This window comes from Crocodylus siamensis, chromosome 3, assembly GCF_052110815.1.
Source record: "Crocodylus siamensis isolate JL-2025a chromosome 3, ASM5211081v1, whole genome shotgun sequence".
NCBI lineage: Eukaryota > Metazoa > Chordata > Crocodylia > Crocodylidae > Crocodylus > Crocodylus siamensis.
The window spans coordinates 141968507-142256864 of NC_143397.1; the positions used below are offsets into that span (position 1 = coordinate 141968507).

The window sequence follows — 288358 nt, forward strand, 5'->3', positions numbered from 1 at the left end:
TGAGACTACAAAACGTAGGGCTGGAAAGAACCTTCAGAGGTCATCTTGTCCAACCCCCAACCAGAGGCAGGATCATACCTATCAGAACCATCCTCTACAAATCCATTGTCTAACCTAGTAGCAAAACTACACTTTTCACCCTGACACAATCACAAGACATAAAACCCTAATATGCCACCGGTTAAGCAGGGGGACCCTTGACAACCAATGTCCTGCTGCTGCAGGGTTGTTAAAATCTGCTTGAGAGCTCCAAGGCAGAGGGCCACACTCCCACTACAGAGGAAGGCAAAAACCCCAACAGTCTGTACCAAACATGGTAACTGGTCAAAAAGCTATGGGTTGAGTTCCTGTCAGTCTCCAATCTTGATGCAGGATCTGCACATATTGACCAATGACTAATCCGCCATTTCACTGGCAAGGCACTGGCAGTGCCCTCATCTCCTCTGCTTTTCCCTATGGCACAATATAGGGTGTTCTTGGCAATTTGGGGAAATCCTTGGATACATAGTTACCTGGGACTAGACTTGATGAACCAGGAGTCCCCTCCCATGCTTATGTTCCCATTGTTACACAAATTGCCAATTGCTCAAATCACAAGTGAGAACTTATGAGATGGGGATAAGGCAAAGTGCCACCTTTATTGGTTAAGCGCTTAATACACCCCTCCCCCCCCCAGCCACATTCATACCCCAATTTCTGTTCTGTGCTGGTATACATTACCAGTCTTATCATTGCTTGGATCAACTTAGTGGCCAGCCAAGTTGATCGCAAGTGGGAGCCAGGCTCCTGCTGGTTCATCTTGTCAGACAAACTGATGCTCCAGGGTGATGTGCAAAATAAGTACCAAAATTGGTATGTCTCACACCATCTTTTATAGCCTTGTCAATTCACCCTATCCTCTGGGCTTTTGCTGTGTTATCACTGTGTTTTTCCTTGAAGGTCAGTGGATGTTGTTCTCTTGCTGTTCTGGGGCAGATTCTTCTTGTTTTGGTTTTTTTATCTGTCTGCGTTCTTCAGCCAGTTGCCAGCTTATGTTTTCCTTTTCCACAGACACACTCTCACCCATTCTCTCACACATACAACATGCAAAGGTCAAGCACTTATGTCAAGCTACAGAGCTGTACAAAATGGAAGTTCTTAAAGCAATGCAAAACTCAAGAAAATACATAAGATTAAGGCAATAGACAAAAGCCTATCTCCAAGTTATTTACCAACTATAAAGCTGGTATTTATACCATTGGCATAAAACTATTCCTATATTCTTCTCATATGACTTATGAAGCGAGGCTGAGGGAACTGGGCTGCTTTAGTCTGGAGAAGAAAAGACTGAGAGAGGATTTAATAGCAGCCTACAACTACCTGAAGGGGGTTCCAAAGAGGATGGAGCTGGACTGTTCTCAGTGGTGGCAGATGACAGAACAAGGATCAACAGTCTCAAGTTGCGGCAAGGGAAGTTTAGGTTAGCTATTAAGAAAAACTTTCTCACTAGAAGGGTGGTAAAGCACTGGAACAGGTTATCTAGAGAGGCTGTGAAATGTCCATCCTTTGGGGTTTTTAAGACCCAACTAAACAAAGCCTTGGCTGGGATGATCCAGTTTGGGATGGTCCTGCTTTGAGCAGAGGGTTGGACTAGATGACCTCCTGAGGTCCCTTCCAACCCTAATTTTCTATGCTTCTGTGACTATTCTTCACAGAATAGCCAATGCCAATGCTGCTCCCAAATGACCCCAAATAGATTCTGGATTGTGTGGAAGAATAATGGTCCTTTCCATTCTCCATCTGCAGGGATATTATGTGGCACCTTGGAATAACTAAAACTGCTGGGCCAAGCTCCTTAGCTATAATGTGATATCACTGAGGCTATGGTGTGGTAGGGGCTGCTATCTTACAAAGAAATTTCTGCTCTTCTGTGTCTATTAGGGCTTCTCTTTGGGCCATCACAGCAACAGATGTTAGCTGTAGCCCTGTTGACTTGCAGGCAGAGTGATTTTTGTCCTTGCTGAAAGCAAGTGAGAGTGCAGGGAAGGGAGAACAGCACCCAGGATGTGCAGTTGTGTTTTGAATCAGTGCTTTCCTGCATCCACTCTCCTTCCCTTTCTACACCAAGTGACTCAAGCCTGAACCATGAGCAGTTGCTTTCCTGGCCTCCCTTCCTTCTAGCTGCCTTGCAAGTTGGCCCATGGCTTGTACCTGTTGACAGTGCCAAGGTCAGAGGGGAAGGCTCCAACAGAGTAGTGCTAGAATGTGCTGCATAGCACGTTGGTTTGTGAACGGCTGAGTATGACAGTGCCTAAAGACAATGACTGAGCCTGGGATCTGTACAAGCACCTACTAAAGTTTGCGAATCTCACTAGGCAGGACAGTGGGTATAAGGACTGGTGACTTTCCCCATTTAGTACAAATGGCAAATAAAAGGCAGGAGGGCAGGTTACACAGGGTCAAAGAAAGTCTATGGCACAGCCATGAGTTAAATGCAGATTTCCTGATTAAATGACTTGTCATCCAGTGGCTGAACCATATGACTACCCTTCCTTTAGTAGCATTGCTTTGAGAAGCTTGGGTAGAAGGAGGTTTGCTTAATCATGATTTTAAATATATTTGAAAGAAGTGGTATGTGTTTGGAGGCAAGGGGGGTTGTTTTAAATTTGTCCCAATGAAATATTTACATACATTTTCAAGCTACTCTCAGTGGTTTAGCAATGATTAATAGAATTTTTCCCTCTTTACAAATGTTGTAAGAGCTATTCATCATATATGAGGACAATATAAATAAATGATTGCCTGCAGTACATCATACTATAAAATGAGGCCCTGCTGTACAATCAAGGTATTCTGTATTTACCTATGCTATTGTGAGAGCTCTCAGTTTAGATCCTGCCTTGAGGCATGAGTTTTAAGTGTTCTCAGGACAGGAGCTATGTCCATAGTGGATGTCTGATGGTCTGCAGGAGTACAGTGTCTCCAACCTCCAGTTTCACCAACCTCCAGCCACCCTCCTCCCCCCTTGCCCCTCCCGCCACCACCGTCTTCAACCCCTCCAAAGCCTTAAAGCACACTAAGCCAGAATTCCGAAAAACATGAGATTTACTTCAAAATCAGAATGTAAAAATTTTTATTTTTAGTTGGGGGCCTTCTGGTGTTTGGGTCATACTTCTAAGCTGTTCTCTTGTAGCATGCAGAGCTGAGAATTTCTTTTAAGGTGGAAGCTGAGATTTTCATGTCATTACAATGTTTCAGGAGATGGAAAAAAGCATGGTGGGTGAACCCTCAGCCCCACTGAGCTCAATGGCAAAACTCTCAGTGACTTCAGTGGGGCCAGGGTTTCACCCCAAAGTGTGTGAAACTCTTAGTCAAGTCCCCAGATCCAGCAGGCTCAGGAATGCATGTGCAGTATTACTCCTTCCATAGGCCAGGTCATCACCTGTATAGACTTTGAAAGAAAAGCCACTTGTGTTGTGATGCCCAGTGTCTAACACAAGGGAACCATGCAGTGGAAATAATTATTTCATTGTCTGATTTAATCACCATAGCAGGTGATTTGCAATCACTAGTATATAACCACTTTATACAGGATAACAAGAAAAAACGAGCTGGGTAACTGAACTGAACTGAACTAAGTGAATAGCGACAGTCTAGGCACTTGACAGCATGTGGGAGGAAGTGGTGTGTTTCCATTGTGACTGGCAGTGAAGAAAAACTAGCTAAAAACAAGGTGGTTTGAGGAACAGCTTGCGTATTAATGGCATTTCCCTGCTCTGTTTGTCAAGTAAAGGTGGGAATGTAAGAGTCAGAGCTTACTTGAATCTCTTCTTTTACAAGAAAAGACAAGTAGCTTCCACTGGAACGAGTCTGGGTGACTGGCTGTTGTTGAGGGCAGACAGCATGCTGTCCTCTGTGTGTGTTGTGTGCGCTAGAGCCTTTTGTGGGTGAAACAGAAAACAAACAACAGACAAAACAGTAGGATGCTCTGGGTCCTGGTGTTGATAATCTGTCTGCAGGCTGTATTGAACCTCCACGTGTATGCTGCCAGCGCACTGGTACAAACTGCCATGTTAGAGCGAAAATAAGCAGGGCAATGATTCACAACTGACATTAACGGCAATGTTATGCTGGTGATCTCCATAGAGCTACCTTGATATAAAACTGGAGTCATCCAGTGGTACCGCAGCCCCATTGCATATTATGTTAATATTCATTAGGCATATTATCTGATATATAGCTTTGTCTGGTCTCTAGCAAAGTGTTACATTCCTCAAGGTGATTTGCAATCTGTTTGCAGATAGCTTGTAGGGTGTTACTGCCTTAACAGTCCTCTGGCCACATCACCAAGTAACCAGATGACTTTGCTGAGGAGAAAATAAAACAACTTATTTTAAAAGAAAGTTGAATTCAGATACCTAATATCAGTATTTTTTCAGCGGGTTAACCTTTCAGTCAGCATCTAGAGAAAGAAGCAGAATGAACATACCTGCTATAAATAGTGCCTTTCAGAGAATTGCTTGGTGTCCTTATCAAGGCATAGCACTACATTAGGTCATTGAGGGGTTTGTATGTCCCTCCTTGGCCCCTGAAAGATGAAGGCATATGAGGTATACAGAGTTGTGCCAGACTTGGCTGGGAGATTCATCAAATAACTGGGGGACCTGTGATGAGGAATTAATTGTTGACCATGTGTGTGTTGGGAGCTGAAGACTGGGAAAGGAGAACACATGGATTTACTGGAAGATAGAACATTTCCTCGTGGTGTGCTTATGCAGGCCTCGATCATAGAACAGCTATTGCATTGGACCTTCTCAGTTGGCATGTCTACATGTGCATTAATGCACCGTAATTACAGTGTATTAAGTTTAGTACCTGTAATAACGTGTACTAACTTAATGCACCATAATCGGCACTACTGTGCATTAGCACTGGCACATGCCTTTTACATGACACTAATGTTCAGAAGACTAATTCTACTACTAATTTTAATGCATTAGCGTGGCTTTCACCGTGATGTGCTAATGTGGAGTAGAATTAGTCTACTGTGCTTTTAGTGTCTTGCGTAGACATTCCCAGTCATTCCCTGCTTGGTCCATTCACTACCCAAACATACTCAAGTGATAAAGCTATGCTCAGCTATGTTTGTTAGTGGGATCTTCTTGGTCACATCTTTTCTTGGCCTGGTAGGACATGGATTTTGGGAATGCCTTTTGGGAATACTTAAGTATTTGCATCTCACCATGGTCTTTATGGGTTTTGATGGGGCTATAAAGTAGATGGTAATGTTGTTATTTTTTGAGAATCAAGTCTCCCTTTAGGCTGTGAGTTTTAAGCAATGCAGCTGTAGAAAATAGGGCTAAGGGTTCTAGGACATCTGAATCCCAAAAGTATGTGTTACACATGACTGAAGAAAATCAAGGATACCTGTTTGGAGGGGGTTGTTTAAACAGAGATGTCACAGCAGACAAGTAGTCAGATGACAAGCAACTGGGGGATTGAGTGTTAGTGCAGTGGTTACACCATAACTGTGAGTTCCTGGGTAATTCTTAGGGCAGTCCCAAGACCATCGCTGTTTTTGCTTGTGTACATGGCATCAATGAAGGTCAGTCCTTAGCTTCCACATAGTTTTGTATTCATAAAAGCAGGAATTAATGGCAGGAAGGAGCCTTTAGAAATATCATGCTGAAAATCTCAATGTGGAGGCCGAACACTGGAATTTACCTAAGTTAACTGTTGGCTAAATTATTCTCTAGATTATAGCACTGTGAATGTGAGAGTTTCACTGGTTTCAAAAAGAGCAAGAACTTTTAGCAAGTGCATTTGCTCTCAGAAGTACTGTGCTCTCCTTCTCCATATCCTTCAAAAAAAAAATCTCTTGTCATTAGTCCAGCAAGGAATTAGTTCATTAGTAATGTTCAGGTTGAGCCGCATTTGGGAAGGAAGAATGTTAGTTTATTTATTAATTTATATGTATTTATTTATTCATGCCCCCTCTTCCCTGGACCTTTCTGATTGGTTGGAACCAACAGGGTATGGACTACTTTGCTTGTACTGTATAAGCACATTGTTATTTGTCCTTTCTTCACTCTTTTCTCTCTCTCCACGTTGTCCTGAAAATGGCTTGCTACATTCATGTCAAAGCAGTTTCAAATTAGACTGTAAACTCGGAGAGGCAGCATGTATGTAATGTATGTGGTTGACCAGTACCTAGGATCAATCAGGGTCTTTGGTGTGGGTACAAAAAGTAGTTACTCAAAGACAAACTATATGGCAGCACTTGACCAGATATCATTTGCTGTGGAGCAATTTACTCTGACAGATGTAACCTAAACCACCGACTCTTAGCTTGCATCTTTGGTCTCAAAATAATTTTACATTAATGACAGTAGTGGTATAGTAGTAATAAATGTATCAGTGGCAGTATAGCCATGGTGGTAATTGAAGTAACAGCAGTTTTCAGAACAACTTTCATCTACAGTGAGGTAAAAGCATGTATACAGCCTGTACAACAGAGGAGTCCCACCCTCTTTTTATTTTGTGGTAACTAATTTGTGTGTATGTGCCCTGGGTGTTCTACCACAGTTCAACCGGTGTGCATTGATTGCAGAGGGAGAAGACAGGACTGATCACCAAACATTTCCAACAAGCAAACACACATACAGAATGATTTTCTGGAAATCACCCAATGCAAAATCACAAGTGGTTCATATTACCTAATCTTCACCATATATTTGTGATGGATTTCTGTTAGAAGATACATTTTGCGAGCACTTCCCAAAATTCCTTGCTCCTTCTTCAAGACAGCAGGACTTCCCCAGAAAACAGATGCCTAAATGTTTTCAAAGTAATCTCAGAGATTTGGGTCCCCTCATATAATTGGGTGTCCAAATCTCTTTGACAGTTTCAAAAGCTCCTCAAACTAGTATATGTGCATCACAAAACTGAACCAAACCTTTTCAAACAGGGTTGGTGTCAGGCTTAAGAGCTAAGGTAAGATCAGGTCTGTCCTCATAATCCAAACCATTACACTTATCCTTGTCCTGAAACTACATCTGATAGGCTACTGCGACTGGTATCAGTATGCAATATGTTAATATCCCCCCACCCCTATAAATATAGCCTCTATGAAACCACACTTCTGGGACGTAAAGTTTGTGATATGTGGCATGAGAGGGGTGCTTCATAAGGTGTGATTAATACTGGTTAATAGTGCAAAGTACAATTTTTGTGTGTTGCTCAAAAACACAGTAGCATACCACATTTACTTACGTAAACAGCAGTTCCTTTTTCTTTTGTGGTTGGTGTCAGGAACTTCACGCCAGTGATTTTCTGTTTTATCCTGTTTAAAAAAAGCTCCCTCCCCTCCTCGCTCTCTTCCCCCCACACCTCCATTTTTTAAATTTACTGTTTTGTTTTCGGCTATGCAAAAATGTTTTCTGAGGGCATTAAACTGTTCACAGTAGCTTGTAACATTTTTGGTGCCATGTACTTAGCCAGTTCATGTTTGGTTCACTTTTTATCATGAAATGGCAATGGTTCGGAGGAGAGTGTTTTTCTTGTGTCACATAATTTTAAATGTGCTCTAGTGGCCTCTGGCAGAAAAGAGAGAGAGGTTCCCCAGGATGGTTTAGCAAACAGAGAAAAGGAAGAGAAAAAAAAAAATAAAGCGTCCAGTAGAGCAAAAGCCAGTGACAGTGGTAAATTAAGTCAGTTATAGTGACATCTGCTTTGCTTTAGAGGTACAAAAGAAATAATGGCCTTAGCAAGAAGGTTGGGGCCGCGTCCAGGCGTGAATTAAAGACTTCGGCCAGGGGCAGACTCCAAACACACGTAGCTCTGAGGAGCAGGCCATCCTTAGATGAGCAGTGTGCTTTGCTGCCTGGGGCTGCTAGTGGAGCTGGGGCGAAGGGTGGGGCATAGTGACTGAGATGACATTTAAATTTGACATTTCAAACTCATCGACACTGAACTATGACCGCACTTTCCAAACTTGCCTAAGACAATTGTATTATGCTGCCGATTTCCTAGTAACGAAGGGAAAGGATAAAAATCATACTAGTACATAGTGTTTGCTGCCTATTGCTATTATTTTAAATTCCCCCTCCCTGCTTTTTGCTGTTAATTTTATTTCCACTGGCTACCCAATACCTTGTTGGAAGCTAATGTCACCACAAGAGCAGTACATGCTTTAAGAGGCAGGACTTGCTAAGTGTAAGCCACAATTAAAGTGCACTATCATAAACCAGGTGTGACTTTGGGGTGGGGGAAGTAAAGTGGGTACCACCTACAGCTGCCTGTCAATAAATCATTTGTTGTTTGTTATACTGGTTAATTAAATTACAAATAGGTGGGGTAAGAATGATTCTTTAGTTCCTCAGAACATGTGGTCTTAAGCTGCTTTTATCTTTAATAGCAGCATTATGGGAATTGGGTTGCATCCAGTGTGGGAGGGATATTTTTTCCCATTGCTGTCACAATTTTGTCGGTTCCTGCTCTGCCCGTCTTTGCTCTTCAGCAGAAAGATACAAGGCTTCTGGAGAGTTTCCATTTAAAGATAGGGAAACATAGCTCCACTAGCCACCTCAGCTACAGCAAGTGGGTGTTCACCCATGTAGTGCAAGATCAAGCTTTAAGGCCCCGCTCTATTTGAAGTGCCTGCAACATAGATGAGTATCCTAACCACGAGGCAATTAATCTGAGACTTGGGAAGGCTGCAGGTGTGGGGGTTATTGGGATCTCTCAGTGTCTCTTGTTTGAGCTGCCCCATGATCTATAAATAAATATCCATTGGACTGTTTAGAGAGAGAAAGACTAAGGGCAAATCTGAAAAAGGACTAGTTCTAAGCAATATGTATGTGTTCAAGTCCAAAACTGGATGTTAGAGGGCCAGCTCCAAATGGACCTTCTAGGTGTCCCCATGTAGGCATTGCAAATATGCCCAAATCAGCAGGGCTAGGCACCCAAGCTACAAGTAACTGGTGGGACAGGCTAGGAACTCTTGGGTGTCTGTAGCCCGCCTTTTCTGCAGTAGACTACTAGTAAGACCCCTTGTCCAGCCCTGGTCTATGCTGAATAGGCGCAGTTTGGATCCTTCTTTGTGATGTGCATGCCTAAATCCACCTAAGTCTTGCTTAGGTGCCTGACTTTTTTTGTGAGTATTAGTTTAACTCACCCTTCTTTGTCATGAAAAGGCTTAAATTGCATCTCAGTCGGTCCTGTTCAAGCACCAAAGTGCTTACGGGACATTTAGTTGAACACAGCTTCCTTTGTGACAGGGGTACTTTAAGGCCAGAGACAAGGTCCCTATAGAGCTCATAGGGACCTAAGTGAGGATGACAGAAGGGAAGGAGAAGCTTCTCCACCCTCCATTTGTTCATGCCCACCTCAGAGGCAGTTTTACCACGTCCTTCCCAGAAGAATGCTTTACCCACCAAGTACAGCCTAGGCCAAGAGTGTCAAACTAGGCCCGTGGTCTAGATAGGGCCTACAGAACCCCATAATGTGGTCCCTGGTGCTGCCTTTTTGACCCACACGCTGTGCTGAACTGGCCCCATGCCACATGGCATAGGCTCAGAGTACAGGAGGGCCCAAAGATCCTGGCTCCCCTTGGGAGGAGGGCTGTCAGAGCCCTTACCTTTAAAGGGGAAAACTGTGGGAAACTGTGGGTTTCCCCTTGCAGGTTGGTATAGTTCCAGCCTGCAAGGGGCTGCTTGGGGCTAGGGGGAGGGGTGAGGACAATGGGAGGCTGGGGGCACCACATGCATGGGCACGCATGCATTCACATGGCAGCCAAGCAGCGGTAGAGAGCAGCTCCCACAGCTCCCTCTAGGTAAGTCTTTGGGAGTGGAAGGGGGGAAGAGCGGGGACAGGTAATGCACTGGGACAGCAGGAAGGCAGAGGCGATGCATCAAGGGGCGGGAGGGGGGCACAGGTGACATGTCGGGGGGATGGGGGAGCACAGGCAATGTGTCAGAGAAGGGCAGGAGGGCCAAGGCAATGTGGTAGGGGGTCTCGTTCTCCCTGAGATTTATACACCCACAGTGGGGTGCATGGCTGCAGTCAGGCTGGACTAGCTCTGGACAGGAGCCACCTCCATGGCCCAGTGGGCAGCACCTGACATATGAGGAAGCGCTGCATCGCCATGCTGCCAAGGTGAGGTGCAGCAGTGGCAGCAGCATGGAGTTGTGTCCCTGCTGCTGCTGGGCGGGCAGTGGGCACTTCACCTTGGCAGTCAGGGTGGCTCAGCACTCCCTTCCACTGAGGTCCTGCCTGCTGGGCTGTGAAGGTGGCTCCTGCCCATAGCTGGTGTGGCCCGGCTGCAGCCCCACACCCCACTGTGAGAGCAGGTCTCAGGGGGGTATGTGCCCACCATCCCCCACCCCGCCACGTCACCTGTGCTTCCACACCCCCCACTTCCCAACAGACCCACCCTATTCCCAGATACTGGGGAACTGGGGGTAATGAGTACATGTCCATCATAGGGCCCACACTCCAGCAGAAATAAAAGTTGCTGGTACCAGTCCTGGGTGTGCCGCACATGGCAGTCACTGGTGCCAGTTCCAGGCTGCACTGCCCTTGGCACTTACTCACTCCAGGTCCCAGGCTGAGTTGGATGCACTGCTTGCTTGGTGTCCTGAACCATCCTGAGCTGCTGCCTCACGTGCTGGATGGGGCAAAGTGGGCTAGGAGGTCTAAGGATCTTGTCTGGCCTACGGACCACATGATTTTGACCCCCCTGGCCTAGGCTGTAGAAAGTTGTGCAGTAGATATCCAGGAGTGCAAGTGTCCAGGGGCCAGAAGGTGAGTAAGCAAGAGAAGCGTGACACTCCAGCATGCCTTTGAGAGGAGGAGCCATGTCTACCCTAAAAACTGAATTTATAAATAGGCCTGGCAGCGGAACCAGAACCAAGCCCCCCCTCCCCCCTATAGGAGAGCACTGACCTCATTATGCTGAGCCAAACCCCATTAGCTGCCTCTTTGGACTGTTTATGCCTTTTTCGTTAGACAGGCCTGGGTATCATGAGCCAATATAGAAGACTTGCCCCTCCCAGGGGCCTAAGTCACAATGAGTTATTTAGTCATGCTCTGACTTACTTCCATACATCCAGTCTCACAAATCCTGCACTTCTGGCTGCCTAGTGGGCCAGCTTCTACAGGAAAAGTGTGCGTGTGTGTGGGGGGGAGCAATTATAGCCAGTGCAGCTGCTAGACTATCCTTTGAGCAATCTGGATGCCAACACAATGGGAATGCCATTGGTTTGAGGAGGAGCAGGAATTCCTCTTACTGCAGCAACTCAGTGCAAATGACTCTCTGCTGAGCAAATAGGCAAGCTGGATCACCCTTGAGAGGACTGTGGGTCTCCATATTCACTTTACAAGAAGCTTTGGCACTTAATTCTTTAATTACAGATTCATCTCCTCCTCTTCCCACCCCCCAGGAAGTCCTGGGTAGAAGCAGCCAGACAAGATTGACTGGATCCAGACCACTGTCTGAAAGAAATGAGAAAATGTTAGGCCATGAATGGAGGCAGTACCCTAAGGCAGCTCCCTGATCAGCATTTTGAAACACTTGTGGGTATTTGTGATTCCAGTTTGAGGTATCCATTTCATCCCACACGTTGTATGGAGCCCATCCACCCTACACAGAAGCCTGGATTCTTCTCCCGGGCCCCAGCATCTCAGAGTTTAGCATGTCAGTGCCTGCTAGCTTTCCATACTGTGTATTGTTATTATGACCTTAACAGGTATAAGACTAGCCTCCAATATCAGTATTACCCACAGCAAGGTGCTGTGCAATATGTTGGATTTGAACTGGGCAAAGCTGAGCACTTCAACTGGGAACTGAACTTTACATTGCATTATTCTGCGGCTCTGGGCTTTTCTATTGGCCGAACAAGCCAAAGGGTATGGCTCTAGGAGGTGAAGCACAGAAAACTATAGAATTATAGAAAAGTTAGGGTTGGAAGGGACCTCAGGAGGTCATCTAGTCCAACCCCCTGCTCAAAGAAGGACCACACCCAACTAGATCATCCCAGCCAAGGCTTTGTCTACCCGGGCCTTAAAAACCTCCAAGGATAAAGAGTCCATAACCTCTCCAGGCAAGCTGGTGAGAAAGTTTTTCCTAATATCTAACCTAAACTTCCCCTGCTGAGATTTGGGACCATTTCTCCTTGTTCTGTCATCTGCCACCACTGAGAATAGTCTAGCTCCATCATAGGTGGAGGGAGGGGGGAAGGGATGAATTATTTACCCCTGCCCCTACTACACTCCCTCCTGCACTGTGATGGTCTTGATCTGCCATACTTGCCCCCTGCCCTCCACACTTCCCCAAGCCCAGGCAGTCATAAAAAAAACAGATTGAAAGAAATTTACCTGAGCTAGCTGTGATCTTGGCTGTGCAGGGTATCAGACTGTGCATGTCTCTCCCCCTCTGCAGCAGCAGCCTGTGGCCAGGCTGTCCTCCGGCTATACCTGCTGCCCTGCATCAGGTGGGGGGGCTGAGCCCTGCTAGCACCCCCCCACTTCTGCTGCCAGTGAGCCCCATAGCTTCATCCTCTTTGGAACCCCTCTTCAGGCAGCTGAAAGCTGCTATTATATCCCCCCTCAGTCTTCTCTTCTCTAAAATAAAGGAGCCCAATTCTCTCAGCCTTTTCTCGTAAGTCATGTTTCCCAGCCCTCTAACTATTTTTGTTATTATCTCCTGGACTCTCTCCTTTATGTCCACTGCTTTCTGTAGCAGAAGGGCCCAAAACTAGACATGATACTCCAGATGTGGCCTCACCAGTACTGTAGAACAAGGTGTACTCTACGTGCAAAGGTATGTTTCCAGGGGCATGACAAGCAGCAGCACAAATGTGGTACAGGGCACACCTCTGCATGTTTACTCTGGCATGTGCCAAATTCTCCTGGATGGGACAGGGGAAGATGGGGCCAGCACCTGTGCTGGCCCAATAGCCTTACCTGGGGCCCTGAGGGGGCCTCCTGGGGCAGCAGCAATGCTGATCCAGCTGCATGGACCCTGGACAGCAGGGCTCCATTTCTGACAGCACGCACTGCTGCTGTATGGACCATGCCACTTTTTCTGACTTTTTTTATTTTTTATACACCAGGACATCCTAGTATCAAATTTTGGTATCACACTGCAAATCTGCAAGTGCAGTATACAGTTGCACATTTGTTGTGTGCGGTTTGTGGTCCCACAGATTTGAGGCAAAATGCATATGCATGCTCATGTTGGTGTGCACACAGAGGGTAATAATCACTTCTCTTGACCTGCTGGCAACACCCCTGCTAATGCAGCCCAGTATGCCATTATCTACCTTCACAATAAAGCACACTGTTGGTTCATAGCATGCACTGACCTTTCCACTAGCCAAAGACAGCACTAAGACTTTATATGCATAAACCCACTTTTTCCTAAAATTAGAAGCCTGACTCAGATATAGAATAGGGGTCACACCTTAGTTGACTCCAGTGTATTGAGATATAGCCCCATATTTCTCCTGATTTTACTGAAGAAGTTATTGTATGAATTGACATGGAGGGAGGCAGGGGGGAAGGGGCATTGTGTGAGCATACTCTTGTTTAGTTGAAGTTACTGGTTTAATTAGTAGATATATGGAGGTCATGAGCTGGGGAGTTCCTCTGCAAAGTTACAGTTCAAAGACAAACCTTCACCCATTCAAACACTGAAATTAGTTTTTATTTTCTCAACTGTAACCCACATTGCTTTTCTCTCAGGGAATACAGTACTATCATTTTCATTATTGCTTTCATTCCTGGTTTTTAGCAATGCATTCTAGCTGCAAACCTGAGGTCTAAGGCCCAAGCTATGGGCAGAAGGTGGGAGATCAGGGAGGGGGGCCACAAAAGTGGGTTTATGTCCTTGACTTTGGAACCAGCAATAGGATAACATCAGCTTTTGATATAATTTAGAGTATCTATGGCTTCTCTGAGCTGTGCTCATCGACCAACAGCTCCAACATGTGGCAGCACATCTCTAGAATAGCCACATCACTCTCCCTGACTGGTTTTATGGTGGTATGGGTTAAAGCACCACAGACACTACCACCAGCTTCCCAAAGTACTCTCCAGTCCTAATCAATCAGTTAGGAAAGCAGTACAAAGCAATGACAAGACGGCAGGGAATTGTGTTTATAAAATTACGTCCATATACGTAAGGCTTCAGTATAACCAACACCGTGGATCTCAAGGTTGCAAGAGTTTTTGGCCTATGAGTTCACATGGACTATCATCCCCACTCCAAGATGGCTATCAGCACTTATGAGCACAAACTATCTTTTCAGGTGGAAAAACAAAAGCAGGCAGAAATTAAGGCTAGTCTTCTTACCTAGGAGGACTACAGTTAGGAACCTAAATCTCTAATTTAATTTAACGGCCTATTTTTTCAAGGTGTGGAGCAACTCTATTTCGAAAACAGCATATTTGTTTCCCAGAAGCCCAACCTGCTCCTTTCAGTAAGAATTGTGCTCTATCAGCACACACAAAAATTGGGTCACTATATTTACTATGGGCCAAACTTTACGCATTTAGTCCTTTCTGCTGATGAAGACTTTTCTACACACATTCTTGCAGACCGTTCAAATATTTGGTTCTGTTATTTTTAATCAGGGTGATGTTCAGACACTCAACCAAAATTAGGACCAAGATGTGCTAGAACACCGTACATACACGTAATAAGGGACATTCCCTGTCCTAGATAGCTTCCTGTCTAAACACACAAGACAAAGGGCTTAAAAAAGAAGTATTGTTGTTATACCTACCCTGGTTTTTGTTTTTTTTTAAATTTTGTATTACATGCACAGAGAAATCAAATATACCAGGGAAAACTGACTCTGAAGGGCCTAAGACTATGAACAGAAAGGCATCTTGTGGCATTTTTCCAGTGCTCGGGCTCAGTCTGAGATCAATGGGAGGTGAGTGCTTAGAAATAGTCCAAAACACAGTCTAGGGGCAGCTAGATCTATATAAAAAGTGGGGGGGAGGGGAAGGGGGCAAGGGAGAGAGGCAGAAAAGGTGGGGGGACTGTAGGTGGGGACAGGGGAGGGGAGCAGACAAATGAAAATCGATGTGCAGAAAACTTCCCCAGTTGTGTAATAAGAAGCATAGCAGTGATGGGTGTTATTTAGGAGCATGTCTCAGGATTTGTGGCTTAACATTAGGAACCTGCACAGCTGAGCGATTCTGCCTGAAGTTGTGGGTGTTCAGTACATCTGAAAGAAAATACAAATCTTTGCTTACAAACCCACTCAGCATTCACCTACCCACTTAGTTAAAAATAAATAAATAAAAAGGCTCTTTTGCCAAAGGTGTGGTACCTTGAACTCTCATACAAAATCACGTTAAGCATACAAATTTCAGACGTCTCATTTGTTTTTGCTCTCTGCCTCCCACAATTTATGTACAGTAGTGCATGTGCTGTCACTCTCTTATTATGTCTGGTCAAACTATACACACAAGCTAGGCAACACCAGCCTTAAGGATGCCTCCACATCGTTTACATGTAATTTCCCAGTGTGATTTTTTAAGCTAAGAACAACACATTATCATGTGACATCCTATTGCTACCAGTGACTCGCTAGCAGGACAGGTACCTTTAATTACACCACTTGAGCTGACCTCTATGACTTGGGCTCACGGAATAACTGTTTAGTGATAACTGCCATCCTCTTCGCAGCTCAGTAAGCATGGGGGAATAAGAGGCACACACTGCATTTGGTGACAGCAGTGAGAAGCCAGCCTTAGGGCTCTTGAGGGGGTCTGTTTAAGGTGTGTGGTCTAGTGGGAAGAGTCACTTCTGTCCATACCCTGCAGACTGGACCCTGTCCAAGTCAGGTGTTTGTCGGGCACTTGGCTTCCTACCGTAATACTTTTCTTATTAGTTTATCCATGGGCTGGGATGGTGTGGAGCACAATTGACAGCAGAGAGGTTGCAAGTTTGAGGCCACATCAGAAGTGCTCGTGGTGCGGCCCTGTTAGATTCCGACAGATCTGTGCGTCCTGCTAAATACCTCATCGCAAGGATGCACAAAAAGGAAGGAAGTGCCTAATATACCCCCACTCCAACTCAGACTTCTCCACTCAGGCTCATCCTGGTTTCCCCCTGCCAATTTTCTCTATATAAGTTTCAGTCTCCCTTTCTGCACACCCAGTCCCAGTCTCTTTGCCACACCAGTTTCAATCTCCACCCCTGCTCCTCAACCCTTCTGGCTACTTGTTCACCTCATCTGTGCTCTCAGGCCATTTTTGCTTTCCTAGAGCACCGCATGCAAGCTGAGTTTCGCATGCCCAGGTCCTGTCATGCACTTGTATGCCATGATGGGAAATTCTAGTACACAATCAGTGCATGTGACGTGGAGACATATGATTACCCTCCTCATCTTAGGGTATAACAATAACTTTTGTAGCGTGGAAGGTGTCTGGCTACCCCATGCCTCAGGGCTTCTGCTGGTTGCCCATTGAGGTCAGGAAGGATGGTTTTCCTTTCATGAAAACCACTGGCTTCTTTTTTGTTTTGCCTTGGTTTTCCTCAGAGGCATGTTATACGAGACATAAATATAAGACTCCAGGATTTTACTCGTTGCATGCTGATACTTCTGCCACTATTTCGAAAAGCCGGAAGAGCTTGCTCTTTCACTCGTAGTCCTACTGATCACCAAATGTGGAGACAAAAATATTTTTCTCCAAGTCAGATGGCATGGTCCATGTGGGTTTTTGCCTTACTTTATCTTGGGCAAATGTTCCTTTTCCTAGGACTTTGAGTACCTATATATAATAATAATGATTGGTTTCCTTTCATCACAGCAGCAATGCCTTTATCTCCACTGCTTTTTTCTTGTGGCATATCCTAGGGAGTTCTTGGTGTTTTTCAGATGTGGATCTGGGGATCTGCAGCTGCACCCCACTTTGATTCCTGGTACACCCAAAGTTTAAACCTGGGCACGGCAGCAGCATTTCTATTTAGGCAGCAGTGAGGGAGTCTATTGACTTCATGGCACATTATAATCTACCTGATTCCTTGTAAACTTTTCATATCACAGCTGTTAACAACACCTCTCTCTCCTTGTTAATCATCTTTAATGGTTCTAATCAAACTAGCCTTTCTTCTGCAGTTCTGCTATCTGTTAGGTATTCCTGGTAATATATCTCCTACTGCACCACCCTGCAGACTGTTTTAGCTAGAAGCATGAATGCAGGTGTCAAAATGTTAACTCAGGTGAACATCATCTCAAGTATGGAAATAACTTTCCACAAAGCACTGGGGCACTGTCAAGATGCTCAGGAAGGCTTGATTTTGTTTTAGGAATCTGCCAAAGATGCATACTTAATTCTAATAACGACAGGACTAAAGAAACAACAGCTTTTGACTATTTTTGCCTACTTTGTTGTGTTTTTATATACATGTGTGTGTGTTTATGTATATAAATAAAATATAGGATATTAATGTCCAGATCAATATTTTTTTGATTCAGTTAGTAAAGCTTCTAGTTTCTTTTTAACTGGAGAAAAATGTATAGTGTGTTATATGCAATGATGCAGTACATCATCTGCACTCCCTTTCCAAAATTTTGGATCTGCCCATGATGTTTTGGGTCTTGGTCCTTGCTGATTTTGGAGATTCCTTCAGTTAGTAACTGCCACAGCAGGGGACTAAAAATGATAATCCACAAGGCCCCTTCCAGTCCTATATTCTTTCCCTAGGATCCCTGACATCTTAGCCTCCTGACCTTGCCCCCTCTTTCCTGGGTTGACAGGTCTGGACACTCCCATTATTTCTTCCCCTCCATGGTTTCCTGTCCAAGCTCAGTGTGCCCTCCTATTCTCCCCACAAATTACCTTCTATATCATGCTTCAAGTCAGAGTTTCTTTGCATAGCCCAGCCCTCTTTCCCCATTATTCTCAGCAGTTTCTCCCTCCTCTGCTCCCAATCTTACCAATAACTTGTCCTTATCTATGCCTTTCTTCTCTGCCCCCACCTGCCACTGATGCCTATATTCCAGATCTTGCCCATTCTACATTCAAATCAGCTGGCTTCTTCCTGCGCATTGCCATGGACAGCACAATACCAGGGACAGCACAGGAAAAAGAGAAGTTTCTTGCTCTGAGTTCTATTACTTAGCCCCATTGTAACTTAGAGCAACTGGGAACACTTGCTACAGGACAAATTTACTGAAGTCCCCATATGCCTGAGCTACAGCATGCCCATTTGCTTGGTGGGCTGGTACATGAATAGAGTGGTTAACCCTCTGAACTCTGAGAAGCTGAAGCATGCTTAGTGCAGATATGGGTTTTTTTGGTGGATATTTAGCAAACAAGTATGAAATTAGGTTGTTAAAAGGTTTATACCTTGGTAAGATCTGGGCAGATTTGCAGTGATGGAAAAGCCACGTCTGACACAAAGACCATCTTCTGTCAGATTTTAAGTCTCTGCTTAAAAATTTTGCCACAGTACAGCCTTCCAGTGAGGTGATCACCAGAACTCTTTAAACATGAGCAAATGGATGAGTCCCTAGCTTTATTTGTCAAAAGTGGTTGAATCTTTTTGGCTGAAATTTTGTAGGTGGGAAAAGTTACCACATGAGAGTCTAACTAGCTAATTTGGCAAAGCTGTAAGCTGGTAGCCCTGAGCGCCTGATAGGGAATTTCAAACCACAACATTTAAAAGCTGCAGTTTGTTCCAGCCCCTGGCAGTTGGGGCGGATGGCAGCAAGGAGAGGGGCTGACTGGGCACATGTGGGGCTCCACTTGTATGTATGCCCCTTTACCTGAGTGGAGGTAGCAGTGGGGGCAGCAGAGGCAGCGGCAGGGGCAGCAGCAGCTGATCCCCTGAAGGTAAGTGGGAGAGGGGTCAGCGCAGCTGGGGCAGATCCAGAGGGGAAGCTCCCTGGATCCCTTTTAGTTGAGCTGGCAGGGAGCTGCTCTCCCAAGCCGGACACAAACAGAGCATGCCGGTGTTTCCGCTGGCATTCGTGAAGGCAGGCAAGGAGGAGGGGGATAGGAGAAAGACTTCGGCAAGGGTATAGTGAAGGCACCACTCCCCCCTCAAAAAAGGTGTGGACTTGAAATGCTGCTAGGGCCCCTGCCAGGGGGGGCGCCGCCCACCCAGGACTTCTCTGAGGTCTCCACCTAGACGGAGCCCATGCGGGGGCTGATGTCACCCTGCCTCCTGGCCTGTGGGGGATGCCCAGTGGGGCCAAGGGGGGGGGGGGGGCAGGGGATGGGGACCTCCACACCTGTTCTGCAGGTGCCCATCTTAGGGCCTTGAAGGGACAGGTGAGGTAGCTCCAAGAAGAGGTTAGCAGGCTGAGGGGGATCAGAGAAACAGAGGATGAAATTGATGGGTATTTCCTTTCCCTGCAGGGGCAAGCACCAAAGGGAGAAGCACCCCAGGAGGTGCCCTCCACAGCAGAATGGCAGAGCCAGGGCTGCTTGCGGCGGTGTGGTACCAGTTCCCCCAGTCCAGCTGGGGAACAGGTATGAGGCCCTGGTGGCATTGGAGGAAGGAGAGGAGGACACCTCTGGAGAGGGGGCCAATCTACGCGCAGAACAAGCTGAAGGACGCAAGCTGACCCAGAAGAATGGACACCGGGTGCTCATCATAGGTGACTCCATCCTGAGAGGTACAGAGGGTCCCATCTGTTGCCAGGATCCCATGTCATGTGAGGTCTACTGTCTGCCTGGAGCAAGGATTCAGAATGTGACGGAGATGATCCTGACCATTATCCGGCCCACCGATTACTATCCCATGGTCCTAATCCATGCAGGCACTAATGATGTGACCAGGAGCAGCCCAGATCACCTGATGAAGGACTATCAAACCCTGGGGAGCAAGCCAAAGGAGATGGGGCACAGGTGGTCTTTTCATCTGTCCTTCCAGTGAGCAGATGCAGACAATGCCATGAGACCTGCATCAGGGAGGTCAACCTGTGGCTTCGAAAATGGTGTCTCGAGGAGGACTTCAGTTTTTTGGACCACTACCCATACTTCAGGACAAGAGATATGCTTGGGTGGGATGGGCTCCACCTCTCCCCCCAAAGGTAAGTGTGTGTTTTCTTTCAGGTTGGCCGATCTCTGGCAGGCTTTAAACTAGGCTTGTTGGGGGAAGGAAAAGTTGAGGACGGAGAGAGCCATGGAACACTGAACAAAGAGCCACCCACAAGAACAACCCAGCCAAGACAGGCAATGAGCACAAGAAATACCCAGGTAAGAGACAGGGGTCCAGATAGTCCTGGGATTAGGGGGACAGTGCATGCACCTTCAGGCTGCCTTAAATGCCTCCACACTAATGCTCATAGTATGGGGAACAAGCAGGAGGAACTTGCCCTCCTGCTAGCTAAAACTAACCCAGACATAGTGGGGCTCACTGAAACTTGGTGGGATCCAACACATGACCAGGTAGCAAACATCAGGGGCTATAGGCTGTACAGGATAGAACAGGGAGGAAAGGTGCGGATGTGGAGCTCTACATCAAAGAGCAATACACATTTCTGAATGAACAGCACTGGGTCAGAGGAGGGGCAGACTGGAGTATACTGACCCAGAGCACAAGGGGGTCAGGGGGAAAGGGACTTAATGGTAGGGGTTTACTACAGGCCACCCAACCAGGGGGAAAAGCTGGACCAGGAATTCTCAGGTCAGCTTGCAGAGGCAGTTAAGTCAAGGAATGTGGTCATTGTGGGTGACCTAAACTATCTGGACTATCAGGTCTGACTGCTCATGTAGGTTCCTAGCTGAATTACAGGACCTCCATCTAACCCAGGAGGTACACAGTCCTACCAGGGGAAATACCTTGTTTGAGCTGGTCCTGGCCACAGGCGACAACCTGGTGAGTGGATTGTGGGTTCTCGGCCACCTGGGCGATAGCAACCATTGCCTACTGGAATTCACCATCCAGTGCAGGGTGTCAAAGGCCTGCAGCAAGGCAACAGCCCTAGACTTCAGGAGGGCAGATTTTAATGAGGTAAGGAGACTAGTCGGGGAGGCACTGAGGTCCTGGAGGGGAGGGAAGTTGGGAGTCCAGGAAGAGAGGTCGTTCCTTAAGAAGACGATCCTCCAAGCCCAAAGAGTGACAATCCCCACACGGATCAAAGTGGGCAGGAGTGCTCAAAAGCCCCCATGGCTCAGCAAAAGCATCCACGAATGTCTGTAAGCTAAAAAGGTGTACACCCAATGGAAGGGAGGGGCCATCACCAAGGAGGATAATACCTCCATTGCCTAAGATTGTAGGGGGGCTGTTAGGAAGGTTAAGGCGGAGCTGGAACTGGGACTAGTGGCCTGGATCAAAGATAACAAGAAGTCCTTTTTTAAATAACATAGGGGGTAAAAAGAAGGTACTGGGTAACGTAGGGCCTCTGCAGGATATGCTAGGAAATCTGGCGGTCACACCAGATGACAAAGATAACCTCTTTAACAACTTCTTTGCCTCCAACTTTTTGAGCAGGGACTGGGAATTCCTCCTCACTGGGATCCCGGATGGACCCAGGGGAGGCACTGCCAGGCCCAGGGTTAGTGAGGACCAAGTCAGGGAACTTCTGGTGGGTCTAGACGTGTTCAAGTCATTAAGTCCTTACAATCTCCACCCCATAGTGCTGAGGGAATTAGCAGAGGTCATTGCAAGACCCCTGGCACAGCTTTATGAGCACTTGTGGTGCTCTGGCAAGGTGCCGGAGGACTGGAAAAGGGCCAATGTGGTCCCCATTTTCAAGAAAGGGAGGAAGGAAGACCCAGGAAACTACAGGCCCATTATTCTTACCTCGGTCCTGGGGAAGCTCTTTGAGAAAATTATCCAGGAGCACATCTGTGAGGGACCAGCAGGGGAGATCATGCTTAGGGACAAACAACATGGGTTCATTCACGGCAGGTCCTGTCAGACCAACCTGGTGGCCTTCTACGAGCAGGTCAAAAATCCTTGGATGCAGGTGTTGCGGTGGACATAATCTTTTTGGACTTTAGGAAGGCCTTCGACACTGTCTCACCCCATTCTCATTAAGAAGTTAGGTGACTGTGGCATTGATGCCTACACAGTCAGATGGGTCACACATTGGCTGGAGGGCTGCACCCAGAGAGTGGTAGTGGACGGGTCATTTTTGACTTGAAGGGATTTGGGCAGTTGGGTCCCCCAGAGCTTGGTCCTTGGGCCCACACTGTTCAACATCTTTATCAGCAACTTGGATGAGGGGGTGAAAATCACCTTGTTAAACTTTGTGGATGACACTAAAATGCGGGGAGAAGTGGGCATGCTGGAGGAGAGGGATAGGCTGCAATTAGATCTGGACAGGTTACAGGGGTGGGCAGATGAGAACAGGATGGGATTCAATACTGACAAGTGCAAGGTACTGTACCTGGGGAGGAAGAACCAGCAGCATACTTACAGGCTGGGGAACTCCCTTCTCGTCAGCACAGAGGCAGAAAAGGATCTTGATGTTATGATTGATTCCAAAATGAACATGGGCCGCCAATGCAGGGACGCGGTCAGGAAGGCCAAATGCACCTTGTCATGCATCCACAGATGCATCACGAGCAGGTCCAAGGATGTGATCCTCCCCCTCGATGTGACACTGGTCAGGCCGCAGTTGGAGTACTGCATCCAGTTCTGGGCGCTGCACTTCAGGAGGGATGTGGACAGCATCAAAAGGGTCCAGAGGAGGGCTACTTGCATGATCAGGAGGCAGCAAGGCAGGCCCTACAAGCGGAGGCTATGGGACCTGAACCTGTTCAGCCTCCACAAGAGAAGGCTGAGGGGATCTGGTGGCTGTCTACAAACCGGCCAAGAGGGACCAGCAGGGGGTCGGACTTGATGATCTGCTCAGGTCCCTTCTGACCCAACCAACTATGAATTGAAAACAATTTAATAGGAAATTTGGGACAACCTTCAGGAAAAGGGACTGCTACCAGTTCTGGCTATATATTTGCAAAGCAATAAAGCTAATGTATGCTGCTTCATTTGCTCTGGCAGTAGGGAATTAGCCCTTGCTCAGGCAAAGACAACTTTTTTTCAGAAAGAAAGTGTTTACTGCTGCCTTTTACAAATGAAGAATGAGGTTTCCCAAAATGAACAGCTGCCTCCTATTCTGAGTTGGCTTCCATGAAACGTGCTCAAACTGCATGAGAACTTTTAAGTCTTATCTCCAAGACTGGTGTTGGGTAGCAAGAGACAGTCCAAATTCACTTAGAAACAAGTGACTCACTGGTTTAGCAGAATGATTTGAGTTTCACAGTTTTTTAGAACAGCTCAGTAGATTTTAGCTAGCTACTTTGAGAAGCCGACTCAGGACATTTTGATTTCCTCCCACACAGGCCCCAGGAACCTAGAACAAGACTTGCAAATTTTTATATCCCTTTCCAGATCAAAAGCACACACTAGACAGTACATCAACAGGCTTAAAAGTGCAAGGCCTTCAAACTACAATATGCAGTGTTTGGTGGCAGGGAACGGAATGGGATGAAACCTGCTGTTCACACATAGTTTTGAAGTCAGCTAGGCACTGCAAGGGCACAGCAGTCCCTGTCACAGCTGTTGCTAGATCAGGGACTAAATGATTATCCCATTACAAACTCCCAGCTGGAAATATTCCCCAGGATTGCTCACTTATGATACTCTTTACAAGACTGCAGGCTCTCTCCTATGCAGAGCTCTCTCTCCAGTGTTTTTCTTTTTCTCTCCTTCCATTACATCTCTCTTTGTGGCCATGTTCTAGCGACAGGTTCTTTTCTGCTCCTCTCTGTGGCATTGTTGATAAGCCTAGAAAACAGAAAGGAAGAGCTTCTGGCTTTGAAAGAGTACATATCAGTAAAAATACATTATATTGTATAAACTACGAGTCATGTTGGTTCACAGAAGTTACAGTCACTATTCTAAGCATTTGCTGGAGAACTTGAGCCAGGTCTTAAGTGCCTTTAAGTCAGAGCCGATTTATGCCAACCAAGAACATAGTCTAGGGATGACAGAAATTAGAAGATAGCTCAGGCCATCTAGTGTTCCTACTTGTGAACGGAAGAGACAACCCACTTATTAATGATAAACCATTACTACTGAATTGATAGTCTTCACTGAATTTTGTGATTGACAGTACTCAAAACAGGACATTGTCACTGTAAAAGGAATAATCAGCAAACTCCAAAAGTTATTATGAAGCTTAATAAAGGAATACCTGTTTAAAACCAAGCCAAGAAACATTTAATTCTCTCTCCTTTCATCTTATAATGGAGGTGTATATGCATGTGTGGTGGGGGTGGGAGGAAGAGGCTTGTGGGCAGCCAAATCTGGGTGCCTTATATGCTCCTGTATGTAGTGAAGGGTAGCACAGAGGAAAAGCTACCTCACTCATGTCCTCAGGCTGCACAGCACCTCAATTGTTGTGGGGAAGGCTGTGATTTTGCCCGCAGCAAAGAACTCTACTTTTTTGAGCTTCCCACACCATCTCAACACAGGCCAGTGCTCCAACCCTAGTGTTAGGTCCCCAGGCGCTAAAATGGGCATTTCCATTATTAGCACAATCTACTACATTATGTTATAACAGATGCCTTTTCCATTTTAAAATCAAAGCACTTTTTCAAGGTGAAAGGTGGGGGAGAGGCAATGGAAATGATTATGTTTAAGATGGAGTTAGGGTTGAACTCATGCACCAATTAGGGCTGCATTAAATAGCTTTGCAAAAAAAGGCATCATCCAAAAAAAGTCTCCCCCTCCCCCCAACCCTTCCCCAGCAAATCCACATGAGGTGGAAGGACCAAATTCAGGGTCCAGAAGAACAGCACACTTCTTTCAAAAAGGAAACCCCCTCCCCCCATAAATGTTAAGGAGATATTAAAGTTAGTATTTCAAACATCCAACCAGAAAAGAAATAATCCCTACCCCCCACCACTATGAGTTTCTCCCGTCCCCACACTAAACTACTTCACTGATAGAGAGCAGGAAGGATGTTTAAGTGGCCAGGAACCACAAAAAACACACTTTTCTAAGGGGAGGAACCTATTAGAGTCATTTAGTGAGATTCACTCATACTTGTAGAAGTTTGGATTAATAAGGAACAACCTTCTTAACTCAGCTAACTTAACCCTTCATTGCTAACGTGCTGCAGCTTGGATCTTGCTGATGGGACATCTTGTGTCTACAGTGTAATATATATGAATTCTTGCAACACAAAGCTCCCATGGACTGGATCTCCACACAGGTGTTTACTCTTATGTGATCAGTGAAGGTGGCCACATTGTCTGCACATTTGAGCACCAAGCCATAGTGTTCCTTATTAATCAAAATAGTCAATAGAAAACTAAACCTAATAATGTTTTTGACTAAATCTTAAATCGCATAACTATAACTGTTCTGAAGAGCTAGTGGTGTCACAGTGTTACCCATTTAGCATGAATTAGGCACTATGACCATGAAGGCTGATGGACTAGACTAGTTTTAGGAGGGAACAGGTTTGTCAGATAAATCTATTTCTTGAAAGATGGCCAGAATCAAGATCATAAGAAAAAAAAATCTGTTTTTATTTTAGTGATACTCTAACCCTGAAAGCCAAAGAAAGAAACATTATTTTAAAGTTTAACTGTTTTTTTTCCCCACATGTAGCAGTAACTGAAAACAATCTGTTTTACACCTAACATTTGACATTATATTTCCTTTTGGTAGGAAACTTGGGAGTGTGTGCTTCACGGTTAGAATATAGAACTGGGAATTTGCATGTCATATTTCTGTCCCTGCCTCTGTCCCTGACTCACTGGGTGACTTTGGTTGAGTCACTTAGCTTCTCTGTGCCTTATACTACTGGGAATAAGCATAGTATTTCAATTAAGAAACACTTCTCCAGTGATAACACACAAGGTAAAATCCTAATACTATTGAAGTTTTTCTATTTAATTGTTAGGAGCGCAGCAACATAAATCATTTTGAGATCCTGAGATGAAAGATCCCATCTCATTATACTAAAGTTCTCTACAGCATAAGCCATTTCCACCCCAATGTCACATAGATTTCCTATTAAGGTGTTGTTTTAATTAGCTTGATGCCAATTTCCCTGCAATGTGCCTGGGCTGCAGACATACAGTTTGGTAACATCACTCCGCTCAACTTGAACTTGAGAAATCTGGGCTTGTATCCCTGCCATGCCACAACCTTCAAGTATGACCACAGCTAAGTCACTAAGGGCTAGATTCACCAAAGACTGCAACATTGCAAGGCTCAGCATTGTACTGTCTAACTCTTAAATGCCTAACTCCCCAAATCCATGGCCCTGCAGTAGGGAACTAAGCTCCTTCTACAACTGTCCTTGGAGAAGAGCTGGAACCCAAGTATCTCATCTCCCAGGCAAGTGCTCTAATCACTTGGCTACAGAACCATCCTCCCTTTGGCTCCCAAAGAATCCTGCCTTCTTTTGGCCACAATAGGATGGCTTCAGTAGGAGGGATGTGAACTGCCTTTTTGAGACAAGTCAGTTTGAACCGCTCAAGCTGAGAAGGACCTGGAACCAAGGTCTCCCAGGTCCTGACAGTGGTTAACTACTAAGTAGGGCTGTGCAAAGCTTCAGTCCCTGATTCGATTCAGCCTGATTTGGTGGCCAAATCTGAACTGAATCAGAGGACCCTGATCTCTCTGAATTGAATAGGAACCTTCTGAATTGATTTGGAGAGATTCTGAAAGATTCAGACATAGACACAGCTTTAAATGCTTTTTCTACATACCTCAAGGTAGCAGGTGGTTTGTGAATGCTGTGATGCTGGGGCCTCCCGACTCAGCAGCTAGTGCTTTCTGGGTTGGGGGGGGGCACCTGGGGTCCCCCCATGGCCAACTGCTGAGCCAGGAGTGGGAGGGGTCTGCACGCTCAGCGGTGGACCCAGAGGTGAACCAAAAGTACTTCCAGTACACTTCCAGGTTTGCCGCTGAGCACGCCAGGGCCCCGCTGTGCTCCTGTGGGACGCTTCATCCACCCCAACATTGCAGCAGTCACAAGCCGCACTTGGTACCTCAAGGTATGTAGAAAAACATTTAAAGCTGTGCCTATGGCCGAATCACCAACTCTCTGAATCAGCATCGAATCTTTAGATTCGGATTTAGCTGAATTGAATCAGGGACAGTGATCCAAATCAATTAATCGAATCACTGTCCCAAATTTGGGCAGAATCCAAATCCAAATCAGAATCGGATAGGGCCCACTTTACACACCCCTACTACTGAGCTACTGTATAGAAGGCAGGCATTGGTATTCTACTTGTTTTTGAACAAAAGTCGTCATACACTGGCAGGCAGAGACCGCATCCAGGCAGACCTGGATAGTTTAGAGAAGTGGATGGATCTGAACAGGATGCAGTTCAACAAGGACAAGTGCGGAGTGCTGCACCTGGGGAGAGGGAACCAGCATTATGGTCACCGGTTAGGGGCTGACCCTCTCGGCAGCATAGAGGCAGAGAGGGATCTTGGAGTCATGATTGACTCCAGGATGAATATGAGTTGCCAATGTGATGAAGCAATAGGCAGAGCTAACCGCACCCTGTCATGCACCAACAGGGGCATCACTAACAGGTCCAGAGAGGTCTTGCTCCCCCTCTATGTGGCGCTGGTCAGGCCGCAGCCGGAGTACTGTGTCTAGTTCTGGGCGCCGCACTTCAAGACAGACGTGGAGAACCTGGAGAGGGTCCAGAGGAGGGCCACTCATATGGTCAGGGGCCTCCATGGCCAGCCCTATGAGAAGAGGCTGAGGGGCCTGAATCTCTTCAGTCTCCGCAAGAGGAGACTGAGGGGGGATTTTGTGGCTGCCTACAACCTTATCAGGGGCCAGCAGCAGGGACTCAGGGAAAGTGTGTTCACCAGGGCCCCCCTTGGAGTCACTGGGAACAATGGCCACAAGCTGAGGGAGGATAGGTTTAGGTTGGATATTAGGAAGAACTACTTCACTGTAAGGGTGGCCAGAGCCTGGAATAGGCTTCCCAGAGAGGTGGTGCTCTCACCTTCCCTGGAAATCTTCAAGAGGAGACTGGATATGCACCTGGCTGGGGTCTTATGACCCCTGCCACCCCCAGTGCTCCTTCCTGCCCATGGCAGGGGGTCAGACTCAATCTGTTCAGGTCCCTTCCAACTCATTGATTCTATGATTGCGATGCTTTGCATGCAGCTCATTCTTTAGGTATACATTAGGTGTGTTAGAAGGTGCCTACCAGAATAGGCCCCTCAGGGCACTTATGTGGGGAGGTGCTTGGTGCTGGCACTTTGCTGTAGTTCTGGGCAGATGGAGAAACAGATCTTTAGATACAGAATTTTACTAGCGAAAACTTGGGTGCCTATGAAGTTTAGGTGCTAATGGAGTTAATTCGGAGTTCTGAGGAATTTGGACTTGAGCATCTCAATCAGAAGGTGTCCATACCCATTTGTATATCTGGGCCTGACTGCCTACATGACAATGTGACAAGGGTAAATGCTTCAAAGTTTTCAAGGTGGCATGTTATGAAAACGGGGACTCTACAAGGGCCCAAGACAAAGCTAGGCATTTGCTGTTGAAAAGCATTAATAGGTGTTTTTAATACTAACACAGACACAAGGTGCAGTTCTATAGTGCTTTTACCTGGTATTTTTAAAAAGAGATGCAGAACATAATTAACAAGTCATTTCACTGTCCCAAGATATTACTGAGGATCAGAACATATTAGGATTCAAAAAAGGATTCCGGGCTTATATAGAGTAAAGAGAGCATCAGCAGTTACCATTGATAAGATGACATTTCTCTTTTTAAACACTATATTTTCCTTCAAAATTCAGCCCATAAAAAGGGCATCGTCCATAGTTTCTGTTTTTAAACCTGCTACAGTATTTCCTCTATCCTACAATATTCCACTTTCTTTAGACCTAGTAAGTTAAAGATGTTCTACTCAGGGAAGATTTGTGAATCTTAAACAAGTAGGATAGTTTTTAATCTTACAAGAATGAAAGATTTCATTATGGTTTATTTCATTTTGTGTGGAGATATTTTGATAAACTTAGATGATCATAGATAAGCTGCCAACAACATGTGATTTAGATAAATGTCACCTTTCAAAGTCTGACAAGGTCAATGCCTGAACAGAAAATTTAGGATATTTTTCTCTTGAACATGACACACTTCTTAGGTTAGAACCACTGCATGCAAAGCATTCATTTTACAACATTTCAGAATTACCCTTACTCTGTCAATTAATGTCTACGTTCACCTACCTGAATATCTACCTATTATTTCAATAGCTAAAAATGCTAAGTAGCACTGTGACATTTCAAATTCATCATTATCTATTGATTTAAAAAAAGTTAAGCTGAAAGGGGAACTACCTCTTTGCAAATGTGAAAAATAAACAGTTCAGTTAAACGAGTGAAATTTATCAGAAAAATGAGTAACAAATGGTAATAAAGACCGTCTTATCTTGCTAATTTTTTATTTAAATGATCTGATATGATGGCATGTGCTGAAAATTTACTTATGAACCTAGAAAAATTGAGAGCTGTACTCTTTTTGGCTAAGAATATTAACATTAGTGCAATCTAGATTTGTTGAAACATGAAACTTGCCTGCCAGTGAAATCAAGATGGATTGTATTCTTTGAGCTATTCCTAGATCAACCAAACATCTAGAAACAACAAGATGAGACAGGTTTTTAATTCTGGCTTAAACTGGAATCTCCTTGCTTCCTTCATTTATGTCAAATTTGTTACTTCCATGTAAATGTCATTATAAACCTAAGGTCATTGCAGAGAAAAGGCATAGTTCAGGCAGTACTTACAAGTTCTCCTACATTGTTTAGGAGAAAGAGTTAACTGTGTTAATTTGAAGTCAGGTAGAAGGCAGGGCAGGGTGGCACCTCAAGCCCCCTCCACCTATTACAGGTGTTGCACAATTAGCTGGTGAATTGTGCAATTAACTGAAACCAGCAAAGTACCCATCATGCCATAAAAAGGTCCAACCAGCTATAAAAAGCTAGACCTTGAAAAGGTGTACTAACTTTATAGCTGGTTGGTATCCAGCTTTAATTTCCATATGTAGCAAGGTCTCCCCTGTATCTGGGAGACCTGTCAGCTGACCAGGCTCCTAGCTGCAAGGGTGAACCATGCCAGCTGGGGCTCCATGCACTAGGAGTCCTGTAACTGAGGGGATACAGTTCTGGCAGCTGCCAACTCTGGGTCCCAGAAGCCATGGGGCATGGCTGCTGTGGTCTCCCAACCTTGGGGTGTGTGAAGGCCTCAGGGCTGGGAGATCATGGCTCCTGCATCTCCCAGCCATGGGAGTGTGTGGGGCTCACCTGTGGCTGGGAGCTTGCTTTTTGCCAGTGCAGGGGGAGTGTGGGATCAAGATCTGAAAAAGTCAGAGTGAGAATTATCAAGCAGATAAAAACTGTAACAGTCCAAAGGCAGCATTAGTCTTCATTTTGCCTACATTTTTCTCAGTGTAGCACTTTGCTGTTAGAATGAAAGGTCATGCAACATTGCAGAAGCAGTTTTACTTTTAGGAATCTCTTGATATATTTGTGCATTAAGGGAACCTAAAAAGCACGTGGTAGGATTACATATTTACTGAGAAAAACAACTCACCTACTAGTGGGTAAAAAGCAGCCACCTCTGGAATGAAATGCTGCAGATGTATTACAATGTTCAGCATCACTGCACAGCAGTTTAGGGAAGGAAATGAATAGAAGTATAGCAAATAAGCTCTCTGGGAAAGGAATTCAGTTTCTGCATGTTTCCGTACGAAGCTGATATTATGTGTACTTTAAAACAACAAGCACAAAATAATTTACCACTGAAAGTCTAGCATGAACCTGTTAAACTCTGTTTGTAGCCTGCCTAATCTGATAGGAACTTCAGTGCACCCTAATACTATACTGGCCCATGGGCCAGGGGAGAGATTGTCAGTTATTTAAAACCACTGCCACAATTTCCTGGATTACCTGGTATTTCTTTTACTGTACATCTCCCACTCACATGACCACCCCATCTAGTAAGTGATAGCTTACCATCATTACTTGTGATATTTTGCTACTTTTTTCTTGGGCTAGAGATGAAGCAGTAACAGAGAGGTAAAAGGGGATAAATTATATTATTAAGTTTATCTCATGCCCCTGCCTCAATTTAAACATTTCAGTTTGATGTGCAAAGTGTGAGGCCCCTTTAAAAATGTCTGAGGTAGAGGAGTCCATATCTAGTTTTTTTTTTTTTTTTTTTTTTTTTTTTTTTTTTTTTTTTTTACAGTTTTAGATTTCATTCTGAAGTGGCTTAATCTTTAACCTCAGATGTAAAATAATTTGATTTGATACAAAGACCTCTTTTGCTACTTACAAAACCAAAGCAAATTCTTATTGCTTAAAGTCAGGATGCAATCTACTCATCAGCTTTGTTTACGGCAGAAATGCTAACAAAAACTTCCCAAAACTATATTCCAATTTCAGGTCAGCTTTATCAAATGATGGCAATCCCCACTGTGTCCTGACACCTGAACACTTGGAAAAAGATTTTAGTTCTGCTCCATACATAGAAGCACTGACCATGGTTCTAACAATGATCATGTGCCTACTAGCAATGCCAGTCCCATATTAAAACTGTAAGCACCTACACATGCTACACTCATAACATGAAGTAGCCTTGCACAGTATAGGCAAAGAACCTCTGTTACTGTCACAGATCCAGATGTGTCACAACTAAGCCTATAGCTATGCATAGCAAAAATACTTTAGTGTTCAATATCTGCATTTTGGGGTCTGAACCCATCTCCTTTTTCAGATACTTTGCTTCTTTTTACTTGAATGTGTTCTGATAGATTTTACATTTAAACATAACAGTTTATCTGGACTACACATGATGTGAGGCCTGCTCAAGGCTACTATGAAGCAGGGAACCCACTTTGCAACGGAAGTTAAGTCCCTGAGGAAGTACATTTTCAACACACACACAAGTTTAATGCATAACTACATGGAGATGATTTACAGATCACTGCTGTTGATGAGAGTCTATCTGTTGACTTAGTATCAGGTCAGAGAATGTGAGCAGTGAATGCAACCCTTTTGCCTTTTTCTGGAAGGAAACTTGCATGAATAAGGATTATCTGCAGTGTTAATAGCCAAATCTTTGTTCTGGTGTTACTCTTTTCATAAGGCCATACATACATAATAAGCTCTAGAAAAATTTTTTTTGCACCATACTCCAAGTCAGACTCAAGAGGTGGAAAACATCTATTTGATCACATAATTCATGTCCCAGAAAAGATCACTTCAGGAAAAGTTCTCTCAATGCAGATTTTTGCATGTTTTGCCCAGTCAGGTGTTAAAAATGTGTAGGCAGGGGACTTCCAGCACATCCTTTGGAAAGTTTCTCATGCACCAAAGTAAGAGAGGTCATAATAGTTTTTCTTCAATATCATTTCTATTGCACCTGATTTTGTATCACCTTGATCCATTCCCTTTCCCTCTTCAGTGTTTAGATCATCCAACTATTTGCAAGCTTGTATTTCTATTCTACCTTAGCTGCTGCTTATTTTTTAGCTCATTTAATTGATCAACACGAATCAATATATACAATATTTTAATAATGTTTCTCTCTTCTTTGATTTCCCTCCATTTTATTTATATCCCACTGGCAATAGACAAATCCCAAAATGAATGACACTACCCCAGTATAGTTTCACAGTTGAATGAGTACAGGGTGTATGTGAAGGAAAAAAACTCTTACCCCAATGACACTGTATGTTGCTCCTCAAGAATGCAGTAGCCTCAGTCATACCCTGACTCCGCTCATTGTACAGCAGACAGCTTGTATGAAAAGTTCTGCGATGGACAAGGATCCATCCTATGGCATGGATTTGCCACCTTCTCCTGGTGGTCCAACAATGAAATCAAACAGGTTCTGTTCTGTTTTAGGGTTTTTATGCATACAGAGCTGGTGGCCCCCCAAAAAGCCTGTTGTCCCTCTAGCTACAGACTCATACACACACTTAAATGTGAGTGTATAATCCCATATCTCATGTTTGAAGGTAAGCACATGCATAAAACTGCAGGGCTATGGTGCGCATTTTTGATCTTCTAGGCTCCTTTGAATTACTCCCCCATCTGAGTCAGATTTTATCAGCAAATATCACATATACCTTCCAGAGAGTACTAAATGAAGAGCGTTTTAAGATTCAAGTTGCTTAGCATGTTTTGTTCTCTGCTCTTGGATGCTACTTACTACTTCTGGTTATATAACCTCTCCACACATGTAATGGAATTGTCTCTTGGTATCTCTTCCAGCATTTTACTAAGGAAATGAAAATAGACAGCCACTTCTCTCTTTTCTGTATTAACCATATTATATATACATCTGCCCCAGGCTTTGGGTCTCTCTTTAATTATCCAGGAGTTAATAAACAATTGTCAGTTCAGTGAATGAATTATCTAATCTCTTAGCACTTCAAGATGCCCAACATTCATATCCATTAATGTGTCTGAATTTTCACCTGTGTTTTAGCAAGACCAATAAGATTCTTTCTAAGTTGCTTAGTACTTCCCTATGTACTCCTTTTATTTCACATTTGTAAAGGGTCTTTAAAACTTTGCTATCATAAACTGTATTTTTCACTGCCTCTGCTCTCTTGCAAGCCTTAACTGACTGTATCTGCTATGGCCCCCCAATCCTTTGCCACCTCTAGCACAATTACTGTATTTTCTCACATACAGCACAGCTCAGAATATAACATGCATCTTGTTTCTGAAAGGAAGAATGAAGAAAAATATTCTTCCAGAGTTATGGCTGAACAGAGCAGGGACACAGTCTAAACTTCAGTTCACTCACCCCCACTTTCCTGCTTAACTAAAGCAGAAACCCGAACTGCTGCTGAAAACTGGTCTTCATGGGTGGATCTGTGATTTTGAAAAAAAGGAGTCTCCCAAACTGTGGAATAGGAGGAGAGTGACCAGGAGCAGCTAGCAGACTGCAAAACTGTCTTAACAAAGGTTAGCTTGATTAGTGGAGCATTAAGATGATTAAAAAGGGGAGATGATTATTAACACCTCTGGAGTGCAGAATTAAGTCAACTGACTCCTTTAGCTGCCTAAAGTAATACCACAGCAGCTACACTGTGGGGCAGGAATCAAAGCAGGGTTCGTCTATCCTGGTCAGAAAATCCGTTTCCTTGCTTCATACACATGCCCCAATTTTGGAGGGCTTATCTGCGAGGAAAGATGCATGTTGTATGTGAGAAAATATGACATTTTTTAACTTCATTGTATTTTTGAACAGTTACTTGTGAACCCACTTTAACCACATCTTGTTTCTTGAAATCTTGTCAGAGGAACTATAGTGTGCTGGCAGCTTACTTATAATCAGGAAGCTGTAGGGTGAAAAGGGCAGGGGACTGACCAATCTGCATAGACCCTGCATAAATAATCTTTCCCTTGGCATCCACTCTGCCACTGTGGGAGACAGGATACTGGGTTATATGGACCCTTGGATCTGGCCTAATAGGGCACTTCTTACATTCTTAGCACCTTGAAGCCTTCTTTCACACAAACTGATTGCAGCAGGTTCAGTTTTTGCATCTTGTTCCCAGTATTCTTGGTTCATAAAAGGTTGTTTTCCTGCGAGCTAATACTCTTGTGCTATGCTGCTTCACAAAACACTTATGCATCAACCTTAATTAAAAAAAAATCAATCACAATTATTTCCCCATTATTATCTTGTTTGCTGTTCGTACCTCCACATTAAATATTCAACAGCACATTTGAAATCAAATTGTTTCCGGGTCTGAAGAGCAATAGCAATACCATATAACAAAAGGCAATAAATAAAGTGACACTCAGGCAGGAACTTCTTTATGTTGATAGGAATACGTAATACAAGAGCTTCATACATATTGCAGTATTTTTGAGGCAAATGCAGTGATCAAAACAGGTGAGGATAATTTCTTGGGAAAAATGAGTTTAGAAAAAAAATTAATGGTCATTTCATTTAAATACCTCTTTACTACTCTGAAGTAGCTCCTCTCCAAGTTGAACAAGCAGTACAATCATTTAGATCAGTACAGAAGTTTTGACTATAAATGTATACATTGTTTAGATGAGATAACATTAGCAGTAGACTCAGGATTGTTTAGTACTTTCCGCACATTAAGTCAATAGGTATATACATTTGAATGTTTCAAACTTTGACTTAAAATGCTCTTAATTCTTATTTTCCAAGCATTCAAAGTGAATAAATACACTAGCATAAACCTGTTTCTTACATTACTTCATTTTTTTATGCTTGCAACTTAATATGGTGTTTTTAAAGCAACCAATTGTAGGGCAAGCAGTTAATGGCAATTAATTGAAAAAGTTTCTATGAAATCAAAATTTTAACTTCTGAAAACCAGGTCAAAAACAACCAAGTACATAAAGACCAGATACATGCTTGGTCCTTATTTACTTAATGTGTGAAACAAAACAAGTGTCAGTAAAAAGTTTTACAGCTGGCACTAATTGGATGTTGCTACAGTTAATACAAATTCTTTTCCTATGCTTTATATTAAATCCTCATCTATAAAACAGTGTTTTCTGTGATTTCACACCAAATGCTAGGAACAAAATAATTTTTCTTTTATTTGTTGAATCTTCATCCCCATGACAATAACTCAGTTTTGGTGATGTGAATAATAGTGTTTTGAAAGAACAGACATAGATTTAGTCAGTCTGTTTTGAGAAGGACAGGTAAGTTGGAGGGAAGAAACAAAAAACATATATTAGATATGTAACTTATTTTGACTATGAGAAGCTGCTTACTCTTCTGATACTTAAATGCCAGTAAAAGAAAGTGTAATTTAAATATTTAGAAGGATTTTAAAATATCTTTATTCTTATACCGTGGTGTAGCCTTTACATTACAATTACATGCCTTATGAAAAAAAGTTATCTGTACTGCTATATTACAGCTATGCCCAAGTTACAGTACTGCCCAGGTGACTGGCTGAATTAAAAACTTCCTGATTTTTTGAGTACTAAGATCAAAGTCAATAGCAAAGATGTTACCTGAAGTGCTAATGTTTTAATGCAAAATACAAGCACAGCGCCCTCCACAATGCTACATCTGAACATGGATTATTAGAGCCATTTGCAGATAGCAGTTTCTAGTACGCATGCACAACATTTATGCCAACTGGATGCTACAAAATGACAGCATAGGCAGCCATTTACATGAATACTGATCTGCACTGAGTAATGCTGAAAACTGACACAGTACTGTGGAAGAGTGAATCAGAAAATGGTACATTTTCAAAACATATTTTTAACACAACACTTCTTGTGTAACTCACAAATGAAGAGTCTTCTACAAACATATAGCTATGAAGAGTATATTTGGGTAAAGTTGGCTTCACACCCTTGATGGGATGAAATACATTAGACAAAAACATTTTTAGTGGTACTTAAGAGTCCCTCTTACTCAAAAGGACGCATCAACATTCATGGACCAGAGTGTTTAATAATAAACTGAAGCACCAATGACTATAATATTCTACAAGTGTTTAGAGGAAAAGAAAACAAAGGACTAATGGAGTATGTCTGCTTATATTCTTTTCTGGGATGCTCAATTTTTGCAGTTGTCTATGTTTTCATCATTGCTGAAGAAGCAGCCTGAAAACAGGTAAGCTGCAAATGCATGCTGCTTTTGAATTTGTTCAGTAACTCCTCTAATAACCTGTAAGAAAAAAAAAATTATAACTGCCAAATTGGAGGGTACAGTTTTTGAGGTGAACCAGTTAACAGGATCTAGTAACACAGTAGGTTATTAACATGACACGTGCCAACCTCTCAGTGAAAATCTTAAGGTAGGGATATTTCTGTAAACAAGAAAAAGTAACATTTTCTTCATCAGGAATCAGGAAAAAGTGTGCTTTGTTAGTGGGGGGTAGAGAATAAATTAATCAGATGCTGCAGATGCATGCCCACTTTTCTTAAAGTATACATATATTGTTTTGTAAAGGTGCACTGACACATCAGTCCATATCACATAGGCATCAATAAAAGGAAAAATTGACATAATTGGCCATCGGCTTTTTTGGCTGATAATGTTGCCAATAAATGCCATGTGCATGTGCACAGCTGCATAATGCACGTGACCAGCCTGGCAGCTTGGAGAACAGCACCTGGTTGGTAAGTCTGTTGCAGGCGAAGGAGCAAGGGGAGGGGGCACAGGCAGGCACTGCCCAGGTGCGGTGGGGCCTGTGGCTCATGAATAATCAGCCATCAGAATCTGCCAAAAAAAATCTTGTGTGTAAGGGCTTCAATTTTGCTTAACCCCACAAGGTACTGGCTAGATCACCAATAACAGATGCTTTATATTACATGGTCATCCTTCTATGATGGACCCAACAAAGAATTTGCAAATTCTTATAATTTCTCCCAATATTACAATGAAATGAGCAATCTCCTTGCTGTGATACCTGGGGTAAGTACAGACAGTCAAAAAATCCAAGGCTGAACTGATTCAATATTTGCAAGTTAGTATAAACTGCACAGATTAAACAATTCACTTTTGATTCTGAAAATGCAGCCACGTTTGGCAGACAGCCTGGGTCAAGGCTAGCCCACCACCCTGTACGAGGGAATTGGCAAGGGTGGTGCAAAGCATCTTGAGATGCTGGTGGGCTGTGAGTTAACTTGAATATGGAGGAGGCCTGGGACAGACGTTCAATAAACCAGTTTAAACTAAATCAGTTAAGTCTGATACTATATCCATCCAGGTTTATCTTAAACTGGTTTCAGCCATTTTGAAAATGGTTTACATGCACTGAACTGCTGTTGTGTTACAGATCTGAACTGGTTTCTGATCACTTAAAGAGGTTTGTGTGTAATTTCTGTCCCTAGCCCAACTGACGAATGCTGGAAACAGCAACTTCCAGGAAATCAGAAGAATCAGGAATTGAATAACTTGATAGTATTAATCTGCTGCCTTTCCCTATATTTTCACAAACTCCTTTTTAAGGTACCAAAGATGTTAAACAGGGAGAGCACAAGAGAAGCAATTCAAACCAAAGCTCCCAGCAGTTCTTCCTTTGTTCACAAATACTTTGTTTGGTTGTCAGATCAAGTGCTAATCCCTGTTTAAGGATTCTATCTTGCACCCACTGAGTACAGCAAGGACTTGTCATACGTAACACATAGCATAAAGCTATGGTAAAAAAATGGTAGACATGCTATTGAGCTGCATGCTTTCAACTTTCATAGAAACGCTCTCTCTTAACAATAAACTTACTGAACAGGTGACCTAAAAGAGGGAGAAAATTGGGTTGTTCACAACAGTATGCTCCTTTTGAGCATATGTTGTTTCTTTCTGTGCGTACACATGCTGCCTATTACAAGGAACAGGAGTCCTGAACTCCACTACATCTCTAGGTGATTCTGTACCCCTACCTGCACACATACCGTGTGCAAACCTTTGTGTGAAAAGTAAAGTTTTGTATTTTTTTTTTTAAATGTCTTGGTTTCTTTCCCATCTACTCTTGAAGATAGTACTGCCTGAAAATCAGAGACTGAAAGTTAAACTGTTAAATGCCTATTAAACAGGAATTGAATAGTTATTGGGGTATAAGAAATGGGCCATATTTGATTCAGATTCAGCCCAAATCAGGGTCAGCGATTCAATTCATTGATCCGGATCACTGTCCCCAGTTTGAATTGGCTGAATCCGAATCTGAAGATGTGAAGCTGATTTTGAGAATCAGCAATGCAGCCATAGACACAGCTTTAAATGGTTTCTCTACATACATCAAGGTACTAGCCGCGGCTTGTGAATGCTGAGATGCTGGGGCAGATGGACTGTCCCACAAGAGCTTGCCCCCCTCCCCCCATGCTCAGCGGTGAACTTGGAAGTGGACCAGACGTACTTTCAGACCACTTCTGGGTCCACCAGGGAGTGTGCTGACCCCCTCCCCCATGCCTCTCTAGCTCGGCAATCAGCCACAGGGGGACCTGGGTGCTTGCCCAGACTCAGGAGGCACCAGTCGCTGAGCTGGCGGACCCCCTTGCATGCTCCCTGGCAGACCTGGAAGTGCACCAGAAGTGCTTCTGGTTCACTTCCAGGTTTGCTACTGAGTGCACTGGGGATCCCCCCATGCTCCTGTGGGACCCTCCATACGCTTCACCATCTCAGCATTCAGGAGCCCTCAGTACCTTGAGGTATGTAGAAAAAAAAACATTTAAAGTTGTCCCTATGTCTGAATTGTCAAATCTTTCTGAATCTGAATCGATTCGGAGGGTTCCGATTTGAGTCAGAGAGATTAAAGGGTCTTCTGATTTGATTCAGATTCAGAGATTCAGCCACCGAATCAGGCCTAATCTCTGCCAAATCAAATCAGCGACTGAAGGTTCACACTGCTGTAATAATTATCACTGCAGTACAGCGCTCCAACTGAGACCTGGGTCCCATTTTGCTGGGCACTATACAGGCACACAGCAAGAGAAACTTCCTGCTCTACAGAATTTACAGCCTATAACTAAGGACTAGAGAAAGGAAGTACTATTTTACAGATATGTAGCCCAGACATTGAGAGATCAACTTGCTCAACATCATACAGGTTTGTGGTGGTACTGGGAATTGAAACAGGTATGAACCCCACTGCAGAATTTGGCCACAGAATATCCTTCCTCTTTAACTTCAGTGCATAAGAAACATGCAACAAATTATTTTTGTTAAACACTCAGCACTCACCCCACTAACTAGGTCACATTAGAATTCTCTGATCAGCAAGATATTTTTCCAGACAGCAGGAACCACTAAGACTTCACCTCTTAAAATATTTTTTAGGAGGATGCAGAACTTCCCAAATTTTGGGGTTCATGTCCAAGGGAAACATGAAAGGGCAAGACATATAATTTTATAAAATCTTTTGTAGGCCACCTTTTAGCAAGAGCCAATATTTAAAAAATTAAAATTAGCATTATATTGTGTAATATGAAGACAGCACATAGCCATATCTTATTTACATCTTAGGGTTGGTATGTCGCACTAAATGTGGATGGAGTCTGGTTTACTTTAACACTGTCCAATTTAGAGTTGCTTTCTGTGGCTCATAAAAGTCAGAATATGATAATGGTTATCCTTCTTGTAAGAGTATATGGGTATTGCGATAAAAGGGCTTGGGGCTGGTATTAAAAATAACACAGCATGCTTACTGTGCAGTACACTTACTTTTTGTCTGCTCCACTTGATAGTTGAGGTAAAGCTTCCAAAGCCTGCTTAAAGCTTGAGCTGCAATGAAAACATCACATGCATTTTTCTCCAGATATGACACCTTATGAATTCACATAGATATTCTACAAAATCTGCACAACGCTTTCACTTCACTAAATAAACATTTAAACCCGAGATGTTGAAATGTTAGTTAAAAAAAGTGACTAGAACTAGCCATGGGCTCAGATAGATTTCCAATCTGAATATGTTGCAGAGCACCCTGAGATGGACTTGAGACCAGAGGAACCTTAGAGATGGACAACAAATGCATTTGTCTGAATATAGTTGCTGTGAGGGTCTATAGAAGGAAAGACTGTCCTTGAGGATCACTGTTTTTTAAGACTTACAGGACATTAGAGATAATAATACATTTTTAATCCACCTAGAATTAATGGGGAAGAAGAATATGAAGTACAGATGGAATGTGTCATCATTGTTTCACTGTACTCAAGAGTCTAGTATCATTTCATATTCAACAAACACCTATATAGTGGTGTCACAATTATTTGGCACTGAGATAGATTTAGCAAAGTGGCAAGATTTACACTGAAGAAGGAAAGGTATAGTCTCTTGGTTAGCAGAAGATGAACAAAAGTGTTTCTGGGATTCCAGAAAAAAAAAAGAATGATTTGGATTTTATCTCTGCTGTCAAAGCACAGCACTTGGCTTACCCAATTTGTGCTTATGCCAAATATGCTTCAGCTCCTGCTCTACTCAGAATGCATGGAGAACAGTGAATAGAGTAGCACTCCAAAAGGCAGATGAAAAGACAACATTATGGACACTCAAGTCTCACAGTCACATCCACTTAACGTTAAGCAAGTAAAGTAACAAGACTGAATTTGCGGGGACTACACAAGTGCTAGCCGTCAGACAAAGAATAGTGGTTATCCAGGAGGAATGAGTTAATCTGCTTTAAGGAATAACATTCACCTTTTCCATTTCAAAGCTGGGCCAACAAATACCTCAACATCAACACTAAAAAGCTATGAAAGCATGTGTTTTTACACTTAACTTTTTTCCTCTGTTTCAAGTAGATGAATAGCCATTTAGAGGCTGCCGATATCTCTGTGTTATATCAGGCCTGGTCAGAGCCAATCCTAGGGGAGTGCAGGGCTTAGGGCAAATCAGCGTGTGCAGGGCCCCCTTAATATTGCACAGGGCTGTGGTACCCCTGCAAAGGGGGTGGGTCCTCTGTGCTGCTTCTGTGGCACAACGCTGAGCTGCCAGCTGCAGGCAGGCCCCACGGGAGGGGCTACGGCCGCTCCACCTGGCCTCCCCAAAGCATGCGGCCCAGGGCGGTCACCCTGATTTGCCATACTTTAGGGATGGCTCTGAGCCTGGTATCCAACTGGTTTGTGTCAAAAAGAACATGTCTTTAACTGGAAGATGTAAAGGTTGAGGTTTACTTGTCCTTAAGCCCTTTCCAAGAACAGGTAAGATGAAAACTGGAGATAGTTGGCTACACCATTAATGGTCAGTACAGTTTTGAATAAAAGTAATAAGGCAGCACAGTTGAAGACACCTCTTTTAACATACTTTTCTCCCAGGCCGTTACAATGAGGTTATATTGCATCTTGTAAACCTTTTTCATTTAAACCTTTTTTACTACTCAAACTTTTTATTTGATCTGTGTGTTTTAGAAACAAAAAATGTGAATATTTCCTGTTATTTCTAGATGGACCTAATTAGGGGGGACACCAAATACCCAGGAGCAAGTGGTGGGAAGAGAGACTGGAGCAGTCATCAATGGATCAATGCCCAATTGGGAGGAGGTTTCAAGTGGGGTTCCTCAGGGATCTGTCCTGGATCCAGTATTGTTCAACTGAGTGAAGGGATATGATAGCTGTCTTCAAATACCTAAAGGGTGATTATAAAGAACACACAGGTAGTCTTTTCTTGATGTCCGTAGGGTAACAGGACTAGGAACAATGGCCTCAAATTACACCTGAGGAAGTTTAGGTTGTAGATTAGGAAGAATTTTCTGACTGTGAAAGTGTTTAAGCATTAGAACAGGCTACCTAGAGAAGATGTATAATCTCCATCTCTGGAAATTTTCAAGAGCAGGTGAGACAGGACACTTGGATGGGGTGGTTTACTCAAGGGTGATCCTGCCTTGAGCAGGGGGATGGACTAGATAACCTCATGAGGTCCCCTCCAGCCCTACTTTCCTACAATCCTATTAGAGAAGATGAAGGACACTGAACTCTCTCTCTCCTCTAAGATTCCCTTATCTTTGGGTCTTACTGATGGGGGTGACAGGGTTTCACATTGCTTGGGAGTGCTTAAACCTTAAGATGGGCCTTTCTAGCTACTATTATGATTTTATGAGAAAGAAGAAGTGAGGGGGAATTTTGCTTCTCGCTTTAAAAGGGTACATGCAGCAAGGCAAGGCAAGACAAGTAAGCAAAACCAACTCTCCATGTCTTTAGGGGGGACCCTTCTGGGGCACCCAACCTAGTGCAGGTTCTACAGACTTTCAGATTTGCCTCACAGATGTCTGGGAGACTCTTCACAGCATACTCAAAGGTCTATGTGCAAGACTGGATAAAACTCTACAATGTTTGCCCCTGCCAGGTTTCAACTCTATTTTCTCAGCAACAGAAACACTACTTGGAATCTCATCAAGAAGTTTTCGTTTGTCTTTGCAGATAAGAGTAAAGAACCCCTAGCTAGTACAAACATGTTTAAGACCTGTTTTACAAATCTTCATAAAATCAACAATATTCCTTTAAATGAACATTAACTTAATTATTAGAATTTCCAGCATATGGCACTATCTTATTGTGAAAATTAACTTACAATAAAAGCTTATGAAAAATATTTTAGCTACATTTAGGTTTTGGCATGTTTGTCAGACATTTCATTTGAATGAAGTAGCATAAGTTTCTTCAGCTCTTACTTGCTTTCAGGTGTGAGGTACACAGCTACAGTATCTCTCAGTGCGAAAATTTCAAGTCTTGCCTAAAAGACAAAAATATAAACGTGGTAAGAACTTTACTATATTCTTTGCTCAATTAAACCTATGATATCACAAGTAGTAAAAGATTCTGGTATGCTGCAACAAGTTTAGTAGACATGACTTTGATGGTTTATTTTCTTAAGCTTTCATTGCCACACTGTCAGAGTCAGGGAAGTGCTACAGGCACACTTACATTTATGAATTAAGTCAACTTGTTTAAGCAACTGCTATAAAAAGTTGTCTGAAAATCTCTCTCTTTCTGTCCCTGTGACCGTGCTAAAGCATGAATTGTGGTATACTTTTTATGCTCTATGATGGAAAAGCAATGAAATGCTACAAACATTAATTATATATTTTTGAACAATGAGCTTAGCTTCTTACAGTACAGCTTGACCAGGAAGGAAGGAAATACAAAAGAACAAAAATCTGTCAATACACTTTTTATTCTGGGTTCAGCAGCTGAAATTATTTTTTCCTTCTTCAGATGAGGAAGTAAGACGTCTCTGCTCCACTTCTCTTGTCTGTCACCTGCTGGGCATACAGGCTAGGGGATTTTACCTCTGCACTATACCTATGTGTTAATTTCCACCTAAACAGACAATGGTGGGAAATTAAGTCTGGGTATGTTTCTAAGGTAAAAATGACTAAAGCAGAGTCTAGAGAAATTATATGACATTATGGCCATAATGGCCATTTTATATGAAGGTGGTGAACACTGATCAACACCTAAAGTATTCCATTCACAAATGTTTTCTCTAGAAGTGGATTAGAGCCACGAAGTCTACAGTCAAATCTGAACAGTTTCTGTCTAGACCACTACAGAGGGATTTGCTGAATTAATTCAGGAAATGCAGAGAATGACGTTTATGTTACTACATCCGTTTTCTAATGAAGCCTTTTTTTCAACATAATGTTAATAATCTAATGCCAATACTGATGAAGGTTTCTATTTGGGAAAGCTCTTAGAACACACACATGGAGATTGCCCTTTTTTCCTTGTCACTCACTTGCTCTCAAGTTAGGCAGCCAGTACAGATCTGTGCTTTAGTAGTGCAAGGCTTCCTGGAAAGTTTTGGAATCCAACTAATCATCAATTTTATAGTTAAGAAAAATGTTTCACTCATTGCAAATTGACAACAGGGATCTCTGAAATCCTGTAGGTTCTCTGAAGTTGAATGTTTTGGGATTTTTGAGTTGTGTACCTTTTCAAACTTTGGAAAATCCTGTCCATAAGATTTTGGGATTATTAGAGCTATACAGTGATGCTTAGCTGTTCACTTTAGTCTCAGCTTTAAAAGGTAACAGTTCAATTTGGTGTTTGCAATGACCAGGGGCCATTGTTTATGATCTACCTCAAGGACAAGGCTGAGGAGAAAGTGAAGTTAGAATAAATGTGGTGTGTGGATCAGGGAAAGGGCTAGGAAATACGAACTAAAACATCTCTCATCAAAGTAATGAACTTTATCAAAGAGATGGAAAAAGGACCACAAGTAACACTTTTTACTGCTTTGAGAAACAATTTAGTTATGGGTTCACTTAATGAGTTCAATAAAATATGCACAAATTCATCCAAATCAAATATAACTTGCACAAAGCATATTTACCCATTTATTTACCATTCTTGCTCGACTAGGACAACAATTACTTTCTACCTTAACTTCTTCAGACACAACTGCCCTTTGAGCATTTGAAAAATAACACATACATTAAGGCTTTACAAAAGATATATAAACAAGGTAGGGTTTTGATGTTTGGTTTCCTATCACCAGATGATGAGACCTTCAGACACAATACGAAATGGCAGATGGTACTGCCTGTCTCAGACAGAGCAGGTGTTGAGTCAAAGGGAGACTTTTCCCCACTTTTTTTAACTCTAGACTTCGCTAAGCTTCAGTTCAGACTGACAGCACAAATAACTAGACCAATCAGAAACAAAAATTGCAGTGTAAAAATACCTGCAAGCTCCTGCCACATGGTGTTTACAAAGTTCCCACAAGGTTCTCCCCACTCAAGATCATAAGATTGGTTTAAAACTATTTGCCTATAGCCTGAGACTTTGCATTGAACAACATTACACAACTATTTTGTGTAAACTCCTCTTGCCCCAAAAATCCCCTTCTGGAACATATGTACAGTTAATGGTAGATAAGCTACCAAAATGCTCATGTATGGAATACCATGGTCCCCTTCATCAGCCCACATGTGATATGGATCATATGTTCTGTTTGAAGTTTTTCCATGTTTTTATTTGCTAAAGAGCATCTACATGTAATGTTATTTAAAATCATTTGCATTTTAAATATATTGTAGTTAAGGCTACTCATAATTTTACTAGGTTATGGAATATTCTACTTATAGTTTACTTATTAAACAGCATTAAGTATCCCTAAATCTCCACTGCTGACTACCACACATTTTATCTTCATTAAAAAGCAACCTGCTTTTTCACTTTTAATATTTGGTTGCTTGAGGATTCTAAACTAAATATGATGAGAGAAAGATGGAGATGGGATGTAGATTTTTAAATCAGCATTGTTGAGAATGTTTCTTAAAAAGTGTGCAGGTATTACAAAACAAAAAAGACAGAATAACTAAAATAATTAAAGATATTTTGACATTTAAAATAGTTTGGCTGGACAACAAACTGATTAAAAATTGATTTAGGCTAGACATAAGGAAAAACTTCTTTACCAGTTGAGTGCCAAGGGCTTGGAACAGGCTCCCCCCAGAGGTGGTCCTGTCCATCCACCCTGGTGATGTTCAGAAAGTGTCTTGACACTCATCTTGCTGGGGTCACCTGATCCCAGTAGTCTTTCCTGCCCAAGTACACGGGGCTAGACCCGATGATCAGCAAGGTCCCCTCCAGCCCCCAGCAACTATGAAGCTATTTAATACTTGGGTGGAAAATAACATACAGTCCTTATATATCCTATATTTTTATCTCAGTCTAGACTCCTACGGGCTTCAAGAATGCTGATTAACTGACAGTGCTGCCTGAATAAAAGACTACTGGCTCTATGCCTATGAAGCACGTGATAAAGACCTATGTTGTATGAGTATGTTAGTAAGTTACAGGGCTACAATTATTTGCAAAACCCTTTGAGCTTAGAAAATCTTCTGTGCACCCCTTTGGAAATTAATTTCACAGGATAAGCACTTACAAATGTTGTTATAACCAATGGACAGGCACAGATTTCTTCCCCTGTGCATTATTAATACATTAATTAATACTAATACATTAATCCTCTCATCATCTTTTGTACCAGTTCATCTGCTCTACAATGAGGACACTGAGACAATTTCTTTAAAGAGTTCTACTTAAAATGATCACTTTGAAAGCATCTCTAGAGAGATGTCATTTTGTACCATGCTCTTCACTGAGGCAGTTGCACTTCCCACAGTGACAGTACAATACACGAGCTATTCTATCATTGTCCTTACAGTGGAATAATATATTGCTAAGTAAAAAAACCCCAAAACACTACATTAGCTTTTATACAGTAGCTCTAACAGGTTTTTTTTTAAAAAGACCTAAAATAAAATAAAAACACAATTATGAAAATCGAAACCTCTGTAAAACTTAAAATGTGAGAACAAACTATTTAACAGGCTACTACAGAATAATGGGTAAGAATATAATTCCTACTATAGCTTTATCCCTTGCGATGTGTAGGCAGAGATTTGTTGCATTTGGACAAAAAGAGGTAATTACAACACATCATAACATTATATGGAACACACATCTCCCTCTCTAGGTACGCCATACTGTTTTTTGATTTGTGTATTTGAGAACAAAAGTATTCAGGTACCTGTAAAGCTCCATTTTTACTGAAGGATGAAACACACTGCATCAATCGACTTAGTTCTTCAGAAACTGCTTCCACAATCCTAAACAATACTCGAGGCACTAACTCCTTGGAGATGGTGAATACCTGGAGGTTTTAAATCCGAGTCATTAGCTGGGTATACTTATTATTGCATAACACATGAAGCAGAGACATGCAAGGCATCAACCTTAATGACAGGCTAAGCTGCTTTCCCAATAAACCTTATCTGTGCTTTGCCTCATGCTATACTCTCCTTCAAATCATTTAAGGTTTACCTGTACCATGAGGTCTAAAGACAACAGCCATTCAATAATGGCTGGACAGGTAGATGGCTGAGACTGTGCTTATCAGGCAAACAACTTGCTGTTTTACTGTTACTCTATTGTCCTGCTATTCATCCAGTTTGCTATATCTGTTAAGATGTGGCATAAACATACAAGAAAACCAGTCTCTCTCCAATCTCTCAGTTCTAATCCTCAAAAGGGAATTTACAAAACACCTTTCATAGAGGAGCCTGTGAACTTCACTTCACCAATCTACTGGATACAAAAAACCATGTACTAAATACAGGCATTGGATTTATGACGCATTATAACCTGCCCAATATCTGATTCCCTAGGCAAAACCTCCACTTTTTACCAGCTAATATTCATTCCCTCTCCTCCCCCGCTCCTTCTATCCTTTGATTACAGCTATATTCATTCCCCACACCCCAACCCAATTTACTTTTTAACTGACTGGCTTTCTTGCATAGGTACTGGCCTCTGGCTGCTTTATTACTCCATCCAGGAAGAGCACAGACCATCTGCAGGTGCTGCCTCTGCCTGATGAAGGGCAATTGTACCCGAAAGCTTGCAAAGAAGAATTTCTGCAGCTAGCTGAGTTAGCCTAATAAAAGATATTGGATTTACCCAAAGAACCTTGTCTGCCTATGTCCTTAGACCAACACACATACAACCTACACCCCTCATAAAAACATATACAGACTTCTTGTACTACTTGCTTATGTAACTTCAGTTGATTCCCGATTATGGTTTGGAATTGCTACATTTATACCAAATAAATATTACTATAGTAACTTTACAAGATTGATGTCTAAAGGTGCTTATAAAACAACCATCTACAACTACCAGGAAATAATCTGGCAAAAAAATAAGATGAAAAAGGCAAAAGAAAATACAAGTACTAGAGCTGTGGTTTAAGGGAGAGATCTAAAGAAAGTGAGAAAAGCTGGTATGTTATAACAGGGATTATATTATAGACAGATGAGAGACAGAAGAAAGTACAAGAGGTGGGGGCTATGGGGGGGGGAAAACATATCCACCACAAACTAAAGAATTAGGTCACATTTTTGTAAAAGGGCCTTTGGCCTTTTGTGAAACTTAGGTGTGCAAATGGTGTTTCTTCTGGTTTGACAGGGAACTGACATAAAATATATGCATGAACTAGAAGAAACTATTTAGGTGAGTATCAGTGTGTGGGTGAGTGAAATTCAGAATCAGAGCACTGGAAACCTACATTCATGGTGCCTAGGAAAGAGATGATGCTCAGACCCATTTGTATTAGGCAGATTTGCCCCACAGCCTAGGCATACTGACCACAGGCATGTTGGCTATCAGTCATTCACCCCATTCATTCAAATGTTTGTCCTGCTTCTGGCTGCTTTGGCTCATAAAACCTACCACAGTTCCAACTGTCTCAGCTACATACAGAGAAAAACGGTAAAAACAAAATGTGAAAGGGTCACCTCAGGCAACAAAAGGTACCGCTGAGCTACACAACACAAGCATACCAAGAACATGGGCAAAATCTTCTACTGAGAAGAAAATATTTTTCACCCACAATCAACGCTCAATGTTACTCTTTAGAACTGAGGGAAAAAAATTCTTAGCACTGGTGAATCATCACAATTTTGTAAAAACCGTACTTAGTTTGATTTCAGTTAAGATTTGTCTTCTGAAATAAAGAAAATCACTTTTCCGCTATGGCTTTGGGCTCTTGTACAGCTGATGGCGAATTCTTGTTTATAAAACCCACAAGAAACTTACAGTGATGCTAGCAAAATTTTTAGCCTGAGCCAGGATAGCAAAATTGCAGCAAAAAGTTTCACTATTGATCAAATTCTCATATTTCTTTACATACCTACCAAAAATTTCACATGTAAAAATGTAGGGAGGCAATGGTGAACTCAATAGAAGCTCAAGACAATTAGGGCTCAAGACAATTTAAGCATATACCCAACTTCGAGTACACAAACAGTCCTACTGAATTCAAAGACACAGGGCCCCTTGCTGAACCAGTAGTTTAAGCAGGTATGCCTGTTAAAGGGATATTGTCACATTAAAAATTGATTTAAAGTTTTAAACTAAAGTGGGTTTAATTTTGGTAGAATTTAAAAGAAACCATCTCATATGCTCTTTGCTCATTTCAAGCCAGCTTCTGACTTGTGAGGAAGATAATTTTCTGTTCCAGAAAGTACAGGATACAACAAGGGGATTAACTATTTTGGATCCTGTCTTGACCAACAGGGAAGAACTGATGGAGGATGTGAAGGCGGTGTGTATCTTCGGAGGACGAACTCATGATATGATAGAATTCCATATTCTGAGACAGGGAAAGCATGAGGTCAGTCAAATTAGGATGCGAGATGTCAAAAAGGTGAATTTCATTCAACTTAAGTGGTTAAAAAGCACGCTGTCATGGGACAATAGATGGAAACAAAAGGCACCCAGGAGGGCTAGGAGCTTCTAAAGGACACAGTATTGGAAACTCAATGAGAAACTGTCCCAACATGATGGAATCACAAGAAGAATGGAAAGACATTGATGTGGCTGCAAGAAGAGCTTCTAAAATGCCTCAAATGCAAAAGGAAAGCATATATGCAATGGAAGAATGGGCAGGTCATCCAAGAAAGCATACCAAGAAATAACAAGAACGTGCAGGGACAAGGTCAGGAAGGCAAATATAAAGAATGAGCTGCACCTGACAAAGGAGTTTAAGGACAACAAGAAGTTCTATGAGTATGTTAACCAGAAAAGAAGGACCAAGGAAGCAGTGGGTTCCTTTGTTAATAAGTTAGGGACAGCTCCTAACCAAAGATGCAAAGCAAGCAGATCTACTCGGAAGCTATTTTGTCTCACTCGTCACACACAAATTAAGCTGCAGCCAGACACCAAATAAGGATTATTTGGATAAGGGAGGGGGACAACCTGAGGGTGGAGTTAACAAGAAAGATGGCTAGAGAACTTTTGTTGGGTCGGAATTAATTCAAGTCAGCAGAGCCAGATAAACTTCATCCCAGGGTACTGCAGAAACTGGCAGAGGAGATCCCGGAGCCTTTGACAATGATCTTCATGACGTGGTGGGAGATGGGTCAGGTACCGGGAGACTGGAAAACGGACAGTGTAGTGTCCCTCTTTTTACAAAAGGCAAAAAGGAGGACCTGTTATCCTGGGGAACTACAGATTTGCTAGCCTCACCTCAGTACTTGGGAAGTTACTGATCAAATAGCTGCAAGCAAACAGTTTTTAATGGGTCCAGGTCAGAATGGCAGGAGGTTTTGACTGGAGTTCCACAGGGATCTGTCCTGGGCCTGGTGCTGTTCAAGATGTTTATTAACAATTTGGATGTTGGCATGGAAAGCTTCTTGAGCAAAATTTGCAGATGACACAAAACTGGGAAGGATTGTGAACACATTGGAGGATGCAAGCACAATTCGAAAGGATCTTGATAGATCGGAAAGCCAGGCTAGAGCTAACAGGATGAAGTTCAATGTGGACAAAAGTAAGGTGCAACACTGCAGGAGGAATAATCAAAGACACAAATATAAAATGGGTGACACATGGCTGGATGACAGCTCTATGGAAAAGGGCTTGGGAATCTTGGTAGATCACAGGCTCAATGTGAGTTTGCTGTGTGATGCAGCCACACAAAAGGCGAATGCAGTTTTGGGATGCATCAATAGATGTTTTTGGTGCAAGATACAGTAGGTGATAGTGCATTTCTATTCACCACTGGTTAGGCCTCATCTGGAGTACTCTGTGCAGTTCAGAACATTTTAAAAAGGATGTGGAGAAATTAAAGAGGGTTCACAGGCAGGCATCAAAGATGATAAAGGGCTTGGAAAGCAAGTCATATGAGGATACAACTTGAGGAATAGGCGCTTAAGAGGGGACATGATACCTGAAAAGGGAAAGTCCCTATCATAAAGAAGAGGGAAGGCACTTTGTCTCTCCTGCTGCAGAGAGGAGGATGTAGACCAACAACTTGAACTTGCAGCACGTAAATTTAGACTGGATACCCAGAAAAACTTTTGCACTGTTAGAATAGTGAGGCAGTGGAATAGACTGCCTTGGGAAGTTGTGGACTCTCCATTTTTTCAGGTGTTTAAGAAGACATTGGACAGCTACTAGTCTGGGATGATATAGGCATAGCTACACTTATGGACCACTATGGATATTTCACATGCTTCTGGGCTTTGCTGGTTGCCCCTGCTATGCCCCACCTCCATATTCTGCTACATGTGTTTGGGGGGGAGAGGGGGGGGTTAAGCCCTCCTCAGTGGGTTCCTGGTTAAAGGGTTTTGCCCTTCCACTTAAGCTCAGACTGATCACCATATCTGGGGTCAGGAAGGAATTTTACCCCATGGTCAGATTGGTATGGACTGTGGGGAGTTTGGCTTCCTCTGTGGTGGTGGTAGGGGGCCGGGCATGGCCCTGTATTCAGGATCTCTTGACCATATATAGACAACATTTCATAGAAACAGGACGTTTACCTGTAGCCAGTTAGAGTGTTAGGTCTGTGTTATGTCAGGCTTGATGACAGTCTTATGCAGAGTTTAGATTATGGAGCGTACAGGATGGTTTGAATAGGTATGATCCTGTCTCAGGCAGGGGGTTGGACTAGATCAGCATTTCTCAACCCATGGGTTGCGACCCAAAAAAGTAGGTCTCAAGCATATATGAAAGGGTTGCAACACACCCACCCCCTGCCCTACACACTGTGGGGCTGGGACCTGGGGGCAGTGGGTTGGGAGTGAGAGCTACTGGGTCAGGACTGGCCACTGATGTTTACAAATGGGTCCCGGTACAAAAAAGCTTGAGAATCACAGGATTAGATGACCTCTGGAGGTCCCTTCCAGCCTCACTTCTCTATGACTTTATATACATACACTCATTTTGGAAATAAAATAAATTTACTAGTTCAACTATGATTGATTGCTATTTTGTGCTCTCATTTCTCAAGCATTAGTAGAATGCTGTAATTTTTGCACTACATACACCTAATTAAAGGCAGTGTGGTTTTCAGAGGAGCTAAGGACTTGCAGCTCCCAGAAAAAAAATCAGCCAAGACTGTTGGATGCTACCAATATTAGGAGTAATCTAAAGTTACCTTACCTCTGCATGCACAGCGATGATATTCACTAAAGCTTCTTTCAGATAATTTCTGACACCTAAAACAAAAACAAAAAAGGTAGTCAATCACTTTCATTCAGTCATATTGACATGGCTATGCTAGCTTGCTGTTCAATACTGTACTTCTTCCTTTTCATTTCTTTAACTAGCACATTTGCAATCAGAGAGGCAGAAAGAGAAAGTTCCACAGCCACACTGCCACTATCTATTTCCTTTTTCAAAATCAAATGGAGAAAGGCACATTTCCTTACAGTAAAAGGTTAAAGCAGCCGGTAGGTTCCTGTTTCTGTAGTCTTCTTCTGTATAATAACCCAGTTTCAAAAATCTTGTCAGTTTATCAAAGATCCAGTATTAAAACTTAATCTCAATATCTTAATATGCACAATGGCTTTTTTCATGTTTTAAGTCGCAATGACAACCTTGTGAGCAATGACAACACAAAACATTTATTTTGTTAGAGTGCTAATGACTGTATTTACCTGAATCCAAGACCACTTCAAATTTAAAACAAACTCCCAATAATTAAATTCTATACATGGAAAAAATGCATAAATGTATTATCATTCTCCATGTACAGAACCTAATTATTGGAGAGTCTTCTTAAATTCATCCCCCATCACTGCTCCAGTGCGTAATGCAGGAGCAGGGGGACAGGTGGTGGGGATGCAGGTAGCAGGGTGGCTTGACCCCTGCTCCTTGCCCCACCCTGCACTTTGCCCCCTTCTACCTGCCCATCTCCCTCCAAACTCGTTGCCTATCACCTACCCTAACTGTGCCTATTCTACCTTACTGTGCCTGTCCTCCTCTCATTGTCATTTGTCCCCAGTCCTGTTCTACTCCATGGCATGAAGCATATGGTGGCTCCTGCCCTTAAACAGTGAGGCAGCAGTGGTGGTGGCAGTGGCAGCTGTGGCCTGGGGAGCAGGCCACAGACAGAGTCACCTCCAATGCTGCTGCCTGGCCAGGCAGGGGCCAGACTGGAGCCATGACTGAGCAGTAATGAGGGTGTGACAACTATGTGTGACAGGAGAGATTCTAATCTCAGTAATCCAGGGCAAGTATAACAACAACCCTGCACTAACTTCTATGCACTTCCTCCATAGGTAAGTGAGACCAGAAATTAGGAAAAAAGGTGAAAAGATTGAGGCTCTCGGGATTAGAGTTTTTAATGGTAAACGTTACAATGTTGAACTTTTAAGCGGTTTATTTCATTTGATTCACCTTTCCTCAGAGTTGAGCTATTAGAATACAACTTTACCATGCAAAGCAGAGAAACTGGAGCACATTCTCTCTCAATTACCTATCAAGTTTTGTCATTTTACAAGATGCATTTATTCACACATTGCATCTGCTCACCACGAAAACTCAGCCCAAGACCTAAGAGTTATCCTTTCTGATTAGGGCTGTACCCACATTATTACTACATATATTTATTACAGAAAGGAAACAAAGAACAGGCACTGCATAAGTGGAGTAACAGATAGTTCCTGCCCCACAATATTTACAATCTAAACAGACTGGTCATGGCATAAGAAGAGATACAACATGAAAGTAGTTGGGTGATGACAACAAATGCTACATTATTCTCACAAATTTCACTGTTGGTGGTTTAGCTAGATCAGTTAAGTGGAAAGAAAAGGGTAGGGATGAGAGGCTAGAACAGACATAGAGCAAAGCTAAGGAGAACAAACCTTAGAAGAAAGATAGGGTGCCAATATAAAACAGTCCCCCAACACTGGGCTAAGAAAGTCCCTGAATGTCCCAAGGTTCCTGCTTTATTTGACACTGCTCCAATCAGCTGGAGTTTCTTGCTGACTCTTCTCTACATTTCTACCTCAAAGATACAAGGATGGAGGGGCAGTGAGACACTACCAAAACTCCTTGTGTGAATTGGGGAGTGGGGGACCTGCCGTATTTCACTCTCTTCCCCCAGTCCTTACTTTCACTGCTTCTTCAGTTACTCCTACTGGCAGGGATGTCATGGAACAGCCCTTGTAATCATTTTTACTTACTGCTTATTAGTAAATGTGTATATTGTATATGTGCAAAACACGTAGGTATTCTCCATTAGCCATGGCTGGACCTAGCTGAAAAGGTGGTGGTGAAAGCTCAGAGAAGGCAAATACAAGATAAAAAGGCTGAAGGTTGGGAGGCTAAAGATGTATACCTACATTGTACACCATCTAGCTGTAGTGGCATGGAGCTTCACACAAGATAACATATTCTGACCTGGGCTCCTTCTAGTTCCAAACATAGCCTGAGTTTCTCTACACTGTATTACAGAATGCAGTGCCAACATATCTTAGGAGATGAAAAGGTAAAGGAAATTGTAGATACTATGAAATGACAGCAGTGCTGGAGGAGGAAGGGAAGTATCATGCAACTACTGTAGAAGACGTTGCAACTACATACAACTACAGAAGAAGGACCTAGGAAAAAGCCTTGTTTAAAGGCAGGAATGACTCCTGGAGGGCAGCACTATACATAAAGCCTGTGAGGACAAATGATCAAGTTTCGTTACATACAGAATTACAAAAAATTAGGGTTGAAAGTAGGGTTGAACTGATAGAGATTTTTGGGGCAAATACTGATAGCCAATTTTTAAGGAGGCATATCGGCTAACACTGATCTGGTTTTCATTACGCAGCCCAGCAGCTTGAAGAGCAGTGTCCGGCTGGTGAGTCTGTTGTGGTGGAAGGGGAGGAGGAAGGGAACAGATCGAGTCCTCTGCAGTGAGGGAGAGAGTGGGGCTGGGGCAGGGGCTGAAGCTGGGGCAGGCACTGCCCAGCTGGAGCAGGGCAAGGCACAGGATGGGAGTCACAGCTCACCCAAGCGGTGCAGGGGTGTGACTCCCACTGCTGTGTGCACCCCAGGAGGGTGTGGGGTGTGCCCCAGGATTTGCGCAGGGCAAGCTGCAGCTGTGGGCTGGAGTAGCACCAGGCTCTTCCCAGCGAGGGCTGGGCCGGGCTGTGCTCAGGACAGGCAGTGCTGGGAGGAGAGTATTGGGGGGGAGGCCTGCATCCATACATACACCCCAAAATTTGCTGTAGCTCCCCCACCCCTTCCTCCCAGAGCCACCCCGAGCACAGCCTGGCCCAGCCCCTGCCTGGAAGACCCCAGCACAGCCTTGGCCCAGTCCACAGCTGCTGCCTGCCCTGCGCAGATGTGGGGCAACCGCCACCCCATGTCCTCCCAGGGTGTGCACAGCAGTGGGAGCTGGCCCCCTCCCTGTGGCCCCTGGATGAGCCGCAGTGCTGTCCCGTGCCCCGCCCTGCTCTAGCTGGGTAGCACCTGCCCCAACCCCACTCCCTCATCGCAGGGGCCTCAATCTGCCCCAGGCCATGCCTCTTCCTTTCCCTTCCCTTCCACCACAACAGACTTACCAGCTGGAGTCACGTGAGCCCAATTTTTCTCCTGCTCAGGGGGGAGGGGGAGGAAGGGGGAAAGGAAGTGTCAGACTTGAAGATCTACAAGGTCCCTTCCGACCCTACTTCTATGATATCATCCCAGCCAGGGTTTTGTCTATCCAGGTCTTCAAAACCTCTCTAAAGGATGGAAGTCTCACAACCTCTTTAGGTAACCTGTTCCAGTGCTGTACTACCCTCTTACTGAGAAAGTTTTTCCTAATATCTAATTTAAACTTCCTGTACTGAAACTTGAGACTGTTGCTCCTTCTCTTATCCACCACCACTGAGAACAGTGTTTGGAACCACCCTTCAGGTAGTTGTAGGCTGCTATTAGATCCCCTCTCAGTCTTCTCTTCTCCAGACTAAATAAACGCAGTTCCCTCCGTCTCTACTCAAAAGTCATGTGCCTCTGCTGCCTCATCATCATTTTTGTTGTCCTCCACTGGACTCTCTCCCATTTGTCTGCATCCTTTCTGTAGTGCAGGACCCAAAACTAGACATGGTACTCCAGATGTGGCCTCACCAGTGCTATATAGAAAGGAATAATCACTTCCCTTAATCTGCTGGCAACACTCCTACAAATACAGCCCAGTATGCTGTTAATGTTCTTTGCAGCAAGATGTATTTTGGCTAATATAAAGCTAATTAGAATCCCTAGATCCTTTTCAGCACAGCTGCTGCTTAACTAGTCAGTCCCCAGCCTGTACTGGTGCATGGGATTGTTCTAAGTGAAGGACTTTGAACTTGTACTTATGGAACTTCATAAGACTTCTTTTGGCTTAGTCCTCCAATTTGTCTAGGTCTCTCTGAATCCTAGCCCTACCCACCAGTGTATGTACCATTCCCCAAATCTTGGTGTAATCTTCCAAACTTGCTGATGGTGCATGCCAGCCTACCTTCCAGATCACTAATATATTCTTCCATCTGTCCCACTCAGCATAAGGATGGCATGGACTATGTGGGGCAGCAAAGTTTTACAGAGAGCGACAGACTCTTAGCCAGACTTACGGTTCTACAGGGCACAGTAAGGCTGAGTACAGCTCATCTCACACTCTCTTCTGATATGGCACAGGCAGTAGTAAAGAGCAGATCAAGCACATGTAGAAGTTTCCCCACCTTGCTTCAGGGGTCCTGCACATAACAGCAGGATCTGCCACCCATCAAAAAGGAGTCTTTTCATCTTCTATTACCATTTAAAGGTGCCTTTAGTTACATTTGTGTAACCTGCCATCTTCAAATTATAATTTAAATCAGCAGGGGCCATAAATTAGATGTGCCATAAATTAGCCCTGCCCCATCCCCAAAAGCCATTTTGATCCCTTTCCCTTATAAGATCTGCTGCTTAGCTTTCTGTTCCTTACCCCGTGCTCCCTGATCAAGCTTCTACTCTTTCTGCTCCCTGCCTTTACTGCCACTGTGCTGCCTATCCCCTTCCCAATATGCTATGTGCCATACACAAATGCTGTCCATGTCACTTGTCCTGTGCCACAGGTTGGCTACCCATGATTTAAATCATAAGTTCAACACAATCACTTCTAATATATTTGTACATTTATAGAAGAATTGAGTTAACTTTATCATGAAGGCTCAGTAAGCAAATATATTGATTATACAATGAAGGGGCAGGTCCTGCTCATTCACATTTCTTGCTTCTGAACAGCTAACAGGAATAAGAAAGTGACACACTATTTCTGTTGCTAAAGCCAACAGGTAGGACTCTGAACACTTACAGGGAGCAGATCTGTTCCATTTTTACATAGCAACTGTCTAGAGTAGAAACAAACGTCAATCTAATGATGTGCAGAGAGAGAAATGCACATTTCTCCATAAACTCTGAAAGGCAGAAGTTCTATCAGGCTGGGACTTGTACTTCGAGAAGTTTTCAATCTTCTTTTCCATTTAGACCAAACAATAACAAAACCCAAAACCTGCAGTTGTACTACTTTCCAAGCTTCTCAGATTTTATGTCATCTCTCTTCATCACTGTATTTTATTAGAAAGCAAGCTGGGGGGGGAGAAGAAGGAACAGGGGAGCCCTGCAAGAACTTTGTGTACCTGTCTGACTGATTTGCAGATTCTAGGAAAACATAACACAGAGATACCTGCTATTGCTATCCTGACAAAGATCACAGGTCAGCATGCAAGTATGATTTCTTCCTGCCACTTTTCATTTTTGCTTTCATCTCCCTGGTTTGTCTCCCACTTCTCTTCCTTAGGACTTAAATTCACTGTAGCAGTCCTCACGAACTCCTGGGTCATGGCTAACACATTGGCCACAAATCCCTCCAGCATCATGCACAGTTATGACTTCCCACAGCACATTACTTGCTCAATATTGTTGACTATGAGACACTGAAGACTAGGCACCACTGCTGTGCTGGGTGCATGTAGCAGACTCGTAGCATTGTTGACTTACTTCAGCAGAAGTCATAATCACATATGGCCAAATTGCATATTACATCTTACAGAAAACATACTAGCAATTACATTTTCACACAACACTGTCCTTGAGAAAAATTGTAACACAATTAACATGCTCAAATATGTAAAATGATCATTATCAGCAACATCAAGGTCTTGCTGTCTTGGTCACACTGGAGGGATGGGGGGAGAGTAGCGGATGCAAAATATGTCTCGACTTTAGCAAGACTTTTTTGACAGTCTCTTATTACATTCTCATTAACAGGCTACGGAAATATAGTCTAGATTAAAGTTTGTTAAGGTGGATACATAACTGGCTGGATCACTGCACTCAATGACTCAATTTCTAGTTGAGAGAAGGTGTCAAATGGGGTTCCCCAGGGTCTGTCCCGAGTGGTATCGTTTAGTATTGTCATTAATGATTTCAGTGTCAGGACTGAGTGCATACAGCAAATCTGCAGACAATACCAAGTTGGCTGGAGTTGCAGAAACTCTGGAGAGTAAAGCTAGGATTCAGAATCTGAATAGACTGGAAAAAATGGTCTACAATCAATCAGGAGAGATTCAACAAGGACAAGTGCAAAGTCATGCACCTGGAACAGAATAACTGCATGTACAAATACAGAACGGGAACACCTCGGTAGGCTGCAGTACTGCAGAGAAGGACCTGGGGTTAGAATACACCGTAAATTGGATATGAATTAACAAAATCCTTTTGCTGCAAAAAAAAAAAGAAAGCTAACCGAATACTAGGTTGTATCATCAAGACTATCACTTGTAAATAAAAGGAACTGTTTCTCCCACTATATTCAGCAATAGTGAGGCTTCACCTAGAGTACCACACTTCAAGAAGGATGAGGATAGTTTGGAAAGAGGCCAGTGGACAGCAACAAAGATTATTAGAGGCCCAGGGAAAAGGCCTATGAAGAAAGGCTGAAAGAACTAGGGTTATTTAGGCTGGAGAAGAGAAGACTGATGGAGATCTCTCTTCAAATGCCCGAAGGGCGATTAGACAGAGAATGGAGCTGGGCTTTTCTCAGTGGCTGGATGGGACAGGACTAGAAGGTATGGCCTCAAGCTGCAGCAGAGGAAATTTAGGTTGGAGATTTAGAGGAACTTTTTGACTATGAGGATGCTCAAGCATTGGAACAGACTACCTACAGAAACTGTGAAATCTCCATCTTGGAAGTTTTCAAGAGCAGGTTCAACAGACTTTGGCTGGGATGATTTAGTCATGGATGATCATCCTACCTTGAGCCAGAGGCTAGATGAGATTCCTTTGTGAGGTCCCTTTGTAGTGCCATGCAATGTTAGCAATGTTAGGTATGCAAAGATAATTTATAAGATAAACCCATAGTTTTCATATAGGAATCGATTGCATTTAAAACATTCTATGCTGCTGTGATGTTTCTGAGTTCTTTGCAGCAAAAATGCTTTTTTTTTTTTTTTCCTGTAGTGGTAAAAAGAGTGAAAGCTAAGAGCTGACATTTTCTGATGGATGCACCTTGGATCTATTGAGGGGTGCCTCAAACCTATCACGGAGTGCTTCAAATCTGAAAAGCCACTGGTCTCGACATAGAAACAACATACCACAGGATAAAAAGGGGCAGGGTTTTACTGTGCCTTAGCTGCTCTGTGGAAAACGTGAATGCTCTTACCACCCATGTGAACACTAACTTGCTTTAGCTTGGCCCTCATGTGCCCATATGCAAAATATACGTCTACAATGCAGTCACTGGGGAGAGTTTATAGCTTGTTTAGTTATTTCCAAATTAGCAGTACAGCCATAGCAGCAAAAGCTTCAGTGCAAACCTGAGAATTTACACAGAGCACCTTCGCTACAGTTTCTCTTTAGAAATATTTTTCATCTGGGGGCAGGAGGTGGAAGACAGGGGCCATGTGTACAACAGAAAGCTACTTAAGCGACGAGACTCTACTGGCACAAGAACAACTTTTCATGAATAAATTTAGAATGGAAATCAGAAGTTTTAAACAGCTTCCACTGGGAAAAAGTATGAACAACCCCCCTCTACCACCACTAGCATTAAGATGTGCTGTTTGGTTTATAAAATACAAGTATATTAAGCTATTGCCTATAACAGCAAGGGACTGGACTTTGTGACCCAGGAAGTCTCCTCAAGTCCTATTTTCCTATATAACAGGTTTGCCCCCATTACACTACTATTCATGACTTGTGACAACCACTGTTGTGAGTCAATTTCCAACCATGCATGCATGGAGCAGAAGTATTTTTTTCTTCTTTTTTCTCAGGAAGGATTTTTAGATTTGCATATAGAGATAGAAATCTGGATGTTGAAACCTATAATCATGATTAGCTACTGCACTGCATTTTGAACAGAAAAATCAAATAGCTGCTTTATGATCTCTCTGCATTCCTTAATGGGTATCTTTGTTGAAGCAAAACATTACAGGTTGGGTTTTGTTTTTTTTTTTATAAATAAATTTATTAAAAAATACATCTCAACTTCCAATTGTAAATTTGTTATAAAGTTGCTCTTCAGAAAGCAAAATTTTCCCTTGGGTTTGTTTATGCCTGTATACTGTAGACAATGCAATTAAACTAACATACTACCAAGCTTACTATCTAGCAGTCGAGCACAACTGTGGTAAAACCAGATATTGCAACTACTACTCTAATCAACTGAAACATAAGACGTATCATCAATTTAATGTTATTTAGAGTACTGAGGCACAAATAGAGCACTCTTTCCAAAGCTTCTGACAGAAATGTGTTAAAGAATAACTCAACCAACCAACTTCTGAAAAATTTCTCAGGGATATACTATTGCTTTCCTCTGGTATAACTATGTTCCAGATCCACTCTGTTCTTGAAGAGAAAAAAATGTAATTGCTATTTGAAATTACTAGTAAAATTAATCATCAAGAACGCATATTTTTTCAAAATATTAAAAGGCAGAGTAGGAACATTTACAGGACAGTTTCAGCCATCAACCACCACAGTTTGGCTTACAGAAACATATGAACAATCTTCCTATTTTGAGCCAACCACAGCAGTTTTGCTGGCAAGACAGTCTGTTAAATACATTTTCCAGTTGGTGTCCCAAACGTGTTCAAGGGTTTGTTTGTTTTTTTATTTTTTATGCAACAAAAACCATCACCTCAAAAAGTTCACTTTTAGCAATAAAGTTACCAGAGAACTTAAGGCTTTTGCAAGGGCTGTTGTACAAGTTATGAGAAAAACAGAAGGGAAAGATTTGTGGTTCTGAGAACTAACAGAAGCTAAGTTCCATATCACCCAAAGAAGTAGCGGTTCAGGGATGGGACAGACAAAGCCTAGGTCTCCCAAATCTACTGCACCTGGGCATACAGGTTCATAGACTTCACAGACATTAGGAGAGGGATGGGCAAAATGCAGGCCGTGGGCCGGATGCAGCCTGCCAAGCCATTCTATCCAGCCTGCAGGGCCCCTAAAAAATGTAGAAAATTAATATTAATCTGTCCTGGGCTGCCTGTCATGCAGCCCTTGATGGCTTGCCAAAACTCAGTAAGCAGCCCTCCACCCAAAATAACTGCCTACATTAGGGGCTGGAAGGGACCTCGCAAGATAATTGAGTCCAACCCCCATGCCACAGGTAGGAAGTCTGCCATGATCAAATGATCCCATCAAGATAAACATCCAGTAGGTTGAGCAGTAGTAGAAGTATACCGCTGTCCCTACAAGCAACCCCACACACTATGTTTTTGTTTTCCCATAAAATACATATATTAATACTTATCAAAACAATTGAGATGTAAAAACAGTTTTTGACTACTATGAAAATATTCAGCTAGAATCTATTCAAAGGGAGGATTCATTTAAGTACACAATCGGCTCATCATTTAAAAGTGATTAAACAAACGTGCAAAACATTCCAACTTTGCTCCATTTGCATAATATATTCTAACACTTATTTTAAACAGAAAGCCACAGAAACCTGCGTGTACAGTAGTGCGAACTTGAACTCATCAGGACATGTATTCTACCCGCAAGCAGTAACGTAGTTCTTCAAGTGCTCAAAAAGAGGATATGAACTTCAAACATTTTAACCTCTTCCGCAGTCTAGAAAACTCAATGCTCAAAGAACAGAGTTGAAGTTGAGCTAGGACTACAGGAACAGACAGGAAATTGTGTTGTTTTGTTAAACACAAGTGATATAGATTTTACATATCTTAAGTCTCTGAGATTTCAACTGCATTAGAGATGATGTATAAAACGCTGGTATAAATTGGAACTAACTCTCTTGTAACATAAGCCAGTCAGATTTTTGTGGATCAGGTGATAGAAACAAGGTAAACAGTTAAGAAAAAGGAGGTCATTTCAATTAGTAGCTTTATTCAGGGGCAGAAAATCATACTAGTGGTGAGGATTGCTACAGTGCCAGAAGTTGTGAGGAAAGATGGAGAAGAAACAGAGAAAACAACAGAAGGAAACCCTACTCAGACAGAAATTCACTATCAGAAAGACATACAGGCTGCTATTGTTTTTCCATGCCCAGAGATAGAGAGGCTTAGGGGAAGGCAGCTTTTCAGAGATATTAGATTTGTCAATTGCATATCAGTTCTGACAGGCCCTATATTTTCAAGGATGAGGAACTGAATCACTGATGTAAAATTAAAAGTTCTTAAATGCTGCTACCACAGGGTAGGTAGGCCCTCTTCCAAATAATTTTCAAGATTTGAGCTGTTTGACTAATAAGAAGCTCTGATGAATTAAAATGGGCCCCAGTTTGAAAGTGAACACCAAGTTTGGGGTATTCTGATGTCTTAGTCACCCTGTTGTAAGAGTGGTGATTAATACTATGTGTCAATGGGTCACTATGCTGGCATCGATGGTGACTTGGTAAAGGTGAGGGAAGAGAAGCCAGGAAAGGGGTTTTTGGTTCTCTCTTTTCTTTTTTTGCTTTTAAACTTAAATGCATCTGATTCTAAACTACAATTCTTATTTGTAGAATTTAGTGTTCTGAGCATTGAGATGTCAGAAAGAGCCAGTCCATCTCTCATAACTACTTCGCCTGATTGCTTAGGTTTTTTCCGCCCCATTGCCAAGATGATCATCACATCACTGTATGACAGTCCAGAGAGACACAAGGAATTCATACCTCATTACACGGATACCTCAAGCTCTGATACTTGATGGCCCTTGCACATTTCATTTGTGAAACTAGAACACAGGAATATCATGCCAAGAACACAGACAAGGAAGAGGGAGTATATACCTTTATTAGTTCTGCTTTCATTAGTTCCTTATGCTGATTTCTTTAAAAAAAAAAAAAGAACTTTTGACAAAGTGCTTGATATCAGTATTATGGAACATTCTCATGTCCAAATTTCAAATGTACAGAGGAACTTTTTTTTTGTTGTTGAGAAAAACACTGTCAGTCATGCTGTAAGCAATGTGTAATACAGAACCATCAAGAAACTGTTGAAAAAAACCTGCACGTAACTGCTGTAGTTAATCAGTGCTGCATAATGCACATTAAAAAAGAAACTAATGAATGGTACCCACAAGTAATATAAACTAATGAATGGTACCCACAAGTAATATAACTGTTAAAATCAGACTGCTTAAAAGTTAAAATTTCCTATAGACACCATCTGCACCAAAGTTTAAACGGTGACAGCAATGTTGAAAAATTGCTTTTGCAAGTTTCATTCTGATACTACTTCCACTGCCATCACGACACTTTTCTCCCTTAAAATGCATGTTATAAAATTCTAGCAGAAGCTGGGAAGGTTGTTTGTAGCATAGCACAGTAGTTTATGTTTATTTATTTAGGTAATATCTAGGAGGTCTCAATTGACAGAGTCCCAGTATAGTAGAGAGCATACATAGTAAGAGATAGTCTCCATCCCAAGAGGTCTACTGATTTTAAGGCCAGTTGGAATCTTTGGATCACCTACTGCATAACACATGCCACAGAATTTCACTCTGACTCCTACATCAAGAATACAACTTCTGCCTGAGCTTCAGCATCTCCTTGAGAAATCCTGAAATGGGGGTGAGAAAGGAAAGAGAAGCCAAAAAGTCAAAGGGCTTGTCTAAGAATGCCAGAAATTCAGAATACAGTTAATAATTCTTGAAACATACAGGCTGCTGTTTTACACTTAACTAGATTGCAGACCCTATATCGCTATCCAGGTTTCAGCCACATGCACAGAAATCACTGAACCACCTTGCAAAGCATTCCTCCGTACGCTGATACTGGTAATTTGACATCTTTCAAAGCAGAACTTGCTTTAAAACTCTCTGAATACAAATCTATTTGAAAGAGTAACTGGTTGGAACACCTCCCCCTACCCATATATCAGAATTATAAAACTTAATTCCACTACTACAGATGCAGACATGTTAAAATTAAAGCCACTTCATTATCATTAGAGACAAGAAACTCAAATGGTGCTATAAATGAGTAAGAGCAGAAAGCAGAGGTAAGAAAAGAGGGCAGGGGCGTACAAATCATGGTGATGGAAAAGGAAGCACTGCATACTTTTTAACAGTTGTCCATTTATATTATGTGAAAGAAAAAAAAACATATACACTCTAGGGTTTCAGGTGCCATCAAAATTCCTCGATTTGGTATCATGATCAAAAATCCCTCCATGTTATTAAAGTCTTGTACTTCATAATTGATTTTCATGCTGGAGGTGTGATTCCTGGCATTTGTTACACATCCATGCATTACAAAGTGTAAAAATAGTGCAAATACTGAAGAAAAATGGAGCAACAGAGGCAGGCTAGGAATTTCATGAATGCAAATAACTATTTATCAAATGCAAAAAAAACCAAATTAGCAACCCCTCTTTTCCCCTCAAAACGCAAAATTAACACAGATCTATTGATCAATATTATATATAAACCAAAATGTGACATTTAGTATCATGGCTTATTGAGGGTAGCATTATAGGTTACCTTTTAAAGGCACTTTAATGCGTAGATGCTCCCATTTTAAGGCTGTTAAATAGTGCTAAGTACCCTCTATGTATCTTAAAAGTTATGCCACTTTGGGTGAGGGTTATCTTTGAGCTGTACTACCCAGTTCAAGCTAGGGTATTTTTAGTCTGCTTCACGGAGATAAAGCAACCAATTTTCAGTCATCCAGCATTCTAAAATACATGGTCCCAACTAGAGGTGCACCGATAAAGATTTTTTTGGCCAGTACCGATGGCCAATTATTAGCCAGGCATATTGGTTGCACTTATCTGATCACCAATATGTGGGCCAGCAGCTTGGGACCAGCTGGTAAGTCTATGGGGGGGGGGGCAGATGGAGGCTCTCAGGGGCAGGCGCTGTCCAGCTGGTGTGGGGTGGGGTGGGGCAAGGGGCAAAGCCATGGATGGCTCATCTGGGGAGCAGGGAGAGGGGATGGCTCCCTGCCCTTGCGTGCATCCCCTGGGGAGCCACAAGAGGCATGTGCATGTCCCGATTTGCGAGTGGGGTAAGAGTGGGCTGCCTGCTGTGGGCTCAGGGCTACGGTTGGCTGTAGCACCAAATAGTGGGGTGGCTGTAACACACCTCATAGCCCTCCCCCCCCCCCCCCCCCCAGTAATGCTGCTGCATGCACTGAATGCAGGTCCTGTTCTGGGGGGCCAAGGGCTGAGCCAGCCTCTTCCCAGCCTGCAAGAGGCAGCCTGTCCCTGCCCTGCATGCAAATCTGGGAAGCATATGCTCCCCATGCCTCCTCTGGGGTTGCATGCAGTGGTGGGAAGCTGTCTCCACTCCCCAGCCCCTTGCACCCCCTGTATGAGCTGCCCATGGCTCTGCCCCACGACCCGCCCCGGTCAGTCTGCCTCTGCCCCATTCTGTCCCTCACCATAGGGGCTTCGATCTGTCCCCCCATTCCCCATGCCCCCAACAGACTTACTGGCAGGTGCTGCTCCCCAAGCTGCAAGGATGCATTCTTGGCCACATGCATGCTGTGGCTACATGCGTACATGCGGCACATATCGGTGACATTATTGGCTACGCTGGTCAAAAAGAGCCTAGCGTTGATAACATCAATTTTACTTTTACTGATGTTGATCCAATATGGACTGATATATTGGTGCATCTCTATTCCTAACCCCTCTACCCCGACAACATTTCCACTCCCCAAGTTATACTGCCTGAAGACAAAAGGGAAGGGGCAGGGGGAATTCTTTACTAGCTCCACATTGCCAGCTCCATGGACCCCAAGAGATCTAAACCAGCACTCTGGACTGAAGCCCAGGCACAGGACCTCCCCTTAGAGAACTAAGCTGTTGCCCCACATCCATGTGGCTCACCCCTAGCCAGAAGAATTGGGGAGGGGGTGGCTTCCCTCCCAGGCTGTAGTATTCTGAGAGGGGAGGGGAGGGAGGAGGGCTGCTTAAGGGCGAGCTCAGCAAGACCATGGATCCTAGAGAGGAATGCTTCCCCAGGATCCATGCTCTGTGGTTAATCCATAGATGTTCCGCACTGGAGAGAAACCACCAAGTAGTCAAAGTAAGCTGCCCCCTCGGGCTCCATGCTCTCACTGTGGTCAACTCCGGTCCAAGGAGAGGGATGGAGTCCTGGCTCCTGGTTACACCCCTAGTTGCCAGGCACTCTAGTGGCAAGTCGTGGTTCTGCAGGTCAGAGACAGTATTAAACATTGATCTATGATGGCTCTGAAACTCTTCCAACTTTAACACTGCTTAACGTTCAACAAATTTAGAATGGTTTAAAGGTAAACGGTAAAAGCACACTAAAATTCCATTAAAATTGCTTAACATTTTCTCTCTTTATACTTGCATGCAACTCCCTCTCCCCAAATCGCTATATTCAAAGACAGTTCAGGTGGCCATCAAGGAAGAAAAGACTGCAATTACCCAATTAACTCTGTTTCCTTATGCTTGTGCATTACATTATTCTTTAACTGTATCATTCAATACTGGTAAAATACAATACGTAACCTCTTCTTTATTTTGAGAGCCTGGATGGTATCTTTTTGTATGTTTTCCTTCACATGCAATTCCTGTACTCTAATTTCATTGCCAATGATGCATTAGATCTTTACAGAAAAAAAATGTTTATATTCAGTTCAATTCTCTGAACATATTTATAAATAATAGCTTCTGTACCAGTACCTTATACCATGCATTATCTTTTTAATCAGTGCAGTGAATGTATATAAATAAATGCTCCCTAAGATAGGAGGTATCTACAGTAGTTATCTTTGTAGTTAAGTAACTCATCCTATGAAATGAACCTGAAGCAGGTTGTTCTAGCTATTTAAAAGAAAATTATATAGATACCATCCAGGATCTCAAAATACAGAAAAAGTTATGTATTGTATTTTGTACATGCCAGCATATTTATTTTCTATGTTATTTTTATTATACAGTATGCTGAGAAAATATGCTTTACAGCGTGCTTTTCATATAAATGGCTTTCAGGGGCTCAGAACACAGAACCACAAAATGCCACCTGTGTACCTACAATAGTAATGTAAAGTCCTATGCTGTTATGTATCACAAAGCATTTCTCAAATAATTTCGTAACAGTCACATATAATTTGTTTGTTTCTTCTCTCTTTCATAGCACTATATGAGGGTTTGAAAAATGAAGGGTGAGGGAGATGGAGAGAGAGACAGGAAAGGAAGAGGGTGGGATGCTTTATCAGGGAGGCACAGATATCTTGCCAGTATAAAAGGGTCTGTGGGTAATTCTAGCATTTCTATCAGGACATTATTACTGGAAACTGTTTAAAGTTCCATCATTTGCACTGTACATATTAGGCAGAGGCTGATGCATCATATTTAAGCTGAGGTGTTAACTGAAGAGAACTGAAGTCCTGTTATTAATAGAAGTTAGAAATATATACGGATATTGGGTGCCTATAACATAAGCAGCGAGACCACTCCAACATGTTGGAATTCCAGCACATTGGAGCAGACTCGATTAATCTAGTCTGATGGAGTGTAGCAATTGCTGCACTCCAGCAGCCTCCTGTGTTTCGTGCATCAGCATCACTGCGCTTAAAAACTGCAGAGGGGGCATTTGAACTAAAGCTCATTGACCAATCTAAAGCTTGTTGAATGAACTTTAGTTCAAACGCCACCTCTGCAATTTTTAAGTGCAGGGACTCCGATACAAAAGGCGCAGTGGTGCTTTAATTAGAATGGCTCTGAGAGCTCTTGGAGATGCTCTAATTAAAGTGCTGCCCTTCCCACCCCCGGACCATGTGTAAAAGTGCCCAAAGATTTCAAATAAATGTCAATAAATAGCTTCCTTAAGAAGAAATAAATTTAAAATTTTGTATCTCAAAATAGTATACTTAAAGGTAGGCAGCATTTCCAACGAACATATTCAATGCAATCTTTTTTCTTTCAATACACTCTTTTAGAAAAACAATGGTTGAATTTCCAAGAAACCTGCACCTTTCCAGGTATTCTACCAACTGTAGAGTAGAAAGAGTCCCAACTGTTTGCAGACAAGCCTTTCCTGCACTATATTACCTGTACATGTGATGATATTTGGCTGAAGTGTCCCCACCCACACAGTGATATATCATCTAACCCATGAGCCTAGCAAAAGTTAAAAAAATATGTAGAGTTCTGACTTGGAAATTCCCCATGGACACAACAAAGCAATTCACTTCTACTCTGCATGACAACAGGGACTTCTACTCTGCATGACAACATTTCTTCCTTCAGAGTGGGCTGATGGGAAATCAGATTCAAACTGTCATCCACTAGTGGCCTTTTGTTTTTTTAAATCCAAGGTAAACGGATAGGGCTTTTGTTCCCATTACATAAAATGTATTTGTTATTGTTTTTTTAATCTCTCTCTCATTCGTTTCTTTGAACATATATGCTATGCATTTGAAGCAGGGTTTGTTCAATGCTTAGGAATGGCCAAACTACATCTGACTATGACTCCCAGAGTAACAGAAAGATTCTATCCAGTTTTCTACTTTACAATAACTAAAGCTGGTAAATTATTTCTTATGAATTGATTTGGTTTCCTCTGTGGTTTTTATTTACAAATTACACACAACCTTTTTCTTCTTTAAATAAAAGCTAATTTTAAGTCATCAAATACTGTGGATAAGTAATTTTTCCTTAATTACTGGCTGACACTGCTTGCTATCTGCTTACATTGTATGATTGATCGTCCAAAGTCGGGTGATATTTTTTCTTCTGGAAGAATTAATTTTTTAAAGTATGACAATAACAAACAGTTATAATGTACACACTTCTACTGTGAAATACTGGACAAAATATGTCTTTCATCCAAAGAAAGATAAAATACTTAAATGAGAAAAAAAAATCTGTTGCTGCAACAAATATAGCAATACCCTTATAATATTAAATATATCGGGGTTTAAATTCCTTAATCATTCAGGAGGCTCTACACTGCATATTTGGTGAAAAACAAATTTAATTTCCAAGGACCATTATACCATAAGAGACCCAAGAAGCAGTGATTATGCTGATTTACCAATGAAACTAGCACAATTTAATGAGTGCTAAGGAGGCACAAATAACACCACATTTGGGTCTCCAGATTTTATTTTGTATAATTTTCTCTTTTACAATAGTTTATAGCATATGACAACAATTTCCTGAAAATACAGTTCTGATGGAAGAAGTATTCCTAAGAATGGTTTGACTTGAAGAGCAAGGATAAAGAAAATCCAAGGTTTTTTTATAATCAAGACTGAAAATGGAAAACTACCCTATGAAGTAAGATTTGCTATTCCCAGGCTTGGTTGATATCCTAAGACATCCCTGTGTCAACTAAAATGTTATATAACTGCTTCCATTTTCCTAAAACAGAAAGAAAACATTAACAGACAGCAGCTCTAGAAAAGTGGTTTTCAACCTTTTTTCTTTTGTGGACCCCTAGAAAATTTCAAATGGAGATGTGGACACCTATGAATTTTAAGTGTGGATATTCACATACTTTTGATTAATCATAGTCATCTTTTGGACCCCTTAGACAGTCTGTGGATCCCTAGGAGTCTGAGGACTACAGGTTGAAAACTGCTGCTCTAGAACATCATTTCAACTGAGCAAAAAATGTAAAACTTTTCTATGAGCCATTTCCTGCTATTGCTGGAAATATTCCTGCCTTTAAGCAGAGATGGATTTCAAAGTACTGTACCCATTGTTGTTTTGATAGTATTTTCAGAAGAAAATGTGAATGTGTGGGCAAGCTCTGGAAACTCTTTGGAGAGATTACCCACTTATTTAACCACATTTCCTGTTTTTAACCCATTTGTCCTCAGTCAGTCCCTAGTCTACTGACAAAAATAGATACAAAAAGTGTGCTATAAATAGTTCATTAGTAGGTTTTTTTTGTAAAACTGAAAATGTTTTGATAAATTGTTCATGCTAGCTCTGTATTAATTAAACAGCACAGTGATTACCATTTCCTTTAAATCCTTCTCAGCATAATTCATAGTACTCTGAAGACTGATACCTCCTCAGAGACTAGAGAAACTAACGATGATGATATAGTTGACAATGACACATAAGTAGCTACACACTTGCTAGGTGAGGTTAAAAAGGAGAAACCACTAGCAGGCAAATCTAAAGATGTCCTGTTTGTGCAGGAAAATCAGAAAGCAGGGAGTTCTTAAAGGAAGGGGGAGAGGGGCCACTCTTTATGAGGGCCAAATATGGCAGGAAAAAACAGCAAAGGAATTATGAACTGGAAACAAGATTGCCCTCTGTGAACTAGTCACCTCTCTCCTAACTGGGCAGCTCCATGCTATGGGCAATGGAATGGCAGCAGCAGGGCCAGCTGCCAGCTGTGTGGGGAGATATTTTAGTGCCCTCCCCCCCAAGGACTGGAGTGGCTACAGCAGTTGTCCTACCTCAGTTACACCACTGTCTTTTCTTCCTCTCTTTCCAAACTATGACATCATGTTGATACAACACATCCTTCAATACACCAGCTTGCAAAGATTTACCTCCAAAATGCCTTAGGAGTAGTCTTACCAATATAAAAAATGAGGGCTATTGTTAGTTGCTTGTTGTACTGTGCTATTTTTAGTTCACTAACTGAGCAGATTATATCAGGATATACAAACTAGAGCAGGCTTGTCCAACATACAGCCCACAGGCCGCCATGTGGCCCACCAAGCCGTTTTATCTGGCCCATGGAGTGCGGAGCTGCTGCTGAGCGTGGAGCCGCGGCAGCGGGGCAGCAGCAAGGTGAGGCGAGGCAAGGCAAGGCAGCCCCAGCCAGCAGCAAGAGGAGGGGAGCTGCATATCCCCGCGGGGCCAGGCTCATCATTGAGCTGGGTCCTGCTGCTGCTGCCCCGAGGGCTGTGCGGCGTGGGGCTCCCCAAGCCGTGCCTGATTGGATGAGCTGGGGACAGCATGTCCAGCTTCTTCTCTGGCTCTGCCCCTTCCCCTGGCACGATCAAGTTAGTAAAGGATCTCAAGGATCCTACAGGCCTTTCCCCCTTGCACAGCAGTGGGAGAGGTGGCTGCCCAGGCCAATGCTCTATATATTAACTGCTTGCAGACCCCATGTAGACTGTGGGCAACATCCTGGCCCTTTGTGGGCCACATGTGGCCTGCAGGTAGTCAGCTGGGTAGTCCTAATCTAGTCCAACCCCCTACACAGAAAAATGACGTCCTATTCCTAAGCCATACCAAACATACATACTTTCTGAAAACCACAACTTGCCTAGGCACATTTCCAGACCCATTTCATTGTCACTTCCTGTAACTTCATTGGTGTCAAAGGTCACATGACATCACTGCCTGAACCACTCCCTGTGAGGTCTTTGAATATGGCTTGCTGGTCCACTGGGTGATAAAAAGTTCATGATCTGGCCCCACATTCAAAAAGGTTGGACACCGCTGTACTAGAGTCTGCAAGTTCCTGTATAAGGTTGGGTGTGCTTCAACTGGCAACTTGTAGGAATGGGGCTAGACATGGTGACATTCTGGTTGCTGAAGCCCCCTTTATACATGAAGGTAAAGGCACTATTGGATCTAATGCATGATCTACACAATTGCATTATATGATTGTGGGATCATGCACTGCATCCAACTGTGCCTTACTGCTTGTTGGAGGGGGGAAGACCAAGAAGCACACTTGGGACCCAGAGTCCTGTCAGCTGTGTGGTTTCTGGGTCCCAGATGCATGACAGGTACAGCCAAGACCCAAAGCCCTTGCGGGCCTGGGGGTTTCATGTAGCCCTGAGCCTTGGGGAAACACAGCAGCCTCAAGCCCCAGGGCTCAAAGGTTTCACAGTAGGCATACCTGTAATGGTTACAGACTGTAGACAGAACCAAGCAGCTGTGGTCTGCTGGCTCCATTTCCTTGTACGTATCTCAGCTAAGATGCTGTGAAACAATCTAAGATTGCTGTTAGTCCATAAAAGAAGCTGCCTCTGCCTCAAGCCTTTACCAGGTATGCCTTCAGGGAAAAACTGAAGTCAGCAAACCAGATCCTGACTAGGAGTTATAAAACCTATCACTATCACAGGTAAACAATAATCTGCTTTGTCACCAATAGCAACACCAAGAAAAGGTTACAACATGAAATGAGCAGCATCACTGGAGGACTCTCAAATGGAAGCTGGAGGAGAGGGAAGGAGACAGCTGTATTGTAAACTTGGAACAAGAGAAAGGAGGTGGAAGAAGCCAAGGCACTTTAAATGAGGTTTCTTTAAAAGGCCAATGATTCGTTTCCATCATTTGGGCTGGACAGAAATTATGAAGGACTTGATGATAAAAGATGTGCACAGTGCACTCTGCTAACAATGAACGAGAACTTTCATGGGTAAAGAATGCTGGGTACCTCACACAATTGAATCAGAATTTGATTATGTATTTGAATTAAAAAGAACAAAAAATTTCAAATCTTAACCAATTAACAGGAAATTACATTAGAAAAAATGGGCATTTATAATTAAAAATACTTTCTTATAATAATTTCAAACTTGTAGCTATACCTAGCCAGTCTTCATCCAAACAAAAATATATAGGTATCTAACTGCCTATCTAAAACATATCTAATAATAATCCTTCCCTCCTTTTAAAAGCAATGTGATACTCAGAAATGTTGTAGATTTTCGAAGGTATTAGGAAAAGGCTAATGACTTTAGATTCCCACAACACTGTGGTGAGGGTTCTTTTATATTGAAACAGTTGGTGTATTCTGCATTGGCTCTTACTGAAAATGAAAACTGCAAACAAAGCAACTAATATAACCCAGCTACAGAGCACATGGAAATCTGACAGTTTCGGCAATTACTGTATTTCTGTTGTTCTCTCAGCCTAGGCTAACATTTCCCAAATTCTTTAAAAAGTTAAGCCACTGTTTGTGAGCATGAAACCAATTACACCCCCAGCTCTTCTATGTGCTGCTAAAAAGATACATTTTCATTTAATGTCTTCTTGGATCCTCTTTTATTTAAACTGAGCCTCAACTTTGGATTCTTAGCCTGCATTTATCAGTTACAATTCCACTGATGCCAGTGGCAAATCATCTGGTGAATTAATAATTACTAGCATTCCTGCAACATACCTCTCTGATAAAAAACAAAACAAAACAAAACCTCCCTGCACACAAAAGTACTATTAGTTAGTGCAATGTAAACCTATTGTCACTTTTACCAAAAGTATTTCATAGACTAAAATAGATCAGCTTTAGGTACACATGATTTGAAGATTTATTTTGGAGGCCCAAGATACAAAAAGCAATTACTTTAAAAGCCACCACCTCTATCCTATCAAAACAAAACCAACAAAAATACTTCAATCCAGAAAGCTGTATCAATGTTTCCTTTCACTAACGCACACCAACCATAGTCTACAAGTATATTCATTTCTTTCTTTCAAATTCATCACTTTAAAGAACCCTGAATGCATCTTTTCAAGGTTTTGTAAAACTTCATATTATTAAAGCTCTTCAATATACAAACTAGCTTAAAAGTGATGCATATTCTACTTGCAATTTCTGAAGTCGCTGTTACTGTAATAATAGCTTGTCACAGCTTTTGTAAAATGAAATGACAGCAATTTCATAAATGAAGAATGGGTTTAGAGATGTACCATATTTCTGAATTTACTTTGGTTGTCATTCAAACATTATGAATATTACTATAAAAGAGATTATCAAGAAACTGAAGCAAATTGATCCAAAGAAGGATCTATATCACAAAGCAAATACTTGCAACAATTTGGATCCGAACTTTTGGGGCATCTAATTCTATTCTGCACATGAGGTTGCCTCAGTGTCTGACCTGTAAACTTTCCAAAACCTTTGGACAAATTCTTTGAACAATCCAATACTTTATGGAGATTCTGTTGATGGTGTTATATTATGGTAGCATGCATGGGGCCCTGACAGGTCAACCCAACACACATACACATAATAAAAGATAGTCCAATTTCTGGCTCAAAAACTCTCAGTTTCAGGCCCTGTTCCTGCAAAGGCTTATGTATATACCTAACTTTTAGACTGCGAACCGGTCATTGGGCTAAAGCAAGCAAGCAAGGGAGAGGGAGCTAAGACAAGACTTTTTAAAATTGATTGGCTCCATACATAGTTTTAGAGAATATTTGTATGCTTTAGTTAAGTGTTTCTCAACCAGACTGCTGTGACACCCTGGGGTGCTGCATCTTGTTAGCATTGTTAGGTACACAAACATCCAAACATGATTCACAAAATAAACCTAGAAATTTCAAATAGGAATCAATAGTATCATGAGCATTCTGGCCTGTTGTGGTCTTTCTGAATTTTTTGCACCAGAAGGATTGTTCTGTATTTGTCTCCAGTCAAAAAAATGAGGGAAAGCTAAGAGCTGGCAGTTTCTGAGGGATGCCTTGAATCTAACAAGGGGTACCTTGAGTTTAAAAAAGGTGGGGAAGCACTGCTTGGAGACAAATGAGCAGATCAGTGTCAACTGCTGCAGCTCACCAGTAGTCTATTTATTATCAAATAGTAGTTTTCTTCAGGGATCATGGTAGAGCTCAATCTTCAGAAGACACCCTCGCTCTTGACCAGTGGTGACGCATAGGGGCTCATGTGGGTGCACGTGCACCCCCTGAGTGTGGCAGCACACCCCCTAGAAAAAAGGCACTGCCGACATTGTTGGTAGTGCCTGCAGGTGGTTGCTGCTCGCCACCCCGCCGCTAGTCTGTGGGTGGTCTGCAATCCCTGCTGGCCACTGCCAATGCTGCCATCCCTTGGTTGGCACTCGCTACCTCCCCCCACTCCAACAGCGCCAGCAGCAGCTGCAGGAGCTCCCTGCTTACTGCTCCCATGTTCCCACTATCACTATGTCCCCCAGCTGCCTGGGGCATGAGTCATTCATGCTCTTGACCCCTGGTCCCTTGGAAGACACAACAGAAAGCTATGGACCTGCTTTGTTTTTCAGATTGGAGCATTTATAATGTTAGACTTCTCTGGTAGAATCTAGTATATTTTTCACAAACTTCACTGATCTGAGAGGTAGCATCTTTATTTCAACTTTCACCCACTGTTGATATCTTTCCTTATTCAAGATCTTCCTATCTTACATTTTTAAAGCTATATAATTTGTGTTACAAATCAAAGTGTAGTGGTTGGTAGGAGTAGCAGCAGTAACAGGAGTGGAAGTAAATATTTTCTATCTTATAACAAACTGCTTTAGATGACCTTTGCCCAGAGTTTTAATCTTTATTCATAATAAACTCTTTAGAATAAGCTAAACAAACTGTCAGACCATCTTGCAGAAAGCTACTGGATACATTTAAGAAGATATCCTTTACCAAAAAAAGGTAAAAAATGTTTGCCACGTACAAATTCAAGGAATATGGCACACACTTATATTCCACAATTAGAGAAAGATAAAGAACATTTTTGTTGCTTCTAACACTACTGTTTTATAATAGTCCACTTCCAACTTTTCCAGGACTCTATGCGTCTCTGCATTCTGACTGGCAGCTCTGAATATGACTGGGATTTTTTAGTGTATATTGTGCTTAACCTTAAAAATGGTAAAGATCAAATGTAACATTTGGAAGTGATCTGGGCCCAGAAGTGATCTAAAGTAACTGGAAAGCTTATTACTTTCACAGTTCAAAGTAAAGTATTTTAATAATTTTGCAGTACTCTGAACGAGTCTAGCACTCTAACCCCAACCAAACACTAATAAAATTTTGAAGTGTTTCATTAAATATAAATTGCTCTGTACCATGTAAAAGAAATTTCAAATTAATGAAATTCTCACTATTACAGTGAGTTCACTGTATTGTTTAGGGTCTATCATATTTTCCTATTTAAACCCTTGTTTTTAAAGGGGTTCTCAATTTTACAAAGAAGTTCTCAGTAAAGGTTGGGTTTTATCTAAAATACTCAACCTCATAAAACATGGATTAGAAAATGTTTTGTTAACAGCCACTAAAACTGATTTTCCACATGCTATTTTTTTTTTTTTGCTGTCCAGTAACAAGATCTTTCACAATTTTATTTTTATACTTGGCTTAATGCTTTTTAAGTAATTAAAAGCACAATCTTTAACATATTGAAGTGGCTACTGTACATGAGGCCAGTGCTGTATTTAAGGAAGGATTGTAAAATGTATTTGAACTAGGACTTGAAAATCCCTTTTTGTCTTCTGTTTGATCCTAATATTGCATTTGTCACATCATGATGTGTTGCTGGGAAAAAGTGACCTGCCCTAAAGGGTCAACATTGCTGGTCTTGGCTAAATTCAATTCCTAGTCCTCATTTTCTGCAACAGTAAAATAGGATAAATATCACCTTGTAGGAATATAGTAATGCTTAATGTGTTTAAAGAATTTTGAAATCTTGAATGCAGGACACTGAACTATAACTTGCAGAGGCTGCAAGTAATATTACAGAGCATTCCTATTTTTAGCAGCTATAAATTACAAGATTTAAAAGACAGAATTTCAAGGTGCCTGTACATGAGCAGGGAGGCTGCTCTGACATGCTGCAATTCCTATGATAAGGACTGACTTGTATACAAAACTGAAAAAGGTAACAACTCTGAAATAGCTAATATACCCCACATGTAATTCTATAAAGGAGAGATAGCTGTGACATGTTCACTTTAATTGATCAATTGTTTCATATTTGATAGAAAGTATAGCAAACTTGAGGTAAGTATAAGAAAATAAGTCTTGTTGGCATGAAGTCAGCTGAATTCAGACTGACATAGCCAGGATTATGTGCTAAAATGTAGTCATTAGGCTAGAACATGGAACAGATGGCCGTGGAATGAGGTGGATGGGAACATGAGTAGAAACCGTTAATGTGACTTCCTTTCATAGGGAACTTAAAGCTGTCCAGGAAAAGTAGCTACCTCAGACCTGTTGAGTGTAAGCAGCTAGAACAACTCTGAATGGCTATGTTGATGACACCTACAGTTTCATATGACACTCTTCCCCCATTCTCTAAATACCCTGTTTTACTACACCACATCAGATTTTCAGTTTTTGTTTCTGTGAATTTTCCGAAGGGGCAAATGAGGTCATCGAGAGAAACTCATGAAAGAATGTCTCCCCAACTAGAATTCTCAGCCAAAAAAGAACCAAGAGACTAAGCACACCTCCCCCTGACAGCACGTTGGTATTTCTCATGTTTCATGTCACAGGACTAACAACTGCAGACAATGACAGAGTTTAGAGGGCTCATGCTAAATAAATGCACTGCTTTAATGTTTAGTTGGTGGGGTTTTCTTGCTTTGTTTTGAAAGGCTCCAGTACAGAATCCCTGCAGAATGCAGTTACATAAGACTTAGAAATATTGCGTTTCAGAGCCCTATTTAATCAAAGTTTTTTGGCAAACAAATAAATTATAATCAAATGCGTCTCAAAGACCCCCCATGCCATTATCACTGCATTGGTTCCGGAACTTTAAATGATTAACCAACTCTGTAAATGGAAAATACTGCTCCAAAGAGACTGATTAGCTGATTTAAAGACTCAAAAAAGCAGAATCTACAAGGGACTCTTTAGCATAACTCTGCTGGCTTTTGGGGCAATTTGAAACTATACTCAAGGCAGCTGTATTTAAGATAACTGTAGTGCAGTTATAGGCATAAAACTAGGTACTGAGCAGACAAACCTTTTTCTTTTGGACAGAAGGTGTGCCACGTGGGTGAAAACTCAGTTTCTACACCTCTACAAACATTCACTTGTAAAGAACCCAAACAAATTAATACTACAAATTAGATTTCTGAAAAGAGGCCTTCAGCTGAAACATGGAAAATTGTCTCTGTACTTCCAAATACTTTCAGTAATACAAAAAGGAAAGAAATCCCAACCCCCCAAAAATAAGCAAGAAAAGTCTTCCTAGGATTTGAGTTTGCATGCATTAGTAACTGTGGTTCTGTGTTGTAATAAATTCACCTTATTAGAATCAGCTTTCAGCTATTTGCTCAGATACAGATCTACTGCACTGCCAAATATTATGTAACACTGCAAGTGTGCATGGTGCGTTAGAGGAAAATGGGAAGATAAAAAGAGATTAAAATCTAAATTCCTCATCCAACAAACAATTACACATACTACATGCCATTGCTTTTATTGACTTCAAGACAGCTACTCGTGGTATAAGGTTGCTGCAGGTTAAATGCTTATAATAGATTTAAACCACAAAAATGAGCACACATGGTGAGTGGATTGGGATAAAGAGTAAGGGACATAAGCGTGTGTGTGTGAGAGAGAGAGAGAGAGAGATATCAAGGTCATTTTGGACCAGGTAGTTGCATCATTTGGGGGTGGGAGAGATCCAAAACTTGGGGAAAAGTTAACTCCATTTTCACCTACAGGAACAGACACTGGAAGGGACCCTCCCCTACTGTCAGATACGCTATCATTTAATGCTTTATAAAAGCTTAGTGAGCTTCATCTTAATAGCCGTTAAGTTTCTTCCCCTCAAATTCTAATGGGATGTCTGCTCCAGGGCCTGATTGCTCTGATATGCAATCCTTACCCTCCTCTTATGTCCAACCTAGCTTTCTGAACGGTCACTTCTACTGATCTGTTCTTGCTTTAACACTGCCTTTTTTAACTTAAACAGTCCTTTTATTTCCCTGTGTTCACCCTGCTAATGTATGTGCAATTCTTCATTTTGCTAGGCGAAACAAGTCCAACTCTTCTAACTTTCCCTCACAAGACAGGTTGGCTTTTCATTCCCCTGATACTACTAACAATAGCCTTTTTCTATACCAGTTCCAGCTCGAGATTATCTTCCTTCAAAACGGTGACCAGAACTGTAGCTGGTATTTTGGATGTGATCTCCCACATGCCTTGTGTATTGGGTTTCATTCTGATAGTTCTGTGCTGTGTTTGGGTTGTTATAATATAGTGTGACTCAATTTACCTCAATAGCCTGCGCACAGAGAATGAAGGGGTAAGCCAGGGTTGGCTATGTGCAAGAAGAAACAAGATGGACCTTTAGTAGCAGCAAAGACTGAATGGCTCTGCTGACATACCAACAAAGTGAGATGTCCATCTCCCAGAAGATGTCCAGGAGACAGTGGAAGAGCAGGCTGGAAACAGAGGAGTGGGAAGATTGAAATAAGTGAAGGAGCTCTGGGGGAGGTAGAAAGACTAGGAAGGTGAAAATGACATTTTTGGGAGTGATCAGGGCTGTCTGGACTGGACTTGGGATAGACAGACTGCTTAACACCTTCGGAAGGGAAAGAGAACCTCTGGTTGGGTTGTCTTTGCCCCAATAAATGATTTTACTGAAGAGACTGCTGTACCGCTTGGAACTGTAGGATGCACTGGGTCACCCCCAAGAGCAGAAGTCTCTCTCTTAGGAATGGGACCAGATGAGTCAGGGCCACAGAGAATCAGGAAAAGTGATAGACTGAAAGACTGGAGTCTCAGAGTGGGAAGGAGCCTGGGCTACCCTCTTGCTCCAGGGAGCCAAACCAAGGATTGCTTCAAGGTATATTCTCAGAGACTAGATAAAGTTGTAGTGGTCTCAAACAAGTCCCAAGCAAGCAACCCCTAAAGCAGTGTTTCTCAACCTGTGGGTCGAGACCCAAAAGCGGGTCATAAGAATGTATGAAAGGGTCATGAACAAACTTTAAAAATGGATCAACAGACTTTAAAAATGGATTTTCCTTTAAAGCAGAAAAATGTGGGAAACCATGGCTTTTGCTTTGCAGGCTGGCAGACTTCCAGGTTGCAAGTGGCTTGGGGCTGCTTGAGGTTCCCCCTGCCACACACCCTGAGGGGTTGGAGTCTGGGGACAGTGGGTCAGGATTGAGAGGCACTGGGTTGGGACTGGGCATCAATGTTTACAAATGGGTCCTAGTACAAAAAAGGTTGAAACCACTGCCCTAGAAGGCACTCTTTGACACCCTGTAAACTGCACTAATACCTACTTGTGCCTACCAGAATATTTCTGCAGATATATCCTAGGCTTGCATTTGTTTTTTCATGGCAGTATCACAGAGTCATTCTTTAATTTGCTAGCATACCCAAGTCCTTCACCTCAACCAAACCACTGAAAGAAAGCAATCAGATTAATCTGGTACAAACTACCTCTGGTAACCTATATTGTGTTTTTACCCATTTTCCATTTACATCAATGCTTTAAGTGAGCGTTTCCTAATGGATTTGCTCTAAAACCTTTTACACTCCTGTGGCCAGACTAAAAAGACAAGTATTTACTCGCATCACTTTCCTGCTGTCCACCCCTCCCACAAACACAGAGTGCAGAATTCAGGAGCTACATTTGCTATTATGTATTCACATGTACCTACCCTCATGAGGAAGTGAAATGAAAAGTGTAGGGGGTGGGAGAGCACCCAAAGATAGTCTAGTCTCTAGCTCACTCCAAGAAGAAGGGTAACTGGGAGACAGTAGTCCTTGTTTGGGGTGGGAGGGGAGGGAGTAGAGACAGGAAGGAGACTCCTGTATTATCTCAAGACAGCATTGGTAAGATGGTTATAGGAGAAGTGTTAACAATCTCAGCCTGATATGATAACAACCTTTAATTTCAAGGATTTAGCAAACAGACAGTAGTCTACATAGTAAGTGGAGGTGAACAGTGAGAAGTGGCCTGAAAGATAGGATGATGCAGTACCTTTTGGGCGGTTCCTGTTGGTCATGCTCTAGAGCTGCAGGTAAGTATTAAAGCTTCCAAAGTTTCTGCTAGGAGGCGAGAGTATGGTGGCATGACCATCCCTTCCTCGAGTCTGAAATCCTGATCTTTGTAAGCAGCAGAAGGTATGCTGCACATTCCCTTGCACCTACTGAAAACAATCTGCTTCATGGTGTTTGCAAAAACATGTAGTACAGAAATGATATTCTGAAGACATGTCACATATTAGAAATGAGAAAATCCGAATATTTGAAAGTGAAGTTAAAGAAAGAACTTGAAAGTGAAGTTAACCAAAAAATGCCATTTTGATGCACAGAATGACTGCTTTTAGTTGCAGGGAAGTAGAAATAATATATGCTAAGAGGACAGCGATGGTTCATCAGAATACATTCTCTGAAGATCATCAGGTAACAAAAGCTTGAGCTGCTGCACTGCGACAGGGAAAACTCAAGGGATGAAATTCAGAGTCAAATTGTGGTATAATAATGCATTAATATCATCTTGTAATTAATATTTCCTTCCTCTGAAAAAATTATACATTTTGAAAAAATTAATCTTGAAAGTAAATTAATTCATATAGTAATTTAAGTCTAAATTCTTAAAAATTAGACTAATTCATACTGAACAATTATCACTGCCACGAAGCATTTACAACATGGTAGTAATCTATCAGGTACCACTGACAACATTCCAGGTGCAAGCCTAGCACACAGACATGAGATATGACATATTCACTGGTGAAGTTGAGGCCTTTAATCTGATTACTGGTCTAATTTCAATAATCATTTTTAATTGCAACATACACAATAAAAAAAATACTACTTGCAGATGATGATACAATATTAATTTAAAGCATGATCTAATATTAGTTACAGTATTATAAAATAATACTGCCTAATCAGAACCCCAACTGTAAGAACACTGAAGACTTTCAAGGCTGGCCATAGCAATTTGTGACATTGTAAATAGCAAAGTTTTTAATAAAGTAAAAGAGAGTGACACAAGCTGCACACAACCTGTTGTTTCAGCCTGCACTGACTTCTTTTTTGGAAACTAACATCTTGGTGAGAACAGCAAAAAAAAAAAATAATGGCGTTTCCACAGGAACTATATTATTTAAATTCTGTACTCTGGGGATGTAACATGTTGATGGGGTTGTTTGGGCTGATCTACTGAGCAACTTAATCTCAGGGTATCTGCATCACCAGCAACTGATGTGCAGCTGGACCTCAGATAACGCCATTACTAAGTTAAAAGGAAGACAAAAAATTTCAAGGAACAAAATGGGTACAAAAAACTTACAAATTTGAAACCTGTAAGTATATTGTGAGAAACACTTATATAATTATACACTGACCATGCTTTCATTTATATATACACACACACATTATTTTATTAAAGTTAGTGTAATCTGTAAGTGGTCAGCCCTTTGAAAAATCATGCCAAAAACCCAGGGTTAGGTAGCTGAAAAGAGGTGTTACTTTTATGCATATACATATACATGTGTGTTTATGTGTGTCTACACATACCACACTCACACATGCACACACACCACTGAAAGAAGGGGGTGATAAACTTTTTACCTCTTTTGAACTCTCAGCCAGGGTCAAATGTTCTCTCTCCCACACTGATGAAACCAAGATCTTTAAAAGTTTTTTCAAAAATTGGGAGCCAGAGACTTACACCCAGTTTAGTAGTTAGGGTACTCATTCAGAATGTGGGAGACATATACCTCCTTTGCCATTCTTCCACAGCCTAGATAAATTACCTATCAGTAATTCTGGGGCAGGTCTCTCTCAATGTCTTGTGTAGAAGCTGTTTGACACTGCATAGAGAATTAAATATTCTTTGAAGTAAGGGCTTGACCCATGGAGGGCTTAACATTTCAGCAAGTGTCTTAAACCAAGTGGACTATATAGTTTCTGTCTCAACTTTGTTCAATAAATATTTAAGTTATTTATTCAAAGTGGAACAAATCCAATAGGACATCTCATAAGAGACCTGAATCAAACACACAAGGTTCTTTGTGTGAATCTGATATTTTTTATTAGACCAACCTAAATAGTTGGACAAAAATTTCTTAGCAAGTTTTCGGGTTTAAAAACCCTTTGTTAGGCTAAGGAAGCATCTGCAGTTGGTGTGTGCTCTTCCTGGATGGAGTGAATAGTAAAGAAGCCAGAGGCTGGTATGCATGCAAGATGTCCCTAGGCCTATGTCCTTAGACCAACATGGCTACAACCTACCCCCCTGAGTCAAACAGGCATTAACTGCTAAGCCATTCTCTGAGGAAACACATTTAGTTGAAAGTGCAAAGTACTTTTGAAAAGTAAGACAGAACATTTCCTAAATACCACAAGAGGACATGTGTCTTGCCTGTTCATATGTAAATACACTGGTCCCCTTGAAGTGGCAGTGCTTATTCTACCAAAACGTGCAGGGAAAGGACATGCAAGAGGTCTTTACCGATTTGATCTTTATGTACAGGTTATTATGAATTCCACTAAGCATTCATTAGGCTACCAAAATGGAATTTTAGAATTAATGATTTTGAGCTATACAGTATTCTTTTATACATTTTAGTTACTGCTGCAAAAAGATATTCTAGCTGTTATATTCAAAAGGTACTTAAGATAAAAGTTTGCCTGTCATCTTAAACATAAAACAGGGGACTGATGACCCAACTTAAAACCAACACAAAAGAAAAGCTGAGGTTGACAAGTACGTCACTGGGAAAGTAGTAATTAAGATGAAATGCTAGTTTGTCGACTAGCCTGATAGAAAAGCTGGGATCTCTTATTCAGTGTTAAGTTAGACAAAGTATAGATCAGAGAGATGACAAGATAAGTATACCAGCTCTCTTAAATCAGATGTACATGTCTATAAACCTAACTATTCCATGTGGCAATTTAGTATATTTGAACGTTTAAACAATGATCCTTTAATATGACAAATGAGAGAAGGGTACTGTTAGAGTGATGCTGTAGCTATGGGAGAAATGCATCTGAAGCAAAGTCTAAACGATTCCATATTCAATTTACTTAAAGATGTAAAATCACTATCTGCAACACAAACATCACAGAGTTGAGAAAAATTTAAAGACGCCAAATATATCTGTAATGCAACTGGCATAGAATTTAAATATCATAAAAAAAAAACCACTTCTTTTATTGATGGAGACTTCAATAGTATGTAAGAAACTGATTTTTTTAAACAGATCTGTAAGCCAGGAATTGAGATGTGGGAGTCCTAGATGTAGTTCCAGGGATCTTGGAGGGAGGGAGGGAGCATGCCCTAGTAACAAAGACCTTTCTTCCTGACCTGCCTCAGCCCCCCCAGGCTGTCCCCATTTCAGTTCTCTCTCTCAATTCCACGCCCTCCCCCAGAGTTTCCTTTTTCTGTCAGCCCAGATCTTCCTTTCCCTTTGACTCCTTATATCTTTTCTTCTTTAATTTTAGTGTCCCACATTCTAGACCCCTCATGCAGTCAGTCCCAGTTTTTCTGCAGTGAGAGGTCTTCCTCATTTCAGACACCTCCTCTTAATCGACCCTAATTTTTTTTATTTCTCTATTTCTTGCTCCATCCCAGTCCAGCTCCCTTTGCATTTCTTAGGCCCGTTTCCTTCTCCGTGTTTTTTGAGCACCACCAGGAGGAGCACAGAGTATTGGAGAGACTGTATCTTCTACTCTCACTTCTGTGTCTGATCCCACAGTGAAAGATACTAGAGTTGGAGGGTTGTTGTAGCTGTGATGGTCCAGGAAATTTGCAAGAGCAAGGGATATTTTTTGGTGACATGAGGTAGGGAGGGGCAAAAACTACATGGACACTGTGCAGGTCCTGCAACTCTGGGTTGCTTGGAATTAGAGAAATCACCTGGCCATCTCTACCTCTACTGAGCACTTGCAAACTGAGGTTTTTCACACTTACAAATCAACTGAACTTGGGCAGTGTTTTATGGGCACAGCAGAACTCATGTCCAAGACAAAAGGGAAACCCTTCCCTCTACACAAAAAAAATTAAAATTTCCCACTCTAAAACTTGGAGGGGGGGGGGGCGTGTTCAACCTTTCTGACAGATGTGCCACAAATTAGCCCCACACCCTCCTAGAGTGTCACTCCCTTTCCTCTGACTCATCAGCTGCTCTGCTCTCTACTCCTTGCCCTGTGCTTCCTGCCTGATCCATGGATCTGCTTTCTGGCTCTTGTCCAATTTTCTGCTCCCTGCCCTATCTGCCACTTTGCTGCCTGTCCCCTTCCTGGTTTGCAGTGCCACATGGAAAGTATCTGTTCCACTTGTGGCATGCGTGCCACAAATTGACCACCACTACTCTAAGGCACAGCACTACCAGTTTCTAAATGAAATGGCTTTACTTTCTCACACACACACTCCCTCTCACCCCCCCCCCCCCGCTTAATATTATATTTTCCCTTAATCTTGTTCTTGGAAACAGTTGAACCATTTTTGTCAAAACTTTTGAAAGAAAGTGAGATTCAGAAACAGTGAACAGAAGATTTCAGCCCAAATGGCTAGTTTGGATGCTATAAACAACTTGGAACAGTTATCATCACAAGTCAGGAGTGTGAAATTCATTCAGCCCCACAGGCCAGATGAGGGGTGTGAGGCCAGTCTGTGGGCCAGATTGGACGCAGAGACTAGCCCCACACACCAAAGCCAGTGCTGCTCTGATGTGAATATCTCATGCAGTGCACATCCCAAACCAGCCCTGTTCACAGCACGTGCTGTTTCTGCTCTGGGGTTTACATGCAGAACCAGAACAGGGTACATGCTCCATGATGTGATCACACTGAACTGGCTCTGTATGCAGCAAGCTCACATGGCTAGTCTGGTAGGGCTCCACATGCAGCATGGTCTCTGTATTGGTCCCCAGTGTCACATGAAGCAGGTGTACCCAGTCCAGCCTTATGTACCACATGCAGCATGCCCCAGTCCTGGTCTGGGGCTTATGCTGCACACCAAGTCAGTCCAAGACTCATGAAACCATACTGTAGGGCTCCAAGGCAATATCTTTGATACCTCTGCCATAAGTCTTGAATAAATATCAAAGGTGTTACTAGTTCCACACTAATTTTATGGAGAACTGAGTATATTGAAATAAGATTTTTCTTTTTCCAATCACAAGCTGAGGCAAAAAAGTTGAAATCTATCCAGTTAACTTGAATCAAGTTTAAGAATCTGCAACTGCAAGATTACTCTTGAGCAGACATTAATTTCAACTAAAAATAATATTAAGGTACATTCCACACATCCATTTCTCACATGAATCACTTGTACTTTTAATGAATCGGTATAATTTATTTTAATCAAGCATGCCTTTTTTAAGTTGAATGTCTGGAGATGAACTGGACGTGATAAAAGGAAAAATGGTTAGACTTACCAAATAATACTACTACAAATATCTGCTCTCCTATCTGATATCCAGAAGACTTTTGTTTTCTCATAGTTGAGAATTGTAGTACTCGTTAAAAAAAATCCACTATTTGACTGAAAATATACAGTATATGCTAGCTGGAGGATTTTTCTATGTGAGCGGCATGTACAATCAAGTGTTCATGCACTCTGCTATGGGCAGCTTCTCATTTGTTGTCCATTTATTCTGTGGTATTTTGACCATCTCACCCAAGAGTAGTTTTCCAGGTCAGCTACAGGTTTACCCTCTAGGCCTGAAACACGTAAGAGTGATGGATGTTTTAAGCAGGCACAAATCCAGTGAAGTCAGCTGAACCTTCACTGAGCTAGACTTTACTAGCACAAAGATAAAGACTTTATACCAGCAGAAAGACACAACAGCACAACAGGACTTCATGAAAAATCATGAGTCTTACTCAGAGACGGGAGGGCCAACTGACTGAGTATCCATTAAACCAGTTAATTTATAAGTCAGTGATCCAGCTAAAAGAAAAAAAAAATATTGTTGACTGCAACATGAGCTCAGTCAGCTAGGTCACCAGGTATTAGTCAGAGTAAGCATGAAGTACATGATCACAATCCATCCCATTATTGGGTTATGGCACCACTTATTTTTCTTCATCTCCAGGTTGGAGTAACACAAGGAAAAACATATTCCAAGACTGATCAGTCAGAATCACACATTTTTAAAGTAAATCTGAACTTGTAAGCACCCTATCCGAGTTATTTCTGCCATAAACTATACTAGAGTACAAAAGTACCAAAAAGGGCAAAGAAGATTGCATGTCAGAAATACAATGTTTTAAATACAAAACTATATAAAATACTACCTAAAATACTCAACTAGTAAAGAGTCCAAATTGTGCTGCTCTCAGTTGCTTATTTACTGAAAAAGCCCTAAATGGTCACTATTTAAGCTGGATCAGAGTATACCTTTACTCCTAGTTTCTATTATATATTGGTCAAGATTAGAAAGACTACTAGTTTAGGTGTGCCTCAATTTTGGGAGCAGTCCAGGTGAACTTTGAAAGAACCTGGTTAACACCTGTAGTGCTTAACACCTACATTCTGAAAATCAGGCTCCGTTAGGTATTCTCAAAGTGAAACAACCCTAAAACTGAACCACCTCAAACAACTAGTAACTTATGAAAAACTTGACCATTATAAATAACTGAATGTATGCAATAACAATGTTGAGGTGGCATGGCTGCCATGATGGTCCAGGAAATATGGGAGAGGCAAGAACTTTTGTGGGCGTTATCTTTTATTGGACCAATTGCATGGCTGGGTGGTCATAGGAAAGTGTCTGGGTATCACAGTAACCTTCCTCAGGCTTCTCAAGATAGAAGCAGACACAGCAGAGCTAAGTAGCAAACGGAACAAAAACATGTATAAAAGAGTATTCAGGTAGGCTGTTATCACCTGTGAAGTGAAGAGGTTAATGAGTGTCATGTATTTATGATAGTGATTCTTCTGCGTCTTGATGTACACCTTGCTGAACTACTGTTACAATGCTACACCCACACTTTTCTCCTGTCTTTCTTTCCTACTCTTTTTAAAAAAAACAAACTAATTTTCACCTCTTCAGAACTGTGATTAAATCTATTACAAAAGTGACTAGGTTCTTCACAAAAGATTCCCCCCAAAAATCCCAATGAATTTCATGAGAAAATGAAAAAAGATGTCTTTCATAATCATTCTATTGTAGATGAGCAATGAGGCAAAATAATCATGAAAAACACGCATTAAAGATATTATCACTGATAAAAATGCTATAATCATTTGGGGGAGTAAGATTAAAGTAAAAGCCACTGTGGGGGAGGGGAGAAAGAAACAACTTTAAATGAAATCTTGTCAAAAACTAAGCAAAAGCAAAGAAAAAAAATGTTTGTATGCTACTTTTTAAAATCTTAACTCATATATCTCAGAGACCATTATTCCAGGATTATTACATATGTTTACCTGTGGGAACAAGACAATCTTTCCAATCAAAGTATCCAGCATAGATACCAGGTTCTAATGAACCTACAATAGGATCTGCCTTTGCTTCAATGTAAATTTCAAAAAGTCTTTGATCCAGCTCCTTTAAGGACTCCATACTTATCTAAAAGCAAAACAAAAACAAAAGGACACACACATCAATTAATTATATATAAAACAAAACATGAAACCACCATCACCTTAATATTATTGATAATTTTAAAAATCCTACTGAAAATGATGGGTACATTTTGTTAAAGGCATTCATGTTAGTAAGTAATAGCTTACCAGACTCAAAGGCAAAACTTTTTACATCACTTTTTCTTCACTCGTGGGGTCACAGTTCAAGGGCTTCTAGAATCAGAACGGTTCATACAAGGGGAAAAGGCAGAAATCAAGGCCACAAAGGAGCTCAGAAGCAAAACATGACCACTTTCCTAACTTCTCCTTATAGAGGATCATGAGAAAGAAGCCCCAACTCTGCAGGCCACTAAATGCTCATTCATGATGCTTCCATACTATTTTCTCTTCTGAAATGGCATATGGGAAGGCCTGTGTACAGGTGTTGATTGGTTTCTGGGCAGGCAGGCTCAGCTGCCAACAGCTCATGTAGAAAGGAATAGAATGCCCTCTGATCTTAGCAGGGTCCTGAACACATAACTCAACAGGGTTGTGTGTAGGGCTGTGCGAAACGGGCCCCGTTTGATTCGGATTTGGCTTGAATTGGGGACAGTGATTCGATCTGTAGATTCGGATCGCTGTCCCTGATTCGATTTGGCCAAATCCAGATCTGATGATTCAATGCTGATTCGGTGAATCAGCAATTTGGACACAGGCACAGCTTTAAAAGTTTTTTTCTATATAACTTGAGGTAGCAGGTGCGACTTGTGATCACTGCAGTGCTGGGGCAGATGAAGCATCTCACACAGGAGCATGGGCGGCTCTCCAGTGTGCTTGGCAGTAAACCTGGAAGTGGACCAGAAGTATTTCCAGTCCACTTCTGGGTCTGACAGGGAATGCGCTGGGGGCCTTCCTTGGCTCAACAATTGGCCACAGGGGGACCCCAGGTGCCCCCCCTGGACCTAGAAAGCACCAGCTGCTGAGCTGGGGAGACATGGGCGGGGGGGGGAAGGGCACCCTGTGTGCTGTCCGGTGGACCCAGAAATGCTTCTGGTCCACTTCCAGGTCTGCTGCCAAGTGCACCGGGAGCTGCCCGTACTTCTGTGGGACACTGTATCTGTCCCAGCACCAGAGCGTTCAGAGCCCCTGCTACCTAAAGTTATGTAGATAAAACATTTAAAGCTGTACCTACGTCCGAATCGCTAAATCTGTCCAAATCGTTTTGGAGAGATTAAGGGGTCCTCTGATTCGTTTCAGATTCAGAGATTCAGCCATTGAATCAGGTCAAATCTCCGCTGAATTGAATCAGGGACTGAAGCTTCACACAGCCCTAGTTGTGAGGCTATAGGGTCTTTTGTTCTGCACACTTTTTCTGTAGGCTGAAAAAGAACTGGGTCGCAACATCAACCTGTGTGAGTTCTTGGAAATGGTCTTGAATTTTTACACCCCAGATCCCACCCTCTACCAGTTCTCTTAAGCAGTTTTTCTGAAGCCTGAGGCTCTTGTACAGCCTGTGGTCATTATTGACATCCTTGAGGGCAGACTCAAGTTCCTTGATGTCTTTTTTGACTTGCATGCTGCTGCTTAAGAAGGGAAACCACAGTAACATTAAAAACAGGTGACTGGCATCATCCCTGTCTACCAGTTACACAATCTTGACCAAAACCCTGGCCAGGCAGTTCAACATATTTGAGACTGCTGCCGCAGGCCCCAAACAGAGCTACTGTGTACCAAGCAGGACCATCTAGCACAACCTGTTTCTGCTGAGCGACCTGCTGGTGGCTGCAGAACTCTTTCACCTGAACATTGGCCCTGTCTCTCTGAATCAAAAAAAGGCCTGTGATCAGGTCAACCATGACTTATTTTGGACTCTGGAAGCCTTTGGTTTTGGGTCCGTCTTCACCTCAACCACCTTGCTTCTAGTTCTAGACCGTTCTAGTTTCCTAATGGTGACCAGTGAACTATGTGTCTTGTTCCCAGGATTTAGGGCATCTAGCAGGGCTACTTTCTCTCTGGAATGCTCTTTGCTTTAACTATTGAGTGACACTGCTCCATGCTCTGTGGCACTGCCTGATAGGCCTGGCCTTCCCATCAGCTGCAGCCCCAGCCACTGTACCCCCACCTAAGAAAAAAGAGTATGCAGATGACGTGATTGCTTTTGTTAGCAGCGAAGTTAACATCCAGTCTGTGCTGGAGTGTCAGTGGGCTAATGACCAGACCACACTTCCTCAGTCCGTATCAACTGGACCAAAAGCAACATGTTTCTGTTGGGGATCTGGGCCAAGACTCAACCTCCAGACCTGCATGGAGGTCTGTCCTGTTGCTGCAACACATCTTCAAAGCCCTAGGCCCATCATCCTATCTAGCCAAGAACTAGGAAGGCCACACTGAGGAGGCTGAGGTGTGACTATACCACTGGTACCTATGCAGTCTCTCTTACCATGGCCAGGTCCTGGCCATCAACAACCTCCCAACTACTACTCTGTAGCACACGTGTGCCACCCTGTACCCAAACAATGGCCCTGCTCCAAAGACTTCAGAAGCTCCTCGCAGTTCTTCTGGAATGAATACCACTGGCTCAGGCAGGCTGCCTGCCCCCCAATAAGGGGGTGGTCAGGGTATAACTTGGCAAGGAAGGTGGCTGCCTTCTGCCTACAAGCTTCAGTACCTGCTTTTTGCTGGTGAGACCCACCCCTGGTAATGTCTGGCTTCACTTTCCTGCATCAAGTGGGGTGTCTCAACCTTGACTGGGAACCTTTACTGTTGGATCCTGATGGTCCTAGGATGCCAGCTGACCTTCTACTGCAGCCTTGCCCTGGCCTGGCAGGCCTACCTCTGACTGAGACCCTAGGGCAGGCACCTGCAATTTCCAGAGATGCTGTAGGAACCCCTGGTCCATAACTTGGCCTTGCAGCAGGGGACTCTGAGCTTCACCTTGCCTTGCCTCCAGAAGCCTCATTGTTTCCTCGGTCCAGCTGCACATCATGAAGTTGACCCAACTGTTCAATGCAGCTTGGTCCACGTGGCTCTCAGCCAAAGTCCTGGCCAACCAGGTGGGCGTGCACTCTGTCCACACTGTTTCACACCTGATGGCTGAAGTGAAAGCAGCCTTCCCTGTGGATGCACTTGCTGCACCACCTCTACACATGCCAACACCTCCCCACTGGCACCTCACTAGACAGATCATCCTCTATCGCTGCCTGTTCCTCGGGATGTGGACAGCAATGAAGTGGAGGGATTAGTATTCTGCTGTCCCTTCCCATGCCCAACAAGAAGGGTGGTGGGATCTGCTCTAAGGTTTTTTTATGGGAAGGCACTGTACACCTGGACAGTCAAAGTATGTCAAGCCCATGTTCCTGCCACACACCCTGACACAATTTGCAGGCAGGACCCAGTGGCAGCAACACTGGAGCAAGCCTACCTGGCCTCATGCATCCTACACAAGCTACCCATCACAAGTGAAGTGGCAAAACATCAGCATCAGCTGCTGCATGGGGCCCTAACCACAGGTATTTCTGTCTGCCACTTAGACTGGGCATCATCAGTGGCCTGCCCTTACTGTGAGGATGAGGTGGAGGAGATTCTTTCACACCATGACTGTCCCTGGCTGCAGCCACTTTTTGTACAGCAGCCTTTTCGAATGTGGTGAACTTCAACTTCTCCAAGACTGTGTACATATTCTTTATTTTGTACCAAGAGGCCATGGGAAGTTGTGATCTGCCTGGCCTGATTTAGCAGGAAATTGGCCAAAATGGCAACTTCAGAAAACCTCAGAAATCAGTCCACAGGGGCCAGCTCCTATGATGCTCTCCAATTCTTCCGTTTCTTGGTCTGGGCACATGTCACATTTGAAGTTGGACAATTCATCTTGCAAAATGTAGAGGAGTTTGTGCTGCACTCGGCAATGGCGGGGGGGGGGAACTATGAAAGGTGAAAGAGGGATAGCTGGTTGTACATATGTACCCCATTAGGGGTTCAGGGAAGTGGGTTTCAATTTTTGGTGATATGGTGTTTTTGGCACTGATAACCATTTCATGCGGGGCCCCTGGGAGAGCCACATGCCTCTGCACTGTCATCATTTGTTTTTAATATTTATATAATAAAAGTTTTAAAAAGTCTCTTCCTATATCCCTGGTCACTCCTAAAGCACTCCACCTACAAATGACTGGATCCTCAGAAAAGCTGGTGAGCAATGGGAGGAATACAGTTCTCAAGTTGGGATAGGGAGAGAGAATTCTGAGGGAAGACTGCAGACATGGAGAAAAGGTGCTGTATTATTGGAGACATGGATGCTGCCAGAACATGCTAATGCCTTCTCTCCTTTCCATCTTCACCGAGTCTCCTAAGAACAGCTGGAAGAGAGTTCTGCTGCTGAGAATCAAAACAAAAAACACCTTCAAAACCCACCCAAAGATCTAATGATCTGCAGGAAAAATCAAGTTGGCAGAAAATTAGGTCTCCTTTTTCCTTCCATGGATACAATCCTTCACTTCCTCTGGAACTTCTCAGATCTGAAAGAAGAAGGAACCTCCTTCTCTTGTGAACTACTGAAGTATAACTAAGCCTATTCCCCTTCCTTTCTAATCTGGCTGACAAGTCCTAGAAGCAATGGGCTGGGAGCCTCTCTCCTAAGCCCATCAAATGGCACATCACGCACTCCCCTTTCTTTTCCACGTACAGATAAACCTGCCAATGCCTGGATACATTTTGAACTTGACCCTGACAGGGGGCAGTTAAGATTTGTAATTTCTTGAGTATGAACCATCATCTACTAATCATGTTCCAAATTAAAAAATGAAGACAATTTAGACATTGAACTCTACAGAGTAAGATTAAGATTTCTCTCAATTTGTGGTGATGGCAGTCCCCACCCCCATTGCAAACCTCAAATTCAGTTCATGTTGTATAGAAAAACTATACCATGCCCTCAAAGTTGAAGCTAGTGAGAGGCTAATTTGGAGTTTCTAACTGAAACTCAATTGCAACTGCTCCGATTCACTCTGTTGAACTGCTTTGCCGTGAACTAATTGAATTCGTTGTGCCACTTACTTGTGCCCTCATCTTTCTTCTGCAATCATTAACACACATTATTAACAGATTCTATATAATATCCATTTCTGTTCTTTCCCATATTCAATATTGTTTGTGTTTAAAAGACAGGATTTCTGACAAGTGTTTAATGTAAGTTGTACCGCCATTCAACTAGCAGCAGCAATTTACCTGTTCTTCTAGCTACTTTGAAAAATATAGAACACTCAAATCAACATATTTCTGAGATGGGGAAAAAGTGAGTGCATGTAGTAAATTCCATTGTGCATAGCTATTTTCCTGACATATTGATAAGATACAGATTTGGACAAATCAGCTTTGGAAGATTCAGTGCTGATTCAGAGAAATTAGGTGATTCAGATCAGCTGGGAAAAGCTTCAGAAGCCCCTATGGCTGCCCTGCCCAATGCCATCCCCTGCCTGGCCACGGCCTCCCGGCACTTTAAAAAAAAAAAGCCCTGCACTCACCCGCTGCAGGAGTGGCAACTGGGACCTGTAAGGGCTCATGGCAGAGCCCTGCCGTACAGTGCGAGGCAGTGGGGGGCAGAGGTGATCACCCCCTGCCTGGCACCCGCACAACAGCTGCCCTATGGCATGGGCAAAATGCAGCTCAGCAGGGCGTCGTGTGCTGCCTGGGAGCTGGGGCTGACAGGTTCTGGGCTCCAGCTAACATGTGGAGTTGCCCCAGCTCCCAGGTGAATCGAGCCAAGGGCTAGGGAATCAAGCCGATTTGATTCCTCAGCCCTTGGCTCAATTCGCCTGAGAGCTGGGGCGGCTCCATGTATCAGCTGGAGCCTGGTATCGCTCACTTCCAGCTCCTAGATAGCACGCGGTGCCCTACCAAGCTGTGCTGCAGCCATGCCATGGGGCAGCTGCTGCACAGGTGTCACCCGGGGGGTGGGGGAGGAGCGATCCCCGCTGCCCTCCACTGTGAGGAAAGGCTCTGCCATGAGCCTTGAGGGCCCAGTTGCTGTTCCTGCTGCTGGTGAGTGCAGGGGTTTTTATTGCTGGTTGTTTTGTTTTTTTTGTTTTTTTGTTTTTGTTTTTTTTAAGTGCTGGGAGTCTGGGTTGGGCAGGGCAGGCATGGGGGCTTCTCCCACAGCTCCTCCAGCTGTACCTGCCTCTGCCCCGGTGTGGGGAACCAGGGGGCTTTGCCCTGCTGCCACTTGCCCAGCTGGCATGGGGGGTGGTGTGCAATGTAGGCATGGCTTACTCTGGGAGGCCGCAGGGCATAGCCTCCGTTCCCAGCACTGCTGTGCCCGCATCAGCACTGGGAGCAGGGACTCTGCCTTGACACCACTTGCCCCCTTCTGCCTGGAGCAAGCCACGCCTGCATCCCCTCTGCACCCCCCCCATTCTCAGCTGGGCAAGCGGCAGCAGGGCAGAGTCCCCACTCCTAGCACTGCCATGCCCATATCCCGTGCTGCCCCGCCCCCAAGTAACATGCCCCCCCCCCCCAGCTGGGCAGCTTATTCCAGCCCTAGCCCCAATTTCTCCCTCCCCCATGCCCCTTTGCTCCTCCCTCCCCCAACTCCAACAGACTTAGCAGCTGGTGCCAGCTGTCAGCTGCCTGTTTAGTATATGGCCAAATCCGTCAAATCTTTTTCCGAAGCTTTTCTGAATCAATTCAGATACTTCAAATCGATTTGGAGCTTTTACTTGGTCTCCCGATTCAATTCAGATTTGGAGATTCACTCCTCAAATCATGCTGAATCTCCTCCAAATTAAATCAGGTACTGAAGCTTCACATAGCCCTATGAAATATGTATATGTACCACTATTGAGTACTGTAATTTACTGTGTTAAAAGGGTTAATGTACATTTTAAATTAGTCTGCAACTTCAGTATTTCAAATTTTGTAATGCATAAGACTGTAAGATTTTAAAAATACATTATTTTGATGTGGCTGTAGAATTTAGAAAAGTCACTGTTGAACAAATACTGGATGCCTCATTTGCCTCACCATACTACCAGTTCCTAACTCAGCACATTAATGACTTTAGAATAGTTGAGCTAGAAAGGAGATCATTTTGTAAAATCATTAACACAAATCATTTCAATCCTCCTTTAAAGTGATATTCAAAGTAATTCTAACCATATTGAAACATATTACTAGGACTGCTTTGAGAATATATTCTACTGTACAAATGACAGTTTAGAAAGAAGTATTAGCTCTGTACTGGAAGACATAACCCTTTACTTCCAAACAACAAACATTTCTAGAAACAAACTAATTATATGGCCCTCAGGACTAAGTCACAACATTTCTCATAAAAAAAATGATTAATCTTTACAAAAAGGCAGGAAAATGAGACATCTATTGCCGCCCACTTTGACATTTTCGTTCTTGAAAAAAAATCCCTGAACTAGTTTATGAACAAGACCCATCAGTTGTACAGATTGCATTAAAAAAAAACTTTACTCAGAAATCTGATAAGAACTGCCAATGAAAAAACAAAAACCTAACAAGATATCACATTTTCTATACAAGTTATATAGACCACACCGAAACACATGCAAACAACTATTATTGTTTCTTTAAACTGATACCTGGAGTCCCATTCATATCTATGAGGTTCATTTAAAATTCATTTTGGGTGGCTCTTCAAACAAAAACAAATGAATAAAGATAAACTTCATACCAAGTAATATTTCATTTCAGTATTCCTACTCACTTGAGTTATTTTTTCAACTCCTTGGAAACCATGTTTCTCAAAATGTTCAGCTATATTTATGAAGGTATGACGTTCCAGATAACAGCAGTTACTGAGGACAATTAAAAGTCTTTGCTCCTAAAGCAAGAGGTGTTTTTTAAACAAGGAAAAACAATATTAATTAAAAGGAATGAATCTGAATAATCATGCTCCTCAATTCATAGTTAGAGAACAAAAAATGCATTTGTTCACATGAATGATGGCCGAGATAAAAATGCTGTTAAATTATTTGATTTCATGCTACTAACAAATATTTTGAAAACAAAATTCTAAGAACTTAGTTAGGCTAGCTATAGTGATTTGGTAAGTACACCTTCCCTTCTTACAGGCTCCCGTGTCTGAAACGTTGACTGGAATTATTGACTAATACAGTGCTGTGGTGAAGGACCCCACTACAAAAAATAAAGCCTGGACACTGTTCCAAGAAACTGTTTCTGCCTCTTTTTTTTTTTTTTTTTTCCTAGAAAAGCATTAAAAAAAAGTATGACCACTGCAAAATAGAACCCAAGCTAGCCTTCATTTTCATGTGACACTGACAAAAATTGGATTTTAATGCTTAAAATAGAACAGCAAAACAGGTGTTAAATCAATGCATTCCCATTTCTCAACAATGAAATAAGCCAAAGATTTACAGAGCTGGAAATTATTTCTGAAAAGAATTTGAACTACTTTATCTTGCTTTCCAATTATTTTATTTATTATAAAGCAAATGTGGCTCACAATAAGTACTGAATTAGAGGTAACTCCTCATGAATTTGGTGCAGCAACGTGGTACCCATGTGAGAGTCAAGATCCAATTTCAGAGGCAGCAACTGGGAAACAAAGCTAGGACCATTTTTGGGAGGTGTCTGCCAGAGGCTTTTTGTGCAAGTCATTTAGATTCCTCGGTTTACCCACCTGAGAAATGTGTGAAATATTCTCCAACCTCAAAAGGAAGCTCAGGATCCACATTTGCAGTACTTTTAAAATGAAAACTATTTGAGGATCGATCATCATAGTAGTAATTTATGTCTGATTAAGAATGAGATTATTCATCCTTCTAGAAGAATTCCTAACAGTATCATCTTCCAGGAAGCCACTATAACGACTAACAAAGCAAGTACACCCATTAACCTTTCCACTACGTTAGTAATTTACAATACATTGGTAACAGAATATTAAAAACAAATATGCGCAAGATACTTATTCTATTTGAAGATGGGAGATAACTGAGGCAGAGGAAGTAAAATCTTCCCTACTTGCAAAAAACAAAGGATTTTGACATTTACAGATGAAACCTGCTAAGTTCCAAGTGTGCTGTGCTGTGGAAACTGATATTCTTTCCCTAACTCTGTCTGCAGAAAAAAAATTGATGCTCAGAACTCAATGACTAAATTTGTCTGTAGAACCAATAGGCTTGGTTGTAAGTACTGAGCTGCTGGTCTTGACTTAAAAAAAACAAAAACAAAAACAACCTTTAAAAAAAAAAATTTTTCTTAAAAAAAACTTTTTTTTTTTTTTTTTAAAAGGAGTAGAAAGAGTCAAAATGTTGTAAGGAATTTGATGATATAGCAAAGTAAAGTAAGTCTGATGGATACTTTGAGAAAGTATCTTAAGGAATATCACACTACCTGGCCAATTATATTAACCAATTATATTAATTGTAAGAGTGGGGGGGGGGGGACGATGATCTGTTGTAATTGTTTCATGCATCTTCCCTATCCCCCAGTAAATAGAAGTTAATGTATGGTAATTTAGCAGCTGTTCCACTACAAAGTAAAGCTACACTGATTTAGTGTCACTTATTGAGGGACAGCAGTGGACACAAGGACACAAAACTGTAACCCATGCTTAAGCAGTAAGCCTTCCATCCGCTTTAAAGTGGGTTAATTGGTTTTTTTTTCTGTGTACAACCACACACAATGAAAGAAAAGGGCCATGTTTTGAAAGCCTTATTTGGTGGTTAGTATTTCCTTTGTAGATTAAAAAAACAATACTTACAGAAGATAAACTAGTGTCTTCATGAATACTTCCAAATAAATCCGGAGAAGAAACATCAACTGAAAGACTGTAAATATTTTGGGAAAAAAGGAAATAGTGTAATACTCTTTTGGTTGCATTCTTTCACAACAGTTTTCTGTTATGTGCTGGATTCATCAGAAAAGCTTTAAGTCCCTTGTCAAAGCTTCCCCTGGCATGAAGGAGAAAGCAGAGAAAGACCTAGGATTGTCCTAAATCAAACACAAAGCCATTAAGTACTTTAGAAACAGGTATTGTCATTCTAGTTATAGGTCTTTATTTAAAAATGATATTTGGTATGCACGTTTCACACCTCTTCTGTGCCTTTGGTACACAATAAAATTTGTTATTCACTTCCCCTAGACAGCAAAAGAAGGGCCAGTTCCCCAAATAAACTAGCTTTCAGTCCATTCTTTTTTCTTGCCAAACATCCTGACGAACCCAAGCAATATGTCCAAGGTTTTTTTTAATTTTTGTTTTACAAAGGGATTAAGACTAATTCTCTTAGCAATTTAGATTCTTCTGTCTAATTATGTCTGAAATTAGTGACTTATGCACATTTCTAATGTAAAGTTTTACAAAAAGCAAAGCAAGCTATGTTTCTTCTTACTAGTAATTATTCAGTGATGAAGGCAACTTCATATATATATGTATCACCGAATAATTACTAGTAAGAAGAAACATTACCTGCTTTGCTTTTTGTATACATCACTTAGAAATGGTATCAATGACCATAAGCAAAGATACTTTCCAACCTGAACACCAAGCCAGCCCTTTTCCTGTTTTAACTGTAACAATGAGAAAAAGTATTTTCCTTTGGGAATCGAGAAGAAACTTTTTGAATATGACAGCTTTCATTATGCATTATATCATGCTTTTTAAAACAAAGAGGTATTATAGTCATATTTCATTATCTTATATAATATTTGAAGATACCATTCATTTGGGGGGGGGTACAATTACATCCTATTTTACTGAATAGTTACCCAAAGCCAAAAACCATTTATAAGAAATTATATAAGCATAAATATAATGATGATGCCTTTGGATGGGGAGGTTAGTTTAACTTCTATTTGTAATTTCAAAATATTCCAACTGACTCAATTTCAAGTTCAAATTACTTACTGTGTGATATCTATATCACCATCTGGCTTGGTACTTAGTTGCTCCAAATGATCTATAAAAACCTAAGAAATAATAAAATAATTTTTGGATTTGCTTCAGGGCTTACCTATTAAGCACAATAAGTGTGTTTTTACCATACTAATATATATAATAATCATAATTTTTTAAAACCTCAAATAAATTAGAAAAACACTTTATTATGCCTCGAAAATGCTTTCTTTCATCTTATTAGCCTTTTGTAAGCCTGTGGCAAAGTATCTGCCTTTTCTTTGTACTTTCACCCTGTTAAATGCCCTGCTAAACCCCCCCATCAGGGTGAATGAAATTATACAACTACAAGTTTACTGGGTGCCTAGGAAGATATCATCTTTAAATGCTTTGAAGTGTTCAGCCTCAACAGAGACCCCAAACAAACATCCCTTGAGGACCACTAAGTTAATTTTTGTTTGATTTGTGATACTTCAGTTGATAAAGCAGTAAAATCAGTTCTTAAAACTGCAGTGTTTTACAATATTAAAAAAATATTTAATAACAAAAATAATTTCAAATGTTGTTGAAAAGAGCATTGGTTTCTAGCAACAGACAATGAAAAGCCAGATTCTCAGTTAAGGAAAATTAGCAGCAATCCTTTAACTCTAGTTGCTCTCCATCAACAACTATGCAACTATGAAACTTATACCAGTTCAGATGTTTGAAGGAAACCAGCAGAAGTCTTTATTCAGTTAGTACTTAAACCCATTCCCCTGCACTCCCAATGTTAAGTATTACTGCCCCTTAGCTATGACAATTTTCTCCTTTTTTAGTTAAAACACGACGTAATGGTGAAACAATAATAGTCATCCTGTGATAACAGTAAATACTGTGCAACAACCTTTTTATCACTTTCAGGGGAGGGATAGTTACAGAGAAAGCCTTTAGTTTCTCAGCTGTGCTTTCAATTCAAACATATTTTAAGTAAAATGGAATTACCTGCATGATATTAATACTCAGTTGGCACACATCCTCCTGTGTCTTATGTTGCTGGAAAACCTGTACATAGACACACACACACTCTATTTCAGTGGAATGGCTTTCAAGGTCTTCTTGCCAAGGGAGCAAGGAAAAAGACGACTTATTAACATTTGAGGTAGTCAGCCCTTTCTATCATTTTGTTATATATTGCTCCTTCGAGAAAGTCCAGGGTAAAGGGTGGTTGGCAAAACAAGTCCCAAGAAAAAGCCCTATCAATACAGAATGTAGGAGGACCCGTCCTAAAGGTGTTACAAAATCCTGGGAATGTAAACTGAGATACAATACCATACCACCCAACAATGGTTAATTTAATATCTTCAAAGTGAAAAAGAAACATATGAGACAAAAGGAGAAGTGGAAAAGAACAAGTTTTTACACACAGCCCAATCATTTACCCATGGAATATACCATAATGCTGGCTGGCTGAAAAGATATTATTTAAAAGAAACAAAGAACTCTTCAGGTACACTACTCCAAATCTAACCTGGTCCTTACAGATTAGCATCTAGTTCCCAATGGGAGAGAACATTTATTGCAAATGACAGCAACATTTGACAGTCTTGTTGACTGTCTCGAAAGAGAGGACAAGGAACAAGCAGTCATGGAGAATGAACTCCTTTTCATGTTTTCCAGCTCTGATCGGAGATGCGCTGTTTAGACTGTAGAGTTAAGTTTGCATTTCTTCTGCCCAAACTGCACCCAACCTATACGTAAATAGAGAATATCAGGCTTGGGGCTGTATCTCTAAGCACCTATGAAGTGTTAGCAGTTACAGAGCATTTCTGAAGAATGCCAATTTTCCTCAAGCTTCGTAGGAGTCATAAGAGTTGCTCGGCATCTTGTGGGATCATTAATGTAAGACAATAGGCAATACTTTTATCTCGTGCCATACGAAAGTACAGGCATAAGCAGATATAAAGACTGTATCAATATCAAAGGATAGGGGTACAAACAGCTGTATTGTAACAATTCCATAATAAGTCATGTCTTGCAAAACCACTTCAACTTTAACTTTGCATCACTCAGGGTCAAAGTTAGGCAATTTGGCTCACTTGGGTTGCTACAGAATTAGCAGGCATAAAAGCTACAATTTAACAACCCTTTGTCCATGCTGTTCGGGATATTCCTACTATCTTACCTTCTTTCCCTTAACTGTTTGTCATCCTTTAGATTCTAAAAGATGACAAACAGTTAAGGGAAATCATTGGTTATGTTCTGTACAAAGTCTAGTGTGATTTGTACTTATGATTGGCTCTCTGAGGCTCCTGGCACACACTACAGTTATCATGCGTTTAATGTGTTAATTGCATCATAAATACTAACAGTGTTAGCTATATGTTCAGCTGATTTACGCTGCCATAAAGTGTCAGGCCAGCTACCAAGTTACTCCACAAAACATACACATAACAAACATCTTTGTGTCTTATTTGTATGCCACAGAAGTTGAAAAGCAGCAAAGGGACAGGGGTTGGCACTGAGACTGGGACAACCCTAATTCCAATGCTGAAAATCAGTTGCTGAGAGAGTGGGTTGAAAGGTCCCCTAGTGGAGGGAGCTAAGGGGCTTTGGGCTACTTGGAACCTGGCAAGTCCTGAGCCTGGAAGAGCTTCCTGCCTTGCACTTAAAAATACTGGGTCCAAGTTGTTCTTTTTAGACATCATGGGGCCCAAGGACTGCAATACAGAGGATAATCTCCACAATCCCAGGGTCCTGGTGCCCCAGGACTTCTAAAAGCCATGTTTGCAGCTGCGCTTTCCCAGAGCTGATCATCAGACTGGCCCCAACAGCTCCAAGTCATGAACCTTATCTGGGTCTGTCAGAATCAGTCCAACAATCAGCTGATTGTCAGACCAGACCCTGACTGCTCTGTCTGGAACCTGTCAGGGGGCGGAGGGTAGCTCAGTAGAAGTGCAATTAGGATTTAAGGAATTAGTCCACATCCCAAACACTGCAACTTCTGTCATACCAGACACAAATAGCAAGAGGCACAATGTCTGGGATGTGGCATAATTCCTCCAGTCCCAACTGTACCATCATTTTAACATCTGTCAAGTACTTACCTTTCTCAGATAAGTCTCAGCACCATTTCAAAGCTACAGCTATGGGTCACAGCATGTATTTTCAAGGATTAATATTAAACTGAATGTAGTCAATCAATTAATTAAAGAAAATACATAAAAATTTAAATACAGCTCACTTTTTCCCCCACAAAGAAAAGGCCATATGAACAGATTTTGAAGCTGGCTTCATGCAAAGAGTTTTTTTCTGCAAGTTAAAACAACAAAATCTTCAGAAACTTCAGTAATACTTTGTTTCAGCCTAAAACTTCCTTCTCTGTAACCTCCATTAAAATAGTGAAATATTATGTACCAAAATGCATGCTTATATTAAAATCATTCTTAAATCTAACAGTAATTCATGTTCAATTAAATAAAATAACAGTGTAGATTAAGACTTACACTGGCCTCTCCAGGTTTGCAGTCAATAACACTCTTGAGTGACTGCAAGGAATGGATAATGCACTGTTCAAACTGTGAGGGCTGAAAGTAAAAAGAGTATGAGGTTCCTAAAATAATGTGTACGATATACACTTTACATGACTATCTACAAGTACATACATGTTCTTTTATATTGAGAGAGATGATACTCATCTTTAAAAGACACGGAATAGAATACATTTGTTTTCTTTCCTTTTTCTAGCTCAGGAGAAGAAATAATAATGCATGCCTGTACATTAATTTCTAGGTATTATGGGTTCCCAAGTAAGTAGGTTTTTGACAGTGTTACCATACACATTTTACTTGCTGTATAAATATCAAAGGCGTTATTAACTGCTGCTATTTTATTAATCTTACATATATAATTTCTGTCCTGAGCTTTTCTAACAGGCCACCATGCCATTGTTTAGACTAGGAAGTTATTGCTAAAAGTTGGCCAACAAATGCATCTCCACCAATGGTAGTAGCAACCACTAGATTAATTAAAGTAACAAGTCAACATACCAAGCACTATATCATGCTCAAAGCAGGGTTATGACATAGGAAATGGATGAAGCAGCATTAAAGTTGAAGCGGTTCAGCCACACTGTCTAGATACAAGGCATGTGCACACATAGCAAATTAAAGTGTTAAGAGCTGCTGCAAAAGCCCAAGCAGTGGATTCCCCCCTCTCTCTTTTTGAAGATACTCCAAAGGTATGTTTAAACGCACAGAACTTAAAATGATGGTGGTGGCTACCTAAAGAGACTTTAATTATGGGACAGATTTTCAAAAACACAAAAAAGGTAAACAAGTCCCAAGGAAGTCAATGGGGACCTAATGCTCACTTGTACATTGAAGGGCTCCCCATTAAGCTCAACATAGAAGAAAGAAAGATTGGCATTTATATCCACATATGGAAAACTGGGCTTACCAAAAACAGTGAAACACTTGCCCCCTGGACTTCAAACATAGTGGAAGTGACAGGCCAAATGGGGAGCACATTTTTTGTAACCTCCCCACCCTCAGCTTGTGAGGAAAACAGAAAAAAGTTTATCAGGCCTAAGGCAGCTTTTCAAATTGGAGGAAAAGCTCCTTCAATCAACATGCCCTCAATTTTTAAACAAGACAAATATTGGCCCACAACTAGCTGAGCACTCATTTTACAAACACTGGAATTATGACACAGCAAAGCTTTAAGTATCAAAAGATTTAGTGAGATTGTTTTCCATTTTTACAAACGAATAATGAAAAACAAAGATTGTAGGACTTTCCCATGGCAACTGAAAGCAACATCCAGAAATCCTGAAGCTCAGTATTCTATATTAGTTACCCAACGCTCCTTCCCACAATACGTACTTGGAATGATTTATGCCTTCCTACTCAATTTCATTCAACTTTATATTATTAGTAAGTGAGGAACACAATTTTTTTTTAAAAAAGTGCTGAGAGGGCATGTTATGCATCCTCAAAGCACAGCTTTCCCTCCCACAGGGCCTTTCTGCTTTCTTGGACTATTTTTTTTTTTTAAGTCACACCTCCTATGTGCTTGCTATGGTTTAGCCATTAGTCATTACTATTTATTTCCAGAAAGCAGCTTGCTAACTTATTTGAAACTGGTTTCATGTTGTTGATTGTTTGTGTGCAAACAACCTCCTAAATTAGTTGCTTTTCAGTTTAATTTCTTATTATAACACATAAGTGACCTATTTAAATCAGCTAAAGCCAAATTTCTATGGTAATGTAACCATTCAGTTATGAAACATTTTGATGTCAACTGACCTTACCATGAGCTCAACATCTTTAGTCATGAAAGAAACATCTCTAGTCATGAAAGAAAGATGCTTAAAAACAAAGTTTTTATCTCAATCAAATACAACATAATAAAATTGGAAATAAATCTAAGGGGACAAAAAATCCCCCAATCCATTTAATATACTTCAAATCACTTCTCTTCCTTTCATTACATATTAGTCATTAGTGACATTGTCTAGCAAACCTCTTAATCGTATGAACAGTCCTTAAACAAACAATTGGTCTTCTTCAAGAATGAGACCCAAGAATATTTCTTTATTATTTAAAACAAATGACTCTTCAGGAAGTTTACTTAGAGTTGCTGCATTTTCCAAATTAGTGATTAATAAATCCTTCCCCCAGGGCAAAAAAAGGATGTACCTGTTCATATTTGAAAAGCATAGTGTAGCTTAGTTCTAGTACTTAATCACAGACTAGTACAGCGGTTCCCAAACTCTGACAGATTACACATCACCAATTTAAAGCGATATAACCTTAAGTACCACCAGCAAATTTCTGTCATATAAAGTAATTATAATAAATCTGTTAACACGTACCACTGACAGGTTGTTTGCGTACCACTGGTGGTACCTGTACCACAGATTGGGAACCACTAGTATAACTAGCTAGTAAAAAATAATAATTAAATCTTTGTTGAGAAGGGGGGTGAGAACATTATTTCTTTGCTTCAAAATTATGGAATGCAATTAGCAAAATGAGAACTGTTGTAATTTTTACATTCTATAGAATGAACAGCAATGGACTATAGATGATAATGTTCTTAGAAAGTGTTAAAGCAGTCCCATCCTAAAAGAAACACTACAAGAGGCAAAATTTCTACTGAAATTATTCTAATTGGTTATTATTGACTGTGTTGTATTTCCTAGATGCTGACCAGTCCCATGAAGACTAGGGCTTTTTTTTTTTTTTTAAACCAATCACACAGTTGTTATTGCATTCCCACTGTATTGCTCTGTTCCCCTCACAGGGCACATCCAGACAAGCCCGCACATGCCTCTTGCAGTGCCTCATACCCCTTGGAGATGTTGCAAGAGGCATATGCGGGAACAGGAAAAGGTTCCCTGGGCTGCACGTTTGCAGCACAGGGACAAAATTAGACTCCTGGATGTTCTCCAGAGGTCCAAAAAAAAGGAGTGAAAAAAAGCAGGGCAGGGCATGGTCCTGGACTGTGCCCTGAGGCTAGCGGAGGCTGGGTCCTCCACAGAGATGCTCTGGTACCAGCCATGCTCCAGTGCCGGTAAGTAGGAGGTGGCGGGGGCCTTGGAGGGGGCAGTGGACTACCAGGGGGAGGGACCTGGCACTCCACCTACTCCCCCAGCCCCCACAAACCCCTGGCTTGCCCAGCCCCACCAATTCCTTCCCCACTCAGCCCCATCCCCCCAATCCCTGCCCCCTGAGCCCCCCATTAGTGCTTTGCCTGGCCCCATCTCCCCCCACCTAGTCCCTGCCCTCCTCCACTCCAGTATCCCCACATTTAAAAAAAACCAAGCCCCCCTGGGACTCACCAGCAGTTCCAGGTACTGTTGGGGATCACTGGGGCCCCCCGGCACCATGGAGCCAGATCACAGCCCCAGTGTGGGCCCCGCTGCTCCCCACTGCCCCGGGGGCCTCTGCCAGGAGGCCCCAGAGCCCCTGCTGTGAGTACAGGCCTTTTTTTTAAGTGCTGGGTTCAGGGGGTAGCCATCAGGGGGCTGGAGCCAGGCAGGGCAGCAAATCCAGGGGAGCAAGTGGAGGTGGGGCGTGGACTCTGGGGGGGTAGGGGAAGCCCCTGTTGGGGCCATAGGGCCTCTGTGGAAGGGCTGTAACCCCTGGAGTGGGGGGTGGCTGTGGACTCTGTGGGGGGCAGCAAAACACAGTTATTTAGAATTCATTTTATTATATTAATAGAGACAGTGGTAGGCTTCCAAACTGTTTTAACACTGTAGATATATCAATAAAACATTGCCCAACTGATCTCTCTCTCTCTCGTGTTACTTCTGAAGGAACATCTCTTGCCCGCTTTCTCTAGTGGTTTTTTTGTTTTAATTGTGGAGGAATATGGATTTCAAGGTATTTTTACAGGGTGACTTTGGGATTTTTTTTAATCAGGGATTTTTCAGTTTTCAAATAGGGAACACCAGAATTCCTGCTAGGGAGGCCAAAGGTAGGACCCTGCCTGCTCAGAGTTGGCACTTTGGACCCAGGTGGAGCTGGCTGACACCTCTTGGCCAATTTGTGCCAGGAGGACATGCTTTGACAGTTCAAAGCAGGCCACCATACTGGAAACATCTTCCAGGCAATAGCTGCCAAGATGGCCAGGCAGGGGCACACATGGCAGTAGTGCTACACAGAGGCCAACCATACAGCCACAGCCCATGGGCCGCTGTCCCAGAGGGGCAGATACCTCTATTGGCTGTGCAGTCCCCATCCGGGTCTGGCAGGTGCACAGCAGGTCACCGCCAGCCAGCAGCCCTCACTGCAAGACTGCTGCAGTGGGTAAAGGGTGCAGGGAACTCTCAGGGCTGCTTCAGCAGTCCAGCTGGCACAAGCGGTAGTGTCCTCAGGTACCAAATGGCTGGGCCCAGAAGCTCCTGAGAGGAATTAGCCCTGAGCTACTTGCCAAGGCAGCTTTTTGTACTGATGGGGCCAGGACAAGGCAGCTTTTTATACTGCTGGGGACAGCACAGGTGCTGGCCCCAGGCTCTAGCTCCCCCTGGCTGCAGATCCAGGAGGAGTCAGGCAGAGTTATCTTGCCCCAAGTGGCACAATTTGCCACACAACAAAGTGGATGCCCAGGCACGTGTGCTGAGGCAAAAAGCCCGGGCTCAAATTTGCACCGCTTCTACTTAAGCTGCTGCAAGCACACTTGCCTGCATGTGTGGACGTGCCCATAGAGGGGAAGTGTCACCTCTCTCCTGTACACAGCAGTTCATAAAAAAAACAGATTTATATGCATGGCCTTGGGGCTGTTACCAAGACAGAGAAGGTACAGAGACGATTTGGAAGAACTTAGGTCTCTGCATGAATGGCAACTTGGTAGGTTATGGAAAACAGAGAATTTGAGTACAAATGAAAAAAGCCATTTACCCTCTAAAATGCATGCCTTTCCTCTTTGGACTTCCATTCAGCTATGGAAACTAAGTTGTGCTCTTATCAGAAATTTATTCCTACATCTCCTTAAAAGTAAGAAAGTACTGCTTTTCCAAGACAGGAAACCAGCACTGTTGAGAGAATATCGCTAGAAAAAGCAGTTCCCCTTTTGTTCGTACATATGGTATTATTACTGTCCCTCTACACCTAAGTGATATTCCTCTACGAAAGTCCTGACAGACTTCATATGTTATTACTTTAGCAACTTTCAGCTCCCTTTGACACTTAAAAATACCATTCGCAACTGAAATTTAAAACCATTTTTGTATTGACAAATGTAAGAAAAATAAACCTTGGAGGGTAGAAGAAGATCAAAGTGAAAGGAGAGAAAAGATTCCTTTTTTTATTTTGAGGAAGGATTTCTAACAGTAATGATGTTTAGTATGCTTGAGTAAGTCAAGTTTCTTAAATAAAAAAACTCTGTTAAGGTATATATTCTCACCTGCACCTAGATTTAACAGTCTAGTTTATGTTAGATCATATTATAACATGGGTGCATATGCACATATATACATGCAGGCACAAATATTTTATAAAGCAAGAAAGTTTCGAAGAATAAAGAAGCTTACACATATTTTTTCACAATACTGCATGCATAAAAATGGTGACCATCAAACAGGTACGTATACCCACCAGGGATGTTAAACCTTCATTATCAACAACCCAATCTTCCTTTTCAGCTAACCTCTTTACATCTACGAAAAGAAAAAAAAATGTATCAAGTGTCAATTTAACAAAAAAAAAATCCTTTCTTTAGGAGACAGAAACTACAGACTCTTGAGTGTGATGACCAGGCATACAAGTATCATAGCATAAGATTTCAGTTTTCAGCCACTTTTCAAATGGCTAAGAATGGAACATCCAGTTTCGTGGTGGCTTCACTTACAAACTTACAGTACATGGAGAGAGCTGAATAAAATCCCACTTTTTACTGGAAAGCTTAGATTAAAAGGAATGCCCCTTGGTTTGTTTTAGGATTTAATATTTTTTTAAATGAGTATTTTTAACTGTTTTATGGGCAAAAAACCATGAGGCTCTGGCATCCAAAAATCAGTTTACTATTCTTCACCCCTTGATTAGAAAAAAGCTCTACAGTACCAAATTTAATATGCAAGCGGGTCAAGGAGTAACATTTAAATAATTCATTTTAACTACTTAAATGATAGAAGGGCACAGAGCCCTCACCCTAGAACAGTGCAGACTAGGCTTTCTTCAAATGCATAATGAAAGACATGAACTCTTTCCCTAAGGTGCTTATAATCTAAGAGGAAAGGAAAGGAAGGTAGGGAGGAGCACAACAAAACAAGTATGTATAGCTTATGACCACATAAAAGATGACAAGTTATTACCATGTGCCATTGACCTGATCACAAAATTGGAAGGTTTTATCCTCCTTAAACTGGGTGTTATGGCAAAGGAATGTCTTGAAGCACATCTGAGAAGACCTCTACTCAGAAGCTTCTAAAGGTTTGGTCAAGCAAGGAAACTACTGGGAATTGAGAGGACATGGATTTAAAGTACAAATTATTATTCTGCATAAACCTGGATTTGGTTTGGCTTAATCTACTTCTCAAGTAGAATAAGCTAATAAATATTTTTAGGCTATAACTATGCTGCCATGAGAGATGGCAACTGGGAATCTACGAAGAACACTGGAAGGCATTAATATTGTGACTTTAAAAAAGGATAAGTGGAACAATCCAGGTAATTAAGATTATATCAATTCTAGCCAAAACATTGAAATGGCTGACATCAATAGAGAATTAAAGAAGAAGAATATAATTAATGTTATTGTCCATGAATTTTGTCAATTAGTATTATTCATGGTCCTTGTCAAAAAAGCTTTTAGGATTAAATATCTGAATGATTAAAATAACTGTAGAGATATAGTATAATTCAAACATTTGCAAACTATTAGCCCTAGCAGCTCCATGTCATTTTGATTTAAAAATTGGAACTATGAAATAAAGTATGCGCCATATGAACTAAGGGATGGTCAACTAAAAAGATCAAGAAGTGGTTATTGTTAGGATACTTATGTGTCTTCTTAGGGTCTGGAAGAGGAAGAGACCTGAGGAAGGGCAGTGTGCACCCCAAAGCTTGTCAAACTTCTCTCCCAGACATGGAATTGGTCCAGTCCAATTGGTAAAGATATCACAATAAGCTTAAAAAAAACCCCCAAACAAACCCCTTCTTTTTGTAAATGAAAAAGGCATCCATTGCATCATAAAGAGAATTTTGTCCAAGGCTTGTTTTCCACCAGAATTTCACAGATGGAACACATTAAGACAAATATAACATTCAATCAAACGGAAAATGCTTAGAGTTCCAGAACTGAAATTCTCAATTCAAGCTTTATGACATATGGATCTAAACAGTCCTGACTTTAAGGGTTCAAAATTCAAATTTTACTAATTTTGAGGGATGCAGAGGAAGAAAAAAGAGGATGGTTGAACTGTGCTTTAAAAGAATAAAAACTATTGTTTTTTAAATATTTTAAGTTTAAATTCATTTTTAGTTTAGTGCTAGAAATTTTAAAGATCGCTGGTCTTCTTCAAATAATAAATGCACAGCGTACTGTAAAAAAAACCAAAACCAAAAATACTTCAGAAAAACCCCTAAAGAAAAGAAAAAACACCCTTTAAACTCATTTTTGAAGTCTCCATTTCTGCAGTTTATTCAGCTCTATATGGTTTCTTCCCAGCTCATCTTATGGGTTGTTTCCTGGCCCTGTGGCTTCAGTTGTGACCTGTCCCAGAGCTGGTGACCCAAAGCTTCCTAGCTCCTTGCAACTAAACCAGGGATATGGAAACTTCAACTTGATACAGGGCTCCTAATTTCTGAACTCTTATCCTGACTGTAACCTTATACTGGTAATGGCTGGGCACTGGCAATCTGGTTCACCTGACCACTGTGGCATTTCCTCAGGTGAGCTGAACTTGTCACTTCAATGAGAGAACAGATGATCTATGCAGCATTCTTAAGGGCCAGTCAGCATGAGGTCTTCTGCTCTGCTGCCCTGAAAGGTGCCTATAACAGAATGTACCTCCAGGGACAGCTGCAGTGCTCCATAGAAGCCACATACCACCCATTCTCCTACTCCAGCTTTCGCAATCTGGCATTGACCTCTGGCCTGCCCCATTCTGATGTTAACATTAATATTATTGGGAGACTGCCTACAGAGAACCAAAGCTCAGCTTTTGGTTCCTCGCTCTGCTCATTGTTAAGTTGCCAGTCAGCCCGTTCTCATACCCGAACTTGATCAGGGCTCTCTTGCTGTCTGCATTTCAGGGCACCTGAGAAGGCCTTTGCTTTTGCCCGTCCCATTCAGGTGACTTCCTGGGGCATCTACCCCTTCAGGCCCTTCTTTCGGTACTAGTCCCAGTCTCATGCCCTGGACCACAATCTACGCTGCAAATACCAGGCTCAAAGCCCACAGTTCAAGATGCCAGTGTGCACCTCTGGTCTCTTCCACTTGCTTTCTTTCCATGCTGGGTCCCCGGCCCCACTCACTGTGCTGGACCTTTGGAATGCAATCCTGAAACTGTGGAGTAGCTCCCTGGTACTCTCTGTAATGGCATCCTCCCTTGGGACCCCTCCCCCGCCTTAAAATGCTCCTAACACCACAATTTAACACAAACCCCAAAAAGTAACAAAATCAAAACACATAACTTATCTCCATGTATAGTGCTCCTCCGAGCTCCTTCTGTTGTGAGGATCTGGCCCAGCCCTAGCCTCAGGCTTATATGGCCCCCTGACTCCTCCTACATCCAGTAACATGACCAGATTCCCCTGAGAACACATGGCCTAAGTGTTGCCAATTTTCTCAGTTAGCAACAGGGCTTTCATTAGCTGCATTCCCTAGCCAGCCCTCTGTAATACTGCCCTTTTTTTCTTCCAGCAACAACGGTAGGGCTTCCCTGCAACAGTGCCATGTAGGGTCATCAACTTCGGCATGGTAGCAGCAGAACAGATAGCCCCACTCATCATGCTTAAGGACAGACCAGCAAGTAGGGACATGCAATCTGTGCAGCACTACTGCATTGTTCCAATTATAAGTCAACTTTGCAACTGACTGCAATCTTTATAGGGGTTTTTTGAGGGGCAAAAAAGTCAATGTGTAACTGGAACAGTATGGTAGTGAGTAGGTGGTGATTTGTCTCTGTACAGTCTCTCACAATGTTAAGACAGAGACTGGAATATTGCAAAAAGTTTGTGTCTGCATTGAAAAAGGGAGTTTGAAAGACTGGGAAGGGTGGTGAATGGAGCACAAATTTGATTTGAGAGCCCAAAAAAGTGCCCTACAGTAACAACTGAAGCAGCACAATCTGTTCAGTTTATCTAAAAAGATTGAGATGTGATTAGAGGGCATAAGTATATTCACAGGAAGAATACACTAGGTAATAAAGGAGTTCTAATGTGGTAGAATAAATGTGGCAGAATAAAGCATAACAAGAACCAATAGCTGGAAAAATCAAGTCAGACCGATTCAAATTATACAGTAAAGGCATCAGCTTTTAACAACGAAGATAATAAATACTTCACACAGAAACTACCAAATGAAATAGTGGATTCTCTCTGTCCTGAAATCTTCTTATACAAAGGCTGCATTTTTTCTGGAAGATACGCTCCTATCAAACAAGCTGCTGGGCAAAACGTTATACCTTTTGTCCTACAGGAGGTCAAACTATTTGATCAATCTAATGATTACTTTTGGCCTTAAATTCTGAATCTAACCTACCTCCAAGAACTGTAGAGATGTAGCATGAGTACCAATGACAAGAGCCAAGAATGTTACTTGAATGTTCATATAATTTTTTTAATTCCTTACTTAAGATACAAATAATCTATGGCTCCTGCCACACATTACTCCAGTTATAACCCGGCCACACATTAAATCAACGAATGGAGTCATAAAAGGAGTAAGCCACAAAATTATTCCACAAAAAATGTACAATAACTTTGCAGCTGCTTCCTATCATGCCATTAATTGAATGTGTGGCCAGGTGTGCCCACGTGGCTGGAAGCCTGCAGATGATGGGACTCACTGCCACAGGAGCATATATATGATGTGCCTCCACTGCTAGAAGCCTTGTCAGCTGTGGTCTCCCAGCCTTGGGGAGTACATAATGCTGAGGGGGCTCCCCGTTACAGGAGCTTGCTACTTGCTGGTGCAGAGGTAGCCCAGGATCAAGATCCCAGGCTTCCCTTGAAATGGCAACAAGGAGTGATGGGATCTGATGTTTGATCCCAGTCATACCTCCCGCCACGCGTGTGGCATGGCAGGATGCATAATTGTGTGGATTGTATTTCAAATACCATAGTACCTTTACCTGAATGTTTGGCAGGTGTCTACAGAGCGGCATATCAATAATGAGTACTAGTATGAATGAACAATGTTGTTAGGAAAAGTACAAATGAATTAAGACTTGGTCAGCCTTATGGGAGAAAAATGAAAGGTTAATTAGTGGATAAAATGACTACTGTCTGTTAAAAGGAAAAAACCCTCATAATAAAAGGACCTGTCAGAATAAATCTCACATAACGACATTTGGTGACTCAGAAGGGAGGTCACAGATAGCATAACTGAGGGCTGCTGAGCAGGGCACCCATCCCAGGTGCTAACTTAGTAGAAGCATCAGAATTGTTCCCATCCTGGGGAAGTACAGTAGAAGTCCCAAAGCATTGCTCTTGCAGAACTAACTGGGAACTCAGACACTGCACTGCTGCTGTAGGAGCAACAGCCGGGGTGGGAAGACCATGGTGCAGCAGCAGTCATCCCCAGCATAGGTAAGACTCCCATGCCACTTCCCCCAACACCTCCACAAAAGTTACAATCATCATCAGCAATTCCCCACCCCTGGATATTTTGCCCAGAATGCAAACCCTGCTCATTACACCCCTGGAAGGTCATTGCTATGTTCTTGTTAGGTGCTGAAAATAATTTAATTAAAATGCAGTCAGGTTTAACCAGGCTATGGCTTCCTTGCATTCCCTCATTTATCCAACATTTTATTCTGTCTTTTCTTAGACAAAAAGTAAAAGGTCCTGCAGGCTCCTTTTTGATTACCTTCAGCTGTGTGTTGTAAGGTTACCATTATGCAACGCATACGAAGGTCCAAAATAAGATCTTGGATGATCTGAAGCATATCATTTGGTATTTCGAGAGCAGTAAGGGACTCATAACTAAGCCTAAGAAGAGAATAAAATAAAATGAAGCTTAGATTTGCACCTACAGTTCTTTAAATACATAAACAAAGTTAATCAGAAGTTGCTTTTGCACATGAACACCATGTTTCCTTCAACAGTATGCATTTTAAGTTGCGATTATCCAGCAGCTATCACTGGTAAGTTTTACTGCAAGGTTCATTTAACTGCTTGGAATAGAGTTTCATTGTAGGGTAGGAAAAATATCTCCTTTTCAAGGAGCAATATCTACAATCCTCCTTAAATTATATAAAAAGGGCACAAAGGAAGTACAGAGGAGAGTTCTTCACATTTCAGTAATGCTCATGCATTTGGGTGACAGCAAAACAAACACAGGCAATGCCACTTTCCTCCAATTCTGATCTTAAGGACACAGGTCCTGGGAAATCGTTGCCTGCAGGAACAAGGTTGACACTTGATGAACTTCCGCCCACCATAAAGAGCTTCTGTGGAGTTACAAAGTTGCCACCTTCTCTGGTACTGTTTCTCAGCAAAACAGTCTTTGGGAATGGCCAACAGCAGGATACTTACTGGCACAAATCTAACATTCCCAGTGTGCAGACTTGTATCACTGTCACAGATTCATCCCAACTGTATTCAGTTTTGTCTTTTACACCTGCCCTTTTTATGCCTTTATAGTATTTGATACATATTTGGTACTTTTGCACATGATGTGACCAGAAGATAATCAAGTAAGATATTTAGCACACACCCAAAAGACATCTTGCAACCTCTACAGCTACACTAAAAGCTATAATTCACCCCCAGAACCATCTGTCCTGTACCATGAAAGATCCAGGGTTACTAGGGAAAAAACAGTAAAATGCTACAGGACCACACTAATTAGGACTAACTCCACTGCAGTTATGAAACATGCTATACTTGACTGAATCCATTTCTCACCATCTTTCCTGGGTCAACTCTTGTAAAGTGCTTTGAGATCTGCAGCTGCCAAGTCAGGTCTAGTTTATTACAATGCAAATAAGACCAAAGACCATGCATTTCTATCATCCACAGCTCAAAAGGATCTTGATCCTGCCCAGGAACTTCCAGGTCACTGTACTATAAACAGTAACTAATAGTTGGCTTAACTGCTAGTACTGCTTCAGCTAAGTCTGCCCAACTCTTTCCATTGGGGGAATAAATTGCACCATTGTAAAAAAGGAAAGTGTCGTCATAGGATCCCTGCCTCATCTGTTTTTAAAAGTTGGAATGTGTGTCATAAACACAGTAGGAAATTTCAAGAAGAAATTAAATTTACATTGCTGATGCAGTTGGATGGTATCCTGGGGAACTAAATTTTAGTCTGGGTTTAGAAGAGTTGCTGTATGATACTGGGCAAGTCCCTCACACAAAACTGTTCATGTGTGTTCACCATTTATATGTTCCTCATTGCATGGGCACCCTAGTTGCCACTCTGGAGTCTCAATCGCAGAAGTGCTAAGCATTCACTGTTGTAACAACTGAAATAAATGAAGTTTTACTTTGAACATACGAAGTGCTTCATAATGCTACACACTCTTGAAGTCGAGGCATCTCAGATAAGAAACCCCAAATGTGGCAGCTTCTAACCTTAATTGCTCAGTGTTTCAGATACGTCTGTGAAATGGTGGGGGGGAAGCTCATACCCTCCACTCACAAAAGGGTTGTGAAGATGAATTCACTAATGTTTAATGAAATTCCTCAGATACTACAGTGAAATGTACCAGAGAAAACGTCATGAGGAAATTAATTGTGTATTCAAAGTGTGGTGTGAATAGTGTGCAGTAAATAAGGCAAGAAGCTACACATTCAATGCCAAGGAGAAAGTGAACTATTGAGCAAGTGCACTGAATGAAACAAGAGCTCTGTGGAAAAGCAGGATTGTGATCATGTCATTAAAGACTACATCATAATGCATATGCACAAAGAGGGATGAATTATACCTGCAGAGGTAACTTTAATTCAAGCACTTCCTAACTTTTACATTCTAACATCTTTTTAATGTATATTATAAAATAAAAAAAGCATAATTTGGCTGATACCTTATACACCAAGAATTCATGCCAGCATACAAACCAATAGCTCCACTTGCCTTACAGTCTGGATAACATGAGTTAACCACTGTCCGGAGAGTTCAGACTTCATCTCCCAACCACCATACTGTCTCAACTCTCCTTCTCTGAGGCTGAAAGGTAGCAAAGCTCCCCGAATCAGTTTTACCAAGGACTGCATCACCTCCTGGATCATTTTCTGTAACATGAAAGAACACCGCAAAAAAGTTTAAACATGTACCATGGTTTTTAAACAGTTGGATATATTTGTTGCATATTTCATTTATTCAAAAATAATATACTTTAACTTAGAACTGTACAATTGTGGTGTCCCTATATAATCAAAACAAATATAAAACAAGAAGTATTTTATGTTAAAGTGATGGAGTCTAACACGAACAAAAGCAAGAGGGTCCAAATTATAAAAGGGATGGTAATAAAGTATCTTGCTGGTAGAGGCTACTGTTAAATATCCTTTGAACAAAAAAAATAAAGATGTTTTAAGAGAGATGGATGGTTTAGTGAGCTCCAAGCTTCAGAAACCACAACAAAACAAGAGTAATTTACAGAGCTTTCAAATGCAATACTGGGATTCTTAAATGGCAAAAGATCTACGAGCAGGTACATATGCCAGTACACGATCTCTGTCTTGTTACTTAGGCTGTAAGTCTCCTTCAGAGCAGGTATGAAAGACAAACTTTTTGGCCTTTGGATGATCAGGGTGTAAAACTGGTGCTAAAGAGTGACACGGCCACTGCTGAGAAACTAAATATATTCTTTACATCTGTCTTCACTGCGGAAGATGTTAGCGAAGTTCCATCACTAGATTCACTCCTTGCTAGGGACAAGTCAGAGGAGCTGACCCAAACTGAGGTTTCAGTAGATGAGGTCATATAGGAAATTGATAAACTAAATGGTAGCAAATCACCAGGACCTGATGGCATTCACCCCAGGATCCCGAAGGAGCTCAGACTGGAAATTGCCAAACTCCTAACTACAGTATTCAACCTATCACTAAAAACAGCCTTGGTACCAGAGGACTGCAGGGTTGTCCATATGACTTCCATATTTAAAAAACACTCAAAATGGGACACAGAGAAATGCAGACTAGTGAGTCTAACTTCTGTTCCTGAAAGACTGGTAGAAACAATAATTATAAACAAAGAATTTTTATATTCTGATTCCCCATCAGAGGCCTTAACAAAGTTAGGTAGTAGTGCGATTACAGGGAAATGTCCACTAATGAATCAGAAATTGGCGCCAGCATAGAAAGCAAAGAGGGAGTATAAATGGTCAGTTTTCAGGATGGAAAGAAGTAAACAGCAGGGTTCCCCAGGGATCTGGTTTGGGACCAGTGCCATTTAACATATTCATAAATGCTCTGGAATAGATGAGTAGCAAGGTGGCAAAATTTGTGGATGACACAAAATTAGGCAAAGTGGTAAAAACCAAGGAAGACCATGAGGAACTACAGAAGGATCTGGCACGGTTGAGGAAACAGCGAACTAAATGGCAAATGCAATTCAGTGTAGATAAGTGTAAAGTGATGCACATGGGCAAAAATAATCTAAACTATACCTACACTACAGTTTCATAGTTGTTAGGGGCTGGAAGGAACCTTACAGATCATTGGGTCCGGCCCTCCTGCACTTGGGCAGGAAAGATTGCTGGCATCACTATGATGGATTATACACATTAGTTGTTACCACACAGGAAAGCCATCCAGGATCCACTGTGGACAGTTCATGAAAACCTCAGCTCAGTACTCAAAACCCATCAAAAAGGCAAACAAAATGTTGGGGATTATTAAGAAAGAAATCATAAACAAAACAAAGTATCATTATGCTCTGTGTCCACACCTTGAATATTGTGCTCAGTTCTGGTCCCTACACTTAAAGAAGGATATAGGAGAACTAAGAGAAAGTACAGAGAAAGGCAACAAGGATGATTAGCAGTATGGAAGGGCTTCTATACGAGGAGAGACTAAAGAGGCTAGGCCTATTCAGTTAAGAAAGCAGATACTTGAGGTGGGACATGATAAGGACTTACAAAATACTAAAGGGTGAAAAGAAAGTAAACAGGAATTTATTATTTACTCTCTCACATGATACAAATACTAGTGACATAAAATAAAACTAGTAAGTGGTAAGTTTAACTGACAAAAGGAAGTTTTTTCACACTGTGTCATTAAAATGTGGAACTCACAGTTACCAGCTGATGTGGAAGCTGATAATTTAGCCAGATTCAAAAAGGGATTGGACAAATTCCTGGAGGAAAGGGGCATTAGTAGCTACTGGGCATCGGAGTGAGGGGTATAGCCTCTGAATTAGAACTTCCTAGACCTTAAATGCTAGAAGCTGCAAGTGAGAGAGGAAGAGCAGAAAAAAACCGTGATCATACCCAGTTCACTCTCTCTTTCAGCATCCACTCTGTCATTGTGACACAGGATACTGGACCAGATGGACCTGTGGTCTGACCCAGTAAATGGCAGTTCTTATGCGCTTTGAAAAGTGACTAAAGCAGTGATTCGTAACCAGGATGACGCAAGATCCTTTTAAGGATCTCACATAAGATTAGCATGACAAGATTCACAAGATAAATCCAGAGATTTTGAATAGCAATCCAGCGTCAAAAACATATGCCCTTGTGGTCTGAGTTCTCTGCAACAGAAAAATTGCTCTGTTCTTTTTCCAACAGTCATACAAGTGAAAGCTAAGAGCTGGTATTTTCTGAGAGGTGCCTTGAGACTACCTATGAGTTCCTTGAGTCTATACAAAGTTTGAGAATCAATGGAGTAGAGATTTTGGATACGCAAGCTGAGATAGCTTAGAGGCCTGTTTTGTTTTATTTTTTAGAGGTTGGTATTTGGCCTTTTAGGGTGTCTTATGTTCTTTGAGTGTTTCTTCATCATACATTTGTAAACAGCTTACCTTGAAATCATTTTGCTTTTGTCTAGCGTTCTTTTTTGATCTTTCCATTTGGCCAGACTTCTCAGCAGTCTTGTAAAAAGAGGGGGAGAGAGAGGAACACAATTCAAAAGCTATAAATATCTGGTCACAACAATTTAAATTAATTCAAGAAAAGGTGAATCAAACTGAATGGAAAAAAAATCACTGGCAAAAAATGCAAGTCACTTCTACAAGCAACGTCTACACACATCAAATGTTATTTACAGTACCTCTCAACCTGCTCATATTAAAATGTGGAGCACAATGTTTAATAAAGAGCCAAAATAAAGGGGCAAGTAAAATAGTAATGCAAGAAGAATAAGCTGCATTGATGTTAAACAGTATCCTCCTATTATGATTCAGCATTTATATGCAAGTTTTAAAACAAAGATGCTACACTACGTGGCCCAGTGCTGCAGTATGTTTGCATGAATACGTTTGTCAAGTTCCCAGTTTGAGATGTGCATGAATTGAAATTAATGAGCAGATTCATCAGCATATCTTCCTTGGACAGATTACATTCAAGAAATTTTGGAAACACAAAAAGGATATCTGCCCTAGAGTTGATATTGTAACAACTTATGTAAAGGGGGAAAAAAACCCCACATTTTGACTAATGTTCTTCCTGTTAATTTTGAGATTCAAGCTGTAATTATATTTCTAAATTAAGCTTGCAGGTAAACAAAGGACATGGCATAAAAAAGAACTACTGAAACAACTAGGTTAAAATCAGTTTGCATGCTAAGAGCTTTGTAAGTTTAATGTATGTATAGAGACACCTACCGGACAAAAGATATGATAGCAGAATTGTTGGGTGGGGGAGAAAGGGGGCGGGTAGAAAACACTCAAACAGCCCTCAAAGAATAGTTATTTTTGAGTCACTAAATAATGTTTGTTTTCAAATTCATCATTTGCCATAATTTCTTTAGGTTATTTTTAAGGCATGTAAAACCTGAAGGAAGTTTGCAGTTACCATAATATTACAAAGACAGATTTTAATTAGAACCACTTTATAACCTTTAAGGAAAACAGAGACCTTAATCATGCTGAAGTACATCCAACATTAGAGCAGATCAATGCTTACTTATTAATCAAGAAGTATGATAGTCTGTTCCTTTTTTATGCTTTTATTAAGAAAACAATAACAACAACCAATACATTCCTGTATATTCCAGGTATGTTTCAAAATGCTTCTCAACTGAGCATTTTGGTGGCTGACTTAAAACAAAACAAAAATATTTATAACCTTAGATATCCTCTCTCCCCAGCACCAACAATTTCGTTGAATAAAAATCTTAACCCTTTCCTGCACAGACAGACCAAAACTAAACTGTGGTAAGACCAACGGTTAGTAGTCACATATGTTCTTTACAAAGATCTCAGCAGTTCACAGAACTGTAAGCTTTTAGCTGTTGGAAATATCATGTAAATCTTCAACTGACAATATAGTAGGATGTACTGTTAAACTTTCACAAGAGAGAACTTGTACAATAGAACATAAACCTAGCTTATTATTTAATCACTGGGTTTTTTTTGCCTTTGTATTAGTGCTCCTCTCTTCCAGGCTTCTGAACTTCATTCAAATGGGTATTTTTTACATTGTGCGCTTGCTTTCTCATGCTTTGATTATGAACACCATATCTTCCAAAATATCAGCCCAAAAATGAAGAAATATGGAAAGAAATGTATTCAAAGACCATTACAGCTGTACAGTTTTCTATGGAAAAAATTCTACTGTGTGTACATATAGGATGGGGCTCCTGTGCTAAAAGTTCCCCAGTCCTCCTGGGGTGGTTTCATATGCTATACTGACTCACATCCTATTACTTTTCAGATAACTAGTGGCAATTAGGAGAGAGCAAGATTTAAACTTTACATTTTTACCAACTCTTCTTATGAGCAAAAAAGGCAAGAGAATAAGGACAATATTCCATGTCAAAATCTGAGTATAAGAAACAGCTTACTACCTTAAAGTGCAAATACCTCCTATCTTTTTGATAGGGAAAAAATGTTCTGGTTAGATACTGTATGAAATTAGGCATTTTCTCTTGTATTTAAATCTCAAAAGCAGAACTGCTCAGCTTTGTTTAGATATGTACACATGCTTTTTTGGTTTCTTATAAAATTGCTCTTTGACTACATATCTGCAAACAAAAAAACCCAGTAACTTACACTTTGGATTTGGACTTTACCACCTCAACTCCCAAGAAACAGAAGAGTGATTTGGTAGCCATGATGATACTGATTTTCAAATTATAATTTCTCATCTTTCATGAAGCAAAGCACCATTTTGAAAGGAATCAACACTTGGGTTGACAAGAGTTGAAAAGCTTCAGTCCTGTTCCAAGTGATTCATTGTGAGGCACTGTTAAATGCAATGCCATTTTTGCACTGGTTTAAGTACTTTTCAAACAGGGTTGACAAAATAGATTAGTTTCACAGGGGCCAGAAGGGACTTGTTCAATGTTTTGAACAGTTAAAATCCTACAGCTTTAAATATTCTCTGTCATCAAATCAATATACAAGTTTAATGTTTATAAAACATGGGCAATAAAGCTAACATAGAAAAAACAATAATTTTATTAGCCAGAGAACAGGAAAAGCGTAGAATAAGCTTCCCTAATGATTCAGCACAGTGCTTCAGCCTTAATACCCATGGAATTCCTTCCCTACGTGCATTTGCTTCAATCTTCTGCTGAAGCTGCAGAGAGGCAGCACTCTCTTTGGCTGCGGCTGTCACATGGACAAATGCTCTTTAGGAACTGGATTGAAATAAGCCTTCAGACAGGTGGGTAAGAACTCATCACTAATAACCAAAATAGGATATGAACTGGTGACCTAGAGATAGAAGGCACTAAACCCTCATCTGACATAAAATTATACTTCTTTTTTTGGGGATGCCTCTTATCTAAGATCCTGCTACTAGAACAGCAGATGGAAGGCAAGACCATCTGCTGCCTACCCCTTTCTGTCAAATACATCATATGGGACCTGGTGAGTAACTAATTATACAAAACAAAAGCAATGGCTGAAGTCTCTAGTTGCAATGATTATGATGGTATACAGCAGAGGCACTAAACTCATCCAGTCCCACAGGCAAGATGAGGGGTGCAGGGCCAATGCACAGGACAGACTGGGCCCACAGACTGGCATCACGTGCCAGAGTCAGCATCGACATGGGCCACATGTTCAACATATACCCCACGTGCTGGCTTCAGTGAGCAGAGCCAGTCCATGAGCCCCTGGATCTGGATCTAGAATGCAGGGCTGATCTGGTGCAAATACGACATGCAGTATGCAGTCCAGACTGGCTCTAAGCACTGCAAGCAGTGCATGCCCCAGACCAGTCCCATATGCTGCACGAAGTGTGCATGCTGGGGGGGTGGGGTGTGTGAGAGAGAGATTTATGAAATAACAGGGGTGGGTAAAATACTTTACTGAGAACAGTACTAAGTGGTGCTATTTCTTCAATCCAAAGTAATCAATAGTCATTAATTATATAATTGCTTAGACTGTCCTTCACATTTCTATGATCCCCAAACTGTAAAAAGATAGTCAAATGTTTTCTACCACTGACATACTATATTCTGTCAGTTCCAACTCCATTCCAAAATACACAGTGTCTATGGAGCTTTGCTTTACAGTCATTTCAAAGTCACTTATATGCATTATTCCATACCTCACTGAAAAGACTTCCATTCACATAAGAAATCCAGAGCTTCCAGAAGTTGGGGAGCTGACTTACAACAAGTTTTGTCAACTTTTCAACAAATGCAACTTGTTGAGGAACTTTATATCGCCAAGCTAAGGGAAAAAGAAAGAATAAATAAAGAGGTTTGAAGTGATGATAGAGATTTTTTAAAATTTTGTTGCTGTGATTCAATAAACTTTTTGGGCCTAACTTGCAAAATTTTACAGCTTGGTCCTTATGGTATATACCCTGTACACATGCAAAGGAGGCCTGTAGAATTATCCTCTAAAGATAAAAAACTGAATTTGGAGGCACAAGATTTTTTTGCCACCAGTTTATCCACAGACTTCCACTGTGTGTCCTGGATAAGCTGTTAACCTCTTCTCTATGCTTCACATAATTAGGAAAGCCCCAGTTTTCTTCTGTGACAAATTATAGTGATACTAATGTTACATTTAGGACACAAAACTCATTGATGTTAGTACATCATATAACACCATTAGAAATGCAAAACTCTCTTATAAAGTAAGTACAGTGTTCCTAAAGACAGGAGGAAGAGTTGCACAGAGCTCCACAGAAACAATGGCATTTTGGCTAGCCTACATTATGAGAAGCTAGTCAACACTTTGGCAACAAAAGAGAAGAGGTACAAGGTACAATTGTTCAGGTACAAGAGGAAACACGGGATGAGGGCTGACAGACAGCTGTAGAAAGGGAAAGCAACTTGGGAACCATCTGTCTACAGCCATGTTTCTCCTTTTCCTGATGACCTTTTGATTTGGTTTTCACAACTTCAGTTACAGGAAGGAGGACTTGGATTTTCAGTAAACTGTTTTGCACAAATACTTTTTACTAAAGCATGTTAATTTTCAGGTTAAGAATTTGATTCCAGTTAATGCTGTTATCAGACAAGTCAAAAACACTTAACAAGGGAAGTTTAGGTTAGATGGTAGGAAAAACTCTCTCACTAGAAGAGTGGTCAAGCAGTGGAACAGGCTCCCCAAAGATGCTGAGGAATCACCATCCTTGGAGGGTTTTAAGACCTGGTTAGACAGATACTGGGATGATATAGTTGGGGGTATCAAAGATGCTTAGCTGGGATGATACAGCTGGGGGTGGCCCAGTTCTGAGCAGGGGGGGTTGGACTGGATAATCTTCTGAGGTCCCTTCCAACCATAAATTTATATGATTCTATGCAACAAACTGATTATAATGGGAAGAAAGTATTCTTCCTGATAACCTGAGATCTTTTACAAATTACAATAATGAAGTGTGAACTTATTTCACCATGCTGGGATGAGGTACTGTATTTATTCTTAACTTTTTAAAAAATACTGGTCATCTATCTTAGGAAGTCCCCAAACTGGACAAATGGGTGTAACTCTGGCAATTACTTTGCTGTGCCAAAGCCCCAGGAATTACTTACACATGTCATAAGGCTTTCTGGAACAGCTGAGTTTCTTCTATTTTTGGCGATATGGATCAACTATTGGCCTCAAAATGCATTTGATCTCCCCCTCATTCCCTCTGAATTTCCCCTTCTACTGTAAGGTACAGAGATACTGCCTACAGAGGGTGCTTTCTTCTCTGCAGTAACAATGCAGGGGCTAGGGAGTACTTAAAAAGAGAACCCAGAGAAAATTTAACATTGTTTAGAGAACTACTTTAGCATAAGTAAGTGGTAACAAAGTTTTTGATGTTAAACTTTGCCACAAGAGCCAGGATACACACAACTGTTATACCATAAACTACGTTTAGACAGCCAACATTTAATGCATATTTGATCCTTCTCTCCTTGAAGCAGGAAGTTCTCATCCTACAGTAAAAAAGCACTTGAACTGGGGTGTGCGGATAAGGAGCCCTTGATGCAGTGAGGCAACTTTACATTTTTTCATTTACTTTTTAAACAACCAGCATATTCTGGCCTTACAGTCAAGGTACTTTGAAGATTTCATCAGTAGTAAAGAGATCATTCTGTCATGTTGCAAGTAGAAACTCCCTACTGGACAGCCAGAATAGGGCAGGAAATTGTGTTTCTAAGCCACTCTGATTGTTGGCTATGGTAATTCCTATGTCACCTTGCTTTATGACAGCCACCAAGACGCAAATATTTATGTTCCTGCAAGTGGTGACAGGCAGAGTAAAACAAAGGACCCTTAGCTAGAAACTGAGTGATGGACAGCTAACAACTAGGGTGCATCGACAAAGATTTTTTAGGCTGATACCAATGGCTGATTATTACTGAGCCATGTCAGCCAATACTGATCCAACTGCTGATACAGAGCCCTGCAGCTTGGAGAACAGTGTCCAGCTGGTAAGTCTGCAGCGGGTAAGGGGTGGGGCAGAGGAAAGGGGTATGGGGACAGACCAAGACCCCTGCAGTGGGGGAAAGAATGGGGCTGGGGCAGGCACTGCCCAGCCAGGATGGGGTACAAGATGGAGCTGCAAGTGGCTTGTGTGGGGGCGTGCGGGAGAAAGGCAGCTCCCAGAACTGTGCATACCCCAGGGGAGACATGGAGGGCGAGTGCTCTTTGGATCTGTGTGCATGGCGAGAGTGGGCTGCTGCTGTATGCTTAGGGCCGGGGGTGGTGCCAGGCTCTTCCCAGCAGAGGCTGGGGCTGCACTAAGGGCAGGAGGTAGCAGCGCTGGGGGGGTATAGGGAGGAGCAGCTACAGCAAATTCTGGGGTGACCACAGCCCACCTCGTAGCTTTCCACCCAGTGCAGCCTCAATTCAGGCCTCCTGCTGGGAGAAGCCCCTGGCCCCAGCCCACAGCAACAGCTCACCCTTGTCCCACACACAGATCCAAGGGGACACGCCCCCCCATGCCTCCCTTGGGGTGCGCAGTGTCAGGAACCAACCTCCCCGCACCCTCTGGATAAGCCTCTTGCAGCTTCATACCACACACAGCCCCAGCTGCAGAATGCCAGCCCCAGCCCCATTCCTTCCCTCACTGTAGGGGCCTCAATTTGCAAATCCTCCATGCCCCTTCCCCCCCTGCTCCTGCCAACAGACTTATCAGCTGGACGATGCTCTCCAAGCTGCCAGGCTGCATTCCTGGCCACGTGCAGGCTGCAGCTGCGCCCATGCATGGGGCATTTAATCAGTGACATTATTGGTTACATCAGCCAAAAAAAGCCAATCGCTGTTAATGTCACTTTTCCTTTCATCAGTGCTAATACAATATGACCTGATGTATTGATGCACTTCTACCAACCACCATGCCGTTTCCCTTCCCAGGAAAAATAACTTGTTAACAGAGATGATCCCAATCGGGGTGATGTGTGTGAGAATTTAACTGAAGTATGTGTCTTTTGGAGAGTGAAAAAAATGCAAAAACTCCTTCCAGATGTTAAGAACAAAAAATTCAGGTAGCGGATGAGAGTGGGGAAATGGAAGTTACAAGGAACAACATGAAGCTTACGACAAACTATCTTAACTAAACAAATTAATGTTGTACTTGGTAGATTTCAATGTTACATTTTTCTAAACTACAGTTCTAGTATTATGATGACTGCTATTTTTTCTTAACTTTTCTCTTTAGTGCTTAAATTAGCTTGCAAAGTTCCTGTCATGCATGCTCTGGGTGTTATGGCGTTAAAGAGGAAAGTGCAGCCACCACTCAAGCTTCCTCACAAATGGATATTCAGGCCAAAGTTCTAATGTTATTGCAATGTTGCTGTTTTGTATTCAATTTTCTTTGAATTTGTTCCAGCCATCTTTGAAGCCATAATGATCATGTTATGGAATAATATGGATCAGTTAATCCTCTGTGCAGTGACTTCAAGTTTTGGCCTAAATGTGATCACCACTCAGCTTCTATGTAGCCAAGGCAAACAAAAAAAAATTTGTAATAGTCTTTATACCTCCATTCCAAGATCTCAAAAGGGAAAGAAAAGTCCAGAATATTTTCTCTTAGAAAATCAGGTACTACAAAAAAGTGTAAGGAAGCATCAAGTTCCACAATTTAAAAGAATGGAATTTTTCTAGAATTTGTACATTGTACACAATTTTTAGGGATTTCACATAAGGGGTGAAAAATGGCCCACTATTATAGATTCAAATAGATTTAAAGTTTACTTCAGTGGTTAAATGAGGTTAAAAGGGGGCTCCAAGAGACCAATTTGCCTTCAAGACCATCCATTTTAAAGTATGCAGGCAATTATATCATCTTCATCTTTATCCAACAAAATTCACTAGTTTTTATGGTAACCACTAACTAGGTTACTAAACAAACAAAATGCACTGCTTTATCCCATACTGTTTACAAACTAATTTTAACCATGACATTAATTGAGGAAAGACATGGGTGATAACAGTGAAGTCAAGGGGTTACTTGGTTTTATCCCATGGGTGTTTAGGTGGTTCTGTTTAATTTATATACTTTGACCTGTAAATATTGAGCCCATTAAGAATATGACACAATGAAGTAAATGCCCATTTAAAGATCAATTGCAATGGCAAAATAAGATTCAGACTTTTAATGAGTTTACTGTAAATGTTAAGGTTTTATTCTCCCCCACACTCTGCAAAAGTGTACTTTTTATCTCAGAAACACAAACTTTCTTTTCACTAGACTGGTATGCTAGAGGGATAGTGACATCATAATAAAATAAAGCTTTAGCTCTACCTCCTTTGGCTCGCTAACAGTGGTATAGCTACTACATTATAAACAAACAAAAAAAAGTACAACAAACAGACCATGCCCAGTAACTTTTATACTGGTTCTTTGTCATAATTTGCATTTATGTATATACATAAACATAACCTCAAAGTTTTAAAACAGCCCAACTAAGTGCTCTTCATATCAAAGATGTAAGTTCAGATTTTATAGTCACTAGCCATCCAAGTACAAAGAGCCCCAACTCCAAACTCACATGAACCCTGTGTATGCACTACCGAAAGTTCATTAAATGAATAAAAAAAAAATCACGTAGGTACTTTAAAAAACACACATGCTATCCTTTCAGCTCCTGGAGATGGTTAGATTCAGAGGTAAAAACCATAGTATTAAACCACAAGAGGAGCAAATGCAACTATTCCAGCTGACTAATATTAAACAAAAAAGAAGGGGGATGGGGGAACTTAATTGGTAATGGGCAAGGAAAAAACCATATTTAAGGGAAAAGACCATTCGTCTCTACTGTACCTTAGTAAATGGAGACTCATTTGGGGTTAGTTTTACCTCAAAAACAGGAGCAATTCCTTAGCATAAGTATGTTTCCAAAGAAGGTGGAGCTTTAGTTAGGTTTCAGTGAATAAGGGAAAGAAAACTTCTAGTTTTATGGTCTGACCATGACTAATTAGAAAAACTGCATTCTGCAAACAAGCACAAACCTCCCCTTTCCTTTACAGTTTAGCTTCTATGCCTCTGCAGATAAACAGAGGCAACAGGTATTATCTATGTACACATATTACTCGTAGGAACTAGTAGTTCATTTTCCAACACCACACCAACCAAGAAAATTATTGCAATTGAATGCCAACACTCTTTACTGTTTGGGGAACACACAATAAAACATGCTGGACCTAGGGAACTGTCAAAAGGGCATTTTCATTTTTTTTTAATGACACCAATACCTACCATCATCACGACCTGACTGAAAGCTGCTGCCCCTTTTCAATGAAGCAGTCTGACTGAGATGGCCAATTGGAGAGGGACGCACATCACCATCCAGGTCCAACAATGGACTATGCAGCAATGGAGTGCCTGAAAAAAACCCCAAAAAAACAAATATCATCATTTTAAAATGGATTGATTAAAATAAATTTCATTGTGTTAAGAGGGTGTCAGAAGGAAGATCATTGAAAAAAAACAACCCTAGTTTTCATCCTAAGAAATCGATACTTAAGTTACCTTGTTCATACTTATTGTACCACATGCAAACTGGATCATTGAGTTTGCCTGCTGGTCATTGGGTCTGCATGCAGAGCTGCTGCACCTGTGCCCAAAGAGTATCTTTGGGCCTCAAACAAGGCCATAAAAGCTGGTGGGTGACCCTAACCACTCCTCAGTTCCTTTACCAATATGGAATCTTGGTTGCTTTATACAGTCTATCATAGCAAGGATGAAAGGTAGGTTGTGGATTATACGTGGACAATTCAGCTCAAAGTACCAGAGTTACTACAAAGTATGTGATCATGCCATCAAATACTCATCAACATTTTATATGGATAGAACAGACAGATCCTATTCTGCTTATTAAGCACCTGTGATCCCATTCCATCCTGCTCTAGACAGCAGCTTAGTTGCTTATTATTTGTAGGAACATGGCTTGGGAAAGCAAGACAGGAAATGAATTACTTGACTGTGAAAAATAGCTTCCAATTTCATATTTCAAAAGCTTGAGATGAGGCCTCTAAAATCTCCTTGTCATTAGAAAAAAACACTATAAAGATATCTTACCATAAGAGCTAGAATCCCATCCTTCAAGCCTAAGTTCTCACTATCAAAACAGTTGTTTTTACAGAAATGATGCACACAAATCCATCAATCCCATCTGTACTGTGTTTCAATCCCAATGGCTTACAGACTGTCTTTTCAGGGAATAAACTGATAAGATCCTTCAGAAATCTAGACATTGTGGAATGAAAGGAAAACTTGACAATACTAAATAAATGGGTAAGTAGCTGAAATGGCTGGTAAGTGGACCTGAAAGGCAGGGGTCAGCAACCTTTTTTTTTTTTTTCTGTGGGCCAGACTGACCCAGTTCAAGTCAGGAACATGAAGGTGGGCAGATGCTAGGACCCAGTCACTGCCACCTCTTTTACCAATGGAGGCAAAGGGAAAGTGCCTGCTGCTTTCCCTCATGGCAGCACGAAGAAGCACCTGTCCCCGTTGCTTTTCCTGGTGGTAGCATGGGGAACGTGCTCACTACTATGGCAGAAGGGAAGCCTGCCTGCCACTGCCAGGAAAAGTGGCAATGGCATCTGGGTCAAAGTGCCTGTGCATCGACCCACACACAGCTGGGATTCTCCCCATGGCGTCATGGAAAGAACATCCACAGAAGGTGTTCCCTACTATGAATGTCCTGAGACCGTGGGCTGAATAAAATCGCTTTGTAAACCATAGGTTATCAACCCCTGGTAAAGGAACTCATATTTAACTGTTACTTTCTCTCTCTTTTTTAATGACAATAGGTATTAAAAATATCTGGTATCTGAGGGTATATCTACACTGGGGCAGCTGTATGTCACAAGCACGATGTTCCTGGGCACACCCCACCCACACATTTCAAACCTGGAAATGCCCCGGTGAGGTTGCTTCAGGGTTGTCCCTAGCAGCTGCTCTCAAACATGCTGAAGATGGAGGTCTTAAGAGAGGCCCCTGGGGAGGACTCCAGAAAAAAAACTTCTGTATGATGGCATCCTTTACAGAGTATTTGTGATTACAAACACTGTCTGCTGAGGCAACTGGCCAAGAAGGATTGCAAAATGAATAGTTTTTAGGATTTATTTCTTATCAAATTCACTAGTTTCACAGATACTGTTTCCTGAGACAGTGGGGCATGCATGTGTACAGTCAACCCCCTGCCCCTTTACCTATGAACATAAAACATCATGGCATTAGTCAATATCCAAGTAAATATTCTAATAATTGGAAGAAACTGCTCTCAGTCCAAAAATATTCAGGTGAATAATTCCAACAAACTGCTCTCAGTCCAAGAACAGATGTCTGTAAAGCCATTTTGTTCAGTTCCTCATTCTGTGTCAAAGGCATCAGTTGCAAGTGTTTTGGAAAGTAACAGTAGAGAAGAGTATTTCTTTGAAAAGCTCCTGGGAGCCCTCTTTTAGCATAAGGATAACCGGACTTCTAGGATAACATCTTATGGACTGATATACTGACTACAACTATCCATGTATATAATGAAGTAATGACTGGCATGCTAAGTTACAGGTGCACAGGAGCACATGTGCCTAAAAGTTTAAGACAAATTCTTACCAATGTTTGAGGATATGCCTGTAAGTGATATAGCAAAGTGTCATTCTTGACATATGCAAGCTGTTGGAGTTAAATCTAAAACTGCCCCTATAAATGAGCATTTTTCATGAGTAAAGAAAGGTACATAGACACGTTAGTCTGAAATTAGTAAGAAGGCAGGGCAGGGTGGCACCTTATGGATTAATAATTCAGAGGCAGGGGCTTTCATGGGCAGAGACCTGTAGGATGCTGAGTGTCAGAGGGCCCCCCTGCAGTGCTCCAGATAATTAGACAGATGTTATGGGCAGCACAAAATGTCCCACTATAAAAAAAATCCCTCTTGAAAGAGGAATATTTTGTGCAGTATGAGCCACATTTGTGGTCAATATGTTGGCATACTATTGATCTGTAGTGCTACAAAGATGACTGTCATGCTACAACTTTAACTTCTAAGTCCTAAAGATGCAATGAGCTGGAGAATTCCCTAAAAAAAAGTCACCAGTTTCATGAAGAAGATTTTGTTGGACAAGCTGGGCACAAAGATGCCTATAAATTAAGACATTGTTTTCTCACATAAATTGCTTCCAAAGCTAGATATATGGTAAATCCCATCAGTGGCACTGACAGTCGGAATGGCAAAACCTTGCCATACTATGGAATGCGCTCACTTGAAATCCAAGCTATTTGCTGCATTGTGGAAACATGTATTTTGAAGCTTAAGAGCTACATACGAGGCCTATGTATAGATAAAAGGAATCACAGAGGCTACAGGGAACTTCCTGAACCAGATTTACAGAGGAAGGTATTAAGTAGTCTCAAGTTCAGAATTGGGCACCAGCCCTTTACCATCAAGAAAAGAAAATAGTGGGAGCAAAACCCCTTCACTTCTTAATTCTGGAGAAATGTATTCTATGACAAGAGAAGATAGAACTCAAATTTTTGGTATAAGATACTTCTGTGCAAGAGTTCCCTAACAGCTCTTCCTGGAACTGAATGCAATTCCCCACTTTTTGTACTGTCTGGCCTTAACTGCCTGCAGATATAGAAAACCAAATCAGAAACTGTTCCTAATAGGGCAAAAATACCAAAGATCTACTGGAAGTCGCACATAGCTCTGGACTGCAGAGTCAACTTTGCTGTTTCAAGTGTAAAAATGAAGCAGGTGCTGTTGCTGATTACCTCCAGTGGAACTTCTGACCCTTTCTTGGAAATCCAGGTCTCCTACCGTGCACAAAGACTGACTCCCTCACTTTCTGCTTCATCTTTGAGAATTGACAAACAAGTGCCTGTCAACAAATTAACCAGCTCCAAAGCACCTTTGCTTTCATTTTTTGAGAGGCAGAATTGCCTGTCTCATAGTGAGGGCAATTCTTGAGTCCCAAAGGCTTCTGCACTGCCATGGGCCCAGGATCCAGTACTGGGGAAACTTGATAGGGAAAAATGGGGAAAAGTATTAAAAAAGGAAACTGCATTAAATTGAATCTGTAAACAAAAGAACTAATAACCAGTACCTACAGCTATTAACCAACAGCAGAAGGCCACACAATGAGAGTGAGCGAGTGTTCTGATACTATGAAGTTCTTTCTTGGAACCACATGTGGCCAGCAGGAACTGAAAGGCAGCTAGGGTAACCATGATCTTTATGCCCTTGGTTTGAACATGGAGACACCAAGGGTATAAACAAGCATGACCCCCACAGGGCACAACAATTTGCTAGCCAAAAAAACTGAAACAGATTGCGTAAGAGGCACGTAGTCCAGAAGTGAGTCAGACAGACAGACAGACACTGAAATCAAAAGTTACGTTACCAAGAATACCTTAATATTAACACTGAATAATCTAATCTACTACTTTATTATTATTATTACTGCCATTTGTTTACATTTTCATATTCCTCAGGTTGCATCATGAAAATAAGAATACGTATCATATATGATTTCTAAACAGCTTCAATTTCATGTTTTCAAGAACTACAAAGGCACATAGGAACACTGATATCAGATCACATGTGGGATCCACCTCATCAAGTACCAGTACCCTCTCTCAGAGGTATTCACATTAACTGTAAAACCCAGGTCTTTAAGAGAGAAAATAAATTCCAATATTATAAATTCACAGATGTTTCGTAACATTAATTTCTGTTTTGTTTTTCCACCTACCCTAATTTCTGTCATAATCCTGCAATGAATTTTCAAAAGGGAGAGACTCCTTGCTTCTAATTGACATGGCTATAGCTAAACACAAAGCCACAATAGTGCAAAGCTAAATATAGGTACCATGCTAAAGGTTTAGTTTAATATACTGCTATTTGTATGTATGAAAAGCATACATTACAAAAAGAAGCAAAGAAAAACAACAGTATCACTTCACACTTAACAGGTGCAATATAGAATATTAACTTTTTACAGCTACAGGCTCTGTCATCTTAACCTGCTACCTTAATATTGAATCATCATATTGTTTTACCCTGGATATATACTTCACCTATTAAAATTAATTCAACCATGTAGAACCCTTACAAATTACTAGCTTTAGGATAGCTGTGTTATGTATAAGCATAATTTCTATACTTTTACAATACATTAGAATAACACAATGTGGACGATCTGTTGCTTTAATGAAAGCCTTCCATTATACCAAGAAATAGGCAATGAAGAATTAAAATTGCAAACAGACATACGCAACACAAATGCAAAAGCCTAAATGTGAGAGTCAGAGATTCAGTTGTCCATGCAAAGGATAACTCTTCTAGTTTTTGTATTTTTTCATTAACTTAGTTGCCAATGATTTTTAAAAACAATGCTCTAAATCCAGAATTACCAACATCTGTTACACCAACTGTGGAATTAAATAAATTGATTCAATGCAAGTGAACCTTCCTCTCCCTCAGAATCAAGGAAAAAAAAAACCCACATAAAAATGAATGAATGAATGCATGCATAAAGGAGGAAGCATAACTCATGATTTTATCCCTTAAAATCAAAAGGATCTAGGGAACAGGCTAGAAAGACCCTACAAAACTCTAATCACACAGCATAATTGTTTGGTGTCCATGAGCTTTAGCATGGTTTCTAAGATTTAGCCCGGTAAAATGTGAACTTTCTGAAAAGTTTAGCTGAAGAAATACAATTTATTTTGTTGGTATAAATATTTTCAGTTAAAATTTATGTTTTAAAAAGCTAAAAATGCTGTCATCTGACAAACTTGTTTCCCAAAGAAATACCAAATAAAATGAAAATTCCATCTTTTCAAGTCTTCATATAGAAATCTATCTTTACTGTTTATGGACTTTGGAAATTTAAGAATTTTCTTACTGATATTCTCTTTTCTAAAAATGAGTGCCAATTTAATATATAGAAGGAAAACAGACATTTACTAAATCACTTGATATATGGTCAATTAAAATAAATTATCTGATATTACACCAATATGTTTGAAAACTTAGAAAAGTTTTGCTGCCACTGTTTATCAATAACAGAAAACAGCATAAAGAATACTCTTGTTCCACTAGAAAAACCCACATCATCAGTTTGCAACTATACCAGGAAAAGAAAGTTTAACATGAACTAATTTCTTAATTGGTTGTCTAGCATTACAAGCAAGTATAACACAGCAGCAGGGAACTACAAGAGCACATATACCCTCAGGACTAATAAACATCTGGAGTACATTAAAAAAAGCTGATCTTGCTCTGAACTGACCAGAAGATAGCGCTTGAAGACTACACACGAAAGTATAAATCTTGAAAAGGAGTGAGGGTTTGCTTACAAACAAGTTTTCCCTTATTTTAAACTTCCTCTCTCTCTAGAGAAGAAAGTACAAATTTAGCCATGTAATTCAGCACATGGAATTATTTTATGAGCAAAATATGGAATGGAGGTACTAATGTTTACACACCCCAAACAATTTACTGTGATCAAAAGTGTATTGTTAATTCCATAATTTCTTATGGAATTACTATAACATTTTAATCCTAACATTCTTAGCATCTTATGTTTAATTTTTTAAAAGTTAAGGCCTTCATGTTGACGGAACACATTTTAAGATATTGCATTATACGTTCTTGAAATGCAGGTCTTTATATTTAACATACTGCATCTTTGATGGCACAGAAACACTATGGCAAAATATAGTATCTGATCCTTAATAAAAATACTTTGCATATAATGCTTAAGTGTATCTTTAACTAAAGAATGAAAAAATAATATGAAAATATTATTTCTTCTCATTTACCTATGAAACCTAATATACAACTATCATAATTAATCCTTTTACCATCCACAACTAAAAAAATCAAATAAAGCATAATTATATAATTAAGAATTTTTCAAGTAACATTTTACTAATTTCAAACAGGTTTTTGTTATTTATATCTACAATCATACATTTTAGTGGTCACACACGCTGAAATAAAATCAGGCTATTCAAAAGCAGCACAAAATTAGATTACGTACATTTGCGACACCATGAGGTTATTTACTAGTTATGCATTCATTTATCATAGAATAAGCGTGTGTCTACAACTGGGAGCAAGATTGGCTCTCTATGTACAAATATATACCTTATATAAACAAATATACACACAGGTGTACACATGTCCATGCATGCACACACATTTTAAACTTATTTACATGCTTAGATAAAACATATATGGATATCCGTAACATGAAACAAATACACCCTACATACTCTGCTATGTAATGTTTTGATTTAAACTTAGGCAATTCATTTAAAAATAGTCAACTAATTTGTGGATTATAGAAAAAAATTAAAACCCTTAAACAACAATTTAAAACTTATGAAATGTTTTGAGTTCGCAACTACTCTTGACTATATTTGATTTTCTTTTCATCTATAAAAAAGAGGTTGCTTTTTCAAGTCATTTTAATTGGGACCTCAACAATCTGTACTTGGCATATTATTTAAGCAACTCAAGCAGAATCTTTTAAAATGGATTCCAGAAGTAACATTGATTATCAAATTTTGATTCCCTAAAGAATGTTGTTTATCTTCAAATTGAAAAAGAAAATTCCAATTAGACATGTTACAGCTACAATTTAGTAAATCTTCCAATCTCAAGAATTATTGATGTACCGTGATAAACCAAAATGTCAATCAATACTTACAAGACTGTATCTATAAATGATGAATACGTGCATGACTTAAAAAGGATCTACAGATGTGTAGCCAGGTGAATACAGTTACTGTGTTTTCTCATCCTTTATGCATCTTGCAGTGTGCTCTCACAGGCTACAACAGTGAGAGGGAATACTGATCTATAGCCTCCAGACTCTCTGAAGGGCGGCAGACTTCCTTACCACCCTTAAACACCTTTGAACATTTTTTCCTGTGCACAGCGGGCCCTTGTCCTGTGCTACAGCCCGACCACCCACTGTTGCTTGTTGACCAAACATGCAGTGCCTGGAGCCTACACTGACACAACCAGGATAGGATTCCTTTCATGCACACCGCACAGAAGAATTTCAATTTGTTGAGGCAAGGAATGAAGGGAGTATGACAAATTCCTTTAAAATTAACTTGCACCCACAGATCAATTACTCCATTTTGTTTTCTCCCCAATGCACTTTCTCTGTGGAAGAGCTGTCAAATTTTAGATGATCAGTAAGTAAAATACAAAACATTGTTTTCACATAAAACAACACGAACCTATTAAATGCTGTTTTTTGATACCATACCTTACTTACCATATGCAATTTTTGGAATATGTTCAAAACCAAACGGTCCAAAAAGGTTTCTATATTTAAAGAAAATAGATTTGGCATAATAAGCATGAACTATTTTTTTAATTACTGTTATTTTCAAATGAAACCTGGTAACTGGAACAATTATTATTTCACTACCAGAGGAAGCCTTAGGTCTCAATCCCAACAGTTCAAAACTGAGAGTCTGAATAAGAGTTCAGCACCTAAATGAAAAAAGTAACCTCACTGTTACTGGCATTTACTTGAGTGGACCTGAAGTTTCTCATCATGTTTGAAAATCAGCCCACCTATTTAGTCACCAAAATAGGGATTAAAAGAATAAAATTTTTGGTTCCAGGAGTAAAATCCTGACAACTGAAGTCAATGGGATTTTTGCCAATGACTTCAATAAAAACAGGATTTTACCTCAGGATTTCAATATTGGCTTTGACCTAATCGTGCTTCTTTTTATTTTAAAGACATTTGCTGAAGCCAACACAGGTTTTTAAACAATTTAAACCAGCATATAAAAGGACAATATATTTTCCTTCAAATATGTGAGATTCTCTTAGAAGTGCAAACAACAGCAAGCTGTCAGATATATAAATAAAAAGAAAGGCCAAACTCTGTAATGATCAATATTGTAATTCCTTAATTAATAACCCATTAAGGATTTGCTTGACATTCACTGTCAAAAAAAGAAAAAGGAGAAAAAGAGCATTTCTACTGAGGACAGGGGATGTGGTTTAGACACGAAATGGCTCCCAGCTGCAAGAAGTCTTCTTCCAGATGTACAGTATGTGAAGGCAATAGAAGAAAACCAGCTGCTAGGATAATAAATTGAACAGGCCCTTTTGACACAAGACTTGCTGGCCTGTCTGATCTAACAAAGATAGATCATTCATTGCAAGGTGAACAGAATCTCAGTATGGTACAGAAGAGAAGGAGTAAAGTGGTCTAAGCCTCAGTCTCCTTCCTTCATACTATATATAACCACTGTTACTCTGGCACAAAAATAAAACATATACCTTTTGAAAAAACAAGGTTGCTGAGTATCATACTACAAATTTACAAAAATGGTATGATTTTAGCATGAAAAAAATCCCACTAAAACCAAAACTCTGCTCTCCTATTGTAAAGAAGGAGCAATTTATTTAGACTATATTCAACAAATTGTATATAAAGTCCCACCCACCCCCCCAAACTGCAGGAAGTTCATGTAGTATGATTTTACTAGTCAACCGTATTATTTGCTGAACTACTGCACGCCTCGTACAAAAGATTTTGAAAACTTGAAGGCATTATATTGCAGTCATTTTAAAAAGACAGCTGTATTAGCCTCTGTCTCTGTTAGCTCGAGGCAATGATACCTAGATAATCAATAACAAAGCTCCAGCAATAACTGTTGGCCATAGAGAAAATATTCATCTTTATTTTTTCTCTCTCTCATACTCTCTTTAAAATTTGCCTGGAGCACCAGGATATGTTCCAAATTGTATTGAGTAGCTGAATTTTTAAACTAGAGCTTGTTTATTTACATACATTTTAAATGTTATTTTTCATCATTATATCCCTTACATTTCCCTGTATTACAATGAGTCTAAAAAACCTGAAAAGGAGTGAAAAGTATTTAAATTGTACCAAATTGGTAGAAGAGTTGCCAAATAAGTATTTGTCTGTTGGTCTTTCTCTGCCTCAATTCCCCACCTCTAAAGTAGGGTTGATAATACCTTCCTTAGAGAGATGATGCGAGGATAATTATACTAAAGATAATGGGGCATTCAAATACTACGGTAACGGGAGTTACAGTACTTCTAATGGATAAGTAAATACTGGAAGTTACTTGCCAATAACTTCTATACATTTACCCAAAAGGGGAAAAATACTGAAGCAGTACCTAGTAAAACTGTGGCTATCAGTGTGGCAACTGGCATCAATCCTTTTCTGATTGGGGCACTAACACTCAATTAGGTGGTAAGCAACAGCAAACCTCACTTGTATTTATTAGTCAGTAAGTCAGTAAAGCAGGTGTCCAATATGGCATCTCTGAGTTTCTAGAAACTATTTGTACAATCAGAACAAAATCTGTTAAAGAGTCAGGAGTCTGACTGTACTCTGCAGTTGGACAAACAAATTGGAGCATGTGACTCAGTATCTGGAACTGTTCAAGGGGTTAGTGTTTTTCCAAAGTATAAGGAAAAAGGCAGATAGGTAAACAGCATACTCATCTACTCAAACAGTATAAGCTTTCATCTATTTCTTGTGACATACGTGGTCTGGTTTTGAGCGTTCACCTATCAGATGATCCACCTTAGCAACAAGGAGAGGGAGCTGTCTGGACTAATTACAATGATGGTAGTACAGTACCAGTTATGTCAGAGTTCATTGATTGAGCGTTATCAGTCTTGGGAGAAATAAAAAAATGGAAATTATTTAGGAAAGGAGGCATGCATTAAGCACTTGGGAAGGTTCTTCAAGATAGATAGTAGGCACTGGCTCTTGTCTTTTAGATCGTCTGAGGGATAGAAATGACATCCCCTTTGCTTCCACTTCTGTGAGTCTGCTCTGAAGGTAATACTGGTACCATCCAGTAAAGATTACTCCCTTTATTTCTGCTGATTTATATCTCCTATTCTCTGATAAACATCATTTTTTGAAAATCCACTAAAAATGCAAAATCATTGCTGTAAAATCTTCCTATACCACATAGTTTAAATATTTTCTCAACCTCAAAAAAATCCCATAGCTGCTTAGCTTATTGTAGCTTTTATAACATCTTCACTATTCCATCAGATAAAAATTATTTAATAAATAGTAATTATAGTGGCTTTTCAGTTACAATAGTCAGCCTTTACATTTATCTCCAACTGCCAAATAGTCTCAAGGTTAAGCATATCCTGAAATAACTCTTCTGTCTTATTGAAATTAAAAGAGTACAAAATTTGCAGCTTGAGCCAGGTTGTGGCTGGTGACATTTGATGCACGCAGGACTTGTACTATCCCCTGGTAGATTCTAGAAACAAACTTCAGAAAAAATAATGATATTCTAAGGTTTCCTTGTTTTCCCTTTTTTCAACTCCTCCAAGTTACTCTAGCAAACTCTGAATTGCTGTGGTGTGGTCCCCACCATCCTAGTTTTTGTTACCACTGAACATGGTGAGAGGAAAGAGGTAATTCAATGGCTCCCAAGGAGAGAATTTATTTCAGATGAAAGTGCTGTTTTTATGCATCCCATTTGGGAAGTGCTAAAAGTAAATAAATAAATCACCACTGGGAATGTCAACAGAAGATGTTAAATGGACATTAGAATAGTTCTATTGTGCATTAAGGATCATAAAAAAGTGCTCATCAGTGCTAATGCGCAGTAAACGCTGCTAATGGCACATTTAGTACCTGTTATTACAGGTACTAAACATAATGCACCACAATTACGGTGCATTAATGAACATGTAGACGTACCCACTGACAGACAAGTGATGTCAGAACAATTATGGATGAGACTAAAATAAGCATCTGGGAAGCTAAGAAGTAAATTTAGTCTCGTCATAACTACAGATTTGTCTTTATCACAGCTATGAAAAGCCTGACTGCCACGACTGCACTGAATCCCCTAATGCAGACAGTTAAAGCTGCTATTTACAAATGAGGAGCTTCCCCCTGCTTGGAACTTGAGTATATTTCTATGGGGCAAGTGGCAGTTTATCTTAGTTTCCAATGCCCATACTAGTGTAGGATTGTACACTAGTGGCTGGTAAACCAGAGCCTGAAACTGGAGAATGGAATTATTTGTGTGTTAAGTGGCTCTACTGGTTTTTTTTGTTTTGTTTTTTAGCTTCTTTCACTCAGAATGTCTAGCAAATCAGTGTGTCAAACTATTTCCTCCATAGACTCATCATAAACCACAGAAGAAATACAAATTTCTGGAGGTCCCACATTTAAGACTCTGGTTCTGAGATGTCATTAAAGGGTTAATCAAAGGCTTTTCTTGGCAGGAAAAGCAAAAGCTTTGGTCTAATTTTGGATCCGTTTCATAGGAATTTAAACGATGAATGACACTTCTATTAAAGCAGTAAAAAGTTCATCATGTGGAACAATTCAGAGAGCTGGTTCACTTTGAAACCAACAGAATTTAACAGCAAGATCTTTGGGATAGTAACTCGGTTAAAGATGAGAAATACAGTGCACACAAGTGCACATTTATTGTCTATCCCTCTCTAGTAAAGGCATCAAAATCTGGGCATAACAACGGTAAGGAGCAGCCTGCAATTAATACAGAAATGTTTAAGGGGCAGTGATAATCTTCAGCTATGTATCCCAATGAAGAGTACCATGAACTAGGATCAGCATTCATTATTCCTGTTAAAAATGGAAAGAAAGATCTAATCCATTGCTCAAAAGAATAATCATCCATATGATTCATCTATCTCTCGATTATAAGGACTGACAAAAAGACCTCCCTGGAAGAAGGATTTTGAAAAACGCACTGTAGTCTCTAAAAATATCTGTTACATCTTCATATGCAAAATAGCCTCTAAATACAGCATAAATATGGATAAGTCACATAATTTATTTGGGTTAATGATATTTCTCAGATTCTTGCCTAACTAATTTCACATGGCTGCAGAAGAGGGGGTGGGAGATGTTGGGGGGGGAAAGGGGAGGGAATCTGTTTTGAAAAAACACATTTATTGAAACAGATTTTAATCTATTACTGATCTATTTGGTAGCCCATGTTAATTCTTCTTGTCCTTATGTCATCCATTTCCCAGGTCCTGCATGTCCCAAGCTGGGCTACTGTTCCATACCATAACATCTCTTTAACTCCCACTGGAGATTGAGGCATTCCTTCCCTTTTTGTGTCTTTGTGAGAAGATATTTAGCAGAATTCACCAATTCACTGGAATCTGACAGGACACACCATGAGTGCTTCTGCTTTGTCCTCAAACTTGCAACCTCTGGGCTGTCAACTGTGCACCTTAGCGCCCACGCCACCCCAACCTCCAGACTGAGGCATAAGAATGATCTATTTCATCAACCCCTGAAACTTGAGCTCCTCAGGGTACTTAAAATGTTAGTGATTCTATAAAAGCGAATCAGTATAAAAACTGACTCTGACTTAAGTAAGCAAGGCAGAAATGGATGGACAAGAAAACTTATTTAAATGTAGGGGTATAAAGGAGGATGAGGATCTATTCTGGATATGTTTGCGGGTACAAAACCATCTCCTAAGATGCACTGCAGCTAAAAGCACGTGTTGTATATGCTTTGACCCACAATTCATGCTAGAATCTCAAATTCTTTATTTTCCTTTACCCCACCTCTAGTCTAGTATTTTGCTAAAGAAGAAACATGTTTAGAGAGAGCACTACGGAGCATTTCTACATAGCTTCTGGCTCAAAGAAGAAACAAAACTTCTTAGATATAAATTACACAAGAAGTAATGATGACATTCTTGTTCTACCCAAAAGAGACCACATTCCAATTCACTTGTTCAACTACTACCACTGACCACAGTGGGATTATTTGTGAAATAAATAACTACTCAACATAGCAGTTGGTACTCGAAAGTAGTCTGTAGTTTTTTTTGTTTGTTTGTTTGTTTCAAATTCAGATCTCTCGCAGACTTCCTGCCCAGAAATACCAACCCTATGACTAGTTCTTCTGAAAAGAACATAGTTGTAAACAGACCATGTTAACTAGTTGCCATGGTGATGTAAACTCTGGAAGCACTATGTATGAAAGCAGCACTTTCAGAAGAAACACTAGCAAAAGTGAGATCACTGAATAATTGAGGTGGATGTTCATAAAACTGAGGTAAGTGAGAAATTGAAGTAGTCTTGCAAGCTGCATCCATGCAAACAACCCATCCCTAAACTGAGTCGCAAAAATACACATTTATGGAGAACACGGCACATCATGAATTACAACTATTACACTATTTCACAATTACCTTATGTCAACTGTATCCATGTATTACTGGTATATTACTGATAAAAGGATATACACAGCTACAAGTTAAGAAACAATATGAATTAAACCTGATCTGTTGTGATTATTTCAGGGATCAAATGGGCCTTGGCTGAAGGAGACTGGAGCATATTTTCACTCCTTACAGTTACTGACACAAATTATTATAATTATGAAATAATAATTATAAACCTGTCTTGTTTTCATAATAAGCTTGGAGCACAAGAATGGCATACAAGGTAAACTTCAGTTCAACTAGAGTAGCTGAAAAGAAAATATTTCACATACATGAAAATTTGCTAAGAAAGTCTTTTCTGTAAAGTGAAAATATATCCTTGCCTTTTTGCTCTTTAACATAGCTCTCTTTACAGCTGTGCATGAGTTGAAGAATCCACTGGTGCTGAGCTCCAATACATCGCCAAGCAGGGTCCCCAGAAGCATGAAGATCAGAAAGATATCTGCAAAACAAAGGGGGGGTGGAATCACAATTCATACATGAAAATCTTAAACAACAATGATCAATTGAAATGTACTTCTCTGGTTATAAAACCTAAACATTTATATTTATATATAATCCTTTCATTCTCCCTTAATTTGGTAGAGGCAAGACTCTTCCTTCCAAACAGAAAAACAGAAAGAAAGCACATTTTATATTATACTATACATCTTTAGCTGCACCTTTTACCTTCAATATTTTACCTTTAGTAAAGGTATTTTAAAGCAAGTTTATTCTTTAATTACAAAAATGTAAATCAGCTCTCTATTTTTCCATTGAAACCACTACTGCTGGTATAACAAGCACTTAATATGCTCTGGTCAAACCCGCATGTGATTTGTAAAGAAAGAACTGTCTGAGGTTTTTGTTAAACTTTAGAATGTGCAGACACACAAATACCCACCACATATCACATGGCTAAAGGTGATGTTCCTTGAGGGCTTTCCATCTGTAGTAAGCAAGATTAGGTCACGCTGTCTTTTGTGGAAAAAAATCATCTACCCCTACATATGCATAAAAACTGCAGAAGTTCAAGCTCTGCATATTTGAGACTAAATTATGTGACAACAACCATAATAGCATGATTTGAATAATTGATTAAGGCAGGCTAAAAACTCTGAAGATGATACTCAATATTGTTAGATGATCTACTATTCTTTACATGACAAATCTCTTGCATTGCTTAAGTACAAAATTGATTCAGTATACATTCTATTTTCAGTACCTTGCATTGTTTTCCTGCTTCTCTGATGCTCTCAAGTATGCCACCAAGAAACAGACCAACCCCTCTCTCTACATACCAGACCTAGAAGTGAGGCAGGGAAGCTTCCCTGGAAGTCACTAATGGAGCATTCTGTCTCTGGTGTGACTGAGAACAGTAGCTTCACTACCTCATTTCTGGGTCTGTCACATGAAGCACAGCAGTGAAAAGGCAATTCTTCCTGGCAATGCATACAGGAGCACCAACAAAGGAGTAAAAACATTCCCTGAATTAAGATCTTAACCAGTAACAAAAAGTGCATAAGCCTTTTACAAAGGATACATTACACCAATATCTGAATAAAGCTAATTAATACTGAATGACTAAATTCTGATTTTCTTAAAAACTGTTTGCTGTATGAAGCACACACAAATGTATTGTCAAAAGGAGGATCATATCACTTGGAAGGACAAAGAGATTACACAACTGTCTGATTCTAAAATTTGTAACAACAAACTCAAGTCCTCCATCAACATTTCACAGGATTTTAATCTTTGTTTCACGCGTAAGCAAGAATTTGTTCATCTTTTATTTTGATAAAGTTTCCTTATCTGAAGCCACCCAATACTTTTTACTGGGGGAAATGAATCTCAGTCTAAAAAACCCCAACAAAATGAGTAATAAATTGGACTGGAAAACTTACGTTCTTATGTTTCTTTATATAAAGATTTGGAGAGCAAGGGAAGATTGCTAATGATGCTTCAGGACTTTTTAAACCCTGGAACACTGAGGACATAGAATATCACATACAGGCCCCCTCTACAAGTTACATGCATGCTGTGATTAATATGTTAATCATGCCATAAACAGGAAAGGTGCTACATGCGCACCCAATTTATGGCACCATAAAATGGGAATGGGCCATAAACATGCTCCAAATATAACATAGAACATATTTATGGCTCATTTGTAATAGTACCTGAAATTTAATGTGTGACCCATGACTGATAATCAGCTGACTTGGACTGGCCAAAGGCTGGGGATGGGGAGAAAGACTTTAAAAGACCTGCACAAGGTAGCGGTGGCTGGGCAGACCAGTGCAGGAGAACGGATGCTTCCCCCCCCCGCTGGGAACTTTAAATCCTGTGCCAGGCAGCATTGGCCAGGATGCCCTGTGCAGAGGCTCCCGGAGGTGGGAAGCCTTTGGTTTCCTCTGCCAAGGACTTTACATTCCACAGCAAACAGCTCTCACCAGCTGCGTCCAGGACTGTGCCAGGATCTGGAACCAGCCCAGTGGAGTCCCCACTGGGCTGACAACCAGCTCAATAGCCTTGTCTAAAAATCAGCTGATTGTCGGCCTGACAGTGACCACATTGTGGCTGGGTCTAGACCCTGGTGTAGTCCTCCCTGGCCGAGCCGACAATCAGCTGATCATCAGGCACTGCTTACAACTTCCCAACACAGAGGGAGCCCTGGAGCACAGGTAGCATGTCAGGAAGCATGACTGTTGGCATCAAGGCTCAGGTCCCATCGAACTTTTTAATGAATGTCTGTCAGCAGCCAGAAAGGAACCAACAGCAACTTATTGGGAAGAAGTTACATAGTTGGTTGGGTCAGAAGGGACCTAAGCAGATCAAGTCCGACCCCCTGCCATGGGCAGGAAAGAATGCTGGGGTCAAACGACCCCAGCAAGGTGTCCATCTAGCCTCCTTTTGAAGACCCCCAGGGTAGGAGCAAGCACCACTTCTCTTGGAAGTTGGTTCCAGCTCCTAGCCACCCTGACTGTGAAGTAGTGCTTCCTGATGTCTAGCTTGAACCTACTCTCAGTCAACTTATGGCCGTTATTGCTTGTTACTCCTGGTAGTGCTTGGGGGAACAGGGACTCTCCCATTGCCTGCTGGCCCCCCTTGGCCAGTTTACAGATGGACACCAGATCCCCCCTCAGCCTTCTCTTGTGAAGGCTGAACAGGTTCAGGTCCTGTAGCCTCCCCTCATAGGGCCTACCCTGCTGCCCCCTGATCATGCAAGTGGCCCTCCTCTGGACCCTCTCCATGCTGTCCACATCCCTCCTAAAGTGCAGCACCCAAAACTGGACGCAGTATTCCAGCTGTGGCCTTACCAATGCCGCATAGAGGGGGAGTATTACCTCCTTGGATCTGCTTGAGATGCATCTGAGGATGCATGACAAGGTGTGGTTGGCCTTCCTGACTGCATCCCCACACTGCTAGCCCATGTTCATCTTGGCATCAATGACGACTCCAAGATTCTTTTCTGCTTCTCTGCTGACAAGGGGGTTCTTCCTCCCCAGGTGCAGTACTCTGCACTTGTCAGTATTGAAATCCATTCTATTCTCATTCACCCACCTCTGTAACCTGTCCAGATCTAGTTGTAGCCTGTACCTCTCTTCTAGCGTGCCCACTTCTCCCCACATCTTGATGTCATCCGTGAATTTGAACAAAGGTGCTTTTCACCCTCTTGTCCAAGTCTCTAATGAAGATGTTGAACAGTGCAGGCCCGAGGACTGAGCCCTGGGGAACCCCACTGCCCACATCCCTCCAGGTCGAAAATGACCCATCCACCACCACTCTCTGGGTGTGGCCCTCCAGCCAATTTGCGACCCACCTGACTGTGTAGGTGTCAACACCACAGTCGCCTAACTTTTTTAATGAGGATGGGGTGAGAGACAGTGTCAAAGGCCTTCCTAAAGTCCAGAAAGACTATGTCCATCGCAACACCTGCATCCAAGGATTTTGTGACCTGATCATAGAAGGCCACCAGGTTTGTCTGACAGGACCTGCCTCTAATGAATCCATGTTGGTTGCCCCTAAGCATAATCTCCCCTGCTGGTCCCTTGCAGATGTCCTCCTGGATAATTTTCTCAAACAGCTTTCCCAGGACCGAGGTAAGACTAATGGGCCTATAGATTCCTGGGTCCTTTTTCCTCCCTTTTTTGAAAATGGGGACCACACTGGCCCTTTTCCAGTCCTCTGGCACTTTGCCAGAGGCACCACAAATGCTCGTAAAGCTGTGCCAGAGGTCCCGCAATGACCTCCGCCAATTCTCTCGGCACTTTGGGGTGGAGATCATCAGAACCTGCTGATCTGAACATGTCTAGTCCCATCAGAAGTTCCCTGACTAGGCCCTCACTGACCTGGAGCCTGGCTGCGCCTCCCCTGGGTCCATCCGGGATCCCTATGCGGGGGATGCCCCTGCTCAGAAAAATGGAAGCAAAGAATCTGTTAAAGAGGTCAGCTTTGTCGTCTAGTGAGACCATCAGATTTCCAAGTGTGTCCTGCAGAGGAGTCAACACCTTCTTTTTACCGCCTATGTATTCAAAAAAGGACTTATTTTTGATCTGGGTCGCTAGTCCCAGTTCCATCTCTGCCTTAGCCTTCCTAAAAGCCCCCCTACAATCTCCAGCAATGGAGGTATAATCCTTCGTGGTGATGGCTCCTCCCTTCCATTGGGTGTACACCTCCTTTTTGGCTTTGAGAAGCTCCTGGATGCTTTTGGTGGGCCATGGGGGCTTTTGAACACTCTTGCCGCCTTTGATCTGTGTGGGGATTGCCACCCTTTGGGCTTGGAGGATCGTCTTCTTAAGGAATGACCACTCTTCTTGGACTGCCAAATCCCCTCCCCTCCGGGACCTGAGTGCCTCCCTAACTAGTCTCCTTACCTCACTAAAATCCACCCTCCTGAAGTCCAGAGCTGCTGCCTTGTTGCAGGCCTTTCACACCCTGCACTGGATGGTGAATTCCAGTAGGTGATGGTTGCTATTGCCCAGGTGGTCGAGAACCCGCAGTCCACTCACCAGGTCATCATCGCCTGTGGCTAGTACCAGGTCCACTAATGCATTTCCCCTGGTGGAACTGTGCACCTCCTGGGTTAGGTGGATGCCCTATAACTTGGCTAGGAACCTACTTGAGCAGTCAGACCTGGCTGACTGCTCTTTCTAGCAGATGTCCGGATAGTTTAGGTCACCCCCGGTGACCATGTTCCTTGACGTAACTGCCTCTGGTTTTTAAGTTAGTTTAGCATTCTCAGGTATTTTGCTATTTATCTGAAAACATTCTACCGGGGCGTGGTGGGGGAGGTGTCACTCTTTCACACTACCTACAAGGAAACGTGCAGTGCCACAATGATATAAGCATATTTACATCAATGTAAACCCCCTAATATAAGCATGCTACACTACAGCTCTTATGTCAACATAATTTAAATTTAGTAACACATCAAACTAATGAGAAACTTGCACAGACCCTGTTCTTTGTTGCTGCAATGTTTCACATGTAAGTACACTTATAGTTACACAGGTGCCAAATATCCTTAATGCAGACAAGATTATTCTTAATGGCTTGACTCTTCCATTCCTTAAGTTAGGGGACTAAAAAAATCCCCATACAAATTTCATTAAAAGGAAAGAAGACGACTTGATTTGTTTCAAAGCTCTTTGATTTACCATAAAGCAGCAAGAGAAAAAGAGAGAAAAAACTCTATTTGACCAACTGCGTGGTCAGTCCAATAAAAAGATACCATTCACAAAAATCCTTGCCTCTTGCGTTTTTCCTGGACCATCACCCCAGCCAAACAATGGACCATTCAAATCTCAACACCTCCTTAAGCACATTGCTGAACTGGGGCCAAGGAGTCAACCCAGCACCTTGCAAGCAGATTTCTGTTGGCCAATGTAACACCACTTATTTCAACAGGCATCCAGAACTATGAGGCTGCTTCAAGAAGCAGTTGGTGATGCTTTTGCCCTATGTGTTGCAATGGAAAAGCTAAGCTGGGGAGAAGAGGGAATACAGGCAGTCTGAAATCCAAAACTAGCTCTTAAAGACTAGATTTGGAACAGGGGAATATGGCCTGCAGTTGTTCTTGGGTCTTTCTGAAAAGTCACAGGACTGATCACACCAAGGCAGGCAAGAGTACCAAGGGGTTGCTTTTGTGAAGAGATGAAAATCACTTTTATGCCGCTACACACAACGCACATTTGCAGACAAACTCCCTCCTTTGGAAACAGACATAAAAAGACAGATTATCTACAAAATGGAGCTACAACCGAGTTGCATCTTATGCATTTTTAACTTACGCAAATTCAGCTATACGCACTTGGCTGCTGGGGCTGGCCACCAGGTGCCGGCACATAGGGTGGCACCATGTGGTACTGCCTGCACGCGCCGACATGGCTGGGGGGAGGCAGCTCGCTCATGCTCAGCTGGCTGCCCTGGTAGGATGAGGCGGAGGAGAATGAGAGGGGCGAGGAGTACGCGTGGAAGGTGTAGCTGTTGCACTGCACACACGCGCTGTGTGGCACCACGCCCGCCTTGTCTGGGCCCTGCGGTGGCGGTGGCTGCTCGGCGCCGAAGCCCAGTGGGAAGGGCCATTTCAACTATACGCTATTTTTGCCTTATGTGCTGACTTCAGAACGTAACCCCCATGTAAAATGCAACTCAGCTGTATTTATCTTCTGTATTCTGAAATACATATACCTTTGCATTTCTTGAGCCAACAGTAAAACAGCTAAAAAAGTTTAATTACAAGAGCAAGACCTCTTGGGCAGAAATTTGGATTTTTTTTGTTTTACTAAAACCAAAACAACCTTCTTCTCATGTCAAGTCAAGATGAACTCATGAATTTATATGGGGTTCTGATTGAGCCCTGCATTCGGAGTGACTGTTCCAGTTTGGACTCACAGTACAGTAATTTGAGAAGATACCATCAGAGTTCTTGACATGAAGCATTTTTTAAACTGTTGATAAACTACTTTCTGAATGATAAATGGGATTACATTTCTCATTCCAGGATTGTCATTTGTTACTTAATAAAGTGCTACTATTACTGTCATTTATTACTTAAAGTGCTACTATTAAAGTACCATCATTTACATACATCTTTGTCCCCACACAAGAAATACTATCTGATATTCTACAAGGTAAAAAAAGAAGTACTTAAAATACAATAAAATATCCCTTACAATAGCTGAGAAAGGTAAAAATCTAGACATGTATTTAATATATAGTACACCTGATGAAGATAATATGTAAGTTGTCACCTTATATAACGTTTTTGATCATGTAAGGTTGATGGGGTCTCAAGAAGTTTATCTAAAAGAAGTTCCCTTAAAGCTTCAATTCTTGTTTCAACCTCAGCATAATCTAGGAAAAAAGACAAGAAGAATTCCAATACTGTATCAATCTGCAGCCTACCTGAAAATTACAATATGTTCTCAGGACAAAAAAAACCTCCTGGATTTAGGATAAAATTAGTACCTTTTCAAAAACTGTACCAGTTCTAACACGATTGCTACAGTTTCACTAAAGTAGGTTTTACTTTACTTGATCAAATTTAAGATTGTTTTAGTAGCTGAGGAGTTTATTAGTTAATTGAGAAGTCTGGCATGAACTATCTATTAGAAACAGGAATCAGAATCTAGGCTTCTTGGGCACTCATACTCAGCCGGGGGGGGGCGCTTTAATTAGAACTGCTCCAAGAGCTACTCTAAATAACTCACCGCCGCATCCCCTGCATCAGCATCCCCGCGCTTGAAAATGGCAGTGGGAGTGATTAAACTAAAGCTTGTTTGACAAGCTTTAGTACAATTGCTCCCACAGTCATTTTTAAGTTTTGGGGATGCTGATACAGGAGACTGCTGGAGAGAGGCAATTGCTACCCTCTAGCATACTCAATTAATCAAGCTTGCTCCAATCCGTGCTGCAATAACTGGAGCAGCCCTGGCACTTTTGTAAAGGCCCCACTTGTCTTTTATATATGCAGCCATGTCTCCTGCTACCAATCATTAACAAAATTTCCCTGACAACTTCATTGCTGTATTTCAATTGGACAACATTTTGCTTTTGCCATATCATTGATCTAACTGCATGGATTAAATTGTTTTATCATTTCAAATCTCAAATTGGTAATTTCTTGGCCTTGTCAAAATATTTTTATTTTTAACAGTGATCCAGTTCTGCATAATTTTGTAGACTTAATCATTTCAAACAATCACTTCTTGTGCGAAAGGGAGGGACATAGTCTTTTTATACTAATTTACATCTGAAAGTTTTGTATAGAATAATTTTACAAAAATACAAACTTTGGCTTTGAAGCCCTTTTACAAAATATGCCAAAGAAGGACACTGTAAGCTGTATCCTGTAGTTAATAGAACCTGTTTTATGTCTAATAATACTAAGCCTTTAAAAAAAAATTGGCTGTAAGCTCCTATTATATATACTACAAAGTAATACGCATCTTTCAGTCAGAAATCTTGCCAAAAATATTATTTAAAGTAATAGTTCCAAATTCTAAAGAGGACTCCACATAAACAGAAGCTGAAACCCACATAAGGCTTCTGAGAGTACTACGTATTCTTTACCTTTCCTGTAAAGAAAGAAAAAGAAAAAGAAAAAAAAGCAGAGAAAAAAATTAATTCAAATCTTACATTTTTTGAACACTTGAACCTCAGTCTTCCCAAACAGTGACTTGGCTTTTTCGTAGTCATTAATAACCACATCATAATCGCCCTTTAAAATAAAAGAACATCGAAAAATTGTCATGACAGATACTGCCTATCAATTTAAGCTGACAAAATAAAAACATTTTTTATAGGGCTATACCTTTTGAATATTCCTTTCAATATTAAGAGGAAGGTTGAAGAGAAACTTAAAACGCTGAAGAACATTGAGCGCATTTCTTGTGGAATCAGCCTTGTCTTTGCGTCCCAATACTTCTTGGAATAAAGTATCTGCAGTATTACTTGCTCCTATTTTAAGGCAAGGACAATAATGTAGGTTATCATTGCAGTCAAGACTGCTATAAATTCCTCTATCTTAATGTTATTTATCAAATGGTACTGGCATTTAAAATATTAAAATACTGTACAATTACTGCTAGTTTTATCAACTTAATATTTTATGCTCAGCTACATTAAGCACGCTTTACAATTTACTGAAATACTCATTTCGTAGCTGACCACCTAGTATTTTAATGTGGTAAGACCTCTGTACAATTAAGAGCAACCACACTTCCCTGGTTCAAGTGCTTAACTTCATTGCGGTTATTTTATAGTTTGTTTTGGCCACCAATATAAATTTTACAGTTAATCTATGCCTTTTAAGCTATATGATCATCACAGAATGTTTTCTTTTGAGAAAAGAACATAACGAAATTATACTAATTAAATTCTATAGCTTCAAAAGTTCACTTTGTGGAGTTTCCTTCCGTTATAAGCTTATGCAAAATGGTTTTTTCTTCTTAAAATTCCAGTTGGATTTTTAAAACAGATAGTAAATCTTTGACATTAATATGCCTTATTTAAAAGAAACACTAATCATAGGTACATTAAAGAAATTACTCAGAAACAGCTAGTTAAAACACCAGTATTTATTTATATTTAATTCTCTTTCCTTTAAAATCAGTGATGAAACTCCTATTGACTTTACCAGATGCAGGATCAGGATTTGGGCAACAATGTTTTGTGAATAAGAATTTATATATTTTAATACTATAAAAGATGATGAGTATTTTTGAAGACTATAGAGTTATATCATCCTACAATGAAGTGCCTTATCTGACACAAAATAAATAGCATTTCAGCTATACTAAAGAAGATTCACATGGCATGTAAAATAGTTCACATTTTTTGATTTGTGATTTATTCTTAATTAGCCAAAAGAAAAAAAAAGTGGAACTGTTTTGTCCTTTTTGATCGCTGCCTGTAAAAAGTCTCTACATTATCTGGTCTAGTGACTATACTTTAAGCAAAGATGAAAAAATTACATCAGTCTCACTGGGTGGCTTGCATGCCATTTTCTCTAGTCAACACTGTGGGTGGCCTGCTCATGTTAAAAGTAGTCTTTGTAAAATAATTGTTATATCTAAATAATGTTTAAACTCTGCTGAAATTTAGAAGTCCTGATGTAAAAAACTGTTGTGTCAGAATAGCTACATCTAATACATGCTATTTAATGTAAAATGTTCATTAAGAAAAAAAAATCCACAATAAAACAGCTAGCGGGATATTTAAGTACAGGCTATGGCTAAGGGTTTGATTTTTTTCCCCAGGGTTATAACAAATGCTTGTTTGGTTACTTTTTTCTAGTACAAAGAATGTTTTTGTTATTTTAATTCATACCTTGCTTACTCATTCATTTAACAGCCAAGAGACAAATAATTTGCTATTTTTGGTAGTCATCACAGTGAATTTCTTTCCTCTGTAAATAACAATGCTTCTTTAAAAAGGTAACTGTGAACTGTAGAAATTGTATAGTAACTCTCATCTTTGCTTAAAAAATAAAATCAACTACACGGTAATTTTACACTCAGCCCAATTTATTAAATTTGCATTTATATAGATTCTCTCTAATCCTATTTTTAAAACAAAATTAGTATTTTCACTATGTTAATTAGCCTATACAAAAAAGTCTTCCATTTCAATAGTTAAAAAAGAGTTGAAAAGTTAACTGCTCTGTTTGTACAGTCTTCCAATACCAGTTAGCAAAGCATCATCTTAAATCACACCTGATACGCTGGTCTAGCATTTCAGACCCAGAGGACTCACCTTTTACACCAGCATTTTGTAGACTGCTATGCAGATAAAATGCACACAAAGAGCTAGTACACATTATAAACAAATATATGCATTTTCCAAAAGATGGGGTTTGCAAAACCTTTATCTTCTCAACTACCAAGTATAGAACTAAAACCTTAAAACAGAGGTTTACCATCAGCATCCATGAATAGCAGATTTAGGGCCTATACACAGAACCTATGCTTTAAAAATGCGTATCATCCACTCTGTATGTAATAAGCATCTGTTACCTAGAAGTAAGGTACTGACTACTCAAAAGCAGTCCTGTGGCAGGCTGGGAAATAAAATTTTCATAAGTAAAACACCTCAACAAACAGCAAAAGCCCCATGCATTAAAACAAGGAAAACTTTAAAAATATACTCAAGTCTTTTAAGCTCCCATTTTTATCATTCTTAAGACTACACAGCACAATGACTTTTATATGTAGATATGATAGCTTATTTAACAGCATGTCAAAAAGACACACAGCACCAGATTTTGTTTCAATTAACCAAGACAATTTTACGAACAGCAACTTGACAAAAAGAAGGGGCAATTTTTTGAATATACAGTATTCAAATATAGGAGAAATGGCATTAGACATACACATTCTGTAATCTGAACCCACAACTAATTGTGCCTCCTAATACACATCTGCTGTCTATCAATAGCACCCAAAAATCTGAGGCTGTTTTTCAAAGTCTGACCTACAAAATCACGAATGACAGAATTAGTCAAGAACTGAGTCTTTCACAAAGCAGTGACTAAAGATATTTTGGAATTAAGGTTTTTAGCCTAACCTCCTTTGTTTATCTTTTTTTCCCCCCAAATCTCTGTACATTCCTATCACATCTTACATAAATCTACATGTATGGAAATACAGCCAATCCTTCTTAAAGCAGAGGAAAGTGCCTGGCACCAGTTCTACTAAAGAGCTTGTTTGCTCTTTAAAGAGATGGACTGCATTATCTCCATAGATTTCAAGCTCCCCTTGCCACCACTGACCTTACACATAGGTTTGTGTGAAATAAAAGATATTGGGAATCTTCATTTAAGAATTTGTTATGTGCATTTTGATTCTAGTCATGCCAATCTGCCTATATAAAAATATGAATCTGCAACACAAGACATTAAAAAGAAATGCTAGGTTTTGCATGACTAAGAAAATAACATGCAGTGCTGCACCTACAATCGGGTACACAGAATGCATGCACTCTTACAGAGCCTGGGTTGAAGTCCTTTGAAAAGCTGCCCCCTCCCGCTACATACACAGTCATCGTTTATTCATACATCAGAAGTATCCTGACCAAAAATAAGCTGTCTCTATGTCACTTTTCTGATTTCAGAAAGCACATTCAGACTTTCTGACACCAAGTCAGCTATCTGGATGTCATTCCCTGCTTATTGATACAGCACTAAGGGAAACATCCCTTCCTCTGTGAAAAAAATCACAATGAAACAAAGTAAAATCATCTTGGCTGAAGTCCAAGAATTAAAAATGTAACTTTTGTGATCTGATGAAACACATACCAGACTGTGGAAAATTTAAGTCATCTTGCCCAATTCAATCTTACAAATAAGAGGAGGAATCAGGGGAAACAGGTTAGGGGAGGAGGGGGGCGGGGAGAGGGGCTTTTCAGAAGCACTTGAGGGCATTAGTTCCAATGTAATCTAAAAAGCACCATACCAACACTGTAAATAAGTCTTACAGATTTATGCAAAATTTCTAGTGGCAGCTCCATTTCTTCCATTATAGCTTTTATTTCTTGTTCTTCCTTTCACATGTTTTCCTACACACCAATTTAATTTGTGCTTCTTAAAAATGAGGTTCATCCTTAAGAATTAAAAAAAGCAACAGAACTTACCCTAACATCTTCCCTGCCCCTGACCTTTTTGTTAACCATAAATCTGATCTTGTAGCCAAAGTTCATGGCAAAGTTCCCACCGACTTCAAAAGGTGCACGATTGGGCCCCAAAATTATCACTATGCAAAAATAATACTAGCACAAAACTTTCTGTTGTATACCGTGCAATATATTCCAAGAAATCTATGCAAGTTTTTCATAAAGTCCAAACTCGTAAATAGTTGCTAGTGGGAGGACAAAACTTACTGTTCAGTACATTCTCCAGTTTTTGCGTCATGGATCCTTCAACTTTTTCTGTTCCATCTGCTTCCAGTTTTTGATGGATTGCTGAAATAGAATGTCTAGTTAAAATGCAGACCATTCTAATAGGTGAGAATAAATTACACCAAATTGAGACTTTTAAACAGCTTAAAAAAAAAATCAATTAAATGCCATTTTTCCTACTAGATGTAAGCACTGCAAACATTATGAACAGCACAAACTAGCAGGCTGGAGGTGAGAAGTCAGGCACTTCAGAATTTTAGTCATTACTCTGCCACAGACCTGCTATACAGGAAAATTGCTTATTCTCTTCACCTCTGGTTTTTCTGAGGTCCATGCCGCTTGCCTATCTTGCAGAAATGTTACAAGTCTTAATTTTGTATAGCATTTTAAAAATGTAAGCAGTGTGCAAGCACGAAGTGTTACAATACTGCAGAGTAATCTGTAAAATTAAACCAAAGTTCTACTACATTCCCGAGGAGTAAAGAAGGGAGTGAAGCTATAGTAATTCAAAGGTTTAAAATCATTACAAAAATGTTGAATGACCCAAAAATTATAAACCCAGGAAATTCAGAAAGAATGTTTAAGTTAACATTAAGGTATGCAAACACCCTCTTAACACACGCACACCCCCCCCTCTTAATTGTACACTGTGGTGACCTTATTGCATTAACTATTTGATAAGCCATTTTGGCCCCTGAACATATGAAACTATTTTTGTTTGTCATAATAATGACCAGAGATTTGGATCCCTTAACTATAAAAACAAGTTCAAAAGATGTGCTACCATGTAATATTTCAAATATGAAAATATCAACCTTATATTTCAGGTCAAATCTACCTATCCATTCTATTTTCGCTGTTTCTTCTTATAACAAAGTTTACCTGTCAACATTCAAAGAATTTCTGTCTAAGAAACTAATGAAGACCTGAAATGACACCAGTTGTTTTGTTTTTTTTAAAGAAACTGATCCATATGGTTCTCCACATTAAGGTGCCTTTCTAAAATGGTTCCCACCTCTCATCAAGCTGCCCTTATAGAAGAAGGTGCTACCCCATGCCATGAAGGCTAGGGACAGAAGTTACACATAAACCAATTTTACTGATCAGAAACTGGGTTAAACCTGTAACAGAACATGAGTTCAGTGCACATAAACTAGTTTCAAAATGGCCCACACTGGTTTAAGATAAACCTGGCTGAATGTAGTATCTGACTTAACTGATTTGGGTCAAAATGCTATATGGAACTTCTGTCCCAGACCCCTTCCTGATTTAAGTTAAATCAGAGTCTCCCAGCATCTCAACATGCTTTTCAGCCCTGGGCTGGGCTGTGCCATGTGGTCCTGGGAGCAGGGCTGGCCCCACCCATCTGCCAAAGAAGGGGTAGGGCCATGGCCAGACACTGGCCCATTATGGCCCCTTAAGGCAAAGCAGCAGGGAAGGGGTTTATCCTTCCCTCCCTCTTTTCTCCCCACAGGGGAATCAGCCAAGGTCTTTCTGGCCAGGGTGGAGCAGCCCCTGCCAGGGTTCCCACCACTTCAGTGGCAGGGGTGTGGCCAGACGCTGGCCAGGATAGTTTGAGGAGGGACCTGAACAGGTCATCTAGCCTGACACCCTGCCACAGGCAGGAATGAATGCCGAGTTCACAAGACCCCAGACAGGTGATCATCTAACCTTTTTTTGAATCTACCCAAGGTAGGGGTAAGGACCACTTCCCTAGGAAGTTGATTCCAGATTCTGGCCACCCAAAGTGTAAAATATTGCCTCCTGATCTCTAACCTACACCTGTTCTCCATCAGCTTATTACCACTGTTTCTCATCACCCCAGATGGTGCTGGAGAGAATAGGGCTCTTCTTATTTGCTGATGATCTCCCCTGATAAGTTTGTAGGCAGCTACCAGGTCCCCCCTCAGCCTCCTCTTGCCAAGGCTGAACAGGTTCAGGTCCCTCGGTTTCTCCTCATAGGGCCTCTCCTGCTGCTCTCTCACCATACAGCCCCACCATCCACCTGCCTTGCCTGGGGCTGGAGCTGGGGGGCTAGAACTGGCTTATAGGTGCTGCTGAAGTCAGGCACAGACAGGGTGGCTTGGGCTGGGCCGCAGAGGGAGGGCCCTGCACAGCACCTGCAGCTCAGGCTTGAGCTGTGGGTGCTATGCACCCAGATTGCTTCCGGTTCCCTGTGCCTGTCCCAGGGAAGAGACTGCGAGCAGGGGGGAGCTGGGAGCCAGACACCTGGGTTCCTTTCTGCCTCTCCCCAGGGTGGGGCCAGTGTCAGCTCCCTGTGCCCAGGCTGGGCCAACCTGTCACGGAGCCATAGCCAGCTAGGAAGGGTCCTGCCCTGCAGCTCAGCCCAGCCCCTTCATGCCCTTCAGCAGCACCCACAGCTGACCCCACTTAGCCCCAAGCGAGATTGGCAGATAGCAGAGCTGGCCTGGGCTGATGTTGGGGGAGGGCCCTTCCCAACTGGCTGCAGCTCCATGACAGCCCAGGCTGGTGTGCACGGGCAGTGGTTGACCAGGCAGTGGCACAGAGGCAATGCCGCTGCAGTTGCGGGCAGGTGCCTTGACAGGCGGAGCGGCCATGTGGGATGAGTTCATTGTGTCCACAGCTGCCCATGCCAGCTCAGAGTTGCTGGCGGACCCAGAGCCTGGCAGCCACCCACTACAGGGGCTTGTGTGCCCAGCTAGGGTCCCTGTCCTAGTGGGACCAAAGGGGGACTATGAGAGTTTAATCCCCCTTCTTGCCCTGCTCTCCCCACCATTGCCTGAGGTGCTGTCCAAGCTGGTGTCCAGCTGGGGTCCCTGCAGGCCAGGGTGGGGGTTTAAGCCCCTCTCTAATCATACTTAGTGGCCTGTCACAGCTTCGCCACACTCCCTCTCCCCCCGGTCAGCTTCCCTCCAGCCTTGCAGCTGCTGCCAAAGGAAAAGGAAGGCTTGCTTTAGTGACCCCTAGCTTCTAGCCCGAGCCACTGCAGGCATGTCCCTGCATTTCCGGAATCAAAAGTGAATGCCTATTCACTTGCAAATGGGTTCAATCTATGCAGGTTAGACTAACCTGCAAAGATTAAACCAATGCAAGCTTGGGCTTTTTGAATGTCTGTACTTAGCCGAAAAGCCAATGCACTATGAAGAGAAAGTGAAAAATAGCGGCCTCTTCTAAAGCAGCTTGTGGTTTCAGTTCCATTGTTAACAGAAAGAGACAAATGTGAAAAATTGGCAGGTTTTCATGAAACTTTCTGAAAGATTTTTTTTCCCACAGATTCTACTGAAAGAGACTTCCAAGTATGAAAAAAAATAAAATGAAAGAGATTGAGCCAAATGAGATTACTTAATAGAAAAATGGAGGGATCCCTGGTACATTCTATGAGCTTAGCCTGCAGAAGCAAGAAGAAAACCCCTAAGGTTATAATTAAAAATAGTTGAAGCGACATTTTGCGTATTTGATACAAATTACTGTAACAGTGTTTGTCCACGTTACTGTACTCTTCAAAAGGAGTTTGGACAATCCTGAAGTCCCAGACTTTACTAGATCTCTTTATCAGTGTGAGTTACTGATGAGAGCACAATTGTTGTAGCCTACACATTTGCCGTTAGAATCACTGTTCTCATTTGTTAGAATCACTCATTTCATTCATTAATTATAGGACAGGAAAATGTGGACTTGATCCATATACGATTTTGATGCTGATTAACTTTGTTGACTTTAGCAGAGTTTTTCTTGATTTACATTAGTGTGGGATCAGAATCAGGCACTGTGCATGTGGAAGGTCTTACCAATTTGTTTTAGAGCTCCTTATTTATGTGGTATCTAAATAAATGTGCCAGAATTAACATATTTGGACTGCAATTCATAACTACAACCTAACCTAAGGATCACAGATAGAGAAAGTAGTTTGTGCTCTATAGAAACCTGGCTGGTTTAGTCATCTTGCCTCCTTATTTCCAGTTAAAGAAACAAAGCCAACAGGAAAAAAAATGACTAAATGAAAACACAGGCGACAATGTAATCAACATTTTGAAACAAGACCTTATTGCTTTAGGAATCAATAATATACACATGCACATTTTCCTAAAGCTACATGATCACAAATGGTAGAAAATGTGAAACTACCAACAGGAAGGTAAAGTACCCATAAGAATCTCCAGATGGGGATACAGAGCTTACACCACGTGAAAGCTTGAGACCCTGCTACAGAAAGTATCCAAACCTCAAAAACAGTAGTACTGTAGCTTAGCAAAAACTAAAACCCATCACATAATAATACAAACCTTCCAAAGTTTTTTCTATTACCTTTCTTTTAGGTTTTATGTTAAGCTAGATTTAGGTTTAATGTTCTGTTCAGGCCTCTATCTTTCCCATTCTCCTTGCTTGATTCATGCTGTGCTACTCTGGCTGCCACTGTTTGCATAATAATCAGTTCATCCCTAGGCCTCTCTGGTTTCTTGCCTACCCAGCAAGATCAACAGATACTGTTACTTGGTTAGATAAGCACTTCTCCTTGTCCTAAGCTTACGAGCAGTAGGATCTTTTCCAGCCTTTGCATGTCAAAAAAGAGTTCTATTACTTTAAAAAAAGAATTGTAATGGGAGTGCAGAAAAAGAAACAAAAATCTTTACTTCTTTAAATCCTCTCTGGGACCACTGTTTCACATCTGAACATATTTGCTACTGCTTTGACAAATATTATGCAAGGACTAGGACAAGAAGAGACTAAATGTGGGAAGAGATCTTCTAAATGCGGGAAGAGATCTTCTAAATGCAGACAGATCTCTCCAAAAAGGTTATAAATAGATTCCATACTTGTACCACATCAGTTATTAGGGTGGCACAAAGGGAAAGGAGACAGATGTCTATACCAGTGGTTCTCAACCTTTTTTGTTCCGGGACCCATTTGCCAAGATCAATGGCTTGTCCTGACCCACACCCACCTGGCCCTGCCCGTATCCCAACCCAAAGTCCCCTGCTGGCACTCCTCACCCCTAAGCCAGAGCCCCTACGCCCCCCCCCCCCGGGCCATGCTGGTACCCCCCACCCCCAGCCCTGCTGGAAGAGGCCCCCCATCTGCCCCTGTCCCACTTGGGTGGAATACAAGCAGCAAGTGAAGGCCCTTGAGTGTATGGGCACTGGCCTCATACTACCTGCCCGGGCACGCAGCTCCCTGCTGCGAACTGCCCCCACCTCCTTGCCCCACTGAAGGGCCAGGAGCCTTCTCCTCATTGCTCCCCTGCCCTGGCACAGCTCTATGTGTGGTCACTGTTCCCAGGGCCTGCACGCATGCGCACGCACACACACACATGCACAGAACTACCCCCCAGCCTTCCAGACAGTCCCTTGGACTACCATCCTCTGCTCCCCAAACACTTACCTGTGTCCAGAAGCTGGGGCTGATCCCACAACCTGGCCTTGGCCCATCTGTACACACAGATGCATATGCACTCACTGCCTCCAATCATCCCAAGCAGCTCTTGAAGGCTGGAATGCTGCCAGCCTTCAAGGGGAAACCTGTGCTTTTGCGGGTTTTTCTGGGACTTCCTCACAACCCTTTCAAATATTCTTGCAACCCACTTTTGGGTCATGACCCACTAGTTGAGAAGCATTTGGGCTAAGGACAGATATTCAAAAAGCCTGAGCCTGAATTGATTCAAACTTTGCAGGTTACTCTAGCTTGACTAGGCTGGACCGGTTTCCAACCACATAGACAATCCCTTTGGACTGAGGAAATTCAGTGGCTCAGGCTAGAAGACAGGAGGTACCTCTCTCCCATTACATCAAACTCTTCTTAAACAGGTTATGGGGGGGTGACAAGGGATGGAGGGGGGGCAGACCTGTTCATTAGCTCCAAAAGCCCTGTTCTGTCTGCCTGCCTGTTCCAATGAAACTGGACACACACACACACACACACACACACACACCCCTCTTGGCATCAGCTTGCATAACACGTGCCTAGGGTCCATGGGGCTGGGGTCAGTGTTGTGGGAGATGGGAAGGAGGGAAGGTGGGATTTGCTGCTTGAGCAGTGAGGAAGGGTAGGGCAGGGAGAAGTCAGCAGACTCTACTGCATCTGCAGTCTCTGCCAGAGCCTTATACAGCTCTAACTAGCATATTACATGCTGGCTATGGTCTGTGCTGTGGGAGAGGGGAGGAAGGAATCCCTGCTTAAGCAGCAAGTGGTGAGAGGGGAGGGGGGCACAGGGAAGGCAGCAAACCCTGCTGAGTCTGCAAGAATGTGTTGGAAGAGCTCTGCCCAGGGAACAGAGGGGAGGGGCCAGCCCTGTTGTGAAGCAGAGCCCCGCCCAGCCTACAGAGAATACTGGGGGGTGTCTGTTTTACCTTAAACCAGCATTTGATTCATTTCCATTTCATTTAAAATTATTTGCTTTAGTGTTTGGAAGGAAATGGTTCAATACCATAATTTCTAGTATATATACACACTTCACCCCTACCCCCTCACCCCCAAAACTGGGATGCATGTCTCAAGCAAGGATGCTGATTTTTCTTCCTGGAATTATATTCTGGAGCATGTTGTATGTGAGAAAATACACTATTTTGTTCATGGGCAACTGTTGCCTCCAGGTCCCTCCCCCCCGCCCAGGGGAGGAGGGTCCCTAGTGGCCAATCACTGACGGGGGAGGGGGAAAGCACATGGTCGCCAAACCAGCCAACAGTTCCAGGTTTGAGGCTGGTGCTTCCAAGGGGTGCACGGACAATCTCAGGGTGCACGCACCCCCTACACTTCAATTATTTTGTTCATGTCTCAATTTGCAATTGCAAGACTACTACCAAGACTAGTTTTACCTTCAGTTTACCTTGGGAGGTCATTCTAAATATATGTGTTTTCTTAAAACTAGCAAACAAACAAACAAACGAATTAATGGGATTTTCAGAGTTCCTCAGCATGGGTCTAACTATGTCCCACTGAAGCAAATGGAAGCATTACATACTTAGTTTCCAAAGAAGCAGAGTTTTGAAGAACCTACCCCCTGCACAGAAAATTAAAAAGAAGCATTTGGTTTGCTGAGGCTTTTTATAGAGGTGCAGCGATACATTGGTCCATATTGTATCGGCACCAATAAAAAGAAAATTGACATTACTGGTAATTGGCTTTTTTTGGCTGATGTGGCTGATAACGTTGCCAATAAATGCTGCATACATTGGAGCAGCTGCAGCATGCACAGAGCCAGGAATTTAACCTGGCAGTGTGGAGAGCAGCCTCCAGCTAGTAAGTCTTATGGGGGAAAGGGCAGAGAGAGGGAACGGGTGTGGGAGGGCAGACTGAGGCCCCCGTGGTGAGGGATGGAGGGGGCTGGGGCAGAGGCAGGTGCTACCTGGCTGGAGCAGGGCTGGGTGCAGGATGGAGCCACAAGCGGCTTATCTGGGGGGTGCAGGGATGGGAGGCAACTCCCACCGCAGCACTCCCCCCCCCCAGGGGAGGCATGGGAGGGCATGTGCCCCCTGGATCTGTGTGAGGGGCAAGGGCAGGCTGCCACTGCACACTTGGGGCCAGTGCTGGTCTCTTCCTGGTGGGGGGCGGGGTTGGGCTGAAGTTGTGCTCTGGGAGGCAGCAGTGGCACTGGAGGGAGCTATGGGGTGGGCTACAGGCACCACAGAATTTGCCATAGCCCCCCCAAACCCTCCCTCCCAGTGCCACTGCTGCCTGCCCCAAGCACAGCCATGGTCCAGCCCCCACCCCCACTGGGAAAAGCCCAGCGTTGCCCCAGGCCCTGAGCCCGCAGCAGCAGCCTATCCTTGCTCCACATGCAGATCCAGAGGGCACATGCCCCTTGTGCCTTCCCTGGGGGTGAGGGCAGCAGTGGGAGCCGCCCCAACCCCCCACCAGCCCAGTCCCCTGGACAAATCACTAGCAGCTCCATCCTGTGCTGTGCCCCACCCCAGCTGGATAGCACTTCCCCCTCTCACCATGGAAGCCTCGATCTACTCCCTCCACGCCCCTTCCCCCCAACAGACTTACTAGCTGGATTCTGCTCTCCAAGCTGCCAGGACTGCATATCAACAATTGGACTGGTATCAGCTGATGTGGCTCATTAATAACTGGCCATCGGTATCAGCCCAAAAAATCTTTATTGGTACACCTCTAGTTTTTTTCCAACCCAGTTGATTGTAACAATAAAAAACAGGAAGACAGCAGAACATAGGCCTGAGCGCTTATAGGACTTTGTAATGATGAAGCACTTGGCACTAGAATATGTTGAGAAATAAGAAATCTAAATTGTAAATATTTTCCAAAATTCATACAACTATCTGTGGATTTCACATAAAAAAGTTGAGATATGTATAACTTACAGAAAACTTGAGAGTCTTTTTGATTATGGCTCACCAGTTTATAGAAGGTGAAAATTCCACAGAATGGATTCCATATATATACACAACTAGTGTGTAGATCATGTGAAATATGCAGAAGCATGTCAAAACTTTGTCCACAAAAAGCTATTAACTACATTGCTCCATAAAATGCCAAGATGAAATCTAAAATTTGCCACTTTGAAATCATATTCACCAAAATTGTCAAACAATTACAGTGATTTTCAAATGTTTTGCAACTTGCAGCATAAACACAGTTGCAATCTTGGATCACACTGCATTGACACCTACAGCACTGCCAAACCAAACCAAGCATTAAGAAACCTAACAACAAAATATCATGGAATTTTAAAAGAAATACATGTTTAACTGTTCAGTTACTTCTGATTTATGAATCTTTTAGACTGCAGAGAAAACTGAATCACAACAGTAAAAAACCTGTAGTTTTAAAGAAAGTAAACTGAGCATTGCAAATAATCACCTGATGCATAACAGAGTTCAGGCTTTATTAAAAACCAACACAAATACTACAAACATCCTGATGAAATTATTGTACTTGATAAATACCTCACCCATGCAGCATGAAACCAGATCAAATTAGTATGGACCATGGGTAGAATCAGTGCTGTAAGCAAGTGGTGGGGGGGTGAGCAGGAAGACCACCCCAGGCGCCGAAGCAAAGGAGCACCAACACATGCTGCCCAGCCAGGGTGGGGCACAGGATGGAGCTGCAAGTTGCTCGATTTGGGTGGGGGGGAGAGAGGGGGACACGCAGGGATGGGGGAAGGGTGGCTTCTGCTGCTGCATGCACTCCTAGGCAAGCATGGGGGGGGCGGTGTACCCTCCAGATCAGTGTGCGGAGCGAGGGCAGGCTGCTGCAGTAGGCTTTGCCCTGGGTGCCAAACTTCACTGCTATAGCACTGGGTAGAATGGTAGAATGGGTGTTTTTCTTTTTTTTTCTTTTTTTTTTTTTTTGTATCTTCTTATGTAGCACACGACAGATTCTTCATCCTAGGATCTTCTGAGCATATTGTTACTTAATTAATTTCCTGCCACCACAGTGGGAAGGCATTAGCCATGCTCTCATCTACTCCGACCTCCAACTGTAACTTGTTGTTTTATTTTAAAATAGGGTACTTTGTGATGATGATGCATAAGAAGGTTCAAATCAATTTTATGGAGCCTTTCCAACAACTGGTTGTCTATAAACACCGAGGACTTGACTTGATGGCCCAGGAAGGCCCTTCCATTTCAGTACTCCCATGTAAGGCTCTGCACTTGCTCTACAGAAGTGCCTCAGAAATGTACACTGAAAAACATATTTATTACTCTGCTGAGGGATGCAATTAAAAAGTCCATAACTGGTCATGTGCATGTATTTCAGATACTTTTTCTCTGGGTAGAAATTATCACTCTCTCTTTACTGACATAGTAAATTTTGAATCTGTGAAAACTGCTTCTAGGAATAAAGTCAGATTTATACCTTGGGAAGAGATAAAGATACAGACAAAAAGTGTTCTAGGAAAATCTAAATGACCTGAATTCAGTGAAAAATGAAGAATGTTGAGAAATATAGGTCACTCCTAGAAAAAGTCATCTTTGGGTTACTCTTTTGCACATCCTGAGTATGCAACTCTGGTCTTAAAAAAAGGAGATAATCTTCATCTTAAACAATATAAAAACTTAAAATGCATTTTACATTTGTTCCAAGCAATAAAAAAATAACAGTAAATTTATTTCGGATTTGTTTGACTCAAATTCATGGTATTTTAGAGGAATCAACCAAATATCTGGATAGCTCATCAGATCAGTGCTCAGAAGACTAATTGAGGGGGGAAAAAAAAATCAAAAATCAAATTAGGGACATTCTTAAAAGACATGCTCATTTTTTGCAAATTACAAGAACAAACTCACACACTGTTCTCACTGAAGTCTTTCCTTTCTTATTTTTAAGTAGAGAAAATCTCTCATTTGACACAAAAAATGAAAAAGAGATGCTATGTTGAAATTCAGAGCAATTGAAGACAAGCCTGGCCTTTACATCAGGAGATGGCATATTTGTTGGGATGAATTGAAAGGAAAAATTTTAAAAAGAGTCATACCCTTGAATGCTACAGAATATATGCATACCAGATTCACTAAACCACATCAACTATCATTCATACATACTGCTTTAATGCTTTGGTTCTACAATATGACCTACAAGTTTAAAAAAGAAAAAAAAAAAGAAAGAAGCAGCCCATTACTGACACGTCCATCTTGATGAACTGGCATTTTATGCAGCATCATATGAAGAAGTGCATGTTAAGACAGTAGTTCCACCTAAAGCACCATCTAATTACAACAGCAAACAAACAACTTGGGTGTTAGCAATCAAGTCACTTGTAAATATCTCTTTGAAGTAATACAATTCTCAGTCCATTAATACCACAGTAACCAAGTGTGGGCTTTCCACAATGAAATTAATCAATGCAAGCCCACCTCTACGTACTTAAGAAATCATACTTCAATATCACAATGAAACAGGCACCAATAAATAGCCCAATTTTTTCTTACTCTCGTTCTATAATACATAATATAACAGAGCCCCCAAATCTTGGATGGCTCTATGCAATGACGCAATAAAAACAATAATAATAATCAACAGAGGATGGTTTACACCAAGGGTGTCAAAGATGCAGTCCACAGAGCCCCATCATACAGCCTGTGGGTCTCACACTTCATCTGTATGTGACACCCTGGACCAGCCTAACACTGACCCTAAATACTAAATCTGGGCTGTGACCAGCCTGTGGGGCTGAAAAAGTCTGATATCCCTAGTTTATACCTTTATCAAGCTACTTTTTTGGATAGAAAGAAATCAATCAACACAAGGCCACACTAGTCAGGGACTAGATCTAGATTTAAAGCTAAACAGTTATTGTCTAACAATTATTTACCTGATTGTAATTACTATACTCTCAGTTCTGACTTAGCCCAACGAGTATAAATTTGTTAAAAGTAGGATAAAACACAAAAGTTAAGTGAGAATCAGACACACTAGGGTGTAACAGTTAGTTAATGCTAGCACAATAACCCTACACAAACCTTGGTTGCTTAAGTTCATTTGCATTACCACAGCACCAAAAATCCCTAACTATAGGCCAAGACCTCACTGTGTTGATGCTGTACAAAAGACGGAGCAAGATGTTTACTGCCCCAGAATTTACCATCTAAGAAGCAAAATGCAAAGAACTGCCTTTCTGCTGAATAATGTCCTCCAAGTTAATTGACACACTATTGTCCAAAAGCCATGTTTCTCAGTCAGATAAACCATTGAGAAAACTTGGCTGCCCAAAGACAAGTGCTCAGAATACATCAACCCACCCTTCCACAGAGGTACAAGCTAAAAAAAAAAAAATCTATTCCAATACTATCTCCAAGGAAAAATTAAAGGGATGAAAGGGGTGGGGAAAAGGGCAGAAACTGAAAGCACAGGAGCTATGACTGACCACGTCATGCCATCAACAACCACAGCAATACTAGGGAGAGGCTAAAAATATATATATTTGTCTACTACCTAACACGAAGGACCATCTATATATCACAGGTATCACATCAGCATACTTTAAACTTTCAGATTCCCAAGTCCCAAAACATCACAGGCATTTTTTTCTCTTTTGGAACAGTAGCTGTCACATTGCATGGGTGCAGTGCAGCTCAAGAAGGCACTGGGTGCTGTCCTGGAGCTGGGGTGGCTCCAGCAGTCACCCAGAGCCTATCAGCGCTCATCCTGAGCAGCCTCGGTTCCTGAACAACACACAGAGGCTTGTGGTGCCCCGCTGAGCCATGCTGCACCTAAACAATACGACAGCTGCCATGCAGGTGCCAGGCAGGGGGCAAAAATCCCCACTGCCCTGTGCTGCCCCAGGGGGGGTGGAGGTTATGCTTTGTCACAAGCATCCGGGGGTCCCATTCGCCACTTCTGCACCCAGCGAGTGCTAGGATCCAGTTGGGCTCCCCCATGGACCCCTCCCCCACCTCCAGCTCCCCCCTATCCCTACTTACCAGCATGGAGTCCAGGTCCAGCTCCCTGAGGCAGCAAGCGAGGACCATCCAAATCTCCAAACTGATTTGGAGGCTTTCAATTCAGCTCACACCTTTTAATGGGTCTCCCAATTTGATTCGGATTTGAAGATTGGGCCAAATCTCCTCCAAACCAAATCAGCTACTGAAGCTTTGCACCACTCTAAAGTTCAGGGTAACAGAATAAGTGGCAACGGATATTTCTCTAAATCTTTTAACTTTAAAAGGATGCATAAGTTTTCATTATTTTTTCCTCTCTGTTAAGATCTTTTGTGAGGCACATGGTTGGTCAACATGACATTACATCTCTATGGTGATATAAACAGTAACTCTGTCTGGAATACTACTTTCTATGTTGCCATTAACATTATGGGAAAAAGACCAGCCAAATTCACTGACATTGACAAGTGGGTCAAGTCGAGGTGAGCACAGTTCCCCTCAGCTCAATTTACAGCCTCCTTTTGCTGATGAAGCAAACTTCCTGTTGAACATCTCCTCAACAGCAAAGTCACTGTCAAACTGTCAGCCAAACTAACAGACAAAGAGACGTGGAGATCTGATAAGGCAATCCTGTTTTCCAGGAAATTAAAGTAAACAACAAGATGTCTGGCCTACTTAACCTCTTACTTTCTTAATAAACACTTCCTAAATTGTATAATATAATCAGCATTTTGGTACAATTCATGTTTCCACTTTCTCTCGTTTATAAAGACAAAATAATACATTTAAATATCTGATCATTTGTGGTAGTCTAGTCACTCAGTGTAAGTCCAATTTTACTAGAACTTACTAGTAAGAGGAGTTGCACTGAAATTGGTAAATTGAGTGTTTGCAAAATCAGGTCCTTTTTCTGGAAAATACTGACAAAAGTTCAAGTTTTCAAGCAGGAGAAAAAACAAAAACAAAGTATAAAAACATGTCCTAATTCATGCTTAACTGAACATTCAAGATACCTGGCAAGGTAACACAGCATTGTACTTCTTTATATGGAGACTTCTTTACATGATCTTATCACAACTTGGAAACAAGTTTAAAATTTTTTTTTAAAATGATTAGATTAGGAAAAGCAACCTGAAAGTAAAGATTAAAAAAGCAAGAAGTGAGAGCCTTTGTTAAAGGACCACTAAAATGAAGACAATACAGGAGCCTACAAGTATTTGAGAATGAAAGAAAATTGGCATAATAAGACATTTAATTGATAGGGAATTATCTTTTAATGGACTAAAATGTTACTATCAGAAAAATCTATTAGACTGTGAAATTGTCTCCCCATAGGAAGCAGAAGAAATGCAATAATCTCAAAGACTTTTAATCTGTATTAAAAAAAGGATAGAGTAGATGTGAACTGTACTTCTGCTCAAAGATTCTATGACTGCTATATGACAGTAACTATTAAGTGAAACATTTTACAAAATTCAAGCCTAAATTCTTTATTGAGAGTTATGCCAAAACTGCATTTCAGCTTCAAATACAAGCTACATTGTAAAGATAGCTTGGCTTAAAACAATTCTACCACTATTTTTGGTTTTCAAGAATAAAAAATATTCCATGCAAGCTCTACTTTATTTGCATCTAAAAGAATGTCAGTATTATAACTCCCAGCAGAAATCAATATCATTCTTATAACCCAGTAATAAATTCTTAACATTTCTAAGTTTAAAGTCATTTTTCAATATTAATTGTTTTTAGAAGAATTTGGCTAGATTTTTCCAGGTTTCGGTGGTTACCTCAGACTGAATTGTTAGGAGTCAGGGTAAGGAAGAACTGTGACAGAAGAGCAGTGGGACAACCAACAAGGGCTGGCCAAAGGGTGGCACAGATGGGACAAAAACCCCATATAAAAAGACTGGGACCAGTGATCAGTAGGGACACAGATATGTTGGGGCAGCTGAAGAATAAGGCACTGGAAAGAAGAAACTGGTATGATTGGGCAAATAAGACTGGAAATGGGATGCAAAGCCCAAAGATTGGAATCTATGATTAGACAGGTGAGTACAGTGGAACTTAGATGAGGAGCCAGTGGTAAGGAAGACAAGAATGGGAAGGGGACTGGAATGGTTAAAGCTTGACAGGGGTAGGAAAGGGGATGGGAAACACGGGAAGAATCATAGAAAACTTTATGCTTTACTACTGGATGTTTCTGCAGTGGACGTGAACATCCTGACACTAGTGATGACCCATGTAGTTAATATTAGGATGCCATATAATGGAATATCTTTTTTTTTTTTGCATTTTGTTTTGTTACAAACCTTAAAAAAATTACATGTATATACACGCTATTACTGAAAGAGCAGTAAAGCTACAAAATTAAAAAATATTCACAAATTAAAATATCCCTCATTAGATTAGAAATAAGCAAAAACATTTTTTAAAACAAAAGTTGTTGAAGAGTGTCCCTGTAAAAAGTTTACAAATAAGTTCACATGAAAAATGTTATCCAAGACAACCTATAATGGTACTGTGTTCTCACTAAAAATTAGGTTTTACAATTTATAAAAGTTAAGAACATTAATTTGATTTTACTACGTCCCTCTAACTCCTGTGGTACAGGTTCTGAATGTAAGGAAGATTCAAAGTCTTATATCCTCCAATTTTCAACTGCATTAGCATCAGGGTCACACTCAGTGGGTTTCTTCCCCACCCCTTCCCTTCATTGTTTACACTGGCACAAGCTCCAAGTCCCTTTCCTTTTGAATTCTCATAGGAGGTCTGAAAGGAAGGGACAAACCATGTCACTAGTCACAAGCACAAAGTGGCACCAAGATGCTTTCTGCTCCCCCTCAGTTTTGAATTCACAGTGCTTATGGTGCAAAAGCAACTGCACCAAGACCTTTTACTTACTTTTTTTTTTTTGAGTGCATGCAGTAGACATGATGCACAGAAAGGCCAGAGACATAAATTACACATAAATCAGTATAAGTGATTGGAAATCACTTCAAATCTGTAACAACAGAAGTTCAGTGAACATAAACTGCTTTCAAAATGGCTGAAACCAATTTAAGATAAACCTGGATGGATAAAACTTGGAGAAGGTGGTGATTAGGAAGAGTCAGCATAGATTCACCAGTAGCAAGTCATGCCTGACTAACCTGTAGTAGATACACTGGAGGGTAGGGCTAGGATTCAGAATGAGCTAAACAAATTGGAAGATTGGGCCAAAAGAAATCTCAAGGGCTAGGGATAGACATTACACATCAACCAGTTTAAGTGATCAGAAACTAGTTTAAACCTGTAACAGAACAGATGTTCAGTACACATAAAACAGTTTGACAATGGCTGAAACTGGTTAAAGATAAACCTAGTTGAATGTAGTATCAGAGTTAACTGATTTGGGTCAAACTGATTAATGCAATGTCTGCCCCAGAACCCTTCCTGCTTTAACTTAAACCAGAGTTCCCCAGCATCCCAGATGCTTTGCAGCCCTGGGCAGGGCTCTCAGCTACACTGCAGGGCTGGCCCCACCCCTCTGCTCCCTGGCTGGAGCTCCCACAGAGACAGCAGGCACAGCAGCATCTGCCTGGCTTCCCCCTGCCTCCCCTACCCCACTAGTCCCTGCTCAAGCAGGGATTCCCCCTTCCCCTCTCCCAAAGCACAGACCATAGGCAGCATGTGGCATGCTAGCTAATGCTGAGAGGTGCCTGTGTAAGGCAGACAGGACAAAGACAGGCAGGAAAGCATTTGCTTAGGGCTTTTGGGAGCTAATTAACAGCTGGCTGGGTAATGTCCCTCAAATCCTTCCCTGGAAAAAGCTGTTTAAGTCGAGCTTGAACTAATGAAAGAGGCTTTTGTTTTCTTAATGGGCTGATAAACACTGTGTTATTTAAGGGTGGGAACCCATCCCTAATCAAAGCAGTCTGCCAGGGCCTGGCAATTCCCCTTCCTCACCTGAGATGGTGGAAGGAAAGGCTGCTCTAGTCTTCCCTGGATTCTAGCCTGAGCCACTGCAGGCATGTGCCTGCATTTCTTCAGTCAAGAGGGAATGTCTGCATGGTTATAAACTGGTTCAGCCTAGCCATATTAGACTAACCTGCTAAGATTGAATCAATTCAGGCTCAGACTTTTTGAATGTCTGTCCTTAGCCACAAGGTTCAATAAGGACAAGTGCAAAGTCCTTCACTTAGGCTGGAAGAATCCCATGCACTGCTACAGCCTGGGGACTGACCGGCTAAGCAGCATCTCTGCACAGAAGAACCTGAGGGCTACAGGGAACAATAAGATGGATGAGTCAGTAGTGTGCCCTTGTTGTCAAAAAAGTTAACAGCATACTGGGCTGCATTAGTAGAAGCACCGCCAGCAGATCAAGGGAAGTAATTATTCTGCTTTATTCTGTATTGGTGAAGCCACATCTGGAGTACTGTGTCCAGTTTTGGGCTTCCCTCTACAGAAAGGATGTGGACAAGTTGGAGAGTCCAGTGGAGAGCAATGAAAATGGCTAGAGGGCTGGGGCACATGACTTATTAGGAGAGGCTGAGGGAACTGGGCTTATTTAGTCTGCAAAAAAGACTAAGAGGGGATTTGATAGCAGCCTTCAACTATCTGAAGGGTGGTTCCAAAGACAGTGGTGCTAGATTGTTCTCAGTGGTGACAGAACAAGGAACAATGGTTTCAAGTTGCAGCAAGAGAGATTTAAGTTGGATATTAGGAAAACTTCTTTCATTAGGAGGGTGGTAAAGCACTGAAACAGATTACCTAGAGAGACAGTAGAACCTCCAACCTTGGAGGTTTTTAAGACCTGACTGAAATGATCTAGTTGGGGCTGGTCCCGCTTTAAGCAGGGGGTTAGACTAGATCACCTCCTGAGGTCCCCTCCAAGCCTACTTTTGTATGAGTCTTTGTACTGTCAGACTAAACTGATTTAGGTTAAATCGGTTTATTGAACTTCTGTCCCAGATCCCTCTCCAGATTCAAGTTAACGCACAATTCTCCAGCATCCCAAGATGTTTTGCACCAAACCCCCTTGCAGGGTAGGCAGGTTAGCCTTGGTCCAAGACGTCTGCTCTGGCAGAGCAAGAAGGTGTGCTTTAGCACCCCCCAGCTTCAAGCCTAAGCCACTGGCAGCCATGTTGCTGCATTTCCAGAATCAAAAAAGAACATCTGTTCACTTGATTCAATCTTCTGAGGTTAGTCTGAGCTGCATTAGATTGAACTGATAAGCAATTCCACCTTGGGCTTTTTGACAGTCTGTACTTAGCCAATGAGTCCAGCAGACAAAGGATTATGAATGATGCTACTGGAAAACTGCAGGCAGTTATGCCTGGAATTAGAGATAAACCCCTGTTTCAAGCTGAGAAATGCAAGAAATGTTATTAAACCATTTTATTCAAGTATACCATTGGGGGGCTCAACCCAAATCAGGGTCATGGCGGGTCTTCAGTAGCATCATGAAGGGCTGACATGCACATTCATGCATGCTGCCCAGGAGCAGCAGATGGGGCAGGGCTGCAATGCACAAAGGGGGCAATGGTAGCTCCCCTGCCCCAACCCCGCCACCGCACTCTACTCCTAGAAGTCCCCACAGCACCAGATGGGGAGGTCCTGCTGGTGGCCAATTTAGGGTTGCAGCAAAAAAAGGTTGGGAACCACTGAAGTAGGCTTTTTAATGAGATAACATCCTGTAATTTTCTTTGTTTGGCCAATATTTGTTAAAAGTAATTTCTAACGCTGGCCGATTCTCTGGCCCCATCATTCAGGACAATGGTTCCTAGCAACAAGGATCTTAGGAGGAATAACTGCTCACCCGCCTTAGTGGTCTTACTGAAAAGCCACATGTTTTAGGATCTGCATTCTCTCTCTTGCAAGTCATTGCCCAGCCTTTCCCAACTACCCAGAGCAAGTCTTCCAAAAATGCATGCAGACATCTACCGGAACTACTATTTATCTGTTCCTGTCCTCATTTGAAAAACATTATGAACTCTAACTAAATTGAAGTAAAAATGAATACACTGGCACTATAAGCAGAAAGGAGCTAGAAGTAATCATCTAAGTCAAATATTCACATTAGTTCAGAAGAGTTAAGACTGGTTATAAATTAGAAAGTCATATATGCTCAGGATATTTAGGATTACTAGAAAAAGAAACAAAGCTTAACTCACCAACACATTAGACATATACAAGAAAGTCAAAAAATGGTTTCAGAAACTGCTGAAGTGACATTTCAGTGCTTGTATTCCACTTATTCCCACAATTGTTAAAGGCCTAAGACAGTTACTAAGCCCATCAATACAGCAACATCTTATAAATGGTCTTAGAACCAATAATTCTCCCTACCTTTATATGTTATTGAAACTTGATATATGCATACTTAGTATTGCTGACAAGCGGTGTTACCTTATACAATGACTGTTATACTACTATAGATATTTAACTATCATGTCAGCAAAAAGATGTTTTAGACCAGAATTTCTTGTGCCTTCGTGAAACTTATTGAAAGCGTAAATCAGAGTTTTTCAGAAATGTCCAGTAATCTGGGGGCATTCACATTCATGCACGTTAAACTTGAGGCACTGTTGGGAGGCCCATTTTCAAAGGTTCAGTGACTGCTCCACACTTCCTGAGAATTAATCCGCAATAAAATGTGTCAAATTTGGCAGCCCAAAATTCAGACATACAACACTCACCAGCCAGCTTTGAAAGTATTGATCTAATTACTTAGGTCAGAAACCTGTGCATACCAATACATCGAGAAGTACGTATGTACGATAACCCACAGAAACCTATGGTAGTTCAAATATTGCCATCTAAGTTTAGATGGAAACATGGCACTGAATCTATATTGCTATAACCTGTAAAACATCTTTTCCATCTGTTTTTTTCAATACATTTTCTCCCTCCTAGATATGCAGATTATGCAGTCTTCCTGGAATTTCTAAGACATTTCTTGAAGACATCTTTACCAGATTTACAACCCATCCAGCTAGCCAACACCTCTGATTACCTGGATTTTTGTATTCTTTAAAACCAATTCTTAAGTAAAAAAAACAAAATCAAATTTCTACATGTATATACGACTTCTTTCATACAATCATTAGTTAATTTACCTGACAGAGCATCTTGCGCTTCAAAAAAAGTGCTGAGACCTCCTTTAACATATGCTAGACTCCCCTCATTTTTCTTGTTGGCCTGCTTCTTCAGGTTCATAACTGCCATTTTAAGTTGGTCAAAACTGAAATTGAGCAAAAAAACACTGGTATTCATTCACGCAATGAAAAAATGGACAGAAAGTACAAGGGACATGGTAAAATAAATCCATATTGTCATATCAGAGGTTATTTGGACAAGGATATTTATTAGGTTATCTGGAAGTTACCCTGACAAGGAACTGTCCTCTATGCTTTGTTTCTAGAGTTCTAAAAATTCTAAATCAGCAGTTAGCAATGTTTTCAGATGGTGGGCAAGAATGAGCCAGTTGGATTCAGTCAGAGGTGGCCCAGCAAGCACTGGGATCCAGCTGCTGGCACTGCTGCTTCTCCCCACCGGGGTGGGGGGCACGGCTCCGGCAGCAATGGCAGGAGCACAGCAGCAAGCCCGGCAGCAGCAAGTGCAGTGCTCCCAAGGAGCTCCTGTAAAGTGTATTTAAAATGTGTGTTCGGCATTCGTGAATATTTGAAACCACAAATGCCAGACCTGCAAATAGCGACGGTTTCCTGTATTACTTCTAGTCAACTCCCTTGGACTGGAATGTAAACCCTAAATTTTTACCAGCCTAGGCACATGCAGAGGCAAAACTGAAAGAGCCTAGGTAACATTCAGGCTGAAGAAGAAAGTATGTAAAGAGCTTCAGAGGTCTTCACACTCCAGCAGTTGTGAAAAGAAGCTTTCTGGGTCACAATTTTGGACATAAATGTACTTATACTGCAAATTCTTGTCCAACAGGCTGTCTACTGTTATTCCTACACTTACTCTACATGTTACAGGTATTGCAAAATTAACTGGCTAATTGCACAATTACCTGGAGACCAGCAACATGTGTAAAGTAGCTATCAATAAAAAGCTCCAACCAGCTATAAAGTTAGACCTCGGAAGTATGTACTAACTTTATAGCTGATTGCTATCGAGCTTTAATTTGCATGTGTAGCAGGGTCTCCCCTGCGGCTGAGAGCCCATCAACTCACAGGGCTCCCAGCTGCAGGGGTGCAACCCCTCCCAAGGCCTAGGGATCACAGCTGCCATGATCCCCAAGGCTTAGGGGTATGGGGAAACCCCTGGGCCCAAATGGGACTCTTAGTCTCAGCTGCGCCTCACCACAACTGGAAACAAGAGATCCCTCACCTGACAGGGTTCTGGGTCCAGGCTGCACCTATGTGCCGCCCAGGACCCGCAGCTGACAGAGCTCTGGGGTCTCTTGATCCTGGCTGCGCATGAGTCAAGACCCAGAGTCATATCAGCTTTGCGTGGCCCCTGCAGCTTAGAGACCCCTCAGCAAAGGGAACTCCCAGCCATGGGTGTCAGCGTCTTGCCAACGCAGGGAGTGCCCAGAATTGAGCTGCCTCTACACCGGCAATAAGGTGTAATTGGATCTAATGCACAATTGTGATTGTGCCTTTACCTACATGTGTAGAGGAGACCTCAGAGTAGGAAACAGTGGTGTAGGAAGAAAAGTAGGTCTCCCAATTACTTTTAACTGGTTTTTGCTTCCGTGAAATAGTTAACATTTGAAATATTTTTTCAACCAACTTTATTTTCCAAGTAATGATCACACATTAATGACTGATTGCTCCACAGATTACAGTTTTGTTTGTAGTATTCAGGAATAGATCTGTATCAATTTTACTACTTTATTTCATTCTTACTTGATATTTGTGAGCTTTTACTACTGCTTGTGGAGTAATAAAGTTTTAAAAAAGAGAAATAAAGTGAGGGGAGAATAGAAACAGACAACCAGTGCTCAGGAAGATCATGAGGGAAGGAATTAAGAAAATATATATATTCCTTCCTGGAGACACACCTAAGACAATAGCACCAAACATTATCAATTAAAAAATGTTTAGAAGGGTTTGTTAAAGGAACAAACTAAACTTGTGCTCAGCCAGTCAGAAAGTGATCTCCACCTGCTGGGAGACAGAAAACTACTGGTGTGCTCTGCAAAGGCAGTTCCCCAGAATGATGTCAAAATTTTTGTTTTATTTCCTGTTGCCATCTGCCGGTCAGAAATCGTATTACTCACCATCTGGATTGGCATATTTGAGCATACAGTTAAATAAGTCTAACCAGCAACTTTCAGACTATTGGGTTGAAAAAAAAGGGAACTGTATTGGTTTTGAAAAAGCAGTTTCCATGCTATCTGGTCCACTAATCCAAAGTCTTAGTTTGTTCATATGGATTAGAAGGTTTAATCAGGAAAACAGCTTTGAGGGGAACGCATCTGAACTTCCATCAAGGAAGAACGCAAATGTAAGCTAACCAAAATATCAGAGCTTTGCACAGAGTTCCTGCTCCCTGGGGTTACCAAGCAGCCAGACTTTGCTGTGCCCTTCAGAAAAATAGCACAAAATGATAAGGGAGGTGTAACCTGACACAGTACCGAAGCCTAAAAATTTCAAAGTGACCTTTAACCCCTAACATTATCTTTCTTCCCACATTGTTTTTAAATCTAACCCAATATTACAGCTGAAACATTGCCAGCTTCAACATATCCTTCAAGTCACCCTTGCTGTTATTAGTCTGAAATAATATTTGCATCTTTGACACTTTTTCAAATGTTTATGCTTTTTTTTCCATTCTGCCAAACCTTTACACCTTGTTTATACTGGTCATCATGACAAATATTGTCAGCTCAGCAAACAAGCAAATACAAAAAGCTTTCAGTTTAAAAATAAAAAAATTAAGGTGACCTTCCCCTCTTCCACTGATAAGGACACTAATATCTACAAGTTATGGCTTCTGTTCAAAGCAGTGGACTAATGTAAGAAAAGAATTAGCATAATTTGATGACTAAAAAAAACGTATACAACAACATTTTACACCACATTAGAATTGTTTTGAAGGAAGCTGTAATTCAAATTATTCTCCAAGGACAGATTAACATTTTGAGCTAATATTGAAAGAAAAATGCAACAAGCTTCATGCTGACATCTTAAATATGTAAGAACTGATCCGAAGTAACACAGCAAGGAGTTAAGGAAGGGACCTATGCCAAGCTACTGTAGCCATTTACATTTTCAACTGGCAGCAGTATTTCTCAGTGGCCAAAGTTTTATTCGAGAGTCAATTATGATTTCTTTGTTCCTTCTCAGCCTTCTCGTTTCTGAAGGGATCAACGTCTTTTTCAGCTCCTCACACATCACGCTTTTCAACCTTCTACTGTTTTTGCGTCTTTCCTCTAGTCTCCTTTCAGTCAGTCTGTATTATTCTTAAAATGTTGGGCCGTAAGGTGGACACAAATGAGGCTCCACCAGCACCAAATGAATGCAAAATAATTTCTTTTTTTTGCACCTTACCAGTTATTCTCCATTTTGTATTTGTGCATTTGATTTCTCCTTCAAAAGAAGTAGTCTGCTCTTCCCATTATGCATTTCATCCTTCTTATCTTCCAACTCATTTCTCCATTTTATCAAGGTCATTTCAAATGCTAATCCTGTAACTGCCTGCAACTCCTCCCAATTTGGTGTCATCCACAAACATTGAGTATATTTTCTATTACTTCATCCAAGTAATTAATAAAGATACTGGCAGGTATCAGGGCTCAAATTTGCCACTTCTAAACTGAGGCGTTCCAATGAGTTACTGTTAAGGAGTAAAGATGGGAAAACTAGGCTCATGGTACTTGGGTACCTTAAGGAAAAATAATTTAAATCAAGTCATGTTGTGCTTAAACTACATGTTATGCCCAACCACTTTGCTTAAACTATGCCTGTGCCCCTCATGTTAGACATATAATGGAGCAGAAAGTTTCCTCACTATTAAAATAGCTGTCCCACAGCTTAAAAAACCCAAGCAAAAACAAAAGAAAAAAATCATGTTCAAATCTCCATTTCAATTCCAGTATAAATGAATTACACATCTCTCTCATTTAGATCAACAATCATGTATTTAGTATTCTAGTGTCCTTTATACCCTGGTAAAAAGAATTAAACAAACCATTAAACAAATCAGAAACAAACAAACAACAATAGCACCCAGCCCCCTCTCCCAGGAAAATAGATAAATCCGATTAAGTGTTTCTGGAACAAGTTTTCAAGTTCATGTGATTACAAGGCATTTTTTAATCCTCTCTATTAAATCTATACATTCAAACAACACTGGACCACTGGTCCAGTCAGATTCATGCATGTTCTACTGCACATGCAAAATGTTATGCTTGTGGAAATCATAGATCTTGCAAGCACGTTACATAAATAGTAGTTACAACCCTGACCAAAATTCCAGTAACATTAGGAGATATTCCTATGGATATCTGTGTGTTTTGGATCAGGCTTTATGACATAACATTCTTTGCATGCAATTCTGAAAACCTGCATGAAACATGATCTTTTATTACACATCTTAAAATAAGGTCATTGGCCCCAAGATCTTAAAAATTTCACCCTGGGAACCCATTGGTGTATCCAGTGTTTTACTATTACAACATTTTACAGAACTACTGATTAAAGCCTCTCTCTCTCACTTTGTGTATGTACACTGCCTGCATAAAGAACAACTCTAAGTCCAACTGAGCTTGTGAAGACTACTGCAATATGGAAGAATACTTCTGACTACTGCTGATGTGCAGTAACTGAATATGGGCTCATGTTTTAAAATTCTGTTATTTATACAGTATAGCATCCACAAACCTTGTCATGGAATGGTTCTCTATCAGGTACCAGGCGGCAGAGAAGTTTTCACTAGTGAAATCAGGACTCATCCCAGGGAAGAGAGCTTCCAAATCTTTTTGATGAAATTTGCCCCTGAGAAATAAAAATTATTTATTGGTAAAGTAAGGTAATTGCTATTAAAGGTTATACAGAAAACAGCCCTTGTTCCATTCTTCAAATGGTAATGTTAAGTATTAGCACAGGGGTGGGCAAAATGTGGCCCTCGAGCCAGATGTGGCCTGCCAGGCCATTCTATCCAGCCCACGGGGCCTCTAAAACATTTAGAAAATGAATAGTTATTTGCCTCTGGCTGCCTATCATAAGGCCCTCAATGGCTTGCCAAAACTCAGTTAAGTGGCCCTCCGCCCAAAATATTGCTCATCCCTGTATTAGTAGAACACCGTCACAAAATTTTAACATTGTATTGAAATAAACTTCCTACTGAACAATCACAAAAACACCTAAAGGATAATTAAAATCCAAAATTAGATTTGATGCTTTGAGGCCACTAATACATAGGGAAGTTGGAGATGTATAGTACATATGGTACCAGTAATTCTAACAAGTAATAGTATAACCTTGAACATATAGTAATCCTTTAGTAATTTTTTAGACTCTGCCTGAATATTATAATTCACATTTAAACAAAAATATTTTCTTTCATGCAAATATATTACCTTTAACACCTGTTTAAAATACCATGTTAATAAGTATAGAAGTAGTCTTTAAAATATTTTACTTCTGGGAAAAGGACTACTGATTTAAAAAAGGAATTATTGTATAGAGTAGTATAAGAGTGATGTTGTAGCCATGATGATCCAGAAATTATGCAAGGCAAGAACTTCTTAGGGTGGTAGCTTTCACTTGACCAACAACATATGATAAAGAAAATCTTGCATTCAGAAGTTTGTCTAACTATCCCAACTACATAGAACAGAAAAAATATCACCCTAATCCCTGTCTCTCATTATACACAGACATCCAGAAAACTCTTTCTTGGTTCTAATTCTTCCATGACAAAAACTACAGCACAAGCTCCAGGAACTAATTTCTAGAGAAGTAAAAGCCAGCTCCCTTTATTGATAGTCCTTTATGCCCTATTATTGTACCAGGTGAAACAGATGGATAGCATAGCACCAAGTGCTATCTGAAGCCTGATCCAACTCAAATTGAAGTCTAAGCATCTCCTCCACTATATCATGCATATTACGCATACACAAATCGTGTGCAGGTGCACGTGTGCAAGTACATGCTACAGATTTTCAAAGCATAAAAACAATTCTGAGTACACACTTCAAAATAAAATTTAAGCTCTGGTTTATAAATTATAAACACCCTTGCGATTAATATTAAAACCTCCAAAGGCTAGAAACTGCCAAGAAACAAAGCTGAATAGTATTAAGAAAGGTAAATGTTTCAACTCTCAAAATGGGAATGTCTATACTTGAAGTATGCCCCAAAATAATGACAATTATCTCTCTGTATAGGAATGGATTTGTCTTCTGGATTTCGTAGTCTTCTCTTTTCATCAAGTGCAAACCTGTTTAAAATGCCTTTTTTGTCATTGCTTTGAAACAACATTCCACTGGACCAAGTTTATAAAACAGCCCTAAAACCTAATGTTCCCAAAGTGAAAGTCAAGAACCTCTGGGAATCAAGTATTTCAAAAGATCATATTAGTAACAAACACAAATCTGGATGATGGGTGTAATGTCTTCTACATACTGTAATTTACTTCTCAAAGTAAAGAATGAAGGGGGTTAGATAGAATAAAAGAAAGTCCATCCAAGCCTAATGGCCTACTGGCTTAGCATGGTTAAAGCACATAAATTTCTTAGCAAATGGCACACAGGAAGTGATGTAGCCAGAATTCCATTCACAACACTGCTCCCACCAACCACTACCTGGCCAGATATTCACTCGTAGCTGGCTCAACTGGAGTTGACTTTTGGTACAAATCAAGAGCAAGGCTTGTGCTTCGATCTGCTGTAAGATACTTTAACTACATTGCCACCATACTGGTTAGAAAGAAACTTAACTTGCACTATAACAAAGTTATTTAATATAATGGTTTTGCTTGGGGCTTTTTTCTTTTTTCTTGGTGGGAAAGGAAAAACTTCTATACTGGCTACTGATCAAGAGACACCCCAATATGACACTTTTTATGTTTATATGCATTACAGAAACTTTGTATCTTCCAAATTAGCTGTACATATGAATAAATAAAACCTTGGGCCCTACTAACCAAGTCAAAAGTGAGGCCAGTGTGATGTGAAAGAATTTTGTCCCCGTATCACAAAACATTAGCAAACTGCCTGCCAATTCACAGGAATATGAGGATGAAAGTAACTATTTACAAACAGCACCTTCATTATCAATACATCCATACCCCAGCTCACCAAACACTGATAATCCCAGAAGTAGCACAGTACATGGAGAGTAAAAAGATTCCAGAGATGACTTTCTACACCTAGCATCATCCTCCTGTCCAACAGCCAAGCTCATTCCACTGTATTCAGGGGCATGGGTGTATCCCTCCACGAAAAAGTATGGGGAATAAGGTGTTTTTATCCTTAGTGACATGACATACACCATTTATTTGATGCAGTTTCTTATACTGCATGCATATCCAGATAGTCAACTGCTGTGAAACAGAAGAGCTCTGGAATAGTTTCGTTTTAAAATATTGGTAGATGTATACAAACTGCCATAATTATGTAATTAACACCATTTGCTCTAAATGAAAGCCTTAATTTAAGAAAAAAAGAAAGAAAAGAATTCAAATCCATTTTCCTGAAAGTGTAGAGATAATACAGTCTTCTCCCATACATAAAACATTTTTATTTTGTCAAAATTCTCAAATCAAAAATCACCTGAGACATTAACCACCCAGTTCTCTATTCATAGCTGCATCCAGACATCATAAAATAGCTCAGTTCTTTGCCAAAGAAAGTTTTCAAAAGCACCGGCCAAAAATGAAGTCACAAAAAGTCAGGCACAGACCTTGAAATAAAATCTCTCTCTCTGAGACATATGAGCTACACACTGCTGCTAAACTATGCAAAACACACTGCAAACAAACAAAGAAAACTTCCAGTATTTCACACTTGCACTTGAAATTGAACTAGAAGGCCAAAAATAAGTGAACTAATGAATCTAAAGCAAGCTATTGAAGAAAACACTAAAATGTGTAACCAGCCTTTCCACTGGAAATGATGATAATTAAAAACTATTTAAAAACAAAAGCTATTTGTAGGCATATTTCAAAAAGGCAAAAAGAATTGTAAAACATACTGCCAAGGTAAGCTACACTTGATCTGACCCTACATGCATTATTAACCTAAAATGTTGAAAAGCAAAATGCTGATTAAGCTGTAAATCTAAGATAAAAATATGCTCAAAAGTTGAGTGTTCCATGGAAAAAAAAGTTCCCCTTGCTTCACCACAATTTACATGCAGGGAACTATTAGAAACAGCAGTCATAAGGAATGGCATAGACTATGCACTGGCACAGAAACCATTTACCAGTTGCACTCTCTTTTTATAAATTTTCTTTAAAAATTTTGAATAAAAGCAGCAGGGACAGAGGCAGTCAAAAGAAACACATAGAAGGAAAAATAGCATGATAATAAAGATGGCAGGCAACAGTGGAAAGCCCAAATGCTTCTCTCTGCCCTAGATAAAAAAAAGTACATGTAACAGCAAAATGGGTATGCATAAGTGAGATCCCTTAAGTTACATTTTGTGTATACTAACTGGGAAATATTGATTGTTAGAGGTAACTGAGAAAATACCTCTTTTTTACAATTATTTATACAAGAACATTTATGATAATATTTTTTAAATAGTATCAAATACAATGGGCCACAAGACTTTAAAAACTGTTATACTGTGGTGCTCACAAAATCCTTACCAAAAAACATGACTATATCATCTTAACCCTTGCAGTCAAAAATCAAGGGTTAGACGCATTTAATCTAAAAATTCAACCGTTGTTGGAAAAGAGAAGATAATCACAGTAGAAATAAGTGTCAAAAATCACTCTTGATAAATTTACTTAACATGAAAAAAAAAAAACCCCCACACAATTTATTCTTGTGCCTAGAAATCATTATAACGTGTTTCTTTGTTTGATTATGCAGGTCTCTCTCAAAACACAAGGTGCACACTTACATATCACACACAAGAACACTCTGGGAAATTTTGACCTTTACTGCAATGATCTGTATATTCCCCAGTCATTTTGTTAAGCTTTTAATAAGGTCTGAAAATTCATTTGGGGTAGCAACAGTCAAAAGGAATACAAACTGAAAAAATACGTATTTTTTAAAATTTGGCTGTCTTAAATTATGAAGGGATTTTCTGAAGCATTTATTTTGGCACTGAAGGCTATAAATTAGATACATGAACAGACTATCACAGATATGGCTGACATGGTACAGCAAAACCATAAAATATGCATGGGATTCTGAAAAATCTTTCAACATATAGCCTGAGTTAACATACAGCAAGAGAAAATAAGGTTATGTTGTTGACAAGTATTTTGTCCAATAAGAGAGATAACTCTAATTTAATAAGATTAATCAAAATTATTACTAGTAAATAAATATATCTGATTAAGGTACCCCAAAAGACTGGCTCCACATGCATACTGTGAATATTTCATTAAATTCTACTAACAAATTATCCTCCAAGTACTAGTTTGCTACCTCAAAATACTAAAACCAGACAACAGGAAGCAATTCTACTGGTAATAGGCTTTTTCTCACCCGAGTAATAAGAGCAGCACATTGTGTAATGGACATCTGTATGAAGCCGAGGATCACGCTGACACTCTACAAAAGTATCAAAAATCAGCTTGCATCTAAAAAATCACTATAGCTAATAAGGCAGAAGATAGAGTCAAGTAGTATAGTACATCTAAATAGGAGAGGTGCACAGTAAAAAACACCTTCAAAAAGGTATCATTAGCAGTTCTCACAACACTGTCACTGATAGCTATACAGCAGAGAGCAGTGGCCCTGGACCTCATCAGAACAAGACCTCAAGAATCTAGTAGGCAGGATTGCCCTCTTGGAGAAACCACAGCTTTGACGTTATCTCCCTTGACAGACACCTTCAGTGGAGCTGGAAGACCTGTGGGCTCTCAGATTTGCATTCTGTCATGCCTTTCGTTTGTTGAATCTGTGTTCTTATTAAACATTTCAGTCTGGTTTTCGAGTTCTGTTGCCCCTTTTACTGCAGTGGTTGGGTGACTCTATGATGACATACTAAGAACACAAAAGTATTAAAATTTCATATGATGTTCATATTGTAATTACAACAAAATTAGAATTTGCATTTGAGCTTTCACATACGCTTGCTAAACTGAAGTGTGTTCTGGGCACGATTCCTACATATCAGAGTGCTGTAAGAGTCCATGCTTCTTGTTAAAACACACACATATATATGTTCTGATTGAAAATCTAGGGACGTAGGACAAGGGGTCTCATTGGCCACCAAGTCTAGCCTGTTCACCAGCGCTCATCAAGCAGAAGAATCCCCCAAATTGCCACTGCAAACCCTTGCCCACAACAAGGAACACCAGTTGAACTACCAAGAACTCCCTATAACAAGATATGCAAAAGGCAGGGCAGGGCGGCACTTGAGAGTAAATCGTTCAGAGACACAAGCTTTTGTGGGCCGCAGCCTACTTTGTCCATTGAAGCAGGCTGCAGCCTATGAAAGCTCATGCCTCTCTGAATAAAAGAGTCTCTAAGGCAGTGGTTCACAACCAAGGTATAGTAGCAGTGCCTCAAGATCCTTCCAAGGGTAACACAACGTTAGCACTGTTCGATATGCAAACATGGTTCATGGGATAAACCCAGAAATTTCCAACAGGAATCCATAGGATTAAAAACATTTTGACCTGTTGTGATCTTTCTGTGCTCCTTGTAACTGTAATTTTTGTCATCAAAAGCAAATGAAAACTAAGAGCTGCCATTTTCCAAAGGGTGCCTAGATTCTAAAAAGGCTGAAAACCACTGCTACTCTCTGGTGTCACCTTGCCTTGCCTTCTGTCTAATTTCAGATTAACACAGATAACTACCTCTCTATTCATGTAAGATATGATTATGTATTCATTTATACCATTTGGACCCAGCAATCCTAATTTTACTCTAAACCATCAGCACAGTATCCCTACCATTCAACTGTCTCAATTTAATTCATCAAGATCCACATTACTCTTCTTGAATTCCATGACCATGCCTGCATTTCACAGAGTATTGTTATTATTATTTATAATGTTCACAAAGGCTCAGTCAAGACCAGACTATGATCTTTGTAAACACAAGTCACAGATCACTACCCTGAATTTAAGATGAGATTCAACTTGTATGTTTAAGAGCGATAAGAGATAATGCAGACTAATAAACTTAGACAAATTATGCTCAAAACTGGATGGTTATTACAGATTTTTTAGGGGTTTTATTAAAAGATGCACTTAAGTTTCAGGAATTGAGTTGTAAATGTATTTATTTTGTGGTGCACACAGAAAAAACATTCGGAAAGACTGATGTCAACCCCTAAACTGAATACAGTCACTAAAAGGTAACTTAATTCCAAAGGAGTTTATAGGTCAGGAGGAGCAGCTTAAGTAAACACAGATTTCTGAATGGCAACCAGCATAAACAAGCCAAAATTACAGTTACTGTATGATCCCTCTCTGTCTGGTATCAGTCAGACTCCTAGAAGCAGGGCTTTGTACCAGATGTACTTTGTTAATCGTGCATACGAGGAGCCCAACATAAAGGACACTGGCGTAGACTAAACAGGACAAATCAAAGGTGCTAATGAAGACTTTTCTAGAAGTAGGACAGAGGGAAGGATGTACTCTGGAAATAAACCTGGAGTGGAGCAGTGCTGATTACAGTATACATATACTACCCAAAGGATAGACCAGCTTCTGACCAGGGGAAAATGCTGAGAGAGAGACCCAGTCAGACCATGAGAAAAGTAGATTGTTAGGCCCGAGGTGTTGCATACAGTAAGCAAAATATTACATTGTGTGTACAGTATACTATCTGGACATTTATATAGTGATTTTTACCTGTATGCTGAAATAAAAAAAACAAGAGAAATAAAAAAAATGCAAGTTTCTATGAGGTATCTGCCGCCATTAACACCCGAGTCATCTTTACAGAACAAAAAAGTGTATGTTGTATTTCTATACAAGGCATAAGGACAGTATACTAATGAAATGGTCTTCTCCATCACAGAAAAAAAAATTGGCGTATTCCATTAGGTGGCAGCATAAGATCAGAGTGGTGTATCTTTCTGGCAGAAATATTTTGGACGCCAGCCCTGGGAAGATGTAAGCATCTGTACTGAGTGGGTGGATATGGAAGTATGTGGAATGTACTTAGCATGTCAGCATTTGCTTTCATGTACAGGACTGATCTTCAGTAATGACCACTGCTGCATGCAAAACAACAAACATTACTCAAAAAGTTTCTAACCATACTAGATACCAGTTAGGTCTGATTGCAGTTGCTGCTTTGCAGGAAATAAGTTTTCATGGTCTGCCAAAGGGTGGTTGGGAAAACAAAAAAAACCCCCTGTAGAACATACTGTCTTGATCACCTCTTGCAAATAAAGTTTATTTACATGTTCATTGCTATGGCATGGGAATCATTCAGAACAAGTTACAGGAAGGTCCCAATTTTCATCCAATACCATCATGAAATACTTACTAAAAATGTGTCTGGAACTTCAAAATTCTAGGCACTACATCTTCCAAAAATTTTGAATGGGGAAAGACAGGGAAACCAGTAAACATAGTGGCCACAACTTCATGTATCGTAGAAAGCAACAATCCTTGGAGGTATGTGAGAGGGGTGGAGACAAGCAGACAGACAATAAAATTATTTTTCTTGTTATCCTACTAGTTAATAACTACTTTAATATGCTTGTTGAATTCTCACCTTATAAACATACCAAAAACCTGGCTAAAGCCTTTCTGGATCACGGGAAATATAAATCTAAATAATAGTAACTACAGGAAAAACAACATGAATTTAGGATTCAAAGCTGGATAGCAAAATCTCACATAATTTGAAGCTGTTTCTATATATTTTTTAAAGTTAGAAAAGGCATCAAATGCAAAGACAAAAACAAAAACACCCCTGTCCCCACAAATGCCTAGGAAGGTATTAATTCGTAAATACAGAATCAGAATAAAATCTGAACAAGAAAACCTTTATGATCTCCCAAACATGTCTCCTTGGAAACCCAACTTAGTTTTTTTCCAGCAGTTAGTTACTGTCTACAAGCAGGAAGGCACCACGTGAACAAAGAACATAAATTGGGATCTTTAAAAATATGAAACAGTCAAATACTCTCAATAGATACTAACAGTTAAACTAGTGGCTGAACACTAAGCATTCCTATAAAATACTTTAAAATTCTGACTTGTACGTAAGTAATAAGGAAAAATTGTACAAATGTCACATTTTAAAAGAATGATAATACTCAGACTCACCCCAGAGATCACAAGAGACTCCAATTTCTCTGATACATTTTGCATACATATAAGAACAGTGTCAGTGAAATTAGATGTTCCAATCACTATGGCCTTATAATTCACCATATAAGAGCCCTCTTTACTTACGCCTCTTTATTTCCAAATTAATCATACTACACCTTTTTCAATATTTTAACTATTTGTATGTATGGAAAAGTGAACCAATTTTCTGAAAAAAACATCTGTAGGTCAGAAAAGGACTACTCAGTTCACAAAACTAACTTACTTACGCCCTTGCAGAGGAACCATGTAGGGGGAGCGGGGGAACATTTAGGTAGGGACTGAGCCTGAGCTTATCTGCTAATCTCCTCACACCTCGTGGCGTGCTTCAAAGGATCCTGTTGGATCCCCACTGAGAATCACTGCACTAGAGGTGGTACATTCCACAGCAACAAATCAGTGCTGTGTGACCATGGCACATCCCTGCAGCTTCAAAAATTTTGCCTGAGAAATGCATCCTAACTTGTTAGTGGTTTTTTAAATATCTTACGAAAGTCAGAGATATCAGAAATGGTAAAGATCCGTTGTCTGGGGCTGGGCTCTTCCCAGCTGGGCAGATCTGGGGGCACTCCCCACCCCCATGCCCTCCCAGACAAGCAGTGGTTAGCTGCCAGACGAGCACCAGATGAGCAGCATGCAGCAGCAGAAACCAGCCCCCTCCTTTCCTGCATGATCAGGTGGTAAAGATATGTAGTCCAGGGGCCTAAATCCAACCCACAGAGACATGACAAGTGGGCCCATGGGGCTCCCCACTGGTTGGGAAATTTGGTGGCAGGACAGTAGCAGCCATTGATACTGCCACCCCTGCCCTACTGCCAAATACAAGTCCCACACGACTAGATTAGGCCCATAGACACACCTGATACCTTTCATCCAACCCATGGGGCAGAAAGGTTTGGCCTTACTGATCTAGTCCATCTTCCTAGTAATGCATGCTTTATAGTACTATTTAAAACTATTCTAGAAAAAGCCATTTTGTTCGAGAGGTGTACTTGGTAGCCATGTTGGTCTGAGACAAAAAACTAGAACTCTTGGTTCCAAAATGATAGTTTTTGGTATCATTTTGGAACATTTAAGTATCATTTAAGGTATTATTTTGGAACCAAGAGTTCTAGTTTTTTGTATGTCATTTTGTTTGAGAATAATTTTAAATAAATACAGGCAATGAGACAGTTTTCACAACTCCTCCGGAAGATAACTGCAGGACTAGGGGCAGATACTGATAACCGATTTTTAAGGAGGCCTATCGGTCAATACCAATCCGATTTCTGATACGCAGCTTTTCAACTCGAAGAGCTGAGTCCAGCTGGTAAGTCTGGTGTGGTGGAAGGGGAGGGAAGGTGTGGGTGGGGGCAGATGAAGGCCCTTGTGGTGAGGGAGGGAATGAGTCTGGGGCTGATGAGCCGGGGCAGGGAGGGGGGCAGGACAGCGTGGGGGGGGAGGGGAAAGGTGCCCCCAGGATCTGCTCAGCACGGGCTGCAGCTACAGGCTGAGGCAGATGCAGGACAGAGGCGCAGCTTGTTGTGGTGGTGAAGGGAGGGAGTGGGGGCGGCTCCCACTGCTGTATGAGGCTCAACCAGTGCTCATCTGGCACCTAACCACCGCTTGTCTAGGAGGGCATGGGGGGAGGATGCACCCCAGATCTGCCCAGCTGGGAAGATCCAGGCCCCAGACTGCCATGCCCTGTACACATCCAGGGACACATGCCCCCCCACCCCCGTCTGGAAGAGCGGTGGGAGCAGTGGCAGAAGCCACTAGATGAGCACTGGATGAACTATGCGCAATGGTGGAAGCCACCGCCACCTTCCCACACCTACCCAATAAGCCGTGCCTCCGGCCCATGCCCACCCTGGCCCTGGCTGGGCAGCCCCTGCCCCAACCTAAACACCACACCTTCCCTTACCACGAGGACCTTAATCTGCCTCCCCCCCACACTCTTTCCCCCTCCCCTTCCCCTTCTATCACATCAGACTTACCAGCTGAACACAGCACTCCACGCTGCCTGCTGTGCTCCTCATTGCCTACGTGCTGTGCTGGGGCTGCACGCATGCATGGGCATTTATTGGACAAAATATCAGCAGCATTGGGCTGATTTCCAATACAGAAAGTTTTCTTTATATCGGTGCCAATCTGGTATCTACCCAGGACAGTTTCAAGTTTTGTTCTAATAACTAGCCTCAGATTTCTCTTTCTGAATTTTATCTCAGTCCTAGCTATGCTTCCTCTCTAATTCTGCTCCTGGTTTTATTACTGAAATATAAATCTTTACCACCTACTTAAAAAAACAAAACCCTTTACAAAATAATTTTTGCAGTTCAACAACCATTTTTTGTTCTCCAAAACTTCCTCCACTTTATTAGAAGGAAACAAAAGCACCTTTCTTGTAAAGAGTCTCTCAAAACCAAGCACATAATATCCTACCTAGTTAGTCATTGCTTTTTATGTTGCGTAATGCATTGTTCATGTATTGGCCCTCCAAAATTTCAGACTTTTGGGGGGGGTTTTGTTTTTACATCTTACTACTCTATCATCTGTGCCTTTTCCCTGATAGCTGTTTATCAGAATTTTACCTCACAGAATCCTCATCTCTAATTGATATCTGTTGTGAGGATTATAAATTTGCCAAATATATCTTGCATTTTTCAAGAGAATTTCATTTTGTTTTTCCTTCCTTTTTTGTTTTTAAACTTACATTTAAGTCTTTGTAGCATCTACAGAAGGCATAGGCATTACTATACAACTCCCTTCCCAACTGCTTGGTCAGTCAGCCTTTCTAATAAAACAGGTTTTTAAAACCACTAATTTCAAGTTACACATTTAAAACAAGGAATAAAGGCCACAACTACTGAATGGTGGCTGAAAGGGTGGTGTATTCTACAAAGTAATGCTGAAGATTACTTAGCAATCATAGCAGGCAAGCATCTTGACATAAGTGCCCAGAAGGATGCAGGGTTAATTTAATCTTTGGACATAAACAGAAGAGTAGTGAGTGAAAGCAGAATGCAGCTTATCTGTATGTAGCATTGGCAATACTGATACTAGAATAAAGTACAGAGGAGGAAGTTGGAAAATTGAAAGTGGTAAAGAAAAGAGCCAAGTGTCAGTCAAGGTCTGCCTGGAAAAAACTGTGTACTGAGACAGAGAGGTCGATTTTTATTTAAAAGAATTAAAAAAAGAAAAGAAAAGAGAAGTGAAGTAAGTTGATTATAGTGGACAAATACATTCACAAGGTAAGATGTTAGGTATTACGGGGCCCTGGAATTTTGCAAAGAAAGGCATAACAGGAGCAAATAACTGGAAGCCAGACACATTAAAATCCATTACACGTTTTGAACAGGGAGGAAGACTAACCACAAACTACCCCAGGACACAGTGGATCCTCCATCCCTTCATGTCTTCAAATGAAGACTGGATACTTTCATGGAAAATATGCTTTAGGAAAATACCAATTAGTGTGTTAAATACAAGGATAAATGGGTGAAAATGTAATGGCCTAGGATGTACAAGAGCTCAGGTTAGATGATCTAATAGTCTCTTTTGGCCTTAAATCCATGAACTTGATTTTTTTTGGATAGTTACAAATTACTGATGGAACGGAAAGCAAGAGATGTAATATATTTGTGTTGTGACAGAAAATTCATCATCTCTCTGTCAATATTTTACTAGGACTAGAACCCATACTTTGGCAAAGCATAACTTCCAGGACTACAGAGTGGCAGAACTTCAAGTATTTTCTAGAAATCAAGATATTTAAACCATGATTTAATTTTTTTTTTTTTTTTTTTTTTTTTTTTTTTACAAGGTCAAGATTAGACCTTTCAGATTTCCTGACATGCAGGTCACATGCCATTCTGCCCTCATCTCGAGAGAAAGCAGGATACTGAAATAATGTATATTCCTAAGAGCCAGGGCAGCAAAACCACACATCACAAACATGCTATGCCTTCTGGACAGAAGAGGTCCCACAGCAAAAGAACTTGATTTTAAATAGCCTTCATTTTTGGAGGGACCGATAGCTTGATCAGGAGAAACATTGTTTTTAGGGGCTGGTTAATTTTTGGGTACTGACAGCATTCCTTTAAAGCCCCCAGATAAACTAAATGACTTATTATAGAGCTTCTATTGCAGAAAAGTTTTATAATGTCTAAAGTATTTATAACAAAAAGGAAAGGGGTTTATGGTTGGAAAACCAACATTAATATTTCAATAAAAGCAAACTACTTGATGGATCCAGAAGTTGCATTTTACAGTACAGTTCTAAGAACAGATGGCTATCTAAACATCCTTAAAAGCCCCATGAAACTCAAATGCAACACTAAGTATTCTAAAACTGAAATATATAAATCCTTGGATCTTACGGTTATTTACCAATCCCAAAAGTCTAAACATCACAAGGTTCAATGAACTAGGCTTTCAGATTAGCTGGAGTGCTAAGTAATCACACACAAAAAAAGTTAGAATTCCCAAACAATGCACACTATTGATTACTGGATAGCATGACCAGAAGCTAATACACATTATCTGTCTTCTGTGACTCAGGCTTAAACTTTGCTGGAATTCATGTACTTGTATATTGAGAAAACCACTAAAAAAGGTGGATTAAAGGCCTTTGGTACTCACTTGTCTATCTCAATACCAAGTGGATTAGCTGGACGTAGGGACAAGGGGGGCATCCCTTTGTTCCTATCAGTGCGCATGCCATAATAGTTCATTTCATCAACCCAGACAGCAGACTGATCCAAGATACCTAGGGAAAACAAAGCATATATCCTTAAAACAACAAGGGCTGTCCAGCACCATCAGCTTCTGACATACTGAATTAATTTGAAAAAGCCAGATAAATATAAAATGCGTGCCTAGGTAATATTTTGGAAGATATGGGACAAAACAACCTGGATACAATTTATACTAAATTATTTGATTATAGCTGGTAAAAAAGATACCAATGGCAGGGCATCGAATATTACATCTCACAGTGTACTGTTCTATTTAAGTTACACTACCAATATGCACAAGGTAAAAATGATGGTAGTTAGTATTTATACAGCATTTTACTCTCCACCTACAACCTTGTCACCCACTGTTTTAAGAAGGTTAAGAATTGATTTCAAAAGGTGAGTTTCTTTCCAGAGTATTGAGAAAGAATCCTCCTTTTATATTATACAGACCAGACAGTACAAAGACAATTCTGAGCAAAGTCAAGCCCGTTCACTAATGATTAGCCCAAACATACAAACTCCTCAACTAGCATAAAGCAAACAGAACCAGCTTCATCTGCACAACTCTGACACAGACACTATGCAAAGGCCAAGGTAGAGTGGATGACTCATAGCAACTCTCGGTGCCTGAATTGTGGCGTTGCAACCAGTCTCTCCAATATCACCTTTGATTTTGGTATTTGTTTATTGCTCTTCAATATTTTCCTCATTTCGCAAAAACCATCAATTTCCCCCCTCTTCCCCTTCAGGTTTTCCTAATAAAGCTTCCACTTGTAAACAAATATTTAACTTACCTGTTGGTTTATAAAATAAATTTGAAAAAATAGCAAACATGAGCAAACCATGTGCTACTTATCAGCCACAGGAACTGTGGAAGAGGAACAATTACCTACATTATTGCTTTTGTGAAATTAAATTGGGTATATTAATTTTTCAGTGAACAAATTTGAAAGTGACATGATTTAGAATTCAGAGAATATTTTGATAAGATTTTGGATGAAAACTGCAGACTACTGTTTGAGAACATCATTTTAATTATTAAATACCACAAATGAAATATTCCAAAACAGTATCTTCTTAATTTATAGGGAGGACTGAGTTTTACTTACTTGAGCTTTTCTCAAATATTAGAGTACTCTGAATATCAGAACAATCCCCAACAATTAGATCCCAAACCCCCTAAATCAGGGTTTTCAACCTTTTAAAAATAAGCATATGCCTGGTGGCCCCTTTTTTAATAAGTGTACCCCGCAGGGGGTGGCAAGTGGCTGGACACAGAGTAGGGGGGGCAGAGATGGGGGTGGTGAGTGGTGGCAGTGCACCCCTGCTCTCATCCTGCCCCAGCCCTGCTCCTGTGAGGCAGTGGCACAGGGTGGTGGCGATCAGTCCCTGCCTACCCCTGAGTATCCCCTGGGACCTTTCAAAGTACCCCTGCTATACATGGAAAATGTATACATTTGTTATAATGTTCCAGGTATAGAATCTAATTATAGTTTCATAGTTTCTAGGGTCGGAAGGGACCTGAGCTGATCATCAAGTCTGACCCCCTGCCATGGCAGGAAAGAGTACTGGGGTCAAACGACCCCAGCAAGGTGTACATCTAGCCTCCTCTTAAAGACCCCCAGGGTAGGAGCCAGCACCACTTCTCCTGGAAGTTGGTTCCAGATCCTAGCCGCCCTGACAGTGAAGTAGCGCCTCCTGATATCTAGCCTAAATCTACCCTCTGCCAGCTTGTGACCTTTATTCCTGGTCACTCCTGGTAGTGCACAGGGGAACAGGGACTTTCCCAATGCCTGCTGGTCCCTTCTGACTAGTTTGTAACAGGCCACTAGATCCCCCCCAGCTAGATCCCCCCCAGCCTTCTCTTCTGGAGGCTGAACAGGTTAAGGTCCCATAGCCTCTCCTCGTAGAGTCTGCCCTGCTGCCCCCTGATCCTGCAAGGGGCCCTCCTCTGGACCCTCTCCATGTTGTCCACATCCCTCTTGAAGTGCGGCGCACAGAACTGGATGCAGTACTCCAGCTGTGGCCTGACCAGTGCCACAGAGAGGGGGAGGATCACCTCCTTGGACCTACTCGAGATGCATCTGTGGATGCATGACAAGGTGCGGTTGGCCTCTTTGACTGCATCCCCACACTGCCGGCTCATGTTCATCTTGGAATCAATGATGACTCCAAAATCCTTTTCTGCCTCTGTACTGACGAGAAGGGAGTTCCCAAACCTGTAGGTATGGTGCCGGTTATTCCTCCCCAGGTGCACCACTTTGCACCTGTCAGTGTTGAATCCCATCCTATTCTCATCCATCCACCCCTGTAACCTGTCTAGGTCCGATTGCAGCCTCTTCCTCCCTTCTAGTGTGCCCACATCCCCCCACATCTTAGTGTTATCAGCAAATTTGAACAGGGTGCTATTTACCCCCTCATCCAAGTCACTGATGAAGATGTTGAACAGTGCAGGCCAAAGGACCGAGCCCTGCGGAACCCCGCCAAGTCAAAAATGACCCATCCATCACCACTCTCTGGGTGCGGCCCTCCAGCCAGCTGGCAACCCATTTGACTGCATGGGTGTCCACACCACAGTCCCCCAGTTTCTTAATGAGAATGGGGTGAGAGACAGTGTCGAAGGCCTTCTGAAAGTCCAGGAAGTTGGAAGCTTTCCCTCAATTTGTCCCCCTTCTACTCTTACAGTAGGCAAAATAAATCCAGGAAAAGAGTTAGCCTCCTTGCCCTCTGCCCCACAATTTCTTTCCCCTGCAGTTATTCCATCCTTCCCATCCCCTGTCAGAACCTGCTCTCCCTGAGCACAAGGACATGAGAAGCAAACTTGAAAACACTGATTTTGAAATAAACATATATGCAAATAACTATTGGTGCACATAGATTTAGTTCATTCAAAATTGATACATTTCACCTTATCTGAAACTGCTGCAAGTTTCAACACAGGTATTCCATAGTATACTTTTAAGCAGAGGGTGCTTGAGTTTGCTCTGGCCTCTGGGTGCTTCCAAATATGCACAGACATTTGCTTCCTTGGGGACAAGTAGCAGTGCTGCACCTTTCACCGCCACTACTTGTCCCTGAGAAACATCCATGCTTTGGCAAGCAACAAATTACCCCAGGGGCAAAGGCAGCCTTACCTGGGCTCCTGGGGCTCCAGTCGCAGCAATTCTGGCTGAGCACTCATTGCTCTGTTTGTTTGTTTTTTACCCTTTCATATCCAGGGGTCAAAAAAACCTGCAGAAAAACCCCCTGACACAGCACACTCTCAGGCATTGTGCCCTTGTGGCACAGAAACAAACTATGCAGCATGTGGAGGTTTTCTGGATGCATCCTATGAGTGCTGGGCTGGTGCCTGTTCCCCCTGGGGGAGCAAGTGCCTGTTTTTTATTTGCCAAATGTAGGCTATGTGTTTCATAGTCCTGCTCAGTGTTGGCTACATTTAATCAACTTCCTAGTTTATGTTCGTTATGGAGCACATGCTGCTTCTGGCAACAGTTTAACAGTACACAATGTATTTAATGAGGTTTCCCTGTATGCATATGCAAGGCAAGGAGCTTCTTCCCCGTCATGCTGATTGGGAAAAAAACCTCAACTTATATTCAAGTAAATACAGTAGCACGCATTAGCTATCACATACAACTCTTTCTTTAAAAGGATAATGGTCAATTAGTGTTCTGGCATACTATTCATGGGTTCTTTGTGGCTTCCCTGGACAATTAGAGCTAAAGGAATCAGTAAAAGAATTCCATGACTGGGGCTATTATTATTTGGTGGTATTAAAACCTTTGTAAAGCAATAAGTACTTCAGTAAGCCATGCAACATGCTCACTGGTCAATTTATCAGAGTGCATCACCTGTATACAGAGCAGATCCAGGGGTGGAGGGGAGCAGTGATGCACTTGAACCTTTCTTTGATTCCTGCTCCACCCAAAGTTTAAAACCAACTTCGTGACAATGGCAGCAGCCTTTGCAGTCATGCTGTACTGAGGAAGACAACTGACCCGTTATAATCTAGTTGATCCCTTCTGAACTTTTCAGGTCATAGGTGTTAAAGACTCTCTCTTTTCTAAGGTCTTGCTGTTCCACTGATCAAGCTGTCCTTTGGACTGCAATTCTGTTATCTGTTAGCTGCTTCTGGTAATAAAGCTCCTATTTCACAGCCCTACAGACTACTTTTTAACTCATTCCAATAAAGTCATATTTCTTTTCGCTTCAAATCTTAAACTGAATAATATAGTCCCAAGTCCCTAGCATACTAGTAAAGCTTCTAGCTTATTTTTAATTGGAGAAAATGTGTTTGTGTGTGACAGTGTTTCACCATCTGCACTCCCTATTCAAAATTCTAGATCTGCCCATGCATGTATATTTTTGCAGGTAGTAAAAAGAGTTTTGTTTGCTTTTTTTTTTTTTTTTAAGGTTTCAAATCAGCTTAGTTGTCACACCTAAATTTCATTTGTAAAAGCAAAGGCATCAGTTTTAATAATTTAGCAAAAGAAAGACAGAAGACAAAATACCTATTTTTTCAGGTTTCAGGAGTTTGAAGGATACAGTTGAAGTTCCTCTGCCACCTGACTTTGTAGTGACAATAATGTCCCCTTTATCATTTTTAGCTTGCCCGACTCGACACACTATTTTACTGGCAGACATCCATTCAGCTGTCAGTAAGCAGTTGTGTCCACAGATTGTCAAACCTGGAAATTGAGAGAGACTTCTTGTGAATAAAATGGAAGAAAAAAAGAAAGTCTATTTTGATTTAAGTTTATCATAGAGACTCAAAGTGTCATTTTACCAAAATGCAACTCTTCTACAGGACCTAGTATCCCCAATTTAGTAACTGAATCACAGCTCCGGTTTTTTAAAGTTTCTGGCTCTTTCACAACTTAAATCTATTGACTTTTAACAAGCACGGAGTAAAAGTATTTGTAATGGAAGACTTCCCCCCACCATATCTCGTTTTTGCATCCACAGAGCTTCCATAAAACAAGTGGAAGGGTGAAAAATCAAATTTTAAATTAAGTGTGCAAAGCAGAGTACAGCAGTGAAAAAGCTTCTGCAAAATGGTGCATTCAACCTTTGACATCCACCTCACCCATGACTGATCATGAAATAATTTTAATATCCGTGAAGCATTCTGAAGACATAAATCAGTGCAGCACACAGGAAAGATTTCTAAAAGAACCTTTATGGCTTGAAGTCCATTTCCAAAAGTGGGAAAGCCTCAAACCAAGTCAACAAGACTTAAGCTCCCATACTATTTTACAGGATTTTGAACTTTCAGCCTGTAGGCTGTGCACACTTTGTTATTGTGAATATTTACCACAAAGTGTTTGTAAGGAAATAATGTTTCTTCAAAATTATTTACTAGTTTGGTGGACACAAAAGCAAGGTTTTCATGAAATATTTAGTTTGCTTCTGTCTCTTGCAGCACACGTACAATGAAGAGACTGGAAGAGTTGGAAATTAAGATCACCTTAGAACAAGTCACATAATCAATCCATTTTATTCTTCATCCCTTCAACTAGTTAAGAACAAAAGCTTTTCTGGACTATTCACAAATAACTAATCATGGCGCCTCATCGATGAGGCAAAACATAAAAAAGAGAAGCACCAATCAAATTTATAACTTCCCCCAAGAGACGCACAAGACCTCAAGTGACCTCATGCAGTCCTAAAGCCAGTCACTCTCAAATGAAGATTAAAAGGACTGTTCCTCTTAAAAATGTAGAAACAACAAAGCATATAAAAACAACAAACAGTATAAAAAGTAGATTGAAAGCTGTATCTTATAACACATAATAAAAAGGTGAAAATTCAAAACTGCTAAAGATTTTACAACCCAAGCAATTAAGAAGGCAAGTTATTTAAATCATTGTTTAAGGACTCTTAAATTGAATTAAGTGATTTTCATTACTTTGTTAGGTGTTGATAAGCCTCCTCCCACAAAAATAGCACCTGGCATTTCTAGTGCAAAACCAAGCAGGAGAAAAATACTATTTACTTACTTTGTCATTTTTTTTAAAGCATAACAAAAACCTTCATGGTGTCAATATCTATCAAAAAAAGTTAAGGGGGAACTACTTTTCCTACTTTGCAGATCACCTGTTGAAGTCCACTCACTAAGTTTTATTTCAGATTCAGCAGAATCATTTAATTATGTATTTGCAATTTGCATTTGAATGCACAGGAAGTGTTTATATTTGTGCAAAACTTTTAAAATAATGAGGATATATTTAGTTACTTTCCTGCCTATGATTTTATTTCTTAATTAAGAATTGTGTTCTACGGATAGAAACAAGAGAGAGTTCATCATGTTAGTCTGGAGTTAGGCAGAAGGCAGGGCAGGGAGGCACTTTACAGATTAGTTCCAAAATGCCTCTCTGAACGAATTAATCTGTAAGGGTGCCACCTGGCCCTGCCTTCTGAATGAGCAGTTACGTTGACAAAGTTGACCAATTTAAAAACGAACAATGAACTGTCTGTTTCAAATATCCTGTACTGCTGGTGTTCAACCTTTTGGGCTCTCAGATCAGGTGGAGATCAGATGAGTGGAATATGGCCTGGTTTGGATGGGGTTCATGGGCAATCCAATACGCTGAATCCAACTCTATGCGCTTGGTTCGGCTGTTGACTGGCCTGGTGTGTAGGCCCAAACTAGCAGATGGAGCCAGGTCATACAGTCTGTGAGGCTCCCTGCAGGTCTGGAATTTGGTAGCAGGGAAGTAGTGGCAGCATTAACTGCCACACTTCCCAGCACTGTCAGAACTTCCAGAGATCTTGCAATTAATGCTGTGACTGCTATCCTGCTGCTGAATTTCTCGGTCAGCAGGGAACACCATGGGCAGAGCCAACCTGAGCCTGGGGCCCCACCCTCACTCCGATCTGATGTGCCCTGGACCGAAGCAGCTGCCACTGCCATTGGTAGTGGTGGTGGTTAAGGGTAGCGAGTGGCTGGACACTAAGCTGGCAGTGGCAGTGCAGTCTCCACAGCCACTCTGTCCAGCTCTATGGGGCACCCCAAAGCGTGGGGGCAGTCTCCCCAATTTGCTCCCCACCCCCAAGGATGGCCCTGGCTATGGGCTAGATCCAGTCCATGGGCTGTAATTTGAGAACTGCTGTACTATATGATAAAGTAATTGACTTGACAAAAATTAGTATTTTACACACCATATACTAAATATAACAGCGACTCATAATGAAACTTTGAAGCAGATAGGCACGTGTGGAAAGAGAACATTTAACAGTAAAAAAAACCCAAAAAAATAAAACACTTTCTAAAGTGAGAGAGACTCATTATAAATAAAAGTATTGTCTCAATGTGCTGAAAAGAGTTTTCCAAGATTCCCAATCCAGGTTTAAACACCAAGTATTGTAGGATGCCTTGGATGGAAGCAAGTGGAGGAGAAGAGAGGCCCTTGGCTACCTGAGTGAAACATGAGTTAGTCAGTAAGTCACACTATGACAGGACCTCACAGTTCCTAAGGTAAGCCTATAGTGGCAATATTAGAACACCTCATAGTAAAATGCCTTAAAAAAGTAAGGAACGGAAATGAAAATTGCAGATGCATGTCCCCAGTTTAGTTTCTTATTCCATGAATTCCCAAGTGGCTTATGGAATAATTATTTTGTTTCAAAGCAGATTCTACATAGGTTGTCTTTAATTAAATGAAGAAATATATTTCTTTTCCATGCACAAAGCACTCAGCTTATTTTAAAATACACCACATTTTCTACTTCTATTTTACTGTAATGATTTTCACCAGCAAGCTTTAAGGCATGTTTGGCTGAGGTTTATAGAAGTATTAGGCCCTAATCCTGTAAACTGACATAAGTGTTGTTATTCAAGCCAAAAGGACTACTAAACATATAATTTAAGCATATGCATAAATCTTTACAACACTGGGACCACAGACGCTGACCAGAATAAACTCAGTATTAAAACAAGCTGCAGTAAGAAATACAATGACTATCAACTCCAATGATTCAAAATTCAAGACAATTCTTAACAGAATTTTGTAAGAAGATTTCTTTATACTAATAAAAAAAAGAAGATTGTATAACTGCCCAGACACTGGACTATTAGGGTTTATCACCTGGAGCAAGGTGCTGTGTCTTGTTTTTTTTGAGAAACCCAGCAAAGACAACTTCAGGAAGCAAGAATGACAACAGGCTAATTGGTGTATTAGTATCTCAGTAAACATTCCTTAAGCTTTAATACCCTTGTGAAACATTCTTTTCATAGTAGATAAACTGAAGTTCAGAACAAGCTAAATAATTTTGCCCAAAGCAATAGAAGTCAGTGCCAGAGAAGATGAGAGAACTTAGGGAGTCCCGATTTAAAGCTACAGGGCAAAATCCTGGTTCCAATGAGGCCAAAAGCAAGCCCCCCAGATATTCCAAGAAGTTACAGTTTTACCCATAGATTATAACCACTAGATTAACTACATCAGTAGACATAATGAGATATACATGTATTTACTATATATAATACTCATTTCAAAACATCCTTCCAAGCGTACTGGATATTATGTCTATCCCTTAATAGGAAAGTTTGCCAAATCTGATAGTCATCTGTTTCTGTGCCCTGCACCTTAAAAATACTAAACAGGACAAACCATTTTTCTCATTGTACCTATGAGATCAGCTGCCCCAGTTCCCAAGTTCTCTCCTCTGATTGTGACTTTTGTCCACGAGATGCCTTCATTGGGAGAGATACCAGTCACAAGTGGGGGTTGGCGGGATCGAGACATGTTGCTTTCTGGCAGTGATTAGAAATCCAGTTACTTGGCAAACTGTTCAGAAAAAATAAGAAAAGCATTTACAAACGAGTAATAAAAAGAAATGCATGAAAACATTACAATTATGAAACATATGTTAAAGTCGGCCTTAGAAATTCTAGCAGGGATGTACATTGTTGAACAGTTTTCATGACCCCCATATATGTATACATTTAGTATTTATAGCTCCGGTTCTGAATTATGATGAAATAGAAAGCAAATTAGAAGACAACAAATCAAGAAACAAATCACAGCTGTTCATATGCACATGCATAGAGTCACAGAAGGCAACTTTAAACAGGATTTATCAAAGCTTGAGTCTGTCCCTGGCTTAGACCAGGAGATATAGTAATACCCTCTCAAAACAAGGCTTGACCATGACTTATTCTAGATATTCTTTATTAATCAGATAAAGGAAGACCATTCAGTAAATAATAAAATGACAAGTACATGTAAGCAAAGTCTCCCATCAAGTGGGAGATGACAAATTGCACATGCATACAAGTGTATGTATAGCACTGAAATAACCAAACGCACAGGAGAAAATGAGTCCCCGACAATAGTTTAAACAAATGTTTAACATTTCCCCAAGTTGGTGGCTGTTCTAAGAAACATGAGACTGCTTTTGAGATCGATAATTCCTCTGAGTCCAATCAACAAGAATCTGAAAAATAAGTTCCCCCTTAATGCTGATTATGTATTTAAAAACATATTTGAAAGAGTACATGAAATCACTGAAGATTTTCAGAAGAACATCAATTTATATTTCAAATTAGAAGGCTACTCCAACAGTCAAAAACGCTAACAAAACTGCAGGTACACAGCTCATACTTATTCCATGATTAATTTGATACTAAATTTCTTGTTGTTTACTGGCAATTTCTATTGTACTACTTCGTATGCCAGAAAAGCTCAAGAAGTAGATGCACATGGCTGGAAGAAACATCAGCTCCTACTGGGTCCACTCTGAAGCTGCTGCAACTTTGTGGTAGAAGAACAGTACATATAGAAGACTGGATCCTGTTGAAGGGGCAGCACATCTGGAGCAGCTTCTCCTGCCTCCCCAATTATAAAGATACTCCTCCGTGTGGATTCCTTAATCTACTGTGATACCCACAGTCTTCCACCAGGACAGCATGGTTAAACTTTTGCAGGGGAACCTCAGTGTTCATCCCCTTCTGGACTGCAGTTCCTCAAGGGAAAACACAATCTGGCAGCAAATGTCTAATAGGAACGTATCTGTCTGAGGTAAGGCAATAACTATATATGACCAGTGAGAGAATAGCCAAACCCTTAAAAGATCAAAAGATGCTAATGAAAGTGTGATGGACCATAATCTAGCATGAATGAATTCCAAATAGTTCAAAAAAAAATTATTTAACGGTTTAGCGTACAAAATCCTTTCAAGGCAACAAAAGCATATGTACAATGTAAGCTACGCCTGGTGGAAATAGAAGATAGAAATGTATACAAACACGCTCAAATCAAAACATATTTTGTTTTTGGCAGGGTTTTTCAAAATAAGCAACACCCAGAATATTTCCCCAAATACCACAAATGAAAAAGCTACAGCCAAAGAATTATTGAAGCTGTATATTCAAGCACCCAAAAGTTAGGAAATGCAAACATGTGCAACCTTAATTCAATTCCCTTAGATGTGTGCACAATGATGAAGTAATTATATGGTAATATATTGTTTTTCCACAGGCCTCCTGCCTCAGGCAGTGCCCTGGATAAACCTGCACTGGGGGCGAATCAGGATTGTATAGTGAAGGAGGCTGTTGTTCAAAGCTCCCCTGCCTCATTTACCGAGGAAGCTGAAAGGTATGAAAGCAAGACTGCAAAAAAAAAAGGGAAGTTTCTTAGTTAAGGCAGTCAAATGCTGCTCTGGGAAAATGGATCTGTACTTGTCTCTGCCACACAGTGCCTTTGTAATGCTGGGCAAATCATTTACATTGTACTTTTCAAACACAGTTTCCTATTATGCTATTCCTCATTTTCTGGGTGCCTAACTTAGAGAAGTACAAAGTGCTCCCAGCTCAAACATATCAATGGAAACTGTACTCTGAATGTACAAATGCTCTGCTTATATCCGGTCCCAGGTATTGAGATGTGGTACCCAAACTAGTAAATATGTTTGGCATTCCTCTCTGTGCTTCAGCTGCCCACACGTACAAGAATTATTCTCCATGCCTCAAAAAGGTGTCACAAAGAGAATCGCAGCAATATTTGTGAAGCACTTTGGGCACCTATGCACATGCAGCAACACTGCTCCAACACGTTGTAATTATGGCTTGTGGGAGCAGACTCGATTAATCATAATTACTGCACTCCAGCGTCACATGCATCAGCATCACATGTATTGTATAAGGCTCCCAACTATTCATTAAATGAGCTTTAGTCAAAGAGCCCCTGCTACCATTTTTTCAGTGCAGGGACGCTGATACACATGATACCCACACACACACACCCAGAGCCTGTCTATGAATGCTCCCTGATATTGCAGTAATGAACAACATGGAAATAAGTGTAAAGAACTCAGTAATTCTATCTTCAAAGCACCTTTAAATAAAATAAGGGGACACACTGAACCAAAGAGAGAAAACAAAATATTGAGTAATTTCTCATGAAAGTGAACACTCTTCATTTTCTGCACTGAATGAGGCAGGGTCCTGTGTAGAGGGATAAAAATAATTTTTTTTAGTTACACGATCACTTAATACAGCAGCCTTCTGCTAGAAAAGCACCTCTCAGGAAGCAACTTAACGTTAAATATTCTTGCAGCTAAAGCTCCAAGACAGTGCTGACCACCAGACACAACATACTAAAGCCAACATACTAATAAAGTTCAAGCATGGAAGTCAAAATAAATGGCAGACAAACAACAACAGTTTGGGAAGGAGCAAAAATACCTTGGGGTCTGGTGATAATAAACTATCAGGTTACAAAACAGTAATTGTTCCGAAACAGTGAGCAACGAATTGGTATCAGCAACAAAGGCCGTTTTTGTTTGTTTGAACAAAACTCTGGTTCCTGCAGCAGAGCTCTCACAATGGAGAAATCCAATTCTCCACAAGTTTGCCTCTCACAATGAAGTGCTACCTTCCAAGGCATTCTGGTATAAGAGATTTAAGATTATATTGGTAACATTAATCCTGGCATTTTGTAACTCTGCAACCTTAACAATGTTTCCTAGGATTTTAGAAACAGACAACTGAAGAAAAGATCCTGTCATGAGGCATTATATTGACACCCATTAGGATTGAAATCCGGCAGATCCGTTATATAAACCACTGTCACTTGAGCTAATAGAGCAGCTGATGCTGCTCAAGCAAAACTAAGAAAGTTATTCAAGCAAAACTTAGGAACTTTGCTAAGAAGCAAAACTAAGGAAGTTATTCTCCCGCTCTACTCTGCATTGGTCAGGCCACAGCTGGAGTACTGCATCCAGTTCTGGGCGCCACACTTCAAGAAGGATCTTGAACGAGCTTAAGAGAGTGCAGAGAAGAGCCACTCATACGATGTATGACTTCCTCTTCAGGCCTCTAAAGGACAGGCTGACAGATATGGGACTTGTTCAGCCTAGAAAAGAGAAGACTGAGGGGGATTTGGTGGCAGCTTACAAATGTATTAGGGATGAGCATCAGGGGCTTGGAGAAAAACTATTTACCAAAGCGGCCTAAGGGAAAACCAGAAGCAATGGTCATAAACTCCTAGAAGAAGGTTTCAGACTAGATATAGGGAAAAACTTCTTCACAGTTCATGTGACCAGACTGGAATAGACTCCCAGTGGGGGTGGTGCAGACACCTACCCTGGAGATCTTCAAAAGGAGAGTGGATGCACACCTTGCTGGGGTTATTTGACCCCAGCAGTCTTTTCTGTCCAGAGCAGGGGGATGGACCCAATAATCTCATGAGGTCCCTTCCATCCCTAAACTTCTGAGTCATCTATGTGGACCATCAGAAAAAGAACTGGGACTTTCTGCTGGTGGATGCATCAAGAAAAAAATAGTGAGACACTGGCACCCCATTCCATTCTAAGGGGTAAAAGAGTCTTCAGTTCATTCCCTCCAAATGGTTCTTTATCCCAAATCTCTTTCCAACTCCACATCCCCATCCTACTGCCCCCGTCTCCTTTCTCACCTGCTTCTGGTTCCCAAGCACATGCTTTCAGACTGTCTTGCTGAGTACCAATGTATGTAACCCTTCCCTCAGAAAAAGGAATAGGGAAAAGAGTATCTGGACCATTTTATAAGTTCCTGGACAACTTTCCAGAGATTTAGGCCAAAATAAGGAAATCATCAAGGTCTCAAGAGTACCATGGGGAAATCTCTAGAAAGAGAAATGAAATGTCAGTAAGAAAATTCCTTTTTTTTCCTTCATTAAAATATTTTAGTTTCTTTTTAAGTAATCTTTCCTGTAAGGCTATGTGGGCCCAAAGGTAATGTGTTTGAGTTAATACTAACCTAGAAAGTAATATTACAGCATATTTTGTTGGATTTCAGAAACTGGCACTCCATGCCTTTTCATGATGAGTTGAATAAACATAATAAAAGCAGAGTCTCCTGAAGTCTAGTATTTCTTCTAAGGTATTTCTACATTTATTGCAGAGCTACTTTAAAAATCTCTCACTGGAATGGGAACACTAGGGTAAATCTCAAGATGTTATAGCTAGACTGTAGCATTCACATGGCCTATTACTTCTTTTTCCCTTTTATAGTAAATTGGCTTCATTGTGTCAAAAATGGGTAGAGGCACTCTACAGATAACCTTACTGGTACAGAGACTGAACCAGTGCTTGGGGCATTCTATTAATGAAGTTTCACTCACACATGCACACAGAAAAAATGTGAAGCTTGATTATGTCTTTCCAGTAACACTGGTGTAGAATGGACAATTTAGAATACAATGCTCATAAATATTATTATACAAGGTTCCCAACTATTACACAGACCTCAAGTATAAATACTACATAAAACACTAAAATTAGTTTCCCAATGCAATGTTAGGTAAAGCTTTTGCCAATATTTTTATTAGTGTAACAGCTCCATAAATAACTCACATTGCTATTATGACATGCATACTCTCTCACATACATGCACCTCTTTTCCCAAAAATCAGCCTCCTAAATTAGGTTGCATGTATTATATGCAGGGAGGCTGATTTTGCTGACCAGAGTAGAAACACCCTGCTTTGATTCCCGCTCCACAAAGCAGTGGCTTTTGCATTCCTATTCAGGCAGCTACAGCAGTCAATTAAGTTAATGGCTCATTGTTCTTCATTCCAGAAGTGTTACCAATTGCCTCTCCTTTTTAATAGTCTTGATGTTCCACTAATCAAGCTAACCTTTCTTGGGGCAATATTTCTGCCTCCTAGAGATTCCTGGCCTCTATCCTCCTATTTTACACCCTTTCAAAATTAGCTCTTTTCAAAATTATAGCTCCACCAACAGAAGCTTGTCTTCAGCAGCAGCTAGGATTTCAACATTAGCGAAGTAGGAAAGGGAAGGTGAGTCAGCTGAAAATTAGACTCTATCCCAAACACAATTGGAAAAATCTTCTTTTATTTTTGCCTTTACAAAATAACATACTTTTTTGTTCTCCTGGCATGTTACAGGCAAGCAAATATGATATGTCCAATATACTTCTCTCATTCTTTTCATTCTACTAAGCAAATGCATTTCTAGCTCATGTTTCACCTGTAAAACATGAAACAGCATTCTAGTTTTAGTCCTCTCACTTTCATTAGCCATTTGCCAGAAAAGACAATATTAGTTCTTTTCCCTATCAAACTAAGAGGGATTCATCCATATACAGTAGCATGACAGGCAATCTTTTATTTTCTAAGTTTCCTACCAGAAATGAAGAGCACTGCCTGGCTGAAATAAAGTAGGGACTGGCATCTTTTCAAAGGGGTGGGGGAGGGAACCACAAGGAAGAAGGGGAAAAAGCATCAGATTTTTTTTTCTCTAAACAGAAGTGTAATCTAAGAAGCCCTTAGCAGCATTATTTCACATTGAAAGCCCTTCTTGCATAGCCACTTACTGACTCTGAAGATTAAGTCTATGCTATGTAGTACACTAATGGTAGTTTCAAGAGGTGCTTCTCAGAGGAACCTGATTCCATGTGCAGCCTAATGGTCTCAAAGCATCCTTGGGCGCAAGCCTAGCTGTAGGATAAGGTCTCTGAAGCAAGTTAGAGATGAAGACCACTAACAAAAAAAAGCCCTCTATTTTTGCTATATGGTACACTGAAAAAAACTCCCAAAAACCCCAAAACAGTTAGCTATTTTCCATTTAAATTCATGAAATGTATATATACAATTATATTTGAGACTTAGGTTTTTCTGTGTAAAGAAGACTGCTTAGAAAATATATTGGATAGACATTAAAATATTCTGTTTATTCCTAAAATTAGCATACTGTGGACAAGATCACTTCAAGTTTCTGCAAGACTGCCTGAAAATGCGTTGATTACAGACACAGCTTCTAGCATCCAAAAGGGAAAAAACAAGCAGCAGTAGTTCAGATCACTTGATCCTTGACATCTTTGCTAAGACTGCCAAAGGTGTTTTGTATGTATGATGTGAACGTATATCTCTTGGGAACTCAAAGACTACCATTTAACGTACACAGAACAAAAACGGTAGCTAAACATTTTTTAAAAATCTGCCAATAACCTGAATCTAAAGTAGCAACCTATAAATGAAAACAAACACACACAAAAAAGGTTGCGATCCTCAAAATTTGAGTTTCTGATTTTTCATGTCTTTTACGTCTTTTTTAAGGTTAAAGGAAAATAAACATAATTTCTCTTTATAGATCTACAGAGCAGCACATTAAACAAATACTACATCATAACTCTAGGGATGAGCCCTGGCTATAATTGTAAGTGAAACTCCAAGTAGATTTGGCACAGATGTTTATTGTTCACCAATTTTATAAATAGTGGTTAAAAGGTAGAGAAAGCCTCTCCTTCATTTTATCAGACATAGCCCAAAATGGTACTGCCAACAAGTGTGGAATATGTATTTCCTAATTCCATTGTTTCTACAACTGCCTTTGCAAATCTGGTAGTCTCATGACAACAAGCTCAATAAAAGACCACCAGAGCTTCTTTCTGTAAAAGCCCAAAGTTTGACAAACTTCAAAAAAAATATATATTTCGACATCAGAAACTATCAGAGCACAGGGTGTTCAGATATGGTTCTCTCTAGACATAATTAGCATTCTGAAGTGTCAAGTTTTAAAACTCTCATTTGTTGTTGTCGTCCCCACTCCCACACCAAACTCCTCACTATGCCTGTACCTCCACAGCCTGCTTCAACTCACTACTTGGCCCTCCTGCCGCCTGCCCATGCCACAGAGCCAGCATCAAAGCTGCTGCCACCACTTGGCTGCATGGGAGCCAGAGGTAGCATGTGCTCTGTGCTTCTTGCTGGAGCAGGATACCAGTCACAGCTGGGGCTGCAGCAGGGAACGTAAGCAGAGGCCACAGGGGCCCAACAGTTAAGGTCCCAGACTTGGGGTCAGAGCTGCACCTGTTGCTGTCCACCACCAACTTCTACTCAAATCTAAGATAAGGGGCTTCCCCCACCCATGCTGAATGAGGAGAAAAAAAACCCTTCACCTTCAATTTGAGGAAATATAGTACTCTGAAGGCACTATCTGGTCATAAACACCAAATGACAAGTCTCGCATTGTCCACTGGATTCAAATGCAGCATAGATATCCACAAGGTAGACAGGGACAACTTTCTGCACAGAACACTAGAACAGGAGAATTAACTAGATTTTTAGACGTTTCATAAATAGGAAAGAATACCAACGGAGGTGTCCTTAAAGAAAGAAAAAAGATCCCCGACTTCTATAAGAGGAAGGTAATTAGTTCTAACTACTGAAAATCCTACTCTAAGTGGAGTACTTCGCAGGACAAAATTTCTTATAAATGATAAACCTTAAGGCTTTATCAGATGACAGGTGATTAACCTGAGGTTAGAATGCAGTATTGCTTTCCTCAACAAGGAGGAAATCAGAATTCACACAGGAATTTAAAAAAAAAGCCTAAGATGTAAGAGTGTAAGGAGGTTTGCTTGACAAGCGATAAAAAGGCCAACATGTCTTTGCATAAAAGTTGTAGTCTCAAAGGCAGGCAAGGTTCTTTGGGTAGATGTGATATCTTTTATTAGATCAACTGAGTTGTCGTCTCAAAGAACACTACATCTACTTACAATTATCTGTTCGCTCACTTCTGGTGTAGGGCATAGAGCAACAATTCTCAATGAGGGTGCTAATACTTGGGGTGCTGCAGGATCTTTTAAAGGGTGCCACACAACATGAGGAGCTAAGTGCAGGTTCATGATCTGCCCTTCCTGACCACCCTTCCCCCACTGTCCAATTGACGGGCCCTTCTGCAAGGAGGATAGCACTGTAAAAAATAAATATGTTTTTGAAATGAAAGGCTGCTCAATTTACAAAAATTAAGGAGGGGTGCTTCAAATCGAGGCGGTTGAGAACCACTGACAGAAAGAATGCCCGATAAGGCTCATAAGTCTTTAATTTTCCCTGAGCCTGAGGAAGGGCACCTGTGCTCGAAAGCATGCAGAAAAAGATCATTTTTTTTGTGATTTCTTAGTTAGTCTAATAAAAGGTATCTCTGAACCAAGAGTTCTAGAGTTTTGCATTTCTTTTTGTCTCAGACCAACATGGCTACCAAATATCCCCGATAAGGCTGGTCTCATTTTTCCAATCAAAGTATTCATCCAGCAGTTTGTTTTATTGGGTGCCTCCTACCTAGGAGACTAAATCTGAAAATGCATTTGGTACCACTGTATGACAACACAGCATCTAACTGCTAACTGAACAGAGACAAACCTCTCAAACGGACATAAAATAGATGTACATACATGAACAGAAAACCCCAACAGATCCAGAGACTGGGTGATGGTCTCTTCATTTTAACTACAAAAAACACATTTCCAAACAAATCCAACACATTTGCTTTCAACAGAAGACTCCAATACACTATTAGAGAGCAACACAACAATCGCTAAAGGCAAACAACCCTCAAAAGGGACAATGAGAAAAGTCCCTTATTTTTTTTTATTCAACAGTGACTGCAACCTAATGAAAAACATGAGTGCAACCTTTTCTGTGCTTTATCTTCCAGTGACACAAATTCAGACAGACACTCTACACAAACTAAGATTTAAAAGTAGCTGAAAGCAGCACAATGAAAATAACTGACATTTATTAACCCCTCTGGAGATCCTCCGTGCCCTAGAATTTCCACAGCCTTCAACACTGCATCAATAATACAAAGTCCGCTCCTGCAAGCCTGCCAGAAAAGACTGGGAAGTGAATAAGCTAAACAATGCTGAAATTCCAAGTGATATTAAGAGTCCACGCATGTTTATTTAAATAATAAAAGAAGACTTGTCAATTTAAACAAGAAATCTCATGAACGTTGCATTCAGGGTTGGGGGGGATCATCAAAACATCACTAAGCTACTTATAATGAAAATATGAACAAATATATAGTAAGGGGCAATTTCACTGTTACATAGAAATAATAAACCCTCGTTTGCCTTTGACTGTCATAATCTGGCATGATACGTCAAGGTAATTTTGATACCGACAAGCAAGTCACCTACAGGACAAATGTCACGCACCAAAACCGATTTGGAATTGAAAACCTATACAGTTGGGGAACAAATGAGGGAAACCAATTTTTAATAGTAAAATACAGCTTATTCCATACTCTCTTTTGCACGGAAATTACTTTTGACTATAAGATCAAGTCAGCCAGGAAGTCTATACATCAGTTATTTTATCTTTAGCGTTACCGAGGGGGGGAGGAAAAAAGCCCTATTTTCACAACGACTGTACTTGCCCATTTCAGAAATAATCTTAAAACTCCTGCTTTACTTAACCCAACAAGGCACATCTTCATGGCCATATATCTTGACATAGTGAAAGCAAAATAATCACAGCACTCAGCAATGCCATTAACATTTCTGAGTCACAAGGGATTAAAAGGCTGGACCTGAAGCAGATGCCGTGAAAGCACTTGGTAGGGAAGTTCAGTGCACATTTCAGACTGCACTGCAGCTGGGAGGGATTGACACCGCTAACTGTGGAATCAAGCTCAGGAGAAACTCTGGGCACAGTTCCGGCATCCGAAATAAATTAAAGTAAACAGTGTTGCTCTCTCTCATCCACCCTGTTAGCAGCCTCTCGGCTGAGTTGGAGACCACACACCCAGACCACACAGCACCAGCTGAACTTGCTCGCACGCAACATCTAGAAGCTGTCAGTCTGCTGAGGTATGAAGAGGAAAAGGGGTAGGGGGTGGGAGTGTGGGGGTGGGGGTGGGGAGGGTATGTTTAAGAAAGCTGCTTTCCTACTCCTATCACTACAGCTGGCTTGTATGTTGTGCGGTTTGGGGAGGAGGGGAAGAAAAGAGACCTATAAACCTCACTAAGAAAACATACCGGTCGTGGCCTTTTGTAGTAATGACTTGCACCTCCTCTTGTACTAGTTTAGTAGCTGATGAAGGGCTAACAAAGCATCCATTTAACATCAATTAACCTTCTATCTATCATATGTCAAAAAGTCATCTTACGCTAGTATATAGCCTTTTTATTGGAAATAATAAAATTAGTCCGCTATATATGACAGATAGTATCAAGATGTGTTAAGACATCATATCATGACACATCTAAAAGCACAGCTTTTGTAGGGGTGGGAACATCCAGGGAGGGGGAGGAGAATCACCATAATAAGCATTTAACTCAAGTCCAGCCTATGTAGCCTTCACACTTGTCTAGACAGAGATGTGCAAGTTTAACAGGTCTAGAAACACATCTTATTTAAGCCAGTCCAATTTTGTGTTTAGACCAATGAGCACTTTGCTTGCACTGTGAGGAACTATACAATCTTACTGAAATCACTGGACTTTCTTGTATATGAAGGTACAGTACTGCAGCAAAGTCATAAGAGTTCAGGCTGAGAAGAGAGACGTACCCTGCCAAAAACACAAACATAACCAAGGACATTTCTACATACAGTGGTCATACTTAAACATTTCCTTCCATTTAGGGGAAATCCTGCATTATTAAAAAAGATGGGAAGTACTACTCAAATTCAGAGACCATTTTAAGTACTTTAATACACTTCCACTCAAGGCACCTTTCACCGTAAATCAACCCTTCTCTCCTACACTTCCAAGCTACCTCCCTAAAGCACTGACTGCTAATATGTCCTCCAGCAAACGTTAAACCTTAGACTGCATGCATGAGTGAAGTGAACATCCCACAATCATACTGACTGGATCTCAATAACATATTTAACTAAATGACAACCTACATATGCACCGATTTAACAAAGTCACCCACAAAAGCTTATAATCTTTTACTGTCCTTCACTGTAATAATTCAGAGATGCCAAAGCAAAGAATTCTATAAACCAGGGTTATGTTTTTCTCCAGCAGGGGAATTAAAAGCAAAACAAAAAAAGCAAACGCCCATGAAACACTAGATTATTACATGACAGAAGGCATGTAATATGCACTTTACCTCAGAAGAATATTTAATTCTTCAAGTATATGTTGTCCAAAATGTAAAGTTTGCATAATTATTTGACCAAAAAAACAAACCAAAAAAACCCCACAATGAATTCAGTCTACTAACTAGATAGGCTTATCATTGTTGCTGTATGCAAGGGCAGATACAAAATACTTTTACCAGTGTATTTGTTTGTACAACATCTAACCTATTAGTAAGTGTCAGCTAAGCCATAGCAATGCTTTCTGAAAGTATGCTTAATCCATAATGAACTAGGTGGAGAAGAACATATCTTAAAAAATAAAATTCTAAATTCAAATGTCCATTCATAATCTTCTATTAGAAGATAATCTTCTATTCCACAATTTCCTACCATTTGGTAACAAACCTCCTCCTTCACAAATACAAAGAAGATCCACTTTTCCCAAAATCTATTTTTATTTATACATTTATTTCTAACCTTTATATTTTACTTGGGAACAGCTTTCAAGTTAATTAACATCTTGTTGCCTAGCATTTCTTTGCCTGAATTAAGAAAATAATATTTATTAAATTTAAAACTATTGATTTGTGATACTGAACAGCTGCATCCACATTTACTCATTAGATGAGAAACAGCAATACAGTAAATTCAACAACCTGGAGACAGACAACACAAGCATGCATACACATACACCTCCGCCCCTCTCACTCCCTCACATAGCCAACTTAGCACAAAATCACCGTATGAACCTTCCTAAAGTTTCTTGATTTTAGCCATAAAATTTTATAAAAGCCCCTTTCCTAAATTTAGAGCTACACTCATACACTATGAAACTATGTTTACAAGATACCCCTTTTCTAATTACCAATTGCTCTTCTCTAGGCTTCCAAACGATTTTATAAAACTTTATCATTTCTTAATAACTCAAAATCTTTGCAAACACCTCAATCTTCTTAACACAGTTAAAAGCTCTTCCTCTCATTGAAATTAGAGTCTAAAATTCCTTCGGATATTGATAGGTAAAGGTTCCTTTAGGGCTTGACCTCGCTGGAATTCAGTTGTGTTCATTCCCTCCTCCCCACCCCAGATGCATGCAGACATAGCCCAAACAGGATTTGCCCATAACCATCAACAATAGTGAACATATCTTGTCCATGTCTACGCTAATGAGTCACCATCATGTTAGTTATTACTATTGTTAAAACTACCATTTAAATTATTCCATGTCATAATGGGAACAAGTGTTAAACATTTCCAAGATTAGGCACACAAAAAAAAAAAAGCGCTATTTAAATAAAAAAGAAACATTTTCTCCATCACTGAACTAAAAACAGATGCACCTAGACAGAGGAATTTTTTTTGGCTTTATTTTTGTCACTTCCAGTGTATTACTGCAATAGTCTGGGATATTGGTGAGATTCTATAGATAAGGTGTGCCTTTTCCCTTATAAAATTCCTGAAAATAAAGGTTTATAATTTGACTTTAAAATTGTCCCTGGCTGACTCTTGGCATAAGAGCCTAAAAGCCAGGTGTTTTAGTTTTGGGGTTTTTTTGGATCCAGTCTGGAGCTTAGAAGAACAAGCCACAGTTTGGCTGCTTTTGAGATGCAGAAATGTAAACAACAGAAACTAATTTTCAGATTGCTCTTATACCTCAATTTTAAATGTTTTATTTTGCAAGCTGAAAACACAGGCTGGTGCCTTTGGCTATCTGTATACAGCAAGTAAGAGGATGTAATGTGAACTCCTATGCTATTTTGCAAAGCAACTACTGTGCATATGCATTATCTAATTCCAAAGTGGGGAAAAACCCAAGACATCTATCTCATGTGCTATTAAGTCCACTGGCCTGATGATCACCTCCACAGACAGGTCTCTAGTGCTGCCCTTTCACAGTGCCATTTTGACCTTCCTTTAGAAAGCAACCCACAAGCCAAAGCACATAATGAAATCTAACAAACATAGGGAGCTAAGCAATAAATCAAAAGGAAAAAAATGGATACATCGGGGCAAAATTAGAGGTGAATGGCCACCAGCTCTTTCCACAATAAACAGGTGACTTAAGTGACTTTAGAGAAACTGTCAATGTTGTGGGACCCCCGCCCCCAAGGAAGGTAAGAGTTATTCAACATAACAGCTGCTTAAATCTCATTATATTCTTATGCTGATGTCTCCCAGCAGTATTGTGTAATAATAATAGCTGAAAATAAGTTTACCTAGAGATGGGGGAGGGACAATTAGAGCCTTGCACCTTCACAGCTGTACCTGGGGGACAGGCTTGGCTCCAGAGGGGAATACTGTAGCTTTTTCTGTAGAAAGGAAAACCCTGTTTTCCTCAAAAAGGACAACATAGCTGGACGGAGGAAGGGCAAGATCTCTAGAAGGGGATTTTTAGAGGGCCCACCAGAAAGGATTTCCATTTTATGAAGTTCTGCAATTATTTTAGTTTTAAAACAACTGCAACAACAAAATCTTTCTAAATTTCTTGAGGAAAAGTAAGCAAAGCTACCCACCCAAGAATAGTGATTATGGCACTCTTAGGGAATGTAGGAGACCTAAGCTCAAATCTCTTCTCTGCTTGATTCAGAACAATTGCTTGGATCTCCCATAGCCCAGGAAAGTGCCTTAATGACAGGACATTATATATTCTGAGGAATCTCTCTCTATTCTCTGCTCTGAATTCTATTCTGGGCCATAAAAAAAAATACAAACCCCCCCCCCACCTGCCTAAAAATTCAAAAAGACAGTACATTTCCGGAAAAGGGTCAGTTCCAAACAAATCAAAACAAAAAAGCAAAAGCATTTAAATCACTGAAAGATGCCACTCAAATAATTACCAGCTAACTATGACTCTTAAGAAAATTTCTCCCCACCCCTTAACTGTTTTCTAACAAGCTTTGTTATTAAAAGGGAGATACTACTGGTTATGTTTTCATGACAATATAACCAGCATTTAAACAACACATTTGGTGGATCATGTTTATCCTTCAAAGAGAAAAAGACCCCCAAAACATTAGAACAAACAGTGGCATAAGAGACTGTCACTGTAATCTGCATATATTTTTATGAAAGTTGCTTAAGTGAATTCTTTATTTCCACCAGATGAAAATCATGTTAGTGTTGAAGAGGGAATTTCCACATACAAGACAGCCTAGTTGAGAAGCTGCTAATAACTGACTGCAACAAGATGTGTAGGTGCTATGCATCTCTTTTTTGCCCATATTATGTATAACTACTTAAGAAACCTTGCCACAGTATAATGGAAAACCCTGAAAAAGGTGGGGGGGAACTGTTACAGAACATGTTAAAGAATGTCTCAATTTGTTATCTTCAACTAGAATACTGAAATACACGTACAGATAACTAATGTAAAGTTTGTATTATCTTGTATAGTTGCTTTCCATCTAAAAACACAAAATGAAGGGAAGAGAAACAGATATCATGCAAACAGGTCTTGGTTTATCATTGCTAAATTGAACTGATTGAGCCATTTTCCTAACAGAATATGCATTTAATTTTCATTTTACTTTACAGCTCACATTTTATTACAGCAGCAGCTTCCATTTTTATCAAATGATGAAATAAAAGCAGCATCAAATTCTACTAAGAATGCTAAATGTTAAAAAGAAATCAATTATACAAAAGCAAAATATTTTACAACAGATTTACTATTTCTCTTATACTTGAGGGAATATCAAACTTTCCTCAGTTATAAATCATTGATTAATTACAAAAAAAAAAAAGAAAAAGAGAACAGCTTCCCCTCCCACCCCCCCAGCAACTCTGAAAAGTATCAACCTTTTTGCTTTCCAGGGCAATTTATGCTGAGATATTGAAATGTAAGTTTAATTATAATCAATGTCACTTTTCATAAATTTGGATATTCACCAACTCTTGAAATAATACAGGTTTAAGACTACATCTTGCGTCCACCCTTCTATCACATTAAGATACTGAATTTTACATTATTTTAGACACAAATGCGCAGTACTATTATTCAGATTACAGCAAAAGTACAAATATATTAAAAGCAGATTTTCTATTAAAGCCAACTATTTGAATTTTAAAAAGACCATGCTTAAGTTCACTGATGTTATAAATAAACAAACTGAAAACAACCAGTTAAATGCTATCTATTGCTTAGCTTCACAATTTTAATCACCAAGATTCATGACATCCTCTGTCATTTTCCATCTACTTACTTATTTAGGAAGCATTTAGGACCAAATTTACCCTGAGGAGCACTTCTATACAGGAAAGGAAGTCTCAATTCAATCAGACATAGATATTTCACAAGATGGACTATAGCAAGGCCACTAAGTTGTTCTAAGTCTCAATATCCTTTGCTGTCTGTTTTTCCCTTGACTACTTCTAATACCTACCCAAAATGCATTGGGTTCAACCAGTATAGGTACAAAAACACTTTGTAAACACTGTCAACTGAATTAAGATGAACTCCTTTCTTTGTATAAATGCACGTATTTCAAATGCTATTACATTGTTCAATACAATGAACCATTACAAAAAATCCTTAATAATGTACTTCAAAAGATGAGTACATTTTCTTAAATTATAACAAAAGGGCTTAGATTATTTCTGTGATTATTTTAGTGCCTCATAAAACAAACATAAAATACAGCATGAAATAAAACATAAAAAAAGAAACTTCTGGAGAACTACAACTTGTCAAAGATAACGCTACACAAGAGAAAGAGAGAAAGTGCACATGAGAGCAAAAGTCCAAGCAAGAGAGATTTTTACTTTTTAACATTTTTATAAAAAAGGATTAAAGAAAAAAAAAGACATACAAGTCAGAAAGCATGTATGCTAATGGAATGTGACATCACCACTAGTCTATTAGTTTACATCTACTTTTAATAACCAAGTAGCTAAAAGCTAAAGAAAATGAACTTTACCAAAAAAAGCTAAATAGAATAATTACTATCTTGGTAAAGCTTTATTACTCATTTTAATCATGATTAAAATCAATTTAAATTGCTCCTGTAAACCAGTCCATCCTGTTTTTACACAAAGAGGAAAGATCATATAAAGCACAGTATGTTTTCATTTGGATAGGGCCTTAATACATGTCCTTTGGGGGGCATATAAATCACTATCGCCACAGGTAGTGGCTGAGCAGTAGACTAACCTATCCATGGGAAAAATCAGCAGCAGGAGTTGTTCAGGGCATGCCTATGACTCTCAATCTGTGGGTCAAGTTCTTTCACCACTTCTTGCTGGGTCAGTGCAGGCTGTAATAGATACCACAACCACAGGGGACTGTGTCAACCTTCTGTGTTTCTTCTTCAGATAGAGAAAGTTACAGCAAGAAATAGGATGATTTTCCCAGGCCACAAACTTATTGTTTTTGTTTAAAAAGGATCTAATGGAATTTCTTTCCCATCCTAAAAAAAATGAAGTGAACTGGTGGTCAGAAGAAGAGGTGGTATATAGTGGTACAGATAGTCAAAGATAAGCCCTTCAATTCACTATTTCATGTAGGTCTCCACATATCAAAAAAGGGAAGTGCTTTAGCCTGATGGAAAATTTCAGACATAGTAATGTTTCGGCTATCCCAGCAGAGAGTATACAGAATCCTGGAGTTAATCACAATACAGTTTTATACATAAAGGAATTTGACAAGAACTCTTCTTAATTTTTAGAAAAAAACCTTTTTAAAGAGAACACTGCAGCAAACAAAGCTTGACATAATTATCCCAACATTATGTAATTAATTTACCCTCAACTAAAGTAGAGGAGTTTCTTGGTTGACTAGATTATTCATTTTAGGAGTCATTTACTACAGACTTATAAATTTTGCAAGCAAAAATTTTTGCAGGAAAACATTTTACAAAATCTTGCAGCACCAGCATATCACAATCACCACCATGGAGTTCTCCTTAGTGAACTTTTAAATAGCCTAGGATTTAGATTTGAAAACTCCATCATCACTAGAATAAAAAATATATGCTAATTAATACAACAGTCAGATAATGTAACCCAACAAGCAGTCTTGGTGGAGAATATACAGTGCTACCACTATTTTTGTCTAGCCTACTTTAGCAAAACAATTCCTGACAGGAAGTTTACAGCAGTAAATACACAGGGATTGCTTTAAAAACAAAATAGACACTGAATGTTTACAAGCCAGGAAGTTCCACAATGCAGTAGGATATGGTTTTATCATATTTGAAAATGTGGCTATTTACAGCTTTAAAAAAGATCACAGTTGGTAAGAGGGAGCACGAGGGTGCCTGGTACCTTACAGAAGGCCAGTACACAAATGAGGTTTTTCTATCATTTATTCAATTAAGATTGCCGAAATCTGAAAACGGGTAGTCCAACCTGGCCACTGTGGCCATGAGGAACAGTACACGTGATGAGAGGCTAGCACTGAAAGTGGGGAATTGAGATCTGAAAAGGGGCAACATTGTGTGGGACAAAACTCCCTGTGTAAAAGAGAAGAAATCCTAATGATGCTGTTTTACAGCAGCAGCTTCTCCCCCTGCTCTCCCCAAACAAACCACTCAGCTCTCTAAGACAGGCCTCAGTTCTTTACTCTAACAATGGGGTAAGTAGGTACCAAAGGGATGACAGTCCAACAATCCAGCTCACAGACCCCTGTTGTCTAGAACAGTGATGGCTCCACCATTTAGCCTGGCAAGCCAGATGGCCAGTGCACGGTCTGCCCACAGGCCAGATCTGGCTAATGGTCCTGATCTGGCACTTGGGTGTAGAAACTGCCTGGAGGGGGTGGGTAGCCCAATCCCAACCCAGCCCCATGGGGGAGAGGCAGCTTGACATGGTCCCAGCCCAGCAGGGGGGGCAGAAGAGGAGGGGACAGGGGTTTGATCCAGCCCCTCAGAGAGGAAGGAGTTTGATCTAACCCAGCTGAGGGGAAGGCGGTTTGATATGGCCCCAGCGCCATGAGAGGGAAGGAAGGGGTTTGATGTAGCCTCATGGGGGGAAACAGGGATTGACCTGGTCCTGCAGGGAACAGGAAAGGAGTCCTAATTCAGCATGAGGGGGCAAAGCTCGATGTTGGCCCAACCCAGCCGCTTGGGTAGAGAAGCAGCTAGACTGTTTTCAGTGGTGGCAGATGACAGAATGAGGAGCAAGGGTCTCAAGTTGCAGCAAGGGAAATGTAGGTTAGATATCAGGAAAAACTCACTGGAACGGTAGTGAATCAATGGAACAGGTTACTTAGATGGTGGAATCTCCACCCTTGCAGGTTTTTTAAGGCCCAGCTCAACAAAGCCTTGGTTGGGGCTGGTCCTGCTTTGAGCAGGGGATTGGACTAGATGACCTCATAAGGTCTCTTCCAACCCTAACTTTCTATGATTCCAGGAAGGCCAAGCCCAGCCTCAACCCAGCCACGCAGAGAGAAGGGGGTACAACAGCCTGGTTCCCACCCACTGCAGAGCTTGGGCTGTGCTAATCTGGCAGCAGAGGAAGGCAGCCACAGGAACAACCACAACTCCCTGCTGCCAAAATCTTCCCAGCCCACAAGGGCTAGATGCCAATGCCTGCAGGCTAGAAGCTGAGCTCTAAGAGCATGGGGCTCCCCAGCCAGTAGGCACCGTGGGAGCTTGGCAAGGTGCCACCACAGGGCACCAGCGCCAGCAGGGTCACCAAATCAACCCCCCAGGCTGTCTGTAGGAACTCCAGCCACGGCCCCAGCAAGAAGGAAGAAGAGAGGGCTCTACCCAGAGTCACCAGAGTTTGGTCACCAACCAGGGCCGGAGGCAAGCCCCACCTCTGAGCAGGCAGCAGGAGGAACAGGAGGAGCAGACAAGGAGGCAGGCGAGGGACACAGAAACCCCAGCACCACCACCCCATTGTCTCCTTCCAATCCCCTCCCTCCCGGCTCCTTCCCCCTCCCCCCAGAACACGTTGGAACCCTTTCTGCACCAACACCCCTCCCCCCGCAGGACCGACACCTGCCGGCGGCACGAGCCACCACCCCCTCCCAGCTAATGGAACTTCCACCACCCCATACGCAACGCACCCGCGCGGGTCACCAGCTTCAAGGGGGGAGGGGGGGGCAGGTGCCTCAGGGATGAAGAAAGGCACCAAATCTCGCGGGGGATGACAGGCGGTGACCCGTTCGGTCGCTTCGTACGGCAGCCCAAGGCTGAGGGGGGGGGTGGGGGCAAGGAAGGTCCGGGCCGAGCGGGTGGAGGAAGGGCGGGGACGTCACTCACCAGCCGCAGCGCTAGTATCCGGCACCTGGGAGCAGCTGAGCTTCCCGGCCGCGCCCCCGCGTCCAGCAGCGCCAGACCTGCCCAGTCTGTCGCCGAGCGCATCGATCGTCTAACCCCGAGCAGCGGAACCGCGGGACCCTCCCTGCGCATGCGCCAAAAGGGGGGGGGCGCGGTTGCAGTGGGGAATCCCCTTGGGGCGGGTGCGCTAGGGGGGAGGGGCCGACTCTAGACGCGGGGCCTCGCGGGGGCGGCTCTGTCTTGGTCGATCACGTGCGACGCGGAACGCACAGTGATGTGGGCGAAAATAACAGTAATCCTTCTACTGTATTATAATAAACGGTGAATAATTGTAATTATGACCAATAATACATCATAAAACCAATAATAGGCAAAAATCATAATGATGATAAAGGAGAATCGTAACTAATAAATGATGAATCAGATAATGACAAACACTGAATAACACTAATAACACATGATAATGATAATAAAAATAATAATACTATTATACTCATTTTAATATACTTACTATTTTTAGGGTGTATAATGAATATTGTAATCACAAGATTATATAATTGTATACAATTTTTTTTATTATGTATAGTAAATACTATTTTATCATTACAAGATTATATAATTATATAAAATTGTATTGTGTATAAATATATGATATATTTAATTATAATGTTATATTTGTTATTATAAATATGATTATGGCTGTTATTACAAGTTGTTGTTTTGTTAGTCTTGTAGCCATTAGAATTAAGTGGGCATCTCTTACGTCAGATGCCTACAACAAAATCTGGCCATCCTGAGCGTCTGGACCCTGTAGCTAACACTTCACTGAAGGTGTCTTCTGCACCTGGGTAATAATGTTCAGTCAGTTAATGTTGCCACACCCCAGCGAATGCTTTTAGCTGGGGTTGAGAACTGTCCTCAGAGCCGTGGAAGAGGAGCTAGGGTACTAAGAGCAGCTGCCAGACAGCAGTTTTGCAGAAGAAAAGCTAGCTTGACTGGTGGAACATGAAGACCAGTAAAAAAAGGAGGGAGGGTTGTTAACACCTGGAAAATGAAGCATTTAGACTGTAATGGGCCATAAAGTCAAGTAACTCTTTCAGCCCCTCTGGACTGTAGAAATGTAGGCACATGCCTGCAGTGGCTTATGCTAGAGCAGCTCTCCCTTCCCCTCCACAGGACTAAGCTGAGGGGGAGCATGGCTAGGCCTAGACAAGATGCTCTGTGTAGGGAGGGATGTAAACCCCAGCCCCCTGCCTGCACCATCCCAGGCTTTTCCTGCTGCCTGTTCAAGGGGTAGGAGTGTTGCCAGTCCCTGCACCTGTTGATAGTGAGATTTTCAATCTCTGTCTCCCTGCTTCTTCAGACTGTCTGCAAACCAGGTCATTTTTAACACCTTTCTTTGTCCCCTCTTGAAGACTGACAGATTGCAGCCAGCAGATTGTTTGTCAGGGCAAAGTTTATCAGCCTATCAAGCCCTACAGAAGAAAAAATCTCTCTCATTAGTTTCAAGCTCTTTATCTACAGGGTATATTTGCATTTGCAAGCCCTTTGTTCCAGTGAAACTGGAGACCACACAGACACCTCAGCATTAGCTAGCATGGGGAGGCATAGCCAGATAGCATGTCCCTGCTCTGGGGTCCCTGCTATGGGAGAGAGGTTGGAAGGGGGATCCCTGCTTGAGCAGCAGAGGGGTGGGTGTGAGTGTAGGCGGAGGGAAGCCTAGCAGCCACTGTAGTCCCTCAGCCAGGAAGGAGAAGGGTGGGGCCAACCCTACTCAGTTCCAGCAGACAGCCCCACCTAAGACTGCAAAGCATCTGGGGTGCTTGGGGGACTCTCATTTAAGTTAAACCAGGAAGGGGCCCGGGTCAGACATTATATAAACCAGTTTGACCCAAATCAGTTAAGTCTGATACTACATTCAACCAGGTTTATCTTAAACCTGTTTCAGCCATTTTCAAACTGGTTTATGTATACTGAACATACGTTCTATTACAGTATTAAACCAGTTTCTGATCATTTAAACCAGTTTATGTGTAATGTCTTTCTCTGGCCCTATAGTTTGGTTCTGGCTATTAGCCAAGTGTAAATTGGCCACATAATTGTATTTCCCTCCATGTGAAAAATGAATTGCTGGAGGCTGGGAGAAACTTTTCAAATAATGAAAATAGGGACACAAAGTTAATAAAAAGAGTTTGTCCTCGAAACATTGAAAAAAAGTCTGTGATTCCATTTGGGAGAATGGAAATGGAATTTTAAATCAGCTTCTTCCTAACTATTCTCCACTTAACCAACTGTTTAATCAGTTGTTTCCCCAAACAGCTTCCTTCCATGCTGCCTGACTCTCCAAGGAAGTGATGGTCTAGGGAGGTAGCAATGCCAGGGAGAACCTGGAAGGCAGGAAGCCAGGCAGGCAGAGTCCCTAGCAGAAGGTTTTGATTCCATCAAATCAATATTTTCAGAGAGCCAAAAGTTTTCTAACCGAATAACCACCCTCCCCCACACCCAGCTTTTAATGGCTTCTTGAAAGACCTAACAATAGAAAGGGGCAGAAAGGTTGTTGTGTTTTCTTTATTTTTGTGGGGCTCTCTGGCATTTGGTTACAAATGCCAATGTAGGATGGAAACTGGAAAAAAAACACACACACACAAAAAAGAAGGGGTGGGTAGAGGGGAACCACTTACAGTTACACTATCATTAAACCAGGCCTAAAATTGGTGTACCTTGTAAGTCCATGTCCTTGGGACTGCTAAAAAAGGTATGCAGTTATCCAAACTCAAGGTCAACATTAATCAGTGTTCATCAAGTACATAGCACAGTCGGTCCTGTGATATTAGCAGCCCTGAAACTAACTAGCTGCACTCATTTTCAAGGCTTCTAGTAATTACTGTCTGGGCTGCTGTCAAAAACCTTGAAAATGCAGGCATGCAGTCATGAAGCTGACTAAGTCCTGTCATTTTCTCCTTACTTTGACAGCTGCATTCCCTTCAGAGTTTCTGCTTCACCTAGAGTATACTCAGTTACAGTTGCAGTTAGAGTGCAGTCACCATAACCAGAATACAATTCCGTTACAAAGTAGACACTGGGACTGTAAAATGCTATGCATTTCAGCATTTTAAAGAAATGCAAAGCTGTAAAATTCTTGATTCAGAAATTATACCTTTTATTAGACCAACTAAAAAAAAAAAATCACAAAAAAATTATCTTTTTTCTGCAAGCTTTTGGGCTCACACACCCTTCATCAGGCTCAGGGAAATTTAAGATGGTAAAAAGTCCCCATATGTGTCACAGGAAGAATCAAGGGACAGACCCCAAGGGGTCAGGGGGGAACCCTGGGGTCTGGAACGTGCCCGGGAAGGCAAGAGAAGAGACAAGAAAACAGAAAATCCCTTACTTGTAGCTGGAGCTGAGGCAAAGCCAGAAACGGTGGCGGGACCCACGCGGCTCATTAGCCACGTATTTTTAAAGCTGTGGCCAGCTGAGGATGGGGGCAGCGGGAGCTGGAGGGGCAATATAAACAGAGCCACGAGAGAGAGAGGGGGAGAGACCCAGAAGGTCGCCAGTGGGGAATGCATTCCCTGGAACCCCTACTGGGGGTAAGAGGAGTCAGGACTGCCTCTCGCTGGGCTGAAGAGCGCTTTGAAGTTCGTTGCGGGGAAGACGCCAGTGATGGCACAGAGAGAGGAGAGGAGGTTGCACCACACATGGACAGAGGATTTGGATGGGAAGATCAAAGGGAGCAGGAGGAGAGATATGATGAGAGGTACCCCCAAGAAGCCAGGGAGATCAGCAGAGCTAGAGACGTCTCACCAGGTGGGACCAGTGCAGGCTCAGGGAGGGCCAGGCAGGGTACGAAAAGGGAGTAGCTGCGGAAGACGGGCTTCAGCTGCGTAGAGCCGCCCAACAGGGGATGTGGGGAAGAAATGACTAGAGGGACCACCGAGGGTCCGGCAAACCCACAGGCTTGGCAAAGAATGGAGGGGAGAACATGGTAGCTGCCAGGCTAGTGCATACCCAGGGTAGGGCCAGTCAGGATCTTTAAGGGCTGGGGCTTATTGATATAGAGTGGACTGGGAGGTCAGGGATCAAGAGGCCAGTTGGGCTCATTCTATATAGCCCGTGAGCCACTCTGGTATTGATATTGGGGTTTTGTTGTTGTTGTCTCTTTCTGTTTCCCACTTTTGGAGGGGTTGTGAGGTATAGTATAGAGAGCCCACTGTTGGCTCAATCAAAAAGGAGGTGTAGTCCCAAGGGAAGCTAGACGGTCACGAGACCCTGTGGGTAGAGTACAGAGTGGGTCCAGGGGGCTCATAGTACGTCTCTACAAGAGAACACAGGACACCAACAGTTGCAGGTTTGGTTGCAAGACAACAGCAACTCACTGAGCCTGGGTATCAGGGCGAGGTACAGGGGAGGTAGAGCCTCACGGAAGATCACTACTCAGGGGTCCCAGACGGTCGAGAACCCCAGTAGTCGGACCCCACCACTGGAGTAACATACAAAGTCGTGGCAGACGAGATTGGGGAGGAAACTACCCAGGGGAGGGACATCCACTCAGCAGGACCACAGGGACGGATCAACGGACAACCCTATACATCCAAAGTTGCGTGGCACGTGACCGGATGATTGAAGCCCAACGGGTTCAATATGTAATTTTTTTTTGCGATTTTTTAGTTGGTCTAATAAAGGTATCATATCTGAACCAAGAGTTCTAGAGTTTTACATTTCTTTTTGCTTCAGACCAACACGGCTTCCCAATACATCCCTTTCAGCACTTTATGCACTTAACAGAGAAGCAAGTAGCTATTAGGGGTATGTGAAATGGGCCATATTCAATTTGGATTTGGCCAGAAATGGGGACAGTGATGCAATTAATTGATTCAGATCACTGTCCCAATTTGATTCAGAATCTGAAGATTCAATGCTGATTCAGAGAATCAGCGATTCAGCCATAGACACAATTTAAAATGTTTTTTCTACATACCTCAAGGTACCAGGCACAGTTTGGGAACACTGTGATGCTGGGGCAGATGGAGCATCCCACAGGAGTGTGGGGTCAAACCACATGCTCAACGGTGAACCCAGAAGTGGACCAGAAGTACTTCCAGTCCATTTCTAGGTCCTCTGCTGAGCGCAGAGGACCCCCCCCCCCCCCAATCACCTCCCTGGCTCGGCAATCAGCTGTGGGGGGACCCCAATGCCTCCCCAGACCCAGGATGCACCAGTGGCCAAGCCAGGAAGCATGGGGAAGGCCACCCACATACTCCCCAGTGGACCTGGAAGTAGACTGGAAGTACTTCTGTTCCACTTCCGGATCCACTGCCAAGCGTGCTGGGGACCCCCCTCCCTGTGCTCCCATGGGACGCACCATCTCCTCCAGCATCACAGCATTCACAAGCCACCTGGTACCTTGACGTATGTAGAAAAAACATTTAAAGCTGTGTCTGTCGGAATCATTGAATCTTTCCAAACCTCTTCGAATTGATTCAGCAGGAGAGATTAAAGGGTCTCCTGATTTGATTCAGATTTGAAGATTCAGCTGCCGAATTGGGCCGAATCTACACAAAAAAGATACACAGACACACACAAAAAAAACTTACCAGCAAGCAGAGAAAAGGCCAGGAAGCCCTGCAGTCTTGCAGCATGGGAGGAAGGTGGAGCAGGGAGGAGAGGGGAGGGCGAATAGAGGAGAGTGAGCAAGGCAGAGCTTCTTGCAGCAGGAGGCGAGGAGGCTGCCTCCGTACCACCTGCTGTGAGTAACCCCATCACGGCCCCTGCTCCTCCCTAGCTCTCCCTTCTCCCCCACTCCCTCTAAAGCCATTAATTTGCACTTTATAACATATGAATTAATGTCTTCCCCAGGCTTAAACATAGCAATTAAGCTGCAATTTCAGTCCATGTGGTAATCTATGGGGAGGAGTAGGACTGCCAGGGCCCCTTGGCCAATCAGAGGCATGGGGGAGGGGCCCCACCATGCTCAGCCCATGAAAATGGCAGCTGGCCTCAGGTGCTGCCCACAAAACTGGCTAGCCACCTCCTTAAGTTTGGTAGACCCCTATTTATAACAAAATCTGGTTTAACGAATTATCACAGATAAGAGGAAAGTACGGCTGGAGGGGCCTCCAAGGGTCATCAGTCCACTAGTTCCCAAACTCTGATAGACTGCATGCCACCAATTAAAAATGTACAACTTCAGCAAATTTTTCAGTTCAACCTTAAACACCACCAGCAAATTTTTGTCATATAAAGTAATTATAATAAATCTGTTAATGTGTAACACTGACAAGTTGTCTGCATACCACTGGTGGTACATGCACCACAGATTGGGAGCTGTTAGTCTAGTCTAACACCCTGCCTGAGGCAGGATCATACCTATCCAAATCATCCCATACAAATCATAATCTAAACTCTATATAAAACTACTGTCAATGGTATTTATGGACTTATTCAAATCCACCTAAAAGTGTAATACACGCTATTATAAAAAAACCCAAAACAAAACAAAAAACCCACCTTTTACAAAAACTTACATGCTTTCAAGCACAATGCTTCCTCACTGATTTATCCCCCTGGTGTCACATAGAGTTGAGGCCACTACACACATCAAAACATGAGGTTAGAATATTTAATTTAGCAATGAGGTAAAATGAATTGGTTGGTAATTTCCAACTGTTTTCTTTTGCCCATTTAAAGCCTTGTATTGCACCAACTTCAGTGCAATTTTTGGTACCTTGCCTGTTCTCCAGGGATGTTCAGAATTTGTTGGTAACACATCAGCAATTCTTTTCACTAATATGCTAATATTTCTTTAAATGATTCTTTTTTATTTAATTCTCTTGAATAAATAATTCTTTTTGCTAATAAACAGAAAACTATAAAGTATGCTCCCTGGTCCCTTACTAAAACAAATCTTAGAATGTTGTAAGGTACATTTCTTAAAGTTGTGTCGCCTACTACAGCATCATTCCTCCCCCTATCAGATCAGCATTTTCATTTGTTTAAAAGACCACCATGTAACAGTACCAAATAGGCCACTTTTGGCAAACAAAAATGCATGATTAAATATAGGCAGTGTGCGTGTGTGTGTGGGGGGGGGGAGGGAGGATTTCACTTTGTAGGCACCACACCAATTTTGCAAATTTCTCCATTTCAATGGATTCCAGTTTTTGCATGCCTCTCTGAACACTGAGAATCAGTTGAAAGGGTTGGCCATGAAGAGCATTGTGCAATATAAGGATCTGGAATTAATAACTTGATCAAGCAGGTAATCAGATAAAAATATGGATCTAGATTTTAGAACCAAATCTAGGGTCTGCATCTCTACTGGAGATGAAATTATCTGTTTTAAAAGGAGAAATGGACTACATGTCAGAAATTACAAGCATGAGTTCAGGTGAAGTCAATGGGAGCTGCAAGACTTCTTGAAAAGCAGTCTGAAGTTCACATTTAAAGGTTTATTATTAAATGTGCTAGTAATATAATTTAATTAGAAGTTTACTGTAAAATTCTGGTGGTGCAGAATCTTGTGAGAACTACAGAACTCAGCTAAACTGTACAACAATATAAACTTACGCATGTCCTGATGGTATATGTACTTCCCATCAGACACCAAATTTACCTACTACCCAGGGTTGGATCTGTAATTCTAACCCAGCCCAAGTGCCCTGCAATGGTCAAGGAATCACTGCTTTTATACAGTGCATCATCTGAATTTACCATAGTTTTCCAAGCTCACAGGCAGATACTTTTTAAGTTCTTTTGCAACTATGCTGCAGACAGATCCTGCACCAGGAAACTCTATAGCTAACAACTTTTGTTTGGGAGTATAAATGAAAACAGATAGGACAAAAGGCACCTCCAGGGCAGATGTGGAAAAAAAGCACTTTTGACTATACATTTGAAGAATAAGAACTCAAGAAAGAAAGGATAAAGAAATTAGTCCCATTAAAACTGAGGAAAGAAGAGAAGTGGCAGACTTTCATACAATATCCCATATTAAACCAAATAGTGACATTTTAGTCAGTTAAAGATTCTGATTACATTTTTCTAATTTTAAAATGGTTTATAAATATTAAAATATCTCTCAATGCTTCTGAGAATTTGATAAGCATTTACAGACTTATATTTGACAACCAAAGGGACTTAATAGGTCCATGGAGTCTGACCTTTGGCAAAGCAAAAGCCATAGTATTTCATCAAGTAATTCCTTCAAACAATAGCCCAGTAACACTGATACAGTACTGTATACAGCGTTAACAATATATTTCCACCTGTAGTCAAAATTGGTAGACATATTACAATTGGGAAGGGGAGAGGAGAGAGACTTTGAGTTCTTAAGACACAGAGAAAGGGCTCCTATACACATGTGGGGAGCCTGCTCTGACACACTGGAAATCCAGCACGTCGGAGCAGCCTCAATTAATCAAGTTTGCTGGAGCACAGAAATTGATGCACTCTGATAGCCTTCTGTGTCACGTGTATCAACATCCTTGTGTGTCTCTGCACTGGAAAAATGGTGTCAGGGCATTTTGAAATAAAACACATCTGATGAGCTTTAGTTCAGAGCACCCTGTCACCATTTTTTCAGTGCAGGGATGCTGATATATGTGATGCGTGGGCACTTTTAATTAGCATGGCTTGCTAATTAAAGCACCAGGTACCGCATCCCAAAACACATGTAAAAATGCCTAATGATGCTTAAATTTAAGCCTGTAAATAGTCCCATCAAAATCAACATTGTTGCTTACACACTTACAGCTGGACACATACCAAATCCCTTTTCAATCACAGGCTATAGAATTTGTCAAAGCCACAGCAGTAAAACCAGGAAGCCCTAATGCCTTGTTGCCTTTTGTGACAACCCCTGGCCTCTGAACTGCGCTCTGAATGGTTCCAGTTCCCTACATTTTGTTAGGATTATGGAGGGCTAAAACCCATGTTCTCCATTATTTTAAGTGTGACTTCTAGGGCCCCTCTAGATGTTCAGATAAAGGCATAATACCATCTAATATGTGATCCACACAGTAGCACTTCCTGCCATTCCACATTTGCATAGCAGGAGACATGATTGTGGGATCCAGCATCAGATCCTATCACACCTTAGTGTTGGTACAGGGGGAGCCCCAGATTGCCATCCCAGGCTCCCTCTGCACTGGCAAGTAAAATGTTCCCACAGCTGTGAGGCCCATGGGGTACTGCTGGGAGGAGAGTCCCCTCAGCTGCTGGGCTCCTAGTCCTGGCTGCACATGGTACACCCCTGTGGCTCAGAGCCGGTTAACTGATGGAGCTTCCAGCTGCAGGGGGACTTTTCTGCACCTGCAAATTAAAGTTAGGTAGCAACCAGCTATACAGTTATTATTACACATTTTTGAAGTCGAACTTTATAACTGGTTGGGCTTTTTTATGGTGTGATAAGTACTTTGCATGTGTAGCTAATCTCAGTTAATGGCACAATTAACCAGTTAATTGCATAATACCTGTAATATCTAGAGGGGGCACTAGATGCTGTCATAGGTTAAAGAGAGATTTCAATAATTTCAATACCCATTTTTTCAGGCCTTTTTCCCTGAACATTGTATTGCACATCTTGGATTATCTGCTTTAAGTTTGTTTCAGATGGAAAACTGACTAGATGTACAACATGAAGCTGACATCCATGAATTGATATTTTCAGAGCTTCTGGCTTTTATTTATTTTTCAAACAAATACAGACCAATATTTGACCTTGGCAGTGCTTTTATCACTAAATAAGAGTTTATGCCAGAAACACTAATTGTAAAGTAAAATATATCCATGTATAAAGAAGAGGGAGAAGGAAACACATTACTAATCAGTGTTTGCCCCCAAATGATTTCTGGCATGTTTTAAGAGAAACAAAATAGAAATTAATGCACATGATACTTTGAATTCTCTTCCTGAACAAGTACAGTTAGCTTCTCCACATCAAACAGAAGTATAGCCTTTTGCATTTTTAAATGCTCTTTAATAGTACACAGAATTCTCACACTGCTTTCTCTTCCTTGGCTTAGAGTACATTCATTCTTTCCTTTAAGGACCTATCCAAGGAATCCATGCACTACTGACCCCAAGGCATTGTTTCTTTAAACAGCACCACGAAAACAAATTATTCACTCACTCTTTGTAGCTAAAAATATTTGCGTATGCAACAGCTAAGTCAAGAATGTCACCAGCCTCTGAAACATAATTTGCATCAGTTCAAACACTGCCTTCTTCATTCATGTCAGTATTTTTAAGGAATAAAGGCAGATATACTCAAAGCTATAAATATGCAGGTTTTGTTATAGTCTGCAAAGAGAAACCATAGAAAAAACTGTTTTAAATTGTTTGGTCTAGGACCTTAGGGTGACATTTTGTCATTATTTCCACAAGACCAAATGTAGCATAACCGTTCTGGTCCTGCTCCTTATGGGAGCAAGCTGGGATGAGGCCACTGACTTTGAGTAGTTAAGCCAGTGAAACTACTCAAATTCTATAAAGCCAAGCACATGCTAAGTGCTTGCAGGATCAGACCTTATACTGCAAACACTTGGGGGCAGATTCTGTTTTATTATGCATGTAGCATTTCATACAATGAGACCATGATCTTAGATTGTTGGCATCTCAGTTGTACTACAACAAAAATAAGGGATGATTAAAAGTAGTATTTTCCACATAAAATTTACACATACACACAAAACGTTTCTTTTGAAAATTTTCTACAGTTGCTAATTTTGTTGTTGTTTTGACTTTCATTTGGTTAAATGATTTTTTTAAAGTTTTGTTTTGAGTTTTCTAAGTTCGGGAATTTTATTTCTCCCATATTTCTCTCTCTCATTTCTATTTCTTTTTCCTCCACTTCTTCCCCTCAATGAAAAAAGGAAGGAAAGAACAGAGAAAAAGACTTACAGAAACATTTAATTTCATTATGCAGTTGGGTTAAATGATCGTTTTTCCTTACAGAATATTCTATTAAAATTTTATCAAATAAATTTTATAATTGAACCACATTTACAGAAAAGTCATCATTTTTTACAGTTCTGATCTTTAAAAATGTATTAAATTCTTTATATGTTTAATGTTAAAATGTGAATTTTGAAATAGACATATTCATTGTCAGATGTTCTTTGAAGCCAATTAAAACAAGTAGGAGCAGTTGAGCATCTGATCCAACAACATTAATTAAATGTTTATTATCATAATGTATTCTTAGTATCAAAAAGGCCATAAGGGGGAAATAACCAACATTAAATAAAACATATGAGACTGTCTTATATATTCTCTACCATGAAAGAAATATTGTTTAAGAACTTCAAGACAATTTAAATTTCACAGAATCATCAAGACCTACAAACAGTGTTTGAAGTGGATTTCAGTGGGAGTTGTTTCCCATTCCCATTTCCAAAAATGACAGCAGGACAGATCCTATGTTCTGGCTGCAGGATTTTGAAGTGTAATGAATAGCTACAATGTTCAAAGTTAAATCCTAAGCGTAACAGTGACTTAGTAAAAAAACAGTGTAGCCATGATGATCCAGGATGTGTGGGAGGCAAACGCATGAGAGGCAAGAGTGTTTGTGCATGATGCCTTTTATTGGACCAACTGAATGATTGGGATAAACAGACAAGCTTTTGAGTGTCACAATACCCTTCCTCAGGTGAGACCTAACAAAGGGTACAGTGATTATTAGTGGCACAGTATTTTTAAAGTATTTGAAAAGTTTGCCTAAATCTATCCCAACCACACAGACGGTCCAATAAAAGATATCGCTCACAAACACTCCTGCCTCTCTTGGTAAAAAAAGTATTCATTCTAAATGCTTCTTAGTTAACAGGCTCTCTCAAAGTTCAGAGACAAACTCATCCATTTTGTAATCCCATTTATTTCAATGGATGTACACTGGGGAAGAATTTGGACACATAAATGACTCCACAGATACTTCCACAGAATTTTTTTAAAGACTATTGGCTAATATTTTAAAACACAAGGCCTAAATTTAGACTGTGAGATCTATATTTGAAGTTCAGCCCTGCTCCATTCTGGCCGTCTTCCAAGAAACCACTTATACATTGTACTTAATTTTAAACACATGTGTAGCTCTACCATTCATTTCAACAGAGTTACTCAGATGCTTCAACTTAAGCATATGCTTCAAAACTTGCTGGAGAGGGGCCCTAAGCAACTCCCCAGCCCTGCCAATAGTCAAGCGCGCACCTAACTTTATTCACGTGAGTAGTCCTATTGTAAGTCAATGGGCCTACTCAAGTGAGTCAGTGTTTATAGGAGCTTGGCAGAAATGGCTTGATTTTCATAGGTGCCCAACGCTCATCAGCACCCATTCAGGGAACTAAAGTTGGATGGTCATTTAAAAAGAATCCTAATCAATATATGGATAGAATTATCCCATCTTTTCTATGCTTCTTGTACTTTCCATGATTTCTCCTACTGGTTTTCAACCATTTCTGTGGCCTTATCCAAGCCCCACTGAAGTGAATGGAAGTCTTTCTAGTCTTTTCAATGGGAGTTACACCAGGCTCCTGCTTCTCATTGCTCTACCTGCTCTGGTGATACAAATCAGAACTGGTTGCCACGGCAGTTATATACAGCAGATAAAGTTTCAAGTGATGGAAAAAACAGCAGGAGTGGATTAACTTATAAGGAAAAAAAGAGTTCTAATGCAAATGTTCCTAACACAAAAACAGACAGACATACAATATTCAGTATACTCAGTATTAGAAAAAATCATTTCTAAATTGGACTAAAGTTTCAGGAGTCACTAACTGCAGTTTAAAGATACAAGTTATCTACTTCTGCCTTGCTTTTAAATATAAGGTTATTTACATGACAATATAGAGGAGGAAAAATCACAATGAAAAAGACATGAAAAACTGAATGCTTTAGGTTTTAGCTAGTTTGTAACTTCCAGCGTAATTGGAGGTAAACATTAATTGTTAGATACATAATATTTACGGATTTGATACTCTAATATTAAACAGCACGCACATGCACAAGTGGCTTAACACCAGGTCCAGCTCAGCACAATAATTATACAACATAATCTCATCCTTTTCCAGAAGACATTTTTTCAGTTTAAGGTATACCAAACTAGCTTTAAAAATAGTTTGGTCCAAGTTAGGAAGCTTAGTTCCAAACTTTCCCATTGTGGACCCTGGGGCCTTATAGGAGGTAAAAGAAGTGGGAAGATAGATAGAATCCAGAAGCTGAAATTTTGGTTTAAGTATGTCTCCATTTTTTAAAATTCCTATCAAAGTATATAGAAAAAGTAATGCCCAGTGTCCAATTAAAACAGAACAAAACAAACAAACAACAAAATCATCAAATCCCTGAGTTAAAATTGGCTAAAATTTCCAGATGGGTACTCTCTTAACAAGAGTTACTATCTGGAGAGAGGGGAGGGTTTTATTTTTAGATGCATACAGCTTTTTCCTCAGTTTTAAAATATATTGTTATAAGGATCTATAAAGCATTTGGACTTCAGTGGGTACACGATAACTCCAAATAATAGCAACACCATTTAGATATCCATAAAGGCTAGAGTGGACTCCACTCTTCATTTTTTACTCCAAAAAACATCAATTCAGAGACAAACTAACAGTATATCTGTGAAAGTATGAGTCTCAAAAGGCTGTGGAACTTTAATTCTTCAGTTTAAAAAATATCGGTATTTCATTGGTTGGGAAGCTACATTAAATATTAGCCACATTGACAGTTTTGCTTTTGCACAAAATTCAAGAAGACAGACAAAACACAGCAGAAAAATGTGCTTAAGTAATAAAGGGAAACAAGAATTTGTACATATCTGGAGTTTGGTTGAAGGGCATACTTGAAATCTAGCACACACGCATGCAAAACCTTAAAGTAGCAACAGTGTTAAACCTGGCCTTTGTGGAATTACGTTCTCACAGAAATCAATAACTTCTAGGACCATTGCCAGTGCCATATATAGATATAATTGGGAATTTGCTTGGAATATATGCACACAGCACACAGCTATTGTACTTTACAAGATGGGCAAAGAACAGATAATGTAATATCTTGTAATTCTCTTGGAACGGAAACACATGCTCACGATGCTTGTAAATGATAATTGTGAATTCATATTTAAATTACTGATCTTGAAAGATAAAGGCAAGTTCTTTTTTTCCATTTTATTTTACAAAAGCACTACTGTAAAAAGAATAAAAAGTTAGGCTGATTTTTTATTGTTATTTTTTAATTTTTTGGTACTTTTCCTCAGATTGCAGTGGTTTTGAAGCTGAAACGCTGCACTGCTGAGAAAGTGCCATGAAAATATAACCCGCTACATTCCATGAAAATAAATAAGCAAGGCCACCCAAATTTTCAATTAGTGCTAGTGCAGAATGCAGGAAATAGCTAGAGAACCGTCAAAGGCTGCCTTAGGCTGGGTCGTGGATACGGAACAGTGACAGGAAGGTTTGAAGCAGGAATACAAGCTCAGTGTGAAGATGGCTCTTCTCCAAGGAAAACTGCATGCTAATAGGTTAATACTGATTTCCTGAAACATACAGCCTGGGTATTACATGCTGGAATTTACATTCTGACAAAGGCAATTGCTGAGCTTCAAGACTTTGCTTTTTTGGTGATGAAATAACACTAGAAAGTTCAATCTTCATTTTATATTTTATGTTTTAAGCTTATTAAACACTCAAAGTACAAACTATGCACATAGATTTTAGCCACCTGAAATAGCAACAGCCTGGCTAATTTGTGAAAAATAGGAATGACATTACATTTCAGCATGTCTGACTTGACTAAAAACACACCATCAGCAGGTACTGGCCATTATGAGTCTGCAAAGCTTTAGGGATCATCCACAGAATATATGGCAGAGGTAGTATTCAAATAAGCTTCTGTTCACAAAAGCAAAGATCTAAGTATTTTTCATTTTAGTATAAAACACACCAGCATTTCCCTATTTGTTAATTTGTATTGTTTAAATTAAATAATCTATTTTCAAGTACTTTGGTACCTATAAGAATTCAGTCCTGCAAACCGCTTAAAGAAATGAAGACATAAACAAATAAATGAAAAGCAAACCTAACTCTCAGTGGAAGTCAGTGGAAAGACTCCCACTGATTATATGGGAAGCTGATTATGGAAATCCTGGCAAAAAGGGCTAAAACCTGAAGAATAAAATGAATAGAAACAGTTACATCGATATTGCTCTACAATGCTCACTTTTATTTTATTATATCCCATTTATTGTTCCAAAATCATAATCCACCAGTAAGTGAAATCCTGGCACCAAATAAGTCATTTAACGTAACACGCCCCAAATTTCCCCGAAACTGTTTCAATATGTCAATAGTATTAATAATTCTTGTTTTAATGATGTTAACCCTATCACTTTCTCCTTTCAAATAATTGAGCTGTATTCTGCATGTCCACTGGAAATTCTGCTTTCCTGAGGCCTAGAAAAATGGGACCTGTTGTTATTGTTATTAAAAAGGATAGTACAATAGGGGTTCAGCAATATTAATGTAGGCACTCTGCATTTAAGCCAAAGTTGATTTAAACCTAAAAACAAAAAGAAACACACACACACACGTCCTACCCTGAATCTCAGCTACTTCCAAAAATCAATGACAATAACATGAAATTGATAGTTTGTACTGAGAACAAGAGCAATAATCCAAATGAAATCATTTTAGCTGGTGAGTGAGGGCCCTTCCACCTCCTTTAGGGGAAGCCACTGTTAAATATGCTTTGAATGTTTTATGTTACAAGGGTTTAAAAAATAGGATTTTGTTAAAAAACACCAAACCCTAATAATAATAATGATTGCTCAGTCATAGACAGTAACACAATTAACTGAGCAAGGAAGGAAGTGGTGGGAATTTTGCAGGATTTGTTTTCACATTTAATTGCACATTTTTGGTTACACATGATAATTATTTAATCACATATAATTTGCTTTGTGGTAATTCACATCACATAATGAAAGCAAAGGTGGTTGCCAATCACTACAGAGCAAACAAATCGATTAGGTGATGAAGGGGTAGTTTACTTGTCCATCTTGCAAGCTGCATGCTGTACATTCTGAGCAGTGTCTGGAATATCAGTCAACTGTCTCAAGGGCAGCTAAATGGCATGGGTACTAGCTGAAGACAGAACCACGCCCATCTAAAAATTGACCAGGATTCTTTTTAAATGACCATTTAAATTTAGTCTCCTGAGTGGGTGCTGATAGGTACTGGACATACTTTAAACTTATGCTAAATTTAGGCACCTGCAAGAGTTCCCTTGATGTTGGATATTCACTTTACCATTCTCTTGAATTAAACTGTTTTCCTGAACTGACACAGCATTTTTTAATGAAAAAAGTAATTTTTTGATTGAATATAAAGATGCTTATTTTCTTTTGACTAGGTGATAGAACATGTAGAGAGATCCTCACCCCAAGGTTCTTAATGTGCTTTATAGCTAACTGCTCAAGGATAAAAATCAGTATTTAAAAGAACCATAAATCCTGTGCTAAAAAAAATAAAAATACTAAAACAGCAAAGTTGCATGCATTTTATGTTTACTTACAAAAGCATTTCTTCTTGCATAATGAACATTATGAAAGAACAGGCAGAAAACTTGATTTTTCTGCTTTTAAAACCTGGTCCACTGCATGGCAGAGTATGCAGTATTCTGATCAAATATTTTTAAAACAATGTTTTTTAAACAACACAGATTTAATTCATACCCTGTCTCTATAAGAGATGAATTTGGCAGCCTCAAGTAAATCGCTTCTCTAGGACTTAATCCTTCAAGGTGCTCAGCACTGAGCCCCTTATGCAGAAAAGCCCTGAATAAATACATGCTTTGAGGGGGGCTACTCCTGTGTTTAATGTCAAGTACCATCTTCAAGTGCTTTGCAGACTGGATAGCAGAAGACTCAGCATCTTGCAGGGCTGTCTTTCATTGACAGTCTGAGCAAATGTGTTTTAAAAGGCACTAATACTGATTCACTTTCTCAGGAAAAGTCAGATCTTGCTGCTTGAAAAATATAACCTGTGTTTCCTGCCTTACTAGCCAAGTAATATTTCCTCATATAAGAGTTTGCTGACAGCTGCCCACAACCTGATCTTATATATGGAAAGTTTACATACCAGCAACTTCTGGACATAACCACATAATACTATTGCTCCAAATACCTGCCTACCCATGTATATATAAATGCTACAACATTTATACTTCATAATAATGAAGTACCTCAATATGTTAATATAGAAATATAATGCACAAAGTACTTCTGTATCTATGTGTTTACATGTGCATGCATTACCTACAAAAATCTATATACTTACCCAGATCCATATTACTACCTATAGATATCCAAGAAAGCAAGAAAGCAAGCACAAAAGAAAGAAAGAGAGGCATTAATAAAAACTTTGTCCTGCAGTTTCCATCTGCTAAAATAGAAATAGAAGTAGTGGATTATGTTAGAGGAAAATGCATATAAATTTTAGGAAGACATTTGTTTGTATAAACTTAGATGCAAGTGCCTGAACTTTCTTGTTAAAGTTGTTAGTAAACTCCTCGGCCTCATTGAGGGTAAGAGGAGTTTTGCCATTGGCTTCAATAGAGTAAAAATTTGACTCATACTTTATTTAATTAAAGATTACATTTCATGTCGCTTCTAATTCAGAATTTGATTTAATATATACTAAGTGGTATTTTCCTGATAGCCAGAGACCAAGTTTTCCCTAACATCTACCAACTGCAATGAAAATATAAAAGATGTTGCTTAAATACAATTGATTTATTTCCTGAGAGTTAAACCAAATGAGAAAAAAGTTCAAGTTTGCCATATGAGGAATAATAGTAATTCAGTCGTGCTGAACATACTCCTCTAATCTCTGCAGACATAAGACTCTTAACTAAAGTCTAGCTCCATCTCCACTCCATATAGCTTCTGGATGCTCAAAATGCAATGGAAATAATATGTTTCAACTCTGCCAGGGAGAGAAACCACAGAAAGATTATATAAGGGACTCCAGGAATACCTTGCAGGGACAGAAAGCTCCCCTGTCCCAGTGCTGCTCAGCTCCTGGTTCCTGGGGGACATTGGGAACTGAGCAGCACCAGGACCGGGGACAAGGAGTTCCCCTGTTCCCTCAGCAAGCAAAACGAAGGGAAAGCTCAGGGCACTGCTGCCACTTGACCACAGGACATCACCCCAAGTCAGCGCCGCACCTGAGCTCCGCACCTGAGCACAACACTCCCACCCACCCCATCTTGCTCCCTGCTGCCTCAGCTGACCGGAAGCAAATTGCTTTCAGTCACCATCTACATGTGTGCAACTGTGCAGTACCTAATGCACCATTAATCTAGTACCTGTATTTGTTAGTACAAGCAAACAGTTCATTAGCCTAATTTACTGTGCAGTAAGTCCCACACGTGTAGATGCTGATGCTTTACTGTGCATTAGATAGTCTAATGCGCAGTAAAGCATCTTATGTAGACATGCCCACTGTAATGGTCACCTACCTGGCAAGGAAAGAAAATCTGATTCTCTACTTACAATAGATTTTGTTTTCATAATAGTTACTGGGCAAAAATAAATAAATAGAAAGCAAAGAAAGCAATCTTCAGTGATATTTTTAAAAGGATATTATAATATAATTTAAAGTGGTTTGACGTTAAAAAGAGAAGCCATTTTAAAAAAATAGAACATCCTACTAATTCATGGGGCAGACTTCTAACAGAATACTCCATGGGTCAGTATTTTCACTGGGAGAACAAACAAGGGGAAAAAAAAAAACCAGTTCCAGGAGAGCTAGCATATTTGTTAAACCATCTCATGAACTGCTAGTCCCTATAGGTTTCCAATAGGAAACACTTGGCCTTGCAACTACACCAACTGGACAGCTTTTCCTAAACATGCTGAGAATCATTCATTCAAGATCTGTCTCCACTGCTAGGAAATATAAAGCACAAATGTTTCATCTTAGGTATTCATGCCTATTACAATGCGTTAAATATATCTGAAGTATACTTTCTAAATAAAATTTTGGCTCAGGACACTTTCAATTTAGAGACAGACATTGTAATTACATCCTGTTTAGGTCAATGGTAGTTCCATGCATAGCTCCAAAGTATAGGATCCACTTAGAAATGGATAATTGTAGATTTACATTTGTCATCTCCTACCTTCCATTAAACTCAATAGAATTAAACTGATGTAAACCAGCTAAAAAGGAGAATCAACATTGTGCCTCACGGTGTGATAGTGCACAGCAGTTAATTACAGATATCAGTGGTAGATATTTTTGGTGAAAACCAAAACTTCATTAAATTTAGCTGCTTCACTGATGCATAATGCATCAATATGTATTCCTCACTTACTGGATAGGTTAGAAATGAAGTATTTCAGAGTGGGAATGCTTCAAACCCCTCCATAGAAAAACAAAGCTGGAAGGGATCAATCCCTTCAAGGCAGGATTGTTGCCATCTAAAACACTTATTCCAGCATATAATTCTCCTCATCATTAGAAAAGTTCTCCCTGGTCACAACTACACAAGACGCTGACTGCACTGTAGCTCGTTACTACTGTGTGGCACAAAGCATGGTGCACAGCAGTGTGTGGCACAAAGCATGGTGCAATGCTACTGCACAGTAGTAACAAGCTACTGTGCAGTCAGTGTCACCGGAAAGCCATTCAGTAACACTACATATAGGCTCCCTCAACACATTACATTTAAGGCATGATTTACCAGTTCATCATGCCTTAAATTGTGACCCACCTACACGTTCAAACAATTAATGGCATGATAAAAACAAGCAATAGGCTATAAAGTTATCCTACAAAAATATGTAATAACGTTGTAGCTTGTTCTAAACACACCATTAATCGAATGTGTGGACAAAGTGCTCCCCTGCGGCTGGGAGCCCCATCAACTCAGAAGCTCCCAGCCACAAGGGTGTACCAACTACTGCCAGTCCTGCAGCTGACAAGGCTTGCAGTGGTTGTGGTGTTCCTGGTGCTGCCCCCGCCGTGAACCTCATCAGCTGTGAGACTTGCAGTGGGGAGAACTCTGCCCCCATTGGCTATGGGGGTCACAACACTGTGATCTCCTGCACCAGCGGTAAGGCGCAATGGGATCTAATGTGCAATCCAACAGTTGCGCCTCCTGTCTGGAATGGGACAAAGCGCGATTGCTTGGATCATGCATTAGATCCTATTGCACCTTCACCTGCATGTATAGAGGGTCCCATAATCTTCTACACAACTTTTTCAGAAACTGGTCAATCACACAGCCATGGGATCTTTTGGTGGGCAATACATACATGTGCACATAGAAAGTTGTATTTCTGTATGCATATATCCAAATGGCCACCAGAGGGAGCCAGTAAGCTCTTGTGAATATATGTAATATGCTTTGAGGTTGATAAAAGAAAGTTAAAATAATGGAAGTATAGACTGAAAACATGGGAAACTGTTTTCTGTAGTATCCACCAATATCTACATAGGTGCAAAATCTTTGGGAAAATGACATCATGTTGACTACAATATGTTGCAAAAACAATTATAATGAATGTAGAAGCACAAATTTCCATGTTATTACATTGAATATTTTTCTACTACTTGCATGGCTTTAGAAAAGTCACCCACATTGTTATTTCAGGGAGTAATATTAAAAGTAAAGAGAAAGTGAAAAGAAAACTGTATGCAGTTGCTTTGGGGGTTTTGAATTTACAAGTTGATGCCTCTTGAAATTCTTGTTTTCTGAGTGCAAATTGGATAAAAAATAATGAAGTTTTAGGGTGTCAAAGATAAAATTGGTATAAATGAAGACAAAATTATGTATGCTTGAATTTCTAGTGCTTTATTCATCATGAACTAGTTTGGAACAGTCATAGGATATACAGGAAATCAGGACTGATACCTCTTAAAAGTGTATTTGAGTCTGCAAGCTCATTATTCTGCAAGCCACATTTATTCTTGCTTCTGTCATTTAAAATGTGATGTCTACAGGGAACTCATATGCATTGAGGGGCCCACCCAGAGGTTGTATATTGCTGTTCCATGCCATGGTAACTTGTTAAGCAGTTCAGGTCCTTTGGTGGAAAGAGTCACTCCCATGGGCTCCCTGGCACTAGCATTCGTGCATTGAAGATCTAGATGTGGGTATTTTTATATGTTTTCTATAAGAATCTTTATTATGCAGGCCTGGGCCAAAATTAAGATCTCAATGTATGGCAAAGCCTAAAGAATGATAAGACAGGTAACTAACAATTATGAATAGTAGTACTCTGCCGACAAAAAGGATGTGTGTTATTGCAAACACTGGGCAGTAAACATCATTGTTGTGTTATGTCAGTTCCTCTTTGTTGTAAAAAAAGAACCAAGCCAAAGTAAGCTGCAAAAAGCCAGATCCAATAATTAGAAAAATCAATCCTTACCAGTTATTACCTGTTTCTGGTAGAGTCCATGATACATTATGGATTTTCTCAACCCAGAAGAGAGGAATAGTTCATGTCATCTTTCTCACTTCTATCACTGGACAGTTATAAGCTTATAATGGGAGCAACATTCAAAGCAAGTTGCAAAAGTGGGGTGGCACTGGCCATAGCAGTATATCACAAACTGCATATCTTTGTATAATTAAATTTTTGGAATTGGACATTGAGCTTTAATATATAGAGGCACTTACATAACTTTATTTGCAGCACACAGAAATACCTTGAATGTTTACTGTGATTTCACCACTGTAATTTTGCTACAATATATCATAAGTTTTATCCTACTTGTTCTCTGTCACATATTTTTTGTGGAGCAAGGGAAGAAATTGCTTTCTTCCTGACATTCATATGCTTGACAAAGACATATTATCATAATTAATATCAACTTTTTCAAAGCGAAAAAGATAGTATTTGAATAAGAAATATGCCTGCAGTGCACATCTGAAACATGGACAAATGGAAATGTTTGATCTTAACACAGTGATGCATAAACATAAAATAACTGTGTCTGCCAGCTGGCCTCTGCATCAGCTCACAGTAAGGAAGGCTGCAGACAGGGGCACACGGCCACTTCTGCACCACTTTCAAAATTCACCGCAGCCCCCCCCCAAGTTCCCCTCCCAGTGCTGCCACCTCCCACCCTGAGCGCAGCCCACCCAAGCCCCCACACAGAAGAGCCTAGCACTGCTGCAGCTCCAGCTTGCAGTGGCAGCCCACCCTTGCCCTGCACAGATCTGGGGGCACATACCCTCCCATGCCTTCCTGGGGGGCTTGCAGCGGTGGGAGCTGCCCTCTCCCCACCCCCACTGCCCCCGCACTCCCAAACAAGCCATTCGTGGCTCCATCCCATGACCCACCCTGACTGTGCAGTGCCTGCCTCTTCCCCACCCCTACTTTCTCCCTCACTGCTGGGGCCTTGATCTGCCCTCCACTCTTCCCTCACAACAGACTTACCAACTGGAACCAGCTGCTTTCCACGCTGCCAGGCTGCACTTCTGGCTGTCTGTGTGCTGCACTGTGGCTGCACGTGCACAGGGCATTTATCAGCAACACTGTTGGCCACAAGACCCAAAAAAAAGTCAACTGTCGATACCGTCACTTTTCCTTATATCAGTGCTGATCTGGTATGGGACTGATGCACCTCTACAAAAAATACAAACCGGGCAAAAAGAAAGTACAAGGATACACAAAATATATTCTTAATTTACAATTGTATAGAAAAGGAAGATGATATAAGAGAAGCATGCCACACACACACACTTGTCAGTTAAATACAGTGTAGCATTAAGGTTCCATGTGTTCAACCTTTTGTAGGAGGTTAATGAGATGCCTTTGCACCATTTAAGCCCCACTTCTGTTCTCCAAAATGGGACTTAGCAGATATACAGGATTTATGTATATGCAATCTGCTAGGGAGAATTAATCTTGGTTGCATGCATCTTTAGAACTAAAAAAACACAAACTATTTAAAGTAGCAAAAAGACCACCTTCTCAAAAATATATATATTAATATTTGTATAGTTTTCTCACCAGCTCTCTAGATTTCTTCAGAACTGACTCATTCTTCACCTGTTTTAACATGTTGGGGTCCCTTGTTCTGTCTTATTTGTTTGGAATCTCCCTGTCTCACTTTTCCTTCTCTTAAGGTCCCACATTTAGAAACTTCTCTTTTTTCTTGAGAGTATATCTCTAATCACTTTTACAGGGCACTCTTTAAAACTATGCATTATACTTGCTATCAACAAATAGCTAGTGCATTTTATTTACATTTGATCACATTCAGTGGAAAGTGTTCTTATCATATTTGCTCATACTGAACCACATTGGTGTTTTGTTCTCAGCTAAATCATCACTGAACTTAATCAGGTAACTTACTTTTCCTCTGCTTGCTTCTAATTAAAATAATGCTCAAGCTGTGGGCTAGAGGACAGGGGCTTCTCAAGCTCTCTTTGTCAAGAAATATGGAAAAATCTGAGCTCCCCCTACCCGCTTTGCTCACCAGGATGCAGGTCCAGCTGTGTCTGATGCATGGTGGTGTGGCATGCGCGAAGGTGGCACTGAGTTTCCCTGCCCCCACTCTGCCCTGCCATGCCAGGTCCTGTCTGCTGACCATGGAGGCCCTGGGGGAGGGCAGCAGTACAGAGAGTCCTGAGCCTGCAGTGGGCAGTCTTCCCCTGCCCCATACACAAATCTGGGGGGCATGTGGCCCCTATGCCTCCCCTGGGAGTGGGTACAGTGGCAGGGAGCTGCCTCCCTGCATTGCCCCCCTGGACAAGCTGCCTGCAGCCCCATCCCACTGGCCCCGCTTGGCCCCTGCAGCCATGCAGTCCAGCCCAAGGCCCCAAGCCCCACACTTTGCCCAGGTGGGCAGCAGCCCCAACCTCAGCCCTGGATCTGCCCAACTCCTTCACTACAGGGACCTCAATCTCCCCCCTTCCACTGCCAGCCTTACCTGCTGGAGCTGCTCTCCAGGTTGCCTGGCAGCCATGCACATGCACATAGCACCACCAGCTAATCACTCTTTTCCCACTCCCCCCAGCCCCTTGAAGGCTGGAACTCTGCCAACCTGCACTGTTTCCCACATTTTTCTCCTTTAAAGAAGAAAATCTGGGTGTTTTTCCTTAAAATGAGAAAATCTGGGTTTTACCACTTTTTTTCCATGCTGAGGGGAAAACCCAGATCCCTGGTGATAAAGAAGAGCACAGGGCAAGATAAGCCCTGACTCCATGCTTAGCCCACGCAGGCCAGAGTAGCTATCTGATACACAGAGTATGATGAGAAGGGAGCCTGGTTTTCTCTGTTTAAAAATCAAATTCTCTTGTTTAAAAAACCCCAAATCTGTGTTTTTATGTGATTACAATGAACCACCAATGGTGTTTCATTGTAATCACAGAAACCGCCCCCCCACAGATTTGGGGTTTTTAATCAGAGAATTTGTGGGTTTTATATATATAAATCCCTGATTATCACTACTGTGTGTATATATAAAAAAATATATACACACACACACACACACACACACACACACACACACATCAGGTGAACACAATGTTTTATTGATATATTTATCATTTTAAAGCAGTTTTGAAGCCTACCAGCTCCACAACCATTACAATAAAGTAACTTCTAAATGCCTAAACATTTTGTCATTGATTTTTGGTTTTTTATTACAGAAAATCAGAGCACTCCCTCCCCTCTTTGCTCACCAGGATGCAGGTCCAGCTGTGGCTATCACCCCCTGCTGCTTTGTGGCACTGAGCAATCCCGATATGCCAGTACGCTGCCCCTGCCCATGCTATTGCCCCTCACTCCCAAGCCACAGCCCCGCAACTCTGCTGGTGCCCCTCATCCCAACCCACAGCTCTCTGGCCCTGCCAGTGCTCCTCACTCCAGACCACTCCCACTCCCAACCTGCTGCCTCCCCTCCCCAGCCCCTCAGCGTTTCAGAAAGCGAATGGGTGTGTGGGGAAGCCGCTGTAGCCCTGTGTCCTGCATCCTGCTATGGGCCCAGAAATCTCAGGGTGCACATGCCCCCCACCCCCTACCTGTACCCCCTCTTCTCTCCAACCCCACCCACACCCCTATCCCCATAAACTTACCTGGAGGGAGCTTCAGGAGCTGTTCTTCACCACTGCCTGGCTGCCACACGCATGTGTGTGCACATATGCATATTGTACCCCCTGCTCAATTGCTCCATGCAGCCCCAAGCAGCCCTTTTCTGGCTGGAACTCCATCAGCTTGCAAGGGGAAACCCAGAGTTTCCCATATTTTTCTTCTTTAAAGGGAAATATCCATGATTTTCTGATTTGAAAGAAAAATTTCATATCTTTCTCTGTTAAAAGGAGAAAATCCGTGTTTTCCCGCATGTTCCTGTAGCAAACAGAAAATCTGGATACCTGATGATGATCACCGGTCTAAAACATTTTGAACTCATGGATCAAGCTCCCCACCCACTTTGAAATCATGACTGGTTTAAATATTAGTCTTCTTTTTATTTTGCATTGTGGTGTTTGAGACTTTAGGATTCATGTTATCTGATGTTTCTCCTCAGTCATAAAGGCAAGAGAGGTATCCTCTTATAAATGAAAACAGAGATTTTCATGTAATCACATGACTCCAGGAGGCAGGGCTTTAATAAGGCACACAGCAAGGCTTGTGATAAAGTTATGGAAGTTCCCACCCATGTAGAGTGTGAATTAACTTATTCTTCCCCCCATCAAGCAAAACAAAAGTGCATGGGAGGAGTCAGGGGACAAATTGCGAATTAAAACACAGAAGCAGAAGCCTAATGCCTCCATCATTTGAAAGGCCATCCAGAGGCAGGGATGCAGTGCTTGCCAGGGAGGGACCTTAGCTATATTTGTCTCTGCTAATGCTTCTCCTGTAGAGCCCTAAGCACAAACTGGAGCCTCCCCAAACAGGGCTGGATTAAGCACAATAGATCTAAGCTAACATTTCCCTTTCTAAAAAGAGAAATACAATTATCTTTTTTTTTTTTATTTAAAAGAATTTACATGTGCTCTCTTTTTTCTTTACCTAAAAGTTAAATAAAGCAGACTCTGTTGGACAATCCCAATAACGGCTCTTAGAAGAACTTTTGAAGAATTTATTCCTTCTTCCTTGTCCCTTCTCAAGCTAGCAGAAAATGAACACTTTGGGCAACATACATGTGCTGGATGCCTGCTCTGATGTGCTAATTAGTACGGGTCAGAGCAGACTTGATTAATCGAGTCTGATGGAGCATGCTAATTAGCAAGCTCCCTCAGGTTTATGTGTATTCAGTGTTCCCATGCTTCAACATGGTGGCAGGGCACTTTAACTAAATCTCACAGAGCTTTAGTTAAAACGCCCCTCCGCCATTTTGAAGTGTGGGATGCTGAATACACATGACACTGTGGGTGCTTTAATTAGAGCAGCTCCCAAGCTCTTGGGAGCTGCTCTAATTAAAGCACCCACTAAGCCCCCACTCTGGAGCACATGTACAGATGCCTTTTAAGACAAACTGCAACAGTGCTTTAGAATTGCCTGTATAACCTCATTGCAATGCCCTCTATACATTTAAAGATGTGGTGTCTTTTTTACAAAATATATTGTCTTGGAAAGAATACTTAGCCAGATCATCTGGTATACTTTATCATACTTATCCTGAAATTGGAGTTATCCAAGGTAGCATCAGCTTAGGCTCTGACCCATACATATCATCATAAAGCCAAGTATGGGATATACTCCTGGGCTACTTTATTTATTTATTATTTTATTTATTGATTGATTGTTACTACAGTGACATCACAGGGTTCCTACATGGCATGGTGATTATGTCATCTGGCACACTATTTAAGTACTTAAATTAAGCATGCAAACCAATTCAGCATTGAAAGACACTATACATGAACACTATTTTTCATTTTTATAATATTTTTTATGGCCAAATATATATATGCAACTCAAAAAGGGTGCATGGAGAAAATAAACTCCATATACAGGTTTCCATATGTCATCCTCCATTTACAAGATTATACCCTTCATCTATTTTACCTCACCAGCAACATAGTCCTTTGAATATCATCCATCCATGACACATACCAGAATGATGCATGGGCTGTCTTTATTAAACAAACCATCCTTAGACCAATTTAAGTGAAAAGGGATGCAAGTCATTAAAATAAATATTCTTCCATGTTGAAGTGATTCTCCCTTTTTCTGTTACAGCTTTTTTTGTAGCAAAGGAATGGTTATCCTCTAGGCATGCACAAAGAGTAGGTCAAATCCCGGTTCCTTCTCCATATTCTTTAAATTACCTTAAAAACTGGGAGTGGAAGTATGAACCTAGCATAAACCTGTTCCTTACAAAAGCTTACACCTGGAGAAGCAGGCCTGCTACTTACAAAAGCTTATGTTATGCATCAGTTAGTCTATAACAGGGGTGGGCAAAATGGCCAATCCGGCCGGCTGCTGGACTCCAGCCAGATCTGGGAGAACAGTTTTCACCAGAGCTCCCCAAGGGATAACCAGGTCTAAAGGCCACAAACTTCTAGGAAGCCAATTCAGACTCAATATAAGGAAAAACTTCTTTACAGTCCAAGTGTCCCAAGGTCTGGAACAGACTCCCCTCACTGGTGGTGCAAACACCTACTCTGGACTCATTCAAAAGGCATTTGGATGCTTATCTTGCTAGGATCATTTGATCCCTGAAGCCTTTCTGCCTCTGGCAGAGGGGCTGGACTTGATGATCTCAACAGGTCCCGCCCAGCCCCTCATATCTATGAAATCTATGAAATCCACTTCCCAGCTTCCCCTGCCCTCATGGCTTGGGCCAGTCTCCATAGAGACCCCAGCCATACCTGCACAGGAAAGCTCAGGCTGAGGTTGCCATGGAGACCAGCCTCAGCAGCGCTGGCAGCCCACATGGCAGAGCAGTGCAGGGGGCTGCTCCAGAGCTGCTGGGAACTTGAGATGGGGGCAGCTTGCTCCAGAACCAGGGCAGAGCTTCAGTCTGTAGCCTGTACGCTCTGGGAAGGGGCATGCAAGAAGGGGATTGCAGCTGTGCCCCAGCTGCAGACCAGGCTGTCACTGCCGCAAGGATCCAGGGCAGAGCCGCAATCCCCTGCTTGCGTGCCCCTGCCTAGAGTGTGCAGGCTACAGATCACAGCTCTGCCCTCTCTCCGGAGCAAGCTGCCCCCATCCCAAGTTCTCAATGGCTCCAGAGCAGCCCCTGCACTGCTCTGCCATGTACATTGCCCGCATGGCTGAGACTGGTTTTTGCCTGTCTCTGGTCTGTAAGGTGCAAATCTACCCTATCTTCTGCCTGACTTCAGACTAACATGGCTAGCTATTTCTCTCAGTATAAACATAGCTGTAAAAGAAGCATTATAGAACAGTAGTGGGGCTTTGGCATGAATAGCTTGCACACCAGCAACTCCTCACTGTAGGGCCCAATACAGCATAGTTTATCTTAGCACTGAGCATTGGCAATGTGTAGAGGGTGCATGCGGGTGCACGTGCATTCCCTGAGATTGGCTGCTGCTGCTGGTGCTGTCTGTGGGCAGTCACCACTCGCCACCCCCCTCTCTCATGGCTGACACCGCCGGCAGTCTCTGTGGGCAGTCACTGATCACTGCTGGCTGTTGCCACCGCTGCCAGTGGCAGCTGTGGGTGGTTGCTGATCGCCGGTTGGTGCTTGCCAATCCCCCTCGCTGCCAACACTGCCACAACCGCCTGCAGAAAGTCCCCGCTTGCCACCACCATGCACTTGCCGCTGACACCGCCACCATGGTCACCGTGTTCCCGCGCCCCCAGCCTCGGGAGGCACATGATGTTCATGGCACTGAGGCTGGTGTAAGTGTGCAGAGGCCACACAAAGGGTCACACAAGTACAGAGCTGAGCTAAAGCCACTTCTGCTCCCACTTTTCTCCCCTGTATGATGCAGAGTTCTGGTTTGTTTATTCCCTTCTGTTTCCTTGGAACCATAGTTTTCCAAAATAGTGGTGAATGCAGCAGGTGGAATCTGACATACGGCATAATTGTACTTAAGTGGTCAGGGGGCAACAGATTCCATCTTTACTATGATCAAACAGCTTTGTTCTACAGTGTTCAGCACACCAAAAGTCAGCTCAGCTCCCTGATTTCAATTACCCTTACTGAAAAGAGAATCTAGTACAGATTTGGAAGTTGTAGCAGCAACCCTATAAATTATATTTTAGAATTAATTGACCATATTTCTCAGTTTAAGAAGAGGAACTTATACCTTATATCCTGAATTTTACAAGAAGTGCAGACAGCGAGAGTACAGCCAGAAGTCAAAACAAAACTCACAGCCTGTGTTTAAGTCATTTCCTTGTCTTGAAGAAACTGAATGAAGACCATCAAATGCTACAGGGTCATGTGGTATTATGACTGAAGGAGTAGGATGCATAGGAAGAGAAGACACTTAACTGTTTCTGGCCATGCACTTTTTCTTCCAACTCTTTCAACTACAGTTTAGTTGAACATTCCCTTGAGGCTTGAACCAGAATAGAATCCAGCGCCTTCTTTCTGGTCTGGGCTAGTGGGAGCATTAAAAAAACAACAACAGAAAATGGAAAGAAAAAAAAAAAACAGCTTCCCCTCCTCCTCCCCAATCCCCTCCCCCAAATGGTACCTTAAAAAAAGCCTCAGGGATTAAATGGGAAAATTAAAACATGGATCTAATTAGATCACTATACAACAGTTGGGAAGCCTAAGTCAGCATTGCAGAGGAGCAAGGTGTAATTCTATCTGCAGATACACCTTCATTACAGAGTTAACTCATTATCCATGCTGAAATTAACTCTGTGATCACAGTACAAAATATGTCTTGAGCTGCACAAAGAGATTAGTTTAGCACCTGACAAACTGTGCTAACTATACCTCTAGCCTACACCCCCCTGACAGACCAGCCAACCCCACTAAAACTATAGTCAAGCTAATGGTTTTTGTGTAAGGACAGCAAACCAGCTAGGAAACAAACTGAAATAACCTCATGAGGCACTGGTCTCCCCTGCTTTTGATGTCGGGCCTACTATAGGCATTTTCTGATTTTGTCATCAAACCATGCTTTGTGTCTGCAGCATTCATGATGGGAGGGACTGACTAGGTTTGGGGGAGGTTTTAAGGGTCTGGATAAAAGGTTTTCTGAAATGCAGTGTCCAGACTCAATGCTCTAATACACTCAGGCCTAGGTTCTTAAATTAATACTGCAATGGAAGCAAGTTCTGTGACTTGTACAACTTTATTAAGTAAGTCATCGTTTTCTAAGATATCTTTTCATAGTTTCATATCTTGATGGAAATGAAAAAAAAAATTCCTAGCACTTTTTACAAGGATGGTTATGTTCAAGATTTTTCTGAGATGTCTTTCCTTTAAAAATATCAACAGGAACAACAACAACATGAAAACTGTATTTCAAAATTAACTCTAGTTAGGATCGTGAGCCTCAGTCCCATCTCAAGAACAAACAAGCAAAAAGTTCTGAATCAGGCAAATGGAAGGCTTTCAGTTACACGCTCTCTCCTGATAACTAGTAGGCTATACAGATTTGACATTTTCATATTAAAGCACAGTTTCTGCTCTGAAACATGACATCATCTTTGACTAATGCCAGGTACAGACATTACACATAAACCAACACAAGTGGTCAGAAGCTGGTCGAAATCTGAAGCAGAAAGGAAGCTTGGGGCACATAGACTGGTTTAAAAATGGTGGAACCTAGTCTAAGATAGACCTGGATGAATGTAGTATCAGACAATCAGTTTAGGTTAGGTTGGTCTATCAAACTTCTGTACCAGATCCCCTCCCAACTCAAGTTAGGTTGCAGTCCACCAGCAGCCTAGGCTGCTTTGTGGGCCCCTGCTAGCCCCACCTCACAGGGTAGTGCACTGGAACTGGATCTGTGCTGTCCCCAGCCCTGCCTCTGGCCAGCTGTCAGAAGCAGTCATGGGGGTGGGGAAATCCTGGCATCTGTGTCCTGGCATCTGTATGATAGAGGAGCAAGGGGAAGGGGGGACTGCTTCCCTCCTTCTGGGCACAAAGTTCATGCAGAAACACAGAGGCAGCTGCAGCCAGGCAGGGGGGAAAGGGGAATGCTAGAGTCTGTGTTGGTGGTGGCAGGGGCCTCACTCTCCTCACATCCACCTCCCGGACTCTGGCTGCTGATGCCTTGTATGCAGCTGGGGGGGGTGCTCCCTTCCCCCTGCCAACCAGCTGCGACTGGCAAGAGGCGGGACTGATGTGAGGAGCCATGCTGGCCAATCAGGGGTGGCCAGCTACTGGCTGTGATGGGCATTTCTCCAGCAGCCTGCTGGGAGGCATGTGTTAGTGCTACCAAGTTGCTGGACTTGGCCAGTGCAGCCAGTTGTGTGTCTCCCTCTCCCCACCCCCCACCACATCCCCAAAGTGTAAACTTGTGTTTTGTTCACTCCCAAACTAAGCTAGTCCACTTAGAGAAACCCACATAAGTTAGTCTGAATCTGCCTCAGGCTCTCTGAATGTCTGTACCTAGTCTAAGCCACCTTAGGATCATGAAATCTATGCATCTGATTCAGTGAGAAAGATGCATCTCTGCCCTGTCTTCTGCCTGACTTCAGATTAACTTCTCTCTGGTCATCTCGGCCATCCAGTCATTTTCAGAGCCATGACTACTTACTTTAGTCACCTATTGTCCTTGCAAACTAGCATAGCTCTGATAAGAAACCAAGTCTCTTCCTTTCTGTGCAACTATAGGATTATTTACTAAGTTACAGTCAGTTACACATGTGGAAAACCTATTAAGGGCAATGAAATTGCACAGGTGTTGCTGTGGGCAAAATATGGAGTCTAGCAGAGCCAACCGAGCTATGAGAATGGGTTCTACTCCATTTTGTACAGTATCAAAAGGATTGTTTTAATGTTTACTAAATTTCCAGGTGGTTACTTCTGTGGAAACACACTGAAACGTTCTTCTAAGAGCCATTACTGGGATTATCCAACAGTGTCTGCTTTATTTAATTTTCAGGTAAAGAAAAAAGAAAGCACATGTAAATTCTCTTAAATAAAAACAAACAGATCATCGTATTTCTCTTTTTAGAAAGGGAAATGTTAGCTTAGACCTATTGGGCTTAATCCAGTCCTGCTGGCAGAAGGGACCATAGGGAAGGTAGATTCACTCTGAAACAGGACAGATAATGTCTTTTGCTTGGGGACGCCTCAAGTTGTGCTTGGGGCTCTATAGGAGAAGCACTGGTAGAGACAAATATAGCTAAGGTCCCTCCCTGGCAAGCACTACATCCCTGCCTCTGGGTGGTCTTTCTAATGATGGAGGCATTAGTCTTCTGCTGCTATGACCTAAGGCTGAATGGAGTCCATGGAATATATAATATTGCACACCCCTGGTTTGGGGGTAAAAAAAGTATCATAATGGTAGAGATCAATAGAACAGAGTTATAATAATAAATCTGCATTTAAGAAAAAACACAGGTGGTGAATGTATGTGCAGGAACTGGTAGTCTGTTATATGTGTAGTGTCTGCTCTTTCAAAGAGTAGAGCTGACCCAGTGTTAAAACTAGTATTTCAAAAAAGAGATGAGTTATTTTAAGAGGAGAGGAGTTATACACACTCTTGATCATGTGCTTCTGTTTATTCTGCATAAGGGCTCTGGGACACCTGTGTTAGTTTTAAAGCTACTACATGCACAGCATTTGACTGATACATTTTGGCAAGTTCCAGCTGTTATTTCACATGTCTGAACTAAGAAAATATCCAGTGTAAACAGTGACTTAAAAGAACTACCAAAAACATTTACAGTAAAGTGTGAGTAAAATCCAATATGTTAACCTGATAATACACACAGCATGCTGGCTCTATTTTATCTTCCTTTACAGAAACAAAGGGAAAAGCATCTCTTGAAACCTGCTTTGAAAACCACCTACAGTAAACAATCCCTTTCTTAAAGGAACATCAACAATTTAAAAATCACTTCATCTAAAACGTCTTTCTTACAAACATCTTTCTTACAAACAACTCCCAAAATAACTATAGCTGAAAAATATTTTCCCTATTTTCTCCATGTCTTCTGTGCATTTGACACCACTTACTGTATAGTCAGTTAATATCCATGTTAGATACACACTCTCAAACTATATTAAAAGAGCATTACTAAGGTTGCAAGTCAAGCTCTCAAAGGTCAAGAAATGCAACAAGGTGCATATTGATCTTTAACACTTGTTTTTTCCATAAAAGGTTTATCTTTTTCAAGGCACAAGATATTTAGTGCTCAGCAACTGAACCAGGGATGTGTCTCAAAAGAGGCTGCTGTCTGTAGGACACTTGCCTCATTTGCTGCAGAAATGGTAAGGTATATTGTAGATGAGACAGAGGTTAGTGTGAAGAGAAAAAAGGGCCTTGTTTAGAGCTTTTCCAGAGAACTTGATTCTATCCCTGTTAGTGGCACTGAGTTCTTAAAGAATGCTAGGCAGCTCATTTAAACCTGACTTCTCAAAGATGGCTGGGTAGAGTTACTGGAATTAATTTTAACTCAGGTTGATACTATCTCTGCTAGCAATCAGACAAAAGTACTCCCCTGCAGTTTCCAGCACAGTTGTGTTTAAAGATGACAATGACATCCACTGAGTCACCATATATTTTTGCCTTCTGGATGGTCACTAAAAACAGATCGTCCCTTATTTACATAGGTAATATCAGTCAATCCATGATACAATTACTCCTAGATGAACCTCGCCCCTAATAATCAAATTATTGACCGTTTTCTTTTCTCCTGTCCCTATTGCATTTTAAAATATCCCTGCTTGACATGGTCCTGAAATATTCTCCTGAAAATGCCATCTTATAGCAAACACACCTCTTATAACCTTAAAGAACCCCAATAAATATTTCAATTGACTATGAACTCTACTTCATGCCTCATGCAGTACAGTTGGTAGGGATTATAAGACCTTAAATTCTGCTTTCAAAATCAGCATCATACGTGCTTGGTTTCATTTCTGAAGGAATGTATTCATTAAACATCCATGCCAATATTAAGTTGTGTGCTACCTTTGAGTCCTTAAGTTCCCTCCTGAAATAAATTATTAGTGAAGAAAAAAGAAAGGAAAAAAAGGGCTTGTTTCATTTCATGATTTCCTCCTGAGAGGTCACATCAGTCTTGAAACTGCCAGAAACTCCTGGGTGTGTTTTATAGGCTATGCTACTAAATAGAACCAGAACCCTGACTTACAGAGACAGAGCAGAGGATACCGTACACATACATATACCATACATATACATCAGTGAAACATTTCTTTCATTGATCAAAACAACATCCCCCAAAACAACAACACAAATCCCTAGCAATAGGGTAGCTAAGGAGTATCAGTATTGTACTAGTGCTAGACACTGAGTTTGTGAGTGAGGGGTGATGCAAAAATAATAGCTACTACGCTGATGACCCTAGGTGCCACTGCTACTAGTGACAAGTCAACTACTGATACTGCTGTGTGAGCCGCTGCCAGCCAGGGTGAAGATGTGCACAGGTACATTTCTTACCTTTACTATTTAGGATACAGGCAGATAAGAAGCTTACCTTGCATCATTTCTGAAGCACAGTACAGAGGTGTAATGTACAATTTTAGCACCCTGAGTAGAGATAACAGAGAACAAGGTAGGGGTGTCCATGCACTCTGGCTGCTGCAGCTGTGTAGGCTCCCCACACATCACCTGCTGCTACTACTGTACCCCTTCTAAACTGGTAAATGGGTCTTGTTCTCCATGTGCCCTGCTGCAGCACATCTTTCCTGAGTTATCATCCATATGGGTGACTAAATGGAAAGGAATTGCAAGACAATGTCATTTTCTTGACAGGCAACTATACCATACTTAATGATAATCATTATCAAGCATCAAATCTAACTAGTCAGTTCTGATCAGAACCCTTTTGCCTTATCCTTTGAAAGGGAATGTCACCTTCAGGAAGACGCACATTCCCAGCAACAATAACATCACTGTTTAACTGATTACTGTTTTACTGGTAGAGAAGTTGATATCCGGTTTTAATGTGTATCCAGAGTGCATGATGAATAACCATCATCTTGGACTAAATGGCCACAGACTATTTTTGCTTGAGAGTTTTGGTCCTCTCAGGGCCCAATTAAGCTAGCTGCTGCATTTCTGGTTTGCTGTGTCACATTTTAGTTTTGCTATGTGTCATGTTTTAGTTTTATAGGAACAGTGCACACCATTTTATTTTTCATATACCAAAGTCAACCTTATTGTAAAAGTGGGTGACGTTTTACTGAAATTAGAAGAGTACTGAATTAGACTCCTGTGTAACTTGCACAGCAAAATACACAAGCAAAGTTCAAACTCAAAATTAGCTAATTTTGCGCTCAAAAGCTTTCACTGTTACAAGACAAAAACACTGTTTTGTCCTATGTTTGAAATGTAATATTCAGCTGAAGTATCATGCACTTTTAATTACATATGTTTCAAGCCCAATAATCCTTTGTTTACATCAGTCAGTGATCAATCATGGCTCACTTTCATCATAATTCTGGATTGCGTTAGTCTACTCACCAGTAATTCTAGCTTGCTTTCATCATTCCTGTAGTGAACATGTACCAATAATTAAATCTCTCAGCAGGAGAAATCAACATAATTTGGAGTTTTATGATGGCAAAATAGCAAGAACTGAACACGTATAGAATTATGAGAGCAACAGCAGTGTCTAAGTGTGAGAATCTCCTTCAGTGCTGGTGTTTTTTGGTCAATGGTGAAATGCTAATTAGGAAGGTTCAGGTATTTTAAAACTCCAAGGCTAGGGACAGAAGTTACACACAAATCATTTTAAGTGATGAGAAACTGGTTTAAACCTGTAACAGAACAGAAGTTCAGTGCACATAAACCAGTTTCAAAATGGTGGAAATTGCTTTAAGATAAACTTGGTTGACAGACTTAACTGGTTTAGGTTAAACTAATTTATGAAACTTCTGTTGCAGGCCTCTTCCTAGTTCAAGTTAAATCAGAGTCCCCTAGCATCCCAGGATGCTTTGCAGCCCTGGGTTGGGCTGTGCTGTCTGCTCCAGAGAGCAGGGTTGGCCCTGCCCCTCTACTCCCTAGCTGGAGTAGTGAGGGCTGGCTGACAAGGGGGTGGGAAACCCAGCTGGGGACTGCAGCTGGGTCTGCCTTGGGAGTGTGGAGGCAACCCTGCCAGACTTTTCCCTGGTGGAGAGGAGGGGGGAGGGGGTAGAGGGTGTGGGCAGGCAGGCTCAGGCAGAGGGGAGGGAGGGGGCTTAAACACCTTCTCCCACCCACATGGAACCCCAGCAGACTCCACCCCCTCGCACTACTGGCAAAGACTGAGGCAAGCAGTTGATGATGGGAAGGAGCACAATTCCCCTCAGCTCCCCCAGGCCATGGGGGAGGGGATAGAGGGTGGGGAACCAAGGCTGGAGGGACTGGTCCCCTGCTACCTGTGAGCACAGGGCCGCGCCCTGAAGGATCAGAATGAGATATGGGAGGTGTTGGCAAAAAGCTGGCACAATCATCATGTGTACATAGTTTCATAGTTTCTAGGGTCGGAAGGGACCTGAGCAGATCATCTAGTCTGACCCCCTGCCATGGCAGGAAAGAGTACTGGGGTCAAACGACCCCAGCAAGGTGTTCATCTAACCTCCTCTTAAAAACCCCCAGGGTAGGAGCCTGCACCACTTCTCTTGGAAGCTGGTTCCAGACCCTAGCTGCCCTGACTGTGAAGTGGCGCCTCCTGATATCTAACCTAAACCTACCCTCTGCCAGCTTGTGACCGTTATTCCTGGTCACATCTGGCAGTGCTCGGGGGAACAGTGACTCTCCCAATGCCTGCTGATCCCCCCTGACTAGTTTATAACAGGCCACAAGATCCCCCCTCAGCCTTCTCTTTTGGAGGCTGAACAGGACAGCCTGCCCTGCTGTCCCCTGATCATACGAGTGGCCCTTCTCTGGACCCTCTCCATGCTGTCCACATCCCTTTTGAAGTGTGGCGCCCAGAACTGGACGCAGTACTCCAACTGCAGCCTGACCAGTGCCGCATAGAGGGGGAGGATCACCTCTTTGGACCTGCTCGAGATGCATCTGTGGATGCATGACAAGGTGCGGTTGGCCTTTCTAACTGCCTCCCCACACTGCCGGCCCATGTTCATCTTGGAGTCAATTATGACTCCAAGATCCTTCTCTGCCTCCGTGCTGACAAGAGGGGAGTTCCCCAACCTGTAGGTATGGTGCTGGTTGTGCCTCCCCAGGTGCATCACCTTGCACTTGTCTGTGTTGAATCCCATCCTATTCTCATCCGCTTACCCTTGTAACCTGTCTAGGTCTGATTGCAGCCTGTTGCTTCCTTCTAGTGTGCCCACATCCCCCCACATCTTAGTGTCATCAGCAAATTTGAACAGGGTGCTTTTTACCCCCTCGTCCAAATCACTGATGAAGATGTTGAACAGTGCTGGCCCAAGGACCGAGCCCTGCGGAACCCCACTGCCCACGTCCTTCCAGGTTGAGAAGGACCCATCCACTACCCCCAGATTTGAGACAGAGGTGGTACCACCCTCTGGGTGTGGCCCTCCAGCCAGTTGGTGACCCATTTGACTGTGTAGGTGTCTACACCACAGGCCCCCAGTTTCTTAATGAGAACAGGGTGAGAGACAGTGTCAAAAGCCTTCCGGAAGTCCAGGAAGACTATATCCACTGCTACCCCTGCATCTAATGATCTGCTGATCTGATCATAAAAGACCACCAGGTTGGTCTGACAGGACCTGCCACTGATGAACCCGTGCTGGTTGCCCCTAAGCATGCAGTCCCCTGCTGGCCCCTCCTGCATGTGTGCCAGAATAATTTTCTCGAACAGCTTGCCTAGGATTGAGGTAAGACTACTGGCCTATAGTTTCCCGGGTCCTCCTTCCTCCCTTTTTTGAAGATAGGAACCACGTTGGCCCTCTTCCAGTCCTCCGGCACCACTCCTGAGTACCACGAGTGCTCGTAAAGCCGTGCCAGGGGTCTTGCAATGACCTCGACCAATTCCTTTAGAACTCTAGGGTGAAGATCATCCGGACCGGCTGACTTGAATACGTCCAGCCCCTCCAGAAGTTCCCTAACTAAATCCTCACTAACCCTTGGCCCAGGTGTGCCTCCCCCAGGGCCTGAGGGGGGCCCAGCAGGGAGGTGGCTGTTCTGGTCCCTACTTAGGAAGACGGAGGCAAAGAAATTGTTAAACATGTTAGCTTTGCCGTCAGGTGTGATGACCAAATTTCCCAACGCATCCTGCAAGGGCTCCACATTACCCGGGACCTTCTTTTTACCCCCTATGTATTTAAAAAAGGACTTCTTATTGTCCTTAATCTGGGAAGCTAGTCTCAGTTCCATCTCTGCCTTGGCCTTCCTAACTACCCCCCTGCATCCCTGAGCAACTGCAGAATAGTCCTCCCTGGTGATGACCCCTTCTTTCCATTGGGTGTAAGCCTCCTTTTTAGCAAGGAGACATTCCCAGATGCTTTTGATTAACAAAATGCACCCACATGCCTGAAGTGGCTCAGGCCAGAAGTTGGGGGGCCACACTGTCTTGTAGAGATGTAGAGATCAGCAGGGGGGATCATCTCTACATGCTGGAGATAGAGCTAAGTGAACAGGATAGGGTCCCAGAGTCCTTGGGTTGGTGTGACCAAAGAAAGCAGAGAACTACATTTAAATTATAAAGCAGAACCTGTAAAAGCTGAGACACTGGAATACCTAAGAAGAGACAAAATACACTGAATGCACGAGAGTCCTGTCACAGGTGCTATAGGTGACAAGCATGCTAATGTTAAGGCACCCAAGGGGGAGAAGGGAGTGCAAGCGCACCTGTACAAACCCAGGTAGAGATGAGGCCTATGGGATCTCCATTCCAACACCTGAGATTACCTGCTGATTCCCCAGGAAGGACTTTCTGAATACCGTACCGCTGTAAGGAGACACTCTGCCCTCCAGATTACATAAGATTTATGTAAGGCTTTCTCTAGTCTTTTTGGATTATTACATCTCATTTTAAGTTAGACTAAGTAGTGTGCACTCACACTGTGTTTTACTGGGGTGTATTTTAGCTTAGGTGAAAAATTTTGGTTGTTCTTTGTTGTGTGCTTAAGGTTGCAAATTTCTCACACGTGCTCACTTCAAAGAAAGGATGATTGTTGTTCAAGCTTTTATGAATTCAATGCCACTACCTTTTTCCCCACCCACCCCCTCCTCAGCCTGGCAGGGGCTGCTCCCTTTTTCCCCCCCACTGAGTTCTCAGCAGAAGTCTGGCAGGCACTGCCCACCCTCCACCCAGGCAAACCCAGGCTTGAGTCCCATGTGGACCAGGGAGAGGATTTAAACCTCCACCTTCCAGCATGCTCACCCTAGGCTGCAGCCTAGCCACACCTGCTCTGCTCAAGCAGGGAGGGGGGAAAAGCATGGGAAACTGGTGTCACCTTAGTGGGGGGGGGGCATGTGCCCCCCCTGCAACCAGTCCCACTGACCAGGATGGGGAGGCAAGTCCCCCCATGGTCAATCGTGCTGCCTGGGGGGGCGGGGTCCCCCTGCAGCCCATCTTGCTTCACAGGACAATCACTTCATCTGCTTCTGGGAGTGGTTGTACTGATTGGCCAGCACTTGTTGGGGGCACCAGTGCTTCTGCCTGCCCCCCCTGCCCACCATCTAAGAGGTAAGTGCAGCCAGTCAGGGGGCACACCGGAACTCTCAGGGGGTGCACATGCTCCCCCATGCACCCACTATGTCTTGCCACTGGGGAAAAGCCTTTGAGCTTCAGTTCCCTTCCCTTTGGCAGTGGCTGGGAGGCATGCTCTAGTGCCCTCCAACTTCTGACCTGAGCCACTTCAGGCATGTGGGTGCATTTCCTTAATCAAAAGTGAATGTCTGTTCATTGGCTTCTCAGTTTAATCTCTGCAATTTAGATTTATCTGCAAAGATTAAATCAATTCAGCCTTAGTTTTTTTACTGTCTGTACTTAGCCCAAGTGCCTCATGGTGACTCCTTACTACGTACACTAATACATAAGTCCCTGGCTCCTGGGACTGTTTATTTATTAAGCAGTCATTGGGTAAAAGACTACATTTCTTTACAACTACAACTACAAATACAACTTTTTTCAGAAAAAGAAAAAAAAAACTGCTGGAAATTGGAATGCACATTATGTGTGAGAATATCAGAGCAGTTTCTGCCACTTACTGGGCAAAAGAAAAAGTAGAGTCTGTGATTCACAAGTTGCTAAACAATGAAAAGGCTCAGCTCCTTAGCTGCTGCTACTCAGTTTATTACTACAGTTACTCCTCACTTAACATCATAGTTACATTCTTTAAAAATGTGACTTTCAGTGTAATGATGTTCTGAGATGGCCTTTAAAGTGCTTTAAGCATCTATACCCCTCCAGGCCAAACAGAGGACTTAGAAAGGGAAATGCCTATTTTGTAAATCCCATATGAGCTTAGATGAGACACAGGCCCGTAGACATTCAACTCAGGCAAGATGGCAATGTTTCTAGCAATGTGCAACTAGCTGAACCTGAGACACATTAAGTCAGCTTTCCCTCAGAAAACTTAGCATATTTATAGACATGCTTCAGGTGGTGGTGGAGAGGGGCACTTGAATTAGAGCAGCTCCAAGAGCTGCTCTACTTCAAGTACCTGGAGCATCATGTGTATCAGTGTCCCCATCCTGAAAAATGGCAATGGAGTGCTTTAACTAAAGCCTGTTGAATGAACCTTAGATAAAGCGCCCCTGCCACCATTTTTCAGCATGGGGACACTGATACATGTGATGCTGGGGTCTGTTGGAACACAGTAATTACCATGATTCAGCAGACCTGAGTAATTGAGCCTGCTCTGATGAGTTTTAATTATAGCACATTGGAGCGGTCTCTCTGCAAATGTATAGGTGCCCTTAAGCACCAAGAAGTTCTTGAGGTGTGAGCTGCTCTTTGGGACATAGGTGCCTAAATCCCATGTAAGCCCTGTTTTAGATGTTCTTTTGTGAATCTCTGCCTAAGTAGTTTGCGCCACATTACTTAGGAATTCTGAGACAGAGGTGGTAACTTCAACCTGCTCTCCTGAATCCTAGCCTTCTGCTCGCATAATAAAATAGCTCTTCCCCATATAAGATTTTGAAAATGTGAGAATAGCCAGAGCAATAAGCAGGGAGCTGACAGCTCATCAACTTTATTCAACATAGTTTAGTTGGGCACATGGGGCAGGCTAGTCAGAAAGTGTTGAACATAATGGTTGCAGGGCTGACTGAGATTCAGCAAAGGAAAATTTATTTCAGTTGGTGCTTGACTCAGTCTTTAGTAGCTGCCATCATGATGATTTATGAGTTCAGCCAAGTGCTGAAAGAAAGAAATGAGGCTTAGCATTAACTTTTTAAGACTATAATTATGACTTTATAGCAAAAGGACATAAGTGGTGTGTAGATGTCTATTGAAAGACGATGTTAAAAGTGAAGACGTGGAAGTGGCGTTAGGTTTGTATACACACGCGTGCACACACACACGCACACACAAATAAAGGGTAAAACTGAAAACAGAAGCTCCAGAAACAAATAATTCCCATGACTCCCAAGGCTCAAAAACCACTTCATAAGAGGGAATGTTTATGATGGGGCAGCAAAACGACATTTGATGGGGCTAGTATTCAAGATGTAATTCTGTAGTGATCCATTTTCTGTATTTCATAACATTTGTAAAAAGCACTGCAGTGTATGGCAGTTCATAAAATACAATAATGTCTTATTTTAAGGTCACAAGAAAGATTAAATGAAGAAATTCACCTGCCTTTTGGTTAGCTTGCTTGTGCGTAAAGGTGTGCTCCAAAGTGCTTTGAAATTATTTGGTTGCTTTTACCTCCTTGGCTTTGGATTAGGCCCTAAACACTCAAATAGTGACATATTTCAGGGTGAGTTTTAAAATGAAGATGACCTTCATCTTTGCTTTGATTTGCTTTTGTGCTTCTAGAAGTAAATTGAGGCACCTGTGTATGTCTTGCAATTCAGTTCATAAGGTCAGAAGTGAATCAACCTCTTTCTCTTTGCTTGGGATTTGAAGATCTCATTTTTGACAATACATTGGGTGTTCCTAAACCAGAGTATCTTGGAGTATGGACTACTGTGAGGCCATTACCTCTCTATGGCAAGCCAGCTAGCTAAAAGAATAATTTCTAAGTACCATGATTCTCCCTATGTCACATCAGATACAGTTTCTTCCATAAATATCACTTTCTTTCAGTTTGATTGCTTCATGTACATCACAGCTGTTCCACTTCTCAGCAGCAACCCTGTCCCCACCACTGAGCATACTGTCTCTCTCTGCTCTGCAGGTGTGCAGGGAACCTCGCTCCTTCCTGCTGTGAATGGAGCATGGGAACACAATCTTCCCTGCTGTGCATACCACACTGGCAGCTCCCTCTTCTGCCATTGCATCCAGCATGGACATCCTGGCTCTTTTGTGCCACATGTGCAGCATGAGTAGCTCAGCTCCCTCATCCATGTGTGTGCATGAGTGGGGGCAGAGAGCACAAGCCAGGGAGGAGGGGGAACCTGGAGCCCCTGGCCACCACTGCACCAGAAGCACTGAGGGGAATGTTTGGCTGGGCAGGAGCCTGCAGGCTGCATGCTAGTCCCTCATGAACCGCACAAGGCTTGTGGATTACCAGCTGAACAGCCCTGGTGTACATTATTGTCAGAAACCTCTTTAACACACAGCTCTGTCACAAGGCCTACAAAACAGCTGAAAATGGTACGCAGTAGGGCATAATCTACTGGCCTTTGTGTGAAGATAAGTCTTTCTAGTGTTCCAGTTCATCTTCTATTCCTCCATTTCACCGGTCTCTTGTTTTAATTAGGGGTCTACCAAACCTGAAGCAGTGGCCAGCCAATTTCGTGGGCAGATCCCAGGGCTGACTGCAGGCTGAGTGTGGCAGCCCTCCACCCCACACCTCTGATTGGCTGAAGGGCCCTGGTAGTCCCACCCCTCCCTGCAGATGGCCCCAAACAGCCACTTAGATTGTAACACATCAATTAACAGGTTCTGCAGGCTTAATCAGAGGATTAAACTGGTAGAAGCCATTAACTGCCACTTAAGTTGTTTTAATAATACTTCAATTAATGGCCATAGAAAGCCATTAATTGACATGTTATTAAGTGATCTAAGCACTTAATTAAGGTCTAAAAAGAAATATCTTATTAAAATAAAGCTATTCACACCACAAATTGCAAGTAATACCATCTACACACAATTTATTAAATGATAACTACATATATTTTATTAAATAATATGATCTAAGCACTTAAACTCTAAACTGAAATACTTTATGAAAATAAAGCTGTGCTATGTGCAACATGAATTATTACTCTTACCAACTATATACATTTTATTAAAGGGCATTATAGAAATAAGTTTTCTGAAACTGAATGCTAACCTTGAAACAGGCAGTTCATGCTACGTATTAAATGCAAGCATGCTACACCCGGTCATAGTTGCTAGAGACATTCTTTGTCTCTGTGGGATGAATATTTGTCCATACACTGGGATGGCATGCTCAGCATCTACTGAGCTTATTGGAACAGTGAGGCAGTGTCTTTCCAGGGTATAAATCAGTCACAGACAGAGTCCTAGAACACAGGCACAGGCATCTGGCACTCTTTGATGAAGTTCAAAGTTCACATAAGCAGCACACTCGTTATGCTCTTTCCCCCACTCTGGGATTGCTTTCAGTAGCTGAAGGTCAAAACTCAGTAAAGGCACCTGGTTGGGGTCCAAAAGGTGAACAGCACTAAGAAAGGGGGCAACTGGTTTTCTGAACCATGGTGGCAGTGATGGCTCATATCTGTAGTACTGGTTCAGCTTCACAGCTATTGCCTGAAACAGGTCCCTTCTGCACTGATTTTCATGAGGACAGCTTGACAGTTCTTGTGATGCCCTGTCTTTGACCCAACTTATCAAATCCATCAGCTTGTGTGCATGGTGGATCACAGCTTGCCATTCTTCAAACCACGTCAAGAGCTCCATGAATCTGGTGGCACTGTCAGCCCCAAATATTGCTTGATCTTGAATATCACCTTGCCCTAAAAGATCATGAAGTGTAAGCATGCACTGTATGCTGGGTGTGATTTCCAGTTCCTCACACACAAACTGCTGGCATTATGCTTGGCAGGTAACAGACTGCACTGAACAAAGGATTCCACTGTGTGAGACCAGGCTCTTGTAGCAGTGAAACAGTGCCATGTGAGTCCCCACTCTGACTGGAGACAGACTCCCTGTACTAGAGCTTATGGCCTGAACAGTGCTTGAAGACTTTCTTGAAAGAAGACACCAGGTTATCCACATCTGAGAACTGCATGCATCTGATGTCACTTATTAAGGAGAGAATGTGAGCTTTGCAGGTGACATGAACAGTGTTGGGCAGCACTTCTTGGAGCACATCAGAGAAAGCCTTGCACATGTATATGGCACTGTCAGACAGGAATGCTGAGATCTTGTTAAGTTCTATGCCATAGCTGACAATTAATTCACAATAGCTTGAGACACACAAGAAAAATTGACAGACATAAGAGGTACCATCTCAGTTTCAACTACAGGCAGGTCCTCGTCTGTCCAGCTTCCCAGTACAAATAAAATGTACAGCACATAGTTATGATGAGGGTCAGTGGCTTCATCAGCCACAATGGAGAAGTCATACTCTGCCAAGGCAGCCTTTGTGGGCTGTACATGTGAAGCAAGCACTGCAGAGAGATAGTTCTGGCAAAGCTTGTTGGCACATGGAAAACTGCCAGAATTTTGGCATGTTTTGGTTCAGGTAGTCCCTTAACTTTGCGTGATCAAGTTTCTCCAGCAGGATGTTCACTGCTGCAAAAGCCTTCATGAGGGAAATTGCCAACTCTCACCTTGCCAAGCTGCTTTTGGTGGTCCTTTTAAAGAGGGAGGACATGGTTGCTTGCTTCTTGCTCTGGCCTTCAGTCTCTGTAACAGTCTTCCACTTTGTGTGTGCCTCAGACTCTAAATGACAATCTCAACACAACCAGACTTACACTGCAGGAGGTACAAAAGAGTCTGCCTCCATCTGCATGCAAGGTCCCTGAAGGATACCGTCTTATGCGCTCCAGTGCTGAAAGGTATTTGGCTGTCTTAGAGGATTTCTTAGGGTTCATCCCTGCTCTTCCTCAGGCAGAAGCATTCATGCTGCAGCAGCATGCCTGTGGGGTGCTTTAAAAGCCGGTGCCAAAACCAGCCTCCCACTTCCCTGGCTGGCCCCAGACTGGCTCCTGGACTGAGCCTATGTCAGAGGCTCAGCCTCTAATTTGCTTCCTCCCCCTCCCTCTATCCCCCGTGCTTCCCATCCTTTTCTATTCTTGCAACTTTTCTTTTTGTTGCTTCACTACCCTCCCCCCCACCAGCCCTGCAAACCCATGCTTTTTCATGGAGCCTGCCCAAAATCGCTGTTTCTGCAAAAACTGCATTATCATGATTTCAATAGGTCCCTAGTTATAATCTAGGACTGGAAGCACTCTGCAGTGTGCAGTAAGTACATCAGCATCTACAACTGGCACAAAGCAGCCTCAGCTATCATGCTGAAAACAAATATATACATCATTAGACAGCTGGTAAGTGGGAAAAAAGGAAAAATCAAATGTCCATTGACAATTTATATTTTGAAAAATTGAAAGAAAAAATGATAATGTTATTTGTATATAAAATGTTTCCAGTTTTTCTTTTTAAATAAACTATGGAGCCATTTGAAAGGGTCTGAAAATTTAATATAAAAAACCTCTTTTCCTCACTTTTAAAAATTATATTTGTATTTTATTCTAACCAGATAGTTAGTTTTTTGCTATTTCTGGTACATGGTATATTTAAATACACTTTATGTGTTTTTAGAGTTATTTTTAACATAAGCATTCCATGGAAAGACTACTGCAGGTAACTCTGATTTCTTAGTGCTACCAATACATGTTTTACTGATGTATTTGGTGCACAGACCTGATGGCTCAGGGTGTTAAGAAAAAAAAGAATAATTTTCTTGTATCCTTTATTTTGCATGCCAGAGTGGTGCGCAGAAACATTTAAAAAAGAGGCTGATGCAAAAACAAATAGTTCTCATGATACAAAGCCTTATAAGGACCCTTTCAAAGGACCAAGCCAATTCAGAGAACACTTCGATGAGTGAAGAAATCACCACAGCATCTTAAAGGCAACAGTCTCCTTTTATTGCCCTGTAAACTTGTGAGAGACTAGACCACTGGCACGCCTGGATTTGTTCATGAAAGATAAAAATGTTGAAATTCTCTCTCCATTTTAAAAGAAAACGATTGCTGTGCTTTAGTAGATGAGATATTTTCTGAATGCATCAAACACTGTATTTTGAACTGCATTGAACTAAGCATAAAGAAATCAAAGTACTGTACGTAAGGAGATTACACTCACAAGAATGATACAAAGAGATAACGCTCACAGGCTGGATCCAGACACGCAGGCACATGCGTTGCACATTAAATCATGTGCGGTGCTGCTAATTTGCAGTGCCAAGGCAACATCTGCTATTGGGATTTCCTGGCAGCGAAGAAAAAAACCCTGAAAAAAAAAGTGGCGCAAAGCACGGCAAAGTGGCATGCTCCGGGAAAAATGCAGAGATGGGAGAGCAGGCAACCCATGGCTCCATATGCTGAGGAATCCCTGTGCTGAGGCACACTGTGCCCCAGCCTGCCACTCCTTGGCTGGCTGGGATGCAGGGTGCCTTGAGATAGGGGAGCAGACAGGCCTGGGTTGCCTGCTTCCCTGTCTCTGTGTGCCTCAGTGCAGGGGCTGTGCTGTGGAGCCGTTTGGTGAGACATACTGCACCCCAGTTGGCTGTAGAGCAGCTGGCAGGGGCTCAGTGTTCCTCAAGACCAGGGAGCAACCAGCCCAGGGCTGCTTGCTCCTCTGTCTTGAGGCATACTGTGCCCCAGCCAGCTGGGAAGCGGCTGGCTGGGGCGCGTAGTTTCTGCAGCGCGCAGAGACAGGGAAGCAGGCAGCTATGGGCTGCAAAATGCACAGGCAGGGGCAAACACAGTGGCACAGAGTAGCATCACAAATTTGTGTCGCTACTATTTGTGCTGCTGCAAATACATGCCCCTGCTTGTGTGGAAGTGCCTACTGGGCACATCCTGATAAGCATGTATGTGTGGTTTGCTGCACCTCAAACCTATTTGAAGTGCCACAAACTGCACACAGAGCAGATGTACTGATTCACCGCAGTGCAGATTTGCAGTGTGGCACCAAAATTTGACACTGGGAGATCCTGGTGTCAAAAAAAAAAGAACTGCTTCAAAAAGCAGCATGGAGCATGTGGCAGCAGTGTGCACTGCCAGAAATGGAGTCTGGATTACTACCATTGCCCCAGGAGGGCTCCAGGACCCCAGGTAAGGCTGCGGAGGCCAGTACAGGTGCTGGCCCCAACCTCCTCTACTCCTCCCAGGAAAATTTACCCTGTACCAACCCCACATGCAGGGGCATGCATAGCCACACAAAGCAGTGGCACAAATGTGTGTTGCTGCTATTTTTGCCATGGCAGCTGCATGCTCCTGCATGTGAGGACATGCCCACAAGGGCTGGTCTCTGGAGACAAACTATATCTGGTGCTGGCCACAAGTGAACTTGAACCAGAAAGAATATAGCTTTTTCCACTGCTACTGTACTAAAAGAAAAGGGCAGGAGGTTCCCTTATCACATGCGGCACACAAAGGTCACTCATAGTTGCATCTCCTACCCGTAAGGGTGCACCCTGTGGGCACTTATCACTACAAATGGGATGGAAATGAGGTGGACTGTAGATTTCCCTTCCCTCCATAGTGGCTCACACAACAAGCTAAAAGCTCAGAAGCAACAGCCTGAACGGAAGAAGTGCTGAATGGAAGAAAGAATGCTTTTTAGGCAAAAGAACTGATCACACCGTGAAGACCCCAAACTTACGAAGACCTATTTAACATAAATCTTCCATAATAGCCAGTCTTTTTTTGTTCATGCCAAAGAGCATATTTCATTCTCATTTCCTCATATTTTCACAATGAAAGTTTTAAGTGAAAAGGCAAACAAAAACAAGAATTCAATACATATTTTCACAGGGACTCTGGGGAAAGCAGAAAGTGTGTGCTAATGTTAGGCATCCTTTAGAACCCGGGATGTGGTATCTTAAAAAGTCACCAGACACATACTTATATAAATTCAGTGCCCAAGCCAAAATTTTGCACAGCCTATTTTCAGGCTTGGATACAAAGTGAATCTAGAAATGTTTGCAGCAGTGCATCGCCTTTAGATTATTTAGAGACACTTCTAGGTGAACCTTTCACACTAGCTTGTTTCAAGAGTGGAAGAGTCCACTCTTCATCCATAACTGAATACTTTACTGATTACAATATGAGAAGTGGTGATAATGGGGGAGATTCAACCTGGTTGCACCCCCTTTCACTGTGTCCCACATAAGCTTTTAGTGTAAGGTCTACTCAGAGCCCCTGCCATCCTCTCCTTTCCTCTATTACTGAATTCAGTTGGGAAGGGGAGGGAGGGAAAGGTTGAAAGCATCAGCCTTCATCCCCTCAACTCTGTAGCAGTGTGACAGCAAGGGCTTCAGCCAAGACCCTGTGCAGATCTGCGAGTAAGCTCAGAACTCACTATGCAGGCAGGGCACAGCCAAAGTGTAGGGACAGCATACTCCTCTTGCCCTATTCATGGATTTGCTACTGTGTGATAGCATAGAGAAACTGAAAAATGACCTCTTGGAATAAGTTACCTTCTCAAAAGATTCACTTCTTGACCTATCATACTTTTCTAGGAGACAGAGGGCGTGTCTACCTGTGCATTTACATTGGCTTAAATTTACTGCATAGTAAGTGGAAATAGGTCATCGTCTACATGTATAGGTATTAAAGTGCATTAACGCTGTGTGTGGACTGACTTTGGACTAAAGTTAGTCCCAATACTGTGCATTAACTAATTGGGCAGAAATTCGATACCTGCATCATGCAGGTATCAAATTTACACTCAAGTCTGCATTAGTCACCATATTTACTGTGCATTACCGATGTGCATGTGTAGATCAGTGCCCGTATTGCTCAGCAACTTCAGTTACTGTGCAGTAAATGTGCACGTGTAGATGCACCCACATAGTATGTTTCAAACTTTTTCATCTCTCATTATATCCTGATTAGTGAGTAACTGCTTTATTCAGTTGTTTATATTAAAAGAAAAAAAAGGTGAGGTATGTATTAATTTTCTAATCAGTGGCAGCAAAGAACTACAGGGGTTTTTTTTGCAAAAGTTCCTTAATTTGGTACGAGAACAGAAATCCTAACATTACTACACTGAAGTAACCATGCTTGCAATAAACAAGACCTTGTAGCCCTGATGAAAAATGGGCAGGAACATTTCAAATGACAAGCCTTTAAATCAAAATCAGTCATTCCATAGCTTTGGAGGTAGATGCATAATACCAAAAGATACATTGTGAAAGTAATATTCAGTGGTATGCACTGAAGAGGGCCCAGAGGAGCAAACTGAAGATGCATTGAAATCAGTGAGCTTCTCAAAGGAAACACTGATTGGATTTGACCATAACATTATTTATTTAAGTACCATCAGCATGCGTGTTCTTTTCACAGATCAACTGAATTGCTCTGGAGGCATTTGTGCTTCTTTTGCCCCTGCTCTTTGATAAACGTGTGTAGGTTCACTGAAAGAAATTTCAAATGTATGAATATTTGTGGAACCCTAGAGATTTTACACTTGTACTCACAAAATATTTCACCAGAACTGCTTGTACATTAATCTAGTCAGGCAAAAGTTAAAACAAAAACTTCTGTGGGACTTTTCTGACCCACTGCAAGTAACCAGTGTAGTTTCAATTATGAATATCCAGGATTGTTAAGTAAGTCAGGAATAAAAAGATTTGCAAATCAGATTTAAAATCATGACAAATCTATTTGAGGAACTCACAGTTTGAAACTACAGAGGGTTTTTTTTTCATTATGAAAATACAAATACAAGCCTTTGACAGTAATAGCATTTTTAACCTTAATCACTGAAATGCTACCTTTATCAAAAAATAAATATTAATTTCTAGCAGATTAAATGTGACACATTTTAATCTCAGACCTATCTTTGAAATCAAGTTATAACTCTCCTCCCCAAAAGTTGGTTATATTATAAATGCTCATAATTTTTTTATGTACATAGAAAATACTGGCACCTTTATTAAACCATTTAACTTCTTTTTACAATCTAGATTATTGGAGCCAGTGGGTTCCAGTTTAAATTAACTTCCTATGCTTAGATCTTTTGGTAAAGGAGAGACTGAGAAACTGAAAAAAAAAAATCTGGTTCCTGGGCTACCGAAGAGACTTCTTTGTAACTGGTCCTCGCTGGTTCGCTTATTGGCAGCTACAGCAGACAGATATCCTAGAAGAGCCTAGTAAGAAACCTTTCCTAGGAACCTTTCCACTACATTCAAGGAAAGTCTGCCTGGACTTTTAATTACTTTCAAATAAAAACAAAAGAAGCCAGAACTGGAAATACAACTGAAAGCCCTGCCTTAATATTGTTCTAATGGAAAATTATGTTTTTAAAAAAATTAATAATGATGTCATCAATTTCTAATGTATTAATATATATCCATAGTATTTATGCTGGCTTTGGAGTCATGTGTGGGCACAGATAAGTTGCCATTATATTTGGTATTTCAGCTTGATGAGGCTCTTACTCTGGTTTTATATAGAGGTAAATCAGCTGGTTTCAGTGGAGTTACTGATTAATTATGCTAGCATAAATCCAATTATCATTATGCTAAAATATTCTACATAATTTTCAATGCATATCTTTATGGTAGATTTCCGAATTGCTTAAAATGTTTTGACCAAAATATATTTATATTAGGCTATGTAGCTTTACCAGCATTGACAATGATCATAAGAAATACATATATTTCAACTACATTTTTTTTTTGATTCTGCAATTGGGAATGTCAACATGAAAAAATCTATTCACACTGGTTAAAGTATCACATTTTGATTGGTAATGTCAACATTTTCTTTTTAAACATTTTTTTTTGAAAATTTTAAATATTCAAACTTATTTGGTTATTTCAAAGTGCTGAAATTTCCCATGAATATGAAATTTCCCATGAATATGAAAGCCCATGAATATGAAAGACGTCTTGAACTTTGCATTTACCATCAACCAGAACTCTAAATATTAGGTCAATTTAAACATCAAATATTAGGCTAAATAATTCTTAACAATGAATTATTGCCAGTATTTCCTCATCCTAGGTGATGTACCCTATCAGGATAAAAAAAAAGTCTATGCATAAAAAAGGGAAAGAAAAATAAGTCAGGTGTAAGATAATTTAAATGGTTTGTTCTTCATCTATTTCTTCACTTTAAAAGCAAGTTATCCAGAAGAAGGGGGCTTTTTTACGTGTTTAAAAGATAACAGAGTCAATGGCTGCATCCAGATGAGCAGAAGCATCCACTTTGTGGTGCTACAAACCATCTTGTGGTGCCACAAACTGCACACAATGAACATTAAAACATTCAGATGTAAAATGCAGTGGCAAAATTTGCTACTGGGATTTCACACTAGCAAAACAATCTGCTAGAACAAAAAGCAGTGCAATGCATGCAAAACAAGTGTGTGCTGGCACAAATGGAGGCCAGGCTGTCCAGATCAATGCTCTGGCTGCCAGATAGGCCTTTGTGCTGTCCCTGCTGCTCCAACATGCCACCAGGCCACAAGGTAAGGGTGCTGGGGCCAGCACAGGTGCTGGTCCCAGCTTCCAGTGCTCCCTGATTGAAGAGCCGGGAGGATCTGGACAAGGGCATTTTGACCATTGTAGGACAATTTGTCCCACAACAAGCTGCATGTGCAGGGGCATGTTCTGAGGCAATTTGTGCTGCTGCAAGATCATGCCCCTTCTCATCTGGACACGGCCAACGGGGCTACTTGTGCAGGTAAGGGAGCCAGGACCTGGTCCTATCTATGAATAATGTAGTTTTTGAATTTGAAGATGTTTTCAGCCAGGAACACCTATTTAAATAGTGAGAGTTACAGTTTAAATGCTCATGTCTTGTGTCAGTCTTTGAAATGTGAATGTTTTAGAGCTGACTGATTCTTTTGATTAAATCCTCTGCATGACAGGGAAACCCTATAAAGGGAAGACTGACTGTACAATTATGCCTAAATAGTATAATGGTGTATGTATTCCCTATTCCAATCTACAATAGAAATCAAAATCTTGGAGCGATGGATTGTTCCCAAGCCTAGGGAGAGCCAAATTTCTGTCATCCATTACCCAGTGGGAAAGAGGGAAAAGAAAACAGAAGGGTACGGTACTAGCGCAATCAGCCAAAAGCACATATGAGCCTACTATGCTTCTTTACAGCAATTGATAAAAGGTCTTGGGGAGGGAGCGGTATGGAAAATTCTCTAATACAAAGCATTTTGAAATGCTTTCACATGGGCATCATTCACTGAATGGAGAATGGAAACTCAGTCACTAGCAGCGATATTAGATGTGCTCTTTTTAACCACTTTTATGATAGCCACTAGAATATTTCTACCTTTAAAACTAACCTTTTCTATTATTGTTGGTCTCGTTGCCATGATAGACTTTCCATTAAAAAGCCTGTTTCATGCTTTATGATGTTACTTGCTTTCTATTTTTAATATGATTAATAACTCTTAACAGACATCCGTCAAGCCAAACAGCTGGGTTGTTGCTCAAGGAACAGCTGTTTCATTGCTAAATATATTCTTACTTCACTAGTCGCTAGCTTGCTGAGGATTTGCTAGTGATTTGTCTTTAAACATTTCACTGATAGCGAGAAAGTTTAGTGCTTAATCATACCCTAGGTTATGAAGGCTAAGTACTATTAAAAATACATAGAAAAAAACGTTGGCAAGAAGTAATTATGTTTTCCAACGCCACCACTTTTGTTTTTTTGTTTTTTGCTTCGATGCCACACATAAGGTTACTACCAGATGTTCACATTATATATCCTGTCTGTATAAACCCCCTCAAACCCACCCAACCTTTTTTTATTCAAAAATGTCAATATTGTTTAACAGAAAATGTAATATCATTATAGTATTCAATAAACATTTAACAAGACACAGACATTTTCTGAAGGAAAATATTACCCGAGTGAACCTTTTAGCAGTTTAGCAGTTAAATTAGTAATTTTTTCATAACATCTGGTAAGCAGTCTCTAATTTCTGTACTTTTGGAACAAAAAACCATTGGGCAGATTTTGAGTTATGAATAATTTGCCAGTTGTTTACCTTTATGCCAATCTTATTCTCCCCTGCATTGATGCAAGCAAATACATTACAAATATGTTTTCCATAAAAACCTAAGATCCTGGGGAGGGGGAAGGGATAGGAGTGAGTAAAAGCCATTTTGGGACATCCAAATTCACTCACATTTCTATCATCATTCTTCTTTGACACCTGATGGAAACAAAGGGCTTGATACTACTCTCCTTCAGTTAAGTTTTGTACATATAACAATCCATACTCAAAGCTCCTGCTATCAGTGAGAACTTTCTCATAAACTCTGTAGGTTTTGGATAAGACCCAGTGAGAAGCAAATTTAGTCTCCACGTTCTGGCCATGAAAGTCCCTCTGGAAGTACAACTGTAGTGGAGGCATATTAAAGCACTGACGAGCAATTTAAGCCATTAAGTAACATAGTCTTGATCTGCCTTGATGGCTGTTTCTTGACCTCAGGGGGACAATTCTTTCTACCAGCAGTTCTTTATGGTGATACTGAAAACACAGCTCAATGGTTTGGCAAGGCACTGGCCCTTACAGCATGCCCTCAGTGAAACAGAAGGTCCCACAGTGTTTCTTAAATAATATCACCAATATTTTCAGCTCAGCAATTTTCTTGGTCAGTTCAGAATTCTCCCCCACCTTGTCTTTTTTATAAGAGGGATCAGCTTACTAGGACAAGGGGTTCACAGACCGCCTCCCCACTTACAGCTGAATCATCAATCTCCACTGAGGTCAGAAATTGCAAATACTGTGTTCACTGACATGAGAAATAAGGTTAGAAATATATTTTGTAATTATAATGCAATTTTGTGACTAAGGAGCAAGCACTAGTAATAAGGCGTTCTGCCTAGTCTTCACACACTACCATTGCTTTCCAGACCACATTTTGGAACCCCCTGCACTGAATCATTTCACGACTTCTCGATTTCCTGACTGGAGTTTAATTCTTAACATTTATCCTGACTGTGTGACAATCTTAATGTTAATAATATTTACTGTTAACTGTCAGGTCATCCGTCAGTGGGGAAAAGCTAAACGATTTTTGGCCACTGCTTGCATATGGTAGACCTGGGATTAGATTATCAGGCTTCTATCTGCTGCATAGTTTATTTTGATCCTAAAAGTGAAACCCATATGATTTACCGATACTATTCCAACAATATACATTCATTTGTAATCACTTGGGGCTAGATTCCTATTTACTGAGTAACATAGCATTCAGATTGAACAACAATAGCTGAATGTTGCTGTTACCATTTAAAATGCTTTAATTACATTACCTTAACCTTAGGGCCTGAATCCAGAGTCAATGAGAAGCCTTCCACTGGCATCACTCGGCTTCAGACAAATACTTGAAGAAACAAATCAGGAAAAAAACCCCAGTATAAACTTTTGCAAACATTTTCAATAGCTGTTCTTTGTATAAAATTTGAAATGACAAGGTGTTCAGCATTTCCTATCTGTTTCATAACCACTCTTGTCAAAAAGTTTTGTTCAAGGCTTATTTGGGATAAATTGTTTAAACATTATAATATGTACATTACATATATAACAGGTCAAATTTAAAACTGGCCAGGGCTAGCTCTCCAGTCACCTTCCCTTTCCCCTCCCCTCTTACTTATGCTTTGGTTTTACATTAGGGCACTTGAGAATAGGTTTTGTCCGCTTGTGCGTTCTCCGTTTGCTAAAATAATTTACACAGCTATTGGCTGGAACATAGACCTGGGATTATTTAGTAGTGCATATCAAGGAGCTGGTCCATCAGATCATTTTCTTTTCCTGTATGCTATTTTAAGCAGAAAGTCCACAGGGGATGTAAGTAAAGTGTACAAAGACTTCTATTTTTATGTGCTTCTTTAGACTAGTGGTTACGCTCTCAGCCCCCACCCTGTGAAAACATATAAAAAAATGTCAGCTCTAATTGCTGTGCTCACAACACCAATCTTTTCCATGTGGGAAGACAGTACATGCTGGATAATTCCTTCTACAGCCCAAAACTCTGGGGCCTATTAAGAATTAAGATGAAATAGCCTAATGGAAAATGCCAGGTGGTACCAGGAATTACACACAGTGCAAGCCATTTTATGCCCCTTAGGGCTAAATCACTGGAGAAATAAAGAGTTACACCCTGAATTTGAAACCTACTATGACAATATGGAAGCACAGGTCATCTCATGCCTTGTCATGGCAAGAGATCAATTATTTGCCAGTGATAAAGTAATTGGACACTAGTTTTCTTCCAGTTCCTACTTTCCCCATCTACTGAGGACAGGCCTTCTAGCTGTGAAGTGAATGGGTCTCATTCTTCCCTGGCTTCCACTAGTCATCTCCGCTGGCTTCAGTACAGGTATTCTGGATTTATCTTGCTTTTGGTTGTTTGCACACAATCTATGGTACTTCCCAGAGAAGGATAATCCTCAGTGCTAAGACAGATCAGTTGGTTTTACCTGCAGCCTTGGGTTAACCTGAGCTTTAATCTATGCAGATGAAGGTGAGAGTAGGCAAAACATAACCAAACCAAGAAAGACTGAACACCCTGAATCTCCCCTGATCCTGGAGGGGCTGATGCCACATAAATTAAAATGTCTTCCTTTACTCTACAGCTTATCATGGCCCTTATGGAGATACCATCCCAGAATACAGCAGCATTCTAACCAGGCCCTTGAAAACAGCTTGATTCCCTCCATGTTGGGTCAAGGCTAAACAAACTGGTTAAATCTCTTTTATGGGCCACTTGACCAGCAAAGAGGATCCGTATCAATGGCCAGGTTCTAGTCTTAAAATATACAACAATATCTATATATTTTTACTTGATTAATTTTAAAGGGGAAAAGAATCTAATCTTCCTTGCACAAGGAAGGGGACACATTTCAGGAGAAACAATTCTTCCCTATTTTGCAAGATGGAGGAAGTGCTAAATGGAAAGGTCTTTTTCAGCTTCAGTGTCTTTATGCTACTGCTTAAAATGGAGCATATCTGAGAGGTGACGCTCTGTGTTAAGTGCTCCATCCAACTGCTGTATAAACAGAGCTGCAGCGTCAAGGAGAATAATGAACAATGGCTTTTGATATCTTTACGTAAACCATGAATTTTATTATAGTGAATTACCATGTTAATTTATGAAAAGTAAACAAGACTTAGTGCAAAACTTATTCTGTGTATAACCTAACTTTCCTGGTGCCTAATGAGGTGACAGTGATGAAATCAAAACAAATATCTTTATGTTTCATAAATATTGGAAAAAATAGTTCTGCATTTAATCATTATCTGAGTCATCAACAAAGCTGGTACTCCAGGTTCTTAGGTTAACATGACTATCTTTCCCTAACAGTTGAAGATCTCAGCAAAATCCTTATGGACCACCATCGTTTTCATTAAAACGATGCTGGAAAACAGCTGTTTAATATAAGAAGTGAATAAGAGTTTTCACACAAATATATGGTAGATTCGTCACCAATTTTGATTCCTCTGTTTCTACATAAAATTCTGAAGACAAAATACCTTATCCAGATCTTCTCAACAAATTCCCTTTGTTTTTCATGGGAATTTTGCAGGGGGAATTAATTGAAGAGTAGATCAAGACCTAACATTCTGCCCTTGCAATGAATTATATATACAATAACTAAACTCTGTCTACAGTAGTATATGCTAATATACTGGTCTCCTGAGATGGAAAGTTCTTCAGAAAGGGGATTATCCACAGCCTACCCTCTTATTGGGTCTATAGGGACCTACTACAATCCCGAAAAAGATAGAGATAACTGAGGGATGTGCAGTTAGTGAACACCCTCACAGGAGTTTAAGCTGCTAGAGCTCTTGTGCAGTTATAAACCCAAAGACATCTTACAGCAGAAGATGCTAAGAGACCTGCGTTTCCAGTGGAGGGGTGAGTTTGGCAATCATACCTCTTCTGGAAAACTTGGTTGATCTGGCTCTTTCTGCTACTAGTATAGAGATATGTGTGTACATTGCTCTTTATATTAGGTACACCTCAAACCAAAAATCCACTATATCTTCAATGGTGTCATTGTCACCTGTTCATTGTGCTTGGGATATCTGCCTTTAGGGTCTGAATCACATAGGACAGAAGCTAAAAGAAGGCTATTGAACTTCTAAGGGGCAAGGAGCCTCATGCAATGCAGGGCTGGAGCACTAACAACAGCAAAACTAGATTATTATTCTATTGTCACTGTCTGACAACTGATTAGGAATCCAGGGTGTTGGCCGCTCATTATTGAGCATTTAGACCTTTTTGGTTCTGCCAAGACGTGATTATTCTAGCATCCGTACAACCTCACCCTGCTCCTTTTAAACAAACTCTTCATTTAGAGGCCATTTGTAGAAAATAACTGAGCTCACTTTCTATTACTGAAGCAGCAAAATGTAAACTACATTCATTCCAATTTGCATGGAGTTCTGCATACACATAGATGTAAGTATAAGCTACAGAACAGACACTGAACTCTGTACCCTTTCTAGTCAATGTTTTATTAAATTTTTCCCTGTAAATCTCACTGTGTCTTTATTGCGCTCATGTAATAATAGGAGACCTTTCCTCTAGCTAATTTTACACTTTGAAACTCCCACTCTCGTTAAGCCAAAACTTTGTAGTCTAATAGACAGAGTGTCTGGCATATAGTACAATAGAGGTGGACTCAGGTACCAAAGTGATTGTATTCTTTATTAAAATATATTTTATATGTTTGGTGTCAAACTGATCATTGAATTTTCAACACTTAATTGCCATTCCTAGTCCCAAAATTTCTCCATTTAATGAAAATATTGAAACAAGCCGTTTTTGTTGAAGCAGCAGACTGTATTACGTAGTATAAAGTCACATTTTATGAAATTTCACAGGCACACAGATCTTGGTTTGCATTCACGTGTTTGAACTTTATAGCCTTAATATTGCTATTTTTTATTAATTTTTTTCATTGTAATTTGCAAAATATTTCTGTTGCATTAGGGAACTGGGAAGCCCCACTGTGGCTTATTGAACACCTGTAAATTGCCATGGCTACTAACCAAATCTTTTAGCTTTATGAGCTATATCTATTCTGTGTTTTAAAAGTAGTGTGTTCAGTTCCAGCAGCTGTATCCTTTATTAAAGAATTCTATTAACTTTATTCATCGGTGCCATTATAGATCAATGTGAGTTTACCACCTTCCACAATTTTTTAAGCAAGATGAGGCCATTTTGATCATCCACAGCTGACCCCTTGTATATCACACACCACGGCACTTCGCTCTTTAGTTTCTGCATCAATTTTTTTTAAAGATGCAAAACACTATAGCTATTTAGAAGGCCATGTTAGAAAAATTAATTCTGTTATATAAAGAATCAGATAAAACAAGGACTGACCTTACAGTAGGGTCCATCTGCAGCCCAAGTCAACAGAGTCTTTTCCAGTGAGTTTGGCTGTCTTTGAATCAAGCTCAACATAGACTTTTTACAAGTGAGTTTATAAACACTAGTATGGGCCTGAAGTGAGCCCTGGTTACATGGGCCAGATCCTCAGGTATTTAGGAGTGACACAGAAGGCCTCAGTAGGTTTTAAATTGACAGAGCTGCTGCATCAATAAAGGATACAACTCACAGATTTTTATTTTGAAAAGGTACACAAAATTATAATTAAAATCAAAGAATATAATCACACCCTACATAAGCAAAGAAGCAGAGGCAATAAACTGATTCTTCAGGGCCCCTCCACATATGCAGACAAAGGTACAATGGGACCTAATGCATGGTCCACACGATCACACCTCCTACCATGCCACATATGCATGACAGGAGACATGATTAGATCCCATTGTGTCTTATCACTGGTACAGGGGAAGCTTGATCCCCATTTCACACCCCGCCAAGGCTAGGAGACAGCAGCAGTTGTGATTTCTCAGCCCCAGAAACTTCAGACACCCCTGGGGCTGGGAGATTGCAGCCATGCCCTGTGGCTGCCATGACCCAGCTGCTTCTGCCAGAACACAGTGTCAGCAGATGCCAGGACTGAGAGTTCACTCAGTTGTGGGATGGGCATGGTACACCCCTAAGGCTGGGAGCCTGGTTCAGCTGACAGGGTTTCCAGCCACAGGGGAGGCCCTGCTACACATGCAAATTAAAACTGCATACCAACCAGCTACAAAGTTAATACACATTTCAAGATCTAACTTGATATAGCTGGTTGGACCTTTTTCTGGAGTGATATAGGTACTTTGCATGTGTAGCTGCCTTCAGTTAATATCACAATTAACTAGCTAATTACATGCCACCTGTAACATGTAGAGGGAGCCTCAGTGTCAGTCTTGCACTATCTTTTATACCTGTTTTACATTCATGTTGCACACTGTCACCAACTCTAGTGATAAGAGAATGTTGACTTTCCAGAAGTCCATGCCTACTTTGAACTGCAGCACTTGATGGCATAAAGTCTAGGGTAGAAGAGAATGATACCCAGTGGGCTTTGCGTTCACCCACTTTACCTCTGAGGAGAACAGTGCTCTGTAATTTATGACACAAGGAATAATAATAAGGCATGGTAAATTTATTGGCAAACAAACTAGCCCTCTTCTAGCATGGCCATTGATAAGCCAGATTCTTTCCTGAGTTGCACCAGGCCAACTGCATGTATTAGGCTCACTGGTTTAGTTATGAAAGCTTTCAAAGTATTACTGCAAAGGTACTTGCAACCCTATAAAGAACTGAAGAGAAGGTCAGAGGAAAAACTGAAAGAAAATTAGAGACAGAAGACCTGAATTTAAATATTAAGTGCTTTTGGTGGCTTCTTCTGAATGTTCCACACATTGGCTGCTGCTGCTGCTGCTGCTTCTTCACCCACTTCCAGGGTCTGGCAGCCTTCTCTTCAGCCCATGGCATTGTTCTATTAAAAAAAGAACTTTGTACGAAGTAGGGCTTCTGGGCGCACTTAATACATTCTAGGGTATCTCTGACTAAGGAACAATGCAAGTAAGCAAAATATGTGGAGGATGGTATCAAGCCTTTTGAACCATATGGAACATCACGAGTCTATACCAGCTATGTATTTGGCTTTCAGGCTTCTGGAAGCTTATCTGAACAGTCCTTTATATTTTGACTATCACTACGGGAGAACACCCAATTAAAAACACACTAGCAATTTCCTTGTTATTCTTGGAGCTACAAAAAAGACTTCATCCTCTGCTAATACAAATAGGTGTAGCTCCAAATTTATACCAGCTGAGAATCTGGGCTTATATATCATCAGAAAACCTCTAATCTTAGCAAGAATGGCTTTCTTTGTGTCTTCTTATTTGATGGCCATTTTTTACTTTGATTTTATGGTTCCCATAAGAGTCCAATGGCAGTTCTGGACAAAATCTGAGGATAAAGTATGACTTTTGGAGCTTATATAATAATCAGAAAGTTGTATAACTACAGCCTTAAAACAGTCACATATATAGGATAAGCCAATTTTATTTTTACATTTTTAATTCAGAGGAAATGATGGTCTCAGCAGTGTGATAAATTTATAATAATCTAGAACAGAGTCTTCAGACACACTGCTGCCTCAGACAGGTAGCTCGCTCAGCTGGAAGTGGGGTATCCGCCTCTGCACAGCACTTCAGGCAGGCTACTTAGACCCACCAAGAGACAGTGTCAATTTATCTGTGCGTGTGATATCTACCCACGTGGCACCCTATGTATGTGATGATGTTTCTTCTGCTTTAGGAAGTAACCCACCTAGTGCACTGCCATGCTCTTGACAAGCTTGGATAGATATGTACATTGATGGGTTTTGCCTAACATCCAGAGGTGATGAGCATCTGTGAAAACACCCAAGGGAACCCAGGATGTCTCCTCATTCAATCCATCATGACCTTTTTCTTTGCTGTCCACCACAATCTGCCTCATTTATAATGAGCCTAGTAAAAGCGTATAATTAGAGATAGACTTGAACCAAACTCCAGATGCTACTGAAGTCAATAACACTGACTTCTGGGAGACCAAGATTTCACCTTGGTTTCAAACATTTCCGGACTTTGAGAAAATTTGGGTTTGCTTTTATGAAATTATGTCCAAATACACAATTTTATACTCAGTCACTGTGCTGACCAGGCTTTATGACTCCACAGAGAACCAGCAATATATATATACTATACATTATATCTGTTTTTTTCTTGGTAAACAAATGATTACATGCTTCATAAAACGTTGCAGTCATTGTCTAAATGGTTAACCAGGAAAAGGTTGTATCATGGCCAGATATATTCACTTCACCCCCTGATTTGATGGGAATTGTTCAGAAAGGTCCCATGAAAAATATACAACACTTTGAGTTCAAAAAAGATTGGAATACAATCAAAGGGGAAATAAGAATGTGAGAATGCAATTGGATCATGAATCCAGTAGGAATGTTAATTATCTTTAAATTTTAGACCAGACTGTGGGATTTCCTTCATAGCAGCCTCCTCAAAAGTACTTGCGAGTGATGTCACAAAAGTTGTACTGTCAATTTAGAGGGACAAGATTTATGCACACACAGAGCACATATCTTGGCAATCAGCAGAGGCAGAGATGCACATGGAGATCAGGAGAGTGATAGGAAGGTGACTAGGGCAGTCTGGTCCACATGGGACATGGCTATATGTGGTTTTAGTGAGATACAATAAATTCTGGCACAGTTTGCTCTGGAGTTTATAGTTCCCGGGTGTTACATTTACATGTGTGCCTGGGGACCACAGCAAATTGAGCTCCGTTGGAGCAGCCCTGGCTGGCAGGGGGTTTGGGGGACTACTCTAACTTAGATGAATGTGTTGTATAGGGGCTGGCTGGGGCAGGAAGGTACTCCAGGGTAGGGCTAGCTGGCAGCCAGTCCTCTCACTGAAGCACCCTCATGCCCCAGCCAGCCCTGTCAAGCGTCTACTTGTGTGTTGCAGTGCACTAAATAATGCTGCAGTACAACAGTACTTGTGTTTACAAGTACTAACCTAAACATTTATAAGTTTCCTGCACCCTTCTAGGGGTGCACATGTAGACTCTGAGACTTTACTGTGGAGCTAGTTAGTTCACAGTAAATGTCTCATGTAGATGCACTCATAGTGATGTTGCTTGCACCAGTATAGATCAGGAGCTATTCTGTGGGCTTTAGTTGTGCTCTCCAGATTTATACCAGTGTAAGAACAGAATTTGGACCTGATTCTCCTTTCACTAATACACTTTTTACATCATTGTAAATTCCACTGTAATTTCATCAGATTGACCAGTGACTGACGTCTGTGAATGCCAGACTGGAACCAGATTTTATGCAATGAGAGCGAGTACCAAAAGAGCATTAGATTTGCAAGTATAGGTGATGCTGAAACCTAACAGACCTCAAATTCTGTGGGTCATTTCCAGGGCTGAGGAGTCCTGAATCTGATTCATCTTTCCTCAGCCTGTATCCTGGGTCTTACATTGACCTAATTTCCTTGACTTTGTTCATTCTTTATTTACAAGAGTTTAACTAAGAGCAGAATCAGATCCAAGAAGCTGTATTTGCAGTTCTAAAGTTTACCTGAACATTTTATTTTGTCAAGCCCTGTCTTATTTCCTTCTCTAAACCCCCTCATTTTTAAATTCCTTCTTTCCCTCTCCATTCATTTCCCCCTGCCCTTCCATTTCGTGGGTACCCAAAATCTCCGTGGTTCTAGGAACATTTCACAACTGCAATGTCTTAAAAATTTACTTTCTCACAAAACATTTCAATGATAATTTTTAAAATAAAATGTATTAAAAGCATGTTTTAGATTTTCATTTAAAAGACCTCAAAAGTACACTTCTGATGATCATAAATATTTGGCTTGCTGAAGGCTAACACATTTTCAATCTTTTTTGAAGGAATTTTGAAAAGTATCAGTGAAAATCAAGTTTTTCTGCAGAAAATTTTGATTGATAGAAATAGTCATTTTCTATCAAAACACACTGGTGGGAAAATTTTGAACATATCTAATATCATCATCTGGTTGGGCTTTTGTTTTTGCCTCTGTGTATATGTGATACTGTACAAAGACGGTGATTTTTTTCATATGATAAACAATTTCCATTTTTATACATTAATATTATTGTGTAAATTTAAAAAACCTAATTTTAAACTTGAATTCTCTTCCATGAGAGCAACAAGTCACTATAACAAGAATTTGAAGTCTTCTTCAGAAACATAGAAAGGGGGCAATAAATACTTTTTATATCATTTTATACTGTCACTTTGACCAGAAACTTGAACTTCAGTATTTTGTTCAATAACTCAGAGGGTACTAGGGACTGGGAACTAGAAATGCAGATCTAGAAAAAATGAGAATATGAACAATAGATGTTAATAACTTTATTGTTTTACAGTATTATCAGTATTGACTCTGATTGTCTGTGAAAGTACAATATTAAGTCCATCCAGCAGGGGTCACAAAAGAATGCTTAATAATATCTGAGTTGTATAGCTTCATCACCACCAGTTTTCCAAATAAAAGTGTGTGTGTGTGTGTGTGTGGTCATAAGAATAACTTTATTTGGAGGCTTGATCCTGCAGACATATATGCAGGGAATACTTTAAGGACTGTATTTAAAAATTTACTTGCACTCTTCCTGAGCTCCACTAAAGATCAGGTGTTATAAGGTGTTATAAAGTGTTTGTAGAATCAGATTCAGAAACTGTTAAGACTAAAGTGGTTTCAATAAATCATACTAGAAATTTTACAAATTTGATAAAACAGTTTTACAAGGGTATTTTTGAGGCATTTATAGATGCAGATGCATCATAAAATAATAAATCTTTCCCCCTCTTTCCCATAAATAAATGAAGTGGGTAATCATGCTAAGACCTTAACTCACTCCATTTGCATATAGGTAAATGATTATGCACAACCTGATCCAGAAGTCATTAGAATCTGTTTTGAACCTTCTGTAAAACACACTTTCCATTTGAGACACCCTTTTTTCCTCTGTCAAAATTTTGATCTATATAGCCCATTTTATTGTCTTTGATTTGGTTTTCTGTCATTCATAGAATTTTGCTCCCAGGCTTTATGCAGCTATTCTGATCTTCTTGCAGTCCATCTGCAGTTTTGTTTTGTTTTGTTTTCAGATCAAATGTTTCAGGGAACTTAAAAATAAAATAGAAACACAGTCAGCCAAGTAGCTTCATGCTTGGCAGCACAACTCCACAAAAAACACCCAGTGTCCTCACACAATAGAAAAGATAGGCTTCTGCAGCGGCAAAGGAAACAGATTTCAGCTCCAAGCTTCCAGGGGGTTAAAACAACAGCCTTGCAGCATTATAACAATACCTCCATCTTATATCCTTTAACTTTGAGTCAGGAGTTCTCCAATTAGAATTCAAAAGTGATGCCCTCTTTACTGAGATGGCATGATAGAAATGTTACATTACTAGTGTGTGCACTTAGATTAAAAGCCAGGGAGGGGGAGGGGTTGTACATGGGGACAGAAGCATTTTATCCAGAAAAGTATCCTTAACCAGGAATAGCACTTACAGACATACTTAAGTTCTACTGAAGTCAGAGGGATTCAACATACACTTAAAAAGGAGGTGTTTTCTGTATCAGTGTTTGCAATAGCAATAACCAGGTAATTTTATTGTATAATGCTCTGATGGTTTGTGTTGCATACAGAATTTTTTTAAATTAATATTTTTAGAAACTACTTGACTTCCAATATTATTCTGTCTATGTAATTAAAAGTAAAACAGTAACATTTTCTGGTTAAGCCATGGAGCAATGCTGGTAGTTACCAGCTGAGCTAATGGCACATTCGGTAAGTATAATCTTCATTGATTCAAACTAGTTTTACAACCTTTTTTTTCCCCTCGGGATGTTTATGAACTAGATAGCAACAGAAATGGAGACCGACAGAAAACAGCTTCCTGCAGCCTCCCAGAATGAGAACATGACAGTCAGGGCTCTCATTCCCTGCAAAAAGGTGTGCATGTCTTGCACCCTGGACAACTTTGGATGATATTCTCCCTTTCTTTCTCTAAGGTCTGTACAGCACTGGTAACCTTTGCTAATTCCTATGATTCTGACTAACCAAACCAACTGTAGACTACATAGGCCTAGAAAGAAGACCCAATTCTATGGAGCTATGTTGGTTTACATTGAGGATCTGGTGTAGATATTGCCAATATGATTAGGACATAACATTTATATTTCTTTGCAACCATAGTCTTTGCCTCACTAAAATAACTGGGGGGACCAGTGACAGTCTTTAAGGTCATGTCATCTTCATGGTAACCCTGGGACTTCTGTCAGGAAGCATGCCTTACCTACTTGCTCTGGCTCAACTGATACCACAGCCCAACACAGAATAGTCCAGAGAGCATGACAGCACCACTGATTATAACTATTCTAAGCTGCCTACAGTGTCAAATGTCTGGGTTTGGTCAGTGGTGAGATGGAGCCAGTAAGAGGGACATGCTTCTCAGCAGCAGTTGTAGACTTGGCATGGAGGCAGTGTAGACAAGTCCTAGATAACAAGAATCCTTTAGAAGGATAAGTTCTGTGAAAGGTCGAAGGACTTTATCATAAATCATTGTTTACATAAGAAAATGTTCAGAATGGAAGAACCTTTTTAAATAAAAATGAAAGAGGGTTCAATGTCACACTGAACTACAGCAGTGCTGTAGCAAGGAAGTTTGGTGCCCAGGGCCAGCCTAAAGTGGCAGCCTGCCCTCACCCTGCGCACAGATCTGCTCCCCCTGCCATGCTTGCACACAGCAGTGGGAGCTACTCTCCCCACATCCTGCGCCCCACCCCGGCTAGGCAGCGCCCATTGCTGCCCCTAGTTTCAAAAGCTGTAGGAATATAAGGTTTAAACTTGGCTCCTATAAACTGTTTGGCTGGCCTTTCTGGGTGGGAGCACACTATTAAAGATAGGTTTAAAAAACAAAAAAAATTAGCAACTAGGTAAGAGAATAAAAATATCAAGGTAATAGTCATTCTAATCAATCTGCCTCTGGCTGGATGCACATAGTTCCAAGAATAGTACAAAGACACACCATTGATTATTAGTATTATTTATAGACTTTCCTTGATAACAGGAGCCTTGGACTCACTTTTTTCCTTTTATCCCACTTAGCTTCCTCTTATATCTTCAGTTTTTCAGAGCTCTACTTCAACCACCTGACAGCTGTTGTGCTCTTTTCTTCCCCTCCACAAGAGCCAGTCAAATAGCTGAAGCACTATGGGAAGGGAAAAGGGGGAAGGACTATGAAAATATTAAAATGCATTATTTTTTAAATCAAATTCCCAGGCTTCAACCCCAAAAATTCAGGCACTTTTTGAGATTTAGAAAATTCAAGCCAACTTTACACTTTAGCCTCCTTTTGTTTGGTCAAGGCCATGATATAGTGAAGCCTGGACAGACCTATGCCTTATCAGGTTTAGCACAAACTATGTTCAGATGCCTGACAGAAAATATTATTTCTAAATAAAGAAAAGTTGTTGACTGGCTTACTCCCAACCCTGCTGCCTGAGGCTGCTGGTGCCCCTAGTTTCAATTCCTAGATCAAGTGGACTTTCCAATGCCAAAAGCTGAG

The 288358-nt window shown here is 41.2% G+C and overlaps 1 protein-coding gene and 1 pseudogene across 2 annotated transcripts; both read right to left on the minus strand.

Annotated features, from left to right (window-relative positions):
- Positions 1 to 34780: 34780 nt before the first annotated feature.
- On the minus strand, positions 34781 to 221591 carry EXOC2 (exocyst complex component 2). 2 transcript variants are annotated; one of them, XM_090039380.1, is made up of 28 exons: positions 221456 to 221591; positions 201563 to 201722; positions 197448 to 197624; positions 192839 to 192965; positions 179635 to 179748; positions 174904 to 175028; positions 155469 to 155549; positions 151405 to 151550; positions 151230 to 151311; positions 149843 to 149945; positions 142931 to 143049; positions 128586 to 128711; positions 122991 to 123115; positions 119294 to 119362; positions 116405 to 116562; positions 114194 to 114315; positions 108757 to 108818; positions 103162 to 103242; positions 100661 to 100720; positions 99692 to 99753; positions 98549 to 98615; positions 96530 to 96646; positions 88669 to 88810; positions 52375 to 52430; positions 46961 to 47083; positions 43092 to 43153; positions 40148 to 40207; positions 34781 to 36655 (listed from the first exon to the last, which is right to left on the minus strand). In XM_090039380.1, the coding sequence occupies exons 2-28, from the start codon at positions 201678 to 201680 to the stop codon at positions 36562 to 36564; spliced, it is 2778 nt and encodes a 925-aa protein (XP_089895506.1). In that variant the 5' UTR covers positions 201681 to 201722; positions 221456 to 221591; the 3' UTR covers positions 34781 to 36561. The 2 variants fall into 2 exon arrangements, with proteins under 2 accessions (XP_089895506.1, XP_089895507.1); XM_090039381.1 differs by lacking the exon at positions 221456 to 221591 and adding an exon at positions 221260 to 221354.
- Positions 221592 to 264807: 43216 nt separating this feature from the next.
- LOC149868926 (uncharacterized) lies at positions 264808 to 266465 on the minus strand (annotated as a pseudogene).
- Between the last annotated feature and the right edge of the window lie 21893 nt (positions 266466 to 288358).

Coding starts and splice junctions, on each gene's coding strand:
- EXOC2 (XM_090039380.1), bottom strand. CDS start 201,680: ATGTCTCGATCCCGCCAACCCCCACTTGTGACTGGTATCTCTCCCAAT. Junction 151,312..151,404: donor TTGAAAGGAATATTCAAAAG/GTATAGCCCTAT, acceptor TTTATTTTAAAG/GGCGATTATGATGTGGTTAT. Junction 114,316..116,404: donor CATGTTATCCAGACTGTAAG/GCAAGTGGAGCT, acceptor TTCTCTTCTTAG/GCTTAGTTATGAGTCCCTTA.